This window comes from Bos grunniens, chromosome 14, assembly GCF_055505025.1.
Source record: "Bos grunniens cultivar Pamir isolate PY7600 chromosome 14, Bosgru_T2T1.0, whole genome shotgun sequence".
NCBI classification, from domain to species: Eukaryota; Metazoa; Chordata; class Mammalia; order Artiodactyla; family Bovidae; genus Bos; species Bos grunniens.
The window spans coordinates 61308792-61597149 of NC_141178.1; the positions used below are offsets into that span (position 1 = coordinate 61308792).

The following is a 288358-nucleotide window of genomic DNA, read 5'->3' on the forward strand; positions in this document are numbered from 1 at the left end:
CCAGGCAAGAGTACTGGAGTGGGGTGCCATTACTATATGATCCAGCAATTCCACTTCTGAGAAAATACCCTAAAAGAATTGAAAGCAGGAACTCAGACATTAGTTAGTACACCCAAGTTCACAATAGAATTAATCACAGTGGCCAAGAGATGGAAGGCCACCTAACGATCATCAGTGGATAAATGGGCACACGAAAGGCAGTATGTACTTGCAGTGGAACATCAGCCGTAGAAAGGAAGGGGGTTCTGAGACAGGCAACGACATAGCTGAACCTTGAGAGTATCATGCTGAGTGAAGCGTCTGTCACAAAAAGACAAATACTGTGTCTCACTTGTGTGAGATACAAAAAGTAGTCAAATTCATAGAGACAGAAAGTAAATGGTTGGGACCAGGGACTGGGGAGGTGGAGTTAGCATTTCACGGTTTGGGAAGATGAGAACGTTCTGGAGATGACGGTGGGAATAGTTGACCAACAGTGTAAAATATACTTAGTGCTACTGAACTGGACATTTAAACATGGTAAAATGGTAAATTTTACATTTATGTATTTTACCACAATTAAAAAAAAATCATACAAAGTAAAAAGAAAAAACCTAATACAATTCTCTTTTGAATATTATAATAACAAATAGTGACCAGGAAAGAATGAAAATGAGGTCTTACGAAATATGAAAGGGGCTTCCCAGGTGACTCAGTGGGTAAAGAATCTGCCTGCAATTCAGGAGACACCGTTTGATCCCTGGGTCACCAAGATCCCCTGGAGGAGGGCATGGCTACCCACTCCAGTATTCTTGCCTGGAGTATCCCAAGGACAGAGGAGCCTGGCGGGCTACAGCCCGTGGGGTCACAAAAAGTCCGACACGACTGAAGCGACTGAGCACACACACACACATGCAATATGGAAGATAACAATGAGTTCTAAAAACTTTTGACACTCACAATTATTTGAACAGAAGACTGTCCATTTCCTGGAAAAGAATTTCTTTCTTTAACTTTTAAAATATTTTAGCCATTTCAAAACATGGCTTTCTGCCACATTATTACAGATGCTGTGGGAGAAAGATTTCTTAGGCCCTATTCAGGGACCTGTTTGTTATGTCCAGACACTTCTATTTAAACCAAATGTCTCCCATTGCAATTTAGTCTCATTTCTTCTTTTTTAAATCTCCAGTGGATTTGTTGTATTTAATTTATTAGAAAGGGTTCCATTTCCAGACTTTTAAACAATGTGGCAATTAAGCTGTCTTTCAGAAAGCAACCTGCATCTTAGGTTTTCAAAACCTTTCATTTCCTTCACAGAAACAGTGCCGTGGAGGCCAGAGCTGGATCCCTGAGACTGAAGCCTCCTTTAGGAGCGCCAGTCCATGGCAGCCACAGTGGTTTGGGTCAGTCCCTGCTGCTGCTGCTACTGCTAAGTCGCTTCAGTCATGTCCGACTCTGTGCAACCCCATAGACGGCAGCCCACCAGGCTCCCCTATCCCTGGGGTTCTTCAGGCAAGAACACTGGAGTGGGTTGCCATTTCCTTTTCCAATGCATGAAAGTGAAAAGTGAAAGTGAGGTCATTCAGTCGTGTCTGACTCTTAGGGACCCCATGGACTGCAGCCTACCAGGCTCCTCTGTCCATGGGATTTTCCAGGCAAGAGCACTGGAGTGGGGTGCCATCGCCTTTGCCGGGGTCAGTCCCTATGATGTTACTAAAACAACAAGGACCATCTGCTCCCAGCCAGCACTCCATCCTGGTTAAGGAGCTGTGTTTACTGGTTATATTTAATTAAGGAATAGGTTTAGCTTTCTGTGACCAATCTATTCTGTAATCAGATAACTTGCTTTCTTGATGTACTATTTTTTTTTAAATTTTTTATTTATTTTAATTGGAGGCTAATTACCTTACAATAATATTGTGGTGGTTTTTGCCATACATTCACATGAATCAGCCATGGGTGTATATGTGTTCCCCATCCTGAAACCCTCTCCCTCATCCCTCCCCATCCCATCCCTCAGGGTCATCCCAGTGCACCAGCCCTGAGCACCCTGTCTCATGCATTGAACCTGGACTGGAGATCTATTTCACATATGATAATATACATGTTTCAATGCTATTCTCTCAAATCATCCCACCCTCGCCTTCTCCCACAGAGTCCAATGGTCTGTTCTTTACATCTGTGTCTCTGTCACTGTCTCGCAAATAGGGTGATGTTCTATTTAATTAATGAATAAAAGATTAATAAGAAGAGTAGAGTTTTCAGCCACAAAAAATAAAATAAGGCCATTTTTAGCAACATGATGCATCTAGAAACTATCATGCTAAATGAAGTCAGACAGGGAAACACAAATATCATGATGGTGTCACTTATATGTGGAACCTAAAATATGACACAAATGAACCTACCTATGAAACAGAAACGGATTCATAGACACAGAGAAAGGACTTGTGGTTGCCAAGGGGGAGGGGGTGTGGGGCAGGGACGCACCGGGCATTCATGATGAGCAGACAGAAACTTTTATATACAGAATGGATAAACAACAAGGCCCTACTCTATAGCACTGCTGCTGCTGCTGCTGCTAAGTCGCTTCAGTTGTGTCCGACTCTGTGCGACCCCATAGACGGCAGCTCACCAGGCTCCCCGGTCCCTGGGATTCTCCAGGCAAGAACACTGGAGTGGGTTGCCATTTCCTTCTCCAATGCGTGAAAGTGGAAAGTGAAAGTGAAGTCGCTCAGTTGTGTCCAACTCCTAGCGACCCCATGGACTGCAGCCCACCAGGCTCCTCCGTCCATGGGATTTTCCAGGAAGAGTACTGGAGTGGGGTGCCATTGCCTTCTCCGACTCTATAGCACAGGGAACTATATTCGATATCTTATGACAAACCATGAGGAAAAAGAGTATGAAAAAAAAATATATATGTATGTGTGTGTAACTGACTCACTTGGCTATATAGAAGAAATTAACAGCATTGTAAGTCAACTATACTTGAATAAAATAAATTAAAAAATAAAGAATGTTAGATAATGGGAAAAAAATGGATTTCATGGTTCCTTCACCTAACTCCTTCTACCACATCTCACACACATACACACACACACACACGATAGAGGTTTGAAATTTAAAAATATATATTTTTATAAGTTTTCCTTTTGGAATTCTTGGAGGATATACTTCGGAATCACAAAGTATATCCAATAGAAGCTATTAATCTCATTGCAAGTAAAATAAACTACACCAATAAATCTGTATTTCTAGGATAGTTTCTACCTGGTTAAATATTTGCATAATCCAGGAACTGGAATAAATATTCAGAACTGGAGGTCAAGCTTTTTCTGTTCTTATCTATTTCCTCATTCCCCCAAGTAATGACATGCTGCTAAAATTTACAGAAAGAAAAAGCAGAAGGCAATCAGTACATTTTAAAGGTAACTTCATATTTTGATCCATGAATGTAAAATGTTTCACAAATATATTCTTAGCAAGGAGGCTGTTCTAATTCGTGGGTTATCAGCATTCATTTCTCTTAGTGTAAATCATTCTTTTTCCCGTCTTTTTAAAACTTAATAAAAAGCGACTTAAGAAGGCAGAACTAATTAGGCAACACGTGTGACCACTGAACTTAGTGGCCAGAACTCCTGAGTAAAATCACCCACAGCCTGCAGGCGCTCACAGCGTCTGGGCCCTCCTGCTGTTTCATTTAACAGCCCCTCTGTCACCCCCACTTGCTACCGCCTCTGCGCATCTTCTCTCTCTCCTCAGATTATTTTATTTTTTATCTAATTCATATATATTTTAATATGAATGATCTACGATGACCTTTCTTTCTTTTTTTCTTTATTGCCATTCCACAAGTGGGATCTTAGTTTGCTGACCAGGGATCGAACCAGCTCGCCTCACATTGGAAGCTTAGAGTCTTAATCACTCAGCTGCCAGGGAAGTCTCTCAGACTGTGTTAAAGCAGGGAGGGGTCACAACTTCTCTCTCCCACACAGTGGGATGCTGCGGTTGCTGTGAGCCCCTGCCTTTCACACACACTTCTTACCATCTGTTATTTTCCTGAATTAATCCTTCTAACAAGGGAAGGATGGTCTCACCTTACTAGAACAAAAGAAACTGTAAAGACTCTGTTATGATATAGTGGAAGACAGAAAGATGATTTTTTCTTTTTCACTAAAAGGCATTTCTTTACTTTAGGAAAAAAATATTTCAAGGAAAGAAATATTGACTTTTTCATTAGTACATTCCTTCTTGTTTTCAAAGAGGGTGCTGGGCTATGACACATGGTGACTTTGAGCATTTTGAAAAGGCCAGAGCTTTCACAATCCATCAACAGAACCCAACGTCCTTGTGTGTAACCACCTACTGGCCCATGGGCTTATCTGAAAAGGCACGACTTGGAAGGAATGTTGAAATTTAAAAGGCCATTGTCCTTGGTATAGACAACGACTTCCTAGAATTCAACAGTCCTATTTCCTGTCATTTTCATCTTTGGGAAAGTCATGATTTCTGTGAGATGTGACATTTATTTATGGTACTTTTAAAAAGTGTTTGATATGAGCTATTTTCTAATAATTACATAAGGACAAAGTTAGAGGTTGAACCTCAGGTAAATTTACCCACAAACACACCCACATTTATCGATTCAAAAAAAGCGCAAAACACTTTTTCATGTACTATTATATAACTTATGGCTAAAAACATTTATCTTCAAAGCATGATCCATCATGAATTTTTTTTCTTATTTTTGATACAACAAGTTAAAACACTGTTGGACTGTCTTTCATGCTGATTGCAAAGCAATGAACAAAATCCCAATGTACAAAATTGTACTCACTGCATAGATCCAAATGACTGATGATTGGAATGCATGCACCTCAGTTGTTTGAAGCTTCTCAGTCAATTACAAAACAGATGAAGAATTCAGGACTCTAACATGAAATTAAGGAGTAGGTGAGAAATGCTAAATAAAGGAATCTGCTCCTATTCAAAGAACATTTTGCACATTTTGTAAAAATGTGCTGCGTTTTATAAAAATCTAGCATCACTGTTCCTAAGTCCTTTTTTCTCATCTCATCTAAAATGGCAAAGAATGAAAAACTTCAGGTACTTTATTCAATTAAACTGTGATATATTTTAAAAGTTCTGAGTTTGAAATTTAATAAGGGACTAGACCCTATTTCTCAAAACTCTGATCCTCAAACCACCTGCATCAGAGTTATCTGAGTTGTATTTTTCTCTTAAGGCCTTCAGCTCATTGGATAATGCCAACCTACCTTGTGGAGGGTACTCTGCTTTCCTCAAAGCCTACTGACTTAAATGTTCATCCCATCTTAAAAATACCTTCACAGCAGCATCTAGACTGCTGGCCAAATATGTAGAAACAATGATCCAGGCACTTGACATTTACAATTAACCACCACACAATGGGAAAATAACACTGAATTGATACATGCTTTGTCAATGTAGTAATATTTCCCTTTTCAATAGAATGTTAGAGTTGGAAATATGTTTAAAAATGAAGCGTCTTGACATCAGAGATGCTCAGATCACAGTTGACAACAATCAGAATCACAGAGAGCTGTGTCCTTCAGTTATCTGCTGCTTCCCCAATGACAGACACAATCCTGGCACTCAAGGATGAATTAGTGAATTGCTAACACATACAGCACCACCACGTGTCAGGCGCTGTTTCTTCACAAGCATCATTAAATCCTCATGACTGTTTTGGGACATGGGTCCTCTGTGACCCCAGTCTACAGATGAGGAAGCAAAGGCGTGGAGACACTGAGGACCACACCCAAGCTCAAGTTGCTGCAGGAAGCAGAGCCAACACTCACATCAGCCACTGTGACGCCTGCGTACATTTGCTGAACTGACTAATCTAGCAGTCCTGTGAGCCCTCAGAGTCCCAGAGGAGCACAGCTCCCTGTGTTGTTCAGAGCCCCTCCTTTGGCCTTCTGCAAGGGAGGGAAGTAGTCCCAGCAAATACCAGCTCTTCCCCCAAATTCTCCCTCTTGCCTCTTCAATCCCACCCAGAATTCCACCCCAGGCATCCTTCACGCTGCCTGGGGTGGGTGACTTGTTAGTGTTGGGAGAACTCACTTCATAGCATCTGGTCAGTCCTTGGGGAAATGTTCTAGCACTGCTTTTAGGATCTGACAGTCCTTGACGTGTGTTTTATAGTTTACTATTTTGAGTTCTCTGCAAAGCCCAGAGAATAGTGAAAGTTGTATGGATTTAATATCATGGTGTCTTAGCAAGGCTTACAAGACCCGTGGTTCAGTGTTAAATTGAAAGTTCTGTGAAAAAGACATTATTTCATCTTATTTATTTAATTCTGTCTGCAAAATGTGAAATACTTCTTCTCTACTTATTTATTCCCAACTTAATTAGGGTCCCAGAGTCAACTCCTATTTATAGAGGTGTTTTCTCGAACCAGAGTAGACACCTAGGGATCCCTACAGAATGAGATCCTAAAGGGCTTTTGATGAACCTTGATAGCAGAATTAACTCACATGCATCAACTGGGAGAAAAACGCTAAGCATAAGAGCTGTGAGATGTTTTATTCAAGGTCTTATTGAGAACTATGGGCTTCCTTGGTGGTTTAGATTGTAAAGAATCTGCCTGCAGTGCAGGAGACCTGGGTCTGACCCCTGGGTTGGGAAGATCCCCTGGAGAAGGGAATGACAACCCATTCCAGTGTTCTTGCCTGGAGAATCCCATGGACAGAGGAGCCTGGTGGCCTACAGTTGATGAGGTCACAAAGAGTCAGACACAATCGAGCAACTAACACACACACACACACACACACACACGCACATTGAGAAATGTAGCCTGGGAGGCAACCTCTCAGGAGCTCTGAGAAGTTGTTCCAAAGAGTGGGAGTGGGAGTGGGAGGTGAGTTTATTCATCCTTTCGGCTGGGGATTATATGCAGGCAAGTCTACATCGCAGTAAAAGGTTACTGGCAGTCACAAAGGTATCTTAAGTTAATGATTTTAGTTCTTTTCTCTGATGGGAAGATGCAAAACTCTGGGTTCATCACCATTCTTCCTGAGACACACACTTTACTTTCTAGTGGCCTGTTTTTCTCATGCCATCGCCTTAAGCCCCTCTGGCTGAAGCAGAGGGCACAGGCCTGCAGTGCGTCAGTCCCGGCACAGGCTGGGTGCTAAGCCAGGTCTCCAAGCTCCATTTAAACCAGGCTTGCTTAGAACTTGGATTAAGACCCCAAGACAGTACAAATGCCGTCTCAAGAAGACAGGCAAAGGCCCTCTCAATTAGCTTGCCATGGGCCCCAGGTGGGCAAGTCCTCGTTCTCAGACAGGAGGAAGGTGAAGTGCAGGGGCTCCATTCTGGGATAAAGGGGAAGGCGGATTTGAGATGCTCGAGGTGAACTGATTGCTCAAACAGCCTCTGACCAAGTCCTGGTACACTTGTTTCCTGTGTTTCGGGAGAAGAGATGCTGTGGGCTACATTCCTTTGGAGGAAATTACAGAAAAGTGTTAAGTAGTTAAACAATAAAACAAAACAACAGAATCTCTCAGTTCTTGCAGCCACAGATGTACTGGCACAAAGAAGGGCATGTGGTCGGCCGTGGAACACTGTTTCCACTGAATGATGCTGTGAGCTTGTTAGAAATGCAAACCCACGAGGCCCATTGAGAGCGTCTAAATCAGAATCCCCAGGGATGGAGCCTGCCAAGCTTCAGCTTGTGCTGCTGGAAAACATAACTTGTTTTGCACCAGGAGGCAGGAGAGTGGATAGTGGTGAACACCAGCCACCCTCACTGAGCCAGCCTGCTGCAGGCACTGCCCGGCTTCCAGACACAGAAAGATAAAAGGCCAAACAAGTGCCTGTGTGCACAGAGCTCACCTTCCATAGCCATTTCCCAGAGGTGCTAGTGGTAAAGAACCCCCCTGCCAAGACCCCCTGGCAAGACATCCCTATCCCAGTATTAAGGCCTGGAAAATCCCACTGACAGAGGAGCCCAGTGGACTGTGGTCAATAGGGTTGAAAAGAGTCGGCCATGACTAAGTGACTTAGCACGCATGCACGCACCTTCTAGAAGGGTGAGTTTCATAAATGCATAAACGGCTCAGTTTCCCATGAGGATGAGAGCTACAGTGAGAATAAATCAGGGTCATAGGGTAGAGAGTGACGAGCACAGCCTTGAGGGAACCCAGCCCTGAGAAGTGGACATTTGGATGAGAAATGAGATGGCAAATGAGACAGTAAACTGTAAGCTGCACAGAATGTGCTATGCTCTGTGTGTCCACAATAATTATGATTATTAAGATTCGGGGGAGCAGATACACATAATTAATAAAAGAAGACTTTCTGAATTATGTAAAACCTGAATCAGGCATTTTGCCCGCCCTGCAAGACATTCTTAGAGGTTAAAGGAATTTATTCATAGAAATTGAAACCTGGAGTGACTGGAGGTGCAAACGCCTGAGAACAGCTTAAGTCACCCCTGGAGGGTCAGCAAGTGTGGAATAAAACCAGGAAGCAGGTCCACTGGACCCACAGAACAGGAGCAGGAAATCCTGCAACAGACTGACCCAGCTGGCTAAAGCTCTCCACAATTCTAAATAAAGAGATATTCAAAGTTCATTTAGAAGAGCCAATTCAAGCCCATTAAACTATGGTATGCAAAATTTGTGGCAAGAAATTATGCATGCTTGAACTGTAAACTACACAATCCTCATTCTCTAGTCATTCTTCTCATTAAGTCCTTTTTTGAGTCTATGTTTATAAAGTCCTGCTTCCCTGGTGGCTCAGAGGATAAAGCATCTGCCTGCAATGCAGGAGACCCGGGTTTGATCCCTGGGTTGGGAAGATCCCCTGGAGAAGGAAATGGCAACCCACTCCAGTATTCTTGCCTGGAGAATCCCATGGACAGAGGAGCCTGACAGGCTACAGTCCCCGGGGTTGCAAAGAGTCGGATAGGACTGAGCGACTTCACTTTCACTTATAAAGTCCCAGGTGGAAGAACGCTTCTAATTTCACTATCATTACAATTGTATTACAAATATTAAAAAACGATAACAACCTTGAGAGGTCGCAGAGGTTGTAAAGTGGGAAGGGAAGAGGTAAAGGGTCAGTGGAAGGGAGTACGAGGCTGCAACAGGAGACGAGGGCTGACACAGATGGTCCTAAAGACGGAAATGGTAGTAGGAGACATAAATGCAAAAGGGTAAACGCAGGGGAGCAGGAGCAGTGAGGTAAGTGAACCATCTCCACATCTGCTGTCGGAAGAGAAGAGTGTCTGCATGTGACACAGCAGTTAACCTGTGACTTTAGAAAAAGAAATGAGTGTCCTAAGCATTTTTAAAGGAGTAGTGAGGAGAGTGGGTCAGGGATAAGGAAGGATGGGTGAAGGAACTGTTGATGGTTTCAGTTCTATAGCAAGATTTGGCTTTTATTCATCATGACACGTGACTTTGATACAATTGAAAAATGCAAATTATAAAAGCCTTTCCAGGGACCATTATAGATGAATCCCTGGGTGAGTAGGATCTGATGATGAACTTCAGGGCGGCTGCCACGCTCGGATGCTCACAGCAAATGAGGTGCAGTTCTGGATTCAGACTGCCATCTTCTTTGTGTCCTCACATGGCAGGCAGGAGGGCTGAGGGAGCTCTGGGCTTCCCTGGTGGCTCAGATGGTGAAGAATCTGCCTGCAATGTGGGAGACCAGGGTTCAATCCCTGGGTCGGGAAGATCCCTTGGAGAAGGAAAATTCTTGCCTGGGAAATTCCATGGATAGAGGAGCCCGGCAAGCTACAGTCCATGGGGTCACAAAGAGTTGAACATGACTGTCTAACACTTCACTTCTTCATTAGCTAAGTTTGGGGCAATACATATACATTTATGCTGAGTGCATTTCTGTTTCATGACTTTTATTATTCTGTTCTCAGACTGAAAGCATCTTGAGTCATATTTTCGATTTTTTTTTTCTTGTCTGCTGCTGGTTATTTTACCTTTTCAGTGGCAAACAAAACTTTAAACTCTCTTGCCTCTGAGAACTGGGCCTAGGGTCCTCAGAAGAGTAGCTGTTACTAGAATTGTTGTTTAGTGTGAAGGAAGTGGCTTCCTATTTGAGAGCACATTTCTCAGCTTCATAACACAGCAGTAAACAGGATTCCTGGGCTTCTGGCTTGAATATCTAGCAGGGAGACTTTTCACACTCATATTCTGCTCTTTTTTTCTTGGAAAATTACTGTCCCCCGCCCACAACCTTTGCCAGTAGCTTGAGCCGTGCGAGTAATTCTGGCCAGCAAGTTGGATTATTCATCTGCTGGCGTTAGTGAGCTGAAGAGCTCTCTTTCCCCATGGTAAGGGCTGTGCAGAGCACATGTTGATTTGGTGGGGTCTGGAGTGCTGAGCCAGCCCACTGAGGACAGCGACCTAGAGTTCACCTGCTGGACCTGTGTCCTGGGAGCCAGTGCAGTGTTGTGTTGTAAGAGCGGCCCAGTCTCCCCAGTGCAGCTTGAGAGTAGTACAGGGTTTTGTCAGGGAGCCACACAGTGTCTCCTCCAAATATGCACACTTGACCCTGAGAGGGTTCTCTACTAATAACCATAATGGGAGGACAGTTGTCACCTGGGATGGCCACAAGCAGACCAGGATGTATGGTCATCTTCAGTCTGTGGCCTGAGAATGTCTGACCACCAGACAGCTGCCCAGTAACATTCTCCAGTGGTATACTGGAATGCAGTTCAAACTGCAGCAGATGGTGCAATTTTAGAGCCTAAGTTAAAACAAATATTCTTTCCTAGTCAAGTGAATTTTGGGTGTGAGCTCATAATCTCTGGAACTACTGAGAAATTTCAATTTGAACTACACTTTCAGATCTCCTGTGTCTATAAAGGGGCTTCCTTGGTGGCTCATTGGTAAAGAATCTGCCTGCAATGCAGAAGCCACAGGAAATGAGGGTTTGATCTCTGGTTAGGGAAGATCCCCTGGAGGAGGGCATGGCAATCCACTCCAGTATTCTTCCCTGGAGAATCCCATGGACAGAGGACCTAGCAGGCTACAGTCCATGGGGTCGCAAAGAGTCGGACACAACTGAAGAACTTAGCATGTGTGCATATGTCCATGAAGATGAAACATTCTGCGTTCTTGGTGAGGTCAAATCCTTGAGGTGGCTCTCCTGGTTGGGGGCCGTCATCTCACAGTGCTTACTGCTAAGATGCCCATTGTCCCCACTCGTGTGGACCCTTCACTCCTGGAGGTTCTACTGAGTCTATTCTACCCTACAGACATGAGAAAACTTAGTGAAGCTGGAAACGTCAAGAGTAAAAGACCAGCCTCTCTAGCTATACTGTGCATCCATTTCCTCCGAGGTCTTGTCCCCTGCTTGGTAAAAAAGCTTTTGTTTTGTTTTGCTGCTCACTGGACCCAGGTCATCTGTTTCATTCCCATCTGGGGAATGAATGAAAGTTAGCTTGGGGCCTAACTGTTATGCACACAAAGTCATCCTTCTGTCCTGCCAACAACTTCATCTCTTCAACAAAGTGAGGAGCCATGTGACTTGGCTACCTGCTTAAACAGATCAAGGGAAAAGGAAAAGGTGCAGAATAAAAATATAAACCAGAATCAGAGATGTATTTCATCTTTCAGCCATTTAAGCAGAAATTGAAGGAAGCTCAGAAAACAGAAAGCCCTCCTCCTGTAACCTTCTGTTGGGGCTTACTACTGAGGTTGAAGTCCTCTGTGATTAGAACTCTGTTAGTTAATTCCTTTGTAAGGATTCTAGCTTTTTTCAACAGTTGTCTTGGTAAATATACTCCTGGAAGGAAACCAAGTTGATTTTTGTATGTGAAGCATCTTGATGTGAATCCCTTTATAGTAAGTTTTTTCGAACACAGTGCTAGTTCTGGGACCAACAGGACATATCATGGAGAAGCAGAGGGAATATCAGGTTAAAAGATCACACAGTGGGGGAAGGTGTGGACAAGACCAGGGAGGCGTCCACTCTGGGTCCTCCCAGTCTCAGGCAGTGTGAAGGACCAGGTAGAGGAGAAGAGCTGAGGTGCTGCTTGTGTTATGTGCTGGTTTGTGTCACATCCTGGCAGGGGGCAGTGGGAGCCATGTGATCCAAGCACCTGTGCTTTTGGACTGCCTCCGTCACCTAACCGTGACCTTCAGATTGGGCTACACTGAATACTTGTCCAGAGTGTTTGAGGTGGACCAGACTCTGTAAATACCTCCTAGAAAAAGCATAGAATTTAAATCACGTTCTGATTTATCTAGCATTTTTGCTAAATGGAATGGTGCTGATAATTATTTAGGCCCAGGCTTTGCTTTAGGATTTTTCACTTAAATTCTCTGTTCTGCCCTAATAATGGATTTGTTGACACAACCCATATTTTCAGTATTATTTTTAGCAAACTATTCCAGTTAATGAGATTTTTAAAAACACTCTGTTCGAAGGCCAGTTGGTTCTAGTCAATTCCTCCTAATTACTGTGTTCAAGATTACCAACCTATTTAGAGCAGGAAGAATCTATAAATACTAGTTACCACTTCACTGCCTAGACTACTCATTGCTATGGTTCAGTTTTGGTCAATAAAGACAGGCTTATTGACCAGGGAATTTATCCTTTTCTTTTCAGAATTCAGATGCCAAGGCTTACACACACACACACACACACACACACACACACACACACAGTCTGTTTACACTGTGACTCACTGAGGCAAACTCTCAGAAGGATGATAACAAACTCTCACAGCAACAGTGACACACGGTAGACCTCTTAGCTCTGATGGAAGGCTCTGGGGTCACGGGCACATGAAGAAAATGAACTTGGCTCTTTGTTGCTGCGAGAGTCTAATGACACCAAATCCAGCTGCAGTTTACCTGCCAGACTTAGTCCCCTTACCCCTTTGTGCCCTACGTTCAGATAAGATAGTCTCTACTCTTCAGAAGCACACCGTGAACAACCTGTTAATATTTCAGGGTTACTCTGTGTTACCCTTTGTTCTAAAATAACCATTCTCATTACCTTTGCAATGCAAAATTCTCTTAATTTTGGACCTTTTTTTTTTTTAATGCTAGTATGGGACTCCTGGCTGATACTGTTTTTTTTTAACTTTTCTTGGCTGTACAGCTTCTGGGATCTTAGTTTCCTGACCAGGGATTGAACCAGTGCCCCCTGCACTGGAAGCATGAAGTCTTAGCCAGGGAGATTACTTTCTGAGCCATCAGGGAAGCCCTAATTGGCTATACTTCAGTGCAAAATAAAAAGTTTAACGAAAAAAGGATGAGGGTTAGATTTCTCTTCTCTTAATGTCTAGTGAGCTCTAAAAATGGAACAACTTCCTGTTTCTATTTATTAGTGCCTGACTGCCCACAGTAGAAAAGATGGTGAAAACTTGTCTCCTTGCAGAAAGGACAGGAAAGAGCTGTAAGTTTTCATGGAAATAGAGTATCTAAAATGCTATTTTTGTCAACAAAAATATCTTCACTATATTATGTTAGTAACTTAAAATATATAAACCTACGATATAAAGTTAGATTATGGCAATTTCTTCCCTAAACTTCTTAACCACATAATGATACTTGAGTTCCAGAAAGCAGCCTGTTTTGCTAATTTTGAAACTAAAATTAAATGTAAGTATTTGTCATAAGGAAATGATTCTAACTTCTGTACTTTAAACTATTAGAGAGGGGGCAAAATCTGATATGTGGAGCGAAGACAGGTTCCAAGGAAAGTGAAAAAGGCTAAGATAACTATACAGTCATTAAATAATTATCAATTGTTTAAGATAAAGCAATTTATGTCATCACTTCAAAATAGTTATTTCATCTATTTAAGTGTATATGGTAATAAACTATTTTATTCATCAACATCTTAGATCCATGACATAAAAACATATGAGCATAAATACAGCAATCTCTCAAATGATTTTAGAAATAAAATTTGCTCCTTAACTTGGCTGACACTTGCCCTTTTTATCTTATTCTTATTTTCACTGAATCTATTGATTTACTTATTAATAAATGGATACTACACATCACTTTAAAAACCATCTGGCCAACTTAATATTACATAGTATACAACTGGAGTGGTAGGCATATGCAACAAGATAAGTAATCCTGCTGCTGCTGCTGCTGCTAAGTCGCTTCAGTCGTGTTCGACTCTGTGCGACCCCATAGATGGCAGCCCACCAGGCTCCCCCATCCCTGGGATTCTCCAGGCAAGAACACTGGAGTGGGTTGCCATTTCCTTCTCAATGCATAAAAGTGAAAAGTGAAAGTGAAGTTGCTCAGTCGTGTCTGACTCTTAGGGACCCCATGGACTGCAGCCTACCAGGCTCCTCCATCCACAGGATTTTCTAGGCAAGAGTACTGGAGTGGGGTGCCATCGCCTTCTCCTAAGACTTCTCAATTTAGGTGGTCAAGGGGCTAGCTGCATAGCTTTCTTTGAGTTTAAAGACTTCCAAACCAATGGAAAAGAGAAAAAGTGTTGATGTAGGAATCAATAGTCCATTATCAGATAAGTTATTTTCAAGTAAATTCCTGAAAATGTGAGCAAGGAGGCCTAAAACAATCATTTAAATGTCCTTGGCATTTTTATGTATTGTCAGATAGAATGAAAGGCATCTACATATAAAAGCAATGTAACACAGACACATGTTATGGCTTAATATAAGAGATTAAATTTCTAATTAAAATTCATTTCTATTTGGATAGTCTGCACCAACAGGTTTCCTTCTCAATATTAAATACAGCAGAAATTTTGGAAGTGACTTTGGGAGAGTATTTTCTTTTTAATTGCACATACAATTCCTTTATTACTTTGATTTCAATAGTTACTGAATTTGAGAAGCTAAAACCAACTTTTCTGCTTTTTAAGTATTTTGCTATAAATACTTCCGGTGGAGGCAGGTGGGTGGACAGAGCAAGGTATATGTTTTTACATTTGTTGTTTGGTCTCAAAAGAATTAAATTCCTTACTGTTCCAGGTTGTTTTTTTAAAACACTCTCATCATAAAATAACTTTACATAAACTTTGTCTTTTTTTTTTTAAACACAGTAAGAAGTTTCAGAAAACACAGACTAGCTTTGAAATGCTGGGAAACTAATGGAGTCTGAAGATCAGCTTGGCATTATGGGTGGATAGTTCGGAGGGAAAAATAAAAAATAAAGAACAGTCACTAAAGGTTGAGGCCCCCAGAAGCAGCAGTGGTGCATGATTCTGGGTGACTTTCCCATTTGGAAAGGATTGTGGGAGAAGTCTTTCCCTTCACACCCTCAGTCACGAATAGTATCTTTGAATGTTAACAAGGTCAACAAAACATCAGATCATAGCTCAAAGGACTGAGAAAGCCTCATGAAGAAACCCTTGGGAAGGTCCATGAACAGTAGGTACAATTTCCTTAGCCATGTGATTTACAAACATTGGGAATACCAGGAATGGAACGTTTTCACCAAAGCAAGTTTTTCCACCCAGTTTCATATGTACGAATTGTATGTAACTTAGGGAGAAAAAAGTACTGAAAAAGTGTATTTTTAAGCTTTCAGCATTGACCAGAATCGCCCAGAGGACTAGTTAGCTTGGGGTGGGGCCCCTTGAATTTGCACTTCTGGGAAGTGCCCTTAAGATTTGATGTCTCTGGGCCCAGACCACATTTTGAGAACCACTAATTTACACAAAGTCTATTTCACTTTTCTACTAGAGGACAGCCACCTAGATAGATTGTCATAGAGAAATCCTTAATTTTGACTATGATGTTTCTTAGAATGTGGAGTTAAGTAGTCTTTAGTGACTATGGTGGGACACAATACCAAGGAGATGCCTTGTAGTAAGTGTTGATGGTTGTAAAGATTGTCACCAAGTTGCCCTTTTACCTCTGTCAGCTCTGAGGCTGTGTTATAGTTCCTCAATTTGTAAACTATATAGATATCATTTCTCAGGAATGTAGGGTTAGATGCTTTCTCCACATTTAAATTTAGTTCTACTCTAGAAAATATTGCCATCTTCCCAACAAACTAAATTCCTGTTTCTTAAAATCAGTATGGAAATGCCACTGTGTTGCCCTTGTTTTTCAGAGAAAAATAAGTACAGTGAGACTAATTCTCTTTTATTAGAGAGGAAGTATTTATTTTTATTGTTTTTTGGGGGGGGGCGGGGAGAAGGCGATAGACTTGTAACTGTACTGAAAATAGTACAAGGAAATAAAATTGCAGAACAAAACAGTTCCATATTTAGTAGGATTCAGTTCTGGATTTTCCCCAGATATTGCAGGTCAAATGAAAGATAGAAGGAAATTCTTCCAGGCCTCAGACCAGACTTGGCACTCATTATAAATCATAACCAAGGCCCGTTATGCAACAGAAGTGTTTGCAAATGACTAGGTGATTTAAGGTTAATCTGGGCAACCCACAAAGACCTCTAACCCCCAGGTTGAAGAAAACAGGCAACAACTCTTGTCATGACTTTGGGAAATGTGAACTTCTAGGATGGTTACAGTAGTTTGTATTTGGAATTTGATTTTGTTTAATAAGCATTTGTTGAATGCTTTGCCAAGTACAAATTGGCACTTGCCATCTATCTACCTCTACAATGATTAAATCATGAGCCCTTGCAGCTGCTGACCTTCAACATCCCCTGAAAGGAGTTCAGGGTGGAGATTAGGAATGAGGAAACCTGTGCTCTGGGAAGAACGCGTAGAACTGGTCTTCAGATATTTTCAGATTTTATGAGCCTAATTCCTATATCTCCCCATAGCTAGAAAAGTACTAAAAGCATCATTGATGACATCTGCTCCTTGTGATTAGCAGCAAGGCTGCCCAAATGCATATGTACCCCACCTTCACAAAAATTATATGCAATACAAACCTTCACCCCTACCACTTTGGAGTAGTTCTTCAGAGCTACCTCAATTGCTGTCTGTCTCCTGGGCTATAGCTCTCATTTCCCCGAATAAAACTTAACTCACAGTGCTCATGTGGTGCTTTTTCCCCCCTCCAGTCAATGGCCTCATGTGTGCAAATTAGAGGTTTTTTGATATCACAAGGCTCCTGGCTACCCAGGGTTCTGTATTCGCAGTGTATTCACTCTGGTTATTTTATGCTTAAAGTTAAAACTGAAGCAACCTGGTGTGAAGAATTAATTTATGAAGGCAAGGGAGCAAGGGTTACTTTCCTGTTTCCAGGGCCAGACCTGCTGCAACTACAAGCCAACAACTCTAGGAATAAACTGTCTTGTGGGAATCTAGATTAGTAAAGTCCAAATAAATTTCTAAATAATTCCAGATGATGGGATAGTTTAAAATCCTACTAGCCATTCAACAATCGTAGAGTATCAGTCTTGCAGGAGACCCTGCACTGGGCGCTGGAGAGCAGCAGAGAACGAAGCGGGCCTGGGTGCAGACTTTGGGGATCACACACCAGTAGGAACGCACACTTACCAGAAGCAAATCATTCACGAAAAGTGCTAACTGGAAGGCATACTCAGACATGGTTTGAAGGTGGAGAACCCTGGGAAGACCCTGAGCTGTCCCCTGATCTGCTGTCTGCTGTCGAACACCTCACCCACAAGAACAGCACTGGGTCCTGTTTGATAATTCGTACTTACTAGCAGTCTTGTTACAAATGACCTGTGGTTAGCTTTCAAGCAATTGCGGAAGAAGAGAAAAAAAGAGGTCAATTACTCTGAGAAATTCCTATAGTAGACTGCAGAAAGTAAACATAGAAAGAAATGGAAAAATCTGAGAAAATGCTGTGGCAGGTGTTTCAGCAGTTTTCCTAACTTGACCATTTTTAGTTACCTAGCCCATGTAGGAGATTTTCGGGTGCTGAAATTCCTGCTTGGTACGGCAGAAAGCGAACCTTGCGAGACTGCCACGTGGGCCCGTCACAGCTGGGACCTGGGGCCGGGCGCCGCAGATGGAGCGATCCTGCAGGAGACCCGGGAGGGCGGCCGCCGGGCCTGCATTCATGCTCCGTCCGCTGCAAATATAGCAAACGGGACAGCAACTGCTCTGCTCGCCTGCGCTCTCGCAAGTTCTCCGCCAACAGCATCTGACTTAAACGGTTCCGTACACGGTCAGCGCGACATCCCGAGCGCCCCAAATAGCTGCTCACCGGGAGGCCCACAACGGAGGCGGCCCGCACGTTCGTAAGGCCCGCAGCCGCGGACAGAGCCCTTCCGCCGGGCAGCCCTCGGTCCGCTCCCGGCGCCGCCTGCCCTGACTGACGTACAGGCGCCCACCCAGCAGCGGGCACCGCAGAGCAGCTGCACCTAGCGCCCAGGTCTCGGTTCTGGGACCGGCCAGGGAGCGCTGGATAGCAGCTGCAACGCGGAAACCGGTTTCCCGGGCTTCCTCTTTCTGAAGCCGCGTCCCGGGACCCTCGAGACCTCGCGTGGTTTGGGTCTGGGGGCGGGGCGACCCGAGGGGCGGCGCCGGATGGAGCGTCCCCGGGCCTTGTTGACATCGGCGTCCTCCCGCCCGCCGCCGTCCGCGCATGCCCGGTAGCCGCCGGCTCCGAGGCCGCGGCGCTCGGGCTTCCCCCACCTGCGTCCCGGCCCCGCCCCTCCCCCCGGCGGCGGCGGCGGCGGCTGCTGCGGCGGACGTGTTGTTTTGGCGGCGGCGCTGGCTGCTGAGGAGCCAACCGAGACCCAGCGCCTCACCAGCACCGGCTGCGGCGGGCCCACCGACCGCGTCGCCACAGGTAAGGCCTCCGTCGAGGGCTGAGGGCGGGGGCGGGGCCCAAGGGTAGGGTCCGAGGGGCCGGAAGGGGAGATGGAGGCTGCAGGGGTGAGTCCCGGAGGGTGGTCGCTGGCCCGGAGGCTGAGGGGCGTGAGGGAGGTTGGGGGTCGGGTGGGTCAGGGCCCGGGAGTCGAGAAGGGGGCTCGGGGGTCTGTGTCGGGATTCTGGGCCAGGCGGCTGAGGTCGAGGGGGGCCGGAGGCCGGGAGTCGGGTCCGAGCCGCTGAGGTGGTCGAGGGAGCCTGCGGGTGGAGAGAGACGGGTCCGGGGGTCTAAGGAGTCGGAAGGGTCGCGGGGGCTGGGGCTCGGGGCCGGGCTGCCGAGGGGTGTCGAGGGGGCCGGGGGTCTAAGTAATCGGAAGGGTCGCGGGGGCCGGGGTTGGGGGCCGGGGGTCGGGGCCTGGCGGCTGAAGAGGTCGAGGGGACCGGGGCGGGGAGTGGGGGTGGAGGGAGACTGGGGCCCCGGGTTCTAAGGAGTCGGAAGGATCGCGGAGGCCGGGGGTCGGGGCCGGGCTGCTGAGGGGCGTCGAGGGGGCCCGGGGTCTAAGGAGTGGGGAGGCTCGCGGGGCCCGGGGTCGCGCCCGCCGCTGGGCAGTTCCCCGCCCCCGTGACTTTGTTGTTGTCTTGGAGGAGGCGGACCTGCCCGCTGGGGCCAGAGCGGAGGGGAGGGGGTGTTGGGGCTGGAGCGGCGCAGCCTGTTCCCACTTTCGGTTTTGGGGTTGGGCGGTTACTCATGTGAAGTGCGGGCTGGTCCCTAGGGGGTTTCCAGCGCCGGCGTGGAGGGGACCCAGGAACGGGGCAGCAAGGAGGGGAGGATTGTACGAGTCCGCGGCCATCCCCCACCCCAATACTGTGCTTTCATCTGTCTTCTTTAACATTTAGAGAACCTAACTATGTTTTTTAATGTTACTTACTAGAATCATTTGGGTATGGAGGAGGTACAGTTTGTGCCAATAATTTTTTCTCCTAGTTTTTAATTTACCTTTATTACTGAAGTATTACATTCTCTTTGAAGAAAGAAATTTAGCAGCCTAACCATACAGAAAGTCTCCTCCTTCCCCTCACCCACCTCACTCTCACCCATTTCCCCTCCCTCCCTTAATACCCAGAGTGTAACCAGTCTTAAAGTGTGGTGTTCAGCCATTAAGGATTTTTCATTGCATATTAAACTTATTGTAAATCGACTATACTTCAAGCAGACAAAAACGAAAAACAAAATGGGATCATACGTAGCACATAGTTTTTATTGGTCAACAATATCACAATTATTTCTCTTTTTTTTTTTACATACCTTATTCTTTCAATAAACTACAGAGCTATATATGTAAATTTAATAGCTGACCATTGTTATTATTTCTATAATCTTAGCTTTTATTTAGCTTTTAATAAAGTCTACAAAGTGATATTTTGAAACATAATAAAACTAAGAATGTCTGAGGCCAGTTGAGGATACTTACATATTAGAAAATTGAGTAATATGTTTACATAGAACTTAATGGCAGCTTGCAGGAGGCTTGGATGACTTCACAAAGCAGGTTACCGAAATAGTTTCTTTTTTGTTTTTTTTAAGAGTACTTTTCAGAGTAAACTTAAATTCCATAGGGCCAGTTGAAAGCAAATTCTGTCACTCAAAGGAAAACTGGACTGTGTATGAGGAGGAGGTAGGATAGAAGGCCAGCGGCCCACAGGTTCGTGTTTCAGGCCGGTAGGAGGTAAACTCTTAAGTGGAAGGGTGACCCTAGCTGCTTACCATTCAGCAAGATAGAAAGCTAGGAAGTTAAGTTTTATAGTTCTGTGTGCAGACGCTGGAGGCTTTGGTGATTTAATCACTGCCCTGTGCTTATTGAAAATGTACAGCATGTTCATCTTGCCCTCCAGGGAGGACAACTTAGTAAGGGAATCATATGGAACCACTTGATTCTCAGCATATGTAGCCCGAGATCATAGGCCCAGCTGTGTAGCGTTTTATTATTTGGGAAGCTGTGTTCAGAAGGAATCAGAAACATCCATGGCATTTTTAGTTATCGTGGCTGGTAATAGAAGCACTCTTTCATGTATTTCTCACAACCTAGGTGGCATGCTGTCCATTCTATGGATTTTTAAACAGAGGCTCTCAAAGTCAACTGCTCAAAACCCTGTTACCTTTTTACTGGTAGTGGCTAAATTAGACTTGGGCATGCTTCATGCTCCACACATGCTGCCAAGATCATGTGGTTTGCTCTGCCGTGCTACCCCCCATTAGTGAAAATTACCTTACAAAATCACTGATCTCAGAGTTTCCTTCTCCTTTTTGGCTTGTAAATGTTCCTTAAGAGTAGAGACATGAATATAATTGTGTGCATTGAAAAATAATCTAAAGGATAGTTAGTGTGAATCTATAGTGATATCTTTTTAGATGAGGTTTCTGATGGAGTGTTATTAAAATATTGACTACCTTGGAGTGATGCTGTTAACCGGGAAGATGGGGATTGTGTTACTTTAGTCTTTGGTTACTCTACTAGATGCCGTGCTCATTTGGGCATCATAGTAAATTGTAGCTCTTACAGATACTTCTATTCTGTTCCTTAAAGACTAGTCTCATTTCGTTTAGAATTATGAACCCAGTTACACTCTTTGTAAACTAATATGATGAAAAGAATACAAAGAGGGCCCTAAAAAGATTGATTTCCATATTTATTTTGGTCTTGTAAAACTACATCGTGACTGGCAATTTAATAGCATCTATGTCTTAATGTTATGGTTATTAATCTGTTTTGGTTTTCCGGCATGTGTGAAAACTGGATTAAAGAAATATGGCAAATACTGAGGTTAAAGTGTGATAGTTGTAATATATATGTATTTGAGAAGAAACCCACGTATAGGAAAATATTTGAGCTTTTATTCTTGGCAGTTGTTAAAGGATGTAATTAGATGCACATTTAAGTGGCTAATCTGCCATCGCTTGTCTCTTGGACGACTCATGCTGGATGTAAGTGGGTTTATAGCTGTGGGATGTAAACAACAGTGCAGCACCAGCAAGATGTCTTTAGGATACACTGGTACTCCCAGCCCTAGGAGAATGGAGAGTCCAATACTGTGTGTGCATATTCTCAGAAATTAGTAAGAGAGGTCTTATGACTGGTGGGTAGTAATAAAAAGTTTTCCAGTTTAGCCTAAAAAATCCTTTCCGTGGGGGGAATGCATTCATGAGTAGCCAGAAATCAATAAACTTTTACATCCTATGAATGGTAACGGTAGCATCAGCATCACCTAGAGTTTAAAATCTAGATGGGATTTAAAAGCTAAGTATAAAACAACTCTGGAATTGCCGAAAGGACCTGTTGCCTGACAACTTTGTTTCTAAGGAGAAGCTAGTTCAGATGCAAGATCTTGAAGCCAGAATTAGAGGGGAGAAAATCTGAGAGTTGGCCCTCAGTGTAGTTGGAGGGGAGTCAGCTATGTGGATGGAGGTCAAGGGAAATAAGAATGTGAAAGTTACAGTTCTGAGCTTAGAGATACTGAAAAAAAGTATGTCTGGGGGTTGAGTTGCAATAATTAACACTATGTGGTAACCTGCAGGCTCTTGTAAACCCATAATGACCACATTATCATGAGTCAGTTGAGTCTGTAATCTGAAGTGCAGTGAGCATCTGAGAACTGTGGGCTGTGAAGTACCCTGAGGCCCTTGTCTTCCCTGTTCTCCTGGCCAGCATCTCAGACTCCTGGGCCCCGTGGCCTTTGTTTTCTCACCTCACTGAGGTGCAGGCCACCTGAGAGGGCCTCCTCATCTCCCTTTGGGAGCTTTGTTTTCTCCCTTTTGGCCACCACAGGCCTCTTGTTCCCACTGTTCTTTCCCTCTTTGCGAGGCCCGAGTTCTGCATAGCTTCATTTTCTTTCCAAAGCTTCAGATTTGCCTTTAACTTGGTTTCCTTGAAAAACTCTTTTAAGTGGCTGTCATTTTGTTATCTTGAATCAAATACATTCAGAGCTGAAGTGTTTTGTTTTCAGATTTAATTTTTTTTCTCCATTTACTTGTTTATATTAATCATCACGTTTTCTTAGTCATCTGGACTCAAAGGACATCTTTGATTCCTCACTTTACTTTTTTTAGAAATGATTTGTCATTTTATTGCACATTGTTCCTGATTCTCCTGTCTTGCATTTTCATGGCGGTGAAACAGTTTTAATCCCTTTGCTTCAGCTGTCGTTAACAGGAGACAACCATAATCTCCAAGTTTGTGCCATCCATCATGCATACTGCTATCAAGTTAACTGTCCTAAATGCAACCCTGATCATTTTTTTCCCTGCATGGGAACAAAGCAGAGCTCCAAATTTACTGTTTCTTCTGACAAAAGTCACTGTGCTGGCATGCTTTGTCTCATTTGGTCCTCATGATAGTTTATGTCTTTATGTCTTAGGTACTATTGTGTCTTAAGTACTTTATGTCTTAGGTACTATTGTGCCACTTTACAGGGAAAGAATTTGAGACTTCGTGAACCTGAAGGAGTTTCTAATAGGTAGAAGACCTGGAGTTTGAATTCCCAGCCTGTCTTCCAGTTCTGTGTTCTTGAAGAGTTCTGTACCTCCACCCAGTGGCTTTTGATCAACTCTGGGATACAGTCCCTGTTCTTCACCTTTGCCTTTCAAAAGTGCCTTACCTGGACCCAGCACTCCTTCTCACATTTGTTTCTTGTTTTATTCAAGCTTTTGGTTTCTTATACATTTTCATTCAGGATTTACGCCCTTTCCCATGTCTGCTTTTCAAGGAGGTCCCTGTGCAGAAAGGCTAGCTGATGGGCTGTATTTCCTTAGGGCTCCTGTTCCCTGTCTGCTAGCGAGGTCTTTTTTCATTCATATAGTTGTTAACCTCGTGATGAGAACCTTATACTCTGAATTTTGAGTACTCTAACAGTTGTAATTGGATTATAAAATGTTAGAAAGCAGAAAATGTATTGTAGACGCTTAGGAGATGTGTGTGAATGAAAATGATCTCTGGTCACCTGCCCCATTAATGGTAATTTAAGTAGTTTTTTATTTTAATTGGTAGATGACACAGTAGTTTAATGGAGTTTTTAATTTTGTGTATGTAACAAAACCGGATTTCCTTATTGTAGGCTATCAAATGAGTTAAAATTTCAGACTCATTTCTAGGTAATTGTGATAAGTAATTTGTAAAACTACTTATAAGTGTTTTTTTACATGCACATGTCTAACCTTGAATTTATCATGGTTAATGATTACCATGCAGAGGTTAAAATTTTATATTTCTCTATATTGCCTTTCGGAGAAGGAAATGGCAACCCACTCTGGTATTCTTGCCTGGAGAAATCCATGGACAGAGGAGCCTGGCGGGCTACAGTCCATGGAGTCACAAACAGTCTTACATGACTGAGCAACTAAACAACAACAACATATTGCCTTTGCATCTTGTATTACAATTTAAGTATTACATTACTGTAAGTACTATATTAATGTAAGTATTTTATTAAGTAATTTGTTTTTGCTTTGCTATATAAAAATATAATCCTTTCTGGTAGAAGTTGAGAATGTAGGCTATCTCAGTGATGGCATTGGAGTTTAATAAAAGTGTTTATAGAAGTTTATTAGAAAAGTGTTTAAATAATAAAAGTGTTATTCTCAGACTAATCAGTTTGTCAGTCTTCCAGCTCTCAACTTTATAAAGGATAAAAATAATCATAAATACTTCTCTGAAAATAAAAGTTTTAATCAAGTTTATAGTAATTGATTTTAAAAACATATAGTCACATGGGTCAAGGTATAAGTGTTATAAAAAGTTTATAGACTGAAAGTGACTCCTCTTCCACCTCACATTTTCCCTACTGAGAGGTAGTCACTTATCTTTGGAATGATATAGAAGAAGCAGTTTGTTTGTTTATAAGTATATTTGAATAAATATTTTTCTTTCAAGTTATGATAAAGTATAATGTATTGCAAATAGTTTCACTTGCATTTTTCACTCAGTGTATCTCTGATATTCCATAACAGTAGATAAAGAATGTCTTCATTCTTTAAAATTTTTTTGCAGCCTCAAAGGATCAGCTGTATATCACTACATACATAGACTATATATATATATATATAATCATTTATTTAACCATATTCCCTACTGATGGACATTTAGATTGTTTCACATTCTTTACTGTTACACACATCCATTGAAGCAACTGTTTGAAGGAAGAGAAATAAAAACTGGAAGATCTTTCTAGAGAAAAATAAAATTTGAAAGCTAAAATGGCTGTTTCTTGGTGGAGAATCAGATGGATGCCTTTTGAGGCTGCTGATGAAGGGTGAGTGAATGGAGAGAAGAAGGGGACCATGTGAGGATTCTGGGAGCTGTTGACAACCTAATGGGAAGAGGGGGGACGGCAGTGGTGAATGGCAGCAGCTTCCGGGACCAATTGTCTGCTCTGGACGAGGCCTGCTATGCCTGTATTTACAAGTTCTGTGCTCAGAAATGATTCTTGATATCTGGAAAATCATCTCTGGGACTGTGGCCTATAGTAGTATATCTAACATAGGCAACCTTTTCAGGGAATGGAATAAGGTATCTGGGTGTTTTCTGGAAGGAAATGTCACGGCCAACAACACAATATATTTTATGAGGTCATTAACTTTTTTACTGTAATATTGTGTGTTCAGAGATAAGATTTAAAGTACTGAAATAAATGAAGTTAAACAAATTCCTCCTTCAGCAAACCTCTGCCATCCACAGCCTGTTCCTCATGGGTTGTTTGGGTAATAATGATGGCTTTTTAACAGTGTGGTGTGAGTCTTTTCAGAGTTTATGTATAAACAAAAATAACATTCATGCATCTTAGACATGTCAGTCAGAATCCTACTGAATAGCAAGTAATGATAAGACTAATGAAGGTCAGAATTGTATGGTTTAACAAGTAAGTGACGGTGTGTACCAGGTAAACAGTGAGTGCTCCTCGATTCCTTCAGACCAAGGGCGCTCTGAGTGCAGAGTGGCGGTGTACAGCGTGTCTCAGCTGCTGAAGTGGTGCAGCTGTTCTGCCAGCTCACTCCTAACTGGTCCAGGAAGGTTTCCCAGGCTGTGCTTCATCCGTGGTGGTGTAGTGGTGGTGTATTTAGTAAGCATGGCTTACTAAATAGGGTTACTGAACAGGATAATAAAAGGTCATTTGTTTTTGTTCATCCATGGACCCCCGCCACATATAATAGCTATACCAATTCACTGTAGAAAGACTAGAAGATATGGATAAAAAAGAAATAGATCATTGGGAATGCAATCATTGGGATGGTGTCTCCTTTAGTTAATTCTCAGAGATTTCTGTATTAATGAGAACACCAGCTAGAAGAGCCCAGCTTTATAAACCCTGCTGTCAAATAAGATAGATATATTTACTTGGTGATAGAAGCATGGAAATTGTGATCACTTGAATTTTCTCTGACCTGCACGCTCTGCCAGGTAACCAGGACTGTGGCAAGGCCTCGGCTCAGCCATCAGGTTGTTTGTGCACATGGTTGAGTGCTGAGTGGTGTAGCTGTTGTGAGGGAGCCCAATGTGTCAGTGGGTGTCGGTACCCTCCTCTATTGCTGCTCCTGTGTTAATAGTTCAGAGCTCTTACTCTGATAACAAATCATTGTATTTTTGTAATCCATCTTTAAAATACTGGATCTTTAAGTGCCTTAGAGATATTTACAAATGCCATAGCTCAAAAACAAAACAAAAAAAAAACCACAAAAAAACACCCACACAAGTGAACCTTTCTTTGTCAGACAGTTTTGAGAAGGAGGGTGTATTTTATCACCCTCCTTAGTCTCCTGTTTGCATTGTAGTCTCTTGATGACTAGAATAGATTTTTAAATTCATGGTCAGTCATCTCGATACTCAAATATAAGAGCAAGTTTTGGAATACATGAAGGTAGTTACTACAGTTTTACTTTTAAGAAAAAGCCTGGCAGTGCTCTGTAGTGATTTAACATATATTGTAAAAGAATACATTGTGAAAGAATTACTTTAAATACTTCTGAACCATTTTAATGGTTTAATGGACTTGACTTTTTTCCTGCAAATAGAGTGATTTTGAACCTTTATTCTTTTTTGAACCGCAGAAATTAGAAATGGAAAAAGAAAGATTTAGGCTTTTCTACAGTAATTTATATAAATATCTATATTGTAACTGTTCCTGAAATTGGTTTGGTTCTGAAGGAAAGGGAGGGAAGTCACCATGGTCCTAAACTAGCTGAGTTACCTCACTGTTGGTGGCAAAAAAGCTTTCTGCAGGCTTTCTTCTTATTAAGGAATTGTTCAGTTGTCACTTTATTTTAATAACCCCTGGTTTTATTGTGCCTGCATGGTACATTTTATATGTATGTGGTCCACACCTGCACACAGACGTGTGCCTGAATGCCCTGTTTTCACAGATACCATTCCCTGTGCTGCCTCAGGAAGTCTCACAGCTATGTGGCTGATGCTCCTGCAAGCTGTGCAGTGCGTGCGTGCTCACTCAGTCGTGTCTGACTCTTTGCAACCCCTTGGACTGTAGCCCATTAGGCTCCTCTGCCCATGGGATTCGCCAGGCGAAAATACTGGAGAGGGTTGCCATTTCCTTCTTCAAGGGATATTCCTGACCCAGGGGTTGAACCTGGGTCTCCTGCATCGCAGGCAGTTTCTTTACCACTGAGCCACCTGGAAACCATATCTGGGAGCTGTGCAATATGAGATGCTAATATTTTGGTGCTTTAACATTTTCACACTTTCATGTAAGTATTTAATCTTTCCAACAGCCTTGTCAAAGAGGATCTTGTCTGGCGAGTATCACTAGTCTCATTTTTATAGATGCAGGAATTGAGACTCAGAGTTACTTCCTTGTCCTGAGTCTTGTTTTCTTTCCTGTGAAATGATCTGCAGTCTTCAAGAACAAAGGGCTTGATGTAAGAATAGATCTTGAACTCCAAGCCTTTTCTCTCTCCTAAGCAAGTTGGGTAACCCCTTTCCTTGGAAGTAATGCTGTTACATAGAGTTTTGAGTTAACGTACATAAAAATGCTAAAGCTTAATACACAGTAAGTGCTCAGCTAATGACAGTTGCGCTAATGATAAAGATAATAATGTTTTAGGAGTCATATACTACTTTTCAAAGATTATGGAACCTCACGCGGTGGCTCAGTGGTAAAGAACCACCTGCCAATGCAGGAGACATGGGTTCAATCCCTGGGTTGGGAAGATCCCCTGGAGTAGGAATTTCCAGTATTCTTGCCTGGGAAATTCCATGGACAGAGGAGCCTGGTGGGCTACAGTTCATGGGGTCCCAAAGAGTTGGACATGACTTAGAAGCTAAACAGTAACAGGAGTCACATGCTATTCAGAGATTATGAGACCTTACATAGCAGTAGTGTCCATTTAAATGAGAGGCTAGGCCTGGGAGCAGTCTCACATCATCAGTATTGTGTGGGTGGAGTCAGAAGTGAAAGGAGAGAGAGCCTTGGAGGAGCCAGGAGAGCGGTGGTTCTGGAGCCACATCAGGTCTACATGGTCATGTGTAAAATAGCAAATTTGAGTCATCTGGTCAACAAGAAACGAGAAATTCCTACAGCGAAAGGGAAAGACAGAATTCTACACTGTGGAGCATGTGTCCTGCATGCGTTAGTCCCTGAGGTGTTCCTAACATACTGTTGTCACTGATGTTTTTGGTAATGATCTGGGACCATCAAGAAATGTTGACTTATATTGGATATTTTCAAAGATTGTGGAACTGTCACACCGTAGGAAGACTTTGATCAATTTATTTTACTCTTTGAAGCTTAAAGAACTATCTTTCAGTTATCTGTAGCATTAGTTCTTTTGGCTGTCTGTGGTGTTAGAGAAAATGAATTTTACTAAATTTGAATATGTACATTTTATTTGATTCTTAATAAAATAAAGAGTATAGTTGATAGTAAGGTTCATGGTCAGTGTTAAAGGTAAACGCCAGGAGTTTAGACCTTCATAAATATGTTTGATTCTGGGCCTTTTTCTCACTTAGTTCAAAGCTTATTTATAAAGTTCGGTGTCTGCTTGCTTCTTTTTATATACATTAATCGCTCTGTTGTGCAGAGTGTTATTAAAATCAAGTCCTGCTCCTAATTGTCTTAATATCCTTTTTGCTTACGCATCTTTCCATTCATTTTTAGTGGTAACACACAAAGCACCACCTGCAGGGCAGTGTGTTCTTAAAAGCGTGCTCCCTCTTGCGGCCAACCTGGGTCATACTGCATTCAAGTTGGACAGTTTTGAATCTGCTGCAAATATCCTGAAAGGTACCAGCAACTGAGAAAAGGTGCCAACTCTCACATATGGGGTCTTACTCATGCTGCCCTTACTTTCTGTCAGCACTCAGAATCTGTGTAGTGGCTTCCCACTGTCCTAAAAGCAAGGTCAGGAATGAAGCAGATTGGTGCCCTAAGTGGTTTTAAGCTTGAGCACAGTTTTTCCCAATGGTATAATATATTAGGAATGCTAAAGTTTTTTTTGTGATAATGCTCAAGGCTTAGGGCTGGGCATACATTGTCTTTTATAAGAAAAAAATGATACATGGGTTAAGAATAACCAAAGCAAAACATTGATGGTTTTATTTGTTGTAGTATTTACAGTTAGTACATCAAGTGGAATTTCAGGGTCACCTTTAAAGTCCTCGTGCAGTTATTGTGTGGTATAGTTGTTATTGTTGCAGAGGGCTTTAGATTGTCTTCACATGATCATGCCTTATACTTAAGTGAATTCCAAGTTCTGTAAAGGAACATGAGCAAATCTCTTGCCACTGATTATACTGTGATCTCTTGTTTCTTTTCCTGTGTCTTGGGTGAGTAATAGGTGGGAATGGATTCAGTCCCCAAGTGTACAGATTTAATTCCCCATGGATCAGCATTCTACTATAGAGTTTGGGTGGTATGGCAGACAGGTAATGCCTCCTTCCCCAAGATGTTCTTATGTTAATTCCTGAGCCCTGTCACAATGTATTGGTCATCCTGTATGGCCAAGGGGAATTAAGGTTGCTGATTAGCTGACTTTAAGATGGGGAGAGTATCCTATATTACTCTGATGGGTCCAGTGTAATCACAGGGTTCCTTAAAAGTGGAAGGAGGAGGCACAGTGAGCACTCAGCCTGATGGGGCTGCTTGGAAGACAGTGGAAAGGGCCATAAGCCAAAGAAAGCAGGCAGACAGCAGAGAAGTTGTTGTGGTGCCTCCTTGATCAAGTCACCAGCAATCTGCTCTCTGGGGTACCAGGCAGAGATGTTCACTGAGAGCTGTTTCACCAGAGGCCGCTTTCCACCAGATGCCCATGGGGGCTGCTGAGGGAACTGGGTGCAGGGACCCCCGCTGAGCTGGGGAGCCTGCCAAGAGATGACCAGACTGTCCAAGGTCAGGAGTCCGCAAGAGGAGTGAGGCAGAAAGTTAGGGTGAGGAGCGGAGAGGAACAGGAGAGCGTGAGAAGGAAGCATTATTTGTGGGGCCTGTTTGGTTTGGGAAGAGAGTGGTCCTGACAGGTGTCAGCAAACTGACCCATGGGTTAAACTGGGCCAGCAGTTACGTGTAGCCTGCAAACTAAGAATCATGTTTACATTTTTAAATGGTTGGGAAAAAAAAACAGAAAAAGAGTAATATTTTATGATGTGAAAATTGTATGTAATCAGGTTTCAAGTGTCCATAAATCAACCTTCTGGAACACAGCCACCCTGTTTAACTTACAAGCTGGTTGTGGCTGCTTTGCTCTGGAAGCACAGTTCAGAAGCTGTGATGGAAACTGTGGCCTGCAAATCCTAAAATATGTGCAGACTGACCTTTTATAGGAGTTCAAGGCCTGAAGGTTAAGTACAGTGGTGGAAGGGTCAGTGATTCGATACAAAACATGCTTGGAGAATGAGATGAGGACCTGGAGGGGCAGTGGGAGCAGCTCCTCAGAGATTCCGACAGTGCAGTTGTTGGGGCTTTGGAGTTTGAACAGTTGTGAGGGTGCCCAGGATGATGGTTAGGTCTGGCAACAGAGGACCTGCAGCTCAGATGCCAGAGTCCTTGCTGATGACGGGGCCTGGACCCTGAGGGCCCTCAGTGTGGATGGGGAGGTCGACAGAGTGAAAAGCAGTCATTGCCAATCTTCTAGGCCTTCATAAACAAGGTGTGTGTGTGTGTGTGTGTACACATAAATACTGTAAACTCATATCATGTGTTCACATTGATTCCTCCAGTTCCATCCAGCTCACCAGATATACCCTCATGGTGTGTATGTTGAGAACTTTATATGTAGCTCATTGTTTACTCTTCACAACTTGATGATGTGGTTATTTTTCCCATTTTATAGACAGGGAAACTGAAGACCACAGGTTAAACAATTGGCCTGAGACGCATGGTCAGTAAATGACATCAGATGCTTTGTTTCCCTCTGATGTGATCTTTCTTTGGAACCAAAAGTCCAAAAGGCAGGAAGAGGAGGAAATGAGAGGTTGAGGAGAGGGAAGGAGAGCTGAATTGAACATCTTTTCAGCTAAGAGAATGGGAAGTTCTTCTGAGTGAGGGGTCAAGAACCTGTGGGCCGGCTGTTGTGTTTCAGAAAGGTTCATGGCTTGATAGACTGGATTTGAGTTGTGGCTCAGCCCCTGCCATCTGTGAGCTTGTCTCGTGGTCTCTGAGCTCTGTCCTCCTCAGTAAAATAAAATTGGTGCCTCTTCATAGGTATGCTGAAGATATAAACTCCAGTGCTTAGTAGGTAGTAGGTGCATAGGAAATTGCCCATGTGTATGTTACCACTGCTAAAACAAGGGTAGGGTTTGTATTACCATTGATGTAAAGTTAAGTGAATGTTCTCAGCAGTGTTTGGCATGGAGTAGTGAAGCCTAGCTTATCCTCTTCTTTTTCTATATTCCCTGAAACCTATTTGTCATGATTGAAAAAGGATTTCCCCTGTGCGGTTGCCTCCGTACTCGAAGCAACCTTGGTCCATAGCTCCCATGACAAGATCCTTGAGGGCCCAAAAAAGAAAGGTCCTTTGTTCATGCCCTCAGATAGTGTGTTCTGCTTTGTGTGGGTCACTCATCTTCTTCCCCCAAAGCTGGGAGCTCTCTGTCCCCACCTCTGCAGAGAGAGGAGCACACAGGAGCTGCCATTGGCTGCTTGCCACTGAGCCAGGAGGAGAGGGAGGAGTCATTGTTCAGTCTGTTCTCTTCCCCTTTCACGGCATCTGTCTGCCATCTGCTTGCTTCCCACCTCCTTTGACTTGTCTTTAACCTTCTGTAAAACATCCCTGAGCTGCCTGAAAGACATCATAATATTAAACTGCGTCACCAGTAGTTCTTCCCCTCAACCCAAATACATTCCAGTCGCAGATCTGATTTTGAAAGAATAGCAAGCAACCTTTGGAGCACTTACAAATCATGTCAGGTGAGCTTCTGTGAATGTGCCCTCTGTTCTTCCATGCCAGACACATCCTAGAGAGAAAAGGCTGTGGGGTGAGATGTGTTCTAGGAGTATAGGCGACTGCTTCCTTAAACTATTCAGTCCTTTATTCTACATTTTGTCCCTTTCTGCCTTCATCCTTTCTTCTTGTTCTCAGAGTCCTTATTTTGCTTTTATGTTTAATGTAGGACTTGAACACCCCTAAAACTTTTTTTCTGTGTTACAGAAAATGGCAGAAGGGAAGCAGAAAAAATTGTGATTGAAGTAACAGAAACGCTGAGACAAGAATACTCATTCCTAGATAACTAAAACTCAGTTGTGTTCAAATGCAGGTTTAACCGATGCCCAACTAGCAGAGAAGTCAGAGCCCTGGGGAACCTTAGGAATCAGAGAATTTAGCCTCTTCATTTCACAGGTGAGGAAATGATGTCCTGGAGGGATACCTAGAGCCATACAGCAAAGTTGTCACTGGGGTCAAGGCTGGACCTTGGTCTCTTAACTTGTGTTTGGTACTTTGCATGATTGAGATGGAATTACCTCAGAATTAAATGGCAAACACATCCCATGATGTACTGCTGTAATGGGTTTTTAAACTACTGTTTTCTTTACTCATAAATGAACTGTATTTCAAGTTAGGGGATTATGGTTGAATTATCAAAATATTCACTACAGATTTAACTTGCAGACTCTTCATATGTACATTGATTCTGATCAATTTACAATCTCTTGCTCCATAGTCAGGGGATTGGCTACTTGGATGCATCTATCTGGTGGCATATCATGGCCTTGGATTTTGCAAGTATTTTTGATGGCATGAGTAAATAATTAAGACGTATCAAGTGAAAGTCTGAAATATATATATATATACAGTATAATATTAACATTGTGTTAAAAAAAAACAAGAATATTCATGCCTAGAGAGTAAATAATAGTGGCTCTTTGAAGGTTAGGATTATCAGTAATCTTTATTTTACTTGGTTTTCAAGTTTTCTGTGAATTTGTATACTACTATTATAATCAAATCAGTGAATATTATAAAATGGAATTTATAATAATTATGCATATAATTTATATGTAATATAGGATTCATTTTTCACTTTTTTCAGAAAAATGTATATGATAAATGACATCTTTGAAGCTCTGTGATGTAAATTATTTATATTATGACCTTTTTCTGTTCCTTGATTTTTCTGCTGTATACTTTTATTTAGTGTATTTTTATTCCTTAGGAAATTATTGTCCGTGTGTCTCTATTGTACTTCATCTGGTCTAAATAAATCAATACTGCTCTCTTTATTTTTACCTTGTCAGTTTTGTTCACATAACGCATGCACACAGTTGAGAAGGTTAAGTGATACTACAGGCCTTGACGACAGCACAGCAGCTCCCGGCTCCACCTGTCCCTACTCAGGAGACTGACACCAGAGGGGATGGGACGGCATGGAGCCGCCACAGAGCACGGGAATGCTGCCTCCACGGTGCACACTGAGATACTTGTGCAGCGTAGACAGCTCTTACTCTCCATTGCAGATAAAGGGTTAGCTCCCATTCCCCTTGATATCTCTACTCTCATTCGCCCCGGGTGGTTAAACGACTATTCAGATTAAATAAGGAATTATGTTTGCACTGGTGCTACTATGTAAATACTAAATATTGTCTTCCACAGACCAAATAACGAGTTCCCATTCTAAAGGTCCTTTTGTTTTCTGGTGGGTATTGGTTTTCCCTTAACATCCTGTTTTAGTCCCTCAGTGTGCCCTGTCTGTCTCTGAGCCTTCCCTGGCAGTCTGAGGCCCAGGCTCTGTGTCCTGGGGCCTGCCAGCTTGCCTAGATCCCGGGTTCTTCTGGCCTCAGCAGCACTGCTGTCTTCCCCAGGCTCAGCTCTGCGGTGCTGTGTATAGTGCCTTGAGTGGGCATGTGGCCCCCATCTCTTCTACATCCCGACACCTTTCCTTCCTTCTGCTGTCTGTGCTTCTCCAGGCAACTCTTCTGATTCTTCATTCCACCTGTATCTGGGCTGGGTGCCCTGTAACATCCTTGTGTAACTTCTGTGCTCATCTCATTTTGGAATTGTTTATGCCAGTTGTTTTCCACATGTGGTCTGGAGTCCTTGAGGTCTTCTGAGAGCTTTTTAAGGGCCTGAGAAGTCTGTCCTGGGTTTTCTACTGTAACCTCTGAAAACACCTACTGTTCTGCAAAGCAACTGGGCTTGTGGGAAGCACAGCTTTGGGTGTAACATTCAAAGCCTGTGCAGCCAGCTGTACCAGCAGAAACAACAATCTCAATAAAATTTCTAGTGCAGCTAAGTCTCTGCTGGGGTCTGTACCTGGCTTTAGTCAATCAGTCCTCCACAGTCGTAACCCCAGTGATCATGGTCCTGCTTTAACCGTGCTTTGACATTTTGACATTTGACCTGCTTTGACATTCAGGCCCTGAATATCATTTTACGTGGAGACAGATGTCATTTTTATTTATTAAAATTAAAAAATCTGAACCTGGTTATAGCCTTCATTAGTCTGTTTTACAGAGAAGGCAATGGCACCCCACTCCAATACTCTTGCCTGGAAAATCCCATGGACAGAGGAGCCTGTTGGGCTGCAGTCCATGGGGTCGCTAAGAGTCAGACATGACTGAGCGACTTCACTTTCACTTTTCACTTGCATGCACTGGAGAAGGAAATGGCAACCCACTCCAGTGTTCTTGCCTGGAGAATCCCAGGGACGGGGGAGCCTGGTGGGCTGCCGTCTATGGGGTCGCACAGAGTCGGACACGACTGAAGTGACTTAGCAGCAGCAGCAGTCTGTTTTAATTCATGGAAAATGTCTTAGTGTTTTTTCATCTGTATGCACAGTCCCCCGGATCACTTGAAGACACTGTCTCATTGTCTTACAGGAAGGTACTCTATTCTCAGCTTTTTGTTGCAAGTTTTCATAAGCTGCCGAGGTGTGGCTCTAAAGTGTGGAAGCTTGTCCCTTCCTGTCACTTCAGAACATGCACATATATTGTGACCACCACACCTTCATCTTTATCTCCATGTCATTACTCTGTTGACTGTGAGCTCATTTGTGTGTTGGGATTCTCTGGTGGCTCAAACAGTAAAGAATCTGCCTGCAATGCAGGAGACCTAGGTTCAATCCCTGGGTTGGGAAGATCCCCGGGAAAAGGAAATGGCAACCTACTTCAGTATTCTTGCCCGAAGAATTCCATGAACAGAAGAGCCTGGCGGGCTACAGTCCACAGAGACAGTCCACAGGCAAAGAGTTGGACATGACTGAGCAACTAAGTAACTTTCATTTGTGTTAAAGAAACATGCATCCTAGCAGGTTGTACCTTATATTCCGGGAAGCCTTTCCTGACTTCCTCCTGCATTACCCTTTGAGCTTTCTGTTCAGATCTGTTTGTCTTTCCTACCAGACTAGAGGGAAAGGAGTCAGGGAAGTCTGCTTCCACAGGGTGTGGTGCACCTGGGTGACGAGGTCGTGTTCTCTAGCCTTCTGAGTGCCTGTGTCTAAGGCCTGTAGCGGTAGATCTGAAACACAGATGCCCTGCACTTTCTAAATGGAGATGTAATTTCCCGTGTTAATACTTGACTTACTGTCACCTGAAAGGGCTTCCCTAGTGGCTCAGACAGTAAAGTGTCTGCCTGCAGTGCTGGAGACCCGGGTTTGATCCCTGGCTCGGGAAGATGCCCTGCAGAAGGAAGTGGCACGCCACTCCAGTACTTGTGCCTGGAAAATCCCATGGACAGAGGACCTGGTAGGCTACCTTCCATGGAGTCGCGACGAGTCGGACATGACTGAGCGACTTAAGTTACTTACTGTCACCTGTAGTAGATGTTCCTAAGCTGCAGTAGACTCAGGGGCCTCTGGGAATTCAGGAGCCTTCTGAAATTGTATGCAAAACTTCCAGTTTGTTCATTTTTTAGTAGAGAGAGGGGAGTTTATGGTCAGACTCTCAGAGGGGGGAAGTAGGAGAAGACGAGGGGCTCAGGCAGTGGGGCAGCCTGCTGGTGCGGGACCCTGCTCCTCTCACTGCTTCTCTCTTCTCCAGTTCCTGGCCAGAGTGTGCGTCAGAACGCTTGTTTTTGGCCATGGCTATTTCATTTCTCACTTTCCCCCTTACCTGATTTATTAATTCAGAATTTAATTGATATATGAGTTTGCTTATTAACTTGTTGAATAAAGCTTAAATTGTGTATTCAGTATTGAAATTCTTATTTTAACAAGTTGTACTTATGTTTCCATTCAACTATGCTGAGTTTGTTAAAGAAGTTGTTGTACGCATGTGTGTATAACTTACGTTCTAGTGCTTAAACTATTAAAAGTTGTTACCAAAGTTTGTGGTCTCATCGTGACAGAATTTACCAAAGAAAATCTTAAGAGTTGTATATGTATATATATATGTATGTATATATATATATATATAGATTTAAATACACATTTTAAATATGTGAGTCTCTTTTTAAGTTCCATTTTGTATTCAGTGATTAGGTAATATGTTCTTCTGTTAACATTTTGAATTTATGTGGTGTGTTTAGGAATTGTCAATGGATTGTTTAGGAATTTTAAATGAAGTAACACGTGCATATTTATCTAGGCTTTCCACACACTGTAGAAGTCCATGTGACTCAGTGATGACGAGCATGGTCTCTGAAGTCTAGACCAGCAGGGACCTCATCCCAGCAGCATCACCTTCCAGAGCAGCATTGTCCTCTATGGCAGCCACTGGTCACGTGGGGCTGTTCAGCACTTGGAGTGTGGCTGGTGTGACTGGCTGGATTTTTAGGTGTATTTAATTTTAATCAGCCTATGTCTAGGCAGCCCTGTGTGAACTGTGGCTGCTATACTGGGCCTCACAAGATGAGGTGACTTGACTCTTCTGTGTCCCAGGTTTCCTCTCTGGAGAGATGAGATCACACTTAAGCTACCCTTTGTGGTGGTTTTAAGAATAAATACTATATTTAAGGAGCTTAACTCTGCCTGGAAGAGACTATGTCCTTGAGAAGTGGTCGTTAGTTATAATGACTATTATATATTTAATAAACTAGAATTACTTTTCTTTTGAGCATTCATTTAAACCTGTTTATTTTTATTCTTCCCTTTCAGGATTAATTTATTTTTGGAAATCAAGTGCAATATTAAAAGGAAAACAAAACCACACTACATTATTGGAAGCCATTTCTGCTAATTTTATTACAGTTTAAAATTTATGGTTTGATTTGAATACTATCATGGGAGGAGCTGTGAGTGCTGGGGAAGATAATGATGACTTAATTGATAACTTAAAAGAAGCCCAGTATATCCGCACTGAAAGAGTGGAGCAAGCCTTCAGAGCGATTGATCGCGGAGATTACTATTTGGAAGGCTACCGAGACAATGCGTACAAAGACTTAGCCTGGAAGCATGGCAACATACACTTGTCAGCACCTTGCATTTATTCTGAAGTTATGGAAGCATTGAAACTTCAACCAGGATTGTCTTTTCTTAACCTGGGAAGTGGAACCGGATATTTAAGTACAATGGTGGGCTTAATTTTAGGTAATTTTATTTTTGTAAAATTCTTTTTTAAAAAGTAAGCTGAGTTTGTACTGCTGTTTCTGATTTACAGGGTTTATAACTTTGTATACAGCATATGTTTGAATGCTCAAAGTAGTTCCTTCCTTCCTTAAGGTCAGAGTAGTCATCTTTTCTTATTTTCAGCCCTGACCCCCATAGTTAACTTTGCTTTCAGTGCTAGACGTGAAAAGTTCTTGGAACTGTTTTTGATCCTCCAACCACTGTCTGTACTGTAACAACTGAGCAGTTGGCAGGTGAGAGGCTCCAGAGCATCTTGTAGCCTACTTGAGGTCAAGCATCCTGACAGCGGCTGGGAGAGTTTGGTGGGCCCTGGTGTCCTGTGCTGAAAGGGGTGGTGCTGTACTTGTTAGGGATCTAGAACCCTGTGGGGGGCAGAAGATGTGGCACTGCTGGGGCAAAGCACAGGACGCAGGGCGGAGAAGAGGGGGAAGAGTGTGGGTTGTTAATGTGTCCGCCAAGCGTTATTTCTGAAGCAAGGGAACAGCAGTAATCAGAAGGGACAGATAGCACTGCCTTCACAAAGCTTCCTGGTACTCACGATGAAGGCTTGGCATTGCTGAAAGCACTTGACACGGTCTAGTAACTTGTTAAGTGTTCCCAGTAACCATGTGAAGTGTGTATTGTCATGGTTCCTGTGTGTTTAAACTGAGTCACTGAAGTTCAGTGACTTGCCTGTGGTCCCATAGCTAGGAGATGAGAGCTGTGAAGTTGAGCCTGTGTGTGGACAAAGCATGCCAGGGGAGACACTGCTGAAAGGCATGGTGACCTCGGGCGGAGGATGGACAACCACAGCTCACAGCTCCCTTTGGTGTTTGCTGGGCACCACCACGTGACAGGCATCAAGGTGCAACACCAAGGCCCATGTGACACAGACTTGCCCTGGGGTTTGCAGACTAGACTGGCGGGGGTGGAGAGACAGGAAGTGAGCGGTTCTTATCCCATGTGATGTTTCCTGTGGCTGAGGTGTCGTCCCAGGTTACAGGGTCGAGGCTGTGGCTTACAGTTCACTCTGGAGTGCGGGGGAATCATTGGAGGACTTTAGAGAAATGACTGTGATCCCCCTGTGACTAAGCAGTCCTGATTTTTTTTGATTATCCTAGTGTCAATATTAGTAATGTCCTTTTTGTTGCCAAAGTGTCCCAGTTTGGACAGTAAATTATGTGCTCACATCGTATAGCTTCAGGCGTTTTCAAGCCTGAAATCCCATTGCTCCGTGCTGGCTGTCTCTACACTTTTTCTCCCAGTCATGGAGCCTGCAGTTGTTTCACTTAAAAGAAGCCTGTTTATCTCACTACAGAGTCAGTTCCTGATACGTAGTAACTGGTCAGAAAGGTGACATTATTCATTTTTGCCCAGAGAGAAGTTAAGCAGTTTGCATTTACATTTGGTGATCTCTGTGATTCTGAGATAGCATTTTCATCAGGTTGGGATTCCAAGAAATCCAACTCTTGTATCATGAGAGCCTCTAGAAAAGGGATCCAGGATTTGAGAGGATCTCCAAATCCAAGGAGCAGAGTGGAGTGGTAGAGAGAGCTTCTTCCCAAAGTGGGCTTGCTGTCCTTGAGTCAGTGTGCTTCTTTACCAGCTCTGGCCACTAGGGCTCGAGTCCAGCCTCAGATAAGTGTTCTGCTCCTCCAGCTGGTTAGCTGGCTCCTGATGCAGGCGGGAGTTTAGCCAAAGGCCTGGCGGAGAGAAAAGGAATCACAGTTAGCAGCCTTGCTGACTCAATCCATTCCCTAGTCCTGGTCCCTAAGAAATGGGCTTCCTGGGGCTAGCTGCTTTTGTGGGCCATCCGCCAACTTTATTGACTTTTTTTTTTAATTGGAGGGAAATTGCTTTACAACGTTTTTTTGGTCTTTGCAGTACAACAGCATGAATCAGCCATAATTGTACACATATCCCCTCCCTCTTGAGCTTTCCACACCTCATCTCAGCCCTCTAGGTCATCACAGAGCGCCAGGCTGGGCTCACTGTGTTATTCAGCAGCTTCCCGCTAGCTGTCTGTTTTACATATGGTAGTGTGTGTATGTCAGTGCCTCTTTTCTTAATTTGTCCCACCCTCTCCTTCCCCTGCTATGTCCACAAGTCCATTCTCTGTGTTTGCATCTCCATTCCTGTCCTGCAAATAGGTTCATCAGTACTGTTTTTCTTTCTTTTTTTTTTTTTTTTTGCCAATAAGTCCCTTTTACTGTTTAAGCTATTTGAGTTGGGTTTCTTATATATTTCCGCAAAAGTAACCTAACAGTTGTAATTTCCTTTCTTAGTTCTTATCTTTACTTCTCACTCATTTATGTAGTATCAGAGAAATAATAGCTAACGATAGTTCATTTATAGAAGACTTATTATGTGTCTGGCACTATTCTAAGTGCTTTCTAGACAGATTCTGATTCCATTTCAAAATAGAGAATATATGTGTGAGCTCCTTGAGAACTCTTTTCTTATTTATATCTATTTCTTTTTTTTTTTTTCTTTTTTTTTAAATTTTTTTTAATTTTTTACGATAGAAAAATTAAGCGCCACCTGGGAAGCCCGTGGGGCGGTAGAGAAGGTCATTCATCCTGTGGCTAACATTGTACTAGAGTGGGATGTGCCTTAGGTTTAAGGTCAGAAGAGCTGGGTTCAAGTTCGAACTTTGCTTGTGACTGTGGGCACTGATCTTCCTGTTTGCTCTTGAATCCCTGTAGTAAAATTTTCAAGTTAGTTATTGTACTCTTCAGCTTCCTAGTTTCTGTTTGGTATTTTCTTATATTTCTATTTCTTTGTTGAAAGTCTCACTTTGCTCTTGCTCTTGTATTGTTTCCAGGGAGCATCTTTATGATGTTTTGTTTTTTTTTTTTAATTTTTATTTTTTTATTTGATAAATTTAACGCCTTTTATTGCCATACCTCATTTTACTGTACTTTGCTTTAGTGAACTTTATAGATACATGTTTTTTTTTTTTCCTTGTTAATTTTCTGTTTAGTTGATCTATCCATAACTGTGAGTGGGGTATTAAAGTCTCCCACTATTATTGTGTTATTGTTAATTTCTCCTTTCATACTTGTTAGGATTTGTCTTACATACTGCGGTGCTCCCATGTTGGGTGGATATATATTTATAATTGTTATATCTTCTTCTTGGATTGATCCTTTGATCATTATGTAGTGACCTTCTTTGTCTCTTTTCACAGCCTTTGTTTTAAAGTCTAATTTATCTGATACGAGTATTGTGACTCCTGCTATCTTTTGGTCCCACTTTGCATGGAAAATCTTTTTCCAGCCCTTCATCAGTACTGTTTTTCTAGATTTCATGTATATGCGTTAATTTATTGTGTCTGGAATGTTTCCTCCTCCAACCTGAAGGCAGTGTGGAAACACAGACCCTTGTGTGGCAGTCCATAGGGAGGACATCTCCTCCTGCTCCCAGGCTCCAGGGAGTCACAAGTGTTCAGTCACAGGCATGACCACCCTTACTGGATATTGTTCGGGGATTCGTCTGTGTGTGTTCCTGCAGTCAGGATCAAGGTATAATTTCTCTCCTTTTGATGAGGAAAGTATTTGATGAGAAAGATAAAAACTTTTTAAAAGGAAAGAAAGAACAGAGCCTGTAAAACTGTGATTACAGTTAATCTTGCATCTCTCCAGCTTCTGAGAAGCTAATCATTTTTCTGCTGCTCCCCTTGTTTGGTTTGTGTTTCTTGAGCATTTAATTAAATCGAGGGGACACATCCACAGAAATCACTTAGCACTCACTCCAGAGGAGGGTGCTTACATGCTCCCTGTAATTATTTGAGTGTGGTGCCTCAGGCTGGGTCCTGGTGCTTCCCATGACCTTGTCTTATTAAGTTCTGATAGCACCCTGGCACTCAGCACTGCCCTTCAGTCACAAGACGAGGGTGACAGGTGCTCCCTGGTAACAGCAGCTCTCATCCAGGGACGTGGTGGTGTAATCTGGGGGTCTAGGCTAAGGCGGGGAGAGTGGGGGTCTGTGGAGGAGGCCTCTTGGGGAATCTCTACCTTGCAGTCTTGAGAGCTCTTGTTCAGTGAGAGGAGTTAGGTTTATCCTCACTTCAGGAGATTTCTCATGATTAAAGTATACTTGAAGCAGTTATTCATAAATGGAATTTATTTTTGCCCCACACAGAGAAGGTGGATGATTCCAAGTTCTAAATTGTACCTCATTTCAGATAACTTGTTTAGTTTCCAGTTGAAGATACATTCATATTCTAAGAGTCTTCCTATGAAGAACTGTCACAGAGAATCTAGTCCTTCATTGATGAAGGTAATCCATTTTGAGAGCCCTTCCATCACCCCGTGAAGATTCCCTCCCCCAGCCCCTGGCAGCCGCTTGCCTCTTTGCTGTCTCTAGGTTTTCCTTTTCTGTGCAGTTCATGTCAGTGGGATCGTGTAGCATATGATCTTTCTGTATGCTTGCTTTCCCTGAGTGTTAGATTTTCAGGGTTCACCCGTGCTGTGACATGTATCATTGCTCCATTCCTCTTGGTGGCTGAGCAACACTGTGTTGTGTGGGTAGACCGCATTTTGTTTGTTCTTTCACCACTTGATGCCTGTTTTGAATGATGCTGATGTGAACATTCATGTGTAAGACTTGGTGGAGACATCCATTTTCATTTCTCTCAGGTGGATTCCTAGGAGTGAGATTGCTGGACTGTATGGTAAGTTTGTGTTTAACTTTTTAAGAACTTGCCAAACTTTTCTGGAGTGGCTGCACCATTTTCTATTCCCACCAACAATGTATGAGGTTCCAGTTTCTCCATATCTTCACTGGTAGTGTTTTGTTTTATTTTAAATAGCATCTTCGTGGGCATAACATGGTATCTTGTGGTTTAAACTTGTACCTCCCTGATGACTAATGATGTGGAGCGTTATGTTCCTATGATTTTTGGTCATTCCTCTATCTTCTTTGGTGAAATGTCTATTCAGCTGTTTGCTCCATTTTTAAATTACATTGTTGGCATCCTTATTATTAATGAGTTGTAAGTGTTCTTTTAAGTACAAGCCCTTTTTCAGAAGTATGATTTTCAAATCTCTCTTCATTTCCTTTTAAGCACCCCTTTAGAAAACTCTCATGCCTCCCTTGAGGCCTGAGAGTGAGGGAGATCCAGAGCCTCCTTTCCCCTATCCCTTTTTTTCTGGACAGAACACAGTTCTGCAGGTTTCCATGGTTCTCTCTAAGGCAGATTTTCTTCTCTGCATTAAGCCAAACTTCAGTTTTCCCTCTATCTTTTTACCCTACTTTTTTTTTTTTTAAGGAATTACAGACTATTCTTGGTATGTGCTTTATTTTGGGCTGTGAGTAAATCTATTTTGAAAAGAACCCTTTCCTTTAGGCTACTAAGATTTTCTGAAATCAGTAAAGCTCCTTACCATTTAAACTGTTTGTTCTTAGTCCTAGTTGGGCTTCTGTGTATTTTTTTTCTGTCCATATACCCTGAAGGAAAAGGCAACCCACTCCAGTATTCTTGCCTGGAGAATCCGATGGACAGAGGAACCTGGCGGGCTACAGTCCATGGGGTCGCAAGAGTCGGACACGACTGAGTGACTTTGACTTGACTGACCCTGTATCAGGGACTTCCCAGGTGGCTCAGTGATGAAGAATCCGCCTGCCAGTGCAGCAGCTGCAGGAGACTCAGGTTTGGTCCCTGGTTTGGGCAGATACCCTGGAGGAGGAAATAGCAACCCATTCTTGTATTCTGCCTGTGGGAAATCCCATGGATGTAGGAGCCTGGTGTGCTGTATAGTCCATAGGATTGCAGAGAGATGGGCATGACTGAGCATACACACACATGTACAAGTTTTAGAAATTTTGCAAATTTTACAGTAATTTGAGTATATTTCCCTATTAGAGGTTGAAAGGCAGTTCCTTCAGTGCTGTGAAGGGTGTCAGGTGGATCTCTTGGCATTGTGAGGCATCTTGAGTTTTTACTTTCAGGCTTAACTCCCCAATCTGCATTATCTGTCAGCTGAGCACAGTTGAGCTGTATTTGTGAATTTGCTTCCTTTCTGAAGTGTGTCTGTAACCCTCACATCAGTATTCGTCACTGGTGCATGTGTTCTGGGAGAGGGGACGGAGTGAGTTGCTCTCTGGACATGGTGCCCCTGGGCCAGGTCAGGGGTGCAGTCCTGCTCATGTCTCAGGGCAGTGGCCAGAGGATGCACTCACAGCATGGTGCAAACAACTCTGGTGCTGGGCCAGTTTCTTTTGGAGCTCATTTCTTTCATAAAAGAAAACACTCTTCTAGGGTGAGTTCTTAGGACTGAACATTGTTGTCTGTTTGAGGTAGGTATATATGTGTAGTATATGCACACTCTTCCCTTGAAGCTATTTGCATATTGTTTTTCTGGACTTTATAGAACATAAACTACCACAAATAATGAGTACTGACTGGATGCTTCAGAAAATGACTAAACCTTTCTCAGTTTGTGTATCTATATGAAATAATTTGTGAATCTACAGTTTCCAGTGAGGCACTACTCTGGAGCGGGCTCCGTGGCCTCAGCTCTCTCCTCAGTCTTTCCTGGGCTGAGATGTGCTGGACTAGCGCCCATGTGAGCGGCTTACCTGTGTCGCAGGGCTGCGCCTGCACTGGCCTTCACACCCTGTGTGGGCGGCTCCTGCAGCATCAGTCTGGCCACCATCCCATGCCTTCTGCCTGCAAAGATTCTTTTGATGGATTTCACTCCTCTTTGCGTTTCCTTTATAGACACTTACTTTAGCCTGTTGTGGAAGCTTCTTTGCCTTCAGCCTGTGGTGAAGGGCGGCTCCTCTTCTGTCTTCAGGTTACCTCCACGTGCAGAGGATTCACAGGTTTCCAGCACCAGGTCTCTCTGCGGAGCTGTGGACACTGCATCTTCCAAGCTGACCAACAAACTGGATACTTGATTTTCCTGTGCTTACTGCATATCTCTTCTTCAGTGTGCACGAGATTCTGAAAGTTCAACCTGTCTCCACCTCGAGTGACCCTTCCTCACCCTAGCCACACACCAGAGCAGTTGAGGTTGGCTTCTGCCACCTGTGTATCTATTGGTGACTCAAGGCAGAAACCTGAACACCACTCTCTCTTCTCTCTAATTATATTTGGTGGAATAGGCAATACGTTCACTGAGTTAAATAATCCAAAAGAATCAAAAGGCATACTTTTAAAGATTTTCCTTACCTGCCTCTCCTCCACTTTGTCTGGTTGCCCTCCCCACTTGAAGAACAGCGTATGGAGCCCTGGGAACACCTCCGCTTCTGCACAGACTCAATTTAATGTTTATGGGGATGATGGTTGACTTGAAATCAGAAGAATATTCTTAGGTACATGAAGGAAAATATGAATTGCATTTTAGAAGATTTCTAGCAAGCCGCTAAAATTAATAAATTTATTTTGAATGGAATATACTTTTCTGTGTAAGATGTACTTCTGTACAATGCCTCATTCTGTGATGAAATAGATGTGACACTTGGTTTTTTGCCAGTATACTTATAAAGACATGAAAAATACACATTTTTATGCTTTGTATAGATGATTGGCCTCAGTCTTACTTGTAAACCTTTTTAAATTTGGGACCATAGCTCCCTTTATGTACATTTATCTTTCTTCAAAGAGTATTTGTTATGTGTGCCTTTGTGCGAGCTGCTGAGCATACAGCTGTGCAGAAGACATCCCACATATCGTGCGTGTTATTTCTGAACCAGCAGCAGGAGCATTGAGTCAGTTTTGTTGGCTGTTCTTCATTTAGGTCAGGAAATAGTTGTTGAGTATCGATGTGTCTTGGTTACTTGTGACTTGATCACATGCATTGGCCCTGGAGTGTCTTTTGCAGGTGAATACACAGTGCAGCGAAAGAGCTGATGAAATGGCTTCCAGGGGAAGAGGACTGATACCGAACGCTGTTTACATTGCCTTTTAAACCATGTTCTGTTATGTTATAGTTGAGCACACCTTCTCAGTTTACTGACTTTGCTTTGGTGTAATGTTCCAGTGTAGACATGTGAGTTGCAGTTGTAAATTACTCAGCCACGTTAGACTTGGTGGGTATTATCAGCCCACTGGGTGGAGGTATCTAAAGCAGCTGGTTCTGACATCTGTTCTTGATAGTTTGACATTTTAGGAATGCATTTTACTTTGGGCCTTGAGCCTTTGGTCCATAATTGTTTAAACCAACCTTTTCAGATTTTGTTAAACATATTTTTCAGATTTGGGTGGTGTTTAGTCACTAAGTCACGTCCAACTCTTTTGTGATCCCACGGACTGTAGCCCGCCAGGCTCCTCTGTCCATGGAAAGAATATTGGAGCGGGTTGCCATTTTCTCCTCCACGGGATCTTCCTGACCCAGGGATTGACCCAGGATCCCGACCCTGCAGTGGCAGGTGGATTCTTTACTGCTGAGCCACCTGGGGAACCAGCGCTTCATTCCATAAGCTGAGGGAAGCCCACAGGACTGGAACTTCCTCTTTAATTGCAAAACTTGCCTCACAAGGCCAATGACAAACCTAGAGAGCAGGTTTCTAGTCTTAGGTGTGCCCTGCTAGCCAAAGAATTTGAAGCTTTAACGTGGTAAGATTGAGTAAACGTTCGACAGTGCTTTTTTAACGTCATATAATCAAATGGAGAAACCATAGGAAAATAGGTGTATCTTAGTAAGTTTCTCTTAATTTGGTTGTGATTCCTTAATCTTTGGCTGATTCATTTTCTTCCCCATTCCTTTGTCTCCCTTTGTACTGCTTTGTCTTTTTGCAGTACACTGGCAGGGTGTTCTCAGAAAGAGACCTGCTCATGTCTGCTCTCCACCTGTTATTACTGTCTCTGAATCCTTATAAAGTTACTCCTGAATCTTCCCAAAGATGCCCGGAATTAGTAACGAAGTATCATTGCAGTTTATTTAAGGGTGTTTTTCCATATATAGTTGACCTTCCATATCCAGGGTTTGAGGATTCATCTGCCAAGCAAAACTTGAATTTATCGCATGCTGGCAACTGTATACATAGCATTTACATTGTATTTACAACTGTATGCATAACATTCACATTTACATTGTATTGGGTATTGAGTAGTTGAGACAGGGGAGGATGTACAGATGTGCAGGTCATATATGCAAATACTCCTCCCATTTATACAAGGGACCTGTGTGTCCACAGTCCGTAGATTTTGGTATTTTCAGGGTCTGGTCCTAGAGTCAGGCCCCCACCATTCTCCCCCAATCCCCATATACCGAAGGATGACTGTATGTTTTAATTCTTGCTGAGAAACTTTTCACTAGTTTCCTAAAAACCAAATAACTGGTTCACTTACTCCCTCTTGTGGTAAATACTTAGTTTTATCCTGATGCTTTTATTTGTGGTTGTTAATGTCTCTCTTTTTTTGTGTGTGTGGTGGTTATCTCTCTATGTCATTTTACCCAAGAGAGCACAGATCTGATAGTCCAAAGAGATTTAAACACACATTTAGGTTGGGCACTGCAGTAATGAGGGGAGTGTTGATAGTGTGATCACAAAGATGCCCGTTAGGGTCACCTGCAGTGCCTGGGCCTCTCCCTGAGGGACTCCCTGCCTCTGTTCACAGTTTAAATCAGAATAAATTTAATCTACTTTTACATTTAATTTAAAAATTCTCAGGTTATTCTAATGTGCAGTCAGGGTAGACAACCACTTATATAAACAGGCTGCGGTTTTGGTGCTGTGATTAACATAGTATTCGCAAAGAGAGCATGCTTGAATTTTTGGTGATTTGTAGCTGTCTTGTATTTTATGGTATGAAAGACTCTGACATCATTTAGTGATTTCCCACAGACCCATTTCACACAGTAGAAAGGACCTCACGGGGAACGTGACTGGTCTGACTGCAGCTGTAGGAGCCAGAGTTGGAAACTGAGGCACTGGCCTTGAATCCGCTGTGTCTCCCCCTGCACCCCCCGGCCCCCTCCACCTGCCCCAGTGACTGAGTAAGTGCATCTTTAGGGCTCCTCTAGTCACGTACCGTGTGCTGTGAAGTGGTCTTGCTAAGGCTGTTCCACAGATTAGCTCTCCACAAAGAACGGAGGGCACAGCGTCCTCAGCTCATGCTGCTGTCAGGTTCCCACGCCTGCCAGGGCAGCCTTCCACCTGCACACCACACTCTGTCACCTTTCTGGTACTTCAGAGAGGAGAGGAGTAAGGGGTATATAGATGAGAAATGGAGGTGTTGATAGACTCCTGATAGCTAGACATAATAATCGGTGACCTTTATGTATAAGTTCTGATTATTGACTAACTGGAAAGTGATAAATAAGCTAATTCAAGTACCACAAAAGAAAAACATTCTCTAGAGCTTATTATTATATTGACATTGTATTGTATTTGTTACTGCTCTTAGTAAATGAACTTTTGCCAGCCTTAAAAATAATTTCTAATATAGGGTATCTAGGTTTTTCTAATAATTGTATTTGTCTTAATAAATGTTGACTTCTGTGTAAGTTTCTCTTTCAATACTTAGCTATTAAAGATAGTGGTCAACTGTTAGTACTTTGATTTTTTTTTAAATAATTGTATGACAGGGTTTTTAAAGTTAAAAAAAATTGTATGACAGAAATTAAACATTTATTATTTCTAGAAAGATCTCTTCCCATTGGCACATACAGAGTAACGTTGGAATCTGCTCAGTGCAGTCAGATTCATGCTAACATCATGTTAGGTGATGTTAGGAAATCTTAGGCTTTGCTTTTGTGTGCCTTTTTCATTTTCTCCAGTGACAGCTTATATCTTTCTGTTAGAATTATTTTGTATTATTTATCCATTTCTTTGAAAATAGTGTACTTAAAAAAAAAATCTCTGAGTAGCACATCACTTTTTGGTTGAAAAAGTTGTGCATGCCTGTGTTGACACACTTTAGACAACAGGGTGTAATGGTGGAAATGCCTCTTCCCACCCAGACCTCTTCGTCCCCTTCCTTGGAAGCAGCTGCATATTTTTCAGTTTTCTATGTCCTATTTTTCTGTTCTGTTTAATACAGGTGTCAAATGAACTGTAATAAAAAGCATCACATACACTTCTATCATATCCTCGATGTGTTCTACTTGTATATCACATTCTAAATAAATGAGATGTTGGTGACATTGCCATATAAGTTCTGCCTTCTATTAGTGCATTCTTTTCAGTATATTAATTACTGTTTAATTTATTAGTGATAATAAAGATATACCTCCATGTTGTTTTAAAATTAAACAAGTCCATCCATTAAATCATCAGTGGTGTTTGTATCAGAATTAATAATAGTATGTACATTTATCTGTCAAATCCATTGTATGTTAATGAAATTGTCTTTATTTTGTGTCAAGGTGATGTGAAAAAGTCTTAAATTTTCTTAGCAAACTTTAAGCCTTATTTCTAAAAGTTGCCACTTTGTTCTTAGATATTATATGAGCAGAAAGCAAGAAAAGGAAAATGAGACCAGAGCTGTCTTAAGTGACAGAGTATGTAGTCCCTTTTGGTCCAGAGCACTCAAGTTGACTCCCTCTGCTAGTAAAGCAGTTTGAAATACTGAATAGCAGCCTAGACTTCTACATTCTTTACTTGACACCTTTCTTAGAGTGCTTATTCATTCAGTTCTATTGGAAACTTCAACCCTAGAAATATTGGCCTTTTAGTGATCTCTCATCCATACAACTAGATTCTTAATAGTTAATGAAAATATAAAAGTCTCTTAATGTTTTACATTCAATGGATTGCTATAAAAGGGTAAGAGAAAAATTAGATTTCCTAGAGCAATATTTTCCTTACTATGTTTATAATGTTAAGTAATTGTAGTGTAATTTGAGGTTTTTAAATGAGGAAAACTTTGTTCATCATCATTATTCATCGACTCAATGGACATGAATTTGAGCAAACTCTGGGAGGTGGTGAAGGACATGGAAGCCTGGTGTGCTATAGTCCATGGGTCGCAAAGAGTCGGACACGACTGAGTGAGCGAACAACAACAAGACAAAACTTTATTCAGGGTTTCTTAGCCTTTTTTGTTTCCTTAAGGAAGTCCAAGTTTTCACACTACTCAAGACTGAATACTAAATTAAAAAGTGACATCACTGTATGTACTTCTCTGTTTAATTTTTTTTTGCCATTTTCATTTATTTTTTGAAAAAAAGAAAATTCTAAGTTTTGTCTATTTGTCTTTGTTAATAATAAGGAATTATAAGAGATCTTAAATAATATTGAATGGATGCTCTAATTTGCAGATAAAGGCTAATGGTTTGATGAAACAAAAACCGAGAAGTGAAAAGATTACATTGATCAGAATAACTTAAAAAAAAGTATAAAAGCAGCAAAGGAATTTAATGCTGTTATGTGGTATGATGGATCAAGTACCTTTTTACTTAATCTTTTCATCTAAATACATTTTTCAAGTAGCATCAGTTTTTTTTTTTTTTTCAAAGCAAATCAGTAGAAATATAGTAGGTTTATCTGCTTTCGACTTGAAGATGGTTTCCGAACATTTGGTTTAATTTTTGTCGTTTGGTAATTCCTAGATTACAAGCTGGTATTTTCATACCCTTCCTGTACATTCAAAAATGTTCATTTGAATGTAAATGTGATTTTTTGGTTATTTTAAAGTTCTTCGAGGTCCGTAGCACTCCCATATATGTTGTGTTTTTAATGGCATTCAGTAGGGGCACATTCAGGTAGTTCCAAAGATATGTACCAGATAACCAAAAAATAACACCCATGCACCAACCACCGCCCCCACACACTTTTTTCTGGGAGACCAGTTGCAAAGTAAGATAAAAATATAACTAAAATTTGGAAAAAGAAATGTAGAGTGAAAAACCCGATTGGCTCAGTGTCAGAAGTCTGGGAGGAGCGAGGTGACTAGGTGAGATAGTGTGTCACTGTCAGGGGGTCACAGGGCAGGCAGGAAACACAGTCGCCTTAGGAAATAGGAATCCAGGTGGTCATGTTCTCAGCCAGGACCAGGGTTGGGGAAGGAGCCATCCCAGGACTGTGCCCCCTGCTCCTCATTCCTGGATGGTCACCCATCCTTGGCTGTGTACAGGAAGAAATACCAAGTAAGAAGTCAGAAGTGCACTGGAACAGGAGCGTCTACCAGGTTTGCCCAGTGGCCACACTCCCCTGGACCCTGGGAGCTCCAGGGACAGAGGGTGTGGTCTCAGCCCTGGAAGAATTTACTGGGCAATGGGTGCACACCTGTGTCAGCCCATGGATTCAGACATTTGAGAGTTAACAAAGCTTTTTAACAGGTGATAAATGGTAAATTATGATGGCGAAATGGAAAACAATGGCAAATGACTTAAACTTCATATAGAAATGTGATTATTTCTTTGGTGATATTGTCCTGACAGATAAACTATACTCCTGAGAGAACTCTTTATGACTGACTTTTTTAAAGCAATGTAAATATATTTCCATATAGCTTTATAAATCTGTGGCCAGCAGATACATTTTGAGTTCTCTTTAAATGCTCCTATGATAGATAAATGAACAAATTAAAAGAGCTCTGTAAAGGCATTCTTAATGTTTATAAATGCTGCTGCTACAATTGCAGGTCCTTTTGGAATAAATCATGGGATTGAACTTCATTCAGATGTGGTGGAATATGCCAAGGAAAAACTGGAGAGCTTCATCAAAAATAGTGATAGCTTTGATAAGTAAGTATTCATATCTATGGTTTTGCTTTGAAAGCACTTGATAAGTAGATAGAGTGACATGTGTGTTCCTCACTACTGTTAGTTCATTGATCCTGGCTTGATTGAGTGCAGCAAAAATCAGCACGCTATAAAATGCAAGAGGAAAGTAAGTTAGAAAACTATGTTCTAATTCTTACTCTGTGTAAACATACAGTAGATTACAAGTAAATAACTTTTAGGTTTTAATTATATGCTGTTGTCAATTTATTAGTAGGGTGTTGTTCCATTCATTAATGTCACACAGGTACCTTTTCTGAAGATAGAAGTTAAAGATGTTCCTGGCCATAGAATCTTTGGCAACTGTGTTTATACCTTTGGGGATAGTAATTTAATATGAGCGATACCTCTTAGCATATGGAGGACTTTTTCTTAAAAACATAAAGTTACTTAATAATATAGCTAAATGAAATTATCATAGAAATATATCACTATGTCCTTTGAGAAATCTGTTTCTAAAACCATTGTTCTGAACTACTTTCCCTTGGGAAAAATACTGCACAGGCGTTGGTCCTTGCAGGAAAGTCTGTTTGGTGTGTCATGTCCCTAAATTCAGCAAGCAGTGATGGTAATGTGGATAGTACTGTGAAGCTGAAAAATGTAGATGGCATTTTTCTCTCAGCTAGTCATATTTTCAGAGAAGGGCTAACAAAGGATGAGAATTGAGCTTAAAACTTAGTCCCTTTACATGACAGAGCTTTGGTCCAGAGTTCTGGTCCAGAGTTCCAACCCAGCTTGTTGGGTGTGAGCCTCCCTCACTCGGCTCTGATCTGGCCATGGCCGTGGCCATAGAGGTGAGAGATCTACAAGTGGGCAGGGGTCTGAGCTGAAGGTTGTCTTCTGAGTTCAGGCATCTCCTGGCATGTCTCCCCCATTTGCCTTCCTCCTCTGCCTCCCACACCCTGGCAGTGGCACTTGGTGGGCTGAGGAACTTAAGCCTGTGCTGCAGCTTCAGTCCTCAGTACAGAGGGAGGGCTGGGGTGTGTGGGAGGGGTGTCCAGACCTGAGACCAGCGAGCCGGGAGAGTGCACATGCTGGGGTTTGGGTTTGTTCTGTAATCAGTCCGTTGAGTTTGAGCAGGTCACTGGAATCTTCTGTACCAGTTTGCTGAACACTGTCCTTTTATCTTATTCTGTCTTAATAAATAGTTAACCTTTAATTCACATTTTTGAATCATTTTTCAAGCGCTTACCATGTTGGTTCATATTCTGTTTCCATTTCCAAGAAAAACATACTGTTTGGCAGAAATAAAATGGATTTTAGTCCAAGTTACTTTGTAAGAAATTGAGATTCAATTGTAGTACGCTTTGTGTCTTCATCATTTCTGTTTGTCTTATAATTAGTGGTATGGTAAGTGCTAAAAATGTGGGCATGGGTATTTTCATATTGTTTATTAGAACTGTGGAATTTTGTGGAATTTATTGAATTTCTATTGTAAGTATTTGTTTTGGTGTTGAAACTTAATTATACATATAAGACCATTTGAATACAATTAAACTTAGCAAATATGAAAGTAATATTAGTAAAAGCATATATTTAAGGTTTATCTTAATATATTAGATAATAATACATTTCAGGTATTAACACATAAAGGCACAGATAATTCACTTTTGGGTCATTAATCAGGCAGAACAAGCTCAAGGAAGAACTTTGAATCATGGAAGCACCTCTACAGTATCTATGGAGACAAGTCTTGCTGACAAGGGCATGGTCCTGGCAAACAGTAAAACATGTCATTCTTTAAAGTCTTTATTTTGCTTTAAATTAATTTATTTCAATTGGAGAGTAATTACTTTATAATATCCTGATGGTTTTTGCCATACATCATCATGAATTGGCCACAGGTATACATATGTCCCCCCAATCCTGAATCCCCCTCTCTCTTTCCTCCCCACCTATCCCTCCGGGTTGTCCCAGAGCGCTGGCTTTCTGTGTCGATGTAATTTAAATATTGAATAATCTAGAACACAGTTAAGTTTGAAGGCTACATGTGTTTAAGTGTCTCAAGTTTAAAAAAATTGTCTAAAATTGTTTTCATGTAATCATGAGATACCAAATGTCCTTCACTTGTATTTCTTGAGTGTTGTTGTTAGACTGTGTTGTACAGGTTTGTTATTCTTAAAATGGTGAATCATCTCAAATACGGTGATATGACTGACCTAAATGTTTCTTCATAATTTTTAATGGTCTTATTATTTTAGTTAAAATAATCAGGCTTTATAATATGGTTGTTTCTGAAATGTTACTTTTAAAACAGATTCTTCTGTTAACAGACTATTCTTAAAAAAACAGTCCTGGAAATGTTACCTATTTTGGTTTTCAGGTAGCTTCTGAAATAGTAGTTGTGTACTTCAGATTATAAAGGTATCTTGCTTACCAAGGTAGCAGGTACTGGCAAATGCTTCGTTTTGCATAAAGTCATGACTTGGTTGGAAGTTAAGTAGTCAAAGCTGATGGGTCATTTAATGGACTCCTTTTGGGGTCATTTATCATTTGATTTTGGTTATAGAAATGATAAAGATGTAGCAATTTTCTTCCTGTCTTTATGTTTTGATGATTTCTTTGCGATTTTTCTTGGTGTTTGTGGAGAATATTTCTATTTACTTTCAGTTTTTAAATTTGAAAAACTTGCCATGCAAAGTGACTTTAAAAATTATATTCCTAAGCAGTTTTACTATATTTAGTTGTTTACAGATCATCAAAATACTTGTTTTAATTAATAAAATATAAAGTAACTCAGGAAACAAAATTGCTATTTATGTATCCCTTAGGACTTAGGACCAGGCCACCTTGATTGTGTGTAACAGGAAGACAATAGAAAGCTAAAACCTAATATTTATCCAGTATTATTTATCCTCTTGGTTTGGATCTTACCAGTTCCTTTTTCAAAAGTATTATATCACTTATGATTTAAACTGTATCTTTGAAGTTCTCTTATATGTATCAGAGATCATAATAAACTCCCAAATATAGTAGGTAAGAATAGAGTCAATAAACTACTCAACATAAGAATGTATAATGTAAGATAATAAATTTAAAAAAAAGTGCAGGTGTGTGTTTTTGTGTATGCTTTATAAAGGAGCCTTGGTTCCTGAGTCTTGAAGGTACTATTTCTTCTTTCAGAAAAAAATATCCTTAATACAGTGTTAATACTCGTAAACTTTGTTTCTGTGTCTTAGTTCTGTATCAGCAAACGCGAAGATTTGGTGAGGCTACTGTGAGTTTACTGTGCTCCGAGGCGAGAGAGAAGGCAGGTTCTCCAGTGTGGTTTCTGCCTATGCTCTGCCTCCAATGTTCCCAGACTCACTGACCTGCCCTTAGGAACTGACGCTTGATTTCACAGGTTCTCTAAAACACTGGCAAGCGTCTGAAGGAGCAGATAGTAAATATTTCTGGTGTCTTGGGCTAGGTGGTCTTTGTGGCAGTACACAGCCTTCCTCAGGTGCTCTGAGCAGGTGTGGGTGAGGGGTTCCGTCCACTTCATTGGAGCAAGTGCAGGTCGCGTGCAACCTGTTGTCCGCAGCGTGCTGACCTGGTCTGCTCTTCACACGCGTTCTCCAGGACGTCCTTACTTTAGCCCATTTCTGTTATAAAGTCTTCCAGCCCCAGGTTTATAGTCCCTTGGGTATCTGGCTTTCATGGGGGAAGGCCAGATCATCTGAATCAGTTTTGTGCATGTACCATAAGCGAAACAGTCTCTCCAGCTGTGTTTACTTGGAAGAGGAGGTCAGATAAAAGGAGCCTGGATTATACCCTGTAAGTGCTTTGTGAGTTGATAATTGGCATAGCATTTATTCACAACTACATGTATGTGTTTGTGTAGTATGTGTAAATGTGCATGCAGCTGACCTGACTCCTTGGAGGGCGTGCTTTGGGGTGAGCTGTTTTCCTGTGAGACAATAGGTCCTGTCTCCTCCCCCCTCCAAGGACACTGTACCTTGTTTTGGAAATGCTGTCCTGCCAGAAGCCACATGAGTGCAGCTTTGTCTGCTTTATTGAAGATTTTCATTCTGTTTGCATGGAGGACCATTGTTTCCTGTAGTTTGTTGTATAAATGAGTCACAATGTGAGTACTGAAGACAGTAATGAAATTATGAAAATGACAGCAGCTAATGTGTGTCGTCTGCACCATTCTCAGCTGTACCCACAGTCCTGGAGGCAGTGTTGGTGTCCATGTTTCCCAGATGGGAGGACAGGACCAGACAGGCCGTAACTTCAGCCAGGCCTGTCTTGTTGTTTAGTTCTGATTTAGCTATAATGATATAAAAACGGATATATTCTAATGTTCTTCCCAACAGTAAGATTGCCAATGAATTACAGTCTAGCAGCTTAGCTCCAGATAACAGAGGTTGAAGCGGCACCTTTATTTTCGTCATTTGTTTTTCTCTAGGTTAGAATTTAGGGAGTGCTCTTAGCCTGGTTAAATGCATGATAACCTTTTTATCACAGAGGACACGTGCCCTGTTCATTAATGAGACTTGCCTCTGGGGTGGATGTCTGGGGGTCAGAGATGAGCTGGAGAGGCTGTGCCTTCTTCAGGTGTAGTCAAGGTATAAATTCTAAATTAAATTCAGGGTTAGCGTAGTCATTTACATTTTAGAAGATTTAATGGATGTATGGCTGGGTGTAGTATCCTAATTTTATTTTTGATTATAGGCTCCTTTTTCACGTAATTGATATTGGATTGGAGAAAATGAAATGATACTGTGTTCTGTCACCTTTATCACTGGAGCAGTCGCACTTCATCTTGAAGAGAATTGTGGCATACTTGAAGAAGTTTTGCTATCTGTAGATACATAGTCAACATTATTTTGAACTCCTTCTACGATAGTTGAACATTTGGGTATATTGGTCATGTTCAGATGGTAGTTTTATGAGAAATACAGGTTTTAAACACAGTTTTTAAACATGACAGACATTCAAATGGTGGGACAGAGAAATGCTTAAAAATAGTCCTCTAAGCTATCAGTTATGTATTTTAACATCAGTTAGAAACGGTATGAGGGGAGGTTTGATAGCTTCTGACACATTATTGGGAAAAGAAGAAATTATTCCAAGAATAAAACACTGACAGAAATAAAAGTTTGTAGCCCAAGTTATTTTATAAGAAATTATTGTTGAAATATGAAGGCTCACTCTCATATCATGTACCGTTCACGCTTCCTTTAAAATGTTTAGAGATTGGTTTTGGTCCTATGGCGTTTCCTAAAGCTCTGTTCAGTGAAAAATCTGTGTATTTACTCTTAACACTTTGCTTTAAATAATGTTTAAATTATTCTGAGGTGAGTTTGGTGCAGTTGGAAGGGAAACCTCTTATAAAGGTAAAGTCTTTGTTTTTAAAATTTTGTAAAATTCAATAGCTTAATTCTTGGTTATAAGAGTTTTTAATGGTATAACTGTATTTGGAAAAGAAGAGATGATTATTTTCCTGGGTTTTCTTCCCAGTGGAAGGTTGTGAAGTTTGTCTTGTTTTAATGAAGTTGTCATAGCTGTCACAGTTCAAAACGCACATTTTGACAAAGTGTTTTAAGAAAAAGAAGTATCTGTGATTCATTTGGCAGGTTGTTTTGGGTGAGGTATGAGAACACTATAGGAGTCTTTCCTGTGTCCCTGAAATCCTTTATTGCGCTGGAACGATAGTCTAAAATGTTGATGACAGCATCCTGTGGCACGTGATAATCTAGGTGTGCAAATTTTCAGCCCCGATTTCAACAGTGTATTGAAGGGGAATGTTGTTTTTTCTACTCTCAGTCAGCTCCTAGACCTAGAATACCCGTCTAAGAGGGAAGCTGCAGGGCAAGGCTAGGTCACCCTGATCTCCTAGCAGCTTATCAGAGAATTATGTGGGCACGTTGGCAAGGTCCCTGCTGTGAATGGAACGTCTGTGCATCTGGAGATGAAGATAACCCAGCGTGCACCTGTAAAGGAGCCCCCAGCCGAGGTAAGTGATGGAGTCGGTGCCCTTTTGGCCAAGCGCTCATGTCATAAACCAAGATACCTGTGCTCTCGGTTTTCCCACAAATATTGTTTGTATGTTTTGTTTTAGTAAGGGTATGTCAGATACTCTCCCCTTTCTACGTAAGTCTAAAAAGCCATTAGGTTTTCAGGTTTAAATCAATAAATGATTATAAGTCTAAAGTGATTGAATTTGTAGTTATTACAGTTCAGAACTACTTCTTTTTTTGTATACAGATAATTTACATGGTTAGGAAGTATAACTTGGTGGAATTCAGGAGTGTAAGACATCTGTACCTGGGAAATTTTGTTTTGGAAAATGTCTTCAAAGAATAAAAATGATTGCTACTTTTCATGTTACTAACAGACAAAAAATTTTAATGAGCTGCCCTAAAGTATGAAAACTAGGAGAGAACACAAGATCGATACTTTCAGGATTAAAATTAGAACCATGGAAAATATCCTTTTGGTAGGCCTCTTGCCATTTTTTAAAAAATTTTTGTTGTTTTATTTTCCTTTCTTGGGTTCCCTTTATTTGTAGTTGATGTGAAAAGTGGAATTTAGATTTTCTCTTTTACTGTTTTCAAACCTAGATTTTATGTGCAAATCTACAAATAGTGAAAACCTCTGGTTGGTTCATTAATGCAGACTTCTGGATTATACAGACTTGTGTTTATGGTATAAAATATGTCCTTTGCCTACAGAGGTTTGTGGAGACTTAGAGAAGGTGCAGCTTTCAGAATCTAGTTAAAGCTAAAAGGAAGAAACTTTTATTTTCCTCTTTACTCTGGAAACATTAATAGCAGTTGTAATTTACTCTTACCACCTGGTAGCTGTCATTCTTGCCTCACATCAGTCAGTTGTTCTTTATACATATATGAGCATATCCGTAAACATTTGCCTGAAGAATTTTAATTATAGATTTTTGGAAAAATATTGTTAGTAGTAGAATTTGTATGAATTTATTTACATGAAATGCTGTTATAAAAACAAGCCGTAATTTCAATGTCAGAATATAAACTAAGTAAGATCCTCATCTCTACCTAGTCAGAAATGCTAACACTTCTCCAAGTCCTTTTAGGAAGGATCATCTTTAACCCATGTATGTATTAAAAAATAATGTTGTAAGTATAGGCAGTTTGAGAGTTGTTTTGTTTCCTTTACTATCATGAAGGACTTGCCTATTACTGGAGAAGGTGAAGCCACAGCTGTGGATGTAATAAACAGTCCCCAGATGAAACACTGTCTCTGCTAGGCTGTTTCTTGTAACTATTAAGTCATCGTGTTTTAGTGTTTATATTTAAAATATCACACCTTTCTCCCTGATTATGTCCTTGAAACTTTACTATTTTGTATCTAGAAATAATCTAGTCCTACTACTCCTTTTGGAATGTTGCCTCAGTTCAGTTAAACTTTCAAATTTGAGTGTGCTGGTAAAGGAAATGAATTTGGTATACTAAATGAAAAGGTCTTCACACTTTCGAAGACCCCCTATACATGTTAGAAGTGTATGTTCCATTTGCATTAGTAGAAGTCATTTGTAAATGTAAAGGTCTAACTTTTCTCTGTAATGATTCTTTGTAACACTTCCTAAATGGAATAAGATAGTATACTTGGCTCAGATCTGCCTTGTTAGGGGAAAAGCCTTTGTTTCCTAGAATAAAGAAGGGTGGCTTATTTAAGATCTTCAGAGAGGCCACTAAAAAGCACTTTTAAGTTAGGTGACAGTTGGTTTATTAAAGGCACGGTGGTTTTGTTTTGGCTTTTTTACTGTTTAAGTTTTGCTTTTTTTGGTACATTGTGGGAAAAATGATGTGTTTTGTAACATGAAACTACAGCTATTTATAGTTTCCAATTTAGTAAAGCAAGAACCATCATGTTGATTTAGAGGGTGCCACAGGCACACATTTTTTTCTGTAACTGTTTCTCTAGTCCTGAGATTCTTGTGATTAGCGTATTTGTCAAGTTTGAGTTCATGTTCAAAGTTGGTAGGTGGAAAAGATGACAAATCAATTACATTTCTTAGGTTTCTCACTTAATAGGTATTTCTTGAGGACTGTAAAAGGTGATGAAGATATAATTAAAGTTCAGAAGACGTGTTCAAAGGGATAATCAGGGAAAGCAGGAGAGTGTCCCAGAGGAAAGACTGTGCTCAGGAAAGTATTTGAAGCTCCTGTTCACAGTTGATAAAGTAGAAGGGTGGTTGCTTAGTGCTTTCAGTTTACGTGGCTGTTGAAATACACACACATACACACGTATTTAAACGAGATCCTGAGATGTTTTACATGCTAAATATTTGAGATATTGAGATCTCATATGATTTTTATCCTTTCCGTGCATCTCATTTTCCACCAGCCACATCTCATTTTCCAGCAGCCACAGGGCTCCTGTCTGCACAAGGCTGGTGGCTAGTGGGGTTGATTGCCCTGTCTCACCTTTCAGATCCCAACTCACCATTTCTTGGGGAGCCTTACTCTGGCTCCCCAGGCCTGTCAGTTCCCTTGCATCCTCAGCCATACTTACGGAGTGGTGTTCCTTTAGAGCATTTTTCACCCTCATTCAGTTCAGTTCAGTTTAGTCGCTCAGTCGTGTCCGACTCTTTGCGACCCCATGAATTGCAGCACGCCAGGCCTCTCTGTCCATCACCAACTCCTGGAGTTCACTCAAACTCACGTCCATCGAGTCAGTGATGCCATCCAGCCATCTCATCCTCTGTCGTCCCCTTCTCCTCCTGCCTCCATAAGTTCATCTTTAATTGGTGAGATTGTTGTCTCTCTCACTGCATTAGGCATGAGTGCCTCCCACTTCATATCCAGTCTTTACACACAACAGGGGCTTCACAAATAATGTTTGGAGTGAATTGTGCTAATTGCTAGTGTCAAGCCACTTGACCAGAGTCACATTTGATTTTAGAATCAGGCACTCAGTCCTTTATAGTTCATTTTGCTGGGATGAGAGTGTATAAAAATAACACAAATTATTTACTTGTAATGGTGTTTTTGTAGATAATAGTTCTGTAAGCTGTAGGAAGCTTTTAAACTATAAGCATATTTTTAAGTTGATTTAACAGACTGATAAAAGAGGTTTAATAATACAAAATAATTTTACTTAAATTCCTTGCTCACGTTCATCTAGAAAATTTTAAGAGTGGCTTAAATTATTGTAAAATTAAGTTATTTAAAATGAATTTTTATAATAATGAGGGTTTTTAGATTGAAAATACTAGTCTTTTTTCTTTTCAAAGAATGCTTACTGTAACTTTGAGATGATTAAACCATGTGATCCACAATATCTAGTTATTTAAAGGCCAAGAGATTGTTTTGGCTGTATTTTAGACAATCTTAGGTTGTCCAATAGTCTTGAGTATAATAGAGAAATTAAATGCTGTCTATTACATATGTAAGTTTATACTTTCGTGAGCGTTATGCAAGTAGCAAGACTGAGATCTTCCCGAAGAGCTGGGTAAGAGTGCTTGTGTAGTGTAGCTCGTATTTGAACTGTGTCTTGAAGGGATGCTGGGCATTTAAGCAGCAGAGAGGGAGGGGCCATGCAGGCACAGGAACAGCACAGACCTTGTAGTATTTCCTCTAAATGACGGGAGGCCTGTAATTCCACCCATGGCTACAGCAGTGTCTCTGGGATGGGGGCAGAGCCAGGAAGGGCCCCATGTGGCCTCTGAGAGGTGGGAACCTGTCCTGAGCAGCTGGGCACAGGGTGGTGCTGGGGGTGGCGGACACCCAGAAAGTGTGGGCACTGTCATAGTAGAAGTAGTCATAGTAGAAGTCATAGTAGAAGCTGGGGTTAGGATCACCCGCCCCTGTGGGTGTCAAGAAGAGAGGGCAGGGTCTGCATTGTTTCCCACCCTACTCCCCACCCTGGAACAGGAAGCTAAGGACTGGGCATCATTCTGAGAAACTCTTCTTTAAATATCAGTGACCATGGGGTATCTGTATATTTAGTGAATTTAATGGAAACATATTGTGTAAAAAGTCTGTGCTGTGCTTGGTTGCTCAGTCATGTCCGACTCTTTGCGACCCCATGGACTGCAGCCCGCCAGGCTCCTCTGTCCATGGGATTCTCCAGGCAGGAATATTGGAGTGGGTTGCCATGCCCTCCTCCAGGGGATCGTCCCAACCCAGGGATGGAAGCCAGGTCTCCTGCATTGCAGGCAGATTGTTTACCATCTGAGCCACCAGAGAATCCCTGGTAATAAGTCTGTTAATTACCAAAGGGCAGGATGCATTTTACAAAATAAAAATGATTTCAGAGACATTTTTCACTGCATACTGAGCCTTTTAATGCAAATTATTTTGTCCTCAGATGATAACTTTGCTGTGTGGTCATATTAATTTCAATCGACTTAAAATTGAGAGGGTATTTTCATGAATTAATTTCCTAAAATTACTGTACATGTTTTATTAGTGTATTGGGGTTTTAACTATGTATGTTAGAGACTGTTTCAGTTAGTCACAAGAGTGTTATTGTGATAGCTTTTCACTATACTCACCTTCTGAGCCTTAAGTAAGGTTTCAGTGTGGGAGAAAAAAGAGGTTGATGTTTTGGAAAAATGTACACTGTGTCATTGATAATAAAACAATATATTTGATCACTGTTAGATTTCATAAATATACATAATTCAAATTCAAATTTTATGATATTTTATTCTTATAATTTTAGTAAAACTTCACTTTCAAAGAGTTGGATTATGTTAAGTTTTTAGGTCTCATCTTTTGTTTAAATGAATTAAAATACTTTTTATTTCTCCATACAGGTTTGAGTTCTGTGAGCCTGCATTTGTGGTTGGTAATTGCCTGCAGATAGCATCGGACAGTCACCAGTATGATCGAATCTACTGTGGAGCTGGGGTCCAGAAGGACCATGAAAACTACATGAAGATTCTGCTGAAAGTCGGGGGCATTCTGGTCATGCCCATAGAGGACCAGGTAGCGACCACCGTCCTGCTCCATGGCGCGGGAGACACGCTCAGTGTAGGATGGGGGCTGATGCGCCAGTGAAAGGCGCACTGGGATTGTTGAGGAAGAAGTGCTCGCCGCACAGGTGCCTGTATAGGAAAGCACTGAAATGGACTCAAAGCTCTTAACCAGAGCAGGTGTGGAAAAGGCCCCTTAACTAGGGAAAGAAGAGCCAAGCTGAGCTCTGCCCGTGCGTGGTGTTGGCCATGCTGCCCCTCTACACACACCCCCCGACCCACCAGTGTTCTTGCTGTTGAATGTGGTGGCCTCTTCTAGCTGAAGGAGTGGTTGGAACTACTTAACTCCATTTCAGAAACCAGTAAATTTTTAGATCTTCTTTTTTGGGAGAAGGCATTTGGGAGAAGGCAATGGCAACCCACTCCAGTACTCTTGCCTGGAAAATCCCATGGATGGAGGAGCCTGGTGGGCTGCAGTCCATGGGGTCGCTAGGAGTCGGACGCGACTGAGGGACTTCACTTTCACTTTTCACTTTCATGCATTGGAGAAGGAAATGACAGCCCACTCTAGTGTTCTTCCTGGAGAATCCCAGGGACTGGGGAGCCTGGTGGGCTGCCGTCTGTGGGGTCGCACAGAGTCAGACATGACTGAAGTGACTTAGCAGCAGCAGCAGCAGCAGCAGCAGACTCATTTGAAACTATTTTTCACCTACTTGCCTGCCTTTGATTTGGAATTATTAGGTATAATAAACGTGTGAAATAATTATTCAGAAAATGGGTGGATCTTTTACTTTAAAATTTATAAATATACATTTCAAAAAATATCTTTTATGTTCATACTAACCTAAGTCTGCAGAGAAGGCAATGGCACCCCACTCCAGTACTCTTGCCTGGAAAATCCCATGGATGGAGGAGCCTGGTGGGCTGCAGTCCATGGGGTCGCTAAGTGTTGGACACGACTGAGCGACTTCACTTTCACTTTTATGCATTGGAGAAGGAAATGGCAACCCACTCCAGTGTTCTTGCCTGGAGAATCCCAGGAACAGAGGAGCCTGGTGGGCTGCCGTCTTTGGGGTTGCACAGAGTCGGACATGACTGAAGTGACTTAGCAGCAGCAGCAACCTAAGTCTGAGATGTGTACAACAGCCTGTGGTTTGTAAGTGGGAGCTGGACTGTCCCAGATGACTGGGACCTAGTGTGGTCATCTTGGCGTCTCTGAGAGTTCTCTACTTTCACAGCATGTGAATTGCAGGTCAGAGGACTTCATCACACTGTGTTTATCAATTATTAAAAAGAGACTATAAAGCATTCATTAACATACGTTCTTGGAAAAACATTAACTTGAATGCTTCCAGAGTTGAGACTCCCAGATCAATCATCTTTTTCCTGTTTTCCTTTAAAGATATATTTTTAAAGATCTAAAATATGGTTTCCCATTGGTATTTTATTGAATATTTCTTATATACATTATGCTAATATAAAATATAATAATGGGTTGACTTTTTTAATTGACAATACTGATTTGTCCTGATCAAGCCATGTACTGCTGATGGGTGTTTGCTGAGTGGGAAAGCTCTAATGCCTTTGTGACTAATTACATTTATTCATGAAATATGAAGTTGGGATTAGAATCTATTTTATTACCACCCTGGAAGATTGTGAAGTTGACTCATTGGTTCAGTAATCAAAATGCGTTTTTACTGATATAACACTTTAACTACACAACTGTGTGAGACGTGTGTTTTGGGAGCCAGTGGCAGGTGTGTGTTAGAATAACACCCCTTGATGACATCAGACCCCCATGTTAATATAACCTGCAGAGCCATTTGTGTGCATGGAATATGTTGTGAAACCAGTACTTGTGATTCCTCCTGTACTAATATTTAAATGAAGGTAATTGGGTGCATTCAAATACAAGTGATTATAGAGCAATCTCTGCTATTTTTCTGTTAAACTTGTGAGGGTAAGGTGGTCCACTTCCCTGATGGAGCCATTCTGTTTTTTTTTTTCGCCCTCTAAATAGTTAACACAAATTATGCGAACTGGACAGAACACTTGGGAAAGTAAAAACATCCTTGCTGTGTCATTTGCTCCACTTGTGCAGCCAAGTAAGAATGACAACGGCAAGCCAGACTCTGTGGGCCTCCGTAAGTACCCTTGTGGGAGATAAACAGAGCTGACTGTGTGTGTTAGAGAGAACCTTCCCTGTAGTTGTGGCCTGAGAGCTTCAGTTCACACTACAGTTCAATAGCAGTCAGGACTAGTATTGTCTGGTCCACTGGATCTTCTCATGACTAGGAACCAGGAGGATAAAAGTACAGAAAACACTATTTTTGAATAATTAGGGCTGAGAATTGTCTGAAAGTTTCTGTATTATCAGAAGAACGTTTAAATGAAGCTCGTGTGGAAGCTATTTTAGGACTTGGGAGTGTTAGAAGTGGCTGAAGCAGGTCTGAGTCCTTTTCCACTCTGGGACCCTTGGGTTCTTCTGAACTTGGGCTGCTGTGACAGGGCATCAGTGTGGTGGGTCCCTGGAACAGCAGGCAGTGTTGGCAGGAGAGGCAGACAGTGCAGGTGTCGAAAGAGCACCCGGTGTGCGGGGGAGTCGGGAGCAGAGCCACCGAGAAGATGGAGATGTTTCTTAGCATCTTTTTAATTTCTGAAGCTCTTTCCTGGGTGATTCTCCACCCCACCTCCTGCGGCAACCCCTCCATGTTTGCCTCCCCTATCTGCCCCCCTGGTCTTAGCAGGTCATGGGGCTGACAGCAGGTTATGGTGGGCTGACACCCCCATTTCTGTCGCCAGCCCTGCCCCTGCCCCTCAGTCCCCTGACTACTCAGTTCTCTGTGCTCCACTTGCTGTGAGTTACCTGTCCTTCCCAAGAGAGTTTATGCATGTGCCTGGGTTGTCTGCCCACAACACCTTTGCCACCCCATCCGCTGGCCTTGGTGCTGGAGTGATCTGCACATAGTCAGTGCTCTTCCCTGAGTCTTTGTTTGATGAAAGTCAAAGTTTTTACAAGTCTCTGTCTTCTGATGTTCACTCAGAAGTGAACAGTATGTAATGTTTCACTTTTTATGTTTTCCGTGTGTTTTTAGCCCCTTGTGCTGTCAGGAACCTGCAGGACTTGGCTCGCATTTACATCCGACGCACACTTAGGAATTTCATAAACGATGAGATGCAGGCCAAGGGGATTCCTCAGAGGGCTCCGCCCAAAAGGAAGAGGAAGCGGGTCAAGCAGAGGATTAACACTTACGTCTTTGTGGGCAACCAACTCATCCCCCAGCCTCTCGACAGTGAGGAGGACGAGAAGATGGAGGAAGACAAAGAGGAGGAGGAGAAGGAGCCGGGTGAAGCCTTGAAGCCGGAGGAGCCACCCCAAAACCTGCTGCGGGAGAAGATCATGAAGCTGCCCCTGCCAGAGTCTCTAAAAGCCTACTTGACATACTTCAGGGAGAAGTAGCTTAGAGCAAAAAGAAAGGATGCCTACTGATAATTCCTTGCGTCTTGAAAATGTAGCATTTGTTAGGAGTTAAAAGAGAATTCTTTCTTTCATCAGAGTGAATTTATAGTGGAAAAAGGTATAACTTGTTTCTGTCTTAGTAATAAAAATGATGTATTCAGTGATTAAAAAGAATCCCTTTTATAAAATATATTTTTCTTTAAAATTGGAAAAATTGCTGTTTTAACTCAGAGCAGCTTCAGGAGTGGAACTCAGCTGTAGTCAGGACTGGGTCTGCAGATCCCCGTTTGGTTCCTAACGGATCTAGTTAGTGGTGAGGGCTTGACTTAACTTCCCTCAGGGAGACACAATCGTGAAGCGCATGTGATCGGATTTGAACTGCAGTCATGTACAGTTCTGCCTGGGAACTCTGTCTAGCAAGGAAGGCAGACGCTTTGCAGACCCCCTACTTGCGTTGCAGTCCCCACTGCCAAGTTGCTGTAGACCTACTCCGGGCAATGTATGAGTGCAATAACAATGCAGATACTGAATAATTTAGCTTTAAAAACCCACGTTTCATGGAATTCAACAGCACCGCTACTCTCGCTTTTGAATCTGTTGCCAAAAGACATGGGGAAAATGTCTGCTTCTCTCATCAAGATTTTAAGAGCACATCAAGTGAATATCAGAGCAAAACGTACATGCTTAATACAGCTCTTAGTTTGTATGGACCTTTTGACATTTTCAGTATTTAAACATGATGAGGCTGTGTTACTTTGAAGTTTTAGAAGGTAGTGGTGTATTTAGGACTGTTTTCCTTGTCGTCCACTGTATAGAGTATTTGGTTCAGGAGAGGCATAGTTCTGTGTGACTGTCGATGGCTCGTGGGTGAGTCAGGCCCGAGCAGGCTGGCCACAGGTGCACTTTAGCAGAGGGAACTTCTGGTTGATTGCAGGTTTGCGCTGGACAGGTAGGGCAGGACAGCCTGCCCTGGTCTGAAACTCACCTCTGTGGTGTCGGGAGTGTTCACAGAAATGACGTGGAGATGCCTTTTGCTTTGAAAATCTGGAATCATAGTTTAATCTTGGGACCTGCATTGGGCTCATCTAACTTCTTCCCATGTTTTTATTTTGTGGTTGTTTCTTGTGGTGAAATAACAGTGGTTTTCATTTTTCGCTTAGTATCACATACTTTATTATTTGAATGTCAGTGGTAAAACAGGTAGTAAAGGCCATTCTTAGCTTACTAGGGCCTGAAGAGTCATTCCTTGCTTAGGAAAGTAAACAGTGTAGTCTATTTACTATTTAGTGTTCTGATGGATTATATACATTTTTAGAAGGAAGAATTTGAGAGTGTCACTTACTGCCACCAGCATCACTGTTATAACTGTTGATCAGACATGCTTGAGGAAATGCAGTCACAGTGCAGTTGAAGGACTATGATGTTCTGCAGAGGTTCACACATGGACGGTTCCAAAAACACCTCAATTCTGAAAACTCTACATGTAAAAACAAGTGTTCGAAGTATTCTGAGCATGAATTATCCCAGGATCCCTTTAGTAACGTCAAAGATGATTTCACGGAAGCTGCTGGTTTTTATACCAGTGACTGAGCTGGGGGCTAGGAGGTTGGGGGTATAGTGTCTCCACAGGGTTTCTTAGAGGACTACTAAGCTGTAGTTACTGGTGCGTGCCCATCTTATTTCTGTCAAGGAAAAACAGTTGTTTCATACAGTTATATTAGAAATGGTCATTTTTTTTTTAAACAAACGTGTTTTAGGAGATGAATCTTGAGTTCCTGGTGCCCACATATTTTTATCTTGTACCCCCACCCCAGCTTTGTTGTTTTTGAAGCAAGTGTCCACGTATGTAAAGATAACCTTTTCTTAAATGATTTTACTATTCATGAGGGAAGTTTTTGTTAAGGATCTATTTGAAGATTGACTTTTTCATATCAGCTTTCATTCTGTTGGCCTTGGTAAAATGTATAATAGATTTTCATAATCATTGCCAATTTTTGGTCACTGAAATGTATCTTTTGTGTTTTTAAATGCATTTGTTTTACAGTTGTGACTTTACTATTGAAGAAGTAGAAATAAAAAATTAAATTTTACATGAAAGCCCTTTATCTATTAATGGGAATATATTAGAATGATTGAGGATATTTTGGGTGTTTATTTTTTAATGAATCATGTTATATTTGAGTGTGAATAATTATGCTTTATAAGTGGAGAGGTTGCAAATAAAGATGAAGTAATTGAAGGTGATGAGCAGTGCATTCATGGGGTTTTACAGCAGGATAAGCTTTATTTATTTTGCAGAGAGGAAGTAGGCCTGAAGGGGGGAGCAACCCTTCCCCAAGACCACTGGTGGGAGATGGCGTGAATAGTGTCCAGCATCTGATAAAGTCCAAAAACTGCCAGCCACACTGTAACTACCAGGAAGGTCATTTAAATCTGTGCTGCTTGTTGGTTGATATATCTTGGTTCTAGTATTAATAAAGATGTTATTAAAATAGCATTCGTAGATAAAATACAGAAAATGTAAGCATTGGTTTCTAGTTGTTTAAGAGGATAAAAGTGAAGCAAAAGCTGTTAAATTACAGGAAAACTTGGAAAATTATTTTAAATAAACACTTGCATATAATTAAGCATTGCTGTCAGTGGCCTGCGTTTTTTTTCCCTTTTCGGGTTTAGAGACGCTCAGTACCTGAGGATCTATGCTGAATTACAGCATGGAGGTGTCTGTGTCTGGACATCTCGTGGCCTTTTGACTGCTGCCACGTCTGAAGGCTGTGGGGTTCTTAGAAGTTAATTTTTATAAACTATTTGAGTAGAGATGAGGGATATTTATAAGGTGCATGCAAAGTCTAAGGACTGATTGAATGTACATGTAAGGGCAGGCATCTGGCTTTCTGCCGTGGTTTTACACACACTTGTATCTCTAAGCGATGTGGAGTGCACCCTGTGCATTCCTGTGCACTCACTTTTCACGGCACATTGTCTCTCTGAGCCTGGTCCCTGTTGTCTGTAGCGATGCTAGGTTACAGCTCAGTTACCTGTTCATCCTACTGCTGACGGACAGGTGGTCCCCCAGACCACTCAGCATACCTGTGGCTTTGTGCGCCAGAGTCCTCAAGCACCCAGCCAAGAGCAGAAACCACTGCCCAGAGGCCGTGACGATGTCCACCTTTCCCAGATGGTGCAGAATCGTGCAGACTTGTGTCCCTTCCAGCAGTGTTTAAATGTTCTAGGTATTCTGTATCCTCACCTACATCTGATACTGAAGTGCTGTTGGGCTTTGCCACTCATTAGGTTTGCATCTTTTCAAGTGCTTCTTGGGTTCAGGTTTCCTTTTGGTAAAATTCCCATTAAAATTTGGTAAAATCTAAATTCACCAAAATCCTTTTGGTAAAATTCCCATAAAAAAATAAAAGATGCTTGCTCCTTGGAAGAAAAGCCATGACAAAGCTTATGACAAAAGCTAGATGGTGTATTTTAAAAGGAGACATTGCCAACAAAGGTTCATCTAGTCAAAGCTATGGTTTTTCCAGTAGTCATGTATAGATGTGAGAGTTGGACCATAAAGAAAGCTGAGCACCAAAGAATTGATGCTTTTGAACTGTGGTGTTGGAGAAGACTCTTGAGAGTCCCTTGGACTGCAAGGAGATCCAACCAGTCCATCCTAAAGGAAATCAGTCCTGAATATTCATTGGAAGGACTGATTCTGAAGCTGAAGTTCCAATACTTGGGCCACCTGATGTGAAGAACTGACTAGTTAGAAAAGATTGAAGGCAGGAGGAAAAGGGGATGACAGAGGGTGAGATGGTTGGATGGTATCACCGACTCAATGGACATGAGTTTGAGTAAACTCCGGGAGTTGGTGATAGACAGGGAAGCCTGGTGTGCTGCAGTCCATGGGGTCATAAAGAGTTGGACATGACTGAGTGACAGAACTGAACTGAAAATCCCTATTCAGGTCTTTGGTAAATTTTTGTACTGATTGTTTCTTTTTAAAGATGTTTTTATTTTCAACCTTCGTGGTATCCTTGTGTCTTTACATGTGTTTCTCACTAACTTCACAGGCTCTGCCCTCAGTCTTTCCCAGGATTAGAATATTTTCCAATGAGTCAGCTCTTCACATCAGATGGCCAAAGTATTGGAGCTTCAGCATCAGTTCTTCCAGTAAATATTCAGGGTTGATGCCATGTCTAATTCCAGTATCTGAACTCTACGGTGGGCTTTATCTCATGAAAGCTAACCTGTCAGCTAGCTTTCATAAGCCCTGTTTCTCTTGTACTTTGTGAGCACTGCTGGTTCACTGACCTCTTTAAGTCCTGGACTTAAGGTTTTCACACCACTCAGGAAGAGTGGCATGAACATCCATGGCAAAGCGAATCTGGGCATGTTACATCTTCAGGGAGACTTAACTCCCTTCCTCCTTTGAATAGCAAATTTTGAAATAGGCAGTTTTCTTTGCCTTCTCTGGGAGCTGGGGGTGGGTAGATGGATTATTTTTAGTTCACCATTACTGAACTTGATAGGGATGGAGATTCTAGCTAAGACTCCCCATTTAATTTAGGAAAGGGCTTTTCTCTTCTTCCTGTGGCCCTGCTGTCCCAAATCTGTAGTTAATGCGACTTGCTTAGTTGCTCAGTTGTGTCCGACTCTTGTGACCCTATGGACTGTAGCCCACCAGGCTCCTCTGTCCATGGGATTCTCCAGGCAAGAATACCAGAGTGGGTTGCCATTTTCTCCTCCAGAGGATCTTCCTGACCCAGGGATCAAACCTGAATTTCTGGCATCACTTAGTTAAGTAAATTCTCCAACTAAACAAGAGTCTACCTTGCTGACTTTGCATTTTCACGACACAGCTGTCATTCGTAAGCTCCCTGGGTCCTGTAGTTCTTAGCCTTATATTCACGGAATGCAACAGTAGGTTTTTTTTTTTTTTCTTCTCATTAAACATCAGCTTAGGTTTTTAAACTAGAAAGTTTTTAGTCTTTCCTTCCAGAAAAAAATGCCCTACTAATACAATGTAATATTTATGATACTTTGAGCTGAAAATGGTAATAAACTTGCTCCTCTCGGCCAAGTTCTCCAAATTGCAAACATCAGCAAGAGCGGTGGAATGATAGCAATCGGCCTGAAAGGAAGAAGCCGGCTTTGTGGTTTATTGATAACAGACAATAAAAGACACATGAACGATGTCAAGCATAGTTCAAAGTTATTTTAAGACAAATCATTCTTGTTCATGGAGAAGAGTTTTTTCTTCTTTTTTTATATTAAAAAAAAAACACCCACGTATTTAAAAAGTTCGAACATTCTGCCAAAAGAGGGCAGTATTCACTTACAGTAGAATAGAAAGTGACTAAACAATTACTGAGAGAAGGCGAATGAATGTTTTCCCTCATACTCAGAAGGTGGATAAAATTTGACAAAACGTTCTCCACTCACCATCTTTGTCTCCCCCGCTGGTCATCTGGAATTGTTGCTTAAATTGACCCAAGTTTTACGTTGTTTTTCTGTTTTATATATATTTTAAGTTCTACTTTATGGATGAGAGTTGTTTGAAGATTTCAGTCTCTAAAGATAGAACCAAGAACTTCTCATACGTACCTGCTTACCGAGCGACCGGAAAGTGCACGCTGAACGGAGAGACGCATTCACTGTATAAGCTGCTCCTTCCACCGGTACTGGTGGTGCACGAAGCGGGCAAGCCCCCGGTCTGGAGGCGCGGGGCCCCCGGGGGCTGTCCGCGCACAGGCGCGTCCGCGGGCAAGTCTGCTCCAGGGGCGAGGGCGGGGGCTCAGGGCCACACCGGTCCTGTTACATATTCAGTAGTCAGGGAGAAATCAGAAATCACTGGCCCAGTGTCTGAGGAGCGAATATACAGAAAGAAAGGAAACCATCTTTTGAGAGCAGACAGGAGTAGGGGGTATGTGCACCTAGATAAGCCAGTTATCACCACACCTGCCCGTTAGGGTGTGAAATGTTATCGGATAAAAAGAAGAAAAGCTGTCCTGCGTGGACGAAATAACTAGTCACCGTGAGCTCCGAAGCCCTCCCGGCAGCTGAGACGCTGGGCTCCGGAAACGGTGCCGCGACCGCGGGGGAAGGACGCGCGCATGCCCGTTGGCTTTGGCGTGGATGGGTCCTCGATCCGCGACCCCCGCACGCCCCAGACGAGCCCGCCGGGCCCTCCCCCTCCACCGCCAGGTCCCCAGATGGTGGTCAGAGCCGGCTTCTACCTTTCCTGCGACCCCAGGCCTCCGCGCTTAGACTGGAAGGAAAGCGCGAGCAAGTGAAGCGCTGAAATGAACTGGTGTGCTCCTGGGTCCGTCTCCTTTCCAACTTCTTCCAGAAATTTCCACAGAGAATTTTCATCTTCATTCCTTTAGTAACTTTCCTGCACAGATTCCCAATTTAGTCCCTTTATCATCCTCACACCCACCCCACCCAATTCCCATCTTTCCTACTCTGAATTGAACGAACAGGATCTGTTGCATTTGGAAATAACTCACGTAATCTCGCGCGGGGCTCGCGTCCACGCGCCCCGCAGTCTCTGGTGGGTGATGCTCCCGGTTCCCCCAAACCGCTCTCCCCCCGACACCACCCCCCCCCCCCCGCCCCCAGCCACCAGGCCAGCATCTCAGGGGTGGGGCCTGTGGACACCCAGTTCAGCACCCAGGAGCCCCCGTGGGCTGGGAGAGCACACCACATCCTACTTCCGCGTGGGATGTGGGGAATCATGAAATGAGGGTTTTTAGCTCGGTAATGAAAGTTGACACTGGTGGTTGGCTGTTGCACATGAAACATATCTATTCGGCCCGTATGTCTTCATCGTAATTTTTGTTAAGTATTTTGTTAATTTTGTATGATCCTGAATATGGAATTGTCTTACTAGAAAAACTCACAAGACAGATTCTTAAGCCTAGGGCCACTTGCGCAAAGTGGATGCTCTTCCTGGCTTGTCAAGTCTCAGGACTGTAAATAGCAAATCTCTGCGTGTTTTTTAGAAAGTAAAAGAGCATACTTTTGGAAAAGAATACTTGCAGAAACTGAATCATAAATAAAATATAGCTTCTGGCAGGAATTGGGATGCCAGGAAGAAGACGTAAGGGCTATTTTAAGAACACTCCTGGTCTGCCCTTTGCAAGTGAAGGCGTGAGGGCTGCACACAGGAGGAGCTGAATTCAGCGACCTGGGTGTGAAGCTGGCTCTGCCTGGTCCTCCCTGGGATTCAGGGCGAGATGCTCAGTCCCACAGAGCCTGTTCCTTCCTCCACAGCAACAACAATATCTGACTTGGAGAGTTGTGGGTCTGGAACAAATAAGGAGCAAGAAGTGCCTCGAGAGTGCCTGGTCCATGGGAACCATGCAGTGGGTAAATTCTGTGCTTCTTACAGATGTGTGTAGAGGAGGACGTGGAGGAGGAAGACGATGAGGACACGAGGGTGACGTGTCTGAGCCTCTCAGGGAGCAGAGGGTCAGGGCAAGGAGCAGGTGGACACCCGCCCACCTCCCACCCCAGCCTGAGGTGGTCACCTGAGTGAAGTCATCCTGGGGCCTCGCCTCCGATGGTGTGGCTCATGGCTACTGTGGAGAAGCGATTCAGGTCTAGGTCTATGAGTGTTGCTCAGATCTGGGCTCTGTTTCCACCCGCATCTCTGTGCCTGCTTGCTTCCTGTCATACCCCAGAGGACACTCTCACTACCCCCCACCCCCGACTCCAGCTCACTTTATGCAGTGTGTGTGCTTTGCACTGACTAAATTGTGGGTAAAAGGGCACTTATTAGAAATCTGAGAACTGAAGGTGAGGCTGGGAGGTACCTTGACCTCCTGTTCTGCTGAGGGTGGGTGAGCTCTCACCTGGCACCAAGTGCTGTGGGAGCCCTGTGACTCTGGCTGCCAAGCTTACTGGGGATCATTGCTTCTGGAGCCCTTCCGGGGTGTCAGTGTCCTGGTGCTCACACCATCCTCTGTGCTTGATGACGATGAGGTTCCTACCACAGCGATGTGGAGGGGGTGCTTGGAGGGGTACTCTGTCCCCCTCATGGGTAAAAGGGGGGAATCGAGTCTTCCTGCCACGGGAGGGAGCAGTGATGACAGAGGTTCTAGGCTGTTGTGTCGTGTGTACATGTGGGCAGGTGGCTGCGAGACTGCACGTAGGAAAAGGGAAGTTCGTGCATCTTATTTACCTCGCTTTGCCTTGAACGTGAAAATGTTGAAGGTTTGAGTCACAACTCGTGAGCCTGCTGTGAAGAATGTAGCCACTGACAGAGGTGAGGACAGCCTGGTGCGGTGGGCTGACTGTGCCTGCCTGTGTGTGAAAGTGTCTGTGATAGGGGATGCACACAGGGGTCTACTCTGAACACAAGGGGGCTTACAGCCCAGGAGGGGATTTGGGGTGGTAGGTGCGAGATGACTAAGAGGAGACGTGGTCGTGGTGGGGGGGGTCTCTTGCTGGAGGTGGAATGGGAGGGTCACACCTTGGGGTGGGGGGGTCACTCTACACCCACCTGGCAGATAGAAGAGGAGCTGTCCCCCCCATACTTTTGAACGACAGTGAGTGGAACAATGTGTTAAGTTGCTGTTGGTATTTTTCTTTATGGATTAATTTCATGATAAAGGTAATAAATATTAGAACCACTGATTTTCTACCTTTTGTCCATGTAGCTTTTTCTCTATTGAGGATACAAAGTCTCTCTCCCTTTGTTCTGCTGAGGTTTGAAATCATCAGTCAGTCAGTTCAGTCTCTCAGTCGTGTCCAACTCTTTGCGACCCCATGAATCACAGCATCAGCCTGTAAATTTGCACCAATGCACTTTGTGAATGCTGCTGCTGCTGCTAAGTCACTTCAGTCGTGTCCGACTCTGTGCGACCCCATAGATGGCAGCCCACCAGGCCCCGCCGTCCCTGGGATTCTCCAATGGAGAGTACTAATTAGTAAGCCAGCTACCTGTGTAAATAACTACTATATAAATACATGTCCAACATAGTTTATGGGAGAACAAGCCCTATAAAAGCTATATTATTCTTATGTACTTATTTAATTTTGGAACAAAATGAATTACTGTGAAACCTTAAATTTCAGAAGCCCTTCCTTGGGTAAACTGTATGCAGAATACAATTTCACAATGACTGAAAATAGCTTGTGTGTCTACTCTAAAGTGTGAAAATGTGTTATGATAATAGGCACATTTTTTGATCTTTTATATGAATTTCATAAAATAATATGGAGGAATTAGGTATATACATTTTCAAATTATAGTTTTTTTTTTTTAAGAAATAACCAGTGTCTGTTCTTTTGTGTCTACTCTATTGATATACTTTTAACTCATTCTTTTAAATCTCTTTTGTGAACTTACATATTCAGAAGACATATGATTCTTTTAATCATTTAAATATCAACAGCAATCTAAAGTTATTAATACTTTCATCTTCCCACCATAGATAATTCAGAAACAGTAACATTGATGACATTTCTCTGGAAAGCATTAAGGAATAGCCTTTAAAAATGACGGTTAATAAAGCATTTCTATTAACTAGCTAGTTACTGCCATTGGAAGTTACATTGATTTTAATCTTTTGAGGTTCGACACTATTATTGTTGAGTGGGGGGGAAAATTCTGATATTCTTCCAAAACAAATTGTTGTTCAGCTTCTCCCATCCTTTGTGAACCCATGGACTGCAGCATGTTAGGCTTCCCGGGCCTTCACTATCTCCCGGAGTTTGTCCACTGAGTCAGTGATGCTAACTAACCATCTCATCTTCTGCTGCCCTCTTCTCCTACCTTCAATCTTTCCCAACATCAGGATCTTTGCCAATGAGTTATCAGGTGGCCAAAGTGTTGGAGCTTCAGCTTTAGCATCAGTCCTTCCAGTGAATATTCAGGGTTGATTTCCTTTAGGATTGACTGCTTTGATCTCCTTGTTGTTCATGGGACTCTCAAAAATCTTCTTCAGCACCATAATTCAAGACCATCAGTTCTTTGGCACTCAGCATTCTTTATTGTCCAACTCTCACATCCGTGTATGACTACTGGATAAACCATAGCTTTGACTATGCAGACCTTTGTTGGCAAAGTGACATCTCTGCTTTTTAATATGCTGTCTAGGTTGGTCATAGGGCTTCCCTGATAGCTCAGTTGGTAAAGAATATGCCTGCAATGTAGGAGACCCTGGTTTGATTCCTGGGTCAGGAAGATCCACTGGAGAAGGGATAGGCTATCCACTTCAGTATTCTTGGGCTTCCCTTGTGGCTCAGCTGGTAAAGAATCTGCCTGCAGTGTGGGAGACCTGGGGCGATCCCTGGGTTGGGAAGATCCCCTGGAGAAGGAAAAGGCTACCCACTCCAGTATTCTGGCCTGGAGAATTCCATGGAGTGCAGTCCATGTGGCCGCAAAGAGTTGGACATGACTGAGCAACTTTTACTTTCACTAGGTTGGTCATAGCATTCCTTCTAAGAGGCAAGTATCTTAAATTTCATGGCTGCAGTCATCATCTGCAGTGATTTTTGGAGCCCAAGAAAATAAAATCTGTCACTACTTCTATTTTTTCCCCATCTATTTGCCATGAATTGATGGGACCAAATGTAAAACATAGACTTCACTTTGAAAATTCGCTTAAAGTTCTGAATATTATGAAGTGAAAGAATCCTGTTGTTTCAGTCACCATTAAACCATTAAAATTGCAGAGATATTAAACAGCTTTCCTATGGATTATACGTCAGTGGATTAAATAGGACATTCATATCAAGGCTGCTGCAGCTGCTAAGTCACTTCAGTCGTGTCTGACTCTGCGCAACCCCATAGACGGCAGCCCACTAGGCTCCTCTGTCCCTGGGATTCTCCAGGCAAGAACACTGGAGTGGGTTGCCATTTCTTTCTCCAATGCATGAAAGTGAAAAGTGAAAGTGAAGTCGCTCGGTCGTGCCCAACTCTTAGCGACTCCATGGACTGCAGCCTACCAGGCTCCACCATCCATGGGATTTTCCAGGCAAGAGTGGGCTGCCATTGCCTTCTCCACACTGCATTTAAATTACACTGCAATCAGTATTTGATGCTCTTTTAAAATCATATTCTACATAGTAGCCATCTCTTCTTATATCAATTTACATGTTTCCTAAGATTTTCTTAAACATGACTCCCGGGAGCAGGATTCTTTTGGGGAGAGTGTTTCCTAGAAAAGGCAAGGGCTGCTGTAGAGGACTGCAAGCCACTTTTCATGTTGCACATAAAGATTCAGTTCAGTAGAGCAGCCTTGAATAATGGTAATAAAAAATGGACTGCTGCTGGAAATGGTGTAAATTGTATACACTTAGTGAAAGGACTTTTCAATGTGAAAGACTCAAGATGCCCTGTTTCTTAGCAGAATGTTGAATTTGATAACATGGTAAATAAAGGCATGGGCTTCCCTGTTGGCTCAGTGGTAAAGAACCTACCTGCAATGCAGGAGATGAGGGTTTGATCCCTGGATTGGAAAGATCCCCTGGAGAAGGAAATGACAATCCATTCCAATATTCTTGCCTGGGGAATCCCATGGACACAGAAACGTGGTGGGCATCCACGGGGTCACAAGAGTCAGACAGACTTAGAGACTAAACAACAAATAACAAACAAAGGTAACCAATCTGGTCAAACTATAGCAAGTGAAAGTGGCTCAGTCATGTCCGACTCTTTGTGACCCCATGGACTCTACTCCCCATAGTCCACAGAATTCTCCAGGCCAGACCCTAACATGTAAAGAATCTCAGGCAGATTCTTTACCAACTGAGCTATCAGGGAAGCTTCCCTGGTAATTCAGATGGTAAAATGTCTGCTTGCAATGCAGAAGACCTGGGTTTGATCCCTGGGTTGGGAGGATCCCCTGGAGAAAGGAATGGCAACCCACTCCAGTATTATTACCTGGAGAATTCCATGGACAGAGGAACCCGGTGGACTGCAGTCCATGGGGTGACAAAGAGTTGGACCAACCAAATTATAGCAAAGTGATCTGCTATATGGAACCTCCAAGAGGAACTCCAATGCAGAACGCAGGCTGGAAAGTGGGGCTGGCTGGATCTGCCCCAGGGGAGTCTGGTCTACCCTGAGGGTCCTATCCTCCACCACATCCCTTCTCAGTCTTGGGTTCAGCAATAGATTCCTGGATACAATACCAAAAGCACAGTGACAAAAGAAAAAGTAGATAAATAGTTCTTTACCAAAATTAGCAACTAGAGCACCATTAAAAAATAAGACAAAGAATGGGAGAAAATTTTCAGATCATATATCTGACAAGAGTCTTTTGTAAATAGAACAAAGAGCCCTTCCCTCTCGACATCAGCAACAACAAAACGGGTAACACAGTCAAAATTGAGGAAAGTATTTGAAGAGCTGTTTGTTGAAAGAAAATACACAAATGACCAAGAAAGCCCATCAGAAGATGCTCAATGTCATTAGTCACTAAGGAGATGCAAATCAAAGCTAAAATGAGCTACAACTTTAACCCTTCAGATTAGATCAGTCGCTCAGTCGTGTCTGACTCTTTGCGACCCCATGAATCGCAGCATGCCAGGCTTTCCTGTCCATCACCAACTCCCGGAGTTCACTGACACTCACATCCATCGAGTCAGTGATGCCATCCAGCCATCTCATCCTCTGTCGTCCCCTTCTCCTCCTGCCCCCAGTCCCTCCCAGCATCAGAGTCTTTTCCAATGAGTCAACTCTTCGCATGAGGTGGCCAAAGGACTGGAGTTTCAGCTTTAGCATCATTCCTTCCAAAGAAATCCCAGGGCTGATCTCCTTCAGAATGGACTGGTTGGATCTCCTTGCAGTCCAAGGGACTCTCAAGAGACTTCTCCAACACCACAGTTCAAAAGCATCAATTCTTCCACACTCAGCTTTCTTCACAGTCCAACTCTCACATCCATACATGATCACTGGAAAAACCATAGCCTTGACTAGACGGACCTTTGTTGGCAAAGTAATGTCTCTGCTTTTGAATATGCTATCTAGGTTGGTCATAACTTTCCTTCCAAGGAGTAAGCGTCTTTTAATTTCATGGCTGCAGTCATCATCTGTAGTGATTTTGGAGCCCAGAAAAATAAAGTCTGACACTGTTTCCACTGTTTCCCCATCTATTTCCCATGAAGTGGTGGGACCGGATGACATGATCTTCGTTTTCTGAATGTTGAGCTTTAAGCCAACTTTTTCACTCTCCTCTTTCACTTTCATCAAGAAGCTTTTGAGTTCCTCTTCACTTTCTGCCATAAGGGTGGTGTCATCTGCATATCTGAGGTTATTGATATTTCTCCTGGCAATCTTGATTCCAGCTTGTGTTTCTTCCAGTCCAGCGTTTCTCATGATGTACTCTGCATATAAGTTAAATAAACAGGGTGACAATATACAGCCTTGACGAACTCCTTTTCCTATTTGGAACCAGTCTGTTGTTCCATGTCCAGTTCTAACTGTTGCTTCCTGACCTGCATACAAATTTCTCAAGAGGCAGATCAGGTGGTCTGGTATTCCCATCTCTTTCAGAATGTTCCACAGTTTATTGTGATCCACACAGTCTAAGGCTTTGGCATAGTCAATAAAGCAGAAATAGATGTTTTTCTGGAACTCTCTTGCTTTTTCCATGATCCAGCGAATGTTGGCAATTTGATCTCTGGTTCCTCTGCCTTTTCTAAAACCAGCTTGAACATCAGGAAGTTCACGGTTCACATATTGCTGAAGCCTGGCTTGGAGAATTTTGAGCATTACTTTACTAGTGTGTGAGATGAGTGCAATTGTGCGGTAGTTTGAGCATTCTTTGGCATTGCCTTTCTTTGGGATTGGAATGAAAACTGACCTTTTCCAGTCCTGTGGCCACTGCTGAGTTTTCCAAATTTGCTGGCATATTGAGTGCAGCACTTTCACAGCATCATCTTTCAGGATTTGGAATAGCTCAACTAGAATTCCATCACCTTCACTAGCTTTGTTCATAGTGATGCTTTCTAAGGCCCACTTGACTTCACATTCCAGGATGTCTGGCTCTAGGTCAGTGATCACACCATCGTGATTATCTGGGTTGTGAAGATCTTTTTTGTACAGTTCTTCTGTGTATTCTTGTCATCTCTCCTTAATATCTTCTGATTCTGTTAGGTCCATACCATTTCTGTCCTTTTTCGAGCCCATCTTCGCATGAAATGTTCCTTTGGTATCTCTGATTTTCTTGAAGAGATCCCTAGTCTTTCCCATTCTGTAGTTTTCCTCTATTTCTTTGCATTGATCACTGAAGAAGGCTTTCTTATCTCTTCTTGCTATTCTTTGGAACTCTGCATTCAGATGTTTATATCTTTCCTTTTCTCCTTTGCTTTTTGCTTCTCTTCTTTTCACAGCTATTTGTAAGGCCTCCCCAGACAGCCATTTTGCTTTTTTGCATTTCTTTTCTATGGGAATGGTCTTGATGCCTGTCTCCTGTACAATGTCATGAACCTCATTCCATAGTGCATCAGACACTCTATCTATCAGATCTAGGCCCTTAAATCTATTTCTCACTTGCACTGTATAATCATAAGGGATTTGATTTAGGTCATACCTGAATGGTCTAGTGGTTTTCCCTACTTTCTTCAATATAAGTCTGAATTTGGCAATAAGGAGTTCATGGTCTGAGCCACAGTCAGCTCCTGGTCTTGTTTGTGCTGACTGTATAGAGCTTCTCCATCTTTGGCTGCAAAGAATACAATCAATCTGATTTCAGTGTTGACCATCTGGTAATGTCCATGTATAGAGTCTTCTCTTGTGTTGTTGGAAGAGGGTGTTTGTTATGACCAGTGCATTTTCTTGGCAAAACGCTATTAGTCTTTGCCCTGCTTCATTCCGTATTCCAAGGCCAAATTTGCCTGTTACTCCAGGTGTTTCTTGACTTCCTACTTTTGCATTCCAGTCCCCTATGATGAAAAGGACATCTCTTTTGGGTGTTAGTTCTAAAAGGTCTTGTAGGTCTTCATAGAACTGTTCAACTTCAGCTTCTTCAGCGTTACTGGTTGGGGCATAGACTTGGATTACTGTGATATTGAATGGTTTGCCTTGGAAACGAACAGAGATCATTCTGTCATTTTTGAGATTGCATCCAAGTACTGTATTTTGGACTCATTTGTTGACCATGATGGCCACTCCATTTCTTCTGAGGGATTCCTGCCCACAGTAGTAGATATAATGGTCATCTGAGTTAAATTCACCCATTCCAGTCCATTTGAGTTCGCTGATTCCTAGAATGTCGACATTCACTCTCGCCATTTCTTGTTTGACCACTTCCAATTTGCCTTGATTCAATGGACCTGACATTCCAGGTTCCTATGCAATATTGCTCTTTACAGCATCGGACCTTGCTTCTATCACCAGTCACATCCACAGCTGGGTATTCTTTTTGCTTTGGCTCCATCCCTTCATTGTTTCTGGAGTTATTTCTCCACTGATCCAGTAGCATATTGGGCACCTACTGACCTGGGGAGTTTCTCTTTCAGTATCCTGTCATTTTGCCTTGAGAATGGTGAAAATAAAAAGATAAAAACAAGTGTCAGCAAGGATGTGGAGAAACCCTGCTGATGGAATTGTGAAATGAACCACTTTGGCAAACTTCTTGGCAATTCCTCAAAGCCTTAAATGTAGAATTACCATATGACCCAGTAACCCTAGTCCTAGGTAGATAACCAAGATAGACAAAGACATGTTTCCACACAAAAGGCTGTACAGGGGTGTTTCTAGTAGTGTTTCATTGTTCAGTTGCTAAGTCATCTCTGAATCTGCAACCCCATGGACTGCAGCATGCCAGGCTCCTTTGTCCTCCACTAACTCCTAGAGTTTGCTCAGATTCATGTCCATTGAGTTGATGATGCTATGTAACCATCTCATCCTCTGCCACCCCCTTTTTCTCCTGCCCTCAGTATTTCCAGCATCAGATTTTTTCCCAATGAATCAGCTCCTAGTAGTAGGGTTCATCAGGACGTGATTCAAATGCCCATCAACAGATAAGTGGATAGAGACAATGTGGTCTGTCCATTCCTTGGCATATCCTTCAGCAGTAAAAGGGCAGTACTGATTCATGCTACAGTGTTGAAAACGCTTTGCTTAGTGAAAGGAGCCAGACACAAACCAACATATATTGTATGGTTTCATTTGTATAAGCATCTAGATATACACATCATGAGGGCGATCTGGTTTCGACGTCTGTCACCTCATTGATCACCAGGGTTGATTTGGCTGATCTGGCTGGCTAGGGGGGTGTCCCCTTTCCTTTCTCACCTCTCCCTGTGCATCCCTCCCAAAGCTGCACGCTCGGTTGAAGAGGACAACCATCCCCAAGAGAGGAGGACCGGTCCTCGGTCAAGGGCATGCAAGCAGTGGTGCTTCCCTGCTAGAACCTCCAACAAGCTCTCAGAATAGATACCTTGTAGAGACAGTGATGTAGGGGCCATGGAGTGGGTGAGTCCATGGGAGGATTTCTGCTCGTGAGGATGTGTTATGAGATAGATGAACGTGGGGCGTGATGATGTGTTTTGGGTTTTTCTGGGGTGGTGCAAATATTCTAAAAGTAGATACTGGTGATTGCTGCACAGCTCTGTCAAGATGCTAGAAACACTGAATTGTGCACTTTAAGTGGGTGAGTTTTTTGGCATGCAAATTCTATTTCAGTATGGCTGTTATACAGTTTTCCCCTTGGCTTTCATTTTCTCATTTGAGAAATGAGAAAGTTGGGGTTGATTTTAGCTTCTTCTAGGGCTTCCCTGGTGGCTCAGATGGTGGGAAGATCCTCTGGAGAAGGGAATGGAAACTTACTCCAGTATTCTTGCCTAGAGAATCCCGTGGACAGAGGAGCCTAGCAGGTTAGAGTCATGAGGTCACAAAGAGTTGGACACAGCTAAGCACACACACACATCCTGTAAGGTGAATCTCATTTGAGTCTCAGTTCAGTTCAGTCATTCAGTTCGTGTCCGACTATTTGCAACCCCATGGACTGCAGCACGCCAGGCCTCCCTGTCCATCACCAACTCCCAGAGCTTACTCAAACTCCATCGAGTTGGTGATACCATCCAGCCATCTCATCCTCTGTCATCCCCTTCTCCTTCCACCTTCAATCTTTCCCAGCATCAGGGTCTTTTCAAATGAGTTAGTTCCTTGCATCAGGTGGCCAAAGTATTGAAGTTTCAGCTTCAGCATCAGTCATTCCAATGAATATTCAGGACTGATTTCCTTTAGGATGGACTGGTTGGATCTCCTTGCAATAGACATTTGAGTCTATGTCAGTGTATATGTTTGTCTCACATCCTGTGACAGATTTTTAAATGAGGATTCATGTTATTTCTATACTCTGAAGTGCCTGTTAAACAACATGTATATTTAGTACAAAATGCTGTTTACTGCACTTCCACAATAGTGTTTTCTTTTTTAGCAGCTCAGTAAGCCATCCTAACTTTATGAGCTATAGTAACTTCATTAACTGTCTTGTTCCCTCCCACAGGTCCATAATCTTGTTAAACTAAACCAGCAGCTGGAATGTGGAGTTAATTTAAAAATTAACTTCCCTTATACTTGTTAAGGATGAGAGATTTCCTAATTAGTCCTGACAAAGAGTCAGTTTTGATGGACTTTTTAATTTTAATAACGTATTAGCTTACATATTTGTTTGTCAGATATGTAGAGCAGCAGGGGTATCTTTTATCTAATCTTACAATTAGAATTCCAAACTAATTGTAAAGAAATTTGAGCTTTTTCCTTTTTCTTCAGGGAATTAGTCCAGATCTAAGAGAGAAGTTGGAGCTCTGGACTAAAAGAATCCCCAGGGGCAGCACCCAGTGGGTATTGGGAGGGGCTGGATTCAGCAAGGTTTGCTCAGGGTTTGTGTTTCTTGTAGCCTCGCTCTGATGTCTGTGTACGTGGGGGAGCAGTCCCCTCTCATTCTGGACAGACTGATGTTGGTGTAGGAGGACCGTGACCGTGCGTGGTGAGAGGCCCTGGCTGGGTGGGGATGGTGGTTCTGACTGGGGACTGCTCTGTGTGGAGGCTGTCTGCAGTGCCATCGGGTGGGGGCGGTGCTGATGAAGACTGCAGGGCTCCTAGAGGGCCAGTGCTGCCTCTGCACAGATGCAGAGTCTACTTCGGAAGAAAGTGAAAGTGTTAGTCACTCAGTCCTGTCCGACTCTTTGTGACCCCATGGACTGTAGCTCGCCAGGCTCCTCTGTCCATGGAACTCTCCAGGCAAGAGTACTGGAGTGGGTTGCCATTTCCTTTTCCAGGGGATTTTCCTGACCCAAGGATTACACCCTGGTCTCCTGCATTGCAGGCAGATTCTTTACTGCCTGAGCCACCAAGGCAGAGTCTGCTGGGACCACCTAATATTTTTCCTTCCATGGGTGATGCCTGTGGGGTTTTTTTGGCAACTGGCCCAGCTTGTGGTTGTCTTCATGGTGGTGATGTCACAGGTGTGGGTGTGTGGGTGCCTGTGCAGTGGCCGTAGGCCTGGGGTCTGGAGAGCTGGCCCTTGTGAGTCAGCCTCAGCTTCTGCTGGCCGGCCTGCAGCAGTGCTGGGTAGGGAGCCTGAGATGAGGGAGCAGAGCTGTTGTCTGCTGGGGAGCACAGAGCAAGCCAAGCAGGCTCTGGGGCTGGGTATACCCTGGGGTAGAGTGCTGGCAGCTGTGGTTGTGGGCAGTTCGACAGAGGCACTGTTGGGATCCCCAGTGGCAAAGTCAGCCTGGGCCCCATAAACCGGGCCACGGGACCACAGTGGTGCCTGCTGTGTGGCTGGTGTTGCTGGACCACCTTCTTCTTTGATCCTCGCTGCCTCCAGTGTATTTGCTGAGCTGCTCTCCCCATCAGTCCTTTCTGTGCAGTTTTTCTCCTTTTTTGCTCCACCGTGTTGCTGTAGGTTCTCAATTGGACTCTTCAGCCCTAAAGCTATTTTCATTTGTGAATAGCTGTCTAATTGTTTTTTTGTTGTTGCAGGGAATGAAGGCTGGTATCTCCTACTATGTCATCTTGCTCAGTTTAGATTTTTTTTCAATTATTATCAAAATATGTATGAAAAATAATGTGTTCGGTTTTGTATATTTAACTTGGATTTTTATGAGTATATATTCAAATAGTCTTTGGATACAATCATGTTTAAAGAATTCTTTAGACTATTGAGAAACAGTACATGACAAGATAGGGTTGGAAAAGAAGACATAAAAATAGAGTTCAGAAAAAGGTAAAATAGCAGCAGAAAGGTAGTGTTTTAGAAGCAGTCTGCTTAAATTTTTAAAAGCTGGTAATAATGAAAGAGCAGGCTTCTGCCATTCGTGACCCATATAAAATCTGCAGAGTTCATTACACATTCTTCAGGTTTAATTACTGATCTAAGCAATAAAAACAAGCCAACTGGACATTGCAAATTGTTTAGATTTTTTTTACTACTGATCAAAATAATGAAAATGAGCAAGGAAATTATTCTCATCAAATCCACAATTTTATCAGGTTTGATCAAACTGATAAAACTACAGTCTTTACCAAATGAAGCTTGAATTACTGATCAAAATAATGAGAACAAATGCCAAAAGCATTTACATCAAATTCCTAACCCAGAAGCACAGATGCAATTCTTGTCCGGCATAAGATGATGAAGAAAGTGGCTTCCCAGAATGAGCAGGTCGGAGGGGGGAGTCGGGACCGGGAGCCCCACTGTCTTCTGAGAGCCCGTCCTGGAGGGTGGCCCTGCTTCCAGGAAACAAAGCAATTTGGGTTCATGACGAAGAACCTTTTCATCGGGTGAAGAAGAAATAGAAACGAGCCTTTACATTCACAGATCGTGCATATCTTGTAACTGTTTTTCTGTGTTTTCTAGTCTTCTGTCAGTTATTCATGATGGAAGAATTTGAGTTCTTTATGAGGAGACTATTTAAAAATTGCTATTACAGAGAAAAGCACACATAATACAAAGGCTAGAATTGAAAAATTCTGAAGAAATAGCAAAAAATTGATATTTAACAAAGAGAGTGAAGTCAAAGTCACTCAGTTGTGTCTGACTATTGCAACCCCATGGACTGTAGCCTGCCAGGCTCCTCTGTCCATGGAATTTTCCAGGCAAGAATTTTGGATTGGGTTGCCATTTCCCTACTCCACTAAGAAAGAGAAGTAATAGTAAAAAAAAAAAAAAAAATTGGTATAATGTTCTAGAAATACTTAGTCAAACATAGCGATGCTTTATTTATTTATAGGGCTTCCCTGGTAAAGAATTCAGTGTATTTTCCTTGACCATGAATATAATTGGTGATGGAGATAACCAGAGATTTTTTAAAATTATCACTAAATTGGATGATCATGTACAAATAATTAGGAACAGCTGGTTTCTTATTAAAACTCATCTATTAATTTTTTCAAATATCATAATTTCATTTTTGGAAGCTCTGTTCAGAAATGTATCCATTTAACTTGTTATCCAGTTGGTTACCTGCTAATATTTAAATTTATCCAGAATCTTTATAAGCAAATTCATGAAGAAATTTAGAATGTAAAAATCCCTGTAACTGTAATCCCTGTACAGTTAGCTTACAATTATAGATATGATTCATGGTTACTTTTTTTTAATGAAAATATACTGGTTATGATTGTTAAATCAAATATATCTATTTAAATAAATACATATTCTTGAATAGGGAAGACTTAACATCATAAAGACAAAATCAGGCATGTTCAGGGTAATGTGGCTGTAGACTGGATTCCACATCATAAAGGTCTTTTTTAAAAGTTAACTTATGTATTTATTATAGTACAGTAAAAGTACCATTAGATTTTTTTTTTCCTGGAATGAGATAAGTTGATTATAAAGTCCACTCAGAGGAAAATATAGGTAAGAATTGCTAGAAAAACTCTAAGGGCAACCGGGCCAGTTAGAAGCTCTAGATATAGCGGATAATAAAGCTCATGACAAAGCTTCTCAGAAAAATAATAAACTGGGAAATTCTAGTAAGGTTAGCAGATGAGGTTAAGGATGCCCTTGGGCTTAATTATTACAAATTTATGAAGAATCTACTCTTCAGGGTCAGAGGTTTTCCCCAGCAAAGGACTGCAGCATGAGCTGACAATTAGCCTGTGAATAGTTGGCCTCAGAAAGCAAAGAGGAACTGAAGAGTCTTTTGATGAAAGTTAAAGAGAAGAGTGAACAAATTGGCATAAAACTCAACATTCAAAAAACTAAAATCCTGACATCCAGTCCCATCACTTCATGGCAAATAGAGAGGAAATGATGGAAACAGTGACAGACTTTATTTTCTTGGGCTCTGCAGATGGTGACTGCAGCCATGAAATTAAAAGACGCTTGCTCCTTGGAAGAAAAACTATGACCATCCTAGATAGCATATTAAAAAGCAGAGCCATTACTTTGCCAACAAAGGTCTGTCTAGTCAAAGCTATGGTTTTCCAGCAGTCATGTATGGATGTGAGAGTTGGACTATAAAGAAAGCTGAGGGCCAAAGGATTGATGCTTTTGAATTGTGGTGTTGGAGAAGACTCTTGAGAGTCCCTTGGACTGCAAGGAGATCCAACCAGTCCATCCTGAAGGAAATCAGTCCTGAATATTCATTGGAAATACTGATGCTGAAGCTGCAATACTTTGGCCACCTGATGAGAAGAACTAACTCATTTGAAAAGACCCTGATGCTGGCAAAGATTGAAGGCAGGAGGAGAAGGGGACGACAGAGGATGAGATGGTTGAATGGCATCACTGACTTGAGGGACATGAGTTTGAGCAAGCTCTGGGAGTTTGTGATGGACAGGGAAGCTTGGCGTGCTGCAGTTCATGGGGTTGCAAAGAGTTGGACACGAACTGAGAGACTGAACTGAACAGATAGGTTTATTATAGTCATAAAAATACTGCACACATTTATACATAACACTGAGTGACTGAACTGAACTGAATTGGCCTTAAACATAGTTTGGCTCATTCCAGGTATAGACCAGTTACAGAGGAGAAACAAGAGAGCTGAATGAATATATAGAGAAAAATTACAAATCTGGTTCATCTCATTTAAACTGTGCTGCATAGATAGGATATGGATGACACACACAGGCAGGGGTGGTTTAGGTGTTGATAAGATTAACAGGTGATAAGTTTTGATGGAATTGAGGAATTTATGAAGTTGAGGAAGTACAGAGAATAATCCTTTTCTGTCCTCAAGGAGTTCAAAAGTTAGTGGGCAGTTAAACAACATGCACACAAACACACATGCAAAGACACACAAAATCTAAGTATAAACAATTCAGATGGCATTATGAGATCCTTTATGTAATTGGAAATTGTATATATATATATATATATATGTTTTCTTGATGTTGATGATATAATTAAATGTGCTCTTGTAAACCTGTTAATCTCTATTGTAGGAATATACATGTTCAGTATAAGTGTGGCAGAACAACTTCATGGTGGCAGAACAGTGTGAACAGAAAGTGTAAGACTGTCCGTGTGGACATAGCCTAGATGATGACAGCTTGAATTCTTTCCAGGGTTGTTCACCCTTTAAAACTTTGATAACAAAAGTAGTCTTTTTGGTTCATGATGGCAGATTGATTGCCTTGTATATTTACATTTTACTAGGTTCACTGATATGACTGTTAAAATTGACTATTTGTTAAAACACAAATTGACTGTTTGTTTCACAATGACAACTTGATGGGCTTTTGAAAGCAGTTATATTTACGTTTTACAGGATCTGCTCTTCTGAACATTTGTCAGTATAACAGGATCCACCTTTGACACTTGCTTTTAAGCAAAAGCCAAGAAGAGCAAGTTTGAAAGTGTGTTTGGAGGTTCTGAACAGAGCATGTGTCTACCCAAGAAAGTTCTCCTCCTCCACGAAGCAGGATGTGTATGGAGGATGCACGCGAACAAATGAAGGAAGGACTGCAGGTCTGCCAGCCTGAGCATCTCAGCTGCCGCATTCGAGCACCCTTGTTACTGCGTGAGGTTTCAGAAAAATGGATGGGGTGGGGAATGGTTTGTTTATTACAGCAGAAATGTGGCTTTATATCTAAATATCAGAGAGGATAAGAAGTTGGTGTGCTGGTTCAGAAAGACTGGTAGATGATAGATACAGGTGGGTAGGTAGATAGGTAGATAGGTGGCTAAGTGAACAGTGGCTGGTGCTCAGTATGTAATGTGTACATTAGTTTTGGTTATTATCTTTGACAAAATCCATCTTCTTATTGTCTCATTAATTCAGGTCATTTGATGGTGGCAAGTACCCCATTTTTTTTTAACATGAATCAGCCATAGGTATACATATATCCCCTCCCTTTTGAACCTCCCTCCCATCTCCCTCCCCATCCCACCCCTCTAGGTGAATACAGAGTCCCTGTTTGAGTTTCCTGAGTCATACAGCAAATTCCCGTTGGCTAAAAATACGGAACACTTCACGAATTTGTGTATCATCCTTGTATAGGGGCCACGCTAATCTTCTCTGTACGATTCCAATTTTAGTATATGTGCCGCTGAAGTGAGCACAAATACCCCATTTTTAACATAAAAGATAAAATCTGAGTTTTCATAATGCACATTTTGTTGGGTCTCCAGGGGTGTTGCTTTATGACAGACATTTGGCTGTAGAAGACCTGAACTGGGGCATGAAACAGTGAAATCCTAGTTTTCTCGTTACTTGGGGAAGGCTCAAAGATTGGTGCATTTAAAAAAAAACTTTAAATCTTGGATAGTCTCTTTGGTATGCCTAGTTTTATAAGAAGAGAGTGATAGAATTCCAAACCATAGTGCTTCCCCGAGTGTACAAAAAATCAATCTAAATAAATATTCTAAAGACAGCCAATTATTGGACTTGAGCCATAAAACCATTTCAATGATGGGTTTTCTTTTTTTCTTCTCTTTTACCATCGTGACTGTAACTTGGTATTTTCTTCTCTCTGACTTCTCAATTTGGTTTTACCTCTAAGTAACCCTGATCATGTGTTGCTATAGTCTTGTCAAAAATTTTCCCTCATCTTCCTGCTCTCCCTCCAGGCCATAACCTGGGCCCTAATGTTTTGGAAGAAAAATTGATTTTTCTCTGTCAGAAAGAAATCATTATATATTTAATATTTTATACTTGTTTTCAGTTGAGATGAATCTTCAGGAGTCTACATAGTTGGTTGTGGAATGACAGATGAGTCAGCATGATTTGACCTACTTTGATTAGCATGAAGATTCATCTGTTTACTAATATTTGTCTTTGTAAATATTTGATGGTGATGGTGTTTAGAAGTCACAATGGTGTTTCATAATTTATAGGAGTAATATTTTAAAATCCGACATCACTTTTCTCCCCATGTAGATGAGTCTTCTCTTGTTCTAGTCTTTAGTATCTTAAGTAATTATAGTATTAGTCGCTCAGTTGTGTCTGACTCTTTGCAACCCCATGAATGGTAGCCCACCAGGCTCCTCTGTCCATGGATTTCTCCAGGCAAGAATACTGGAGTGGATAGCCATTCCCTTCTTCAGGGGATCTTCCCAACCCAGGGATTGAACTGGATCTCCTGCGCTACAGGCAGATTCTTTGCTATCTGAGCCACCAGGGAAGACCTTAGTATCTTAAGGATTCTAACAAAGTTTCCTGATGAAGCAGGTGGCCTCACTGGAAACAAAAATACTGAATGACTTAGTGAGGGTGAGGGTTATATGCAGGACCTTGTCACTCTGATTCCAAACTAAATATCCTTTCTACTGTGTCACACCTTCTTGGGTATCTTCAGTTATTTTTCAGATTTCTCTATTATCTTTGTATCATCTAGGACTTCAGAATATATCTTGAACGTAGTGAATAACTTTTGTAAGAATTACTTTTAGGTTTTAAATTAATTGGAGCTCATGGTAATTATTTACTACTTAACATTTAAAATTTTGGTTATTTTAAAAGATATATTAGAGAATTCCTGGTGGTCTAGTGGTTAGGACTATGTGCTATCACTGCTGAAGGCCTGGTTCCATCCCAGGTTGGGAAACTTAAGATCCCATGACGTGGCTGAGAAAAAAAAGTTGTGTTAATGAAACAGACACACAGTAATGGTGGGCACTGGTCATCTTACAGGATAAATAATTGTTTTATCTTGACTCATTCAGATTCATGTTCAAAAGGACTTTTAGGCTGGGGACCCTCTTGGCTATGTCACATTCCTGGGTTGGATTTATTTTAACAATACTGGATCTGCTTTGAGAAAAGGGCATAGTGTATTAGAATGACATGGTGACATAAAATAGGCTTCTAATCACCCTCTTCTCTCTCTTTTTTTTATTTTCAATGCCGGCAATCATCTTTTTGTTTTTCAATGCCTAATGGTTTTAAAAAATATTATTTCTATTCAGTAGACTGAAAACAATATTGTTAGTAGTAGTAATGTGAAAATGCAGAATTCAAAGCCAGTATTACCAAAATAAATTTGGTAATAAATACACCTGTTGTGGCCAAGTTGGGGGAAGACACCTGACCACACTAGGCCTTTTCTCCTCCTCTGAGACAGATGTGTGCCTGCTTCTGGGCTGGGCACCCAGCACTCACTTGCAGTAGTCAGCCCCCAACACAGTAACAGGGACTGGAGGCCCTGAGCTGTCCTGAGGGGCCTGCAGGTGTCCAGGTCATGTGTCTTCAGAGTCACTTCTGGCTCAGCTGATGCTCCTGGGCTGGTAGGAATCAGGCTCTACAGGCAATATGAAGATATAGAGGGCTTCCCTGATGGCTCCTCAGATAAAGAATCTGCCTATAATGCAGGAGACACAGGAAATGTGGGTTTGATCCCTGGGTTGGGAAGATCCCCTGGTGGAGGAAATGACAACCCACTTCAGTATTCTTCCTTGAAGGACAGAGGAGCCAGGCGGGCTACAGTCCATGGGGTCAAAAAGAGTTGGACACAACTAGAGTATAAAAGACAAATGCACATCTCAAGTTTGAGCTGATGTCTGGTGAAAGGGTGTTAGGTATTGTTTCGTGTCCTGAATTTCAGTAGAATCTCTCAGAAATTTTGAATACGTATCCTTGATGAAAAATAAAGCAAAAATAATATAAATGACAGTATCTGTAATCACCAGAACACTGCTCAGAAAGCATTCCATTCATTAAAATTGTAACAAAGGTATTTTGATGGAAAGCATAATGTTTGAATAAACCTTGACAAGAGATATGTACTTGTGATTGGAAAACACATTCAACTGTGAATCATTTTAATGGATTTGTTTCTTGTTGGCAATAAAAGTGTTTCCAGGAAAACTTGTGAATTAAATGTTTAATGTCCTACTTTATTATTATGATGGCTTTTAATTGAAGAATAATTGACTTGCAATGTTGTGTTGATCGCTGTATAGCAAAGTGATCCAGTCCTACATGTATGTATACTCTCTTTCATGTTATTTTCCATTATGGTTTATCCCAGGATATTGAATAGAATTGCCTGTGCTACACAGTAGGACCTTTTATCTGTTTATCTGTTCTGTATATAATATTTTGCTTCTGCTAATCCCAAGCTCCCACTCCATCCCCCTCCACCCCACCCCTTGGCAACCGCAAGTCTGTTTTCTATGTCTGAATCTGTTTCTGTTTCGTGATAGTTTATCTCTTACTTCAGAGTATTCACATTCATATTGAATTACAATGTTAAAGAAATAAAAACTTCAGTGCAATTTTTAGAAATTTCACATTTTATTTTTACCAAAATCCAGATAACTATATAAGAATATCCAGAAATAGATGTCAAACAAATTTATATACTGAAGAATTATGGATGATATGTAGCATCTTTTCCTTCCTCAGCTGCAGTATGGAAGGAGAATTAGGAGTAAGACTGAAAGGCATTCTTTGTGTGGAAGGAGCCAGGTTCTCTCCTAGGCCCCATCCTGGGGAGAATTATGAAAATAGTCAAACTGTTTCCTGCATGATGCGTTTCAGATGAGACTGAGAATACAATGTGTACAAGATCCCACATGTATACACACATCACATGTGCAGGCCACAACTTACATTATGTGCATGAGCAACATGCACATAAGTGTACAATATGCATGCACACACATGTCTGCAAACGTGTATATAGACATATACATGTGCATACATACATATCCTTCTGCATGCACTGGTACGTGTGTTTAATAAAATATGGGAACAGAATTGTCATTCTTTAATTAGAAATGTTGGTATGGTGGTGAATTTGGGAACTCAAGGAAGAATAGTAATGATTTTTGAACATTAAAGAGATTATTCAGAAAAAGAAACGTGACAAATTCTCTCAGGACAAAGTTAGTGTCCCGGGTTAACTCAATGTGGACTGGCCACGTGGCTTTCAGGCAGCATAGGAGTTCCTGGAACACACGGAGGACTGTGCGGTTTACTGGGTCATGGACTGGAGCTGGGAACAGTGCATACAGAGGGCCATTGTCTCTGTATGGCATCAGCTCCATTGCAGACCATAGGTATTGCAGACCGTAGGTTGGCTGTCCCGCCTGCCAGCCCCAACGGCCAGAGCACTGGGCAGTCGTAAATAATGAGAAGTGGCCTTGGTGCCACAGGTGAGGTGTCTGTGGCTCTAGGTTCTGTTTGGAGAATTGTGGCTGGACCTTTAGGGGTGAGAGGTCAGGAGCTATTGAGTTTTAGACCCTGGCTGTCTGGGTAATTGTGTATAATGGCTGAAATAATCACCTGCTCCATTAACCAGCACACTTCTGTCATATTAATCCATCATCAAAAAAGCACAGAACAAAGATGTTAAAATACACTATAAATGAAGCCTCAGCATTGACGCTGGCAGGAGATTTGAGAAGTTTTACCTTTTGTAGCTGTGACAGGATATTCAGAAACATGTGTGCCAATCCAATTAGCTGACTTGCCCTATACATTTAGACGTGGCACAATCATTTAACTTTGAAATTTTAAGTGTTTTTATCCAAAACAATCTGTACTTCTCATTTGTCAGAGTGCATTTCCCGAAGCTTTCCAAGTTGCTGAAAGGTGACTTTTTGGTAACTTGTTTGACTGTTCGAACACAATTTATTTCTGCCACCTGTTATTTTTCTCCCTGGATTTTTGAGAAGTTGTTTCTGGACCATTTGATCACCCTATAAAAGCCTCCCCTTCTGTGTGTAGTTGACTCTGGGTTTGACAGTTCAGCAAATGCACAATGAGGGTTCACTCAGTGCCAAGTTCTGTGCAATTTATTTTTTCAAGGAAAATGCTTAAGCTGAATGTGTGTAACTCTCCATCTGTTTATTGAAGAATATGCTCTTTTGTTAGCACGACCATGGTGATAATTTTCATTTTAAAGGATAGACTTCAGGAAAACAAGAATGTTTATAGTACTCTTTTTGGGGTATTTTAGAGTGACTTAATTACATAAAAATTATTTTTGAAATGTCTTTTGTGACAAGCTGAAAAAAAAACAACTGAAGTTATTCTTTTAAAGAGAAGATGTTATCCTACGCTTTTGCTCATGTTTAAATTGTACAAAGATCATAGTATCTTCCTGAGTCACTAGAATTCACATCACACCCCAGCTCAAGAGCTTTGCAGCCTGTTGTGTTCATCTGGGATATCCCAGGCCTCCTATATCTCTCAGTCCTAAAACCTTGGTTCTAGAGGTTTCTTGTTTAGAATTCTTGTTTAGAATCAGCCCCTTCTGTTGGTTCTCCTAATCGTCATGACCAGTCTCCAGGTGTTAAAGGTTGTTAAAGGATCCCTCGAGCTTCTAGGCTGGTGCTGTGGGCAGTCTGCTCCTGATCTCCCTGTGTCTCATCCTAGTCCTGGGGGTCCCGGAGTGTAAGAAGTTTCTCCCCAACAGTAAAGCAAACAAATTAACAAAGAGTATGAGACAAAATACTTTATAACTTGTAAATAATGGTTAATAAAGAAGTCTTGTTACTAGTGAGATACTCAGTGAGAAACCTAGCACAGTGACAGCTATTATCGAGAAGCTAATTTTGAGCAAACTCTGGGAGACAGTGGAGGACAGAGGAGCCTGGCAGCCTGCAGTCCTGGGGTTGTGAAGAGTTGGACATGACTGAGCAACTGAACGACAACCACAGTTTTGGATCAGATGTGTGATCAGCATTGCTTGGGGCTGGCTCAGTTACATGTGCAAGTGCTTCGTACTTTCTGGGCAAGAACAGGAAAAAGCTTTTCACGAGACTTGGAAACAGTGCTCTTCTAATTACACCTGGAATCCACAAAGTGATCATGATCTCATCACTTATGAGCATTGAACAATTAAAAAAATATCTACTGGGCAGAAACGGTTAAATAGGTTTGCAGGTAGGAGATACACTGAGCCTCATCAATGGTGTTTAAAGAGGAGATTTCTTTCACACTCAGATTCATGAGTCTGTTCCTGGTGTAGCTCTGTTTCCTGGGCTCAGCTTCTTCTCTGAATTACAGCTTCTTCCTCCTTCTGGCTCAGCTTTTGCATCATTGTCTCAGGAACTCCTGCTGCTGAGCATGTCTCCATCTGCAAATTCACCTTCTTAGGTCGTTGACTCTGTCCTTGTTAACTGAGCATTAACTGGCCTTTGCCATCTTTCTTCAGTCTCTGGACTTACTTGGAGTCAGTCCCGTTCTGCTTGCAATGTCTTGATAAAAAGATATTCACTTTCACAACATTCACAAAAACCATAGAGATTTAGAGAGGAGATAACATTGCCATCCTCTAGTTGAAGAAAAAAAGGCAGAGAAAGTGCTCACAGGTGATATGATTTGTCTCCGTCCACTTTTGGGTTCAGATGAGTTACATTGTTGTCTGTAAATCTATAACAGTTTCCTTTCCTACAGATTTTCAGCAGCAGCCATGGGAGAACTGAAATATAAAATCCATCTTGTGGTTCTGTGAATATGTTTTCTTCCCTGTCTGCTTGAGTCCTATGGTATTATTTGCCAGATTTGCAATATAACTCACAGTTCAATATATTCAGTGTGATAAAAAGGATTTTAAAAAATAATTATCATCAAACTTTCATTTTCTTAGAAAAGTTGCTACCTTCTATGAGGTCAGCGCACGTGACTTCATTAGTCAGAATTTCTCCATGACCATTCGAAGTTTTAGAGGCTAAGGTAGTGATTCTTAATTTTTGGTCCAGGATCCCTTTGGGGATCTGATGAGAGCCTTGGAGCTCTCCTACACAGACGATTAAATATATTGATATGAAATCAAAGTTTCCCTCTATTTTTAGGGAATCTGTTAACACCTCAAACCTCCTTAGGCCCACCCTGCAGTTTAAAACGTCCTGACTGGGGACTTCCCTGGTGGTCCAGGGGTTAGGAATTCATCTTCCAGTGAGGGGGACATGGGTTAGATCCCTGGTTGGGGAACTAGATCCCACATGCCATGAGGCAGCTAAGCCTGCATGCAATGACAAAGCTCTCGCATGCTGCAACTGAGACCTGACGCAGCCCAAAATAAATAATTAAAAAGTACCGATCTAGACATGTGGTATCTATGCTAATTTATAGTTTAATAACATTTTATGTGTTTTCCAGGTGCCTCTACAAGGATGAAATTTGTACACGAGAAAAGCAAACATTTAAAGGACTGATGTTCTTGAAACAGTTGTAAGTAATAAAAACTTCCCTATTGTATCACTGATATTATAATTCAAATAGAAGCTTTGAAATGCCACTTTTGGTAAGAGTCGAACCATTATTTTAAGCTTTGTCCTGCGGCTTGAATGACTGAATATTCTGTTATCTGTTGGATAAAACCAGAGCTTGCGGTTAGGTCAGCATGAGGGCAGGAAGATAGATGACTCAGCTGGAGCCCCAGCCCCATGATGATTGATCGTGCATGAATCACAGATCTCTGAAATGAAGACAATTTTCCTGGGGACTGAGATGTTGCCTGGAGGAATGAATTTATTGCTTGACCCCAAATTGGCATTTTACTGATGCTAACTGGTGATTGTGATTATTATTAATTTATGAAACAAGCTTATAGACTTTTAGCTGATATGGGAACTTCCAGAACGCAAGATCTAAGCTCTCATTTTACAGTTAAAAATAGAACTTCCCTATGATCCAGCAATCTTACTTTTGGGTGTTTATCCAAAGGAATTGAAATCAAAATCTTGAAGAGGATCTACACACTCAGGTCCATTGCAGCTTTATTCACTAGAGCCAAGACACGGAAGCAGTCTGTCCACTGACAGACATATGGATGAAGAAAATGTGGTATGTATGTACAGTGAAGTATTATTCAAGCTTAAAAAGAAGGAAACACTGCCAGTTTTGGCAACATGGATGGATTTGGAGGATATTATACTAAATGAAATAAGCCAGATACAGAAGGACAAATACCTTGTGTTATCACTTATATGAGGACCTAGAAACACAAAATAGAGCAGTGATTGTCAGGAGCTGGGGGAGAAGAAATGTGAAGGTATTACTGATCAAAAGGTGCAACATTTCAGTTATTTGAAATGAATAAAACCAAGATATCTACTACACAAAATAGTGTCAAATCACAGTCTGCTTCAAGAATACAGGATTTTTTGTTATATCATTTTCTACATGTTGGTTATGTAAAGAGAAATTGTGTAATTAAGCACAACAAAGGCTTGGGCTAAAACACGAATGTTATTTTCAGCATTGATAAAGCGTAGTCAGCATAATTTGCTCTTGGAGTGATTGTGTCAGGGCCGTAAGCAGTGTGTTGTTGTTATTGTTTAGTTGCTGCCTTGCGTTTAGTCGTTAGTTGGACCCCTGGACTGTAGCCTTCCAGGCTCCTCTCTCCATGGGATTTCCCAGGCAAGAATCCTGGAGCGGGTCACCATTTCCTTCTCCAGGGGTAGATGTTGAAGGGAGGAGTAATTATCTTTTATAAGAGCTATAACCATTGAATTTTTATGGAGGAAAGCAGAGTGATCACATATTAGAAGAGTGTATATTAAAATGAAGAAACTTGTGAGAATGTGATACATTTTTTCCAAATGTAAAGACCGTCATCTTTGATATAGTTTTCTGTTTTATATATGGCTGAACACCCTGATAAGGTGGATAGCACCTCTGAAGCACATCTTTTGCTCCACAAATGACATAGAGAGCCCCATCTTTCAGAACAAGAATAGCTGGTGTGTTCTTTGAAAGCATAGTTTAACATTTTTTGTTTTATCAGTCTATCAACCTGCTTTCCATTCTTTTTCAGCTAAAATTTCTGACACATTTTCACTGATCATATTTTCCTTTGCCAATGAATTTTCCTTTGTCTTTGTTTCCTTCCTAGGCCCCGCTGTCTCTTTTGTGGGAACAATACCTTCAAGCCGTGGTCCTCATGTGATGATTGAACTAGAAGGGATATTATTCATTTTAATCTGTCATTATTTTTCAACCTGCATTTCCTTGTCAACGCACAACTTTATATTTCTTACCGTTCCTGTTGTTTTGATGTGTACTTATTTCTAAATGGGATATTTCCCTCTGGAGCATCTTTATTAGGTCATAGCAGGCTTTCATACTTGCATTAAACTGTTATGAGTAGCTCTGTGTCTTAAACATGAATGTCTTATCCATCATTGAGTGCAATTGTGGAAAGAGTTGGTGCAGGGTTGCTGAGAAGCTCTGGTGGAAGAAATCAGACTGAACTCCCTTTGCTCTGGCTGAAAGTGGGTGGTACTTCTTAGCTATTTAATCTTGAGCTTCTCATTTAAGAACTATAAGCCTTCGTTTCCTTTTATTGTTTTAAGCGAGGATCATCATGGTGATTCATCCAACTGACCCTGTGATCTGGGGATGGTACACATGGGGCACTTGGCAAGAGTAAATCCTGAAATAATAATACTTAAATATTTATCATATTTGTTGCCATTCTTATCATTATTTTGTAATAATTATTTCCCTGATTACTTTCTGCACAACTTCTTTAAAGAAACAGCTAATTTAAAATGGTGTGTTTTTAAATACAAAATTAAATTTAGCCAGTGATACAAAGTATCATTAACTTTATTTCTTTGACCTTTCTTGATCTGTCTGGTTTATCTTAAAGGATTTTCTAATTTTATTTCTTAAGCCATAACTGGCTGTAAATGCTAAAAATTTAAACTTGTAAATATTCTTTAATTACAAAGCTAACATTTCAAGGATTTTATTTAAGCATCTTGTTTTCTTCTTCAGAAACCCAATTAAAATTCTTTAAGAATTTAAAGTTAAAGGGGATGGCATAACTAGCATTTTACTTTTGAATTTATAGATACTTTGAAAATCTAAAAATTTTGACTGGAACAAAAGAACACATGAGTGGCTGTAGTTATGGGAAGCAGATCAGTGGTTTCCTGGGGCCAGGCATGGGCAGGGGAGGTCTGGATGCAGACGATTTGAAGGTATTATCTGGGGTCATGGAACTATTCCATGCTATAGTTGTGATGTTGGTTAAAAGGCATATATGTTTGTTAGAACCAATTTATTTGTATACTTAAACCTGGTAAATAGTTATTGTACCTAAATCATACCTCAGTAAGGCTGACCAAAAAGGACAAATGCAAATATCTCATTATTATTTATCAGGTATTTCTCTGAATTTACTCTCATTCCTGTTTTCATTTGCCATATCTGTCTTCTTATAGAGTGGCTGATAGTAAGCCTTGAAGTTAGACGGAAAATGCCTCTGAGTTCTTCTTTTAAGAAATTGTTTGCATTTTCATATATATTTTAGAATTAGCTTGTTCCTTTCAAGCCCCCGTCTCCTCCCCTTTGAAGCCCTCTGAGATTCTGATTTGAATTACGTTGAATCTGTGGGTCAATTTGTTGGGACATGTGTCACCAAATACACTATCCATGTGTTTAAACCAGGCAGAATGAAATGGGTTACTTGCTTTTTTGAGGTAGTGCCTTTAGCTTTCTATTTTGTATTGGAGTACAATTGATTAGCAATGTTGTGGGAGTTTCAGGTGTATGGTAAAGTGATTCAGATATACTTAGACACATGTATTCTTTTTCAAACTCTTTTCAGAAATGGGTTATTTTTGGTAGGATGTTTTTGTTGCATTAACAGTTTGGGTGAAATCATATACCATCTTCCACAGACAGCAGCACTGCCTGTACCTCGGGTGCCACAGCTGGGTGACCTTCCTGGACCTGAGGCTCTTGGGGGCTGGTGTGCCGCTCCGGGGACAGCACTTTGATCCTATTCCTAGCATCATTAAAATTCAGTTTCTAAGCCCCTCTCCAGGAATAGTTTTGCTCTCGTATTATTTAATTGTGTCTTTCCAACTGGCTCTGTAAGCAGGTCTGAGATACACATTTGATGGAAAACAGCAACACTATATTCCCCGTGGTTCATACCAGAGCATCTCCTGGGAGGCAGGACAGGTTGCCCACTGGGGCAACGTGGCAGGGTTTTTCTGATTAGTCTCACAGCCTCATCCTTTTTCCTCGCTGACACGCCCCAGCAGGAGCCTTACTCTGGGAGGCATTTATGGGCACTGCATGAAAGGAGGCTTTGAGGACCTTCCATTTCTGCACCATCCCAGACAAAATCTGTATGAGATAAAGAATAACATGACTGTGAAAATGTCCAAGTTTGTTCTTCAATAGGAAGTGGATGTCAGGAACAGAGTCGTTCTCTGATACCCTTGGGCTCTCCAAGGCCTCCTGGGGGAGGCCAGACTCTCACACTGAGAGCTGGTCAGTGCCGGAGATGGAGCGTCTCCTGACTGTGGTCACTGGGCCCGCACACGAGTGTTGCTGCCCAGGGGATCAGAGGGGAGGAAGGGCTCTCTGGGGCTTCAAGCAGATGTCTGAAGAGGAAGAGTCATGGGTCTGAGTAGGTTTTGAAGTCATTCTGTAAACAACGGTTGCTGCCACTTCACCTACATTTGAGTTTCTTATCTTACTTTTAAAATTTTATTTATTTATATATTTTTTGGCTGTGCCAAGTCTTTGTTGCTGGGCAAGCTTTCTGTAGCTGTGACAAGCAGGGGCCACTCTCTAATTGTGGTGCGTGGGCTTCTCATTGCAGTGGCTTCTCTTGTTATGGAGCATGGGCTCTAGGTGCATGGGCTCAGTAGTTGCGGTGGATGGGCTCAGTTGCTCCACGGCATGTGGGATCCTCCTGGATCAGGGATTGAACCTAAGTCTCCTGCATTGATAGACTGATTCTTTACCTCTGAACCACCTGGGAAGCCCTGCATTTGAGATTTTAATGGGATTTCTTTTTCTGACTTCCGTTTTAAGAGGGCAGTCTGTGGATTAGTGTTCTTAAGTTAAAACCCTCATTTGCTCTGCAGTGAGCCTGGTTGTGGTCCCAAAGCAGAACTCATCCAGCCTGAATGAGGTGAGTCACCCAGCAGGACTCACCCAGCGTGTTGGGACCATCTGGCAAGCTTGTGAAAACAGCACATCTTGTACCAGTCCCCCAGGACATCAGGGTTGCAGGTGGAGGGTGCAGGTGGGGACATCCTTTCTCCCTTCATTTTTTGTTACATCCTTAAGTGCACCCATTGACATCTTTCTGACACTAGCTGGCTGAGCTTATTTCATCCTCATTTCTGCCTCCTCAAGTCCTGTCCTTGGTGTCTGTCACTTTCAGCCTTAGGGCAATGATCTTAATAACTTAAAGATGAGTTCAGCGACCTTTTTTTTTTAAATTAATATTTTAATACTCTCATGGCCGTGGTATTGCAATGGCTCTGGTGTTTCCCTTTCTCAAACCACCTGGCACACAACCACCGATCAGATGCAGGAGCTGGACACTCGTGTGTCAGCTCCTTGGCCAGGATCTGACGGCCAGTGAGTGGGAGTCCAGGTTCAGGTCCGTGTTTCCAGACTCTCCGCAGGCTGCCTTCTCTGCATTCCCACCTCTCTTCAAAGCCAAGGCCAAGCTGCCTCTGTCTCTCCCCCTGGGCTCCCTCTGTGTCACTCTCTCGGGGAGGCCTCTACTACCACTTCCAGGTTGTAAGGGTCATGGGGACTAGCGACCATGGTTACCACGTTAGGTATTTACGTGCAGACCTCTTGGCCCCTTAGACAGCTGTCCTGAGCCCTGGACCAGAGCATCTACAGGTGATAAGGATGGTATTTCCCCACAGAGCTGCTGTAAGGAGTAAGCAGGGCGATGTTTTGAAGCAGCCAGGCTGTGCCTGGCAGACAGTACATGCTGCAGAGGAGTTTGTTCTTACTGCTGTTCCGGGGACACTCTTGAAGGAGGGAGTGTGCCCCAGGTACAGGCTGGAATCCGAGGGTGGACAGTGGGTCAGGGGAGCGCAGCAAGATGGGAGCATGAGGGCACCTGTGAGGCCAGGTGTGGAGGCTAGAGGGTGGTGGGTTGGGGGCCTTCAGAACTGCCTCATGGCAGGCTGGATGGGGCATGAAGTTCTAGATCCAGGTGGGCCTAGGTGGCATGCTAAGGTGTTTTGTTGATAAGGAGGTGCTGAGAAGTGATTTTATGCTTCAGGAAGACTTTCTGGTAGCTATTTAATAAATGTCTGCACGTGTCCAAAGTGAGAGGCAGGTAAAGGAACTAGTTTTAAAAAAGAGTCAGAATGAAGACAAGTGCATTGTGGATGGAGTGGGGGGCAGGGGGCTGGAGGCCACAGGGGCCCTGCGTGGGCAGATGTGGACGAGGGCAGTCAGCTGAGTGAACAACGATGCTGAGCCCTGGGTGAGGCCCCAGCAGGGCCATGGAGGGACCATGCCAGGCTGGGCTGGAGGGGCCTACAGGACCCCTGGGCGGGGGCGGTGCTGGCAGGCAGTTGGAAGCTCAGGTGTGACCCGGGAGGACACGGTGGGACGTCGTCAGCATAGGTGGACATGGGTCATGTGGTCACGATGGTCACCAGGAGCCCCGTCTTTACACAGCTCCTTCCTGGCCAGTGCGGTGTCCACTCAGTCTTGTGTTGGGGGAGACTGATTAGCAGGGCATGTGCTGTGCTTGGAAATGCAGACACAAGTGACAGGAGGAGTGGCTGGTCAGCAGCAGAAATAGATGAGAAGGAGGGGGAGGAAGGGAAGGGAGAGGGAAGAGGGGAGGGCGGGGAGGAAGAGGAGGGCAGGCTTGAAAACAGATACTCTTGGTGTCTGTCCCAGAGACAGACACCTCCTTGACCACAGGACAGCTTTCCTCACATCTGTTCTAGATGCATCTGTAACCGCAGCTGCTGTCAGGTAACGGCTTACACAGTGTTGGCTCTCCGGGCTGAGTGGGAACAAGGGCACTGCCCCCGCGACGGTCTCCCACCGTGAAATGATAGAACCTCCAGATTCTTTATCAGGCTTACTGGCAGGGCGGCCCCTCTGAGGCGTGGTTATGCCCCATCCCTCCTGCAGGTGGCGCTGTATCCTCACAGTCCACACCTGCCCGCCTGCCCAGCGCCTGCACCTTAGCAAGATCCCGAGGACACGTTTTAGTGAAATGAGGGTGGCATTTATAAATTTTTGGTGACATTCTTAGTTTCATGAGGAGGATAAACTATATATGAAGTAAAACTTCAGATGGAGAGATGTCTGAATATTTGGTAACTCCCCCCCAACCCCTGCAGGTCTGTAACCCCTAGTGGCTTACTTGAAGCAGTGTGCCTGGGTTGGCTATTCTATCTTTTATTTGCACAACTAACTCTTTTCCTGGTAAGAAAAATTTGAAAAGACCGCGATGCTGGGGAAGATTGAAGGCGGGAGGAATAGGGGACGACAGAGGATGAAATGGTTGGGTGGCATCACGGACTCAATGGACATGAGTTTGAGTAAACTCCGGGAGTTGGTGATGGACAGGGAATCCGGGAGTGCTGCAGTCCATGGGGTCGCAAAGAGCCAGACATAACTGAGCGACTAAACTGAACTGAACTTCCCTGGTAGCTCAGCTGGCAAAGAATCTACCTGTAATACAAAAGACCTTGATTGGATTCCTAGGTCGGGAAGTTGCCCTGGAGAAGGGGTAGGCTACCCACTCCGGTATTCTTGGGCTTCCCTGGTGGCTCAGACGGTAAAGAATCTGCTCTCAATGAGGGAGACCTGGGTTTGATCCCTGGGTTGGGAAGATCCCCTGGAGGAGGGCATGGTAACCCACTCCAGTATTTTTGCCTGGAGAATCCCATGGACAGAGGAGCCTGGAGGGCTATAGTCCATGGGGTTTCAAAGAGAGGGCTGTGGTGAGTGCCTAAGCACAGCATTAGGCTGGATATATATTTCTGAGTATGTGTAATTATAGAGAAAAGCAGAAGGAGGCAACCCCCAAAATGATACAGTTGGTAATTACCGGGTGGTGAAATTTTTAAGAGTTTTTTTTTTTAATGCACTTTTCTGTATTGTTTGAATTTTTCTCAAGCTATATGCCATTTTTTAACAGCTTTGTTGAAGTATAATTTACATACTGTAAAATCCACCCATTTAAAGCAGTATGTAATTTTTACAAAAGCCATGATACCATTAAAAATCATGGGCAGGTCAGACCAAAAAAACATAGGCTTCACAGAGCATGCCTTCCTGTACTTCTCCTCTGGTGGAAAAGTGGTGCATGTGGAGGATCTTTAGAAGATTTTTTTTTGGATGAAGGTGACACATAAACTCAACCAACGATTTTTAAAAAACAAAAGCAGCATTTGCTTTCAAATTGTTCTTCTTTTTCAACCTTCTGGGATTGCACTGTATCAAGAATAGTTCAAGCTGCCTTCATTTCAATAAAGCAGGGTGTGCAATTTAACAATTTCAGTGTTTTCTGGAATGGTTTGGAGCTTTTGCATTTCTAACCTTAAACTTTTTCAAAGATTCCAAAAGTTTCAAGATTGCAGCCCTGGGTTGGAAAACTCTCCAGAGCAATTTCCTATGAAATCGTGCTGTTTCTATTTCAGGAGAGAAACAGTGACCACATGATAGAATGTGATGCTTTCCTATTCAGTAGCTAGGCGCAAACTGAAAGTAAGAGCAGCATTGCAAGGACGCATGCCACCATTCAAACGGTTCCTTTGGAAAGACAGGTAGTGAATTAACTGGGGAAAGCATTTTAGATTAACAGCTATATTTTTTACTTCTTGGTTGCATCAGGAGAAGAATTTCACATCCACAACGAAAGTGCAATGTCAAATGCTTATACGACGTCCTTGACTCCACTCCAAGTGGGAAGTTTTGCCTAAAAGCTGACAATTGTGCTGCCGCTGTTTAGTTGGTAAATTGTGTCTGACTCTGTGGTGACCCTCTGGACTGTAGCCCGCCAGGCTCTTCTGTCTGTGGGATTCTCCAGGTAAGAATACTGGAGTGAGTGGCCGTTCCCTTCTCCAGGGAATTTTCCCGATCCAGGGATCAAACCTACATCTCCTGCTTGACAGGTGGATTCTTCATCACTGAGCCACTTGGAAAGCTCAGTGGTGAGAGTCAACACGATCTTTGAAAAGCCTAGAGAAAGAGATTTGAGGAGGGTTTTTGTTTTTAATTGAAATATAATTTACTTACGATATTATGTTAGTTTCTGGTGTACAACGTATTGATTCAATATTCTTACACATTACAAGTGATCACCATGATATTCAGTTACCATCTGTTACCATACAGAGACATTAAAATATAATTGACTGTATTTCCCACACTATGCATTTCATCCCCATGACTCATGTATTTTATACCTGGAGACTTGTGTTTTTCTCCATCTTCCTCAACTATTTCATTCACCACCTCCCTCACACTTCCCACTGTGAATCAGTGGGAAGTTTGTTTCTTTGTATCTTCCTATTTTTGTTCTTTGTATCTATGAGACTGTTTCTGTTTTATATTTGTTCCTTTGTTTTGTTTTTTAGATTCTGTATGTTGGTGAAATTATACAGTATTTGTCTTTCTTTGTCTGACTTATTTCACTTAGCATAGTATTTTCTAGGACCATCCATGTTGTTACAAATAACATCCATATCAAGATGTTATTATTTTGTATGGCTAATATTCCAGTGTATACATGTACCACATCATCTTTACCCATTCCTCTCTTGATGGGCACTTAGCTTGCTTCCATATCTTGGCTATGGCAAATAATGCTGCAATGAACATAGAGGTACAAGCATCTTTTCTAATTAATGATAATATGTTTTTTATTCTTTATTTATATAGTGCTTCATATTAAGTGACATGAAGATGTTGAACCATCTAAAGCAGGTTTTTAAAAAGTTCATATCGTAACAGTTTAGATACATTGCCCTTTTAGAGAAAAGCAACCTACCAGTCCAATTGTCCATGACCTGCCAGGCATTAATAAAAATGGTTTCTAAGTTCTATGACATGTTTCTCAGGGAGAATAACTTTGATTGAATAATAGCTAGTATTCCCTAGTGGCTCAGCGGTAAAGAATCCATCTGCCAATGCAAGAGATGTGAATTTGATCCCTGGATCAAGATCCCCTGGAGAAGGAAACGGCAACCCACACCAGTATTATTGCCTGGGAAATCCCGTGGACAGAGGAGCCTGACTGGCTACAGTCCATGGGGTTGCAAAGAGTCAGGCATGACTGAGTGACTTTTGCTGAGCTCAGCAACATTTCTAACACAAATGTATAATTTTGGAGATTTTCCTGTTCCAACCTTAATTTTCATCTATGGAACATCAAAGAGTCTTCTGATTTTCTAGGATTAAAAAAAAAAACACAAATCAATCTAGCCTGGTCTTTTTCAGTCTTGCGTTGATTTTAAATTCACCACCTTTCCTTGCTCAGGCTCCCTCTTGGCACGAGGGACCTGCTGTACAAAGAGCGCAAGCTCACATGCACTCACCTTAAACTGTGACTTATTTGTACTTAGAAAAGATGAGCATGTTAAGGAAACCTGTGACAAAACCCAGACAAGGCACACTGCCTGCAACCTCCAAGAAGAGCTCTGCTAAGGGACAAGTCTGTGGCCTTGGAGACGTTTGCTGGGGACACAGCCCTGCCGTGACTGGAAGATAAGCGGAGGAACTCACTACACTGAGCAGAAGCAATCTGCTCACAGTAACCCAAACCCACGGGATGTTTTCTTTCATTTACTCTATAGGAGTAGCATGGAGAACAAAAACAGCTCTTTGCCTTTAGCTATTCATTTCCAATGACTCAAAGCATACAGTCATTAATATATTATTGATTAGATGCTGATTCTGGCATGGTGGAAGCAACAGTTACAATTTTCCAGAGGGCAGTTAATCTCTGTTCTTCCTCTGAGGCTGGTTGAAAGCTTGTCACCAGGTAGGAGAGAGAACAAATTTGTGTTCCTGGTGAAACATAGAAAGAGCAATTACACATATAATTATATTATCACTCATCTTTGATGTGCCACACAGAGCTAGTATGATGAATTTTTTCTGCACTCACATTTTAGAAAGAGCAAATCTACTGTTCTGTCAAAGAAGCTAGATCAAGTCTTAGGAACCACAATGGAGATAAAGTCAGGTCCATCAGAAACTAATAGGGAAGGGTTTTATTAACTCACACTGTAGTTTTCTGAGCCATATTATATATATATATATATATATTATATGCATTGTTAATTTTAAACTAGTCTGGGTACAATAAAAGCACTTTGTATTACGTGATATAATTCACACTTCCAATTTGAAAAAGAATAGAAGTGAAAGTGAAAGTGAAGTTGCTCAGTTGTGTCAGACTCTTATCGACCCCATGGACTACAGCCCACCAGGCTCTCCGTCCATGGGATTTTCCGGGCAAGAGTACTGGAGTGAAAAAGAATAGATACATGTGTATATATTACTGAATCACTTTGCTGTGAACCTGAGCTAACACAACAGGGTTAATCACCTATGCTGCTGCTGCTGCTAAGTCGCTTCAGCCGTGTCCGACTCTGTGAGACCCCATAGACAGCAGCCCACCAGGCCCCAGCGTCCCTGGGATTCTCCAGGCAAGAATACTGGAGTGGGTTGCCATTTCCTCCTCCAATGCATGAAAGTGAAAAGTGAAAGTGAAGTCACCCAGTCGTGTCTGACTCCCAGCGACCCCATGGACTTCAGCCTACCAGGCTCCTCCATCCATGGGATTTTCCAGGCAAGAGTACTGGAGTGAAAAAGAATAGATACATGTGTATATATAACTGAATCACTTTGCTGTGAACCTGAGCTAACACAACAGGGTTAATCACCTATCAGATCAGATCAGTCGCTCAGTCGTGTCCGACTCTTTGCGACCCCATGAATCGCAGCACGCCAGGCCTCTCTGTCCATCACCAACCCCCGGAGTTCACTGAGACTCACGTCCATCAAGTCAGTGATGCCATCCAGCCATCTCATCCTCTGTCGTCCCCTTCTCCTCCTGCCCCCAATCCCTCCCAGCATCAGAGTCTTTTCCAATGAGTCAACTCTTTGCATGAGGTGGCCAAAGTACTGGAGTTTCAGCTTTAGCATCATTCCTTCCAAAGAAATCCCAGGGCTGATCTCCTTCAGAATGGACTGGTTGGATCTCTTTGTAGTCCAAGGGACTCTCAAGAGTCTTCTCCAACACCACAGTTCAAAAGCATCAATTCTTCGGCGCTCAGCCTTCTTCACAGTCCAATTCTCACATCCATACATGACCACAGGAAAAACCATAGCCTTGACTAGATGAACCTTTGTTGGCAAAGTAATGTCTCTGCTTTTGAACATGCTATCTAGGTTGGTCATCACTTTCCATCCAAGGAGTAAGTGTCTTTTAATTTCATGGCTGCAGTCACCATCTTCAGCGATTTTGGAGCTCAGAAAAATAAAGTCTGACACTGCTTCCACTGTTTCCACTGTTTCCCCATCTATTTCCCATGAAGTGGTGGGACTGGATGCCATGATCTTCGTTTTCTGAATGTTGAGCTTTAAGCCAACTTTTTCAGTCTCCACTTTGACTTTCATCAAGAGGCTTTTGAGTTCCTCTTCACTTTCTGCCATAAGGGTGGTGTTATCTGCATATCTGAGGTTATTGATCACCTATACCCCAATATAAAATAAAAAGACAATTCACATTTGTTTCAGAAAGTATTTAAATATATTTAAGCAAATTGTAGTCCTAGTATGGATTATATTTTGTTGGTTGTGCTGTGGTGGAGGCTTTCCTGTTGGCTCAGATGGTAAAGAATCCGCCTGTAATGCGGGAGACCTGGGTTCGATCCCTGGGTGGGGAAGATACCCTGGAGAAGGAAATGGCAACCCACTCCAGTATTCTTGCCTGGAGAATCCCATGGACGGAAGAGCCTGGAGGGCTACAGTCCATGGGGTTGCAAAGAGTTGGACATGACTGAGCGGCTAAACAGCACAGCTCGTTGTGGTAGAACAGTGGTTCGTCACTGGAGCTTTTATAAGAATCACCTGGAGAATTCGTGGGGCAAGGGGGAAGCAATAACCATGTCCCACCAGCCCCAGTTAACTTAGGATCTCTCAGAGTGGGAGCCTCACATCCACATTAAAAAAAAGTTCTCCAAACAATTATGATGTTCAACCAGGTTTGAGACTTAGTGATGAAAGGTTACGTGAAGGTGAAGTGACTTTCTAATATTGTTCTAATTACTTTTGTAGGTTTTTTCTCTGAAGAAAGAAAAGGATGGAAAATACTAAAACAAAAACTGGAAAATTAGAGCTTTCTGATAATTGGAATAAATAATAGGAGTTCGAAGCCTCATGCTCTATGCCTTTGATAGCTTCTGATTCTTTTCTTTGTCAAGCTTTGATTTTTAAACTAAGGCCTTAGCAGTACTTTCACTCCTTAAAGGCACTGGACGTCCTTTTAATACATAATTTGTACAGGTTAATTGATCCCCAGTGTCGTGAAACAGTTAAAGCCCTTCTGACCACATTTACTACCAAGCAGTGACTTACAATTCAGCCAGTGGCATGAACAGGGATAGATGTGTGACTTGAGGCAAATTCTATCATTTCTTTATATTTCTCACCTCATTTTGGCAAATGAGAGTAATACCGTAATCGCTCAGGAATGCTTATGTGTTAAAACTAATTTTATCTAGAAATATACTGGAATGGAATGTCAATTGAAAGTAAAATGAAGAGCCATGAAAAAATTCCTGCTATTTATCACAGTGGATTTTCTGACGATCAATCCTTTTACTTTGAAGGAGAAATATAAATGAAAGTATATTCTTGGAAGGACTGTAATTTGTGTCTGTCAAAGCCAAGATTCTCAGGGACTCAGGCTTAAATGCCAGTTTATCTGCTCTATGGGCCAAGTGAAAATCAACTTCCTTCTAGAGTTGACTTGAACTTACATTTCTAATCAGAAGTGGCTCTGCAGAATTTTCACCCTCAGAGCTCCATTGTGCACCATGCTATTCCACATAAATTGAATGGAAGAAATAAGACCGGATTCTTTGAATTGTGTCATTCCTGCCATTCATCTCAGAAGGATTTTTATAAATATAAAATTTACTTTTTAAAATCGCGTAATTTTGTTTCAGAGAAAGCTTTAATAATATCCTTTCTGAGTCAGAAATAGAGAAAGAAAATCTACCTAAAGCTGACTCTATAGCCCTTCAATTGTTTTATTATTGAAAAGAATAGGACTTATTATACATCAGTTATGATTCTAAATTGAAGTTTCACATCCAGGTGGCTTAAAAAGTTACTGGGTTTCAAAAACTATTGTATATCTTTATTAATATAAAAACTAAAATATAAAGTGAGGGAAAAGGGAGGAAGTAATAGAAATATGATGTCAAGATGGTCACAGATTTTAAGTATCAGTCTGTATTGTGTGTCTGTAACTCTACAAATTATATATATTCACCCTCATCGAATCTCCAAAATATTATTTCCACTTGTCACAAGCAAGGGCACTAGATCTCACAGAGTTTTGGTTTTGCACCAGAGTGACACAGATTACGCTGGGATCATAGTCTTTCTCTGTGGGGACTGTTCTCCTGCAGCCCTGCATTAAATTCTCCAGGGAGGGAGGGAAGAGACGAGCAGAAAGAGAAGGAGAAGATGATGTTTTCTCACTACTCCCAAGGATGTCAGCTTTGGAGCAGGGAGATGGACATCCCCCAAAACCTCTGTGCTGGGACTGGATAAATATTGGATGGGTGTGTGCATAAAGTGCCGTGAAAACATCTATGCTGGGCACCTCAGGGTGTCACCTTCCTGTTGGCTGTGCTCCTTGCCTTTGACCCTCCTTATGACTGAGCGACTTCACTTTCACTTTTCACTTTCATGCATTGGAGAAGGAAATGGCAACCCACTCCAGTGTTCTTGCCTGGAGAATCCCAGGGATGGGGGACCCTGGTGGGCTGTCGTCTATGGGGTCTCATGGAGTCGGACATGACTGAAACGACTTAGCAGCAGCAGCAGCAGGGGAAGGCAATGGGACCCCACTCCAGTACTCTTGCCTGGCAAATCCCATAGATGGAGGAGCTTGGTAGGCAACAGTCCATGGGGTCGCTAGGAGTCGGACACAACTGAGCGACTTCACATTCACTTTTCACTTTCATGAATTGGAGAAGGAAATGGCAACCCACTCCAGTATTCTTGCCTGGAGAATCCCAGGGACAGGGGAGCCTGGTGGGCTGCCGTCTATGGGGTCGCACAGAGTCGGACATGACTGAAGCGACTTAGCAGCAGCAGCAGCAGCAGCAGGGGATGTCCACCTCCTTGCCCATCTTCCCTTTTTATCCCCTATCTGCACTCCCCTCCACTGCACCCTGGAGCACTGTGTGGCTTGGAGACCTACTGCTTCCATAGCTCCAAGCTTTTCCATGAAGGAACGCACTCCACTTTGAAGAGACAAGCCACTGGAATTGGGCTCTGCTTCTGCAAGCCTGGCATTCTCCACCCCTGCCTGGTGGAGCTTGGCTCATGTGAGGATGCAGCCTACTGCCAGCTCCACGTTGCTCTTTCAGTTGATTGCATGTATTTCAGGTCTGACAGTTCTCTTATTTTTTACTGTGCGCTTCTCTGTCTGAGATAATATCACAGTGAAAGTGAAAGTGAAACTCCCTCAGTCGTGTCTGACTCTTTGAGACCCCATGGACTATAGAGTCCACGGAATTCTCCAGGTCAAAATACTGTAGTGGATAGCTTTCCTTTCATCGAACCCAGGTTTCCCGCATTGCAGGCTGATTCTTTACCAGCTGAGCCACAAGGGAAGCCCAATATCACGGTGCTTCCGACCAATGTTTCTCAAAGGATGTTTCTCCAAAGTGCATGCTAGCAAACAAGAATTTTGCACATAGCAGCAGTGATTTAGAGCAGAAAAGGAACACTGACTTTTCACAAATGCGTCTCTTCTTCACTACTGTTGGCTTTTAGAGATCAGTGTGGGGGTGTAATTTCCCCCCATCTTCTAGGACTGTGTTTCCTGGGACTGCGGGTCCTTCATGGAGACCTGGAGCTTCTTACACACCTGTGTTCTACTTGGGGTGACACCCTGTATTTGGGCCGTGAACACCCCTAGGTGGAGGCCATTTGTTTGAAGTGTTAGGTCTTAGAGGCTCAGCAACCCCAGTTGGTTTATTTTACCTTCCTTTATCATGCCTCTGTATGGGAAGGGATTTAGATGGTTCTATTGGAAAGGGTAACCTGGAAGGCCAGTGTGTTACAGATTATTATATCATAAATCTCTCAATGACCAAATCATATGAATTTTCAAAACATAATATTGAATATACCTAAGAGGGTCTTAAATTTTGCATTTGGAAAGCTCCTTCCAATGACATTCCACATTTAGACATCTGACACTTTCTTCTACATTTGGAATGAATCATTTGACAGTAACAAAGATTATAATTTAGAGATAAGTCACATTGCTGATTGAACAATTGAACCTTTTTTGCAGTTTTATTCATTAACTATTTCCTACAACTACTGTATGATTTTGGCCTTCATATCTTTTCCTATCCTCTTATCTTCTACATGTTAAAAGCTTATCCACTATTAATTTATTTCTTAGGCTTCCATCCAAGACAGAAGCAATTGATTCTTAAAGAAGGGCTAATATTCCCAGGATTTTAAACAGCGGCAAAACTCATTGGTGAAGGATACAGCTCTGGGTTCTTTTCCAGTTGCGGTAAGCGGCTCTATTCTTGGTTGACAGGCCTTTTGTAATCTGTATGTGACTTAAATCCAGAAATGAAATATAAAATGAAGCCCTTGTTATGGGCACAGAGGAAACAGTATCTATTTATGGGAAGCTTTGGTCAAAGGCATTTTTAGCTCCCTCTGAGGTGTAAATCCCCACGTGGCAATCAACCGTGGTTGGAAATTGGATTTAACGGTTCAGTTGAGAGTGTCTTCCAGCCCAGAATGTTGCAAGAATTGTGGAGTTTTAGAGTTGGTAAGAGTCTCATGGAACAGATTGAAGTCTATTGCTGTGGATGCATTTGGAGAGTGAATTTGGGTTTCTGCAGCCAATTTAAAACCAGAGGAGGCTGGCATACACGCGGACCATCACCCACAGTGCGCTATTCTCTCATTGTTGGCACAGAGTCATTTACAGCAAATTTATATATCTTGTGCATCCAGTGACCCATGTTGGTTTTTGAGGATCTTTTTACTATAGCCTCATCCTGTTTTCTTCTGAAGAGTTTTGCTGTGGGTGTAGTGGTCACATGTCACACTTGGATCTAGTGGTGAAAACCAGGAGGGTTCTCTGTCAACACCCCCCCACCATCCCCAGCCTGACTCAGCACCCCCAATCCCTCAGCCGAGCCCCCAACCTCACCTCAGGTTATTTCAGCTGCTTCTGAAGTGAGAGTCAGGGAAGAGAAGGGACAGGGCCCTGGAGCTAGGGGAGGCTCAGGTGTGAGGCTGGGGCCGTTGCATGCTGGCCTCCTGTGCCTGCTCTTTGCTCCCATCCTCAGAGCTTCTCCCCTCTAATCTGAGCCGTTAGGCGGAGGACAAGGCAGGAGGCCCAGGGCCTGGAGTGGCCGGGAGCCCTCAGGCATCTGCCGTGCCAGCACCCTTTCATCTCACCTGTCACCTGTGACTCTCCCAGTTGGCCAGAGTCCATTCTGTTTAGACAAATCTCAACTTCCTGGTGCTCCTATAAGACTGATTTTATCTGCATGGAAACTAGAGGCTCAGGAAAAGGAGCTCCTCCCACGACAAGTAGGCATGACCCCTCCCAAGATGCTATCATCGCCTTAGGTCCCGAACCCCACATCTTCCTCATCTACACTGTCCTCACTCTGGCATGATTTCATTTTTTTTTATGGCTGAGTAGCATTCTCCTTTGGCCACCTGATGTAAACATCTGACTCATTAGAAAAGACCCTGATGCTGGGAAAGATTGAAGGCAGGAGGAGAAGGGGACGACAGAGGATGAGATGGTTGGATGGTATCACCGACTCAATGGACATGAGTTTGAGCAAGTTCCAGGAGATGGTGAAGGACAGGGAAGCCTGGCGTGCTGCAGTCCATGGGGTCACAAAGAGTCAGATACAACTGAGTGACTGAACAACAAGTATTCCACTGTGTGTATGTACCACATCAGCTTCTCTGGCACCCTTTTAATTGTTTCCTGTTGTGTTGTTTTTTTCCGGCCTCAGAAGCAGCCATCTGATCTGTGGTCCACACAGTGTCACCAGAAGTCACCACCACCCTTTCCTGTTTAAAGATCAAGCCAGGGTCCAGCTCAGCACTTTGCTCCCTGGGTATATGGACAGATGAGCCATCCTGCAAGTGTGGGACTTTGAGTCACTTCCTGGCCTCTTCCCATAAGATGCCCATAGTGCCATCAGCTCTGGGTGTAACCAACAGCCATAGCTGCCCATGTTGTGAAACATCCCTTGTTCCTGAATTGAAACCACTTGTCTAGCTTGTGTGTGTATGTCTCTTTCTTAAGCTAATTTCCAATTTATTCACAGTGCTACCAGAATAATGTTTTTATAATGAAAATTTCATTAAGGAATTCCCTTTCTTTAGGGCTTCCCTGGTGGCTCAGTGGTAAGAATTTGCCTGCCAATGCAGGAGGAATGAATTCGATCCCTGGTCTAGGAGGATCCCACAGCAGTGGAGCAGCTGAGCCCATGTGCCACAACGACTGAGCCTGTGCTCTAGAGTCCAGGATCTTCAGGTAATGGGGCCCACACACGCTAGAGCCCATGCTCTGCAACAAGAGAAGCCACTGCAGTGAGAACCCCTCACCCCACAACTAAAGAGTAGCCCCCTCTCACCACAAGCAGAGAGAAGCGCATGCAGCAGCCAGGAACCAGTGCAGCCAAATAAATACATTTTAAAAAGAAGTTCCTTTTCTTTGAACCTTTCAGTGTGCCCTGATGACTTTCAGGGTTAGATTCAAGCTTCCTTGTTGAGCACGAAAGAGATGAGTGGTCTCCCCGCCCAGCTCATCATCCTGAAGCTCCAAAGCTCTTAGGCCTCTGACCCACTCCTTCTGTTCTGTAGGAGTCATCACCTTCCTGCCTCAGTGCCCACAGAGACTTGTCTTCTCACTTCTTAAACTGTCTTTCCTCTTTCACATCCAGTAAGCACAGCCTGTCCATAAAAACTACCTGAAGAATCCTATTCTCTACACACCTTTATCTTTAAATCAGATTCAAGTCATCTGTCCTCTTGTGGTCTTCTTTGCATCCCATTATCAGAACACATATCTGTTAGGTGTGATCATTGATTTCTTGTCTTTTTCCTCTTGCCAGACTCTAATCTCTGAGAAGGTCAAGATCTTGTCTCACACTTCACAGACACTCAGTATAGCTCACTAGTATGCTAGGGGATTGAGGCAAAGTGAAGTTACCTTTGGCATGAGCAATCATGTAGCTCTCAGTGGAGAGAGTACCATTTGAATTGAGCCTAAATGCATGAGAAAATATTTTAAGCATTAGACATTGTAGAAAGAAAAGAGTCAGGTAGATTCAGAGATAGGCACGTATAAATTTTGTCAGAGCAGTTATTAGACCATGAGGGTTGAGAGGAGTCACATGGTGGCACTAGATCTTGGGGACCCTTCACTCCAGTGAAAGATGTAGGGGAGACATTTGTAATCCTAACAAGACCATGGTATCATGAGCATGTGTTCGTTCTGCCAGAGTTACCAGATAATCCAATATGGCAGACGGGGAAGAAGAGATGGTTCAGATGGACCATTTATAGCTATTCAGTCAGTCAATTCAGTCACTCAGTTGTGTCCGACTCTTTGTGACCCCATGGACTGCAGCTTTCCAGGCTTCCCTGTCCATCACCAACTCCTGGAGCTTGCTCAAACTCATGTCCATCAAGTCAGTTATAGCTATTAGTTCAGGCAAAAAGAAATACAGACTTGAAATAAGAGGGTGAAGCACTTTTTACAACTCTCAGTTGGACTATAGCTAAAGTGTGTTAGAATCATGACGTTTTTGATAACTATTCTGATTTCGGATTGAAGTGAGTTCTTGAGGAGTTCTACTTGTGTGATTTTTAACTGATGTTAACTCTTTAAGCATAAACACAGTCCTTGTAGGATACATCTTGATAGTGTCCACTGCCATCGACTCTGGCACAGCATGCAAAGAAGATACTAGAAAGCTTTTCTCTTGAACCTAATGGATAATGATAATTCAGTCTATTTTTCCTTTAAAATCACTTAGAATAATTTACTGTGCTCTGAAATAAGAATCTCCATTCAGAAGCCTAATTAACTTCTAAACTGTATGAATAATTTATTGCTCTAACACATCGTTCTTGCTTGCTGTTGTCCAGTGAAGCTTGAAAATGCATATTTTAATGTTACCTGATTTGCATGGAGACTTGGAGTCACAGGGCACATCCAGCATGTGGATGTGGGAACGGAACACAGTGGATCCCCCAGTCAGCTGCCTCCTCGGTGCCCCTTTTCAGACACTTTGTTGTTCAGTCTCTCAATCAGTGTCTGCCTCTTTGCGACCCCATGGACTGTAGCCTGCCAGGCTCCTCTGTCCATGGGATTCTCCAGGCAAGAATACTGGAATCGGTTGCCATTTCCTTCTCCAAGGGATCTTCCTGACCTAGGGATTGAACCCATATCTCTTGGGTCTCCTGCTTTGGCAAGTGGATTCTTTACCACTGAACCCTGGGAAATAGGATGCTGCGCCTATAGTAATTTTTTATTAAGGTTCATAAACCCATCTTCTGTTTTATTCCATAGGATGTGGCTAAGAGTTCATGTTTGTGAAGGTGAAGCTTATATAAAAACACTGGCTGGTTTATTCATTCTCTATAAGTTGAGAGCTGTCTACGAAGCCTGTGCTAAGACCCTGGGGATGTGGAAATGAGCTTACCCCTGGCGTGGCCTGTCTTCATGGAGCTCGGAATCTAGTTAGGGGAGAGAGATGGGGGTCAGAGACTCGCTCGGGTATAATAAAACCACAACCGTATGTTGCTATGAGAGCCGGGAGTAGGGGACTTGACAAGCGCTCGGGGAGGGCTTACTGGAGAAGACGACACAGCTGAGATCCACAGCCTGGGTAGGAATTCACCAGGCAAACAAGGAGGGACAGGTAACCAGGCTGAGAAGACAGCTGTGCAGAGTATGGCAAATATGAGATTGAGAGACCAGGGTGGAGTGGGACGAGGCAAGAGACGACGGAGAGAAGGCTGGAGAAGCATGTTTGGGCAGGATTATGAAGGGGCTTGGGCTCCGTCAAGGAATTAATTGTACCTTTGTTATAAAGTGAAAGCACTAAGAGCTTCAGGGTGTGTTTGCACAGGAGAGGGGCACAAGGATATGGGACCAATAGGGTGGTTCTTATGTCACAGCTCCAGAGGGGAGGCTTGGTCTAGACTGGGAGCAGTGGGTGGGAGGAGACTGGGATGCATTCAAGAGATGTGTGGAGGCAAAATCAAAATTATATGGAGCCGAATAGAAAAATGGAGTGAGGGAAGAGGTGGTGACGCTACTTTTTCACTTGCACACGTGGCTACATGGCGGTTCCATTGACTAGACAGTAACAGCTGAGCAAAGCGGGTGCTGTGAAGAAGGATGATGAGCTGGTTTTGGACACACTGGATCTGAGGCACCATGGTAGGTATCCAGGGGATATGGAAGAAGCTGTTGGGTGTGTGAATCTAGATCTTAGGGGTTAATCTGGAGATGTAGTTTGTGTGCCTGCTGCATAGAGATATTAACTGAAGCCATGGGTATAAATGAAATTATCTGAGGAGAATGTATTTGGAAAAATATAAAATGACACTAGTGATAATTTTCTGCCTTCCCAGGTGGCTCAGATGGTAAAGAGTCTGCCCGCAATGTGGGAGACATGGGTTCGATCCCTGGGTCAGGAAAATTCTATGGAGAAGGGAATGGCTACCCATAGTGGTATTCTTGGCTGGAGAATTCCATGGACAGAGGAGCCTGGTGGGCTACAGTCCAGGTGATGACAAAGAGTTGGACATGACTTAGAGACTCACACTTTCACTTTCAAAATGATGGCTTTCTGCTTTCAACATATGAAGAAATAGCTACTAATTCATTAATGTCTAAATTCTTTGAAATGATTTAAACAGATTTCAGATTCTTTCAAGTCACCATTTACATTTATCTATTTGTAATGTATGCCTAGAAATGTTAGGATTTTCAATAGCGTAGTAAAAATAAGGTTGCAGGAGAGGGTAGGCTGGCAATGTTATCAAGTTGAGAAGAGAGTGAAAACTGAAGTTAAATTTCTCCTTACCTGACAAGGCTAAAGCCATAACATACGTCAAACAAACCAAACTGGAAATATCATATACAACCCACTCCAGTATTTTTGCCTGGAGAATTCCATGGACAGAAGAGCCTGATGGGCTACAGTCCTTGGGGTCACAAAGAGTAGGACACAACTGAGTGACTAACACTTTAGAATTAGTATAAAGTAATAAAAATATTTTTTGAAAAAATTTTGTTAGGAAATTTGTCAAATTATATGGACAAACAGTTTAAAGACATCTGGTTTATAATCAGATAGAACTCTCTGGGTTGTCTTATTTCCCTGCTGGGAACAACATCTGCTTTGGTGCATTTTCCACATTCATTAGTGGTGAATTCAAACACTAGGCATATCCTACCGTGTATGAGATTGAAGTCCATCAGAGAGCATCCAACCTACCAGCCATCCCGGTAGGTGAGTCTGGAAGTAGGGAGATTTATTCCAGGGGCACATTGGAGGAAGCAAATAGGCTGTGATTAGCAGGTTCTTAGTAGGTCTGTGCTGGAAGAAGTTATGCGTTCCTTACGAAGGACCTAGTATAAATTGCTCATATAAAATATTCAACTTGAAAATTAATATTTGTCGATTCTTTTCATTACTGTGGAATACAGTTCTACTGATGAGAAGTGTAACTGTATGACGTGTTCCTGATATCACGGTATGATATCGAATAAAACACTGTGTTCTCTTTTAACCCTTCCATTGTCTCTGGCCCTGCTTGTAGTAGGCTCAGTGTGTGAGTTACCCTCCCAGCAGAGAGCTCTGTTGATTTTGTGACCTTCAGTCTGGGGACCATGTGCCCGTGCAGGCCACACAGTGTGCACGCCTGATGGTGGTGGAGGGAATAGTGTTAATGAAAAGTACCTCTGCTGAACTTCAGTTTATTTGTGGTGACAATTCTAACAAAGAAGTTGTTCAAAAGAAGCTTAAAAAGTAGGAAAGAGGAAAAGCAGGCCTAGGTTGTTCATAAACCAGCATATTCACTTTTACAATCTGGACGAGGCATTAAGTGGTGACTCGGCTTGCATCCTGAAAATATAGTGTGTTTTCCAAAAAGAAAGCAAATGAAGAATTACACAGCTCAACTTAATTGGGAATCTATCTAAATTAAAATAGATCTGAAAAACAGTCTGAATTAGTAGTTTGAAGGTTTCTACAAGGATGTCCTTTAATGTTAATATACAAAATATTTAAATTAAAAGCTAGTTAGCCATTTCCTCGAGTCTTTGTTCCAGTCATGCATGTTTGCATAAAGAAGCAGAGGAATCATAACGCATATAATCACATCCTTTAGTTAAAAATTTTTTTTAATTTTTTAATTAATTTATTTTAATACATGCTTTCGTTTTGTTTGTCTTGCTGGAGTCCTGTGATGAAGAGTATGGTCAGCTGTGTAGAAAGGAGTTTCCACATAGGGATGGAAAGCAGTGAGACAAGTAGAGTTTTATTGGGAGGAAAAGGGTACAGTGTGTTTGGATAGACACCTGAGTGAACTCAGAGAGTCATTCCTAGTTTTTCTTCTCTCTGCCTTGGCCTGTCTTTGTCCTGGTCCTGACCAGCCTGCTCTTTCCTGCTCTCCTCGCTTGTCTGTTCATACTTGAAGATACTGGGCAGGTGGTCTCAATGTCTCCTGCCCTCTGTTAGGCAGGTCTGTTTTCTTACAAAATTTCCCCTTGGTGGGAGTTTTAGTTTGGGTAATTGGGTGGGAAAATGGCAGATTTCTCCTCCCAATATATTAAGAGGGGATTTCTCTCAAGTCCAGCTTCACCCAAAACCCATTACTTTTCTTCTGTCAGTTTGTTCAGCTTCTTTAGAGAGGCATTTATACTAACAATAAGGATTATATATGTATATTTTCCTATTGGGCTTCTCTGGTGACTCAGTGGTAAAGAATCTGCCTACCATGCAGGAGACTTGTGTTTGATCCCTTGGGTTGGAAAGATGCCCTGGTGAAGGAAATGGCAATCTGCTTTAGTACTCTGGCCTGGAGAATCCCCATGAACAGAGGAGCCTTGCGGGCTGTACTCCATAGGGTTGCAAAGCGTCAGACACGACTGATGCGATTGGGCAACGTATATTTTCCTCTTAGCAGTTGGTGTCCTTATAGGTGTGCCGGGTACAGTCAGCTGTATTTCTCCACCAAGGGCTTTGTGAGCCCCTCTGCTTGCAGCCCCTCCTCCATGCCTGCCCCCACCCTCAAGGACGGGGTCTCTGCCCAGACAGTCAGGTGCTTCCTGCCTCAGGGCTCTCTCTAAGCAGGGGCATCTCATTCATTTCATCTGTCATCCTTCTCCCATGAATTTTATGTGTTTCCAGAGTTTGCTGAAATCTTCTGCCTGTTGGTGACCTCCCCCATTCTGGCCTTTTGATTGTTATGTGTTTATTTATTTGCATTCACCATCTGGGCTGTTATTTCTGTGGAATCTCGAAAGAGAATGAGGCGAATTGGTGTACACAGCTCAGTTTCAAATCAGAATTTTTTTTTCCCTGTAACTTTGAAATTGTTTGTTGAAATAAGACCTTAAATGTTAAAGTAAAATTATTCTATTAAGGTATTTCTCAGTTCAGTTTCCAACGCTGTGGACTGTAGCACTCCAGGCTTCCCTGTCCATCACCAGCTCCCAGAGCTTGCTCAAACTCATGTCCATCGAGTTGGTGATGCCATCCAATCATCTCATCCTCTGTCGTTCCTTTCTCCTCCTGCCTTCAATCTTTCCCAGATCCAGGTCTTTTCTAATGAGTCAGTTCTCATCAGGTGGCCAGAGTATTGGAGCTTCAGCTTCAGCATTAGTCCTTCCAAGGAATATTCAGGACTGATTTCCTTTAGGATTGACTGGTTGGATCTCCTTGCAGTCCAAGGGACTCTCAAGAGTCTTCTCTAACACCACAATTCAAAAGCATCAGTTCTTTGGTCCTCAGCTTTCTTTATGGTCCAACTCTCAAATCCATACATGACTACTGGAAAAACCGTAGCTTGGACTAGATGGACCTTTGTCAGCAAAGTAACGTCTCTGCTTTTTAATATGCTGTCTAGGTTTGTCATAGCTTTTCTTCTCAGTCTGAAGAAATTCAGGATGACTCTGCCTGTCACCCCACATCCTCACGTAACTAGTTTAGCAGCAGCAGGTTACAAAGACTAGGTCCTTGTTGGTGGGACTTGATGGAAGCCCCTGTGGGACAATCCTGTGACAGGTCCCCCACCTCCCCCAACTTGCATGGGAACAACCTTCTAAGGGAGGCAGCAGGCCCACACAGGCAGCACAAAACCCATGTCTTCATCTTCCCTGCGAACAGAAGGAATGAGTGGAAAATCCTGGAACTTTACCAAAGTTAGGCTTTTCTCTGGTAGATAAGCCATATCTTTAAGCGTCATAAACTATTTTTTTTTAAATCACATTGCCAAGGAAAGGAATCTCTGCACATTTGGTGGAGCCACATGACTTGAAATGCTCAAGCAGGTTTAGAGCTTGATGCACAGGCAGGAAATTGCAGGAAGGCCTCTGCCAAACCGCTCAGGATTCTGATATTTGGTCGAATAACTCCCGATTGGTGCTGGGGACCCTGGCAGCTGGGCTGTTCTTCTCTGGGGCACCTGCGGTTTGCAGATTGCTGAGATCTGGGCTTCCTTGGTTCATAGGCTCCTTGTGTTTATCTTGAACGTGCACACTGACCTCCTCAAGCCATAGTTTGTGTTTTGCATGCTTCTTTTTTTCCTTGGTGTATGTACTTTTATTCTGTTTTTTTTTTTAATACATATTTACATACCCGTTTGTTTTTATACAATTGAAACAATATTGCTTTAGTGCCCTATTTTTTCTTTTTTTTCCTCTCTTTATTGGAGTATGGTTGCTTTAGAATGTTGTGTTAGTTCTTGCTATACAGCAGTGTGAATCAGCCATATGTATACTTATATTCCCGCCCTCTTGAGCCTCCCTGCCACCGTCCCCCCTCAATCCCACCACTCCAGGTCATCACAGAGCACCGAGATGAGCTCCCTGTGCTATGCAGCAGCTTCCCACTAGCTGTCTTTTTTATGCATGGAAATGTATTTATGTCAATGCCACTCTCCCAATTCATCCCACCCTCCCCTTCCCACCCCCCTGCATGTCCACACATCCATTCTCTACACCTGCATCTCTATTGCTGTATGCTTCTTTTGGAATCTTTAGTGATTCTGTCTGTAAAAAAGTTTAAAAAGTAAAACATCAAGAAGAAGACGACCTTGGTATTCTGTGTCCAGAAGGAACACTGGTCGTGCCTGCAAACACATTGATTTTGTTGGTTTGGAGAGAACAGCCTCCTAACTACGTCCTGCTAGGGGTTTATGGAGTGGCGTGGATGGACCCAGAGCCGGCCAGCCCGGGAGACAACTTCATTACCAGGCATTCACCTTACCAAGGCCGAGGCATCTTTGAGAGACTTTCTCGGGGAGTCTTAGCTGAGTATGAAGTTTTCTCTCCTTCTCAGAAGTCTCTTTAATTTCCAATGGGTGCTTTCTGGAACATTCACCTAAAATTCGGGCCGAAGATTCATTTTTCTCTCCTTCTCAGAACTTCTTCCTAAGAAAACTCATTCACAGTTTTCCTTTCTTAACAACATGTATGTTTCTGTCCCACGAGAGATGTCGGTCCTTCTATTAATTTCCAGGCAGAGAATGTTGCCAAAATATTATTTTTTTGACCAAGTATCTTTGACAGACGACATCAGCAGCAAATAATTATACAACCCTCCCAATACAGAAAGAAGTGCTCTTTAGGTCTGTGTTGGGAGTAAAGCAATCAAAGGAAAACTTCTGCAAGCAGAAATCACCAGAAACACTGCAGAAATGTTCTGAAGAGTAACTTCAGGAAGTTGGACAAAAGAAAGAAAAAACAGAACACAGATATACGTTTTTGCATCCCTGCTCAACAGACTCCCAAAACAATATTACTGTTTTAGTGCTATCACTGAGATAGTAGTACAGGGGATAAATAATAATTATTACTATCATATCATGTCCCAATTTTATAGAAAAAGATACTGAGACTTAAAGAGTGATTGTTAATCTGTTGGAGACAAGAAGTTACAGAATTAACAAGTAGAAGTAATCTCTGATTTGGGGAACATAATAACGTGTATGACAGAAACTAATGCTGAAATAACATGAATTTGGAACATTTTGTCACCATTTACATAAAATTAAGAAAAATCTTTGACAATGATTTTTCAATATTTATATACCTTGATTCAAAATCAGTAACAATGGAAATGCTAGTTTTTTTTTTTTTTTTCCTTGATTTGTTTTGCTGGATAAACAGTTATTTCTGGTCTACCGTCAGGAGACCTGGGTTTGATTCCTGGATCAGGAAGATCCACTGGAGAAGGAAATGACAACCCACTCCAGTATTCTTGCCTGGAGAATCCTGTGGACAGAGAATCCTGGCAGGCTATGGTCCATTGGATTGCAAGAGTCAGACACCACTTAGCAACTAAACCACCACCACCCACTGTCTCAGAAATAGATACCATCTTCCATTCTCTGATTATTGATGCAATTTCCAGCCTTTTAAAGATGGTGAGAGAATGAACAACAGTTATTGTTCTGTTGTTATCACATTGAACTATACTAGTTGTAAAATAATGAAGTGAGCTTGTAGCCTGGCAAAAATGAAACATGCATAAATTGTCCAAATGATGTGGCTTTCCCCAAGGTTGAGCCACAATGTGCTATGAGCTATTTCTCCATCCACCATTGATATTCTGTTCCAGTATTCCCTGAGATAGGGTTAGGGTTTGTGGTGGGGAAGGAATTTCATGCACACCTTCCCTAACCTAACTGCCCACGAGTTCTTCTCCAGTCATTGCTTATGAGTTTGGTGAATGGGACTTCCCTGGTGGCTCAGACGGTAAAGAGTCTGCCTACAATGTGGGAGACCCGGGTTCGATCCCTGGGTCGGGAAGATCCCCTGGAGAAGGAAATGGCAACCCACTCCAGTACTCTTGTCTGGAAAACCCCATGGATGGAGGATCCTGGTAGGCTACAGTTCATGGGCTCGCAAAGAGTCGGACACGACTGAGCGACTTCACTTTCACTTGGTGAATGGGGTAGGGTGGGGGAAGATGAGTATAAGGAATCAAAATAGAAAGAGTCAGGGGAAAATGTTTATCTACTCAGTTGTGCATCGTGTCTCTAAACCCATAAAAAGAATGGCTCTGGTGGCTGCCCTTCATCTTCACCTTCACCTCTAACAGGTAAAACAGTCAGAGTGAAGCTACAGGCAGAACACTGATGAGAGAGCGTGGTCAGATGACCTCACTTCATTTTGAGGTGGGAACACTTGTTGTTAAGGAGGACTCAGTGAGAGGCTGGTGTGGCTGACTTGGCATCTCCTAGACATGTCTGAGGGTCTCTGCTCCCATCCTCCAGGCTCTAGATGTGAGTGGCATGGGGCTGTCTTTCCTCTGTGCTGTGGAGACTGCTGTCTTGTCCTCCTTTATCCCCGTGTTTTCTGTGGAAGATGCGTTCACTGGTGCTGTAGACCCGACAGTCCCTAGCTGATCCCAGTGGAGCCATAGTTTCTCTGGTCACAGCACGGGAAGTGGGATGGCCAGACGGTGCAGGGATGTCCGGGGATCAGAGAGGAGGAAAGCCTGTGTTCTGGGTCTGCACTGCCTTAGACTTCTTCCATCACCTCCTGGTGGAAGCTGACCAGGGAGAGGAAGCCTGGAGGCACCCTGGATAGCAAAACCAGGCCTGGGGAGGGGACTGGCCTGGAGGACCAGCGGCCGCAGCAGCACCAGCTGGGACTCTAGTTTAGTAAAACCTCAGCTGGCTGAAAGCTGAAGTGCAGAGGGCTGCCATCCACCACATCCCCGTAACCAGGACTCCTCTGCAGGCTGCTGCATCATGAATGTTTTATTGTGCTGTTCTTTTTGATGAATACACCATCCATCTTGATTTCCTATCTGTTTAAAACCTTATTTCTGTGAATTTTTCTTCAGCATTTGTGATCTCTAACCAAACAAAACAAAAAACTCAAAGGAGCAAGGAGAAAATATCAAATAGTGAGAGATGAGTACATGTAACTCTTTAAAACAAATCCTTGCATAGTTGGCATTTGCTTTGTTATCACCCTTTCTCCCCAAAATCCTTTTGTTGTTGTTGTTGTTATTGAATTTTTTTAATTATCAAAGATGATAAATGTACAATATTGAGAAGTATAGGACAATACTTTTAAATGTATTTACGTTCATAATTAGGCGAAAAAAAAATTACCCCTTAAACTCATCATTATTCAGTGGTAGCTAAAAGTTATTTTTCATTTTTCAGATTTTTGCATAATAACAAGTTGTCTAACATCCTGCTGGGAGCTCTTTTCACGTGGACTCATTAAAGAGATTGTAAGTGAAAGCAAATGCATAAGTACAAAAACCTATGATTTTCTCCAAAATAAATAAATCCCGGTCTATGGTGTGCCTTCGTCTGCTTTCGCCAAGAGAGGTTACTGCGAGTCCAGCGTGTTAGGGAGAAAGCTTTTGTTGTGAGCTCTAGACTCATGCAGGACCCAGATCGTCCACTGCACTTTTATGTGTCTCTTAGAAGTGACTTTCAAAGGGAATGGTGAAGACAGACATTTTCCTCGGTTCTCAGCAATTTCCTTGCTGATAAATCTAAAGATTCCCAAGACTTCCTTTTTCTTTAACTTTTTATTAAAGAAGAGATGAGAGAGGTTCCAAAGACAGCCCGACCCTCTGGCCAAGCCTCGAAGCTTTCCTTGTCTCTCATGCGGATGTCAGTTCAGTTCCTTTCTTCCTTCGTTAAACAGACTGAATGAAAGCCCCATTCGGGCCCCTCGTCTCACAGCTCTGCCAGGTGACTCTCACTCCTCTGCTCTGATGTGTCCTTCACCCCATCTGAGTGTACGTTTAGCATTGTTGGCATCTTCTTGTTTGTGATTTTTCCCGGCACACCAAAAACCCCCACAAATTATCAGGTAACGGTCAGCGTCCTGCTCCCGATGCTAGCTGCTGGGCACCATGTGGAATAAGTGAGCATAGGGGGTGTCTCCCACCCAAGGCCACTCTGCCGCCCTTGCCCTTAAGATGTCGTATGCCCAGATCCAGGACCATTAGCACACGGATGTGAAGGTAGTTGTTGTTCAGCTGCTAAGTTGTGTCCGACTTTCTGAAACCCCGTGGACTGCAGCATTTTTGAAATTGCCCACTGGGCAGTACAGAGGCCCAGTGAGTTAGTCTTTCCATGCAGTGACTGTTGATTGGACACTGTCAGAAGGCAGGTGCCTTCTGTTCAGCACAGCTGGTGTGATAAGGATACAGGAGCACCTTCAAAAAGCAAATGTGTGTTCGTTTCATCTTAGTTATTTATCTATAATCAATGAATATAGTGCTTTACAAAATCACATTAATACAGAAACGTAGGACTTCTCTGATGGCTCAGTGGCAAAAAATCTGCCTGCCAATGCAGGAGACACAGGTTCTATCCCTGGTCTGGGAAGATCCCATATGTCTTGGAGCAGCTAAGCCCGGAACCACTGAGCTTGTACTCTGGAGCCCGAGGGCAGCAACTACTGGAGCCTGCACACCCTAGAACTCACACCCTGCAACAAGAGAAGCCAGCATAAAGAGAAGCCCGAGCACTGCAACTAGAGCGGCCCCACTCACTGCCACTAGAGAAAAAGCCCTTGAAAGAATGAAGAGCCAGCACAGCCAGAAATATATAAATAAATTAAAAATTATAGAAAAGAACTTAAAAATATAGAAATGTATCTACTCTGTTGAGAATATGTCACCGAGTGAGCCTCTGTTTTATCTGTTGATTGGTAACTAAAACTGGAGTCAAAATGGACAGAGAAGGTAAACTAGAAGAACTCAAATACTTTTAACTCAGGAGATTTAAAATAAACATCGATAGTCACTTTTAACAGTTGAAAGCCTTGCGTGCCAGCCCAAGCATCTGGGTTCAGGGCTGTAGTGTGACCATGACTTCCTGTGGCCAGGGGAGCTCACTGAGACTGTGCTCGAAGTGGCCACGTGTGAACACCCCAGAGGACTTCACTGACGGCCGCGCCTGTTCCTTACAGTGGAGGAATTCAACGGCAGTGTGTAATTTTCTTTGTGTCTGTAAAATGCCTTTCTTTGTCCTCATTCTATGAAGTGTATTATATAAAGTTGCATTTGGAAGAGCATCATGTCAGAAATGATTTTTTAGTGGTTTAGTGAAAAATATGGTCAATTTCCTTTTCATCATCTGCATTTTTTTTAATTTAAGGATTTTTTTCTTTTTATCATGATAAACTGTTAAAACTGAGAGAATGTTTGAGGATCATTTAATCCAACTCCCAAGTTTCAAAGGTAAAAATTCTTGAGGAAAATTATGTTTCAACAAGATCACAGGACATTGTGACCAATATTAAAGGCTCCATTTATAACTTAGTATCACTTAGTGCTAATAATTATATTTCCCAACTTTAGGTCAAATATCATAAATATTCATTGCTAGGAGAAACATCCAAGAAATCCACGTTTTCTTTCATGTAAGATAGGACCACAGATATCATTAAAGTATGAAAATTTGTTTTAATCTCACTTTGTATATTTTAGATAACGCAAATTTTGGGTTAAGCAAGCATGTGTTTTCAACAGCTTTATTTAAGCTATCAGATGTTTCTTAAAGAGCTGAATATTACTTCTTAGGATATTATTTGATTCTCATTTAAAGCTTTTAATATAAATTAGAAATTATCTATCTACCTTTTTATATATTCTTATATGTAATATTCTTGCCTGGAGAATTCCATAGACAGAGGAGGTTAGCAGGCTACAGTCCATGGGATCGCAAAGAGTTGGACACGACTGAGTGGCTAACACATCACTTCATATGTAGTTTAAAATATGAATCAACGAATATAAATGCATACATATGTACTTGTGTGTGTGTGTGTGTATGTGCCCATGTGTAGGTATGAGTGTGACATTTGGGATCTTTGGAAGCTTACTTGTCTGGTAGCTTTTGATGGAAATTTGTTTTCTAATGCTCCATTTACTGACAAGTCAGCATATAATCAACTATGAATTTTTATGCTTTTCTTCATGTAATATTCTAAGATATAAATAGTTTGTATTTTTTTGTATATAATTTTAATTTATAATTGTAGTCAGAAACTCAGACTTGTTTGTAGAATGTGTTTTTAATTCTTACAAAAAACAAATGTAGGTTAAAAACAATTTGGCAAGAAGGTGATTATGAATACTATTAAATCTGGCATCTAGCCCAGGAAAAAGACGTCAATTGATAGAAGACTCCAATTTATTTCCATCTGGAGACTGTTCAGGAGTGCTTGGAAAACAAAAACTGCTGCTATAACGTCCTAAAACTGCTTGCTCTGGCTTCTTATAGTTTAAATTCAGTCGTTATGTGCTCAAGGTTACAAGGGCACTGACTAGTCTTCAGAAAGGGACAAGTCAAGAATCATGTTGTCTGATGGAGAGTAGGATGTAAAGGTTTTAAACACAATGAGTAAAGAAACTAAAATCATTAAAAAGGAAACTAAGACATTTAAGGACTTCCCTGGTGGCTCAGACGGTAAAGCGTCTGTCTACAATGCGGGAGACCCAGGTTCGATCCCTGGGTTGGGAAGATCCCCTGGAGAAGCAAATGGCAATCCACTCCAGGACTATTGCCTGGAAAATCCCATGGACAGAGGAGCCTGGTAGGCTACAGTCCATGGGGTCACAAAGAGTTGGACACAACTTAGCAACTTCACTACTTCACTATAAGACATTTAAAAGGAAGAAATAAAATGAGGGAAAAGTGAAGTAGAAGTGGAAATATGTGTTAAAATACTAACCATGTCATATAGAAAAATTACAGGTGGAAGGGAAGGATTTATATCAAGAAATGTCTAATATCCAGATATCAACTTACTGTTATTATTGAGCATTTTTTTCATAGAAAGATAAAATATATACTGAAAGTTCATGAAAGGTCAAATATAATGTAAAAAATTGTTATTGTTTAGTCACTAAGTCATGTCCAACTCTTCTGCGACCTCACAGGCTGTATAGAACCCACCAGGCTTCTCCGTCCATGGAATTTCCCAGGCAAGAATACTGGGGTGGGTTGCCATTTCCTTCTCCAGGGGATGTTCCTGACTTAGGGATCAAACACAAGTCTTCTGCATTGGTAGACAGATTCTTTACCACCGAGCCACCAGGGAAGCCATAGCAATTACTTTGAGTAAATATCTGTTTAACATAAGCAAGTGGAAAAAAAAAAAAAACCTGTCAATTCATTAGAAGCTACCTAATTCATTCATAAGCTACACTGTCAGTTCATTAGAAGCTTAGGGGTATGTGCTACAAGTACTAGAAATAGTGTCTCAGAAAGTAGGAAACTGAGTCCAGAAGAAGATATGATATGCAGGAAGCAAAGGTGGAAGTGGAAGCAGAGCATTTTTAAACACGTTGATAAATATGAATGAACAAGCACTGATCAAGTTTAAGCCAGCGAGACGTGAACAGTCAGACCACCAAAGGAAACACTGTCAGGACAGAGTTCAGTTCAGTTCAGTTCAGTCGCTCAGTCGTGTCCAACGCTTTGCGACCCCATTAATTGCAGCACGCCAGGCCTCCTTGTCCATCACCAACCCCCGGAGTTCACTCAGATTCACATCCATCAAGTCGGTGATGCCATCCAGGACATCACTAAATCATCGCCATGCCTCTTTTCTGTGGTGGAGAGTGATACTAACTCTGGATTTTGGTAACTCAGGATGGCTTCCTAAAAATTATGGTAAGATACTAAAAAATAAAAAGAGAATAACACTTCCGTGCTAGGAGGGGAGAAAGAGTACATGAAGAAAACTGTGTCAACCTAAGCAAAGGAAAGTGTTGGTCGTTCAGCTGTGTCTGACTCTTTGCAACCCCATGGACGGTAGCCCGCCAGGCTCCTCTGTCCATGGAATTCTCCAGGCAAGAATACTAGAGTGGGTTGCCATTCCTTTCTCCAGGGGAATCTTCCCAACCCAGGGATCAAACCTGGGTCTCCTGCCTTCCAGGCAGATTCTTTACTGTCTGAGCCACCAGGGAAGGAGAGATAATTTTAAGCTGATTAAGAACAGATATTGCATTTGATCTTGGCCAAAAGGCTAAGAAGCAATGAGGGGGAGAGATAATTTTAAAGATAAAGTGTCTGATGTAAAAACACTCAGGTTTGTGTAAGTAGAATTTACTTAGTGGCTTTTTATTTTTTCCTTGAAAATATGCCAGAAAGCATATTTGGTTTAATGAAGAAGGATCAATAACTTTTTTAAAGGCAATCATCCTCTCAGCTACCTTTTCTTCATCAAGTCCTTAGAAGTTTAATTCTGACACATATCAGATCGTCTTCCTTTCTGCCTCTGGTGTCAGGCACTCACGTCCAAGCCTTTCTACCTGGGTTATTAGTAGCTTTCTCTGTGCTCTCCCTTCCCTTCTGCTGGCCCTTTATTTCTCTGCAGCAGCTTACACTGAAGCCTAACGTACTGATGGCCAAGCAGTACTGTAGTCTTACAGGCTCCGAGTCCTGTCCTGTGTCCCTGTGGCTGCAGCGGGAGCATGTGAGGGAAGGTCTTTGTGATCTTCATCTCTGTCCAGTATCCATCAGTTTACTAACATGCATAAGGCATTAATATTGTCAAAATCCATTAAGTTTTTATTGCCGAAATAGGTTAAGTCAATATATCTCTACTCTTCGGTGTATTCGTCTCAGGAATTAAGGGTTCCCCAAAATTTAGACCCCCAAATTAGGCATTTTAATACTCTGTCTGCTAGTGTGCATGCTGTGTTCAATTGTGTCCAACTTTTTGCAATTCCATGGACTATAGCCTACTAGGCTCCTCTGTCTGTGGGATTCTCCAGGCAAGAATACTGGAGTGGGTTTTCATGCCCTCCTCCAGGAACTGTTTCCCGATCCAGGGCTTGAACCCACATCTCTTATGTCCCTTATGTTGGCAGGTGGGTCCTGTACAACTAGTGCCACCTGGAAAGCCCTTTAACACCATAATAAGTCTTTAATTTCTGCTTGAAATTCCCAGAAAAGGTGAAACTCCATTCATGAATCAATCTACACCTTATATGGAAATTGAAACTTACGTGTTTTTGAGAATACTTGGTGAATCAGTTTGCAATATGTTTGGCTGAGAGTAACTGAGAACTTGCTTAGATAGCTTAATGCATGGTGTGTGTGCATGTGTATGGTTTATTCATATGCCCCTCATAGTGCTGGGTAAGTCTGCTTAGAGTTGCTGCATTACTCAAGGTGCAGTGATATCTTTTCCTTATTCAGTCCCTTTCATGTTGGCCTCTTTTTCCTCCTCATAGTAGTTGCTTCTTGGCCACAAAGTAGCTCCTGTAACCCAGCTTCATGCCCACACCCCAGGTGCAGTACTACAGCCAGCCTGAGTCAACTCACCAGTCAGTGTTTTCTGCACTGAACTGTTTCTCAAAGCACCAGTTGTCTGGTGGCTCAGCGGTAAAGAATCTGCCTGCAGTGCGGGAGACCTGGGTTCAATCCCTGGGTCAGGAAGATTCTTTGGAGAACGGAATGGCTACCCACTCTGGTATTCTTGCCTGGAGATTTCCGTGGACAGGAGCCTGGCGGACTACAGTCCATGGGGTCGCAAAGAGCTAGACATGACTGAGTGATTAATTCACACCGTAAGTAGCAATAGATCAATAATTTCTTGTTTCCATTGACATATTTGAGTAAAGAATTGTTTTTCTCCTAGAAATGTTAATGTCATGAAAACCTTTTCTGTGCTCTGAAAAGAAGGTACAGAAATGAATTTTTTTCCTGATAACTCCTGGGGGAAATTACTTTCAAAAGACCCAGACATTATTTTCAGACTTCCAATGTGTCGAGACTGAAAAATCCTTTTGGAGGAATGGTGCCGGCTTTTGTTTCACTTGCATTATTTTGTATTTAATGGGTGCTTTTGGGAAGCAAGGTGCCCGTTTAGATATCTGTCCTGTGACTGGTTCCTTCGTTTCATACCCAGCTAGTCCTTTCCCTTCTTACTTTCTTGCATTAGTTTCTGTGTTTTTTTTTTTTTTTTTCTGTTTGCTCATCTGCATCAGCTGATGTCTAACTGAACTCTGATCACCTTTCTGGTCCTGTTCATTTTTCAAGCTACAATATGCTAATGGTTTCTTTCTGCCAGTCAGTTGGCACTGAAATTGCCATCTGCTTATCTTTTGTCTCTTGCAGCCGTGCACTTGTATTGCTTGTAGATCTGTGTATCGAGATTTTTAATTGGCCTTGAAATGGCCCATTAATCATTCACTACATTTATAAAAGAGGATTCTTTTATTTGGCTGGTGCATAGACTAAATATTTTAAGATGTACCCTTTTTGTGTCATCCTAACAGATGTTCTATCTACTTTCTTTAGTTCTTTTAATGTCCTTTTAAGCCAAGATCACAATTACCCAAAGATGAATTTCATTCCCTAGACTGGCTGAGCACAAGATAAAATCAAAATTAAAAGAGCTTCAAAGAGAGGTGTGAATCCTAGTGTGGGCACTTTTGTGAACAAGCCTATAGTCATCAACAGTGTGAATAATAAAAATACTCTTCTGGGAGAGGCATCATGGTATTTTGTAAAATCCACCAAATGAGTGAGTTTTAATAAAATAGCACTGAGGGCCACCATCATGAGGGGAAAAGACCCAGAATTGTCAGCACACCATTCCAGTTGAATTCCTCCAGCCCATACTTCCTGCTTTCCATGTTTAGATCTTTTGGATTTTCTCACCATTATATCAAAATTTCTTCAATGACGTAGCAAGTTGGTCATTTTAGTGTTTTTTTTTTTTTTTTGGTAGGATGTAGAGTCCAGGAAATTAAAAAAAAATTTTGTGTATGAGACCACATTGACTAATGAGAATTTCATCCTGACTTGGCTTATTGCGAGTTTTAGTTACCATTAAAAAGTTGAAATTGCATTTCCCAATTGCCTTGACTAGATGACTACTTACCACCTACTTTCATTGTGTCATTAATCCACTTTTTACTGTATAAATATTTTTGTTCATTGGAAGTGATTCCTGGTAATTCTAAGAGCGAGTGTAATGTTCCGGAAAGAGCAGCAGGCCGGGAGTTGAGTGACCTAGATTCTCACACTGTCTCTGCTGTGGATTAGTTGTGAGGGTTGTTCCCCAGCCTCCCCAGGCCTGAATTCCTTCATCTGTGGAGCAGGGACCATGTCGGCTCTTCTGGGACCTGATTCCTAATATCTTGCAGGCATTCCCAGGGGCTTTCATGGAGTTGGGACCTGAGACTCTGTCTGCCATCAGAATTGGAGATTTTTAAAAAGTTTATTACCTGCACACAAGGTGAAACCTGAAACAAGTACACTTTGCTAAATATTATTTATCTTGTCATTTTCTTGTGTTTCCAGAGGGTGTGCAAGAGCAAGGAGTGGCAGGGATTGTGGGGTGATGGAGCAATAAAGACAAGGGATCTCTCAGGTCATCTCAGAAAGTTCTTTGGGAAAGTCATCACTTAGATATTATTATTGATCATAGAGTCCTTGTTAAATGGCCCCTGTGGGTTTATTTTCTATATTAATTCAGGAGTCATGAACAAATGTTAAAACTGTTTATGTAGCTATTGGCTATTCACAAAAAAATTCAAGTGTAAAAGATCTAAATATTTGGAAATCCTTAGAATTTGACTTGAATGTGATTTATTCAAAAGGATCCTATCATTTGTTGGATGGATGGACATTCATTCATCTTAAGGAGCATGTTTGTTCTTTCTGAAATAAATAGGGCAAATTATTTTAAATTTTACTGTGTGAGAGTCTGTAGAAAATTTTGTCAATGATTCAATTATGATTTGTGTTTAAAGGTCTATCATTTAAGTAGACATTTAAATAAATAACAACTGTGAGTATTCAATCATATGAGCAGCTCCCATAAGATTTAGGAATAATTCCTTCTTATCGATGACTGCTTTTCTGCTTGCAAACCAGATATGTATTTTTTCTGGTTTCCCTAGTGACTGGGTGGAATGTTGAGCATTTTTTGTGCCTATTTGTCATCTGAATAGTCTGTTCATTGCAAGGTCGTACCTTTTGTCCATTTTCTATGTAAACTGTTTGGTCTTTTACTGTTGAATTTTAAGGTTTCTTTGTATATTCTAGATACTAACTTTTTGTTGTGCACGTGGTTGGCAGACATTTTCTCTTAGTTGGTAACTTGTCTTTTCATCCTCTTAACAAGGTCTGTCAATCACAACACAAAAGGTATTTTTAAATTAAACATTTTTTCTTTAATTGAAGGATAATTGTTTTACAGAATTTTGTGGTTTGCTGTCATACATCAACAAGGAGCAGTTATAGGTACACCCATGTCCACTCCCTTCCGAACCTCCCTCCCATCTTCCTCCCCATCCCACCCTTCTAGATTGTCACAGAGCCCCTGTTTGAGTTCCCTGAGTCATATAGAAAATTCCCATTAGCTATCTGTTTTACATATAGTAATGTAAACTTGTGTAGTACTCTCTCCATACATCTTGCCCTCTTTCTCCTCCCCTCTCCCCATGTCCATAAGTCTGTTTGCTATGTCTATTTCTCCATTGCTGCCTTGAAAATTAATCCATGAGTATCATAGTTTTAGATTCCATATATATGTGTCTGTATATGATATTTATATTTGTCTTTCTGACTTATTTCACTCTGCATAATAGGCTCTAGGTTCGTCCTCCTCATTAGAACTGACTCAAGTGTGTTCCTTTTTATGGCTGAGTAGTATTCCATTGTGTACACACACCACAGCTTCTTTATCCATTCATTTGTTGATGGACATCTAGGCTGCTTCCATGTTCTAGTTACTGTAAATAATGCTGCAACAAACACCGGGGTACATGTGTCTTTTTCAATTTTGGTTTCCTCAGGATATATGGCAATGGCACCCCACTCTAGTACTTTTGCCTAGAAAATCCCATGGACAGAGGAGCCTGGTGGGCTGCAGTCCATGGGGTCGTGAAGAGTCGGACATGACTGAGTGACTTCACTTTGACTTTTCACTTTCACGCATTGGAGCAGGAAATGGCAACCCACTCCAGTGTTCTTGCCTGGAGAATCCCAGGGACGGTGGAGCCTGGTGGGCTGACGTCTATGGTGTTGCACAGAGTTGGACACAACTGAAGCGACTTAGCAGCAGCAGCAGCAGGATATATGCCTATGAGTGGGATTGCTGGGGGTGGTTTTATTCCTAGCTTTTTAAGGAATTTCCCTACCGTTTTCCATAGTGGCTGTATCAATTTACATTCCCACCAGCAAGCAAGAAGCCTCCTTTCTTCCATACCCTCTCCAACATTTATTATTTGTAGACTTTTTGATGATGGCCATTCTCACTGGTGTGAGGTGATATCTCATTGTAGTTTTGATTTTCTTTTCTCTAATAATAAGTGATTTTGAGTATTTTTTTCATGTGTTTGTTAGCCATCTGTATGTCTTTTTTAGAGAAATGTCTGTTTAGGACTTTTCCCTGCTTTTTAATTGGGTTTTTTGTTTTTCTGGTATTGAGTTGTATGAGCTGCTTGTATATTTTGGATATTAATTATTTTTCAGTTGTTTCATTTGCTCTTATTTTCTCCCATTCTGAGGGTTGTCTTTTCATCTTATTTGTAGTTTCCTTTGCTGTGCAAAAGTTTTTGGTTTAATTAGTTCCCACTTGTTTACTCTTATTTTTATTTCCATTACTCTGCAAGATGGGTCATAGAAGATCTTGTTTTGATTTATGTCCCTGAGTGTTCTGCCTATGTTTTCCTCTAAGAGTTTTAAAATTTCTGGTCTTACATTTAGATCTTTAATCCATTCTGAGTTTATCTTTGTGTATGGCATTAGGAAGTGTTCTAATTTCATTCTTTTGGATGTAGCTGTCCAGTTTTACCAGCACCAATTATTGAAGAGGCTGTCTTTGCCCCATTGTATATTCTTGCCTCCTTTGTCAAAACTAAGGTACCCATAGTTGCATGGGTTTATCTCTGGGCTCTCTATCTCATTCCATTGGTCTATATTTCTGTTTTTCTGCCAGTATCATACTGACTTGATGGCTGTAGCTTTGTAGTATAGTCTGAAGTCAGGATGGTTGAATCCTCGAGCTCCATTCTTCTTTCTCAAGACTGATTTGGCTATTTGGGGTCTTTTGTATCTCCATATGAGTTGTGAAATTTTTTTGTTCTAGTTCTGTGAAAAATGCCATTGGTAATTTGAAAGGGATCACATCGAATCTGTAGATTGCATTTGGTAGTATAGCCATTTTCACAATATTGATTCTTCCTACCCAGGAACATGGAATAGCTCTCCATCTGTTTATATCATCTTTGATTTCTTTCATCAACGTCTTATAATTTTCCATATACAGGTCTTATGTCTCCTTAAGTAGGTTTATTCCTAGATATTTTATTCTTTTTGTTGCAGTGGTGAATGGGATTGATTCCTTAATTTCACTTTCTGATTTTTCATTGTTTGTGTATAGGAATGCAAGAGATTTCCATGTATTGATTTTGTATCCTGTGACTTTGCTGAATTCACTGATTAGCTCTAGTAATTTTCTGAAAGTTTATTTTTTTTTTTATGTATAGTATCATGTCATCTGCAAACAGTGAGAGTTTTATTTCTTCTTTTTTGAACTGGATTCCTTTTATTTCTTCTTCTTCTCTAATTGCTATAGCTAGGACTATGTTGAATAATAGTGGTGAGAGTGGGCACCCTTGTCTTGTTCCTGATGTTAGAAGGAATGCTTTTAGTTTTCACCATTGAGAATAATGTTTGCTATGGGCTTATCATATCGTATATGGTCTTTACTGTGTTGAAATAAGTTCCTTCTATGCCCATTTTTTGAAGATTTGTAATCATAAATGGGTGCTGAATTTTGTCAAAGGCTTTTTTTCTGCATCTATTGAGATTATCATATGGTTTTTATCTTTCAATTTGTTAATATGGTGTATCACATTGATTGATTTGCATATATTGAAGAATCCTTGCACCCTTGGAATAAATCTGACTTGATAATGATGTATGAGCCTTTTAATGTGTTGTTAAATTCTGTTTGTTAGACTTTTGTTGAAGATTTTTGTATCTATGTTCCTCAGTGATATTGGTCTGTAATTTTCTTTTTTCGTGTTGTCTTTGCCTGGTTTTGGTATCAGGGTGATTGTGGCCTTGTAGAATGAGTTTTCAAGTGTTCCTTCCTTTGCAATTTTTTGGAAGAGTTTCAGAAAAACAAGACTTAGTTCTTCTCTAAATGTTTGATAGAATTCCTCTGTGAAGCCATCTGGCCCTGGGCTATTGTTTTTTGGGAGGTTTTTTATCACAGTTTTGATTTCAATGTTTGTAATTGGCCTGTTCATTACTTCTATTTCTTCCTGATTCAGACTTGGGAGGTTGGACTTTTCTAAGAATCTGTCCATTTCCTCTAGGTTGTCCATTTTATTAGCATATAGTTGCTCATAATATTCTCTTATGATCCTTTGTCTTTCCATGTTGTCTATTGTAACCTCTGTTTTTTCATTTTTAATTTTGTTGATTTGATTTTCTCCCTTTTTTTCTTGATGAGTCTGGCTAGTGGTTTTTCAACTTTATCTTCCAAAGAACCAACTTTTAGTTTTATTAATCTTTGCTATTGTTTCCTTCATTTCTTTTTCATTTATTTCTGCTCTTATCTTTTTGATTTCTTTCCTTCTGTTGACTTTAGGTTTTTTTTTTTTTTTGGTTCTTCTCTTTCCAGTTGCTTTAGATGTAGAGTTAGGTTGTCTATTCAATGCTTTTCTTGTTTCTTGAGGTAGGATTGTATCATTATAAACTTCCCTCTTAGAACTGCTTTTGCTGAATCCCATAGGTTTTGGGTCGTTGTGTTTTTATTGACATTTGTTTCTAGGAATCTTTTGATTTCTTTTATTTCTTTAGTAACCTCTTTGTTATTTAGTAATGTATTGTTTAATCTACATGAATTTGTGTTTTTTTGCAGTTTTTTCCCTGGAGTTGATATCTAGTCTTATAGTGTCATCATCAGAGAAGATGCTTGATAAGATTTTCTGAAATTTATTGAGGCTTGATTTGTGGCCCAAGATGTGGTCTATCCTGGAGAATGTTCCGTGTGCACTTGAGAAGAAAGTATATTCTTCTGCATTTGGATGGAAAGTCCTGAAGATATAAATTAGATCCATTTGGCCTAATGTTTCATTTAAGGTTTGTGTTTCCTTATTGATTCTCTGTTTTAATGATTTTTCCGTTGGTGTAAGTGGGGTGTTAAAGTCCCCTTCCATGACTATTTTACTTTCGATTTCCCCTCTTATGCCTGTTAATGTTTGCCTTATGTATTGAGGTGCTCCTATGTTGGGTGCATATTTACAATTGTTATATCTTCTTGGATTGATCCCTTGATCATTATGTAGTGTCCTTCTTTGTCTCTTATAATATTCTTTATTTTAAAGTTTATTTATTCTGAAATAAGGATTGCCACTCTGACTTTTTCACATGGAATATCCTTTCCCATCCTCTTACTTTCAGTCTGTATGTGTCTCTAGGTCTGAAGTGGGTCTCTTGTAGACAATATATATATGGGTCTTGCTTTTTTTTATCCATTCAGTCAGTCTATATCTTTTGGTTGGTGCATTCTATCCATTTACATTTAAGGTAATTATTGATACATATGTTCCTATTGGCATTTTCTTGATTGTTTTGGCTTTGTTTTTGTAGGTCTTTCCTTTCTCTTGTGTTTACTGGCTATATATGTCCCTTTAGTATTTATTGTAAGCCTGGTTTGGTGGTGCTAAATTCTCTTAACTTCTGCTTGTCTGTAAAACTTTTGATTTCTCCATCAATTTTGAATGAGATCTTTGCTGGGTATAGTAATCTTTGTTGCAGATTTTTCTGTTTCAGTACTTTAAATATATCCTGCCATTCCCTCCTGGTCTTCAGAGTTTCTGCTGAAAGATCTGTTTATTAATTGTATGGGTTTTCCCTTGTATGCTACTTGTTCTTTTTTCCTTCTGTTAGCTTGATTAATATGTGTCTTGATGTGTTTCTCCTTGGGTTTATCCTGTAAGGGACTGTCTGCACTTCTTGGACTTGATTGACTATTTCCTTTCACATGTTGCAGAACTTTTCAACTATAATTTCTTCAAATTTTTTCTCAGTGCCTTTGTTTTTTTCTTCTTCCTCTGGGACCCCCATAACTCGAATGTTGGTGCATTTAATATTGTCCTAAAGGTCTCTGAGGCTATCCTCAATTCTTTTCCCTTTATTCTGCTCTTCAGCAGTTATTTCCACCACTCTCTCTTCCTGCTCACTCCTCATTCAGAGGAATAACCTCAGTTATTCTGCTATTGGTTCCTTCTGCTGCTGCTGCTGCTAAGTCGCTTCAGCCGTGTCCGACTCTGTGCGACCCCATAGACAGCAGCCCACCAGGCTCCCCCGTCCCTGGGATTCTCCAGGCAAGAACCCTGGAGTGGGTTGCCATTTTCTTCTCCTGCATTCTCCAATGCAGGAAAGTGAAAAGTGAAAGTGAAGTTGCTCAGTTGTGTCTGACTCTTAGCGACCCCATGGACTGCAGCCTACCAGGCTTCTCTGCCCATGGGATTTTCCAGGCAAGAGTACTGGAGTGGGGTGCCATTGCCTTCTAGAGTATTTTAAATTTCAGTAATTGTGTTATTCATCTCTGTTTGCTTATTGTTTATTTCTTCTATGTTCTTTGTGATTATATTAACTGTGTTAAATAGTTCTTACATTTTCTCCATTCTATTTTCAAGTCTTTGGAGCATCTTTACTCCAAATTATTCTGAATTCTTTTCCAGATAAGTTACTTATTTCCTCTTTATTTGGTCTTGTGAGTTTCTATCTTGTTCTTTCATTTGTGCTGTATTTCTCTGTCTTTTCATATTTTTTTTTCCTTAACTTCCTCCTCTTGAGGTCTCATTTTTCCAGGCTTTAGTGTTGTATTCCTTCTTCCTTTTGGTTTTTGCCCTTGGAGGGAAAGGTTGATTGAGTGGTTTGTGTTGATTTCTTGTTAGGGGTGACTTGTGTCTGTGTTCTAATGGGAGGAAATCAAGCAGATCAAGCAGGTAATTATAGACATAATGGGACACATACACATACTTACACACATACAGTTATAACCAAAGTGTTCTAAAGAAAGGAGTACAGGACACTGACATGGTGAACTGCTGCTGCTGCTGAGTCGCTTCAGCCATGTCCGACTCTGTGCGACCTCATAGACGGCAGCCCACCAGGCTCCTCTGTCCATGGGATTCTCCAGGCAAGAACACTGGAGTGGGTGGCCATTTCCTTCTCCAATGCATGAAAGTGAAAAGTGAAAGTGAAGTCGCTCAGTCGTGTCCGACTCTTATTGACCCCATGGACTGTGGGCCCACCAGCCTCCTCCATCCGTGGGATTTTCCAGGCGAAGGTACTGGAGTAGGGTGCCATTGCCTTCTCCTGACTTGGTGAGCAAGGGAAACCAAAAATGATATTGGCCAATTAACAGCAGAGCTAGCTAATGCCTAATCTGGAAATCTGAGAATGAGCAGAGTGCCAACTGGGGAATACAGCAAAGAGAGCTCAACAATTTAACTTAAATGGTGAAAAAAGAAACAGTGAAGGGAACAAGGGAGAAGACAAAAAGAGGGAAAAAAAAGAGGAGAAGGGAGGGAACAGAGAAAATGAGGGTTGAAAAAGTGGGTAAAAAATAGAGAAAAGAAAAAATAAAAAAGCAAAGATAAATAGACGTATGTGAAAAAGATTTATATATATTCATGAATAGCTACAGCCAGTAAAGAACTATAGGAAAAACAGCTGAATATATAAAAAAACAAAATCAAAGAACTCATCAAAAAAAAAAGGTGAAAAAAAGAAAAAAAAATCTTAAAATGATTTTTTTTTAAACAAGAAAAATAAAAAGGAAAACCCCACAGCACCGCAAAAGGCTAATATGAAGGTAGAAATATTCGGGGGGAATAAACAGTGTGATTTATTAAAAAAATAAAAATGAAAAGTTCTCAAAGTCGTAGTTCTTGGTTGTGGAGTCTGCCCGTGTTGATGGGGTTGGGTTGCTGTCCCGTGTTGTTTTCCTGGTTGGGGGAGCTTGTGCCTGTGTTCTGGTTAATGGAGCTGGATCTCATCTCTCTGAAGAGCAGCTCAGTGTCCAATAGTAGGTTTTCTGGTGTCTATGGGTTCAGTATGTCTTTGGGTAGTCCTTCTGGTTTTGGCAGTGTTAGACACGTCAATCTCTGTGGCCACTTCAAAGTGGCCCTCTCAGCATATCTTCACAGCTGCCAGCCCCCCACTTGTCTCTGGGATCATTACCGGTGCTTCTGTTCTGCCCTGCACTGCTGGCTGAAGCCTGCTAGGTAGGGTCTTGGGTGGATCTTTTCTCAGCCCCCCAACTGTGCCCTCTGCGTCGGGGAGGCTTGTGTGCATTTGTTTCGTCTCACTGGCCTGCCCTTTTTGTCGTGGGGCTAGTGTGTTCCCCTCTCGACACCCCTGGTTGGCCCTTTGCACCGCAAGGGTTGTGTGTGCTGGCGAGGTTTATATGCCTCCCCACTCTCGGTTTCCCGAGCCTGCCGTCTGGTTGGGGCCAGTCTGTGAGCTATTAACGGGCTGAGAAGTGCAGCTTTCTCTGTTTTCCGCCCTTTAAGCCCCTGCTTTGTTTGGTTTTCCAAGATTCCACAGCTCCCCCTTGGGTCTGCCTGCAAGGGAGCTTCCCTGTTCATGCGAACTGGTGTTTCAGGACTCCCTCCTTCCCTCAGGGCACAAGCTGCTTTCCAGAAATTCTCCATGTTTTCCCTTTTTCTATCTCCATTCTGTCTCCCACCTCATTTCAGGGAGCTTAGCCTGTCACCCTGGAGGCCTGGGGTCTTCTGCTGTTGCCTAGAGGTTGCTTTGTAGTTGTTCCATATCTTGATGAGTTTTTGATGTATTTGTGGGGAGGCTGGCAATCTCACCATCCTCCTCCTCCATCATCTTCTTCTGCCCTGCACAAAAGGTTTTAATTTTGGTGAAGTCCACTTTTATCGTTTTTCTCTTTGGTGAATTGTGATCTTAATGCAAAGTGTTTGCCTGGCCCTAGATTCCAATGATTTCTCCTATTTTTTTTTCTAAAAGTTTTCTGTTTTATATTTAAGTTTTTTTTGTCCTTTTTGAGTTAATTTTTGTGTAAGGGGTGAGACTTACTTTGCTGTTCATTATTTTGCTTATGGATACCCAGTCACTCCAGCATCATTGTTGAAAAGGCGTCCATGGAGTTGTTTTAGTACCTTTGTCAAAACCAGTTGGGCATATTTGTGTGCTTCTTTACTCTGTTCCATTGACATACATGTCTGTGTCTACCATTCACCAATACCATGCAGTGTTGATTACTGCAGCTATAGAATCGGTCTTAAAATCTCGTGGGCTGGTTCCTCTCACTCTATTCTTCTTGGTCAAAATTGTTTACCTCTTCCAGTTCCTTTGCATTTCCATATACATTTTAGAATAATCTTGTCTATTCTTCAAATAATGTCTTGCTAAAATTTTGATAGGAATTGTGTTAAACCTAGTATCAACTTATGGAGAAATGACTTCTTTATTATCTTGAGACTTCCAAGCCTTGAAAATATGTCTCTTTATTTGTTTAGCCTTTGATTTCTTACATTAGCATTTTTCAGTTTTCAGCAAATAATTTCTATATATGTTTTGTTAGATTTATATATTGCCTAAATATTTTAATGTTTTAAACACTTGTAAATGGTATTATTTTAAAATGTCTGTGTCCATATCACATTGCTTGAATATACACATGCAGTTGATTTTTCCTTTACATTTATCGTCTATCCTGCAATCTTGCTGAGCTCACTTTGAAGTATTTTTATAGGTTTCTTAGGATTTTCTACACAGACAATAATATCACTTGCAAATAAATAGAATCTCTTGGTCATAGTGTATAAATCTTTTTCAATTAATGGATTTTATATTTGTATACCTATTTCTTAGCTGAGTAGTGGATACAAGGATTTTCATGATTCTTTCTTATGAAAGAATAATGCACTATGCTAATAAATTTTGTGTCTGCACTCATGAGAAGTACTGGTTCTGTATCTTCTTTTTCTGCTTATTTTTCTTCCTGTCTTCATGTCCTCAAAAAAGTCGGAAGATGCCTTTCTCTTTTATTTTCTAGATGAGATTGTATAGAATCAATGTTCATTCTTTTTGTTTATTTATTTTTAAACTTTTTAGTTTGTATTGGAGTATAGGCAATTAACAATATTGTGATAGCTTCAGGTGGACATAAAATGTACTCAACCATATATATCATTCATTTTAAATTGTTGGGTAAAATTCTCCAGTAAAAAGATTTTCCTGGAGATTTATTTTTTGGGTGTTTGAAAAATTACAAATTTGATTTCCTAAGTAGCAACTGGACTATTTCAGCTATCTATTTCATTATTAAGTGAGTCATGGTAATTTGTATTTTTTATGGAAATGAAGTAAGATTAAATCTTTTTATCCTAGCCAGCGATAAATTTTTGATGTTACCATATACCCTTATTTCAAAGATAAAAAAGATGCTGAGAAAGAATAATGAAAATCCTTGTATCCACTTCTCAGCTAAGAAATAAATATACAAACATGATTAAAGGCTGTGCATTCTACTTGCTTTTTCTTTGCTCTCACTTCTAGCATTATTACCACTACCCTGGGTTTGATGTTTATTATTCTCTTAGATGTCAAAGTCATTGATTAAAAAAAAAAAAAAACTTTCGTGATTGACCAATACAGTCCCCAGATTTATGCTGCTTGAACTTCTCGACTTGACTGGCACGTATTGACAAATATGATATCACATGACATTATTTGGGGTTGTTTCTGAAGCTCTCCTAGTGTTTACTCAATTATTAACGGACACATGTGTAAAGTTGGAAAGAATGTGGACATGTCAAGTCAGGCTCAGGGAGAACCACAGCCGACAGTTACATGGGATAAGGTAAGATCTCAACTAAAAGTACCACAGTGTTAGAACACTGGCAGATGGATTGCCTGGCTGAAATGAAGTAATGATTCTTAGATTGATTTATTGCCGTTGTGATTTTTTCTAGCAAGTAATACTTTTTAAACTGAATAGATCTGCTGCCTTCTGCTTTCTCTCTCTCTCCTTTTTTTTTTTTTTTTAAAGTGACTGTATCTGATTTTGCCTCAGGGCTTTTGATAAAGTTTATACTTTCTCATTTGCTTGATGATGAAAGCTTCATAAGCGAAACTAAATTCCTCTAAGGAAAAATTCCTTTTGTCTTGCATAAATTAAGAGTTTTAGTGACTGGCAAGAGACCATTTTGAATTAATAACTCAGAAGTGGTTTGAAAGTGGGTCATGAGCTGAAACAAGAGAGGATAAAAATCTCGGTACTAAAACAAATTGACTTGAAAAACAGGACTTTGTGTGTTCAAAACTTAAGTGACTTTAAAGAAATAATAGCTCCTTACTATATGTCTTACTTCCTTTGGGTCATGTAGTTTCAACATAATTGCTTCTTCCGTTTTAAGTTTTTCATCAAAATGAGGTGATTGGCCTCAGATTCTAGTGTTCCTAAAATAGACACAAACCTGTATACATTTGAATGGCAGTTTTTATGAAAATTTTGACAAAATAAAAATGTGTGAAGTGTTACAAAGCTGTTTTCTGAAACAACTTGGCTAATTGTTATAGTTACCATACAGCTGTACAAAACTTGTGAGTACATAGAAAGAACGAATAGAAGCAAATCAGGAATGTGAAAATATTTTTGATGTATTTTAGTTGGTAGATTTGTGAGCAGTTTTCTCCTTTTCAGGTTTTACCTTTATTGATTTCAGAAATTCTTTTTTAGAAGTAAGTAGGGCATGAACAAATATTTATAGTCATTGAAATGTAATTTAAAAATAATCATCATCCTGAACAATCACACGAGTGAACTTTTGCGTGTCATATTTATTTTGATTAGAGACACCACATTTCCTGGAAACTGCCCCCCTTTTCTCTCTCCCTCCCTCCATCCCCTTTTCTCCACTGGAAGTATACAGCTCCTCATCCACTGCCTGACGCACAGCACACGCTCAGGGGATATTTGTTGAACAAATGACACTGTATCAATCAGTTGTTATCTTGAAAGAAGTCATCTTTCCTCCAGGGACCATTCTGTTTCACCCCAGGCAGGGTTCCATCCCGTGGGGCAGTGAGGGCAGTGAGTTCCAGGTCCTCAGTGGACCAAGGGTCAGTGAGGACGCCCTCACTGACCGAGGGCAATGTGAGCATGTGACTTGACTCCCTCTGGTCTAGCTGTGGCCAGTGATTCTTGGAATTACTGGAAAGTGTTTAAGCTTCTCATGCACAAGAGGTAGTGTTCTTGGACAGTTTCTGCTCCTAGTCCTAACCATTCACCTCACTGCCCTCCTTCCCTTATAACATTAATAGTGGATCGAAACTATATTAATGTTTTAAAGTAAGCTCTTCAGTGTAAATTATGTTCAATGGGTATCAAACAGCAAAAATAATAATGCCATAGGATACAAGAAAAGCAGGAATTTGCAAATGTGTATCGTATTTTCTTAGGGATTGAAAAATGGTAGAACATAAGATGTATTTATAGCCAAACAAATGTGGAACCAGAGATTTAAGGATGAATGGAATTCAGCACACATGACTCTGGCCTGGTATATTTCATCCCACATTAAAATTAGTAATTAATTAATCAAGCTTCAAGGTAAGATTTGCCACTGTAAGCACAGCTATCTCAATATTTGGAAACATTTATACTTGGCCAATGTTATTGGCATTGCTTTATATCTTATCATCACTCTGGTTATAGTGTTGTAGACCTCTGCGAGTTGATTATTAGTGGTGACTGTTTAAAAAGATAGATTGTCATAGATTTATACAAAATGAAATCCTTTTTCTCAGTCAGTCAGCTCAACCTTACAGGCAGACTCCTGGAGACTGAACCCAGCCTCGGCCACGTCCTAGGAATGCAGATGCCTGAGTGCCATGTCCCCGCGTGGAGGCTGTCTGCACGTGTGAACTGACACCAGAATTACTTTTTTGCAGATAAGTTTAGGAGTACTTGCCTTGCTGACAATCAGCAGTTGAAATAAATGAGTTCAGCTACAAGCATATGGAGTGCTGTTATGGGCCTTGTCTGTTTTGTGGTTTTCTTAGAAATAGGCAGATTTCCTAAACAGGGTTTTGCATATTTTTTCCTTTTAGTTTTCCCAGATCTTATGGGTCTATAAAAGATACTGAGTAACTTTTCTCATTATAAATACAGGCCTGGTTATAAAATAGGTTTCTTTACTCAAATTGCACCCTTTGAAGATGTCACTGTTTTGCAGTCATATAGGAAGTCATATATCAATAGGTTCTTGTCTTTCCACTGGAAAATTCTTCTGAGACTTCAAACTTGTGCATATTCCATTTCTTTGGGTCTTTTATATAAAGAATATATTTTTATTAGTGAAATATCAATCTTCACATATTTATAATACTGTATGATAAAAATGAATTATCTATAGAACATTATTATTTGAATTATGACAGTGTAGCTAGTAACCAGCAATTATTTATTCTAGTAGGATCAGAAATTCTTTATCAAATAGTAATTCTTCATGTTATAAAATCCTGGTCTTATTCTGTTATTCTCTATGAATTCATGTGTTGTCTGATTTAAAATCTATGGGTTCTGTTCTGAGATAGCCATGTGTTTTCAAAACTTTAAATATTAAGATCAGTAACTAGCATTTCCAGATTTTGGATAGTTTAAAAATTATAAAGAAAAAATCATCAAACATCTCTCAAACATCAAAATCTGAAAGCAAATAGTTGCTGTCTGTCCTTTCCCAGTCTCTGAAGAAACAGTGGAGCCTGCAAGGCGATGACTACCTGTGTTTTTAACGATGCAAGATGGCGAGAGAGGTAGCCTTGCTCTGTTCAAAGGCAGTCACATCACAGAGGCAGTCGCTAGTATCTGTGTGCTTGGAGGCATTCATACCTGGTTCCCTAGGATAACCCTCAATTGTCAGGGGTTGTCTTTGTTGGGGAGATTTAATGTGAAAAGACCTGTTTAGTTGTGAGCATTACATTTTCTGGCTGCTTTTCTGTAAGGCAGGGAGAGGGGTGAAGAATACTCAGTCCCTTCTGCAGCTGTGGCAGGAACTGCTGTCACTGAGCTTTCTGTACTCTGTGGTGAGCCTGGCCGCAGGGGCACAGGTCCCGTCTTTCCACCCAGGTCTGTCCCCTGTCCCTAGAGCCAGGCCTTCAACGCGGTGGGCACAGAGCAGTCGGCTGTCCCCACACCCAGCTCCCTTTTCCTGCAAAGAGTCACATTCAGTCTTGACTTTGTCCTCCATGGAAGTGATGGGGGGTGGTCACAGACACGCAGGCGGTGTTGAAAATTGATGTCCATTGGACTTATTTTTTTATACGTATGATTACAATGTTGTGTTAGTTTCTGCTGTACAACAAAGTGAATCAGTTATACGTATACATATATCCACTCTTTTTTAGATTCTTTTCCCATATAGGCCATTACAGAGCGTTGAGTAGAGTTCCCTGTGCTATACATTGACATTCTGGTGGGTTTTTTCCTTTGTTATTGGAGCATGATTGCTTTACAATGCTGTGTTAGTTTCTGCTGTACAAAGTGAATCAACTCTAAGTACACGTATATCCCCTCCCTCTTAAGTCTCCCTCCCATCCCCCATCCCACCCTTCTGTGTTGTCACAGAGCGCCGAGCTGAGCTCCCTGTGTTGCACAGCAGCTCCCACTAGCTGTCCGTTTTGCGCGGGGCAGTGTGTATATGTCAGCGCCACGCTCTCAGTTCGTCCCATGCCCCTCGTCCCGCCCTGTGCTCACCTGTCCATTCTCTACATCTGCATCTCTCTTCCTGCCCTACAGATATGGCCATCTGTACTTTTTTTTTTTTGAGAGTTTATTCTGTAACCTGGCTGAGATCTTTTCCCCTTTTCTGTTAATGCCAAGACTTAACAAAGGAAAATGATCTCCTTCTTCCTCCACCTCTGCAAAATTGTATGTGAAAAGATGGAAAATATGCTCAGAATTCCTGATTATTCTCTTCCGTATGTCATTAATTGAGAAGATTTCTGAGACAAATAAGATATTAATAGTATTGTTTTGTTTTAATGTGCCTCAATAAACTGAACTTGTTTTGCATAATACGGTGCTGTTCTGAAGAAATCTCTTTGCAATTTGTACAAAAACAAAACAATACTGAAACCAAATGAATAATAAAAAGGTTACTTTATTTCACCCTAAAACTAGGAAACCTAAAAATTGATAGTTAAAATGACATAAAAGTGAGAGTTAATGTTAAGAATATTTGTTATATTTTTAATATTCTCAAAAAATGAACTAAAAATATGGGTATGCTTAATTGTTTTTCATATATGAATTTAAAATATTTATTCATGATCATTTTTATTTCATATGTTTCTTAAAATTTAAACTTCTTGAACCATCATCATGAGAAAATTTACTATGTCAAAGATTATCAACTCTAAGTGAAAAGCATCCTTTGTCTCTAATATTGAAGTTGACAGAATTCTCACACTTTCAAGAGCTATAGAAACAGCACGAATTATTTTTCAGTGAAATGTTACTGAGAGTTCAATTCTTGCTTTAAGACATATCCATAGGGTTGTAATAATATTTACTCTGTTTTAATGTTTAACATTAAAGCAAGGTGGCTGAAGAGATAGGCTTTTCATATATTGCCCAAGATGACAAATTGCTAATGTGCTTGAATCCTATTTGAATCAGGGTTGTAAAAGAGGAAATATTTCACATAGCTTTACCAGATTCTGGAACGCTTTAATTCCCTAAATAACGCTTGGTGGGAGCTTTAAGTTAGGATAATTGCCCACTTGTCTGCAGTGGACAGTATCGTGTTGACTGTATAACGTTGTTATTGTCTTAGAAGTTTTTACAACACCATTTATAGCACACCGTGCTTAACTTCAAGGTCAGTTTGATATTTTCCATCATGGAATAGACTTTCAAAGCCATACAGGGTGGCCAAGCTGGGGCTGGTTTTGCTGACTCATCCACTCTTGATGCTGGGCAGAAGCTTGAGAGTAAAATTAACAACACACAAAGGCATGAATTTTCACAGTAAGATATTATTTTGATTACAAAATTGTTTTCCCTTCAGTTCTCCTTCCTTTTTAACGATCTCTGTAAATCAGAACAGGGATGGTGAAGACTGTGGCGTGTTTTCAGTCTGTGTGCAGGTACCACCTTGGACTGGTGGCCATAGAAGTTGGGTTGGCCTCGAAGAGAAGGAAACTTGTTCCTGTGGAATCTGAGTGGCATTAATTTATACCACAGGTCTGATGCTCCCACCCCAGGGAGCAGGTTTTGAGGTGCCAGCCTCTGCCAGACAGCCTCTGTCAAACAGGCCTCCACCCAGTGGTCCTGCCAGGCCTTGTCAGGTCTAACACGCCTGGTTGTATGCCATTGCCCACAGGTGAGCATCAGGCTTCAGGAGGCACTGTTTTTTTATTATAGTTGGCATACGAGCATCTCGAGATCAGTGAAGCTGTTTGATTCCACAAATGCCTCTAGTGTCCTGATGGAGGCACCTGGTCCAATCAACTGTGGTTGTTGTTGTTCAGTCGCCCAGTCATGTCCACCTCTTTGTGACCCTATGGGCTGCAGTACGCCAGGCCTCCCTGTCCCTCACCATCTCCTGAAGTTTGCCCAAGTCCATGTCTATTGCATCGGTGTTGCCATCCAGCCATCTCATCCTCTGATGCCCTTTTCTTCTGCCCTCAATCTTTCCCAGCATCAGGGACTCTTCCAATGAATCTGCTGTTAGTGTCAATCAATAGTTGATAGATGTTCACACCAATCAACTATGATGTCTTCATTTTATATGAAAGGGAATGAAAAATGATGACAGAGAAAACCACGTTCGTGTTTGATTCTTGCATTATCTTAACCCTGGTTTCTGAAATTAAAACTCATTCCGTCAGCTCTGTAGCCCTGCAGGAAGGGAGACACATGGTTGAGCAAATAAAAAGTGACAAGAGACCAATTAGAATCCGGATGTCAGTCAGTTATCCCCAAGGTCCAGGCTCAGAGGGCATTGGTGCTGTTCATTCTGCAGAAGCAGAATGCAAAATAATGAGCTCAACACTTGAAAGCATGACATTGAATTTAGCATCAGTCTCATGGATTTTATAGTTGTGAGTCTTAGTAGCTGTCTTTTAGGAATGAAAGATAAATACCTGACTTCCTTGCTGGCTCAGACAGTAAAGAATCTGCCTGCAATGCAGGAGACCCGGGTTCAATCCCTGGGTCAGAAAGACCCCCTGAATATAGGAATGGTAACCCATTCCAGTATTCTTGCCTGGAGAATTCCATGGACAGTGGAGCCTGGCTAGCTATCGTCTGTGCAATTGCAGAGTCGGACATGACTGAGTGACTAACACTTTCACTTTCACTATAGTATATATGTGTGCTGCTGTTAAGTTGCTTCAGTCGTGTCCAACTCTGTGCGACCCCATAGACGGGGCAGCCCACCAGGCTCCTCTGTCCCTGGGATTCTCCAGGCAAGAATACTGGAGTGGGTTGCCATTTCCTTCTCCAATGCATGCATGCATGCTAAGTCGCTTCAGTCGTGTCCGACTCTGTGCGACCCTATGGACAGCAGCCCTCCAGGCTCCTCTGTCCACCGGATTCTCTAGGCAAGAATACTGGAGTGGGTTGCCATTCCCTTCTCCAGGGGGTCTTCCTCACCTAGGGATCTGACCTGGGTCTCCTGCATTGCAGGCAGACTCCTTACCCTCTGAGCCACCAGGAAGCCCATTATATATATATATATAAAATACAGGAGCAAGAGCCATTTGTCGCCTGTTTTCCAGTGTACCTTGGCTTACTGCCCTGGCTTCTACCACTCACATCTCTTCAGTTACTCCATGTCAGTGTTCTCTCCCCTGAAAACCAAAGTTTATCCTGTCTTTCAATCCTTCACTATTTTCGTTTCCATAATTTCACCTTTTACTTTTTAATTTCCCTTTTCAGTTGTTTTCCTATCTTTCTGGTTATGAAAAGAGGAAAAATCTGTCTTGGGCTTACCTGTCTTTAACCCCAATACTTACTTGTTAATGAGCCTTTTGAGCAAAAAGAAAACGTTTCTCAGGACCAGAGATTTCAAAGAGTTATTGTATGTTGGTAAAATCTAATAAAATTGTTTATTTTTTCAGTGTTCGTATTTTATCCTGACTGTGAAACATACATCAAAAGCAAACTTCTCATCCAAATACCACTGGGGTGAAAAGGGGGAGGGGATTTTCTTGTTAATAGTTGTCATGTGGTAAAGGTCCAAATCTTATGTCCATGAAAGATTTTCTCTGGATGGCTTTTCAAATACGCCAGTGTTCCTTGCACATGAATTACTGGCGGACGCGAACCTGTGCCTTTTGCTGTGTGAAGTCTGTCCTTATCTGTTACCTCCTGGATGTACTTGTGTCATATTCTTCATTCTCTGTTATCATTTATATTTTTATATTTCTGTTTCTTCTTGTTCTCTTTAAATTTATTTTTAGTCCCATCTCTTTCCCCCTTTCTCTAACTGATCACAAAGTAGAGCTTGAATGACTATTGTTGTGCCTAGAGTTCTGTATTCTATACTCTGCTTTTGAAAATTGGATGACTATTACATTTTTAGTTCTCTATAAACTATAGAGTGAAGTAGCTTAGATTATTTTCTTCCTGTAATGTGGATGTAGAAAGAAATGTTCTTCCTCCTATAAAAGCAAAAAGTGGATAAGGCTGTAAGAAAAAAAAGGAGACGATTTATTCTCCCCACTTGCTTAATTTTCTGTGCCATTTCAGTTACAGAGATAATGTATCTTAAAGATAGAGCGTTATAGCTGTCCAAAATGCGTGATATTTTAATTGCAGAAGAATTTTAAAAGAAAAAGTTATGAGTCATTAAAATCTTTCAGGAAGCATTTAGAGTCCTGAGGTAAGTGTTTAGTGAAAAGTATTTTGAGGCAAATTTCCTTCAGATGAAGAGACTAACTTTTCTTTCTGGTGTTTTACTGACTATCAGTTAACCATAGGGCTTCCCAAGCGGCTCTGTGGTAAAGAACATGCCTGCCAATGCAGGAGATGCAGGTTCGATGCAGCCCACTCCAGTATTCTTGCCTGGGAAATCCCATGGACAGAGGAGCCTGGCAGGCTGCAGTCCATGGGGTTGCAAAAGAGTTTGACATAACTTAGCAACTAAACAACAAAAATTAACCGTAATGTTGTACCATACGTGTTTCTGATCTGACAGTCATGCTGGACGTGCCGCTGCTCGGATGGTAGGCGATAATGTATCGTTGGCTTCTCTGAAGCTGAAGCAGCTGTTGGGGAGGGGACATCTCCAGCCTTCCCCCTTGAGTCCTGTGGCTGAACTAGTGATCCAGTTGACACCAGAAAGGTTAACAGACAAAAAAAGAAACAAATTTTGATTCAGGAAGCTTTTATACATTTTAGACAAAGACACAGTAAATTGGTGAGGAATCGACAGGATAAGAAACTTAGGTTTTGGTATCCAATTATGGAAGAATCTAAACAGAGTCTGGGCTTGGGGGAGTCAATTAAAAAAGTCACAAGTCTTGTTTCTGGAGGCTTCTTCCCCCCAATTCTCCATCTCTGGTGATAAAAGCGACCTTCTCTCTGGCTGCAGAGAAAGAAACTCTCAAATGAAAGATTGATTTCCTGCTTCAGAGAGACAGAAATGATTCTTCTTGTGCTGACCACTTGTAGCTAACTTTAATTCAGAATAATCAATATTGCACCCCTGTACATGGGGAGTGACCTCCCCTGGGCCCTGATGAATTCCTCTTGAGGCAGAAAAAGTGTGATTTTGTGTCACATTCACAAGGGCATTGTGCTTTTTTGAATGATTCATATTTTCTCTCTAAAAGTTACTAAATGATCATATTTGTACTAAAAATTCAGAAGAGTCTCAGAAAGCTTTTCCATAAGGATATTTTATCACAAAATGGCATTCCTCAACATTTCCTCAATGTTTGTGGTACAGGCTTTTGTTTCTTTTAAATCATAACTGCTACATTTTCTGTCCTTCATCCTGAATCAGATGGGCAGGTACAGCCCTGGGGAGAGGGGAAACATTCAGAAGCTTCTGCCCTCTCTGAATGGTCCAGCTGAATGAAAATTCTTATTATTATCCATCCTTTCCAAGCAGACATTAAGGCAAACAGCCCTTATGAAATTAGATATGGATCGACATTGTTGTCTTTGGGGCATGAAATAGCTCATTTCAAGGTCTGTGAATCTTTTCTCTCGATTCTTTGTACATCAAAACAGCAACAAAAGTACCACTTTGAAGCATGGCTAGACATTGTTTCCTCTTATTATTCCACGAGTGTTTCTGTTTGGCAGTAATAGAAGGGTTAGAAGTTAAACGTAAACAGTTAAACTTTACAGTCATCAAAGTCAGGAGACCCAGTGAAGACAGTTTCTACTCTTGCCCTGGGCAGGGCTCTCTAAGTCAGTACTTATTTTGGGCAGTGCTGTGGTCAAGCGCATCTGCAAGCTTCAAGTTTGTGCCTATGCTCAGCAGAAAGGAGGTCGGTCGGCCTTGTCGCCGTCACCCTCAGGAGCAGTGCCCATCGCATGCCATCTCAGGGTGTACGAATCTTGACAGTCATAACCATGCTGCCTTTACACCAGTTTAATATTTTGAAGGATTTCCCAGGTGCCACTAGTAGTAAAGAACCTGACTACCAATGCAAGAGATATAAGAGATGTGGATTTGACCCCTGTGTATGTCGCTGAGTGTTAGGTTTGGGGAGGAAATTCGTCAAGTGAAGTGATATACCAAAGATACTAATAGAGAATTTGCTTTATGTTGTTGCTCGGGGCTAATGAGGGCTTCTCTGGTGGCTCGGCAGTAAAGAACCTGCCTGCCCATGCAAGAGATGCAGGTTCAATCCCTGGGTTGGGAAGATCCCCTGGAGAAGGAAATGGCAACCCACTCCAGTTTTCTTCCTTGGGAAATCCCGTGGACAGAGGAGCCTGGCCAGCTACAGTCTGTGGGGTCATAAAAGAGTCATACACAACTGAGCTTACACACACAGGGGCTAGTTACAACTAAGAAAGAGGAGTGACAGTCAACAATTTAAAAAGTTAAAAAAATAGAGCTAGCATCCTCTTGAGTCATGCGGGTGAATCAATAAGTTTCTGAGAATGTATTGATCTCAGACTTCCCTCTGATGAGGTTGGAGCTCATGACTGGTACTGTTTCAAACATCAGCTCTGTGGCATTAATAAATTACTCAATACGGTACCTGTGCTATGCGCAGTTGAAAGACTCAGTATTTCTCAGAGCTCTGGGGCGAGCCACAGTACAAGCAGCAAGTGACAACAGGGACGGGCATGTTTAATGTTTAGCTAAATTGGTTATGACCTGAGAAACAGATCAATACCAAAGGACTGAAATGAACAAAACCAAGATTACACTATCAGGGAAAGCTCGGTGTTCTACTTTTTAAAATCTCAAACTACCATATATTTTCTGAACTCTCACAACTCATGGCCATTAATTTCACCTTTTTAACTTTCTGATTTCCATTAACCATTATTGCTCGTGCTGTATAATTTAAGCTTAACCATTCAGAATACAACATGACTTTATAACTTATTCTAAGACATTTAATTTAACAATACCTTCAAAGATAAAAATCAAAATTACCTTACATTAAAAATGAGCAGAAAAACTGTTTTAGAAATTAGGGATGAATTTAGCATGAAATTATGGGAGCTAATAATCACGTTAGCTTCCTAGGGCTCCCCTGACAAGAACCACAACTGGAGGGCTGAAGACAGTAGAAATGTCCCGACCTCTGTTTGGAGGGTAGAAAAGCCTGATTCAAGGAGTCAATGGAACCCTGCTCCCTCTGAAACTTGTAAGGGCGGATCCTTCACCTAGTTTCTGGCTGTTTGCTAGCAGCCCTTGGTCTTCCTTGGCTTGTGGCTGCCACGTACCGTTGGCCTCCGTCACCCTGAGGTGTATTCTCTGTGTGTCTGTGTCTGCATTTTCCTCTGCTTACAAGGACACCAGTCATAGTGGATTAGAGCCCAGCTTATGGACTCAACTTGATTTCATCTGAAAGGATCCTGCTTACACATTATGAGACCCCATGGACGGGTGCTGGAGATGAGGGCTTCCACAAACATTTCTTGAGGACACAGTTCGGCAAAAACAATAATCAAACTTTATTTATTAATGTAGCACATTATCCACTTATCTTGTTGGAAATGCAGAACAGGGCACAAAGCAATAAAGAGAAACAAAACACTTTGGCAGAATAGTCTAGACGTTGTGACCTCAAATGGGAAGGAAGCTTTTCAGAATAAATTTCTGACACGTGTTCTTCAAACCAAGCCTAGTATTTCATTTATAAATAAATCTAGACAGTTCCAAATCCCATGGAGTCACTCAGAGAGTATAAAAGGCGGGAATGCAGAACTCTTATTGTCTGAGGACAGCAACATTTCAAAATTAGAAAAAAAGCAGTATGAAAAAAGCAACTTTTATAAGATAATATCTCACAGAAATTTAGATAAAAATTCTAAACAAGGTACTGAAAATCCAAGTTGAGCAATATATATATAAAACATGACCAAAATAAGTTCACTCTGTGAATATAATTGGTACCAAAATTTTTAAATATTCATATAATTATGTCATGAACAGATGAAAAAGGAAAAAAAAAGATCATTTCAGTATTTGTAGGAAAAATATTCCATGAAAAGTGTAACATCTCTCTTGAATTTAAGAAAAGTTCTTAACGTTCTAGGAAAAACAGAGCATCCTAACTTAATAGAGAAAAATCTACTACAAACAATTAATTAAATGTTAAAAACACTTCATTTAAAAGCATAAATAAGACAAAGATGGCAGCTATCATGAGTCATAGTCAAGATTGTACAGTTAATGCCCACATCCTCAGTTCTACATCCATGGATTCAATCAACCACAGCTCATAAAAGAAAAAAAAAAATTCCAGCAAATTTCAAATAGGAAGGACATCAAACACTGCCTAGAATTAAGTTTTTAATTAGCATTATACTAAAAATTACTCTTTCCTTAAAAGTGTTCTTCCAGCTAGCTTCCATTTGTGATTTATATTAAAGAAAGTAGTTAAAAGTTTAACTGTTTTTATTGCACCTTGGCAGATGTAACTCACATACTATTTCATTTAATTAATTCTTATAAATCATTTTTAGCACTCTGGCCTTATTGCAACACATCATTGGGCTAATATGTTTAAGGGCAATAATTTAAGAATATATGTAGTCAAAGACTAAACAAGTTGGGAAAGCTTTGGTTCCTTGAGAAAGCTGTCTTCCCTATGTGATTAGTTTGCTAGGGTTGCCATGACAACATACCAAGACTGGGTGGCTTAAGTAGCATAAATTTACTCTCTCACAGTTCTGGAGTCTGAAGTCTGAGACCAAAGTGCTGGGAGAGTTTGTTCCTGCCAAGGGATCCCACCTCGCCTTGTGGACGGCTGTCTGTTCCCTGTGTCTCCACGTGATCTTCCCTCTAGCCCGTGTCCACATTTCCTTTCCTTACAGGGACACTAGTCATATTGGATTAGGGTCCATCCTAATGGCCTTATTTTTACTAAACTACTCTTTAAAGTCTGTATCTCCAAATGCAGTCTGTTCTGAAGAGCTGGGGGTTAGCACTTCCACACATGAATCTGCGGAGAGGTAGGGGGACGGGACGCCACGGCAGCTCTCAAGACCACGTTGGTGGCTCCGGTTCTTCTGCGTCGCATTTTAGTCTGCTCTGGTGGACCCAGCAGGAGAAAGCGCTTGGTGTGTGGCGCTCAATTATTTCTTGAAGGAATGAACAACAAGGGCCACTTTAATAGTGTTCTTAAACTGTATCCTTTCATTTAAAAATGCATGCGTTTGTTTCAATGAGTCAAGAGATATAATCAACTCGTATATGTCAATTAAGAGCAATATGTCCTTTATAGGTTAACATGTCAATATTAAATCACTCAGGCAATTTCTAAGGCCAGTTCATGTAGTTTTAGATGAAAAGATGGGTGTGGTTTTTTTTTTAATCTTGACAGGACTTTGAATCATTTTGTAAAACTTAAATAGAAAGCAATTGTTCAGAAGTCTGGGATTTAAGAACTTGGTAACTGTTGCTGACTGTTCAGAGCTTCCCAGCTGGAGAGTGAGCATCCGTCTTCCCACCACGTCCCTTTGGTTGACCTGGCTTCACTGTTGAGGGCACGTCACTGTCACTCAGCTCAGGCCCTACTGTCACACTCATCTTTCTTTTTTCACCAGCAGGTTTTGGTATCAAAGCCCTGGAGTGTTCAGCCCTGCACGGGTCCCCCAGCCGTGACTGGTCATGGAAGTCAGCAGGCCCAGGCTGCTGTGTGCGTGAAGGCAGTGCGCCTGTGGGATGATGTGAGCTACCCTGAGGTTCTCAAGGCCCATGTGCGAGTGTGGCGGACAGCTGTGGAGGTCAGTGCCCACGTCATTGCTTGGTGTGGATTTAGGTACATGCATTTCTTTATTGCCAGGGTCAAAGATCATGCTCTTTGCACAAAAGTACACAAAGAAACACAAGCACTTTCTTCTCCCTTGAGAAGGCAGGATGCTGATGGAGGGGACCCTTGGGAGGCCAGAACAGCTCTCTGCCAGCCGCCTCCACTCACACCAGCCTTGTAGGGGGAGAGGGATCCGATGGTGGATCTGGTCTCCTATACTCACTGCATCTCCCATGCCTACACCAAGGACCAAACACCATTTATTGGTACTGAATAAATCTCCTTTCTGGGGGTCAGCGAGAGAGAAAACATCCCAGGAATTCAACTGAGTTAGACTATCCATGCTATGTAGGCTGTCTAGCCATATTCACTGGAAATTTGGGGAAGGTGAATCCTGTTAGCATCAGTCAAAGAGCTTGTCTAGTGATACAATGTGGTCTGTGATACCTATCGTATCACCTTTTGCAAGCCTCCCAAGTTGCTTCATGCACATCCATTTTGTCCTTACAGTATCTTTTGAGATGTGGATTCTATTATCCTTCAATAAATGGGGAAAGTATAATTCCAAAGAAGGAGAGAGTGGGACAAATAGATAGAGTAGCACTGAAACATATACACTAACCTATGTAAAATAGGTAGTTGGAGGGAATTTGCCGTATGATGCAGGGAGCACAAACCCTGTGCTCTGTGACAACCTAGAGGGGTGGAATGGGGTGGGAGGGGGTTCTGGAGGGAGGGGACATATGTATACCTATGGCTGCTTCATGCTGATGTATGGCAGAAACCAACACAATATTGTAAAGCAATTATCCTCCAATTAAAAATAAATAAATTTTAAAAAATCAAGTAGCGTGGAGTGAGTGATGACCTGGGACCAGGAAGAGATGGATCATCAGTTGATGCCTGGAAATGAACTAAGGGCTGGATGGTAGTTAGTGGAAAGTGCTGGGGCTTTCCCACGTGGGCACCTACCTATGCTTGTGGCCCCACCATGGCCACGTGCCTGCCACCCATGGAGGCTGTGGACTCTGGCAGCTCCCATGTTCTTGGGCAGCTCCCATATTTTCAGGCAGCTCCCATGTTCTCTGAGAATGAAATCATAAGCCCCTCACGGAAGTAGTGTTGGGCATTCTCAGGGAAGGGGAGGAGACTGTCAGCTGCCACATGCAGAGCGGGGATGCAAGCACTGGAAATAAAAGAGATTGTCTCCCAGAGCCACAGTGATCCCTGGGTGCTGGCCCTTCCTTTCCTTTGTGGCGGTGTTCTATAGACAGTGATTCAGTCCCATGGGAGGACGTTGTACCTGTTCTCACCTCAGTGATGATGGCCAGGGATACTGAAAAACCTCCAAGTCTCCAAAACATGAAAGCAGTGAGGCAAACCACAGAGCAAGGCTTCCCCATCCCTCCTCAGACCAGTCGTGTGCCCACTGGATGGAGGGAAGTCAGGTGCACAGCAAAGTGGGGGCCACGCGAGGACCGCAGTGTCCTGGGTGGGAGCAAGGGTTCAAGTCCAGGACTTGGAGCCTAGGGTCCTACTGCGTCCACCCCACCTGGACCATTTCTAAACATCAGTGCCTCCAGCCCTGATGGGGGATTCATACATAACACCAGCCTTACAGGACCTTTATGAGTCTTTCAAGGTGGGCATTATTATCCTTGTTTTAATATAAGGAAAGTGAGGTCCCTGGATGCTAAATGGACATGCTGAGGATGTGCATCTGGGATAGAAACCTGTGTACCCTGAAGTCCTCTCCTCTGTACTTCATGGGAGTTGCCCCTGGTGGCTCCTGTGGGCAGGTGCAGGGCACAGAGGCAGAGCGGTGCACAAGGGCACCTCCCTGTCGGCCGGTCCCAAGGCTCCGCTGTGCTGTCACACCCTGACATCTCAGGACCAAGAGGAGAGGGCTCTCGTTAATGACACTGTGGTGTGCTTGTTATGAGCAAGGTGAGCAATATTTGTTACGGAAAATCCAATGTGAAGGTTTACAGATAAGGGGAGGAGAGAATCTTGAATATGGGAAACAGTCTTATTATTAAGATCTGAATTTGTTGTCCTGAGCAACAGCAAGAATGCTCTTCTCTGACAGTGGATCCAAAGATACCTGGGAATTCATCAGCCAGTGGTAAACATCTAGTGAGCTGAATGGAAAAGGCGGTGTGTTCTTCCATGGCACCATCATCCTCAAAACTGCTTGGTCACAGGGCATCATTTCTTCCTTACACAATGAGCTCAGAAGTCTTTTTAGCTGCAAAATCCTCTAAGGATGTAAATATGCCACATGCAGTTCCAATCATAACATAAGGAATCTGAAAATGTTCATGATGAGAACCTTCTAAATGGATGCGAGTTTGCTTCTTCTTGTGCTTGTTGAATAACAAGCATGAATTTTTCAGAAAAACAAATTATAAGACATTCTTTAAAATGAGGAACTTTAAATGAAGGTGTTTAGTGACAGCTCAAAAGTGGACCAGTTTCTTATGGCATGGGCTTGTTACATCTCTCAGTGAACAGTGATGTGTTATTCACAGCTACATGTAAGCCAGGGGCTGATGAGTCATTTGGATGCTGAGAAATTATAATAATTTGTAGATTGTTGCTCTGTAGTTTCCTTAGGTGTTGCATTCTAATGGTTTGAATTAACGGGTCCAGAGGTTCTTCTGTGAGTCCCGCTTTGTCCACCTCCAGACCTGAAGTGGTGACTTTCTTCCTACAAAGGACTGTAGAAAGGACCGAAAATTGCTACCTTCATGAATCAGATTGCTGGGTTCAGTCCGGTTCGCATTCTTGCTAAAGGATTCTTCATTTTCCTCTGATCATATGATTCTCAGATGAAAACCAGTGCAGGAATGGTGTTTCAAGTGACTTAGCTATTTTAACTGACTTTACTCTAGATGAAAATGTGGACTCTGTTTGGGATCTGAATGCCTCTCCAGGCAGCCTTAATGATTTACCCTTATTAAAAGGAAAGGTATTATTAAACTGGTTCTCAATTGTGTATGCTACTTTTAAAGAAGCATTTTTTCAAGACTGTTTCTTCAGTTCTGTTTCCATGAATAACAGCCTACTGGTTAATACTGATTATTACATGCATGTTACGTTGCTTCAGTCATGTCCAACTCTTTTGCAACCCTATGGACTGTAGCCTGCCAGGCTCCTCTGTCCATAGGATTCTTCAGGCAAGAATGCTGGAGTGTTTCTTCCTCCAGAGGATCTTCCTGACCCGGGGGATCTTCCTGAACCTGCATCTCTTAGGTCTCCTGCATTGGCAGGTGTGTTCTTTACCACTAGTGCCACCTGAGAGACCCAATACTAATTATTGGCGACTTGCAAATTTGAATTTAATTACAAGTATAACAACAACAAGTCCTGGGGAAAATGTTCCTATTCTAAATGCATAAATACATTGCAATTAAGACCTAATGTATCCAAGCAGTAGAAAATATAAATGCAGTAGGGTTTGGGTAACTAGACTTTATTATTCTTTAGGTAAAAAAGCATAAGACAAAGGATGAACATGGAATCATAAATATGTCACTCAGAGAGCTACAAGGGGGGTTTGTGTGGGTGGCGGGGCTGGAGGACTCTAGGGTGTTAAGGAATTGGACTTTGTTTAATTTATTACATGCCAGGAAGACTTCTTTCTACCTTTTTAAATCTGTAAATCTGAAATTTCTTTTCACTGACACTGCAGACAATTCTAAAAGAGCAAGCTGATTTTTCTTCTTTTGCTATTTTATGCCATTCATTTGCCTCTTGTCTGGTATATATTTCTCCAAGTCATCCCATTTATATATTTATATATATTTAAATTATATATAATAAATTTATATATATATATATATATGTAGTTTAGTGTTTAATGGGTATATTGAATATAACAAAATTTATGTGACCATACTTTGTATATCAATGCTTATTTTTCCATCGGCTGTATTATTCTAAAATTCTAAAAGTAAAGTGGATTCAAGAACATAAGTTTATACTTTTTCTTTTTTTTTTTTTAATTTTAACCCCCTCCCACCTCCCTCCTCATCCCATCCCTCAAGGTCATCCCAGCGCATCAGCCCTGAGCACCCTGTCTCATGTATAAAACCTGGACTGGTGATCTATTTCACATATGATAATATACATGTTTCAATGCTATTCTCTCAAATCATCCCACCTTCGCCTTCTCCCACAGAGTCCAAAAGACTGTTATTTACATCTGTGTCTCTTTTGCTGTCTCGCATGTAGGGTCATCATTACCATCTTTCTAAATTCCATATATATGCATTAATATAATATTTTATACATATATAATATATAATATACTTTAAAAAATTATCTGATTTATTTGTAAAATAGTAAACATTATAGTTCCAGGAATAACTACAAGAGTACCCATTTCTCCGCTGACGATGGATGATACAGCTGTTTGGTTTTTCCAACAATGCCATGAACACACATTTGATGATTTCCTGTTTGTCTTTAGTTTGCAACAATTTGCCTGGCTGCTTGCTTTAGGGATGCCCCTCTGGGACTGGGCACTTGTGTTCAGTCTGTATGAGCCAGGCCAGGTCTGCGTTCCGACAGAGCGTGGAGTGATTTGCCCGGGCTTGTTACTGGATGGAAATGATTTTATCATTTTACCTCATAGTTACATGCTTGCCCTTTTTGTACCTATATTTGTTTATATTTATGTAGGTTTCTCCTGTTGCTCTACTTCTCTTTCACAGGTACAGCTGCTGCATTTTGACCATGAGATCCTTTCTCCTTTTACATTGCCGGGTTCTCAGGTCCTAAGGTGAGAGAGGATTTAATTAGTATGAGAATGTCTTCCCTTACTTTCTTCATTTACTGTTATTTAGCGCTTTCCTCAGAGGTTGACCTTATTTCTTTATCTAATTATATGCACATATGTTATGTACCTTGACACAATAATGATAAATGTATACATCTATACTGTGGCAGGTGGAAGATACATATGGTTTCTTCTTTCTTTTTTAGGTTACGCCACGTGGCATGTGGGTTTTTATCTCCCTGGCCAGGGATGGGACCCTCGCCCACCCTATTGGATGTGCAGTCTTAACCACTGTACCACCAAGCCTTAACATTTACTTCTCAGTTTTATTTTTCTTCGGCCTTTTCTTGAAGTGGTCTTTTCTATTTTATTATTTAGTGCTTTTTAAAAAAATCAAGTAATGCTCTTTTTTACTTCGGATACTTGTGTAAAATGTTTTGAGTTTTGTTTTATCCTAAAATATATTTTTCTCTCTGAAAAGTGAAGGCTGTCTTACTTTGTATAGGATTCCTGATTGTGGTCTTTCTTTTTTCATTGATTTTTACCTTCTTACAGTTCAGTTGAAAGTTTAGATACCGTTTTTTCCTGCTTATATAGGTTTTTCAAATTCTTTATGGCAAGTATTCTCCCAGGCTCGGGGAGGAAGGCAGCTCATCTACCTAGGTTCTTTACCTTCTGAGAAGCAGACATCTGACCTTGGATCCTGGAAGAGCTGAGCTGCCCGGAGCCCTTGGCCAGGCTGGGAGGGTGCTCTGAGGTTCTGTCCCCAGGGTCCAGCACAGCCCATTCCTTATACACGGGCACATCTGGCCTCCAGGTCCTTTGGGGCTGGGAGCTGAGGCAGGACCCTCCTCCAGATACTGGAACCTTGAGGTCATGTGCACTCCTGCAGTTCCCAGGGTCCTGTGATGAGCCATCCGTTTGTCAGCCAAGGACCTTCCTTCTTGCTTTTGGATGAACTCTGTTCTGAAGAAGGTCCTTGGGGAAAACATGAGGACTGCATCTTTCCTTCGTGACAGCCTGAAGCAGCGGGTTGGCTGTTGAAGGTCACAGAGGTTCTTGTTTAATCATTTCCTGCACACTGGGGTCTTGGCTAAAAATATGCCAAAGCAAGTGATGAGAAAGCCAGTTTTGCTCTGCAGAGAAGGTAGGACCTAGAATTGAGTTGCAAAACACATTATTTTTTAAGTTTTAAGATTAAAGTTGCTCTTATACAGAACCTCAGGAATTACCTCCGGGGCAAAAGCAAGCACCCTGACCGTGGGCTGACCCGTCCTCCCTTCTGTCCGGTATCTGTGAAGATGCTAATCCATGGGCTCAGAGCCTGTTTTTCCTCAGAGTCTATTTCCTTTAAAAACAGGTAATTTGGATTTATTTTTAATATTGCCTCGAGGCCACAGTTATCACAATGGGCTTCTATTTGATCCTGTTTCTTCCTTGTGGAGAAACACGGCACGTGACCCCGTTCTCTGCAGACGGCTGTCTTCTCCCCAGTAAGTCTCCATTCTCACTAAGTAGACATTCATTTTTTGTGTTCACAGTTTGGACTTGCTTCACAGTTCTGATTCTGTGCATTGGTTAGTCTCTCAACACGTTGTAATTTATCCAAATCTTTATTGAAGTGTGCCATCCAGAAGTGAGCTCAGTTAGCAAGGCATGTTGTAGACAGTGGGCTGATTGTCCGACCGGCTGGATTCCCTTCCTAACCAACGGTAGGTCCCCAGGCCCTCAGTTTTAAAAGCAAAAGTCACCCTGTCAACTTCCCCAGATTCAGGGAACCCATCTTTCTTAGGCATCCTGTATGTTCTATTCTGGCATTGGCACCTTTTTGCTTTTGCCTTGTGGGTTTACCTTTGTGCTGTATTTGGACACATCACTTTAAAGCTGTTCACTGTCCCCTCTCTGCACAAGCTGCAGCCAGATGGGTGTCCATGCCTGTGTGCTCAGTTGTGTCTGATTATTTTGTAATCCCATGGACTGTAGCCCGCCAGGCTCCTCTGTCCTTGGGATTTCCCAGACAAGAATACTGGAGTGGATTGCCATTTCCTCCTTCAGGGGATCTTCCTGACCCAGGGATTGAACCTGCGTCTCCTGAATTGGCAGGTGGAATCTTTACCACGGAGCCACCTGGGAAGCCCCCAGGTGTGTGTGACCTAATGTAATTATATGTATCTACAGATAAGCTGGGTGCATCGACTAGGATGGCTCCTTCAAGGACCAGTTCTAGAAGTTTCCTGTTGAGTTTCTTTGTTGTGCACCCAGCTGTTCAATCAACACGAGTCTATATTACATCAAAACAACCAACCAAGTGACTCAAGCCTATTTAAACATTAAACTAGCTTGCAGGGATAATTATAGATGAGTTGATTGCTTGACTTTGGAGTTAATCTTATTTTGGCCAGCAGAAAAGTAGTAATTCTAGTAGTAATAATGCCATAGTAAATTGTACATCGTTCATGTGGTAGTAATGCCATACATATGTTCTGGGAATCAGCAGGTTCTCACTGAAAATATGGAGCAAAGCATGAGGAAGAAAGAGATGTCCAGGGCAGAGCCTGGACTGTTGAAGGTATAAGTTACAAGCATTCAAAATAATGACTGATTCGATTGACTTTTAAAGTAAAGGAAACATGAGATCCTCACAAGGAATATGTAAACCTAATTATCAAAAGGTTATAGCAATCAAGATTAGCAAATGACAGAATCAAAGAAAATAATAAGAAAGCTACAAATCTTATTTTACTGGCATAAAAGATAATACCAAATCTCTCAAATGTTCATTGTAATTTAATATCTTGCATCACTTCATTTATAAACTGTAAAGCACTTCACATTATGTTTCTAGGTTCTTTTCCTCCGTTAGTTCTCTTGCTTACAGGTTTTCAGAGCTAGAGATGACCTGAGAGATCATTTGACTAAAAAATGAAACAAAACACTCATTTTAAGAGGAAGAAGCCGAAGTTGGAAAGATCTCGGTGACTTGCCCTCAGCTGACTCAGGAGAACCAGGGAAGGAACTCAGACCTCCCAAGTCCAAGTCCAGTTTTTGGTTTTGTTTCTGCTTATCGTGCTCTGAATCTCAGAGCTTAACTTCACTCCGCTTTCTGCGTTTTATTGCGTATCTCTCTTACTTGTGGTAACTATGGGAACTCTTCTTCAGCTGCCTGACCTTCCTACTTGGAGTCCTGTGCTAGCAGACTGTAAATGCAACACTTGACATTTTATCATCAATTTAAAGTAATTTTCAGTATCATCTAATCAACAGAGAAGGGTCTTTACATAATATTGTAAGATTACAGATGCAATTAAATAGTATTCGAAAGTCCTTACCTGCCTGTTAATTTCAGCAAACTCTATAATTGGCATATTTGTTTGTGCCATACATCAAATAAATCAAATTCTACTGATAAAATTGATTTTAGATAGAACATAAAACAATTCCTTGAGTGTCAAACAGAGCATAATTTTCTCTCCACTCATTCTAGAAACAAACAATAGCACCTAATACAAGTGGTGCATTTCTAAGAGAAGACCAGCGATGTACTGAAACAGTATGCTATTTGATGAAATAAAACCTCCTTCAGACGAAACAGATTCACAAAGACCCAGCAGATGTATATTTTCTGCTGGGATTTATAGAACCATCTGGTCTTGGAATTTTGAGCCCTGTACTTTGCATTCAGTTCTGTCTTTAAAACATCCAGCAATTTTAAATACAGTCTATTTAATGCACAAATGTAAATATATTTTTGTTTACTCATGACTTTGGTTCAAATAAATTGTGCTTATGTTTGGAAACTACTGAAAGTTTAATTTTTTCTATAAGAGGCTAATCTTATTAGCATAATATTTCATGATGTTATGGCTATTTCATGTTTAACTTATAAAAAGCCTTCAAAGTTAAGAAGTAAGATTTCAGCAATTCTTGTAAAGCTGTTAATGAACCAGTTTAATTACAAGAGTGTTCCCAGGTTTGTCTTTGAAAGCTGTTGCTATTTTTAACAGAACACTGTAAGGACATCTCCTCCTCTCCTTGGATCTGCCGGTACAAATATCTTCCATGAACAAGTCGTTGAAATCAAAGTGAGAACAGACGTCACAGCAGGACAGAGGGCATGAGACAGCCCTGAAAGATGCAAAACATGATGTGTTCAAAAGGTGATACAGTTAATGAATCAGCCTCTGCTGATAACATCCACTTTTCAAATAGCATAAAAGATTCTCTTGAAAATAGCCTCTCCTAAGTTCTGAGGATATTAAGTTCCCTTTGAAATATAGAGTTTATTATAATCCATGACATATCAGGGGAAAAATCCTATATCAAACCTAGGTTATTAATAAGCACTGTTTCATTAAATTGTTTAAATTAGGAATTGTCTCTTCAGTTCAGTTCAGTTTAGTCGATCAGTCGTGTCCGACTCTTCATGAATCGCAGCACGCCAGGCCTCCCTATCCATCACAAATTCCTGGAGTTCACTCAAATTCACGTCCATCAAGTGGGTGATGCCATCCAGCCATCTCATCCTCTGTCGTCCCCTTCTCCTCCTGCCCCAATCCCTCCTAGCATCAGAGTCTTTTCCAATGAGTCAACTCTTTGCATGAGGTGGCCAAATATTGGAGCTTCAGCTTTAGCATCATTCCCTCCAAAGAACACCCAGGGCTGATCTCCTTCAGAATGGACTGGTTGGATCTCCTTGCAGTCCAAGGGACTCTCAGGAGTCTTCTCCAACACCACAGTTCAAAAGCATCAATTCTTCGGCACTCAGCTTTCTTCACGGTCCAACTCTCACATCCATACATGACCAGTGGAAAAACCATAGCCTTGACTAGACGGACCTTTGTTGGCAAAGTAATGTCTCTGCTTTTCAATATGCTATCTAGGTTGGTCATAACTTTCCTTCCAAGGAGTAAGTGTCTTTTAATTTCATGGCTGCAGTCACCATCTGCAGTGATTTTGGAGCCCAAAAATGTGAAGTCTGACACCGTTTCCACTGTTTCCCCATCTATTTCCCATGAAGTGAACCCTGGTATTTGTTTTGTTCCTGTAAGTATTATTTGGAATAAGTATTGATGTTGAAAGTTAGTGAGATTTTGCTTTGAATATTCTCCCATTAAATATAAAAGTACTTACCTGTAAAACCAGGATGTGTGGTGTGCATATCCCAAGGAGAATGACTGATACAAAAGAAACTAAAGATTTTTGGTTCATCAATGAACCAAAAATTAAGTTAAAGAAAGCTAATAAGACCCAGGTAGAGCTGAAGTTTCAATGTGTTAAGGGGATTGTTAAAAACAGAAAACTCCTAGTGTTGTCTATGAGCAAATTTCAGCTCTACACCATTGCAGGAGATGTACATAAGCAAAATACTGAGAATGTTTAAATATAAACATGTAAGCAAAAGTAAGGCCGATTTCCAAAGAGATAGAAACATGAACGGCTGTAACAACATTAAAGAAAGCCAAATGTAAGGAAGAAAATCATTAACTGAGACGAGAGAGCCTAGTTTCATTTAATAATCTACGTGTGATATGATTAGAAACTCTGACCTTTGAAATAGCTTAACATCCACTCAGCTCACTTTAACGGAAGTGCATTTGAGCATTATTAATGAGATCAATTTATAAGAGGTGTATCAAATTGTGCACCTTATAAACTAAAATTCACTTCACCTACAAATATTTATGGAGGATTTTCAAAAGTTGATTATATGCTACATTACAAGAAACATTAAAATTATTTAGGACAAACTTCACATGGCTAATACTCTTCAATTCAACTAATCTAAAATTAAATGATCACATTTAAACTAAAATTGTTATTAGAAATTATAAAATCATTTGAGCAAATATTTTGTCAAGCAGATAATGAAAGTTAAGTGGAATACAGTGTTTAAGAAATATTAATGACAACATTATGTATCAAAGTGTGTATATCAGAATTTAAAATTTATGAATTGAAGACATTAATAGCAATTCTCTTCCTTGGGGCTATGAGGATTATGAACACTTTTTAATGTTTTCTTCTTGGTACCTTATTTTCTAGTTTTAATACAAAGAGCTTTTATTAAACTTCCTCCAAAATTAGTAGTGATTATTTTACTTTGTAATTTTGGATAGAATTTGTGGATAGAATTTGTGATGTGTTATATGTTGACAATTCCATCCACGAGAATGCATTTGTGTTCTTTTAAGCTATGTTGTTTGCAGTAACTTATTGCACTGCAGTAGATAACTAGTACAATTATAAAGAAAAGAAAATGAAATGTCATTAACAATATGAAGAAATATCAGTGGTTTCCTGCTGTGAACCCTTCACTTTAAAATAATTTGGGGGAAGCTCAGTATTTCTCACTAATTCAAATGAAACATCATCTAAAGATATGAAATGCTTATATACTTAATTATCTCATAAGACCTTCATATGTTTTGCTCTTATGTCATATATAAACAATATAAATCCACAGCATTAGATAAACTTGTTATCTGCTGCTGCTACTGCTAAGTCACTTCAGTCTTGTCCGACTCTGTGCGACCCCATAGATGGCAGCCCACCAGACTCCCCTGTCCCTGGGATTCTCCAAGCAAGAACACTGGAGTGGGTTGCCATTTCCTTCTCCAGTGCATGAAAGTGAAAAGTGAAAGTGAAGTCGCTCAGTCGTGTCAGACTCTTAGCGACCTCATGGACTGCAGCCCACCAGGCTCATCTGTCCATGGGATTTTCCAGGAAGAGTACTGGAGTGGGGTGCCATTGCCTTCTGTGAAACTTGTTATCAATTCCCCCCAAATTGTCATTTTTATTTTTTCTTTAAAATTATTATTTGTACTTTTCCCCATATAAGCAAAAAATGTAAGAAACAAGTGTGAAAAATAAAAGTAGACAGTGTTATATGTTTTTGTCAATTTTTAAAGCCTGTCATTATTGGTTTATTTTTAATACATGGAATGCAGCAATGTATTTTCGAAACATTGGGACACTGATGGTCCACAGTTGCAGAGTTTTGATCAATTCATGGAAAAATGCATGAGGTACAGTAGCCAGCCTCCCCACCAGGAACTTGTGTTCCACCAAGGAAAGTTAATTCTCTCCAACAACTGAAGCATCCAGGGATATTCCTAAAGCAGTCTGCTGTCTTCAGAATCTCCTGGTTTTGTTAAATGAATCATTAATGTCCATAACCTGTGTCCTGAGGTATTTACTTACTTACACATGTCTGTCTCTGGGCCAGACTGGATGTGCTCTGAGTTTGGGGGTGACTCTTTCAGACAGTTGAAACCTACACACTCATTAAACTAGTTGCCTTTTTTCAACTCTCACCACCAAGACTGATTTAATTTAGTTTCTACTGGTTTAATTTTAAGCAGCAAATTGCTGCACTTTAAAAAGCTCTGCAAAGATTTCTGTGCTATTTTTCACTATAAAGAATTGTGAGTTAAAAAAAGATGCATACATCCAATTTTGGAGAAAAATGTTTTTAAACTGATTTGGAATTACCTTGCAAAACAGTCTGCAAGCACATTCTCTTAAGTTCTAATTCATTCAACAACCTTGTTTGAATGGCAGTTGTGGTTTATGAACAAGAACATATTTATAACTGTGGCATTATGCAAAAGTTATCTACAAACTGAAGAAGTCAGTTATCTTGTTCTCTAAAGTTTATTCCCAAAATAAGAGCTGCATTTGAGTTTATTCTGTGTAAGGTATTCTTGCTAAGTGCTTAACTTGCATTAACTCCTTTGATGTGCTCAACAATTTCATGAAATAGATTATAATATGCTCCTCACTTACAGAAGAGAGTGAAGTCCCAAAAGTTTAAATAGCTTCTTCAGTGTAATATGTTTTTAATGTGAAAGACACAATACAAACCCAGATAGGCTGATTCCTGAAATCATACTCTCAAACTCAGAAAAAAAAACAACTGATCATTAAAAAATAATGAGTTGGCTTTTTTTATTTCATTTCATTTAAATATTTGTTTAGTGTATAGGAGCCACTAATCAAGAAGACAGAGTAGAAAGACATGTGCTCATCTTCTCCTGAGAGGACTCCAAAATTGCAACTCACTTCTGAACAAACATCAGTAGGAGAATGTTGGATCCCACCAAAAAAAAAGATAGCCCACATTCAAGGGCAAAGGAGAAGCCCCAGCAAGATGGTAGGAGTGCTGAAATCTCCTTTAGAATCAAACCCCATACCCACCAGAGATATTCATAGGGCTCAAACAAAACCTTGTGCATACCAGGAGACCCCACAGAGACTAGGCCAGACCTGCCTTTGAGTGTTTGAATGTCTCCTGCAGAGGTGCCAGTCAGCAGTGGCCTGCTGGAGGGGCAGCGGCTCTGGGTGCAGCAGACCTGGGTGTGGCATAACCCCTTTTGGAGACGGTCGCCATTAACCCCACCAGAGAGCTGCCTGAACTCACACAGGACTGGGGAAACAGACTTATGGAGGGCACAAACAAAGCCTTATGTGCACCAGGACCCAGGAGAAAGGAACAGTGACCCCATAAAAGACTGACTCATACTTGCCTATGAGTGTCCAGGAGTCTCCAGCAGAGGCATGGGTCAGTGGTGGCCTGCTGCAGGGTCGGGGGCAGAGAGTGAGTCAGTGAGTGCCTGGGACCTTTTGAAGAAGGTTGCCATTATCTTCATTACCTCCACCATAGTTTGCTCTCAAGGAGATCAAACCAGTCAATCCTAAAAAAAATCAGTTCTGAATATTCATTGGAAGGACCCATGCTGAAGCTGAAACTCCAATAATTTGGAAACTTGATGGGAAGAACTGACTCGTTAGAAAAGACCCTGATGCTGGGAAAGGCTGAAGGCAGGAGAAGAAGGGGATGACAGAGGATGAGATGGTTGGATGGGATCACCGACTTGATAGACATGAGTTTGAGCAAGTTCAGAGAGTTGGTGATGGATAGGGAAGTTTTGCGTGCTGCAGTCCATGGGGTCATAAAGCGTCGGGCACAACTGAGCAACTGACTTGAACTGATACTTTTGTATCAGGTTAAACAACAGGGAGGGAACACAGCCTGACCCATTAACAGAAAGTTGAATTAAAGATTTACTGAGCATGGCACCGCCCACCAGAATAAGACCCAGTTTCCCCCACAGTTAGCATCCTTTCTCCCACCAGGAAGCTTCCATAAGCCTCTTATCCTTATCCTGCAAAGGGAGAGAGAATGAAAACCACAATCATAGAAAACTTATCAAACTGATCACATGGACCTTGTCTAACTCAATGAAACTATGAGCCATGCCATGTAGGGCCACCCAAGACAGACTGGTCATGGTGGGGAGTTCTGACAAAATGTGGTCCACCGGAGAAGGGAATGGAAACCACTTCAGCATTCTTGTCTTGAGAACCCCATGAACAGCATGAAAAGTCAAAAAGACAGGACACTGAAAGATGAACTCCCCATGTCGGTAGGTGCCCAGTATGCTACTGGAGATGAGTAGAGGATTAACTCCAGAAAGCATGAAGAGATGCAGCCAAAGTAAAAGCAACACCCAGTTGTTGATGTGACTGGTGTTGAAAGTAAAGTCTGATGCTGTAAAGAACAATATTGCATAGAAACCTGGATATTAGGTCCATGAATCAAGGTAAACTGGAAGTGGCCAAACAGGAGATGGCAAGAGTGAACATCAACATTTTAGGAATCAGTGAATGTAAATGGACTGGAATGGGTGAATTTAACTCAGATGACCGTTATATCTACTACTGGGCAAGAATCCCTTAGAAGAAATGGAGTAGCCATCATAGTCAACAAAAGAGTCTGAAATGCAGTACTTAGGTGCAATCTCAAAAATGACAGAATGATCTCTGTTCATTTCCAAGGCAAACAATTCAGTATCACAGTGATCCAAGTCTATGCCCCAAGTCTATGCCCCAACCAGTAATGCTGAAGAAGCTGAAGTTGAACAGTTCTATGAAGACCTACAAGACCTTCTAGAACTAATACCCAAAAAAGATGTCCTTTTTATTAGAGAGGACTGGGATGAAAAAGTAAAAAGTAAAACCTGGAATAATAGGCAAATTTGGCCTTGAAGTACAAAATGAATTGGGGCAAAGGCTAACAGAGTTTTGCTGAGAGAATGCACTGGTCATAGCAAACACCCTCTTCCAATAACTCAAGAGAAGATTCTACACATGGACATCACCAGATGGTCAATACCAAAATCAGATTGATTGTATTCTTTGCAGCCAAAGATGGAGAAGCTCTATACAGTCACCAAAAACAAGACCAGGAGCTGACTGTGACTCAGATCATGAACTCCTTATTGCCAAATTCAGACTTAAATTGAAGAACATACGGAAAACCACTAGATCATTCAGGTATGACCTGAATCAAATCCTTTATGATAGTACAGTGAAAGTGACAAATAGATTCAAGAGATTAGATCTGATAGAGTGCCTGAAGAGCTATGGTCAGAAGTTCATGACATTGTACAGGAGACAGTGATCAAGACTGTCCCAAGAAAAAGAAATGCAAAAAGGCAAAATGGTTGTCTGAAGAGGCCTTACAAATATCTGAGAAAAGAAGAGGAGCAAAAGGCAAAGGAGAAAAGGAAAGATATATTCATCTGAATGCAGAGTTCCAAAGAATAGTAAGGACAGATAAGAAAGCCTTCCTCAGAGATCAATGCAAAGAAACAGAAGAAAACAAAACAGTGGGAAAGACTAGAGATCTCTTCAAGAAAATTAGAGATACCAAGGGAACATTTTATGCAAAGATGGGCACAATAAAGGACAGAAATGGTATGGACCTAACAGAAGCAGAAGATATTAGGAAAAGGTGGCAAGAATACACAGAAAACTACACAACAAAGATCTTCATGACCCAAATAACCTAGAGCCAGACATCCTGGAATGAGAAATCAAGTGGGCTTTAGGAAGCATCACTATGAACAAAGCTAGTGGAGGTGGTGGAATTCCAGGTGAGCTATTTCAAATTCTAAAAGATGATGCTGTGAAAGTGCTGCACTCAATATGCCAGCAAATTTGGAAAACTGAGCACTGGCCACAGGACTGGAAAAGGTCAGTTTTCATTCCAATCCCAAAGAAAGGCAAAGCCAAAGAATGCTCAATCTATCTCACAATTGCACTCATCTTGCACACTAGCAAAGTAATGCTCAAAATTCTCCAAGCCAGGCTTCAACAGTACCTGCCATGAACTTCTGGATGTTCAAGCTGGATTTAGAAAAGGCAGAGGAACCAGAGATCAAATTGCCAACATCTGCTGGATCATGGAAAAAGCAAGAGAGTTCCAGAAAAACATCTATTTCTGCTTTATTGACTATGCCAAAGCCTTTGACTATGTGGATCACAACAGACTGTGGAAAATTCTGAAAGAGATGGAAATACCAGACCACATTACCTACCTCCTGAGAAATCTGTATGCAGGTCAAGAAGCAACAGTTAGAACTGGACATAAAACAACAGACTGGTTCCAAATTGGGAAAGGAGTATGTCAAGGTTGTATATTGTCAGTCTGCTTATTTGACTTATATGCAGAGCATATCATGCAAAGTGCCAGGCTGGATGTAGCACAAGCTGGAATCAAGATTGCTGGGAGAAATATCAATAACCTCAGATACGCAGATGACACCACCCTTATGGCAGAAAGTGAAGAGGAACTCAAAAGCCTCTTGATGAAAGTGAAAGAGGAGAGTGAAAAAGTTGGCTGAAAGCTCAACATTTGGAAAACGAAGATCATGGCATCAGGTCCCATTGCTTCATGGAAAATAGATGGGGAAACAATGGAAACAGTGAGAGACCATTTTTTTGCACTCCAAAATCACTGCAGATGGTGACTGCAGCCATGGAAGTAAAAGATGCTTGCTCCTTGGAAGGAAAGTTATGACCAACTGAGATAGCATATTAAGAAGCAGAGACATTACTTTGTCAACAAAGGTCCATCTAGTCAAGGCTAGGGAGGAGTCAGGCTTTTCTAGGAGTCATGTATGGTCATAAGAGTTGGACCATACAGAAGCCTGAGCACCAAAGAACTGATGCTTTCAAATCGTGGGGCTGGAAAAGACTCTTGAGAGTACTAGATAGCAAGGAGATCAAACCAGTCACTCCTAAAAGAAATCAACCCTGAATATTCTTTGGAAGGACTGATGCTGAAGCTGAAGCTACAATACCAGGCCACCTGATGTGAACAGCTGACTCACTGGAAAAGACCTTGATGCTGGGAAAGATTGAGGACAGGAGGATAAGGGGGAGACAGAGGCTGAGATGGTTGGATGGCATCACTGACCCAGTGGACATGAGTTTGAGCAACTCCAGGAGGTAGTGAAGGACAGGGGAGCCTGGCATGCTGCAGTCCATGGGGTCACAAAGATTCGGACATGACTTAGCGACTGAACAGCAACAAAGATGCCAAGGGGCATATCTGAGGGTGGCCTGCCCTGAACCCCATCAAGTGTGTGTTGTGCAGACCCTGTGCTGTGTGGCAAGGATGTGCTGGCAATTAGATCAGAGCCCTCTCCCTCTGTCCATGGTGGGTGATGGGACAGGTGTGAGCAGAGGGTGCTGAGGAGGTATGATGAATTCCCACCCGGCCTGGCCTCAGCAGTTCAGGAGAGGCACTCTCGAGAAGGTGACCTTACATGTATGGCATATCCTCAGATGAGATCAAATGAAGCTGGAGCTGGATCATAGTCATAAATGGTGCATTCAAGAGAAGTGAGGTGGGAGAGGTAAATAGGTGTGACCCAAGGAAGATCTAGGGATCCATCTGAGAGGTGAAGGCTGGAGTCAGCGAGGCTGCACTGAGGGGGAATGTACCCAGCGTCATGCACAGCACCCCACTTCCAGAAGACAAGCCCGACTGTGGTGTCTCCATTCACACCTGTCAGTGTCTGGAAACAACCTGTCTGCTGTGTCCCATGTCCCCACATCATACTTAGACCTGAAATCTGACAATTGTTTTGAGTCAAACTGAGTTCAAGTCATCTCTTTTATCTTCCACTCTCGACCCACTCATTCATTTATTTAGTTAACAGATAAGGTGCCTTTATTCCCAAGTTGCACAAATCAGAGATCCAGGTGTTAATCTTGTTATTTCTATGATCCTCATTCATCCTGTGGTGAAGCAGTTGAGAGGTTGGACTTTTGAGTCAGTCATTCTGGATTCAAATCCTGGGTCTTCCACCAGAAGGCTGAAGCACCTTGGAGAAGGTAATGTAACCCCTCTGGGCTTTAGTTTTCTCGAGTTAACAATAGTGATAATAATATGTAACATGATGTATTGTAACATTTCAAATTATTTCAAATTAAAGTTTTATATTAAGCCCAAGAGCATGTGTGTATGTGCATGTATGTGTGCACAGATGTATACATATGTCTACATATTTATATAAAATATGTATGCATAAATATAAAACCAAAGCATTTACCAAATTATCATACTGTTTAAATTCAGATGCTGTTTGCCTAAGAGTCAAGCATGCAGCTATCAAGGACGCTCTGCCTCTTCAGTAATAACTAGGTGTAAATTCCAAGGTGAATTAAAACAAATAGATGCCAGGAATAAAAGATTTCTGCTGTCACGTTAAGCAAACTGGTCCTAGGGGGTTGTTCACCAAGTCCCCCCGCAGAAGGACACTCAGCGCTGGGTGGCATGCGGGGGTCTGTCCCTGTGTGCCTGTCACATGAAGAAGCCACTCTTGGCTGGGGCTTTTATGTAGATGACTCTATACTATTGGTCCTTTGAAATAAATTCTCGAGTTCTGTCTTTCTAAAAAGTACATGAGAGACAATAGAGAAGGAGTGTTGACCTACAGCACCATTTCTCTATTTATTTCCCCTTTTTATATGATGATTGCAAGGAGAGTCATTTACCTTTACTGGAAATGCTGTGTTTATCCACTGGCCAATTTCTTCAAAGAACCACGCCTTATTCATTTTTATTTTCCCTACGGTGTTTAGTCTAATACCTCAATGTAGAAAGTTCTACATAAATATTTATTGACAAAATTATACAGTATTCAAAAATAGAAAAACTGAATTTCATTACATGATTAAAACATATTTTAGCTGTATTTTTTTTGTTTTCATTTCTATTTCTTATTTTCTTCACCCAAATCTGCAAATGTTTATGAATTATTTATTGTAGATAAGACACTAGGTTGAAGTAACAGTGTAAAAGTAGGCACCTGTAGGTTCATTAGTATATAGACATAAATATATAAGTTGCTATTTTTCAAATTCTTTTTAAAAATGTGAAACTCAGCCTATTGTTTGGAAGAAAGATAATCATGTTTATCAAATTATTTTAATTCATGCATAAGGTATTTGAAGGAAGGGTTATTTGCAACCAACATGGATTTCTTTTATTTTTATTTTTTTTGTCCAAGCCACATGGTGTGTGGGATCTTAGTTCTCTGACTAGAGGTCTAACCCACACCGCCAGCATTGGAATTGCAGAGTCCCGACCACTGGACCACCAGGGAAGTCACAAGATGGAATATTTTTGAAGTTTTAAACAATTGAGAAATGTCCATTTGATCCCTTTGAAATCTCTCAGGACCGCTCTTGTGATAACTGGATGCTTCTTTCTACTTTAAAAGTGAAAGTGAAGTAGCTCAGTCGTGTCCGACTCTTTGCAACCCCGTGGACTATAACCTACCAGGCTCCTCCCTCCATGGGATTCTCCAGGCAAGAATACTGGGGTGGATTGCCATTTCCTCTCCAGGGGATCTTCCTGACCCAGGGATTGAACCCATGTCTCTTGCATGGCAGGTGGATTCTTCACCTGCTGGGCCAACAGGTAAACCTTTCCATATGCTATTCATGAGTTAAAATCAGTTTAACTTGATCCACATCATTATCTTTTCTTTCAAATTCTATGCTGAGTTTCATGCTGCAGTATTTCATCTGAAAAATGGACGCATGAAGCGTCTCAGTGCTGGTGGGTGGATCTAGTGACACAGTGGGTCCCCAGCACTTAGTCCAGGGCCTGGGGTGCAGCAGATGCAATAAGGTGGTCCCCGAAATGGATGGAGAGCGTCAGTTGCCTTCAGGTAACTTCCTGGACCCCCGTCCCCGTCGCAGGCACAGGTCATTGCTGCCTTACTTGTCTTCCTGGCACAAATGCTCCATCCCCTGCTTGCTTGTCAACCACGTTTTCTGGGGGACTGTGAGCTGCCTGCTGGACGCACCCTCATATCTGTCCCAGCAGAGACACGGCACGTGAGTGCACCCAGAGCATCGTTGTTGGGTGGTGAGCCCCATCTCAAAATTCGGTTGTGCCCTACATTAGCGAGTGCCTGAGTTCCCACACTCAGTGCTTTTAATCTTGGTTCTATTTTTATACAATTATCCAGACTCCTTTGTGCTTAAACCCTCTTTGATTAGACACCGTGGATTTATAGGACAGAGTGCTATGAAGACAAAGGTGGCACATAATTTTACTTAACATTGCCTATTTTTATGGATATTACCCATATCAATACTTGTAAATTGGAATTGATTTTAACCCAGCACCACAGTAAAAGCTGTGATTCATGAGGTCTCTAGTCCCCAGTGTCTTAAGGGACTGAGTTTATCTAGTGGCTAAGAAACTGGCATTCGTACCTTCTGTTCTCTTCCAGCGCTTCCCTTTTCTGAGTTCGCTCTCTGATGTCAGCTCTACAACATGTCCCCGATTCACAAACTGTTTCACAAGCTCACTGGACGTGCTGTTTCTTGAAGCCATTCTCTTACTGAACTACAGACGACGTACAAACAGAACCATTTTGAAAGTTCACAACGGCTTCTTCATAAGGAACACATTTTAACAAAATTTGGAAAAAAATTAAAAACTTGAACCACAGATAGCATGTCAACTAAATCAAATCTCCATACATTTTTGAAAATAATACATCATAATCATAGATGGATGGAAGTTTCGTTTCAATTTCCCAAACTCATTTTATCCCTCTGTCTCTCGAGAATGTTTAAGCTCTAAGAAACACACCTTAAACTCAACTAAAGACTTGTATTTCCTTTTATTAACAACACTGAGCTAATTTGCATTGGGTACAAAATTAGATTTTTGTCAGACAGAGTGTCCTTAATTTAGTTCTTGCTCTGAATTTATAATAGAGTGAGTGACTTTCCCACATGGGTACTACATAATGTGTAATATTTAATCTGTCATCGCTCTTTCACTGTGTGAAATGAAATGAACAACTCACTGAGATCTAAATAATACACCAAATATGTATGTACTACTACATGACATTCCTTTTATTCCACAAGAAATGCTTCGTTATCATTTTCAATAAACTATGTGAAGCAAGATGTGACTCTGGCTTATCTTCTCTCATGCCACTTAATTTTAATTTCTAACTCCAGTCACATATTTTTATTTTTACAATCACTCAGTGCAGAAATCCCTATGCCTTGTATGTCCCAAATGCCTGAGAAATATTTGCCGATTTTATTTTTATCCTCACGTAGCTTCCATTTTCCAGCACTTCGTCTGCTTCTTGTGTAAACATGCAACAGGATAACTCAAACGTGGATGAAGATGGTTGGAATGTGGTGCTTCTGGAAAAAGCAAAATTCGCTCAGGATTTCAGCAACTTTGCAGCAGAAATTCAAAAAACTGTTAAAGCTGTCAGTGAGCAGGTTTGTTTTTTCCCCAAGTACCTTGCCTTATTGTGTAGGTTGGAATACCTAAACTTTAAAGAAACATGTATCTTATCATATGTGAAATGAATCGCCATTCCAAGTTCGATGCATGAGACAGGGTGCTCGGGGCTGGTGCACTGGGATGACCCAGAGGGATGGGATGGGGAGGGAGGTGGGAGGGTGGTTCAGGATGGGGAACACATGTACACCTGTGGTGGATTCATGTCAGTTCAGTTCAGTTCAGTTCAGTTGCTCAGTCATGTCTGACTCTTTGCGACCCCATGAATCGCAGCACGCCAGGCCTCCCTGTCCATCACCAACTCCCAGAGTTCACCCAGACTCATGTCCGTAGAGTCAGTGATGCCATCCAGCCATCTCATCCTCTGTCGTCCCCTTCTCCTCCTGCCCGCAATCCCTCCCAGCATCAGAGTCTTTTCCAGTGAGTCAACTCTTCGCATGAGGTGGCCAAAGTACTGGAGTTTCAGCTTTAGCATCATTCCTTCCAAAGAAATCCCAGGGCTGATCTCCTTCAGAATGGACTGGTTGGATCTCCTTGCAGTCCAAGGGACTCTTAAGAGTCTTCTCCAACACCACAGTTCAAAAGCATCAATTCTTCAGCGCTCAGCTTTCTTCACACTCCAACTCTCACATCCATAATTGACCACTGGAAAAACCACAGCCTTGACTAGACAGACCTTTGTTGGCAAAGTAATGTCTCTGCTTTTCAACATGCTATCTAGGTTGGTCATCACTTTTCTTCCAAGGAATAAGCGTCTTTTAATTTCATGGCTGCAGTCACCATCTGCAGTGATTTTGGAGCCCAGAAAAATAAAGTCTGACACTGTTTCCACTGTTTCCCCATCTATTTCCCATGAATTGATGGGACCGGATGCCATGATCTTCGTTTTCTGAATGTTGAGTTTTAAGCCAACTTTTTCACTCTCCTCTTTCACTTTCATCAAGAGGCTTTTGAGTTCCTCTTCACTTTCTGCCATAAGGGTGGTGTCATCTGCATATCTGAGGTTATTGATATTTCTCCCAGCAATCTTGATTCCAGCTTGTGCTTCCTCCAGCCCAGCATTTCTCAACATGTACTCTGCATAGAAGTTAAATAAGCAGGGTGACAATATACAGCCTTGACGAACTCCTTTTCCTATTTGGAACCAGTCTGTTGTTTCATGTCCAGTTCTAACTATTGCTTCCTGACCTGCATACAAATTTCTCAAGAGGCAGATCAGGTGGTCTGGTATTCCCATCTCTTTCAGAATTTTCCACAGTTGATTGTGATCCACACAGTCAAAGGCTTTGGCATAATAAAGCAGAAATAGATGTTTTTCTGGAACTCTCTTGCTTTTTCAATGATCTAGCAGATGTTGGCAATTTGATCTCTGGTTCCTCTGCCTTTTCTAAAACCAGCTTGAACATCTGGAAGTTCACAGTTCACAGATTGCTGAAGCCTGGCTTGGAGAATTTTGAGCATTACTTTACTAGGGTGTGAGATGAGTGCAATCGTGGGGTAGTTTGAGCATTCTTTGGCATTGCCTTTCCTTGGGATTGGAATGAAAACTGACCTTTTCCAGTCCTGTGGCCACTGCTGAGTTTTCCAAATTTGCTGGCATATTGAGTGTAGCACTTTCACAGCATCATCTTTCAGGATTTGAAATAGCTCAATTGGAATTCCATCACCTCCACTAGCTTTGTTCGTAGTGATGCTTTCTAAGGCCCACTTGACTTCACATTCCAGGATATCTGGCTCTAGGTGAGTGATCACACCATCGTGATTATCTGGGTCCTGAAGATCTTTTTTGTACAGTTCTTCTGTGTATTCTTGCCACCTCTTCTTAATATCTTCTGCTTCTGTTAGGTCCATACCATTTCTGTCCTTTATCGAGCCCATCTTTGCATGAAATGTTCCTTTGGTATCTCTGATTTTCTTGAAGAGATCTCTAGTCTTTCCCATTCTGTTGTTTTCCTCTATTTCTTTGCACTGATCGCTGAAGAAGGCTTTCTTATCTCTTCTTGCTATTCTTTGGAACTCTGCATTCAGATTCTTATCTTTCCTTTTCTCCTTTGCTTTTCACTTCTCTTCTTTTCACAGCTATTTGTAAGCCCTCCCCAGATAGCCATTTTGCTTTTTTGTATTTCTTTTCCATGGGGATGGTCTTGATCCCTGTCTCCTGTACAATGTCACGAACCTCAGTCCATAGTTCATCAGGCATTCTATCTATCAGATCTAGGCCCTTAAATCTATTTCTCACTTCCACTGTATAATCATAAGGGATTTGATTTAGGTCATACCTGAATGGTCTAGTGGTTTTCCCCACTTTCTTCAATTTAAGTCTGAATTTGGCAATAAGGAGTTCATAATCTGAGCCACAGTCAGCTCCTGGTCTTGTTTTTGTTGACTGTATAGAGCTTCTCCATCTTTGGCTGCAAAGAATATAATCAATCTGATTTTGGTGTTGACTATTTGGTGATGTCCGTGTCTTCTCTTGTGTTTTTGGAAGAGGATGTTTTCTATGACCAGTGCATTTTCTTGGCAAAACTCTATTAGTCTTTGCCCTGCTTCATTCCGTATTCCAAGGCCAAATTTGCCTGTTACTCCAGGTGTTTCTTGACTTCCTACTTTTGCATTCCAGTCCCCTATAATGAAAAGGACATCTTTTTTGGGTGTTAGTTCTAAAAGGTCTTGTAGGTCTTCATAGAACCGTTCAACTTCAGCTTCTTCAGTGTTCCTGGTTGGGGCATAGACTTGGATTACTGTGATATTGAATGGTTTGCCTTGGAAACGAACAGAGATCATTCTGTCGTTTTTGAGATTGCATCCAAGTACTGCATTTCGAACTCTTTTGTTGACCATGATGGCTACTCCATTTCTTCTGAGGGATTCCTGCCCACAGTAGTAGATATAATGGTCATCTGAGTTAAATTCACCCATTCCAGTCCATTTCAGTTCGCTGATTCCTAGAATGTCAACGTTCACTCTTGCCATCTCCTGTTTGACCATTTCCAATTTGCCTTGATTCATGGATCTGACATTCCAGGTTCCTATGCAATATTGCTCTTTACAGCATCGGACCTTGCTTCTATCACCAGTCACATCCACAACTGAGTATTGTTTTTGCTTTGGCTCCATCCCTTCATTGTTTCTGGAGTTATTTCTCCACTGATCTCCAGTAGCATATTGGGCACCTACTGACCTGGGGAGTTCCTCTTTCAGTATCCTATCATTTTGTCTTTTCATACTGTTCATGGGGTTCTCAAGGCAAGAATACTGAAGTGGTTTGCCATTCCCTTCTCCAGTGGACCACATTCTGTCAGACCTCTCCACCATGACCCACCCGTCTTGGGTATCCCCACTGGCATGGCTTAGTTTCATTGAGTTAGACAAAGCTGTGGTCCTAGTGTGATTAGATTGACTAGTTTTCTGTGAGTATGGTTTCAGAGTGTCTGCCCCCTGATACCCTCTTGCAACACCTACCATCTTACTCTGGTTTCTCTTATCTTGGACGTGGGGTATCTCTTCACAGCTCCTCCAGCAAAGCGCAGCCATATTGCTCCTTACCTTGGACGAGGGGTATCTCCTCACCGCTGCCCCTTCTGACCTTGAACGTGGAATAGCTCCTCCAGGCCCTCCTGCGCCCGCGCAGCCACCGCTCCTTGGAGGTGGGGTTGCTCCTCACGGCCGCCGCCCCTGCCCTCGGACGTAGGGTAGCTCCTCTCGGCCGTTCCTGTGCTGTCACAGCCTGGCACTCTCGGCTGCTGACCCTGACCTCGGATGTGGGGTAACTCCTCTTGGCCGCCTCCCCTCAGGCGTGGGGTCCTCCCGGCTTCTGCCCCTGACCTTGGACATGGGCTAGCTCCTCTCAGCTGCACTAAGTGCTGGATTCACGTCAATGTATGGCCAAACCACTACAATATTGTGAAGTAATCAGCCTCCAATTAAAATGAACACATTAAATCTCAGTAGCTTTAGAGTTATACTTATTTTGGGCAGAATGTTAGGAGGCCATAAAAATTACAGAAATCATCCCTGGTTTCTCGGCCTCTGATCTCAATCCTTTGTAATAATTTCTATTTCTTGCTAATAGGCTATTCTTTCTAAAACACTACTTTCAACATTTTTCCTTCTCCAGAACCAAAGTGTTACCTAATAAATATTATGAAAGTTAAAAAAAATAAATAAATAAAATGAACACATTTATTGAAAAAAATTAAGAAACCTGTCCAATAACTCTCCAAAGATATAGCACAATACCAGAATACTAAGCATGTATAGGGGATGTTTCCTTGTAATAAGGGCTTCCCTGGTGGCTCGATGGTAAAGAATCTGCCTGCAGTGCAGGAGACCCGGGTTCAATACCTGGATCAGAAAGATCCCCTGGAGGAGGAAATAGCAACCCACTCCAGTGTTCTTGCCTGGAGAGTCCCATGGACAGAGGAGCCTGACGGGCTACAGGGGGTCGCAAAAGTCGGACACAACTGAGCGCCTGCCACTTTCACTTTCACTAGACCATGTGGACTAGTAGGAGGTACTCAACAACTATTTAAAAATAAATCATGACTTGGATGATCCTCAAGGCATCTAGTCTGATCAATGGTTTGTCTCAGACATTTTCTTGGGCACAATAATTTCTTTCACATATAAACAATCTTGGTCAAGTTTTAGAAATTGTTTTGTAATTTCCACTCACCTAACAGCATTCAAAACAATCTGAAGGGAACATGCACAGGATGGGAACACAGTGAAGCATAGGTGGAGTGTGAGACACTTGAAAGGCCATTTGAGAGGCCGGGCTCTAGTCCTAGAGACCCACGTTCTTGATTGCTCAGGTTTCCATGACCCACACTGCAGTCTGGGTGGCATTAGACAACAGAAGTGTATTTTCTCACAGTTATGGAGGCTGGAAGCTCAAGGTCAAGGTGTTGACAGGGTCGATTTTTTTCTGAGGCGTGTCCTTGGCTTGCAGATAACTGTCTGCCCTCTGCATCCTCATGTGGTTGTCCTGCTGTGGGTATCTGTCTCCTCACCCCCACTTCTAACAAGGACACAGTCCTACTGGATTAAGCAACATCTCACGTGTTTAGTAGTATCTGACCCTTCATGACCCCATGCCTATAGCCCGCCAGGCTCCTCTGTCCATGGGATTCTCCAGGCAGGAGTACTGGAGTGGGTTGCCATTTCCTTCTCCAGGGGATCTTCCTGACCCAGGGATTGAACCTGTGTCTCCTGCAACTCCTACAATGGCAGGCAGGTTCTCTACCACTACACCACCGGGGAAGCCTGCACAGTAGCTTATGTTCTTGAAATATTCACCTGCTCTCAGTCCCCATGGTTTGGCCAAAACTTGTTTCCATTTGTCTGAAATACCTTCCCCCGACCCCAACTCCCCACTTGTTCTCCTGAAAGCCATAGTCAGAGTTCCGCTTATGACTCAAATGATCCCCCTCCCCGCCTCACTCCCCCTACTTCCCTGAAGCTCCCCAGTGGGTGAGCCACTCTATTGTCCCAAGGAAGCACTTGGAGTGGCCAGTCTCCTGCCCCTCTCAGGCATCCACAGACCCTCACCATCCAGCTGCCTTATGGTGGTGGTTTGTCTCCCACCAGATTTCAGTTCCTTTGAAACTTAACAAATATTTGTTAAATGAATGCTGTCTGTGGTAACCCTGGAACAAAAAATAAACTATTGATTAGCTGAATTTGTATTCATGCTCTCTGAGAAGATTTTCCAAAGAGGTCATTTTATTCCTTTGATTTTTTAAAAATTTATTTATTTTTAATTGAAGGATAATTGCTTTACAATATTGGCTTGATTTCAATCATACATCAACATTAATTGGCCATAGGTGGTCATATGTCCCCTCGCCCTTGAACCTCCTTCCCACCCTTTCCCACCCCTCTAGGCTGTTATGGAGCCCAGGTTGAGTTCCCCGAGTCATATAGCAAATTCCCACTGGCTATCTATTTTACATATGGTAGTGTATATTCTTCCATGCTAGTCATTTGATTTTAATTTTTTTTCCTTTATGAATTCACTGCTTCAGATACTAGATCTGTATTTGCTACATTGCCACATACAAGCAGCTGGTTCTTAGCTTAGACACTGAATGATTCAGATTCATTACTTTTTGGGTAAAAATGAAGAAACAACCTTGTGTTTGCTTTGAAGTTTCTTTTGCCTTCTGGTATGTGCCTACAAATCAGACCATTTCATCAAGTCGTGTTATTTATCGACTTTGTTGCTGCAGTTTGAATTTCTGGTTTCCTTTCCTTCTCTTCTTTAGATGAACAAACTAGGGCTAGGATGCACAGATGATGGTGGTGGTGGTGGGGTGGCTGGAGGGAGGGCAGTGCCCTGGAGGAAGGAGACTGCACTCCTTGGTCTGCCAGGGTTTCCTTTGATTGAGTCAGCCATGTTTCAGGCTGGCAGTATGACTGTGTGACAAGGGAGTGGTCGTTTCTGTGCTGATCCCCTGTGCACAGTGCCCACGGGCACAAGGAGCCACACGCTTGGGGTTGGAGGGTGTGGACACTGTGGTTTGGGACTGAAAACAGCATTTATCCAGCAGTCAGTCAATTATGCTCATAACAGGTGTCTGAAAAGATGCATCTCTGTGTGACTTGTTTATCTTCTAGACTGAATATTATGGTCTTCAACCCATATATCTAAGGGCGGAGTGAGGGATAGTTGTTTGGGGCTCTGGTAAGGATTTTTATTTTTAGTTTGTGAGATGATGTTAACACAGACTTACTGGTTTGTAATGACTACAGTTGCCCCTTGAACAGTGTCAAGTGTAAGGCCTTTTTATTTTCAAATAAAATGTAATCCTCCAGTAAGCTCAGTTCCAGGAAGTTTCAGCTCACATAGAAATCCCACATTCCACCTTAAGAGATCTCCCTGGTGGCTCAGACAATAAAGAATTTGCCTGCAATGCAGGAGACCCGAGTTCAGTCCCTGGGTCAGCAAGATCCCCTGGGGAAGGAAGTGGCAATCCACTCCAGTATTCTTGCCTGTAGAATTCCGTGGACAGAGGAAGCTGACAGACTACAGATCATGGGGTCACAAAGAGCTGGATGTGACTGAGCAACTAACACTTACTTCAGTTCAGTTCAGTTGCTCAGTCGTGTCTGACTCTGTGACCCTATGAATCGCAGCACGCCAGGCCTCCCTGTCCATCACCAACTCCTGGAGTTCACTGAGACTCACGTCCATCGAGTCAGTGATGCCATCCAGCCATCTCATCCTCTGTCGTCTCCTTCTTCTCCTGCCCCCAATCCCTCCCAGCATCAGAGTCTTTTCCAATGAGTCAACTCTTTGCATGAGGTGGCCAAAGGACTGGAGTTTCAGCTTTAGCATCATTCCTTCCAAAGAAATCCCAGGGCTGATCTCCTTCAGAATGGACTGGTTGGATCTCCTTGCAGTCCAAGGGACTCTCAAGAGTCTTCTCCAACACCACAGCTCAAAAGCATCAATTCTTCGGTGCTCAGCCTTCTTCACAGTCCAACTCTCACAACCATACATGACCACAGGAAAAACCATAGCCTTGACTAGACGGACCTTTGTTGGCAAAGTAATGACTCTGCTTTTGAATATGCTATCTAGGTTGGTCATAACGTTCCTTCCGTGGTTAGCTGACTGTCCCCAGCACTGATTGGCTTGATGGAATTTGTGAAAAACAATGCAAAATCTATTTGTTCTTCATGAATATCCAAAATGAGGGATGATGTACTATGTATAAATAGTGCTAAAATCTGTAGCTTAAATATAACTCCATATGCTGTATTTTTATCCCTCGTGTCAGATAATTTGCTGACTTTTGTTTGAAGCAACAGAAATAAATTGATGTTTAAATTTACATTTCAAACATAAACTAAGAGAGAATATATAATTTCTCCCAAATTTATGAAGCTTGTTTTCTGCTCTATTAATATACTTTGTAAAACAAATGAGAATGTCTTTTAATTAATTATTAATCAAAATGGTTTAACTCTTAAGACTCAGCACATGTATCTATTTAAAATAATACATATATAAATATATATAGGTTTATTACAGTCATAAAAAAACTGTACACACTTATGTATAATACATGTAATATATGTAAACAAAATTTAAAATAGTATCTTTTCTTATAACTTGTACCTAAATATTGTTGTACATTTAGAATCTGTGCATGTGAGAAAGATCCAGTGTAAAAACTTTTAAATAATATTCTTATCTTGGGAAGGAAAATACACTATTGAATTATTTATTCATCATTTATCTAGCCATCTATCATTCATATTTTGGTCAATAAAGTCTTGAGACCACTCTTAATTCCATGCACATAAACATATCTTAAAATATGAGGAATAAAAATGGAAATCATTTAAGAAGGATCTCTGATTCAACATTTAAAATAAATTGTCTTGTATTTTTCCACCCCTGTGTATCACATTATATAATGAAAAGCAGTTGCTAACTACTTAAAATACCCACAGGCATGCCCAGGCTGGGAGGGGCTGGGATGGGAATGTTTGCTCTTTGACTTACTGAGATTTGCTAGAGAAGTTTGAATGGGTGGAGATACCAACTTTTCAGCTTTTAAAGGAAAATATCATGTCAGACACACAGGTGAGTGAAGGTTACATATATTTCCCACCTGAAGTGGTTACATTACTTCGCAAAGGCAGGAACTAAGTTTAGTTAGAAGGAAACTTGGATTTTTGGAGAGTTAGAATTCTCTAACAAGTATGTGCTTGAGAGGAGAAGGTCATCTAGAGCAAAAGAATAGTACCTAAGCTAGGTGTAAGAGTATGATGACAAGAGTTTATTGCTAGAACTGAGAGAACAGGTGGGATGCACACAGAATATTGAGTCTGGGTTGAAGACTCTATGAAGAAGTCGAGTCCAACCTGTGACTGATGGACCATAGACACCCCAGACCAAGAAATGAATGAAAACCCTTGGTTTTTCCAATGAAGACATCATAAACCATGCTATAAACAGCTCATCACAAGCAGGGAACGGTGTCTCAAACATAAGGATTAGCACCCCACAGGATCTGAGATGACAGAACATTCTGGAAGAGAGTGAACAATTACAACTTTAAAGGTTTAAATAAGTAAGAGGAGGAATAGAGCCATAGTCAAATAGGATACAATAAATTTGAGACCGATATTGAAAGAAACAAATATGGTGTCTAAAAATGAAAATATAATGATCAAAATAAATACCACTTGGCTTAACCAGAAGATTTAGACAATGTTTAAGAACATTTTTAACTATAATATAGATGAAATGGAATTGTGCAGAATTCAACAGGGCATGATAGAGTTAGAAAATGTTAAAGAGATTTTACAATATTACAATAATGATGACTAATTTTGGACTACTTTTAAACAGGGTATAACTAAAGAATTAAAGAATATAACATAACCATGTGAGAGGCATTCAGAGAGGAAGAATTCTAAAGTTCTTATTTTTTTTGGTAAAGTATATAGAGGTATTGATTAATGGTATTTTCTAAATTGAGCATGTGTTCAGAAACTTAAGTGTAATGACTGAAATAATAGATATGTATGATTTTCATTCACAAAAGCATGGTCAATTCCAAAGACGGAACAAAATACTGAAGGAGAAATACAGAACTCTATTACAACTGCCCTTGAAAAATAATACAGGGCAAATATGGTCATTCAGTAGGAAAGAAAAAACAATTCATCAGAAATATACAGCAATCCTGTACCTGAATATGCATAAAACATCATAATGGTCACATTAAAAACTGCCAGATTCACAGAATGAAATTTACGAACTGTAATTCCTCCTTCTTCAGATTTTCATTCACTTCTCTCAGAAACTCACATACATCAAGCAGACAAAAGTTGGGCAAGATCTGAGCAACACAGTGGTGGGGCACACTTAAGTACACTTCTCCAATTGCTAATGGTCTTGGACTAGACCTGTCTATTGAGGTGTTACTGCTGTTGTGAATGACAAGGAACTTGAAATGGTGTCTTTCAAAATCAGAAGAGAGAATGATGGCCGCATCGTGAGTGCCTGTTTTATATTGAATACCTTGTATATACAGTCACGGTCTGATGTTGTGGAGTCATTAGGCAAACATGCTCAGTCACTCACTCATGTCCAACTCTTTGCAGCCTCATGGACTGTAGTCCACTAGGGTCCTCTGTCCATGGGATTCTCCAGGCAAGGATACTGGAGTGGGTTGCCATTCCTTTTCCAGGGGATCTTCCCGACCCAAGGATTGAACCTGCATTTTCTGCATTGCAGGTGCATTCTTTACCACTGAGCCGCCTGGGAAGCCCATAGACTTGATTTAAAAACAAGGACTGTGGATGTGGTGGCTGTTGGCAGTGGTGTAGCGTCAGGGCCTCCCTCTCTGTCCCCTCCTGTCTGTTGTCTCAGGGTCTTGGTAAAACTGTGTTCATACCAGGAGATATCTATGCTCAAAGCTTTTTGTCCTTTTTAATAAAAAATTAGGACTAGCCCAGAGGCCCCTGTCTTCAGCAGATTTCTGACCACGTTGGCTGGCGGCATGTCAGCTGACCACCCACCAGCAGGGGAACCTTGGGAGATGCTGGTCAGCCTTCTTGGTTTCTTGGTGGGGACAGATGCCTGGGAGAAAGGGGTTGGGGGTGAGTGCTGGTCAGAGGACCTTCAGTGTCTGTCACGGCCACATGAGCTTCTTCCATGGATCAGAATTATTATGAAATTGGTGAAGAAATTATTGAAGAGATTGGGTCCTACTGAACATTTCCAGCCAAGAATCGATCAGGTGTACAAGTTAAACCAATTATTCTGGCTTTTGAGTGTCCCTTCGTTATATTGAGAAGATGTATCCTGACAGATATATGTGTATCTCGTCTCTTTATTATAGAAATAACGGTACGGTTTCAGCTGTCTTGGTTGTTTTTTTCCCTCAAGAATGTCAAACGAGCAGATATTGATGAGGCAGTAAACTGGAATTGAATGCCAAAAAAGGAGCAATTGATTTTTATATAAAAGTAGATTAGTGCTATTGAGCCGAACTTTGTTCGATGCATTATTCATGCCGAAGTTATTTATGCTTCTGCATCCTGAAAAAGTGAGTGGGAAAACCACTGAAAATAACTCCTTGACACAAACACATGATGTATGACAGGATTGGATCTACTCTGATAATCCATCACAACACTTACTTAATGGTTGAACAGGATACAATTAAATCTCTGGAAACTTAGATTGAATATTGATCAACCCAAATTAAATGCAAAGGATACTTAGCAAACATTAGGAAGCCAAGTATAGTCTAACTATAGTGATGGTAACTACTCTTTTAGGGCCTGGGAATAAACAAATCAACCTCACCCCCAGGGAGCACTCTGCTGCTTTCCAGGGCTCATATTCATCTTCTGGGCGTCCTGCCCTTAGCCTGCTTCCCAGGTTCTCTGGGCCCCAGGAATTCTGGCTCACACTGGAGATTCAGGTCAGAATTAAGTCAAGGGAAGTGACCCATTAAGGCTGTGCTGTGCTATGCTCAGTCACCCAGTGATGGCTGACTCTTTGCAACCCCGTGGACCACCGATCTCCTCTCTCCATGGGATTCTCCAGGCTCTTACACTGAGTGGGTTTCCATTTCCTACTCCAGGTTATCTTCCTGACCCAGGGATTGAACCCGTCTCTCTTGTGTCTCCGGCACTGGCAGGTGGGTTCTTTACCACTGCGCCATGTGGGAAGTCCCCATAAAGGATAGCCTGATAGTATTCCAGCCAATTTTAGAAATTCAGAAGAATCCTTAAACTAGAGCTCAAGTGTATATGTGTGTGTGTGTTGCTTTTCAGTCTCTGTCATGTCCACCCCTTTGCAACCCCATGGACTGCAGCACACCAGGCTTTCCTGTCCTTCACTCTCTCCTGGAGTTTGCTCAAAACTCATGTCCATTGAATTGGTGATACCATCCAACCATCTCATCCTCTGTCATCCCCTTCTCCTCCTGCCTTCAATCTTTCCCAGCATCAGGGTCTTTTCCAATGATTCGGCTCTTCACATCAGGTGGCCAAAGTATTATATGTGCATATGTGTGTTTGTGTGTGTGTGTGTGTATAGCTCTGAATCATTGGCTTTCCATTTCTCTGTGTTAAAATTGGGTGAAATAGACCTATCCTAGAGGAAATGAGACTACTCAATACTTCTGACTCTCAATACCCACTACAGAGGTGGAAATACCACTAAGAAGTGATTGAGAATAATTTTTTAAAGAATATAGGCCTTTTTAAAGGTAGAATGCAAGTGGCGAAAAGTCTTTGAAAGGTGATTTTGACAGAGTAAGAAAGAACACATTTTCCAAAACTTTTTATTTTATATAGGAGTAAAGTTGATTTGCATTGTTGAGTTAGTTTCAGGTATAGAGATCAGTGATTCAGTTATACATATATATGTATCTATTTTTTTTCAAGTTCTTTTCCCATTAGGTTATTACACAATGTTAAACAGAGTTTATTGTGCTAAATAGTAGGTCCTTGTTATTTTATGTGCAGTTGTGTGTATATGTTAATCCCCAAATCTGTGAGTTGAACAAAGTAAGAGCATAAGAAAGAACATAGTTTAGACATAAAAAATTGAGTCACTGGTGAGGAGCCAGAAGCGATGCGTGTAGACCATTTACTTTATGATTGCAATAGAGAAATGAAAATCCCTTCAAATTTAGGAGGAGAAAACAGGTTAAACAAGCTTTCATCCATTTCTGTTTGTAAGGTTTACAAGGAGACCACTGAATGTTTGCTGAGCCTTGGGAGCATAATGGGGGTTGGGGGGGAGAGCAAAGGCAGGCCTGGAATTGGGAGTGGATGGGCATATTAGGAAGAAAATCACTGAGATGATGGGAACACATCTGGAATGATTAATTTTAATAGTGGGAAATAAAGATATTTCACTGAGATGAAAGTAAGGAATAAGAGGGTGTCAGGAGGAGTAAAGGCTCTTTCAGTTTTACAGCAGTGTTCTTGGTACTTTGACAGATCTCCAAGAGAAGTGGAAACAACCCTTCTCAGGCTCCCCAGCAGAGAGCCGGTCACAGTCTGATCAGGAGAGACTTCCTGGGGGAAACACGTAACCCAGGACTCAGCCTGGATTTGGCAGCTTGGGGTCTCCTGGCCTCCTGGAAACCCTGGCATCTGTCTGGGGTGCTCCGGTGGGTCCCTGCCATGAGGTTTCCATATTTGACCTTTGGGAAGCACACTCTGTGCTCTGCTCTCTCCCAGCCCCGGCTGGAGGAGTTTCCCGTGTCCATCAGTCCCAATGGTGGAGGGGCCTGTCTGAGGTCCCCTCTCTGGGTGCTTATGAGGGAATGTATGAGAAGAGCACACCAACATTCTTTCCTTCCAGCACAGCCCGTTTTCTGTTTTTAAACTTTTACTGAATTCTAGGCTTTCTTGCTCATGAACTGGCCTGGGTGGTGGGCTAATGCCTATGGACCCAGGTTCATGCTGTCTTAGCCGGCCTGGCTCAGAGGACCTGCACCCACTCAGCCTGGACCCTTTTGATCAAGCTACTGACAAAGCCCAGAGATTTCTCTTGTTCTTATTCAGTAAGAATAAGACTTGTAGTCTCTTGGGTTTCAAGAAGGTCAAACCAGTCAATCCTAAAGGAAATCAACTCTGAATGTTCACTGGAGGGACTGATGCTGAAGCTGAAGCTCCAATACTTTGACCACCTGCTGCAAACAGTTGACTCATTGGAAAAGACCCTGATGCTGGAAAAGATGGAGGGCAGGAGGAGAAGGGAGTGACAGAGGATGAGATGGCTGGATGGCATTACTGACTCGGTGGACATGAGTTTGTGCAAACTCTGGGAGATAGCCAAGAGCAGACAAGCCTGTTGTGCTGCATGCAGTCCATGGGGTCGCAAAGAGTCAGGCATGACTGAGCAACAACAACAATAACAAACCTTCTGAAGCATCTGCTTTGGAAACTCACATTCCCAAGAATAACATATCCTGAGGAGCAAATGTCTTGCTTGAAGCTGGCTTGTCCTTGATGCAGGTGCCATAGATGAGCCAGAAGTTCTGTGCCCTTGAGAAGGTCTCTGAACAAGAGTTAATCTGTTCCTGCAACCAGGACATGGAAACATGATACATCAGCCACTTACCTCTTAAGACCTTTTCCAAGTTCAAAAAAAAAAATGTTGTGTTACCACCCAGGACAGCTTTTCTCGTATTTCCAGAGGCAGATATATCAATGAAAGCCAAGTCATATTTGATCATTTCAAATTCTTAATAAGTTTGTTAGCTGCTGAGAATTCTGATAGATTTATAAAAAATATATTGATGTAAAATTGGAAAAACAGGACTTCTAAGAGCTTGATAAAGATAATGGCAGTACATTTAACTACATTACAAAATACACAAATAGATAAACTTCTGATTTTTAGGTCAATTTTAAAAATACTTGTATAGTCTAATGGAGAATCAATAATTTAATTTCAAGAGTGATTTTGGCTAAAGTGTAGGTTACATTTCAAAAATAATTTTTAAAAATACTTTCATAAGGAAGTTTACTTAACATGCTTAGAAAGAAAGAAAGTGTTAGTTGCACAGTCCTGTCTGACTCTTTGTGACCCCATGGACTGTAGTCTACCAGGCTTCTCTGTCCATGGTATTTTCCAGGTAAGAATACTGGAGCGGGTTACCATTTCCTTCTCCAAGGGATCTTTCCAACCCAGGGATTGAACGGGTCTTCCTCATTGCAGGCAGATTCTTTACCATCTGAGCCACCAGGGAAGCCCACTTAAGATGCTTAATTGTTTCCAAATATCTCTGTTCTACTTAGAGATTCAAAACATTCTAAACTTTGGGCATGGGGGTTACATTTGCCTGTGTGTATACATATATATATATACGCACTTGCAAATCACTTGCACCCATTTCACTTTGGAAATATGTGACTCTCCTTTTTTATAGAGAACATCCAGACTCTCTGAAGGACAGTAATAAAAAAAGAAAACTTTCTCAATGAGAGTAATGCTACAGGTTTAGTCTTTGCAAGGACTAAAAGCCTCATTAAAAGCATAGACGCCATATGTATGCTTCATTCTTAATTATTTTGCTCCATTATTCTAATCTTCATTGCATACTCATCAAATAGAAATTTCAGTATTTGGCATCTGAGGCACATACACCATTAAGATTTTTAATAGCACATTCAATTTTGCTTCTTATGCATTTATTTGAGAGGTCAGATATTATTTTTCACTTCCTAAAAGATTTAAGAAATAGCTAATGTTTGTGCCTGGAGCCAATAAGTATTTTTTTTAGCATTTCTGAAATCCAATATGTTCCAACACATCCTTAGAAATTTGCAATTAAATGGAATTGAATTTGGCATATGTTTTTATTGGACACCATAGAAACTGTAACTCACCAAGATGGTGTTTATAGAAGCAAGTTTACTGATATATATGCTCAACACATTATACACATCTGCATGAAAAATACATTTTAAAATAGTTTTTTACTTGTCTGAATGATAATTTATTGAATAACTCAATTTAAAAATCAATATAGAAGTGATTAAACGTACTTACTGATTAATTGTGATTTATCATACATGACTTAAATTCAATCATTTGTCAATACTCTAAAAAGAAACTCCAAATCGTAGGAGGTAAGAAAAGCCATTGTATCTTCATAAGACGTTTTTTTTTTTTAAAGTATATTTTGATGAAAGTTCTTTTACTTTCAAATAAGATTTATTTTTATATAGTTGAAGGAATAACATTAGTTTTTGCTGTTTTGTGAGACACTAAAAATATGTTATCAGAGTACAGAGTGTATTCTTCACGGACTTCAGATGCTAATTATTCAAGAAGGAAGAGTGAATATCTATACAAATAAAGTAATAAATCTGAATAAGTATTTTATCTTAAAATACATATGATCAAGGAATAACAAGTTTCTTTCTATGAGTTCCAAAGTCAATATTTCCAGGACCACCTAGAGTAAAGGCCAGTAAACTGTTTCTGTAGGAAGCCAGGTAGTTGATGGTTTAGGCTGTGTAGGTCGTGTGGTCTTTGTCACAACTTCTCAGCTCTGTCCCCATGAGATAGTCAGGAAGACTCACTCAAAGATGTGTTTCAATAAAACTTTAGTCACAAAGTAGCTCATCTCCAAATTTCCCAGTACTCATATCTATCTTTGCTTTCTCTTTTACCATGAAACATCTCAAGATATATTATTTTTACTGCCTCTATTTTAGTTAGTTTTTTTTTTTTTTTAAGTCCATTATCATCTGGGTTTCACCCTCACAATTTGGAGGATGTATATAAACTTTTCCAGCCCATTCCACACTTTTCCGGGGTTGTTATTGGCACTTCCTTCAGAATCTGGCACGGTTCACAGTTCCTTCCTCCTGGACTTACGTCTTGTCCTTGGTGTTTTCTGATGCGGCGTCCTCTTCCTTCACTTTCCTCCCAGTTGTGGGAGTTGTTTCAGGTTCAGCCTCACATCACTCTCTGCTTACTCGTCAGTTTCTCCTTGGGTAGCTTTGTTCAGTGTTGCATCCTTACCGACCACCGCTCTGGTCCCTCCTCAGTGTTCATCTGGACTGTAGAAGTACATTGATCAGACCACTACTTCTCCTGTCTCTACTGCTCTCTTTATGACTATAGCTGCCATTTTTCTCAGGCTTTACCTGGTGTTCTGTGACAGTCACATATACTCCGATCTTAACTGTCTTTAATGTTCATATCCCAGGGAGGTGAGAACCAACCACACACCTGGTTTACAAATGAGGCCTTTTACTTACGGCTTCCCGGGCGGCACTAGTGGTAAAGAATCTGCCTGCCAATGCAGAAGACGAAAGAGACTGAGATTCGATCCTGGGATCAGGGAGATGCTCTGGAGTAGGAAATGACTCCCCACACCAGTGTTCTTGCCTGGAAAATTTCATGGACAGAGGAGCCTGGCAGACTATGGTCCATGGGATCACAAAGAGTTGGATACAACTATGAGAATTAGCATGCACAAGAGACTTAGGCAAATGTGTAGCTAAAAAGGGAAACAGCCAGTACTTCAAGTCAGCTAATTCTAGTGAAGTCGCTCAGTTGTGTCCGATTCTTTGTGACCCCATGGAGAGTAGCCTGCACCAGGCTCCTCTGTCCATAGGATTTTCTAGGCAAGAGTACTGGAGTGGGTTGCCATTTCCTTCTCCAGGGAATCTTCCCGACCCAGGGATCAAACCCAGGTCTTCTGCATTGTAGACAGATGCTTTACCATCTGAGCCACCAGGGAAGTCCAGCTAATTCTAAGGTTTGTGTTTGTAGGCTCTTAATAAGTGATTCAAATATCTCACTTAACATTAATCTCCATTTGTAAAAATGTTGTAAGACGAAATTCCATCTCAGTTGGTAAAATTCATAACTGAAGTTGGAATAATTTAATATTTTTAATTTAGTTTTCAGTACACAAAGAGTTGGACATGACTGAACGACTAAGCACACACACAGCACAGCACTAGGTGAATTATTGCAATGTCTGGGAGAATTACAAATCATCCTAAATTATGAATTAGCCTAAAATATGTGTGTATGTGTGAAAGGAGTGCAGGAAATGCTGATTATGCTAGAATATTTAATGAAGAATTCTGGGTTATTTGGAAGAAGAACAAAAACTCTTTGGGCCAGTAGAGAAGAGAAAAAAATGCCACATAACATGTTGGAAAACTGTTTTAAAATCGGGTGAAATAAACTTTCAAATCAGCTTCAGTTACCAAATGGATGTGGGGAAGAAATAACGAATCTCCTGAAATAGAGTCTACCAAAATAATGAATCCAGTACATTTACTAAAAACAAGTTTGTTTGTGTTTTAATGGCAGTGGAGCTGTAATTTTACCAATTCATTCTCAACCCCATATTTATCTCCACTTTAGTTCAAACAGGACATTTTTTGAGAGTCAAGGTCAAACTAGCATCTCCATTCATTTTCTGGAAGAATCACACACACTGTCTTAGTCTCATTAACAACATCTTCTCACATCTGGACAACAGGGTCACAGACGTGGGATCAACAGGGCTGTTAATGGAATGGACACGTTGTTGATATAGATGTTATGAGATGGGGGAAGTGACAAATTGTGCATCTCTGCTGACATGTATTTACTGAATATCCTCTTCAAAATAAAGAGCAGAAAACTAACAGATAAGCAAGTTTGATAGCACAGAGGGAGCTAACGACTTAAAAAATCACAGAAGTTTTCAGCTGGAGCTGGTAGTTTCACAGGCAGCACATCTTAGAAGGTGACCTGACTTCTGCCACCCAGACATGCTGCAGACACTGACCCAGGCTGCTGAGCTGCCCGGAGGCTCAGCAGAGGCCCAGCGCTGTGCCTCCCTCACATCTGCAGACCCAAGTCACCTTCACCTCCAGACTAAGGTGCAATGACCCATTTGGCAAACATCATAACCAGTGATTCTGTTGTGAGGTCTCAAAAGGTGTAACCGGTCAAGTGGTTTTCAGTAAGTAAGTAACTAAAGGAAGTATGAAGAGAAAAACTTGATATGTGTAATCAGTAAATTTAATTACCAGTATATATTTTAAGTCTATCACTTGTTCAGTCTCTGTCCAAATAGTCATTTTCTCCCCAATGGATATGAAATAATTGTATGAAGTAAAAATAAGACATTGAAGGAAGAAGTTTAAAAGTCATTGATAAAAATGCTAAAATTTGTAAAGTAAGGGATTTTAGAAGGGAGACCCATTTTGATAAGGAAGTGATAGAAAGACAAGATGCAAAGGAATAAGGAGAATACTATTTATAATTCAGTGAAAGAGACATTTATGTGCCATAAAAACAAAGTGAAGTGAAGTGAAATTTCCTTGGTCCTGTCGGACTCTTTGCAACCCCACGAACTATACAATCCATGGCGTTCTTTCCCTTCTCCAGGGGATATTCCCAACTGAGGGATCGAACCCAGGTCTCCCGCATTGCAGGCTGATTCTTTACCAGCTGAGCCACAAGGGAAACGCAGGAATACTGAGTGGGTAGCCTATCCCTTCTCCAGTATATCTTCCTGACCGAGGAATCGAACTGGGGTCTTTTGCATTGCAGGCAGATTCTTTACCAACAAAGCTCTCAGGGAAATCCCCCAAAATATTAGTCAATTCTTGCAATGGACCTAAAAAAAAAATGTTGGTATGCTTTACTCTGGAAATTTCTGTAGTGACAGCACTGAAATAGTTGAGTGAGTTGATCTTAATTTTGAAGTCTGTATGAATCCCTATTCCAGAAGACCCTTGGCTTATGGCTCCTATGGGTGGATGAATTCTTTCAAGCGTCACAGCTGCCCCTGGCAGGACTGCCACTTCCTCTCTGCCTGGTGGGGATGGTCTTGCTTCTCCTTCAGTCTCCTTACAGAGCTTTCACTCTGGGAGGTTTTGTGCTTATTAGGCAGCAAAGATAAAAAGTGTCATACAATGCCAAAAGTGAAACAGTTTTCTTCAGTTTTCTTTATCTTTAACAGCAAGGATAAAAAGTGTCATAAAATGCCAAAAGTGAAACAGTTTTCTTCTTTAATACATAATAGGAAAAAAAGGAAAAGAGATTTTCAGCATATATCGGCTGAAATTCTCCTTAAGAGAGAAGTTGAATAAACATTAGTTGGCTACGATACCATCTAAAGGCCAATTAAAATCCAGCCTGGATAACCATATGTTTCTCTCACCTCCATTCTGTTCACATACTCAGGTGAGATGCACAGGTGGGCCTGCAGCCGTGTTCCTAACATGGACATCAGCTCTCACAGGTTTGTAATCTTGTAATCATTTCTCCATACCTGTCACCTGCAAGAAACTGTCATCTTTCTGCTAATAAACACTCCCTTTTATCTTTATTTACCTTTGGTCTCACCTACTGCTCATTTCCTTAATAGACATCTCACAATATTTGCTGACTGAGTTACAAACCGACTTAATTAAAAAGTATATAGATTGTAGCATTGAAGTATAAAACATACTCACCTGCAGTTTACTAAACAAGGCTGTTAGGTGAGTTTTTCCTATAAAAGGAACCTCAGTTGCCTAAAATTTTTATACTGTATAAGAATAAGGAACACACATAAGATGTCTTTTCCTTAAATTTTTAAGAGTGTTTTTAAGGGCATAAAAGTTTTTAATTAAAAAAAAATTCACAGCAGAGTTCTAGGACTTAATAATATGGATTTAGCGATTCCAAAATGAACACTTAATTTCATATTATTGCTACACTGCTTATTTATTTCTAAACAGATGCTCATATTTTAGAATTAGATTATTTATTTTCAAATAAGGGTTTCCCTGGTGGCTCAGGCAGCAAAAAAATCTGCCTGCCAATGCAGGAGATCCAGGTTTGATCCCTGGGTAGGCAAGATCCCCTGGCAAAGGAAATGGCAACCCACTTCCATGTTCTTGCCTAGAGAATCCCACGAACAGAGGAGCCTGATGGGCTACAGTCCATAGGATCACAGAGTCTGACACAACTTAGCAACTAACACTTCTTTCACTGTAGACGGGAGAAACACCAAATGTTTCTGGTGTGTTCATTTATTTTTATGAATAGATGGTATGAATTCCCTTTGGTATGCATTGCTATCCGAGTTTGTTTATGTTATTTGGAAATGCAAAACTGTGTGGGTCAGATAACTTGAGATTGTTGCTACAGCTAGACCTGCTGACCTCCTGCACCCATGGGTGCTTGAGTGCCTCCTTACTGCTGGCTCTGTACTCATCCAGCAGAGAAAGACATTCCCCAGAGGGCAGGCCATTGCTTTATTTGTGAGGAAGAGAGATCCATTATGTGTGTCTTACTGGAATTCTGTAAAAAAATGTCTTACACACCTGTGAGTAATAACATTACTCTGGAATAAACTCTGATGCTGAGAAAGATTGAGGGCAGGAGAAGGGGGCAACAGAGGATGAGATGGTCAGAGGGCATCACTGACCCAATGGGCATGAGTTTGAGCAAACCCGGGAGATAGTGAAGGACAGGGAACCTGAGTGTGATGCAGTCCATGGGGTCGCAAAGAGTCGGATATGACTTAGTGACTTAACAACAGTATCTGGAACAAAATAAACTTAATTATTTTTCTAAGTGGAATATTTCAAACCAGTAACTGTTTAGTATCAGATTTAGGTGCTCAGTGATGAGTTCCAGGAGTGATAAATTAGTCGCTGAAAAAAATAGATCACTGAATTTTAGAGATGATGAATATCAACTTTGTAAACCACAGAGAAGAGGACACGTCTGTATGGAAGAGATGTGCAGTGTAGTCCCTTCACTAAGTCGAAACTCATGCTGAAACCAATCCTAACTTAACCTAACCAATCCTAACCTAACCAATCTTAACCTAACCTAACCAATCCAAACCTAACTTATACTAACCAATCCTAACCTAACCTAATTTATCCTAACTTAACCTAGCCTGACCTATCTTAACCTAACCAGTCGTAACCTAACCTAATCTTGCTGAATCTATCCTTACCTGACCCAACCTGACCCAACCAAAGGAAACCACAGAGTGACAGAGGGTGCCAAAGTGAGGCCGCAGTGTAAGCCGCAGGCAGTGAGCTGAAACATCAGGAATGTAGAGTGCCATCCAGAAATGTTTTGAGGACTCCAAGGTTTTTTTAAGGATTTGATGTCAATAAATAAAACTTCTCAATAGACATGAAGAGAAAACATAGAGAAAATGTGTTTCTTGAGAAAGTACAAGTAAGTGTTCAGTTTTGTATTCTGGCTATTAATTATTCTATATGTAGAATAAAGTCAAATAAAATCTTTCCTTAAACTTGTATATTTCATGTTGTGGATTCTGACATATTCCTTCATAAATAAAGTGAATTATTCTGATACACTGGTAGGTAGTACAATGCAAGTGGAGATTATCCTTTTGAAAATGACAAAAGCTGCTTTAAATTGCTATATTGTCATCAGGCCAAGGATGTAAAGGACTCTATCAAAATAACAACTCTCACCTAAAGCAAACATTTCAAAAAGTGCTGTAAAAAACCACAGATGAGCTTGGGATCTTCAAAAGCAATGACATATATAAAAAAGGCAGAGACAAAGAAAGTAGGTGATTGGTTTGTGAAAACCCATGCGTAAAGCACTCCCAGATAAGAAAATTTAGATCTTCAACCTTGAGGAATATGTGCTGCATTTAATAATTCATCACATAATTTTTCACTGGAAATAGTTTTCAAAATAACTGAAATTAATGTGAATAAAAGATGTGTGCATGTATGAATCACTAAGTGGAAGAAGATGGACAGAATAGGTATTCGAAAAAAAGGTACGCATTTTACTTAATGCTAATTTTTACATGACACAGGGAACTTCCTAGAAAAGGTCTGAGAGCTTATATACCCTTTTTAATATGGAGTGATAAATTGTAAAGATGTGACTTGCCAAAGGAAAAGGGTTTTTAGGCTTCTGCACGTGCGTGTGTGCTCAGTCGTGTCTGACTCTTTGTGACCTCGATGGACTGCAGCACTCCAGACTCCTCTGTCCACGGGGATTCTCCAGGCAAGAGTACTGGAGTGGTTTGCCATTTCCTTCTCCAGGGAATCCTCCTGACCCAGGAGCCTAAAAAGGGCTTCCCAGGTAGCGAAGTAGTAAAGATCCCGCCTGCCAATGCAGGAGACTCCAGTTCAGTCGCTGGGTCTGGAAGATCCCCTGAGGAAGGGAATGGCAATCCATTCCAGAATTCTTGCTTGGAAAATCCCATGGACTGAAGAGCATGAGGTCACGAGAGTTGGACACGGCCAAGAGACTAAACCACCACAGAGGCTGTAAACTGGATAAGTAGATATATTAGGGAAAATATATGCAGGATAAAGACTCTCTTCACGAGGTTTGCTTGTGAAGCTTTATCCTGATGCCAGCTTCCTGTCTTTTCATGACCCTAAAACTTCCCCGAGGGAGGGGTTTATGGCAGTTCTCTTTTGTCAGAAGCCTCTGCTTTCAGTCAGATGAGGGAACCTCTGGGGAGGCTTCCTTCCACATCTATTGTTGCATCTCAAAAATACTCAGCTCAAAATAATCCTTCTGCCAAAGTGGCATATTTTGGGGTGGCCTATTCTGACCCCTTTTACAGTTAGCTAGCTGAATAAACCCCAGAAAGGATGAACACAATGAAATCCATGCTGACAGATCATAACTAAACCTTCTGAATGATAAAGGCAAAAAGAAAGCAAAACTTGGCTGCATCTTAGGAGAAATGGCACTTTACCTGCAGGAACAGCACTTGGAACGTTAACAGATGATTCATCTGAACCATGGAGGCATAAGTGTAGCAGCTCACATGTTAACCCCCGAAAGAGGGAGCTGCCAGCTCTGATTTCCATCCAGCAAAGATATCTCTAAACATAAAGGGAAATCAAGACATTCCCAGCAAAGCAAAATCAGATCATTTATTACAAACAAGCCTACCCTTAAAGAATAGCTGAAGAAGTTCTATGAACAGAGGAAGGATTAGAACTTTAGAAACGGAAGGAAACATGGAAATGAGTGAAAATAAGGATAACTGTGATTGACCCTTCTTTTTCTTTTAAGTTCTCAAATGATACTTTATACTTGAAGCAAATATGATAACCACCAGGATGACAGGATGTTGACTGAATGCAAAAGAAATACTTGAGAAAAGTATAATTTAGATATGGGGAGCTTTCAGAAACCTAAGTGAACTAAGATTTCTGCTTGAAATGACAAAACATCGATTTCAATAAAATTGAAACAGGAAAAGTATAGAGAAAATAAAATGAAATAAAGAATTATTTCTTTGAGAAAATCAACAAAATTGGAAAACTCTAGCACGACTGACAAAGATAAAAGGAGATAAGACAAACATCACCAATATCAAGAATGAAGCCAGATCTCTCCAGGTTCTGTAGCCATAACAAAGATAATGAAGAAATTCTGCAGACAGCTTTTCTCTCCATAAATTGCCAACGTAGCTGAAATGGACCAATTCCTCAAAAACCATGAACTACTAATACTCAAGCCAAGGCAAAATAGCTGAATCTTGCTATAACGGTAAAAGAAATTGAATTTGTAATTTAAAAGTTCCTAAGAAAGAAGTCTTCAAGGTCAACATGGTTTTACTGAAGAATTCTGCTAAAACTTTAAAGAATTAAGACCAACTTTACAAACACAAAATAGAGGAAAAAGAAAGATTTATCAACTCATTTTATGAGGTTAATATTACCCTGGTATTCTTGCCTGGAAAATCCCATGGACAGAGGAGGCTGGAGAGTCCCAGTCCACGGGGTTGCAAAGAGTCGGACACGACTGAAGTAACTTAGCAGACATGCATGCAAACTAGACAGAGTACAAAAAATATCCCACCAAAAATGCAGATCAATATCTTATTTTTGAAATCAGATCCAAAAATCCTCAACCAAGTATTAGTAACTAATTGCTCAATCCAGCAATTCATTAATACATTAATTTATTTTGTCCTGTGGGAGGTACTATCACTGTTTATTTCCATTTTTCAGTTCACAGTTATGGCCTAAGTATACACATAACTAGCTCAAGTCTGTAACTTTGAAATCGGCAAAACCTGGGTTCAACCAAATGTGTCTGACTCCAAACAAAAATCTGTCTCCTTAACAATGATAATACCATACATTCCTTATTTTCCTTTTTATGGCTTAAATTGCTAGTTGTCAAAACATTATTTTCTCTCCTCCTTCTTTAGTTGTAAAACCCTAGTGTTAACATATTGCTATTTCATTAAAAGATTTCATCCTTGTTCCTAGATGTGGCCTTGTTAACTAGGTGATGATACTGAAGTGACATTTTCCTCGAGATTTCAACCTGGCTTCCTGAGGTCGTTTTTCCTGCATCTTCTCTCCTCCTTTTCACAGCCTGTTAGGCTCACAGGATGACTGAGTTCCTGGTACCTGTGTTGGAGCTTGAGGTAATTCGAGGGTGCTGTTTGTACTGAGGCTGATAGAATACAGGTTTGGAGATTGCCTCTAGGATGATAGTCAGGAGTTGCCACAGATATGATTGGATGTCCTACTTTCAAATTCTTTAAGAGAGAAAGAAATCACTATCTTGCATAAACCATGGTTATTTTGATTCCCAGATATGTGAAATCTAACTTAGTCTCAATGATGCTTCTCCTGCATTCTTCTAATTAATTCTGTACAGATAATAAAAAGTCACACTAATCTTAATGATATTCAGTTCTTCTGATGGTAGAAATTTAGACATAATCCTTTTGCAATTTATTTATATCCAATTTGGCATCTTTATTTGTCCTGGAAATAATGATGTATTTTTCAGATTGTTTCACAAGCCTATCATCTTTTTACTATTATTTTTAAAGATTGACATGCATAGATGTTTCTAATTAAATTTTGTGAAACTCATACTTGTCGGGCTTTAGACAAAAATATTTCCTTTGGGCTTCTCACAGACGTTGGCATTGCCAAGGAAGTCTTGTGCCTGCTGCCTGCCTCTGCAGACTGATTCCTGAAGACTCATACTTGTTGAGCTTGGAGAGCAAAGACTGAGCCTGTCAGTCGCATCAGCCCATCTTTGACTTGAGAGAGATGTCACATGACATTGGTATTATGCAGGATTCACTTGCCATCTCATTATTTTTCTCTTATTGCACAAGTATTGATGCTTCATTGGTATTTCTTTTTTTTTTTTTTTTACCCAATTTTCATTCTGTTAAAAGGAGCAGTTTCTGTGTTTCCTCATGTTAATTTCCTTGGAATATTTTCATAAGACTCCATATTTAAGAGTGATGTATCAGGATCATTTAATGGGAAACTTTTTTTTTTTAAACTTTACAATATTGTATTAGTTTTGCCAAATATCGAAATGAATCTGCCACAGGTATACCTGTGTTCTCCATCCTGAACCCTCCTCCCTCCTCCCTCCCCATACCCTCCCTCTGGGTCGTCCCAGTGCACCAGCCCCAAGCATCCAGTATTGTGCATCGAACCTGGACTGGCGACTCATTTCATACATGATATTATACATGTTTCAATGCCATTCTCCCAAATCTCCCCACCCTCTCCCTCTCCCACAGAGTCCATAAGACTGATCTATACATCAGTGTCTCTTTTGCTGTCTCGTACACAGGGTTATTGTTACCATCTTTCTAAATTCCATATATATGCGTTAGTATACTGTATTGGTGTTTTTCCTTCTGGCTTACTTCACTCTGTATAATAGGCTCCAGTTTCATCCATCTCATTAGAACTGATTCAAATGTATTCTTTTTAATGGCTGAGTAATACTCCATTGTGTATATGTACCACAGCTTTCTTATCCATTCATCTGCTGATGGGCATCTAGGTTGCTTCCGTGTCCTGGCTATTATAAATAGTGCTGCGATGAACATTGGGGTACACGTGTCTCTTTCCCTTCTGGTTTCCTCAGTGTGTATGCCCAGCAGTGGGATTGCTGGATCATAAGGCAGTTCTATTTCCAGTTTTTTAAGGAATCTCCACACTGTTCTCCATAGTGGCTGTACTAGTTTGCATTCCCACCAACAGTGTAAGAGAGTTCCCTTTTCTCCACACCCTCTCCAGCATTTATTGCTTGTAGACTTTTGGATCGCAGCCATTCTGAGTGGCGTGAAATGGTACCTCATAGTGGTTTTGATTTGCATTTCTCTGATAAAGGGCTAGCTATATAATGTAACCAAAATGCCTTTATCCTTTAAGGGGAAGAAATATTTTGTAAAAACAAAGAAGCAACCAACAACAACAACAACAACAAAACCAAAAAACAGAGAAAGTGGTGTACTTCACAAGTCTCTAGGGCAGAACTTATATCTTAGACTTTTGATATTAAACTAGTAAATGCTTTTCTTTATAGGATGAGAGACTGAATATTTTAACAGTTTTGAAGTTGAAGTGTATTTCTTTCTGCTGGTTAGTGAGGGATTTAAATATTTATAGGAATATTACATTAATCTGTGGCACAGATAGTGAAGGATAGGGGAGGCTGGCATGCTGAAGTTCAATGGGGTTGCAAAGAGTCAGACAGGAGCAGCAACAGCAGAACAAATATCGTGTTAATAACATTAGCATTGTAAGTTTGTCTTCTGGTTACGTCTAGACACCAAGCCTACACTGACAGGAAAATATGGGGTCCCAAGTGTGTAAGCATCTATGACAATTCAACTAGATCATGTAGTTGTCCACCCTCCAATCCCCTACTCAAAAAAAAAAAAAAAAAAAGCCCCGTTACTGGCTCAGGGCATTTTGCAGGGTGAAGGAAGTTGCATAGTTTGTTTCTTAGTTCGTGGGATATGCAGGCTGACGGGCACTTCAGCCACTCACCCTGCGTAGGGAGACCACTCATTTCTTGTATCCGAGGAGCTGAGGTCTGAATGTTTGAGTCCTCCCAAATCCCAACGTTGATGTCCTAGCCCTTGAAGATGCTGGTGTCAGGAGGCGGGGCCCCTGGGAGCACGTGAGGTCCTGAGGTTGGAGCCCACGTGAATGGGACGAGTGTTCTTGCAAAAAGACCCCTTGGTGGTCCCTTGCCTCTTGTGCCCTGTGAGGACCCAGTGGGGAGGCTTGGCTGTGAAGTGGGAAGAGGGTCATCACCACATCTGACCAGGCTGGTGATTGAATTTGAGCTTGGCCTCCATAAGTGTGAGAAAAATTTCTGATATTTGCAAGCCCCCTAGTCTGTGGTGTTATAGACAAATGGACTCAGGCAAGAGGAAACAATTGATGTGATAAGCAATAGCCTCCATCATCAATGTTGTAGATGGAGTCCTCTAGAAAGAGGTGTGAGTGCACTGCCAGCCTTTAAACTGCTTTGTGTGGGGGTGACAAGCGGTGTTGACTGAAATGCACGTTTATTCTGACTTATTCTTTACTCATAACACGAGCCTCCCTGGAGAATGCAGCAAAAGGTTGGGAAAAAGCAAATTCTCCATCTAGTCAATCTGCAGTTGTCTAAGAAAAAAAGAAAAGGCAATAACACCTAATGCCATAAACAGACCACACTCCTTGTCACCTTCAGAGCTGCTGTCACATTGAAAATTGCACCAAGCCACGTGAAGACTTGTTACATAAACAGAGTGGAAACCGGTTCCCAGGGCTGGTGACTCACAGCTGACCGAGCCTTTGTGATGAATGCGAGGGGTGTGAGACATGGACTCCGTGTTCTGGATTGAAACTCGGGAAACGATGCAGTTGTATACATCTTTATTTCCCCTCAAAATATTCCTTTCATTCTGCCTGATTCAGTGGCCCCGGGTTTTGGTTAAATTTTCACGTATGTGTGGAAAGTGCTGGCAGTTGACACATGTGATACTCAACTCTATATTTGATATTAAATGACTTCCTTTGAATTTCCTAAAGCTATATCAGAGTCTTGACTTCACCAATTTACAGGTAATTGTGAAAACGGCTCCAACAGTAAGCAACTTTCTAGGCAGTGCTGTGACAGCACTGTGACTCTGAGGGGCTTTCCAGGTGGCTAGGTGGTATGAATCCACCTAACAGTACAGGAGCTGCAGGAAACTCAGGTTCGATCTCTGGGTTGGGAAGATACCCTGAGGGAGGAAATGGCAACCCACCAGTATTCTTGTCTGGGAAATCCCGTGGACAGAGGAGTCTGGGGGGCTATAGTCCATGGGGTCATGAAGAGTCGGACAGGACTGAGCACACACTGAAACTCTGTAACTGCTGAATCCCAGGATCTCTCCTCAGTGTGGGGTCAAGGCTTCTTATGAGGCCCTGACTGTTGCAGGCCCGCAGGTTAAGCTCTATGTTAGCAGTGGATAAATGACCACTTCTGGCCAAGGATGGGGTGGAGACAGACAATAAAGACACGAGGGAAGACCATGGCAAACAGACAGTGACTCACATACCAGTCATGGTCCCAGGAGTATGTGACCTCAGGTTTCCAGGAGAGTAACTCAGCACCAGGGAGGGACACACTGAGCTCACCTTCTTGGACCTGGTGCAGAATGAAAGCCAGCACAGGGAGAAATCTCTGTTTCATCATGGGAGAGGAATTTTTCTAGCTCTGCCTAAATACTCCACCTGGATAATCTGCTGAAAAGAAGTGATGAGCTGCTCCTGATTCATCTTTTGGGTAACTGACCACATGCTCCTAGTTTCTGGCTTCTAGGGCATGTGTACGATCCTAGCTCTCTCCCAGGAACCTAGAGAAATGCCACCACCATCTCGGGAGAAAAAGCCACACGGCTGAGCTGTCACATTCCACGTGGCCGTGAATCAAGACGTTCTGTTGCCAAGGCATCGTCTATGTATGACAGGAAGCAGAATGTGGCACCCGAGGACCGGATTAGCTCTATTGTACAAAAGACTGTCTGGGGATGAGACGTCTGCAGGGAAATCAGAAATGGAAATTTTCTGACTTGAGGGAAATACTTCCCTTAGCCCAGTTAGTGACCCAGTGTTAGTGATGAGTTCTCTCCCAAAGGACGCAAAGAAGTTTCGAGGTCGTTTCGTGGTGTTCCTCAGTGGAGATGTATTTGAGAGGTGCTAAGTCACTTCAGTCATGTCCGACTCTTTGTGAACCCATGGACTATGCGCCCACCAGCTCCTCTGTCCGTGGGATTATCTAGGCAAGTATACTGGAGTGGATTGCCATTTCCTCCTCCAGGGAATCTTTGCAACCCAGGGATCAAAACTGTATCTCCTGTGGCTTCTGCATTGCAGGCTGATTATTTACTACTGAGCCACTGGGGAAGCCCATTTGAGAGATCAATACACTGAATTGACAGGTTAGTGGAAGACACAACAGTTTGGGCTCAGCTGGTTTCACCAATAGCACCAGGGAAGTGGATGCCCATGTACACAGTGCAAGTGATCACCTAGTCAGTGTGGGCCATGTTCTCGAGGGATTTTAGACACTGGTCTTGATTTCTAAATGAGGTCAAAATAATGTCTTCATCTAGCTCTGCATACTCCCTGACCCTCCCTGGCCAGGCTCTGGCCTCACCTTGTGTCCTCACGAATCCAGTGCTTGCTTCTCTGTTTACAGCTCACCCAGATGCTTTTCAGTATTTGACACATGTCACTGTGTCTTCCATCTTGAACCTATTTTCCCCCTGAGATTCTGTCCAAAGAAAAATCAATTTTTCCTTGTATACAATATTGCCATGAACTTCCTTTCTTTTTTCCCTTGTTTGTCTTTTCTTCTTGTCTTTAAAATTGTTGCTGCCCTGGCTCTCAGGTACGTTTATCTTGGCCATCCACTTGCTCTGTCTGTGATCTCAACTGTTTCATGGCTTAACTAATCCTATAAGTTGTGACTCTCCAATATATCCCCACATCCTGACATGTCTCTGTACATCCCGGACCTGTATATCAGCTTGTGCCCTTGATGTTTGCAGTTGGGTTTTTTTTTTTTTCCCCCCAAACTTTAAACTTTTTATTTTGTATTGAGGTATCTATCAATCAACTCAGTCGCTCAGCCATGTCTGACTCTTTGTGACCCTATGGACTGCAGCACGCCAGGCTTTCCTGTCCATCACCAGCTCCCAAACTTGCTCAAACTCATGTCCATCGAGTCAGTGATATCATCCGTCCATCTCATCCCCTGTTGTCCCCTTCTCCTCCTGCCTTCAATCTTTCCCAGCATCAGGGTCTTTTCCAATGAGTTAGTTCCTTCCTCTGGTGGCCAAAATATTGGAGCTTCAGCTTCAGCATCAGTCCTTCCAATGAATATTCAGGACTGATTTCCTTTAGAATGGACTAGTTTGATCTCCTTGCAGTCCAAGGGACTCTCAAGAGTCTTCTCCAACACCACAGTATTGGGGTATAGCCAGTTAAAAATTCCAGTTAGGTATTGAATAAGCATTTCAAACTCAACACACCTCATGTAGAATTCCCACAATGGTGCTTCTCAAACCTCAAGTTTTGAAGTAATACCCCAGCAGTAATTGATTTCCTCCTGTTGGTCAGTGCCCAGAGTCAGGCCGTCAGCATGTCTTAATTTACTCTGTGCCCGGGAGACAGCCTGAGTCCGCGTGTCTCACCATCCACATTTATTTCACCACCATCCACTGCCCAATTAATTGCATCCTTGTCTCACTACTTTCATTCTAAATCTTTAATACCCGTTTTTCACACAGTCATCAATGGAGAGATTTTTCTAAAATGTGATCACACCACACTTGGTCACAGCTCTGATGGCTTTTGTCCCAAATTTATCTTTGCCTAAAAGTGTCTGTAAGACCTGGCTGTGGTTATCCCTAACCTTTCTGTCTCTAATTTACTGTGTCCCAGCCTGACTGACTGATTTACTTTCAGACACTGAAGTATGGTGTGTTCAACCCCAAATCACTAGCTTCTCTGTCTCTCCAGGTGGCTCTCTGTTCTGATTTTAACAGATCTGGCTTTTTTTTTTTTTTAAGGGCTTACCTGACCAACTAATGAAAGGAGTCACTAGTTACTGTTCCATGATCTCATTGAATTGTCTAACTCCTAGCGGGACACTAACCCACTAGCACAGAAGCCTCGTGGAAGAATGTCCCGCACTTGTTGGTTGTACTCAGTGCTCAGGGCAGTGCCTGGCAGGACTACACGTCAGTGATGTGACTGAGGTGACAGAGTCTCCAGGATTGAAGGGAGCCCAGTGGGGTGTCAGGAACTGGCTAAAGAACCTGTGTTCCTACCAGATGGGAAGAAGAGGAATATTACTTCAGAACACAATTAAGCAGTAAATAGACTTGTTTAATTTAATCAATGGATGGTGCACTTCGGTTGGTAGGTTTTAGATAAAAGTCAGGTTACTCTGTAGACACTGTGGTCCTCGGTAGTTAGGGAGTTTTGTTCTTGTAATCACTGGGCTTCCTGCTCTCAACCAGCGTCTAGAGCAAGAATCAAGCCATCATTCTGGTCAAAATATCTGTGGGTGATATAAAAATACTGAAAAGGAAATTTTGACTTGCTTGGAATGGTAAATAATTGTCAGTGGGTAAGCATATTGAATACGAATTCCAGAATAACTGAAATGAAATATGAAACATGAAGAAAATCAAGCTCATTTTCTGAATATTTTTGTGTTCTGTTTAGAACAACTGAAAACATTTAGTATTGCTTTATTTATTGTCTCCTGGAGTAGTAAATAGCTATTAGCTCCAGTATTCTTGCCTAGAGAGGAGCCTGGTGGGCTACAGTCCATGGGGTCACAAAGAGTTGGACATGACTGAGCATGCACACTGGAATGTTAGAGGCCTAACAGATAAACTTTATTTTTCTATTTGAAATGTGTAACAATATTAATTACCTTACACTTATGATTGAAAACTATAAAGGAATGTTCACAAAGATTTTAAGCAGTTTTGTAGTATTTAGAAGAACTTGTAATATATCGACTTTATGAGCATAACTCATTAGATTTATAAGCCTTATTTAATAATTGGAAGCATTTTGCTTGTTAGATAGACAATTAAGTACTTAGGAAATTGGATATGTTAAATTTATAATGTTTACAATATATAAAGGATTTTAATTATCTGAGATATAAAATCCTGGTAAATGACTTAATAAATTGTACTATATTTATAAATAGAGTGATATTTATAAACTAGATTTAATAACTTAAAATTATGTTGACTTATATTTCTATATATTAAGTAAATTGAATAATAATTTAAAATTAAGTCCTTACTATAAATAGAAACTGCCTTAGTGAAGTTAGAAAGACCCATAAGCTCACGCACACTCATACTTTCATCAGATTTGATCTTTACAAGCAAAACTCCTGAGGGGGATGGATACATAAGTCTTACCTCCTCTGCTTTAAGATGGAGCATGGACATTCCCATGAGCTTAATCAATAAACTCTAGTCCTTCTCGTCAGTGGACTTGCCCAGTTTATTCCTCCTGAGACACTTTGCTTGTCCTTTACCTTCCTCTTCTCAAAGAAGCCTACAAAATAAAATAGATGTGCTTCCCATGTGTTTCCTTTGCTTTCTGCACAAACCTCAAGCCCGTCCTTAATGTCATTGTTGTAATGGTTTATTTAGCTGTGGAGAAGGCAATGGCACCCCACTCCAGTACTCTTGCCTGGAGAATCCCAGGGCTGGGGGAGCCTGGTGGGCTGCTGTCTGAGGGGTTGCACAGAGTCGGATGAGACTGAAGTGACTTAGCAACAGCAGACCCTTAGTGTACTAACAAGGGTGCTGTATTTTGCACAATTATAACATCTATGTTTTGCACATTGTTTTCAATTTTGTTAAATAATTTTTCTTTACTTTCCCCAGCCTGATTGGAGTATGATTGATGTGTAAAAATTGTACGTATTTAAGGTGTCCAGAAAGAAGAGAATGTAGGGTAACTGCTCATTGACACTGATCTTGGCCCTGAGTTTTTGTATTTGACACCAAAAGCACAGGCAAATAAAGCAAAAATAAACAAATGGGACTAAATCAAGCTAAAATATTTTCCCATAGCAATGGAAACAATCAACATTTATAGAATGTGAGAGAATATTTATAAGAATATTAATATTTAACTTACAAAATATTTAATAATTAAATTTAATTAATGTAGTATTTACAAGAATAATCCAATAAGAGGTTAATATCCAAAATATACAAAGAAATCCTATGACTTAATAGCAAAAGAATCAAATAACCCAACTGAAAAAGTGGGCAGAATACCTGATTAGACATTGTATCCAAAAAAGATATATAAAGGATCAAAACCACGATGAGATACAAACTTGAACACAGTATGCACTAAGCAAACATTGTTAACTGAAGATATTTTGTGGGTAAAGCCATGTAGCTAGAGCATAAATGCAATAATTTTTCACTCTAGAGACTCTAGTCCTTCTAAATTAATCTTCCTCCCTTAATCAATATCTTAAAAGTCTCTGATGTAAATATATTATGGAAAATTTCTCTCATGATTGGAATTGGAAAGTGGATTTTGAAATATTTCCCTATTTGTTAATATATCAGGATATTCTGGAATAGGTTCAAATTGCCTATTCCAAAGTGGTGGGGCTTCCCAGCAGTACCTGCAGTGCAGGATCCTCAGGAGACGGGGGTTCGATCTCTGGGTTGGGAAGATCCCCTGGAGACAGAAAAGGCAACCCACTCCAGTATTCTTGCCTGGAGAATCCAATGGACAGAGGAGTCTGGCAGGCTATAGTCCATGGTGTCACAAGAGTCTGGGAACGGCTGAAGCAACAGTATGCATGCAACAAGCCAGTCAGCCCAAGTAAGGCATCGGGAAATAGATCAGGGAGACACTGCATGCCAGTTGGAAGCTGAAGAACATACACGTGGGTAACACATTTTCAATTTCTAGGCTGACAGCATTTCCAGCATCTTCACAGATGCTGATCAGTGCTGTATTCAGTGGTCACCAACCTTTTTGGCCCTAGGGACCAGTTTCTTGGAAGACACGTTTTCCAAGAGTTGGGGTTGGTTTGGGGATGATTCAAGCACATTACATGTATCGTACATTTCTTTTTGGGTTTCCCAGATGGCACTGATGGTAAAAAACCCGTCTGCCCTTGCAGGAGGAAAAAGAGACTCGGGTTCAATCCTTCAGTCGGGAAGATCCCCTGAAGGAGGGCATGGCAACCTACTCCAGTATTCTTGCCTGGAGAATCCCATGGACAGTCCATAGGGTTGCAAAGAGCCGGACATGACTGAAGCAACTTAACACACACATTGATTCTGTTATTATTATATCAGCTCCACCTCAGATCATCAGGCATTCGATCCCAGAGTTTGGGAACCGTGCTGTATACAGAATAAGACCACCACCCTCCAGGGGCTGACAGTCCAGGTAGAGGAGGTGGACTCCACATGAAATATACAATGTGGGTCAGTGCAGGCTAAGTGACCAGCAGGAAGCATACATTGTGAGGACTGCAGGAAAACCAAGATGCCCCATGGCGCTGAGCAGAGGAAGATGCACTCCTGGAGAATGTACCACAACAGTTACTGTAGTAGGGTCGACGTGGAATTAAGCTGGGTCTTAAATAAATGATTAGTCAAACACATTTGGCCAAACTTTATGAATAAAATTTTTTCATAAACCCTACGATCCTTTGAATGAGTCTTGGGCTTGATGAATTAGTCTAGTCTTCCCTCCTAGTTTCCTCTTGGGCATCTGTATTTTAACAGACACATTTGAAAGGTTTTGCCTAAAAAGTGATTATTGTGAAATATTAGAGATGGGTGTTGGATGAGTTTCTGTGAAGAAAAGGTTTCAGAGCTATTCACAGCTCTGCTTAGGAACTACCTGCTATAATCTGAATAAAATATTTAAAAAGCGGTATTAGAGAGGTTGTCTTGACAAAACTCTGTTAGCCTTTGACCTGCTTCGTTTTGTACTCCAAGGCCAAATTTGCTTGTTACTTTAGGTCAAAGCAGGTCAAAAGCTAACAGAGTTTTGCCAAGAGAATGCACTGGTCATAGCAAACACCGTCTTCTAACAAGACAAGAGAAGACTCTACATACAGACATCACCAGATGGTCAACACTGAAATCAGATTGATTATATTCTTTGCAGCCAAATATGGAAAAGCTCTATACAGTCAGAAAAAACAAGATGGGGAGCTGACTGTGGCTCAGATCACTAACCTCTTATTGCCAAATTCAGACTGAAATTGAAGAAAGTACAGAAACCACTCAGCCATTCAGGTATGACCTGAATCAAATCCCTTAAGATTATCCAGTGGAAGTGACAAATAGTTTCAGGGGATTAGATCTGATAGACAGAGTGTCTGAAGAACTATGAATGGAGATTTGTGACATTGTACAAGAGGCAGTGATCAAGACCATCCACAAGAAAAAAAAATGCAAAAAGGCAAAATGGTTGTCTGAGGAGGCCTTACAAACAACTGTGGAAAGAAGAGAAGCAAAAGACAAAGGAGAAAAGGAAAGATACACCCATTTGAATACAGAGTTCCAAAGAATATCAAGGAGAGATAGGAAGGTCGTCCTTAGTGAGCAATGCAAAGAAACAGAGGAAAACAATAGAAAGGGAAAGAATAGAGATCTCTTCAAGAAAATTAGAGATACCAAGGGAACATTTCATGCAAAGATGGGCTCAATAAAGGACAGAAATGGTATGGACCTAACAGAAGCAGAAGATATTAAGAAGAGGCAGCAAGAATACACAACAGAACTATACAAAAAAGATTCTTAATGACCCAGATAATAATGATTACTCACCTAGAGCCAGACATCCTGGAATGAGAAGTCAAGTGGGCCATAGGAAGCATCACTACAAAAAAAGCTAGTGGGGGTGATGGAATTCCAGTTGAGCTATTTCAAATCCTGGGAGATGATGCTGTGAAAGTGCTGCACTCAATATGCCAGCAAATTTGGAAAACTCAGCATTGGCCACAGAGCTAGAAAAGGTCAATTTTCTTTCCAATCCCAAAGTAAGGCAACGCCAAAGATTGCTCAAACTACCACACAACTGCACTCATCTCACACACTAGCAAAGTAATGTTCAAAATTCTCCAAGACAAGCTTCAGCAGTATCTGAACCATGAAATTCCAGATGTTCAAGCTGGATTTAGAAAAGGCAGAGGAACCAGAGATCAAATTGCCAACATCTGTTGGATCATCGAAAAAGCAAGAGAGTTGCAGAAAACATCTACTTCTGCTTTATTGACTATGCCAAAGTCTTTGACTGTGTGGATCACAACAAACTGTGGAAAATTCTGAAAGAGATGGGAATACCAGACCACCTGACCTGCCTCTTGAGAAATCCATATGCAGGTCAAGAAGCAACAGTTAGAACTGGACATGGAACAACAGACTGGTTCCAAATCAGGAAAGGAGTATGTCTAGGCTATATATTGTCACCCTGCTTATTTAACTTAAATGCAGAGTACATCATGTGAAATGCCAGGCTGAATGAAGCACAAGCTGAAATCAAAATTACCAGGAGAAATATTAATAACCTCAGATATGCAGATGACACCAACTTTATGGCAGAAAACAAAGAACTAAAGAGTCTCTTGATGAAAGTGAAAGAGGAGAGTGAAAAACTTAGCTTAAAGCTCAACATTCAGAAAACTAAGATCATGGCATCTTGTACCATCACTTCATGGAAAATAGATAGGGAAACAATGGAAACATTTGAGAGCCTTTACTTTTTTGGGCTCCAAAATCACTGCAGATGGTGACTGCAGCCATGAAATTAAAAGACACTTGCTCCTTGAAAAAAAAGCTATGACCAACCTAGACAGCATATTAAAAAGCAGAGACATTACTTTGTCCACACAGGCCCATCTAGTCAAAACTGGTTTTTCCAGTAGTCATGTATGGATGTGAGAGCTGGAGTATAAAGAAAACTGAGTACTGAAGAATTAATGCCTTTGAACTGTGGTGTTGGAGTCCCTTGGACTGCAAGGAGATCAACCCAGTCAATCCTAAAGGAAATCAGTCCTGAATATTCATTGGAAGGACTGATGTTGAAGCTGAAACTCCAATACTTTGGCCACCTGATGCAAAGAAGTGACTCATTTGAAAAGATCCTGGTGCTGAGAAAGATTGAAGGTGGGAGGAGAAGGTAACGACAGAGGATGAGATGGTTGGATGGCATCACTGACTCGATGGACATGAGTTTGAGTAATCTCTGGGAGATAATGATGGACAGGGAAGCTTGGCGTGCTGCAGTCCATGGGGCTGCAAAGAGTCAGACTTGACAGAGCAACTGAACTGAACAGATTAGAGAGGTTAAATATTTTATTCAGACTACTGCAGGTAGTTCCAGTAGTCATGTAAGGATGTGAGAATTGGACCATTCAGAAGGCTGAGCACCAAAGAATTGATGATTTTAAATTGTAGTGCTGGAGAAGACTCTTGAGAGTCCCTTGTACAGCAAAGAGATCAAATTAGTCAATCCTAAAGCAGAAAGTGAAGAGGAACTAAAAAGCCTCTTGATGAAAGTGAAAGTGGAGAGTGAAAAAGTTGGCTTAAAGCTCAACATTCAGAAAACAAAGATCATGGCATCCGGTCCCATCACTTCATGGGAAATAGATGGGGAAACAGTGGAAGCAGTGTCAGACTATTTTTGGGGATCCAAAATCACTGCAGATGGTGACTGCAGCCATGAAATTAAAAGACGCTTACTCCTTGGAAGGAAAGTTATGACCAACCTAGATAGCATATTGAAAAGCAGAGACATTACTTTGCCAACAATGGTCCATCTAGTCAAGGCTATGGTTTTTCCTGTCGTCATGTATGCATGTGAGAGTTGGACTGTGAAGAAGGCTGAGCGCCGGAGAATCGATGCTTTCGAACTGTGGTGTTGGAGAAGACTCTTGAGAGTCCCTTGGACTGTAAGGTGATCCAACCAGTCCATTCTGAAGGAGATCAGCCCTGGGATTTCTTTGGAGGGAATGATGCTAAAGCTGAAACTCCAGTCCTTTGGCCACCTCATGCGAAGTGTTGACTCATTGGAAAAGACTCTGATGCTGGGAGGGATTGGGGGCAGGAGGAGAAGGGGATGACAGAGGATGAGATGGCTGGATGGCATCACTGACTCGATGGGCGTGAGTTTGAGTGAACTCTGAGAGTTTGTGATGGACAGGGAGGCCTGGCGTGCTACGACTCATGGGGTCGCAAAGAGTTGGACATGACTGAGCGACTGAACTGAACTGAACTGAAAGGAAATCAGTCCTGAATATTCATTGGAAGGACTGATGCTGAAGCTGAAGCTCCAATACTTGGCCACCTGATGCAAAGAAATGACTCATTGGAAAAAACCGTGATGTTGGGAAAGATTGAAGGCAGAAGGAGAAGGGTGACACAGGATGACATGGTTAGATAGCATCATTGACTTGATGGACATGAGTTTGAGCAAACTGCAGCAGACAATGGAGGACTGAGGAGCCTGGTGTGCTGCAGTCCATGGGGTCACAACAGTTGGTCAAGACTTAGAGACTGAACAACAGCAAAATTAAAGAGGTTTATTGGCAGGAGGCTTTGTTTTCACATTAGCATTGCTGTATGTAAAAGATGCCAGGGTGATAAGAAAATAAGATGAAGGGATTTGGCAAACACATTCTTGAGTTTGTTTTCTGTCTTTTTATTTTTGGCTATTGTATTTTTGCTACTTTTAATATATTTGCAGTATCTTAGACTATGTATTTGCAAATGACAGCTTGAGGAAATCTTTCCATATAATAACACATCCCAAGCAAAATTATCAAAAGTTTAAATCAGCTCTTGAAGTCTTCAAGTTATTAAAATGGATGCAAAATCAAGATGAACTTTATCCTGTAAAAAAAACTAGTGGATTAATTAGAGTCCTCAAATATACAGTGGTTTGAAGGAAAATTATAATTTTCATCCTGTGTCTTCAGGGATTATTTCATTTGTGGAGGTCAAAAGATTTAATCATTTGAATTCATAAACGCTTTTAATAACATTTTGTAGCAATAATGGAAAACAGGATTTAACAGCAATGCTCACATTATGCTTGACGCAGCATCAGGAAGCAAGTCATCCTCTGTTTAATCTGCAGATATCCTGGTTTTCATTAACTTTACAAGTGTTGCTTGATTGAGTCAAATCAATACATCCCCAACAAATAATGTTAATTTATATAAGAGGAAAAAGGTTTAAAAGATAATTTACTTTTCAGATTAATTCAGGTTAATATATTGTTTACAAAAATTCCAACTAGTCTTTGACAATAATTACAAGAATTTTGTAATGAATAACACTCTGTCAACCCCTTTCCTTGTCTTAAGCCATGATATGGTGAAAATGGTGTCATTTACATATGTGGAGAATGTATTAATATATTTCAAAACAGTTGGAACATATAGTGAAAGTTTTAAAATAATTGAAATTCACCTCTATTCAAGAGCATCAGGTTCAATATTAACTATGTTAGCTATGAAAATAATGATAAAGGACAAAAAAAAAAAAAAAAAAAAACACCTTCAAACTTGTGGTTCTTTGGTGCCCAAGACTGTTGTGTGTTTTATATTTCCTGTTTTCCTGAATCACATATTTTCTCAGTTCTATTTCATAATTTGAATTTTCAGTTTTCCTTCATCATGGCCAGCCTGCTCCCTCTTTTTAGTGTGAAATGCCTGCTTAACCCCAGCACTTACCTGTTTCGGTGTTCACCTAATATTAGTCTGATGGAGCCACCATATTGGCTCCCCATGCCTTTCATCATATCACTCATTGCTGGTGGTGGTGTTATTGTTGTCTTAAAAATTATTTGGATAATTCAATGTGATTATGGGGCTTCTCAAGTGGCAGATCCCATCTGCCAATGCAGGAGACTCAGGTTCAGTCCCTGGGTCAGGAAGATCCCCTGAAGGAGGAAATGGCAACCCACTCCAGTATTCTTGCCTGGGAAATCCCATGGACCTAGGAGCCTGGTGGGTTACAGTCCACGGGGTTGCAAAAAGTCAGACACGACTGAGTAACCCCACATATATACATGCAATTATACAAAATGTGGATTTTATTCAGTTATTACCACACCTTCCAGTGTTATATAAAATGTTAATATAATAAAAAATAAATGTGCCAGACTGTTGTTCAGTCACTAAATTGTGTCCAACTCTTTGAGACCCCATGGGCTTTTAGTCGATAACAGCTGTATCTTTATAATAATCACTTTCTGCTTGTCCCTACAGCATATTGCAAATTTAGATTACCATCTTCTTTACTACACTTAATTCTGTTAATTTTTTTACATTTTTCAAAAGTCATACTTACTCTCATAGAAAAAGCATATATACTATTTGTCATATTGTTGTTATTGTTCAGTGACTAAGTCATGTCCAGCTCTTTGAGACCCCGTGGACTGCAGCACACCAGGCTCCCCTGTCCTTCATTATCTCCCGGAATTTTCTCAGATTCATGTCTACTGAGTCAGTGAAGCCATCCAACCATCTCATCTTCTGCTGCGCCATTTTCTTTTGCCCTCAATCTTTCGCAGCATCAGGGTCTTTTCCAACAAGTTGGCTTTTTGCATCAGGTGGCCAAAGTATTGGAGCTTCAGCATCAGTCCTTCTAATGAATATTCAGGGTTGACTTCCTTTAGGATTGACTGGTTTGGTCTCCCTGCTGTCCAAGGGACTCTCAAGAGTCTTCTCCAGCACCACAACTTAAAAGCATCAATTCTATGGTGCTGTCTTCTTTATGGTCCAACTCTCGCATCCATAACTGACTATCGGAAAAACTATAGTTTTGACTATATGGACCTTCGTCAGCAAAGTGATGTTTCTGCATCTTCATATGCTGTCTAGGTTTGTCATAGCTTTTTTCCCCCTGAAGTGCCAGACTAATCCTGCTTTTTAATCATCCACTTTAGCATTGCACTTAAGCATCCATTTTAGATTTCTTGTGCTCTGGACATCTCTCCTCCTCCTGGTCAGTCCTGGGCTGTGTGCTGGGCCCCCTGTTCTGAGAGAGTCCATGGTTGCTCCCCCTCTTCCTGTCAGACTCTCTCTTTAAGTCTCTAGACTTGAAGGGAGGCTGCCTCCTCTCAGGGGTCTGGCAGCCTTTCTTGCCCCCAGGCTAGTGCATTAAAACAATTGATTTGTTTTGTGATGAAGAGAAAGATACTTAGAATGGAAAAAAAGTAAACTCGCCAAACACCTTAAAAATTGGAAAGTGGAAGTAAAAAGAAACTTGGAAAAGTTATAAATCAGGTTAATGATTCTTGAACTGGGGCAGGGAGAGAAGACAAGCTCAGACCAAAATGTATGTTTCTGATTCTGTGCGATGCAGCAGCCAGCCATGCAAGCTGTGTTCGGAAGAAACCTTACAAATGAGGTCAGATGGTGTAAAGATAAGGGACGGACATTAATAATATCTTCCTGCAAAGACCTTTATGGATAAAAAATACAGAATGAGTTCTCTGACAAAGAGAGAAATGCATTCAGTGGACTTCAGAATCACTGTGTACTCACATAATTTTTATAATAAGGGAAATAAAGAGATTCTTTTCAGGAACCTGTGATTTGGAAGCATCTTTAGGAATAATGGTCAAAAGGAAACAACTACATAATCCACTTATTTGATTATTTCAAGCACACCTATTTTAAAAATAATTATTTATGAACAAGATTCAAGCACAAATATAAAATAAACCAAGCATCTACAATTTAGATCAAATTTAAAAGATATGTTATTCATTGAGAACAGGTTAAAATTGGTAATCATTAATCTATATCTATCTATCCATCCATCCATCCACCCAGTTTTTACATAGTCAAATTACAGAAAGCATTAACTACTGTAAAGCTACTACAGTGGAAAAAATATGTGACTGAAATTGGGTCTATAAGAAGCAACTTACTATGATTTGGCTCATTTACTCATTTGTCAGGAAACATTTACTAAGTGGCTTACATATGACCTTGGCAAGGCAGTGAGAACTGATTAGTAAAAGGACACAGTTTTGTTTTGCCTTATGCTTTTTTATTTTGTACTGGGGGGGGGGGGAACTGGAAGAAACACAAGCTGGAATCAAGATTGCCAGGAGAAATATCAATAACCTCAGATATGCAGATGACACCACCCTTATGGCAGAAAGTGAAGAGGAACTCAAAAGCCTCTTGATGAAAGTGAAAGTGGAGAGTGAAAAAGTTGGCTTAAAACTCAACATTCAGAAAACGAAGATCATGGCATCTGGTCCCATCACTTCATGGGAAATAGATGGGGAAACAGTGGAAACAGTGTCAGACTTTATTTTTCTGGGCTCCAAAATCACTGCAGATGGTGACTACAGCCATGAAATTAAAAGACGCTTACTCCTTGGAAGGAAAGTTATGACCAACCTAGATAGCATATTGAAAAGCAGAGACATTACTTTGCCAACAAAGGTTCATCTAGTCAAGGCTATGATTTTTCCAGTGGTCATGTATGGATGTGAGAGTTGGACTGTGAAGAAGGCTGAATGCCGAAGAATTGATGCTTTTGAACTGTGATGTTGGAGAAGACTCTTGAGAGTCCCTTGGACTGCAAGGAGATCCAACCAGTCCATTCTGAAGGAGATCAGCCCTGGGGTTTCTTTGGAAGGAATGATGCTAAAGCTGAAACTCCAGTCCTTTGGCCACCTCATGCGAAGAGTTGACTCACTGGAAAAGACTCTGATGCTGGGAGGGATTGGGGGCAAGAGGAGAAGGGGACGACAGAGGATGAGATGGCTGGATGGCATCACTGACTCGATGGATGTGAGTCCGAGTGAACTCTGGGAGTTGGTGATGGACAGGGAGGCCTGGCGTGCTGTGATTCATGGGGTTGCAAAGAGTCGGACACGACTGAGTGACTGATCTCATCTGATCTGATAGCCGATTAACAATGTTGTGATGGTTCAGGTGAACAGCGAAGGGACTCAGCTGTATGTATACATGCACCCATTCTCCCTCAAACCTCCCTCCCATCCAGGCTGCCACATAACCTGGAGCAGAGTTTCCTGTGCTACACAGTAGGTCCTTGTTGGTTATCCATTTCAAATGTAGCAGTGTGTGTACATGCCCATCCCAAGCACTCTGACTATCCCTTCCCCTCATCCTTCCCCTCTGGTTACCATAATTTCATTCTCTAAGTCTGTGAGTCTCTTTCTGTTTTGTAAGTAAGTTCACTTGTATAATTTCTTTTTAGATCTCACATATAAGGGATGTTATGCAATATTTTTCTTTCTCTGAAAAGGCAGAACTTTGTGGTTGTAGGTCATACTCTGGATAGAAACAGAGGCAAAAACCTAATAAACAATCATGAACAGATTCACAATGCGGTTAGGTTATAAATGAAGCAAACCTGGGGCTGAGATAGAACATATCTGGGGTGTCAGGACGTGACCAGCACCTAGTCAGGGAACCAGAAACCATGCCAAGGACATTTATATTCAGAATTAATAAGGAAGTTTATTAAAAAAATAATTCAATGATCACTGGACTCAGAGTAATGGGTGAACAAATAATGCTAGTAAAAAGTGAGTGTTATCAATGCAGAACATTCTTCATGTCATTTCAGATTATTGAAACCAAATGCCTCATCTCTTGCACGCTGGCATGGTAAAAAGAAAAATGCAGCTTCATTCGAGAAACATGTTTCCTTCTTGGCATTTATATTCTGGCCAAGATGGAGGCTATGCTACTACTAAGAATACTGGATGGCTGGGAAGCCTAATTATAGCATTGGAAAAGAAAGTTTGGATTAGCAGCTTCCACTCACATACACTACACTTAAAAATTTTCACAACCATATGACGAGGTCTCCACTGGTAAAGTCCAGGATTTCAAGAAAGCCAACCACATTAGCAAACTGAAGCTTAGATTAAATGTTGGAATATTGGCCTGAGAATTTTAGATTTGATATGAAAACTCAGCAGTGGCCACAGGACTGGAAAAGGTCAGTTTTCATTCCAATCCCAAAGAAAGGCAATGCCAAAGAATGCTCAAACTACCGCACAATTGCACTCATCTCACATGCTAGTAAAGTAATGCTCAAAATTCTCCAAGCCAGGCTTCAGCAATAAGTGAACCGTGAACTTCCAGATGTTCAAGCTGGTTTTAGAAAAGGCAGAGGAACCAGAGATCAAATTGCCAACATCCGCTGGATCATAGAAAAAGCAAGAGAGTTCCAGAAAAACATCTATTTCTGCTTTATTGACTATGCCAAAGCCTTTGACTGTGTGGATCACAATAAACTGTGGAACATTCTTAAAGAGATGGGAATACCAGACCACCTGACCTGCCTCTTGAGAAATTTGTATGTAGGTCAGGAAGCAACAATTAGAACTGGACATGGAACAACAGACTGGTTCCAAATAAGAAAAGGAGTACGTCAAGGCTGTATATTGTCATCCTGTTTATTTAACTTATATGCAGTGTACATCATGAGAAACACTGGACTGGAAGAAACACAAGCTGGAATCAAGATTGCCAGGAGAAATATCAATAACCTCAAATATGCAGATGACATCACCCTTATGGCAGAAAGTGAAGAGGAACTCAAAAGCCTCTTGATGAAAGTGAAAGTGGAGAGTGAAAAAGTTGGCTTAAAGCTCAACATTCAGAAAACGAAGATCATGGCATCTGGGCCCATCACTTCATGGGAAATAGATGCGGAAACAGTGGAAACAGAGTCAGACTTTATTTTTCTGGGCTCCAAAATCACTGCAGATGGTGACTGCAGCCATGAAATTAAAGGACGCTTACTCCTTGGAAGGAAAGTTATGACCAACCTAGATAGCATATTGAAAAGCAGAGACATTACTTTGCCAACAAAGGTCCGTCTAGTCAAGGCTATGGTTTTTCCTGTGGTCATGTATGGATGTGAGAGTTGGACTGTGAAGATGGCTGAGCGCCAAAGAATTGATGCTTTTGAACTGTGGTGTTGGAGAAGACTCTTGAGAGTCCCTTGGACTGCAAGGAGATCCAACCGGTCCATTCTGAAGGAGATCAGCCCTGGGATTTCTTTGGAAGGAATGATGCTAAAGCTGAAACTCCAGTCCTTTGGCCACCTCATGCAAAGAGTTGACTCATTGGAAAAGACTCTGATGCTGGGAGGGATTGGGGGCAAGAGGAGAAGGGGACGACAGAGGATGAGATGGCTGGATGGCATCACTGACTCGATGGATGTGAGTCTGAGTGAACTCCGGGAGTTGGTGATGGACAGGGAGGCCTGGCGTGCTGTGATTCATGGGGTCACAAAGAGTCGAACACGACTGAGTGACTGATCTGATCTGATCTGATCTGATGCTAAGTCACTTTAGTTGTGTCCGACTGTTGGCAACCCCATGGACTGTAGCCTGCCAGGCTCCTCTGTCCATGGAATATTCCAGGCAAGAATACTAGAGTGGGTTGCCATTTCCTACTTCAGGGGATCTTCCCAACCTAGTGATCGAACCTGCATCTCCTACATTGACAGGCAGGTTCTTTACCACTCTGTCACCTGGGAAACCCTTAGATTTGATAGCTCTTTAAGCAACCTTTGGCTTCTTTATGTAGACGTTCCAGTTCATTTTAATTGGATCATATTAACAATTTTGTGACAAAGTTATCCAGGCTCTGGAGCTTATATTGCAGTGGTCCCCCTCTAATCCTGCTGCAGAGGAGAATGTGGGTCCCCCTTGTTACACAGGTGGAGGTATAGGCTCAAGGTCCCTGCTTGGTCTAGTTGACACACGAGTGGGAAGCACCGTTGCTATTGCAGGGTGTGGCCAAGGTGCATAAACTGGCTCATGTTAACTGAGTTTCCTCCACTTTCAAGACTTTGGCAATCATCTTTGCTTGGATTAGTATACAAACAGGCAAAAAATCAGAAGAAGCAAAATATGTCGTGATATCTGAGAAGAAACTTGCTTGTCTATCATCTGTGATGTTGAAGTGAGGTGAGTTGGAGAAATGGACACTGAAAAACAGCTGTTGAATGGAATTAAGAATGTCTTTCCATGGAAAGTGAAGTGAAAGCTGATCAGTCATGTCCGATTCTTTGTGACGCCATGGATTATTCAGTCAATGGAATTCTCCAATCAGAATCCTGGAGTGGGTAACAGTTCCCTTCTCTAAAGGATCTTCCCAACCCAGGGATTGAACCCAGGTCTCCAACACTGCAGGTGGGTTCTTTACCAGCTGAGCCACAAGGGAAGCCCAAATTCCATGGAAAAGGAATTTAATTAAATTCAATGAACCTTGATTGTGCATGTTCTATGTTAGACTGTAGGTGAGGAAAAATCCAAATATAGGAAGAATAAGACATAGCACTTGCCTAATTCAACTTAAATTGAGTAAGTGTAATAAAACATGACATTATACATAGGCTTGAAAAATTGTGTAGAGGCTCCTAGAGGATTTTCATTCAAATCATTGTATCTAATGCTTTGGGAAGATTTTATTTATCCTGTCAGCAGAGGTTACAGAGTAAAGAATGTGTAAAATACAATCAAATACAGTGACTAACTGTCACAAAATCATGGTGAAAGTTAGGCACTGAAAGAATATACAAGAAGACGGGCACAGTTAAAAAACTGCCACCAGGATGAGGTAGAGGGCAAAGGACAGGGACTACATCATAGCAGGTGAAGATACACAGTGCGGGCATCTCACACAGCTCAGTTTTCTAGAGCATCCTTTCTTCATTTCAATAAGGTATTTTTTATTTTGCAGAGGAAAGTGATACATGGACACACCGTTGTAGGGATCAGGAGTGGGTCTAATTTCCATCGGTATTATACTGATATCAGTTGTCACCTTTTCCTGGACCTTTCCAGCAAGATACAGCTGTGTAATGTTTCAGAGTCAAAATGTCTCCAATGTCACAGAAAATTCGAAAGATCAAAGTTTAAATCAATTGTCTAGCTCCACCAACACAAATTGTCAACCTTCATTCAACTGATGCTGTTTTATCTTGAGATAAAACTGTGTGTTTTTCAAAAGAGGGGAAATTTGTTTCCAAGTGTGAATTTGATTAAAATACCATAACCTTCTAAACCCTTGACAAGTATCATTAATCAATAATGTTTTCTAATCTGGAGATATGAATGGTCCTTCTTGACACCCTAACCTATGGGGAAAATTTTTATCAAATATCTTAGATATTAAACATCTTTTTGTAAAATATAGTTCCAGGTTTAAATGTGTCTGGCTATGTACTGGATCTAGAATTGAGTAGTTTTCATCTGCTGGGCCTGCGGCAGAGAGGGCTGTCACTGGAACTTAATACTCTCAGGAAACCACAGCTACTTACCTTCCCTCAGCAAGGCAGTTACCCTCCAGCTTCAAAAATGGCCTAGCCTCAGCAAGAGAAAGATATTAACATGTTTTTACTCAAGAGGACAATCTTGTAATCTCAGTATTTTAGTAGAGAAAAGGACTAAAAACCCAACTCATTCAGCTCAGAAAACCATACAGGCTCGTTATAGACCGCAACCTGCATGGCAAACATCACACATTGCAGATCTGACTGAACATTGGATATGATTAGTGTTGCTCATCTTTTAAAAAGCAATACTTTAATAAATCAGTTGGAGCTGTCTATTCAAATATAATGTTGCTCCTGTCACACTGTTTGGAAAATCCATGACTTGACTCTGAACAAAGATACATATTTAAAACTCTTAATGAAGGTATGTACTCAAAACTACAGAACATTTGACTGAGAAAAGAACTGAATATTAAAACTGGAGGAACAAAACTGCCAAAGGGTGTACTGACAGTGAAATGTTTGATTTAGTGAATTGTGTATCAAACTGCGTGCGTGCATGCTAAATTGCTTCAGTGTGTCCAACTCTTTGCGACTGCATGGACTGTAGCCCGCCAGGCTCCTCTGTCCATGGGGTTCTCCAGGCAAGAATACTGGAGCGGGCTGCCATGCCCTCCTCCAGGGGATCTTCCCAACACAGGGATTGAACCCATGTCTCTTTTGTCTCCTGCACTGGCAGGCAGGTTTTTTTTTTTTTTTTAAACCAGCTGAACCACTAGGGAAGCCCCTAGGATAGACTATCATTTCTCACTTCACAGAACCTACTGTGTAATTCTAATTCCCAATGAGATTAAGATTTCCTACAAAAAGCTAGATGGAAGCTGCAGTGGGAAATGATTAAAATTTGTGAAATTTCTAGCTTAAAGCCTGGCATACAGCAAGCATGCCCTACATGTTATTTCTCTTCCTCTTGACCATGCTAAACTGTGTTCTATTTTAAATAAATTAGAAGCAGAAGAGGGCAATTTGGGGGTCAGTGACTTAATTCTAAAGGTAAAGAGGAATTATATGTGCAAATGCAAAATACACAACTCAGTAATTTTATAATCAAGTTATCAGTAGAAAATATACAGGCTTAGGAAACATCCAGGCTTGGCTGACCTAGATTTGAACATCTGTCACATATTTACAAATTTTGTTGATCAGGGTAGATTAATTTACCCAAGGTTTTTGTTTGGGTAGATTTTTGCTTAGTTGCAGTTTATATCTATATCTATATCTATATAGACATCTTGATGATGCTGTCAATATCATGGAGGAGTCGTTGGACAAATGCTCCCCAAGGGGTCCAGTCTGACTCCATTCTGTTCGTTGATGCTACTGAGGTGTACCAGAATTCTGGTATAACTGTAGAAATGCAAGATGAGATGGACAGACTGCAAACAAGTATACAGAACACAAAACAGGTGCACCAAAGTGAAGGTCAGGTTAGAAAGCTTAGCTCCAAACCACGGAGACCGACTTGAAACACAACTATTCCACTTTTGTAAACAAGTGTTGTGTCTCAGGTTCTCTATTAGAATTTCCCGACTTGGTGATATATTTTGGTCAACCAGAAGAGTAGTACACCCCTCACTAGTCATGTGAGTGATTTGGCAAACATTTCCCGAGGTTGCTGTCACTGAAAGTGGTGTCACCCTCAATGTGAAAAGAGAGATCAGTTTTCAGAATTACAGTGCCTTAAATGAAGTTATAAAAGGAGTGGTCTGTGTAGCAGGGAAAGCAGTATTCCATCCAAATGGTAAGGTTGTCAACAGTCACATTTCATGAAAGAAGAATGAAATATGCATTGTATTTTCACATCTAGAGAAATTGTGCATCAAGAAGACTCACGACTGGGTGGATGTTTATGGCGGCAAAGGTCCAGGCTGCATGGTGGGAGGTGGATGGGCGAGGGGCACCGGAGGAGCAGTAGCTTTGCCTAAGCGTGATCTCGAAGATAGGAGGCGCCTTCAGTACTGGTGAAGATAACAATGAGCTGATAGACAATTTGAAGGAGGCTCAAAGCTGGTGGTGCAGGCTTTCCGAGCTATTGACCATGCAGACTATTACCTCAAAGAATTTAGAGAACGCACATGGCGTGGAAGCACAGCAACATCTACCTCTCTGCTCCATGCATCTCTTTGGAGCTGATGGAGGCCCTCGACCTGCAGCCTGGCCTCTCCTTTTTTAATCTGGGCAGCGGCACTGGGTACCTCAGCTCCATGGTGGGGCTCATCGTCAGCCTCTTGGGTGTGAACCACGTGGTGGAACTCCATTCAGATGTGACAGAGTACGCAAAGCAGAAGCTGGACTTCTTTATCAGGACAAGTGACAGCTTCGACAAGTTTGACTTCTCTGAACCCTCCTTCGTTACTGGCAATGGCCTGGAGATTTCTCCGGATTGTTGTCAGTATGACTAGGTGGACTGCAGGCCAGGCGTGCAGAGGGAGCAGGAGCAGTACACGAAGAGTCTCCTCAAGGTTGGGGGCATCCTGGTCCTGCTGCTGCAAGAGAAACGACGGAGATTAACGCGCACTGGCCCTTCCACTTGGGAAACCAAGAAGCAGGTTTCTTGGCTGTCTCCTCTGCTCTGCTGCTCTAGCCCTGCCAGTCAGTCAGGGAAGCCGAGGCTCGTCCAGTTACGTGACACCCCTGGCAGTTCACAGTCTCCAGGACCTGGCCCATATCGCCATCCGGGGCACCATTAAGAAGATCGTTCACCAGGAAGAAGGGAACAGAAACGGGAAACAGACTGAAGAACACTCCCAGGTTTAAACGAAGGCGAGTTTGCCGCTGCCAAGTGGAAACGCTTGTCTTTTTGCACAAAGAGGTCTTTGCCAGTCGGATCTCCAACCCCACTGATGACAATGGCTCTGGAGACCTGGAGGAGGAGTGGTGGGAAAGAAGAGGTGACCACCCCGCCAGAGGCCAAGCCTGGGACCCCGGTGAACTTCCTGAACTTCTCTGAGGAAGTTCAGAGGAACTTCCTCAGAGAAGGTCCTGAGCCTCCCTCTGCCAGATCCCCTGATGTACTACCTGCTTTATTACAGAGTAAAGTAGGTCTGTGGTCCAGGGAGGAGGCCCAGCCTGCCTGGAGCACCACCCGTGCAGGTGCACTGGGGAAGCAGGGGCTCGGCTCTGCATCCCCTGTCCTTGACTGTCCTCTAGGACACTCCTGCCTCTGTCTGATTTCTGTGAACATAGTCTACTAGGTAAGATGCAAGGGAGAATGTTTTCTCAAATGGGCGCGGCCCCTGGAGGAGGCGCTGACTTCCGGCTCTCAGGAAACACTGAGGTCTGTGTGTGAAGGTGGCTGGGAGATTGTTCCTTACGCCAGGTACGCGTGTCTGCATCAGAAAGGAAAACTGAAATTGAAATTAACCTGTCTTGCTTATAAAATGTGAGACAGAAAGCACAGGTTTCTACGTGTATAAAATCTTTTCTGAGTGGGACACGCTGATGTCCAGGTTTGAATTTTACATTATCTGCCTTCTAATTACTGGCACAGAGTTTCACTGAATCTTCACTATCTGGAGCGGGGAGACACAGAAAAGCTCCCTTATTTTAAGTAAAATAACTAAATCTTACATGAGTTGTCAATTGTAATTTAGAAAAAGAAAAAACTGATGGGGGGAGGAATGAAAGTATGAAGTGACCAGATGTCTTTGTGGAATTGCAGAAGAATTCCACGGAACTTTTTGTGCCACCTTCATTACCTTTAGAAGAATCGGTGTTGAGTAATACCCTCAAAGAAAATCCTGAAGAAGCATATCAGTGTTGTGTGTAAGAAAGAAGCTACATTGCTTGTGCCGCAGTGACAGAGATGATCATCGGTTCAGCTTTGAGTTGATGGTATCTGAGGCTCCATCCTCAGAGCAGGTGGAAGGAGCTGGCCATAGGAAGTGGACTGGGATGCTGGGGTTGGCCCGTGGAGTTTTCTTTTCAGTTGTCTATTTTTCTGTAATCACATTACAGTACTGACTCATAGATTTTATCTTTTGTAATTCTGGAGAAAAAGATTTGTTAGTTTTGGAATTTTTCTTAAGAGCAAACATAAATGATCCGTAGCTCTATTGCACCAGAGTGGTTTTACTCACAGTGGTATATGCAGTCCGTCTTCTCCAGGCCTGGGTGTTGAAAGTTTCCTGTCTTGTCACATCCCGGTCTCCATGCGAGGCCATTTTGTTAGGTGGCAGGATGTTTACAGGTGACACTGCTTCTTCTGAAACATTGGTTCTTGTCAAACTTTTCAATTTTATCCAAAGGCTAGTATGAAATGTTAATAGTAAATCCAAAATCAGAGTGCTGATGGAAGATTAATCATTCAGATTTTACGATTAATTTTATCCCTTAGTTTCCCAAGCGTTGCTGAGTTCAGTGCCTTTGTGGTTTCACTAACTTCATTGAGTTCTATTATTTTTTCCATTTATGCTTTTTTTAAAATTAACAGAATCGTTTTATCACAGAATACTGTGTGCATGAGCAGCTGGGGAAATGTGGGCAGTGCCCTGAATTGGTCCAGTTAAGCTATTGTAAAGAAGGTTTCTTCATGGCTTTGCTTACCTGCCTTTCACTGGAAGTCAAGCCTCATTCTCTCTCTCAGAGACAGAATCATGAGGTGAACTTACTTGCTAAGGCTTCTATTTGCAGATCTAATTGACCCTATTCTAATTGACTTGTAGAGACTTCTGCAGCACATGGACATTTTTGGACGTAATGTTAAGTAAGTGATATCTGAAATCTGTTATTATTATTAGGTGGCGTGACTACATTTTTTTTTCTATCATTGTATATGTGTTTCCCTATTTTTCAACCATGTTTGCCTTTATGCTGGATTGCAAAAACTCTTCACAATGCATAAGACATTATTTTCCCCTATATATATTAACCTTTTTCTAACATTCCTAACATTTCAACAGTATATGAACTGAGAACTTCAAGATGTTCAAGCTGGATTTAGAAAAGACCGAGGAACCAGAGATCAAATCGCCAACATCTGTTGGATCATCAAAAAAGCAAGAGTTCCAAAAAGACTGCTGCTGCTAAGTCGCTTCAGTCGTGTCCGACTTTGTGCGACCCCACAGACGGCAGCCCACCAGCTGTCCCTGGGATTCTCCAGGCAAGAACACTGGAGTGGGTTGCCATTTCCTTCTCCAATGCATGAAAGTGAAAAGTGAAAGTGAAGTCGCACAGTCGTGTCCGACCCTCAGCGACCCCATGTACTGCAGCCCCCCAGGCTCCTCCGTCCATGGGATTTTCCAGGCAAGAGTACTGGAGTGGGGTGCCATCACCTTCTCCAAAAAAGACGTCTACTTCTGCAGTCTTGATGTACTCCTTTCCCAATTTGAAACCAGTCCATTGTTCCATGTCTGGTTCTAACTGTTGCTTCTTGACCTGCATATAGATTTCTCAGGAGGCAGGTAAGGTGGTCTGGTATTCCCAACTCTTTAAGAATTTTCCACAGTTTGTTGTGATCCATACAGTCAAAGGCTTTGGCATAATTAATAAAGCAGAAAAAGACGTCTACTTCTGCTTTATTAATTATGTCAAAGCCTTTGACATAATTAATACTCCAATACTTTGGCAACCTGATGTGAACAACTGACTGATTGGAAAATACCCTGATGCTGGGAAAGATCAAAGGCAGGAGGATACGGGGATGACAGAAGATGAGATGGTTGGATGGCATCACCAACTCTATGGACATGAGTTTGAGTAAGTTCTGAGAGTTGGTGATGGACAGGGAAGCATGGCGTGCTGCAGTCCGTGGGGCTGCAGAGTCGAAAAAGACTGAGTGACTGAACTGAACTGAACATTTTGTATTTGCATGTTGGTTTGTGACTTTTACACCAGAATCTGGTTAAATATTTATATATATATATATATGAGAGAGTATATGATATGTGAAATAATTTGGTGTAGATCTATATTATAAACATAAAGGGGAATCATCAGTGAACTTCCCCGTGTATGAGCACATTTTTCTAGAGTTCAGTATGAGGCACTGCTTTCTTTTTTAAAAAACAGATGAATTATATAGTCTGTGTTGTCTGCAAGCTCTACATTGTAAACCATAGACATTGGCTGACTTTTATGTTTTGATTAGTCTGTAATTTTATATGTGATTTTTGTTTTGAAAGTAGTTAAGCCATAGACATGTGCAAAACAAATAACAAATTTATAAATATTAAGTATGTCATATAGATATCTTCTGTGTACTTAATATTTTTGCCAGTCTGGAGCTTTCAGGAGACTAATGCAAGAAATAGGAAACAAAGACTTTAATGAGCTGATATACAAAAGATATCAATAAAGATATTTAAGACACACACACACACACAAGAAGACTCATAACTTCAGCATACAAAGGTTCACTTTTCTCCAAAATAAGGAGTCCAGAGAAAGATATGAAAACTTGGTGTGATGGCTATATAGACATGAGGCACCAGGCTTGTAACATCATTTTTACATAGCATCATTCTTGCATCCTTCTCAGCATCATTCTCTATACAGCATCATTCTTAGCACCAGTCTTAGTGTGATTCTTTGCATCATTCTTAGTGTTATTATTTATACATCAGCCAGAGTGATCTTTGTTTTCTTTTTAAACTAAAATACACTTTACTGAGATGCATATGTTTTTCTCTAATATCCTTTTTCTGCATCAAAATCCCTTCCATAATGTTATATTTTATTTAATCATTGTGTCTTCTTAGGCTACTCGGGCCTTTGCCAATTTCTCAGGTATTTGGTAAAAGGTCCCTCAGTTCGTGTTTGTCTGGTGTCTTCTCAAGGTTAGCCTGGGGTTTTGTGTTTGGGAGAGGAAGCTGACAGAGGGAAGTGCAATTCTCAATGCATTATGTGTAACTTATGTTCCAGCAACGGGATTTATCGTAAACGATGTTGACCTTGATCTCCTAGCTAGGGGGTGTTTACTGGTTTCTCCACTGAAATGTTAACTCCCTCCCTTCTCCTTCACACTGTATTTTGGGAGGCAGATTACCACAGATGCAGACCACAGTTCAAGGTATCCCACCTCCTTGTGGGAGGGCATATCTATATAAATATTTAGGTATTCTCTATGGGCTGCTTTTGCTTCTAGATCATTTCAGTGGGCAGGGCTAGGATATAAGCCTGTGTATTAATTGTGTGTGTGTGTACATATTCCATTAGTACCTACATCAAGCTGATGGTTCAACTATGTCCTGACTTCAAGCCAGGCATCCATGGTTCATTCTATCCAGCCCCCTTGTTTATCTCTCCATAGCCATCTTCTAAATACAAAACTCAGAAAATTCCTCTTCTCTGTTTGAAATCTATGGGCCTTCTCACCTTAGGATAAAAATTCAAACTCATACCTCTGGTCGACAAGGTCTTGTGCTACACAAATGTGCTGAATTCATCATTTATTTTCTTAACGATTAAAAACCATCTTTACTATCTGTGGGAGAGTAAAAAACTTCCCCATAGTCATTTCTTATATAATATAATCATATAATAAGCACTATGTTCATTTGTTTGAACTGAAAATTTAAAGCCAAATATATTTTGTTAATATTTAATCAATTAACACTGGTGTTAATTGATTAAATATTTATTTAATTATTATCAATTACACTGGTCAATTTAGTCAATTATTATCAATCACACTGGTGTTGTATTAGTGTAAAAATAAAATAATATTAAATTTGAAGTAAAGTTTCTCAAACATTTGGAATCAGTTAGTCATGTTTTTTCAACACAAGAGACAACAAATTTAAGAAAAAAGCTGTTTTGTTGTTGTTGTTCAGTTGCTAAGTCTTGTCCAACTCTTTGCAACCCCATGGACTGCAGCATACCGGAGTTTCCTGTCCTTCACTATCTCCCAGAGTTTGCTCAAGTTCATGTCCACTGAGTTGGTGATGCCATCCAACCATCTCATCCTCTGTTTCCCCCTTCTCTTTCTACCCTCAATCTTTTCCAGCATCAGAGTCTTTTCTAATGAGTCAGCTCTGCACATCAAGTGGCCAAAGGCTTGGAGCTTCAGCTTCAGCATCAGTCCTTCCAACGAATATTCAGGACTGATTTCCTTTAGGATTGACTGGTTGGATCTCCTTGCAGTCCAAGGGACTGTCAAGCATCTTCTCCAACACCGCAGTTCAAAAGCATCAATTTCGTGTGTGTATGTGTATGTGCCCCCACACACAGTCATATCAGGAAGCTATACAATGGCAGTTCTTGACACTCATATCTACATCAAACTCAAGAGAGGGCTTGAACAATAAATAAGGTTTAATGTGTCATTAGTTTCTCTAACAAATCTTTATGAGGATGGACCTTTCTAATTCAGAGTTACATTTTTAGGAAGAGAATGCTGGGACCTTTGTTAAACAGGGAACAGGAAAGTGGAATCTCAGAATTGCCTTTGAAAACTTTGAAGACATTTTTCAGGTTAGATAAATAAATAAAACCTAAAAGTTGGAAGTTTAAAATTTAAGCTTGGAAAAGGCAAATAAAGGATTTCCTATCTTTTCTTTGGTTTTGTTCACCCCTGGAATACATTTCTGATTCTCTATTGTTGAATTTAGATGTGGTTTTTAAAAGACATAATAAGTGGGTAGATGGACATGAGTTTGAGCAAGCTTTGGGAGTTGGTGATGGACAGGAAATCCTGGTATGCTGCAGTCCTTGGGGTTACAAAGAGTCGGACATGACGGAACGACTGAACTGAACTGAACTAATAAGTTGGTAAAACTCAGTTATTCAACTGGCAAGATTTTCTACTGTTTATTTTTTAAGAAATGACGATAGCACTCAATATTGGAAAAAAAAAACATCATCTCAGGACTAAGTGAGAGAGTCAGGCTTTTCAATGTAATACAGTCTGCTAAACTATGCCTTCCTGAAGAATTTAAGAAATCATGTCACTCATTTGGATAATGTAAGTGTGCGTTTATTCCCTGGGCAGAGAACATACCTAACTGTTGACGCTATGGCCATTCCTGGATGCGACTGATGAACAGCTGATGGTTGTGTCCGTGACTCACCAACTTCATATGCGTCACTGCCTCTTTCAACCATAAAGTGTGTTGTGACCAGTTGTCTATGAATAAACAGTCTGAAGACTGGCACTAAGGCATTTTCTTGCTGTATTTATGCTGATTCCAAACCACAGTTTCAGCCTCCTCCATGACACATGAAACAGTCGCTCAATAAGTAAAACACCTTTCTCACGCAACAAAAAGCAGAGTCAGTGCCCTTCCTGAAATTGTTCTGTTCTCGTGTGTATGCTGAGAGCTGGTCCAGCTTCACCTGGCTTCTTCCAGAGGCCTGAGTACAATCACTCTTCTACTAATTGCAATTTCCACAGTGTCATACAATACACGGTCTGGTCAACATTCGCATGGTTTCTGCCTCAGTCATAGGCCCTTTTCACTAACGTTGGTGCTAGTTTTTAAACTTCTCTGTAATAGACTTACTTGGATACTTTGAGCCATGACTAGTATTCCTTTAAATGACATTTCTCTAGTTTGGGTCTCTTCTGTGTCTTCTGGGTAGAAAAAATCCATTTCTTATTATAAAACATGCTTTTGATCGTGTTATAGAAAGCCAAAATTTTTGGAAAAACAAAATGATACACATTTTTCTGGCTTTATGCTATTTTCTGACAAAATTTATGAAAAGTAATATACAAGGAACTAAGGATTTTTGATATCATATAATTTAACTTATATGCAGAGTACATCATGAGAAACGCTGGGCTGGAAGAAGCACAAGCTGGAATCAAGATTACCGGGAGAAATATCAATAACCTCAGATATGCAGATGACACCACCCTTATGGCAGAAAGTGAAGAGGAATTAAAAAGCCTCTTGATGAAAGTGAAAGAGGAGAGTGAAAAACTTGGCTTAAAGCTCAACATTCAGAAAACTAAGATCATGGAATCTGGTCCCATCACTTCATGGGAAATAGATGGGGAAACAGTGTCAGACTTTACTTTTTGGGGCTCCAAAATCACTGCAGATGGTGATTGCAGCCATGAAATTAAAAGACACTTATTCCTTGGAAGGAAAGTTATGACCAACCTAGATAGTATATTCAAAAGCGAGACATTACTTTGCCAACAAAGGTCCATCTAGTCAAGGTTATGGTTTTTCCAGTGGTCATGTATGGATGTGAGAGTTGGACTGTGAAGAAAGCTGAGTGCCGAAGAATTGATGCTTTTGAACTGTGGTGTTGGAGAAGACTCTTGAGAGACCCTTGGACTGCAAGGAGATCCAACCAGTCCATCCTAAAGGAGATCAGCCCTGGGTGTTCTTTGGAAGGAATGATGCTAAAGCTGAAACTCCAGTACTTTGACCACCTTATGCGAAGAGTTGACTCATTGGAAAAGAGTCTGATGCTGGGAGGGATTGGGAGCAGGAGGAAAAGGGGACGACAGAGGATGAGATGGCTGGATGGCATCACTGACTTGATGGATGTGAGTCTGAGTGAACTCCGGGAGTTGGTGATGGACAGGGAAGTCTGGTGTGCTGCGATTCATGGGGTCGCAGAGTCAGACACGACTGAGTGACTGAACTGACTAACTAAAAACACTTTTTAGATAATTATAATTGTGTTTTCTATTCAGAGTTTACTTCTTAAGAGTCTGGGTGCGACCAAAACATTTAAATATTTACTTCTCACTTGAATTTGAAATCACAGTCCATGACTCATATTCTCCATTTATATTGTTATTTTCAGTTTTTGTTTTTATACTTTATGTGTTAGTATTTTCTTCACATTATTTTTTGTGAAATAATTATTACTTTTTGCTATAATTAATCCTTTTGAGTCACTGATCCATAAGCAGTGTTTTAATAACAATGTGTTAATGTTAGAAAATAAAGGAATGGTGTGTGACTCTTATGAAAACAAGTTGCCCAGGAGCAATGGTGCCCCTGATTCAAGGTTGACTTCCTGCTCATGCTCATGTCTACCATCAGGTGCAAAATGTAAGAGTATGTCAAAAAACAGGATACAGATAAACCATGCTTTATGCAGTAAAAAAATTAATGAAGTAAATGAACCCAGAGCCTGTTATACAGAATGAAGTAAGTCAGAAAGTGAAAAATATAGTATATTGTGTTTATATGGAATCTAGAAAGACGGTACTAATGAACGTTTTTGCAGGGCTGCATTGGAGACGCAGACAGATTTATGGACGGGGCAGGGGGCGGGGGAGAGGATGAGATGAATGGAGAGAGTACAGTGGAAACATATACACTACCACATGTAAAATAGATAGCCAATGGAAATTTCCCAATGACTCAGGGAACTCAAACTGGGACTCTGTAGAAACCTAGAGGGCTGGGAAGTGGGATACAGGACGGAGGTTCAGGAGGGAGGGGACATATGTATACCTATGGCTGATTCATGTGATGTATGGCAGAAATCAAACCAATGTTGTAAAGCAATTATACTTCAGTTACAAATAAATAAATTTTAAAAATATAAAAAAGCTTTGTTGTTTGGGAAAAAAATCAAAAATAATGCAGAAATGCTTGATAAAATAAAATATCAACATCTTAAATTAGGATCAGTATTACTGATGTTTATTTTTTTGCTCAGATACCTATATAGCAAATACAGGTAAACTATCTGCAAAATACAGACAAAATCTCTAGGTAAAACAATTAATAAGATATTTATTGACTATGCCGAAGCCCTTGACTGTGTGGATCACAATAAACTGTGGAACATTCTTAAAGAGATGGGAATACCAGACCACCTGACCTGCCTCTTGAGAAATCTGTATGCCGGTCAGGAAGCAACAGTTAGAACTGGACATGGAACAACAGACTGGTTCCAAATAGGAAAACGAGTTCGTCAAGGCTGTATATTGTTACCCTGCTTATTTAACTTATATGCAGAGTACATCATGAGAAACGCTGGACTGGAAGAAACACAAGCTGGAATCAAGATTGCCGGGAGAAATATCAATAACCTCAGATATGCAGATGACACCACCCTTATGGCAGAAAGTGAAGAGGAACTCAAAAGCCTCTTGATGAAAGTGAAAGAGGAGAGTGAAAAAGTTGGCTTAAAGTTCAACATTCAGAAAATGAAGATCATGGCATCCGGTCCCATCACTTCATGGGAAATAGATGGGGAAACAGTGGAAACAGTGTCAGACTTTATTTTTCTGGGCTCCAAAATCACTGCAGATGGTGATTGCAGCCATGAAATTAAAGGACGCTTACTCCTTGGAAGGCAAGTTATGTCCAACCTAGATAGCATATTGAAAACCAGAGACATTACTTCACCAATAAGGTCCGTCTAGTCAAGGCTATGGTTTTTCCAGTGGTCATGTATGGATGTGAGAGTTGGACTGTGAAGAAAGCTGAGCACCGAAGAATTGATGCTTTTGAACTGAGGTGTTGGAGAAGACTCTTGAGGGTCCCTTGGACTGCAAGGAGATCCAACCAGTCCATTCTGAAGGAGATCAGCCCTGGGATTTCTTTGGAAGGAATGATGCTAAAGCTGAAACTCCAGTCCTTTGGCCACCTCCTGCGAAGAGCTGACTCATTGGAAAAGACTCTGATGCTGGGAGGGATTGGGGGCAGGAGGAGAAGGGGACGACAGAGGATGAGATGGCTGAATGGCAGCACTGACTCGATGGATGTGAGTCTGAGTGAACTCCGGGTGTTGGTGATGGACAGGGAGGTCTGGTGTGCTGCGATTCATGGGGTCGCAAAGAGTCAGATACGACTGAGCGAATGAACTGAACTGAACTGAACTGAATCAAAGTTGAGGAATTTTTATAAATCAAATTGTTTCTGCATTCTCTTCTGAAACAACCAGAGTAGTTGTGAACCAATTGATCAACAACTGGAGATTAAAAGCAAATTAAATTCTAAGAAAATTCATTGTGAAAAATGCATCCATTCAGTGTTTTCTGATGGGAAGGACTTGTATTTTGTGTCTATGACCTTCTGTTTGATTATAGTCACCCCTCATTATGGGCTTCCCTGATAGCTCACCTGGTAAAGAATCCACCTGCATTGCAGAAGACCCCAAATCAATTCCTGAGATGGGAAGATTCCCTGGAGAAGAGACAGGCTACCTACTCCAGTATTCTTGGGCTTCCCTGGTGGCTGAGATAGTAAAGACTCCACTCCAATACAGGAGACCTGGGATCAATCCCTGGGTAGGGACAATCCCCGGGAGAAGGGCATAGCAATGCCCTCCACTATTCTTTCCTGGAGAATCCCCACGGACAGAGGAGCCTGGCAGGTTATAGTCCATAGGGTTACAAGGAATCGAACTCGACTGAGTGACTAAGCACAGCATATTCTTCATTACCTGTAAACTGTACTCACATGTCAGTTGCTGCCATTATATGTAGTGAAGGATATTCTGTTCTCTATTTTTCTTTCATTCATAAAAATAATAACTTCTAAAATTACATTTTTCGAAACTCTGTCATGACATAAGTGGATCTTTCTATTTGTTTGATCATACATAAGCATTTGAAATAGAGAATAAAACATTCCTGTTTTGTTTAACTTCTCTTTTACTTGGACTTGTTGGTACATGAATCAGTGATGCCATCCAACCATCTCATCCTCTGTTGCCCTCTTCTCCTATATGAAGTCATTCATATCCAGGTGAAAATATATTTAATGTTTTATATTTTGGTTTGGGATTTTGTTTGAAACATGTGTGAGCATATTCAAAACCGTGCAGTAATGAATCATACATTTGGAATTTAAGCCCTAGGCTTCCTACATCAAAGGCAAATTTCGTTCAATAGCATATAAAATGTTTATGATTCCTGAGCAAATGAAATCAGTTAAGAGATTATGCGTGCAACATAGTTAATGTGCCAGAAAAAGATTAAAGACAAATACAACATGGCATGAAATCCCACATCATGGAAAGCATGAGGCCGTGTTCAATCACTCTTTCCATTAATAGCAAGAGCTAGGGGGCTTGCCTCCTGCGACAGGAACGCTTGGGCAACTGTCACAGTGATTAAACCACCATCTCCCCACCTCCAGCTCCACTCCCTAGGAGTCCTGGGAACACCTTAAACACGAGCTGTCAGTTGGCAGCTCAGATTTGAAGTGTGAGAAGTCTGTCCAAGAATATGATGTCAAAGCAGTCTGGTCACTAGCAGGTGGGAAATTCATTTTTTTTTTTAACTAAAGAATGTAATCAGATTAAATTCAAACGGTTGGCAAAGTGAGAGTACTAAGGACAGCTTCTATGTGAAATATTTCACCTGCTCTTTTCCCTTTCCATTAGTTTGATGTCTTGAAGACATCTCAAGTCAAAGTAACTCAAAAAAGCAATTAACATTACCTATCATATTAAAGAAGAAACTCAAGGCAAGACAGACATAGTGATATCAGTTGAAAAAAAATGTACATTAAGACATGGACATATTTTGAACACATATCATACTTAAATATTTCAAAAGAAAAGTGATTTCAAATTTGTGTTTTTAGCAAGCAATCTTTATGATAAGTTGGGCTAATTCAGAAGAAATACTTGCACTGCCGAGAGAGAGAGAGAGAGAAAGTATTGATTTGATTTCTTTAAAAGAAACATAGCTTCTGTAGCTGTTTAAATGTTTCCAGGAAGTCAGTGAGGAAGGCTGAGTTGGGGGACTGTCTGGCTTTTATTTTGCTGATTTAATTTCAAAGCCCTTCTCTCCCCGTAGATGATGAATGGGAAGCATCTATCAGGTAGACGGAAAGTAATAGAGCTAGAAATGTGGTTTTCAGCTTTGTTCAGAAAGATACTGGTGACTTGAGAGAGTCATTACACATGAATATGAGTCCTGAAGGAATCTGTTTTGTCACCACATTCGGGAGATGGGGACGAGATGGTGAAGAAATATGTCCCTATTACTGAAGCAATGTTACTGCAGGAGTGAATCACTTTAAGTGGATGGAATATAAATTAGTAATATGTCTCATGGGGAAGATACAGTCCTCAGTGCCTCGTAAGTAAGTGGGCTTCTGGTTAAACAGCTACAAGGCTGCTACTCAATGAAACAAAACTAGATAAAAGGGGGAAGTAGTTGATAATCAGTTCAGGATAATTTTTAAGAAGATGCATGAGCCTGCTGGAAGGAAAGGAAACTTGATCCATTATTTGCTGCAACTTGACAATGAGAGGAAGATGACAACCTTGGATTTCAAAATACAAAGGATCAGTAATAATAATGATAAAAGTTTTTATTTCTTTAAGTCAACTTGATATATACAGCAGCTTCAGGTTCACTGCAAAACTGAGTGGAAAGTGCAGAGTTCCCATATACAATCCGCCCCCATGGACTTAGCCTTCCCACCATCAACACACAGCACAGAATGGAATATTTGTCACAATTTGTGGATCTGTGTTGACACGTCTCTACTACTTCATTTTGACTTTTTGTTCATACTAAAATATATACTCTGTTTACATGATTTATTTATATTTTTACACAATTGTAGGTTCACATGCAGTTGTCGGAAATATTACAGAGAGAATCCACATATCTTTTACCCCATATTACCCAGTGGGGTCACCATGCTTGACTAGAGTGCAGTCATACAGTAGGAAACTGGGGTTGATACAACACACTGGCTGTATGTGAAGGTCATCATTCTATATGCAGTCCAGTGTGTGTGTGTGTGTGTGTATGTGTGTGTGTATATTTCATTCTTTGCAATTTATCACATGTGCAGATTCATAGAAAACCACTGCAGTTGAGGTGGAGGACACTTCATCACAGAATCCTTTGTGCTGCCTTTTATAAGCCATTTCCACCTACCCCCAGAGCCTGCTGCTAAGTCACTTCAGTCGTGTCTGACTCTGTGCGACCCCATAGATGTCAGCCCACCAGGCTCTCCCGCCCCTGGGATTCTCCAGGCAAGAACACCGGAGTGGGTTGCCATTTCCTTCTCCAATGCATGAAAGTGAAAAGTGAAAGTGAAGTCGCCCAGTCAGATCCGACTCTTAGCGACCCCATGGACTGCAGCCTACCAGGCTCCTCCGTCCATGGGATTTTCCAGGCAAGAGTACCGGAGTGGGGTGCCATTGCCTTCTCTGACCCCCAGAGCCTAGAAACCACTAAAGCCTTGTTCATGTTTGTGAGTCATGTCATTTCAGTACTTTTATTTAAGTGAAATCATAAAGTGTGTAATCCTTTTGGATTACTTTTTTCACTCCATGAAATCCCCTTGAGATCCATCCCAGTCTGTGTGTATTAACAGTTTCTTCCCGTTATTGCTACACTGCCTTCCGTGGTTAGTGGCACCCACTGTGTTTAACCATCCAACTGCTGAAGGACATGCGTGTTGTTTCCAGACCTTGCCTGTTAACATAAAGTTCTTAGAAGCATTCATATCCAGGGTGTTACATGTGAAGATATGTTTCTATTTCTCTGGGATAAATGCCCAGTAGCACAATTGCTGGGTCATGTGGTAAGGACAGATTTAGTTTGTCAGGAATTGCGAAACCGTTTTCAGAGTAGTTACACAGTCTTACGTTCCCAGCAACAATGTGAGTGACAGAGTTCTTCCACACATGATGTTAGCCTTTGATGCTGTCACTTAAAAAAAATTGGCCATTCTGATAGGCATGTAGTGATCATTTGTTGTGGTTTATCTTGCATTTACTTAATAGCGAATGATGTTCACCAAATTTTCATGTGCTTAGGTACCATCTGTAAATCCTCTTCAGGGAGATGTTTTTTCATACCTTTGATTTTATTTGAGAATCTTTTCTGTTTTATCCTTTACATTTAGATTTACAACCTACCCATGATTGATTGCTTGTCTGATGTAGAATAACAATTTTCAGAAGGTTAGTAGATAATTTTGTGCAAGTTTACACAAGTTAAAATCACATACATTCTTATAGACACAGAAAATTTCTAGAAGGATACAAGGAGCTATTAAAAGTGAATATTCCTGTAAAACTGATATCATCAGGTATGGGATCACTCTTTTTTACACAAATTGAGCAGAATACACAATGGTAGAAAACTTAACATCTGTCTCTTGCCAAATAGACTTCTAAAATCATTATTTTGTAGGGTTAAGAAAAGATAGTGATGAAAATGCAACAGGAAGAGTCTCTTAGGGACCAATGCTATCTTTTTTCTTTACCATTGTTGTGCCAAAGACAAAAATTAAAAAACATGCTGAGAATCAGTACCTTGCCCTTAAAATGCCACATGGACCATCCAGAGAAACAGTGTGATTCTTCTCAGCTACATTGGGCTTTTTAATAAATTGATATGAAAACAAACAAACAAACATGCCGAGAATATGCCATGTAATAAAGCCTGGAGGAATTGGGGAGCTCCTTCAAAATCCTGACTGTGATTTTCAGCTGATAAAACTAATTAATCAAGTCTGGCTCAAGTTCAATTTGATTTTTTTATGGTTTGACTTGGTGTTGAAGGTATCTTTGGAACAAACCTGTAAACATTTCTATGCCTGATGACTTTCAAAGCCAGTACTTTAATAACTCAAAGCACACAGAATATTTTTACAATACAATCTGAGAATATTATGGCACTTTAGTGCAATTCAAGTTAGGACTTTCTTTCCTTATTCTGTTATGTAGGAAAAGAACAGTGAGTCAAGACTAGTCAAAGTTTTCCTGAAGAAAGCTTTACAGCCAACAGTAGAATGAAGAAAAACATTAAAAAGACGTGATTTTTCCCTAGCTAATATCTAAATGTCCTGCTCCACTGTTGAAATGAGGTACTTGGCTGAGTATTGACCTAAAGATGAATTGTATCAAGAAGCAAATTAAAGCATTGATAAGATGTTGATGTATACTTACTGCCCTAGCATTCAGATAAAATTTCAGGTTTACTGTATATGGAATTGAGGTTTATTATCTCATGTTTTGAGGTCCAATTTTAAGGTCTTATTTTTGCATGAATGATGGCAATGACAAGACTTTCAGCAAGTTGAACTTGCTGCCTCCAAGTGAGGTCAGCCTACCGAGTGTGGGGGTGGCATCCATGCTCACTGGAAAAGGTAGGTTGTGATCCTTGGTGAGGGTGGGGTTAGCGTTAGGGTTCAGTCAGTCAGTTCAGTCATGTCTGACTCTTTGCAACCCCATGGACTGCAGCATGCCAGGCCTCCCTGTCCATCACCATCTCCCGGAGTTTACTCAAACTCATGTCCATCGAGTTGGTGATGCCATCCAAGCATCTCATCCTCTGTCGTCCCCTTCTCCTCCTGCCCCCAATCCCTCCCAGCATCAGAGTCTTTTCCAACGAGTCAACTCTTCGCATGAAGTGGCCAAAGGACTGGAGTTTCAGCTTTAGCATCATTCCTTCCAAAGAACACCCAGGGCTGATCTCCTTTAGGATGGACTGGTTGGATCTCCTTGCAGTCCAAGGGACTCTCAAGAGTCTTCTCCAACACCACAGCTCAAAAGCATCAATTCTTCAGTGCTCAGCTTTCTTCACAGTCCAACTCTCACATCCATACATGACCACTGGAAAAACCATAGCCTTGACTAGACGGACCTTTGTTGGCAAAGTAATGTCTCTGCTTGGGACCTGTCTTGGTGATTGATTTTCTTCTCCCTTTGCCCTCACCCACATGGCACCAGAGATGAGAAATCATTTTGAGGCAGATATAAAGACCTGCTCATCTTATGACCATAATTCAAGCCCCCAAAATAAAATTTGACTTTGTAATATTTTACTACCAAGTTCTACAATGCAAAGAAAGATGACCATCCCACCCTACATTCCTGGCAACTTATGTGACCATCCTAAGGCCATGGGGCAACAGTTTCATAGACTAAACACAGTCTTGACTGACCCTTCACTCTTGGTATCTATTTTCTTGCTGGTATTCAGAACTGCCAGATATCCTATAATTTAATACTTATTCTCACTAGCCTTCAGTCAATTAGAGCAGATATTAACTCCTTGTTTCTGATACCAGTTACTGTAATGGTCAGGTTATTCATTGCAGACCACCGCATTCTTTTGTTTTAGCTTAAGAAAGGAGAGATTTAAGTGATGTGACCTATCAAACTTAAATGGAATGATTAATAATTTATAGAAGTTGGAGAGAGAGTGCATGTAGGTGTAAGAATTACATGTAAGCAAAAGGATAGTATTCCAATGACTCTGCCTCTGTAAAGGGAATGAATCTTTGACATAAATAAGCAGAAACCTGGAGAAGATCTATTTTATCATTGCATTTATGTTCTGAACGTTTTTGCTAGGAGTTTTTATCGTTCAGTTATCTATAGGATTCTTCTGACTGGTAGCATGGTTGAATGGCTAAGCATTTTGGAAATGGTACAAAGGATCTTTTTGATAACCTGTCTACTGCACTGAAGTCTCTTAAGGACTTCAGGGCAGCCAGAACATTGCATTTCTTAGGCTTGCTATTTATTCCAAAGGCATTTCTTCTTGGGAGAAATCACTGAAATGGATGACCTTGGATATTATCAATCAAGACTGCCAATATCAACCTTAGTAAGTTTCATTTTGTTCTTTTACTACTAACTCAGTGGGTTATGACTTAGAATCAAATATCTTATCCTACCCTTTTCTCATCATAGATATGGATCAAATAATTGTACATACACCTGAGTGCTGCAGAGAGCATGGGCAATGTTTCGTTGCTGGTAGCGGTAGGGTCTCTTAACTCTTCATCTATAAGAATTCAAAATGCCTTGATCATTAAAGTCTGACACTGCCCCCAGGATTGGAAAAGGATTAGCTCAAAACGCTATTTCTGTTTTCACGGATCGGCTATTGTGAAGAGCAATACTTACATTTTTAAAGAATTTGAAAGTGAAATGTAAAAGGGGCTAGCACTTACATGACAAATGTCATCACTGAAGAGCAGAGAAAGGTGTAAAAATTTGATTTGTGAAACATACGGTCTTGTCAAAGCAGAACTGATAGCCATCGGATTGTTTCCAACTGAATAATTCACAAAAATTTGATAAGCAGACGAGTTCAAAAAAATACTGAACATCTGTAAAGGCTCCATATAGGCTGTGGGCTGTCACCTGAAAGTTCACGTGTGAGTGTTGGTGTGTACAGTGTTGCTGGGTGTGGGTAGAAGGTTTTCATGTCTTTGAGATGTGAAGAAACCTCCCCACACACCATGCAAGTGGAAAAGGAGATCACTACATTTGGCAGAAGGCTGGTGAGGACCCTGACTGCTGACGGCCAAGCCCAAGATGAACCTGCCACTTGACCAGAATCGGCTTTATGGAGTTTTGATCAAATGTTGGCTCCCCGCCTTCCCCGCTCCCCATGTATCAGAATTAATCTTGCCTAGGAGAGTTCTGAGAAGCTTCCCTGGTGGCTCAGATGGTAAAGAATCTGCCTGCAATGTGAGAGACCCAGGTTCAATCCCTGGGTCAGGAAGAGCCCGTGGAGGAGGAAATGTCTACCTTCAGTATTCTTGCCTGGGAAATCCCATGGACAGAGGAGCCTGGCAGGCTACAGTCTTTGGGGTCACAAAGTTGGACAAGGCTGAGCAACTAGCACAATAAGGAAAGATGGAAAAATATATTGATGACATTTTTAGTCAAATTTGTTTTGATTCTATTTAGACTAGTTGCTTCACTTTGTATGTTATTCACCTTGGACTGTATAATGCTGCTTTGCAAAGAAAACCAGACTAAGAGTAAAAAGGTTGCTTCTCCTCAGTAGGACATGACTCAGTGTGTTAGACACAGGTTTATTTTTCAGCAGTTCATTTGCATTCTTCTGTGATAAATACAGTGTGGTTTCTTTGTTTAATATGATTTTAGGCAGCTGTAGAATCGTATGCTGCTGGCTTTAGAACACAAAACCATACTCATGAGGCTTCACAGTGTATTTCACCTTGGATCTTTGGTCTATTTCTCCTTGAATCTCTGTTGCCATGTAATTTGGTATGTGTTCTGCTCGTTCACATGTTAATAGATATTGTTATGCAGTCAAGAACTGAATGTACAGCCAGTTCCGTCTCAGTGGCTGTTGATTTATATTTGGAAGGAAGGAAAAGTAATAACCTTGCTTTCCAACATCTCCAGGTGAGCCTAAGCTGAGCACTGATGTGAAACCATTTAAGAGGGATCTATTCTAATACCAGATTTTTTAAAAATGTCATTTTCATGACATTTTGACGGTATTTACTCATTATGCTTTAAAATATTCTGTGATAACCGATATGGGAAAAGCATCTGAGAAAGAATGAATATATGTATATGTAGAACTGAATCTCTGTTCTGTACACCTGAAAGTAACACAGCACTGTAAATCCCCTATTCACCTATGTAAAATTGAAAATTAAATTAAAAAACTAAAAGTAAAGGAAGAGGTCTGAGATCACAGTGGGAACTGTCATTGTTTCTATAATCTTGGGGTGAAATCAGTGAGTGAGTGGGGAACCATGGTGAGCTTACATTCCTCCCCACCATGGAGGCTCCTCGGGGTTTGGTTTGTGCAGAGGGACCTTCGGAAGAGGCAGCAGTCAAAGCCTTGCGACCCCTCAGGCAACACAAATTAACTGAATCAGAAGCCTGATGACAAGGATGACTGTATATTGGTTCATCAGCTACACAGCAATGAGCCCGGACTGGCAGTTAACTCCAGTAACTAAGCCTAAGTAGATGCTATAAGGAGCGTTAACCTGGGGCTCTTCATTCTGATGTCACACATGGTACTGCGGAGAGATGGACAGAAAATTGCCATGTTGTCCAACAGTCGCTTCATACCATTTCTATCTGGAATATAACAAGTCTGGTAACGCCTGTGTTACAGATGTGACACATCTGTATGAGGGAGCATCAGAGAAAAAGATGGAAAGATCTACAAAGTACAAGGCAGGTCTACAGACCTTCCGGTGCAGAATTTCTCAGTGATATACTCTGACTTTTGAGGCGACGAAACTCAAAAGCAGTGCTTCCTCTTCCTCTGAAATGCTGTGATTAGAACAACGCAAAACTAGGGACCCATGTAATGTAAGTAATGACTTGGGATAATTTTTAAAATAATTGATACCACTTTCTACATTTTGAAAATTGTCTAATAACAACAATAGACATAGAACAAAGAACATTGTATTTTATCTAAGTATAATAGGATAGAAAATAGCTTATAGGTAACTGTTATTATTTAGCAGCCAATTAGTAGAAACAGATAGTAGAGAATTATAGCATCTTAAAATGTTTTAAATTCTTTTCAGTATAAATATAGGTCTTTCATGAAATTATTTGAAAAGAAGTGGTAGAAGGAAAGCATTTTTCCTCTCTGTGAGTTCTTTTCCAGCATAAGTCTATGCCTTTAAAATTATTTTTCAATACTAACATGTAGTAGTTGTTGTTCTTTAATTTCCCAAGGAAAATAAAGCTGTTTCTCCAAGGACTCTTAGAGTCACGTGCACACGGCATGAATGAAATCACCATGAACTTGCATGGCATCTATAGAAGGTCACTGAGAAATGGGACCAATCAATGCTGAAATAAGGAACTGAAGCAAAATTGAAAGGGACAATCTGATCCTAAGGAAAATATTTCCTTAATGAGTGTCAGACTATACTCCAAAACAAAATAAAGATTAAATTAGAAAATCTTAACTCATTTGTGACGCTAAATCATTTAATACCATCACCTTTTCTGCTTATCTGTTGATCATCTCAGGAATTTTCTTAGTTAGTGAAAAGAAAAAAGAAACCAAGTCATTTCTTGTACATTAGAGAATTCCATTTGTATTGATGTTTCCTTTGAATTATAAATTATGCATGGTACATGTCAGCTATGCTCTGTAATTTCCACTTAAAACTCAATAATCTTGTATAAGGAGATATTCTCAGGCTCATTTACTTTGATGGAATATGTAATCCATAAGGAAACAGACTTTCTTGTCTAAGCTATCTTTATGATGTAAAAGTTATATGATAATAACATAATCAGACAATATAAAATACTTCTGATTGTTTCTCATTTAAGTGCATAAATATTAGAGAGGTGGGAGGAAAAAATAGAAGTAAAAACTAACATTCATTGAAAGCAAGGTACATGTAGATCTTTATTAGCTGTTATCTCACTAAATTCTAGTAATAAAGCAAGAAGTGGTATTTTTAGTCAATTTTCAGATTATGTGGGGCTTCCCTGGTGGCTCAGATAGTAAAGAATCTGCCTGAGAGTTCAGGAGACACAAGAGACATGGGTTTGATCCCTAGGTCAGGAAGATTCCCTGGAGAAGGAAATGGCAGTTCACTCCAGTATTCTTGCCTGGAGAATCCTGTGGACAGAGGAGCCTGGTGGGCTACAGTCCATGGGGTGGCAGAGTTAGACACAACCAAGAGACTGACACACAGGCTCCCCTGTCCACGGGATTCTCCAGGCAAGAATACTGGAGTGGACTGCCACTTCCTCCAGGGATCTTCCCAACCCAGGGATAGAACCTGCATCTCTTGTGTCTTCTTGCTGCGTCCTCACATGGCCTTTTCTTTATAAGCACCTCAAAGGAATGATCTCTGTTGTTTGTTCTCGTGAGGGAGTGGGTCCTGTATGATTTGGAACCTTATTTAACCCCAATTATCTCCCAAAGTCCCAGCGCTTAAGTGATCGCACTGGAGGTTAGAGGGTATTCCATACACTGGATCACTGCCATCCTACAGGGAACAGCAATCTTCTCATGAAAAGATACGGGGTTCCCAGATGTGTTTTCCCTTTCTTTGTCTCTAATGCGTCTGCCAGCACTGCCTTCTGTGCACATTCAGAATGCTTTATCTGCCAAGACGATGCTCCAGGAAACACTGCTCTGACCGGGAAACTTCCTTCACAGGGTAAGAATGTGCAAAGGCCCATGCTGTTGAGTTTACTTGTCTTATTTCAAAACCCCATCGCTCACAAGCTATGGCCCGATGAATCTGGGAAGGGACCCTGGAAGACTCCGCTATGACCCCACCTGAGAGGTGGCATGTGGCAATTTGGATCCTCCAGGGAATGACTCTGAGAGAGAGTTTTGTGTCTGACATGGATCAGAAACTTGCTCTTTTTAGGTATTTCAGCATCTGTTGTTTTCTTTAATTTTGCTGTTACCTGGAGACCCTCACGGAGAAGGCAATGGCACCCCACTCCAGTACTCTTGCCTGGAAAATCCCACGGACGGAGGAGCCTGGTAGGCTGCAGTCCATGGGGTCGTGAAGAGTCGGACACGACTGAGCGACTTCACTTTCACTTTTCACTTTCATGCATTGGAGAAGGAAATGTCAACCCACTCCAGTGTTCTTGCCTGGAGAATCCCAGGGATGGGGCAGCCTGGTGGGCTGCTGTCTCTGGGGTTGCACAGAGTCGGACATGACTGAAGCGACTTAGCAGCAGCAGCAGGAGACCCTCAAGCCCCATTCCTGCAGTTTTGATTCTATATTATGGTTTAGGGCTTTTTTGCCTCCTCTATGTTCTAATGCATAATTCAAAAGGTATAATAGGAACCTGGGTGGTCTTTCATTGATTAAATTGACTCCTTGCTTACCATTGGGGGCTTCCCCAACAGCTCAGAGGGTAAAGAATCTGCCTGCAATGCAGGAGGAAGAAGACACGGGTTCAATCCCAGGGTCAGGAAGATCTCCTGGAGAATAAAATGGCAACCCACTCCAGTATTCTTGTCTGGAAAATTCCATGGACAGAGGAGCCTGGTGGGCTACAGTCCATGGGGTCCCAAAGAGTCGGACATGACTGAGCAACTGAGCATACACACTTCATTGACTTCAGCTCTGTTCACAGGTTTTGGAATCATATGTATTTAGAATTATTATTTTAACTGCCTTAGCAGTCAGGCACATATATCCTCAATAAGAATTCTTCCTGGAAAATAAAATGTGCATTAGACAGATAACAGAGATATGGGGGCAAACAAAAAATAACACTGTTGTTGTAACCAAGCTAAGTGAGTATGTAAGATTCATCATCTTTCGTGCCATTGTTCACTTTTATTAAATGCATTGGGTACCTCCCCAGGCATTCAACTTCTTCTGAAGAAGTTATTATTTCTTTACTCTAGTTGACAGGAAATTGATCAAATCTGCTTGTAGAAATCTAAATGATATCTGTAATATCAGTGAGTTGATCATGTTATTTTGAACTGTCTAAAGCATTTTTCCAGAACTAAAGTCTTATAAATGAAATTTTAAGAAGTAAGCTTCATGATATTTTCAACCAGTAAATATATCATGTTATCTTAAAAGAATGGAGTACAAACAATTAAGTTTGTACTTATGTATATATATAAGTACTTGTGTATATATATACTTGTGTATATATTTGTACTTGTGTGTATATATATGCACAAACTTCCAAGGTGGCTATATAATATTTTATATATATATATGAAATGTAGCAAAATATATTCTATAGTATATCATACAAAAAAGTATTTGGGACTTTTTATTTGGTTCCATTGAGATACATGCTTTTGAACTGTGATGCTGGAGAAGACTCTTGAGAATCTATTGGATAGGAAGGAGATCAAACCAAGCAATCCTAAAGGAAATCAACCCTGAATATTCACTGGAAAGACTGATGCTGCAGCTGACCAATGCTTTGACCACCTGTCACAAAGAGCCGACTCATTGGAAAAGACCCTGATGCTGGGAAAGATTGAGTTCAGGAGAAGCGGATGACAGAGGATGAGATGGTTGGATGGGATCATTGACTCAAGACATGAATTTGAGTAAGCTCTGGGAGATAGTGGAGGACAGAGGAGCCTGACATGCTGCAGTCCATGGGGTTGCAAAGAGACGGACATGACTTAGCAACTAACCAACAATATCAACAACAACATTGATTAACCTTAATTTTTATTAGCAAAAGAAACTATACAGAAGGCTAGAAATTTAAGTTTAGGAATGTTGATCCCCTTCATTAGTATGAATTCACAACACAACACAAATCACTAAAGAGTACACAATTATTTGGTAATGAATTGTAATCATAAGTGACTTCCCAAAGAGTAAATTAAGTATTCATTAGAAAAAGTAATCACTATTAATTGCATTAATCATCTTAATTAAAAGGCAGAAAATGCATTTTTATATAAATTTGGGATTCCTTTAGTTTCAATCTTTGCAAAGTCTCAATTCTCTGGATTTTTTAAAAATAAAAATAAAAAGTAAAATGAGCATATGAATGTTTATTTACCTCTCGTTGCTGCAGTGTTTGAAGACAGTGAAGTGATTCTTCTCTCTGAGGTCTGTACTCATGTGAAGTTGTAGAGCCTAGAAAATAAACTCACTATTTCCAGAAAATAATGTAAAATCTTTTTCTGCCTCACATAATAGTTTATAAGATACATCTTTCATATTTTAACATTTAAATCTGTCCAGTGGGTGACATTCTAATTTCCTCAGTACAAGGTCATGACATGGACCATGATGGCTTCTGGGCTGCTGGACACCACATACATGATAAGACGTTGTTTCTGGATGTGTCTAGGAGGCTGTCTCAATGAGGGCTGACACCTGCACTGATGGATGAGTGAAGCAGATTGTCCTGCCCAGTAAGGGCCTAAATAGAAGGAAAAGGTGCAGGCAGGGAGGCTGGGCTCTACTGACTGTGAACCGGGTATGGCTGTCCCCACTCTCCTGGCCCCAGGCCTTCAGATCCAGACTGGTGTCTACACCCTGGGCTCTCTCACTCCCAGGGCTCAGAACCACACCACCAACTGTCCTGGTCTCAGCTCGTGGACAGCAGCTCTTGGGCCTTCTCAGCCTCCAGAGTCCTGTCTGCTGGCACATTATTGGCTCGGGATTAGCTCTCCAATGTGGTTAGATTTAGAGACTGATGCTCCTTCCATTAGTCAAGGGAGCTCTCAGATCTGAGCCAGTTTACAGATCCAGGGCCTGTGGAATGCAAGGGTGGAGCTGGGCTCCCTTGAGAAAACTTACATGGTCCCTCTTTCTCCATCCTTCCCCAAAGGGACCTGTGACTTTTCACCAGGGAAACTGTCCTTGAAAGGAAATGATCAGGGACTACTGGACACTGGATATTCTTCTTTCCTTTTTTTCCTTCATGAATTCATCTAATTTACTGAGTTCATTTGCCTTACATTTTAAAATCAAGATGACATTCATATAAGATTATACTGGCCATTTTAAGGGAACAATTCAGGGACGTTTAATACACTCACAGTGTTGCACAACCACCGCTTACATCTAGTTCCAAAACGCTTGTATCACCATTTGCCCCGAACCTCCCTAGGCTCACAAACCCCCATCGGCAATCTGCATGGATTTCGTACAAATGGAATCATGTGATGTTCTGTGTCTGCCTTGTTTCAGTTCTCAGTGTGATAATTTTGAGGTTTATCACATTGTAGCATGTTTAAATACCTCATTTTTATGGCTGATTAATATTCCATTGTATTCATACACTACAGTGTGTGATCCGCTCATCCACTGATGGATGAGTCCTGTCCATTGGGTCATCTCCACCTTTTGGCTACTGTGAATAGAAGTGCTATGAATGTGCCTACACAGGTGTTTGCTTGGGTACCAGTTTCATTTCTTTTGGATCTGTACCTAGGGCTGGATGGTGGGTTCATAGGGCAATTCTACATTAATTTAATAGCAGCACCACCATCTGTTTCCACACGGGCTTCACTATCTTACATTCCCACTTGGAACACCTTGAGCTTCAGTTTCTCCACATCCTCCCCAGCACTGCTTATTCTCATTGTTCTGAGCTGGAGTAATCTTTCCATACTAGGCCAACTGCTTGCAGCTCTCTATTTTGCCATCTCCTCCAGTTTCCAGGCACCCAGCGGGATCCTCTCCTGCCTTTTCTGAGCATGTATGCAGGCCTGGGCATGCAGTCTGCACTCCTGCTTTCTCTGGTGTATGTGATGGTTGTTCTGAGTCCTCATTCCTGTAGAAGTCTTTCGCTGATCCTCCTCCTCACATCTGAGTCTGTCTGACCGCCATATCTGCTGTCCCCACACCAGACAGGCATAGGTGGTGGGCATCTCAAGATGTTCTGATGACACCAGTGCCACTCTCAGGAAAACAGCTCCAGCCCCAGGCAGCAGGGAGGAAAAATAAGGTCAACGTTTGTGCTTGTCCCTCAGGGAACTTCCGAAAGGTCAGAACACAAAATTTTAAGAATACATACTTCCACAGTATTTTTAAAACCAAGTCCACAGTAGCCTCTGAACCATGGAGCCACACTAAGAATGTGGGCCTCCATACCCATTGCTGAAGTCTCTCCTTTCCCACAGGCAGGAGTGGTGGGCAGATGAATAGAAATATCACACTTTCTTACCAAAAATTACCTGTTCTTTTCATTATTAAACAGTCCTGTGGTTACTGGAAGTTTTAGATTAGTTTCTAGGATTCCAGGAAATTGATTCTCCGATTCTCTTTTAATATGAAATTCTCTTTATTACCTTTAAACATTTATTCTTTGCTTTCAAGTTTTAAGCTTAATCCTGGCTAAACCGAACTCTTGTCATCCTGTGCCTCAAATCAGGCTTTTCATGGTCTTGCCCATTGCTAGAAATGATATTTCTATCTTTTCTGTTTTATTTTTAGCTTGCCTTATTCTACTGGAATTGAGGCTTTACGTGATCAAGCCATCTGTTTTGTTCATTTCTATGTGCCTTATATCTAGAAACTATGATAGGCACTCGATGAATGTGTGGTGAATAGATGTCTAATGATCTTTCCACATATTTCTACCTGAATTTGTCAGTGTGAAAAAAGCTCTCCTATTTACACCGTAGCTTGTCTCACTGCAATCCTTATTACAGTCAGCCTCATTCCACTATTGTTTATGTTTTTAGGAAATTGCAGTTCTGGTCTGTAAATGCCTGGGGAATGAAGTTTTCTTTACCTACCAGTTTCTTGCCAGGAATAGAATCTCAACTATTGTTCATCGTTTTTCAACCTCCAGCTGAATTCTAGAGGAGCAAAGAGCAGTATTATCCGTGAAGAAGCCGCTGGCTCGCATCACATAGACAGCCCGGCTTGTCCTCTGAACGGTGGGCGTCTGCAGGTGGTCACCCCAGTGAGCACCTAGTGTTCACTCAGCACTAGGACCATTAGTGGCCATTAGTGGTCACTCCACCTCCTTTCCTCCCTTCACACTTCAAAGGTCTGACAGAGCACTGTTACCTTTATGAATTCCTGTCTAAGACTCCAACTACACTGCTTAGTTCCAACAATTACTGAAAACAGTCAGAGAGCTCAGTGAAACTGACCAAAGGTTAATTTCAGGGAGCTCAAATACCATGATCCTTTCCTTTTTTTTCTTTTTGTAGAGTTCTGCTCTTTAGAAACACCATAAAGTCCTTTTTATGGGCTTAAAATAAAACTTTTATATTGATCTTTAATCCTTTTTAGTTCTTTTTTATTTTTTGGTAGTATTTTAGTGGTAGACTGGTAATAAAAGGAAAACAACAGCAACTAGGACAAAACCATAGTTAGGAGATGACTGGAAACACACATTTAGAAACACATTTTCATCTATCATATTAGTACTAATGGGACAAAAATGTGAACAATCATTTATAGTAAGGAAACCATCAACAGAGTTTGGTGTGCTAATACCCAGAATGAGATATTATAAGCCTTAAAATGATGTCTAAAAGTATTGAGCTGCTCATCACATCGTGTTAATTGCAAAGGGATCAAAATAATACATTCTGTCATACTTATTTTGTTTGAAGAGTTTTCAACATAATAAAATTCAAAGAAAATACATCAACAATTTTAATGTACTTCAACGCCTGAGAATACAGATGGCACTTATTTTATCAGTTTACCTCATTAAATCTTCCCAATCAACCATAATGTACATTTTTTGTTGCTTTCATTCTTAAAGAAGAAATATCCAATAGAGAAAATATGTGTATGTACATGCATGCATTATCAATCTAATTTAGGTAATTCTGCATTAAAACTTTAAAGATTTCTAGGAACCGTGTTATACCCACAATTTATCTATGCATTCATTGTTCTAGGGAGTCTTTTCTGAGTGTGTAGAGGGCATCGGTTCCCATGCTGGGTACTCACAGACCTGCAGGTTCTTCTCCCCACGTCGGACCGGGCACAGTCTCTGGTCTTCTCCCTCCAGGCTGTCAGACTCTGAGTTCAGGGGTGCGCCAGTAACACCTGTACTCCCAGCCCAGCATTATGATGGTACAGACAGCAGTTCCTTACATGCTTTCTGAATGAACATATGAAGTGGTGCTTTTAGAGCTCAAAAGTCCATGAAGTTCAGCTTATTAACTGTTATACTTTAGCTGTTCATGGAGTAGGAGAGGTTTTGGTCTTTAATGATTGTCAGATAGTGCTGGTTGCGGAAAAATTTCTCTGGCTTTTATCTGACCAATGAGCCATTCTACTTACCCTGCTGTAACTCAGACTTTTCACATATTGCTGGACTTGTGACTTGGTGTCCTTGGGAAGGCATTTTGTTATCCTCCTGCTCAGTGCATACTTATCCAAATACATGTTCATGTATTTCAGCATATATCAAATCTACCTCAGAGCAGGTAAATGAACGGATAAAGTACCATTAATTAAAAAGTCATTACTTACTCATGGATCTAAAGAGAAGAGCAGTCTCCTAAGAGAGTTTGTCAGTAGACAGTTTAAATAAATGAGATCTCATCAAATTTTTGTCCATGAGTTGGTGACCTTACCTGCGTGAATCATTCAGGCAATCTGTAAAAATGGTTTTTTTTTCTCTCTTAGAAATAGCATTACTATCAGTCAGTCATCAATAGCTTAGCTTAGAGAATTCTAGGTAACCAATTTTAATCGCCTAAAGTTTTAAGACAGACAATATGTACTTCCACAGTCACCATGAGAAAGTTATTGTTGCATGTCATTGTTGTTGTCTTCTAGTTCTAATATAAAGTGATATCCCCAGGTAGAACATTGGTAAATATTTCATACCAGAATACGAAAATAAGATGAGACGTTTCAAGGGCAAAACTTAATTCATTAACTGTCAAGAATAAATTTAAACAACTTGAAAAATGTTCATGACATTTCCTGACTACTATCTGAATATTCATGTATTTGTGAATTATTGAACTCACATTTTAAAACACTATTCCCAAAACTAGAACAAAAGATATCTGCCCTAATAAAACCTCAAACTTTATAAATGACAATTTGATACAGTGCAAAGAAAGACATTTTAATGACATGAATATGAGTCACTGACTTGAGAAAATGAATAAATTCTCCTAAAATATTACTTTTATTCAATTGACAATATAAAGCCAAATGATGAACTTGATACATAGAACGTGAATACTCCTGTATGAAATTACATTGTCTTAGTAAGCAGTATCAAGACTTTACAATTACGCAAATTTAATAAACACCCAAAGTGCCAACATCATAAACAAGTGCTGATGGGAGCTATGTTTCAGACAGAGTACTCCTAGAAAAATCTTCTAAAAGACTAATATTATCTCCTGATTCATTGTTCAAAATGGTTTAATGATGAGATGGGTAAAAAAAAATCTCTTTCCTATATCCACGTGTTTGTGGTTGGAAGTAAGTAGTTATTTAGTGACCTCATTGTAAGAAATGGAGGCTGTGGGCATCCGCTAATTTGATGGAAGAGAAAGAAAGGGCAAAAAGAAACAAAACATGTCTGAGTCCTATCTTTTGGGGGAGATGAACGAGCCAGGAAGAGGACTAAGAAACTTAACGGATGTGTTCTGTGGGAAAAGAGGTGATCGGGGATCTTTAAGTCCATGGAATTCAGCTTAGTACTTAAGTAACATACTTTAGCTGCTCCTAGAGAAGGGGAGGGTTTGGTCTAATGATTGTCAGATAGCTCTGGGCAGGGGGAAAACATCCTCTGGCTGCTTGAAAAGGCTGAAAACACGTAAAGAGACGGCTGCTCAATTTTCTGATTAAAATCATCCTCAATCCCTGAGCTCAAGAACAGACCATGAAGGGATAATGATCTCCCAGCTTGCTTTGAGAGAACAAGTAAAAGCTGACTGCCAGCTCCATTTTATTTGCTGCTTCCACTGACCTTTAAAGAGTAAAAACGTCATCTGAATTTTTGAGGACAAAGTGAATGCGTATTCTGATTTTCACTGTTTACAGGGATTGGAAGGTGGACTGCCAAACAGTTATCTTTCAGGATAGAAGCCTCAGATTTTAAGCTCTTTCTATTACACTCTAGGCAAACAGAGATGAGCTGGAGTTCAGAAACCTGAACCCCGGATCCTGTAAGTAAAGGACAGCAGAACTGCGGAGAAGGCTGCGTGCAGCACTGAATGCCCAGGGAGGGTGTCCTTGTGCTTTAGCGCCATCGTTGGGGCATGGGATCCAGGGTGAGTGATGGGGAAGCACCCCTCAGCACAGAACAGCACAGCTGCGCCAGTCCTCGAAGCCAGGAGCCAGCACCGGAGTTACGGCGGGACTGAAGAGAACCAGAATGAAAACAGAAGGTGGACCCGAGGAAGCTCTTCTGGTAAATAAAGTGAAAGCAATAACACAGCATATTACAAAGGAAAGCAGTCCTGCCTTGGCAATATTCTGAACAAAAGAGCTCACTAATGTGAAATCAGACTGAAAGGACTAAATCTAAGCAGATCATAATGGCTTCAGAGAGTGCTGAGTGAGAAGAGATTTTAATTGGAGACATTCGGTTTTAGAAATTTGGATTTCATGACCGAAGTCAGCAGAAAAATATTCTTGGATTTGGAAAGACTCTGAATACGCATGTCCTATTTTAAAAGAGTTTTTGGAAAACATACTCCTGATGGTCTTAAGATGAAGCTCAAGGGACAATTCAGGAGTTTTCAGTGACATGAAAAAACGGGCAGTGATGACAGTGAAATGGGACGTGGGTGCCCCAGCTGGTTTTAGGGGTGATGCCCCTGCCCCCTGCTGGGCAGATTGTCCCCATGCTGGCCCCCCTGTCACTTGCTGGTCCCCACTTGTCCAGGAAACACTGGCCGTCTACACAGAGGCTCCTCTCATCTGAGGTTCTCCGTCCTCACGTCTGGGTGAGCCTCAGATTTCTAGCGCCTGTATTTCTGAGAGGAGGGATCCCTCAGGGTCAGAAGAGGGCAGCTGAGGGGAATGGTCCCCAGGGAACTAGGGTAGCACTTACCTTTGTTCTGTCCACGTTTCACCGGGAGTGAGTGTGTGTGTCTGTGGGGGCTCTTCACACTCATGGAGTGGGAAATCCATGGAGGGAAAAGGAGAGAAGAAGGATCTCTTCCTAGAAATCCAGAGGGGAATTCTCACCCACTTTGGTGCTCTTTTCACCTTATTATCCTCTCCTTCCACCTCACAGGTGGGAGGAGGGTTAGAACCCAAGACCCAACCTTACCTTGACGGTCCCTCCCCTAACTACCTTTCCCTTCACGTGCTCCCAGATAGAAGCTTTGACATCCCTCGTCTTCATGTCTACTGGGGGCCTCCCTCCCTGTTTTCTCCCCTCATCCCAGTCGGCTCCTCTCTGGGAGATGCAGAGACACACTGGCTCCTCCTTGAGAGGATTTCAAGACTGATCTGCAGGAGCACTTGTGCAGCATCACTGTAGTCCCCAGGTGGCTGTAGCTGATTCTTTTTTTATATATAAATTTATTTATTTTAGTTGGAGGCTAATTACTTTACAATATTGTATTGGTTTTGTCGAGGTAGCCTTCATGTTCTATCAGAAGATGATGCCTGTGATGACCTCCTGATGAGGCACGGTGTTGATGACTGAATAAGAAATGTTAACATTTTTCTCTTTTTTGGTTCACTATGAGATTTTATTAGGAAAAAATGTTGCTTTATTTCACATGGGATTTCAGGTGGTGCTGCGCTATGCTCAGTTGCTCAGTCATGTCCAACTCTTGGCGATCCCATGGACTGTAGCCTGCTAGACTCCTCTGTCTGTGGGATTCTCCAGGCAAAATACTGGAGTGGGTTACCATTTTCTCCTCCAGGGAACCAGGGATCAAATTTGCAACTCCTGGAGGTTTCAAGCACAATCAAGTAAATAATGTGTTTTCTCCTTGGACATTTTTGAATGTATTACATTAATGAATCTTGTCTGTGTAACTGATCTTTGTTTTCTGAGAACAAATCCACTCTGTAAGGTATATTTTATCTTCATGAAATGTCATTCTACTTGTTTATATTTTATTTACCATTGTTGTCTGTATATAAATGTGTAATAGTTTGCAGTTTATTTTTGTTTTGTCAACATAACATTAAACTTGGCGGCTATTGATCATGACATGATAAAAGGCATGTTTTCTTCAGGGTACAAGAGAGTTATATAGGTTGATTGAGTGTGCGTGCATGCTAAGTTGCTTCAGTCATGTCCAACTCTTTGTGACCCTATGGGCTAGAGCCTGCTAGGCTCCTCTGTCCATGAGATTCTCCAGGCAAGAACACTGGAGTGGGTTACCATGCCCTCCTCGAGGGGATCTTCCCGACCCAGGGATTGAACCTGTGTCTCCTATGACTCCTGCATTGCAGATAGATTCTTTACTGCTAAGCCTGATAGGATGTAGAGTAGTTCAAATTTCAAATAAATAACACATGTGAAATTTCAAAACCAATTAAGGATTTATTTACAACTGCAAAATAGTGAAAGTGGAATATTTTTTAGTTCAGTTTTTAGAGAGCCTCAAATCATGAGGAGACAGTTTATGGCTGCCTTGTTCTGTAAGAGATGGAACTTGGAATAGATATAAAAAGTGGCATCATTGGGTTTATTAAGTCCAAATATTTGCATGACTTCCAGCCATCAGAATTAGAAAGCATCTAGTTGTTTCTTTCTACTCATGTGTTCATTCATTTTGTTTTTATTAAAATTCAAATAGTATCATTGCAATTTTATTCTAATCTTGAAAGTATAAGAGGGTAGGGAAAACACAACTAGAAAGCCAAAGGCTTAAGATTAGAAAAAATATAAATAATCATTAAAACTGGAGAATATGCATGTGTATCTATGTCTATCCATCTATTTCTATCATTTATCTTGACATTCATTTTGTCTCCCTTCAAGTTTTATTAGTCTGTTCCCATATGTCTCACCACCATTACAGGCACTAACTGTATAATTTAAACAGCACATTATAATGCATACATGCTCAATCATGTCCAGCTCTTTGTGATCCCATGGACTGTAGCCCGCCAGGCTCCTCAGGCTCCAACTGGAGTGCGCTGCCATTCCCTTCTCCAGGGGATCTTCCCACCCCAGGGAACGAACCCAGGTCTCTGGTGTCCCCTGCATTAGCAGGTGGATTCTTTACCACTGGGCCACCATGTGTAATTTCACCAGTGAATCGTTCCCTGCCTTCTTGGAATTAAATTATATTGGAGGAAATGAAAAAAAATACAGATTATATGTTTTAAAATAATGCCAACTTCACAGAAAGAAAGAAAAAAAATTGCAGGTTGAGGGGGAATAAATCAGATGAAAGAAGGTTGCCCTGGAGATGCAGACGTCTGCAGGTGTATTGATGGTGTGACACGTGAGAAGGTGTTGAGGGACTGGACCCAGTCAGCATGTGCATGTCTTGAGATGGTGCTCCATCATGTTCAAGGGCCTATTTTTGCCCCCATGTTCTTCCTCAGGGCCTCCCACTTCCACCTGAGGTGTTGATGCTCAGGCCCCATGAGTTGATGGACTAACTCCCTGTCTTCTATCTGAAGACCTTCCTCTGCAGTCAGAGCTGGGGATGAGTATCAGATTCTTCACGTGCACACCATGGCTAGGTCCCAGCTCCCAGGCTTGCTGCCAGTCCCTTTCTTGCTCCCAGGATAGGGGTGCAGTCACTCACCTTCAGGCTGGGCTTCTGCGAAGACCTGGCCATTCGGCTAAAGCTGCTGAAAGAGCAGATGTGGGTGCCAGGCCCTGAGGGGAGTCTGCACCCTCCCTCTTACCTGCTCTGTGGACAAAACTGACCAAGCAGTGCAGGTGACACACTTGGGCCCCCATCACAACAGAACGAGGTGCTGGCACGCTTGCAGCCCCATCCCCCCAGCCTGTGTGTCACTGGGGACAGATCCCAGGTTCTCACATGAGTTTCAGAGCAGCCCTGAAATTCCCTCACCCAGGGAAGAAATAAACCCTTACTGTGTTGGACTCTTTATCCAGGTGTTCGGCCAAAAGCCATCTCACACACAGAGCTGCAGAGACATGCTCACATTTTACTGGTGTGATTGACTGGTCACCTGCTCCTGTGCATTTTCAGCATCCAATGAGGAGCTGATGGGTGTTTATCTTTGTGCACCCATAACTATGTGCACTGAGTGGATGAAGCCAATGTTTCCCTTTGGTGCATTTTCTTATTCTAACTCTTCCTGTCAAATCAAGTTGCTCTCTTTCAGCAAAACTTATCTCAAGACTTCCATCCTGCCTGGAGCTCTGCCTGTCTAGCCTGCCCAGCATAATCACAGTGTGTATTCGTGTATCCCAATAATGCCTCATTTGTAGCACTTACAGATGGCTTTTAAATACCTGTATCTTTTGTAGGAAGCTTGGAGTTGCCGAGGTGTCGTGTTGTGTTCCCAGCCTAGCTCCCCAGATGGGGGAAGCAGACCAAGAGCATGGAGGAAGCAGCAGGGGCCATTTGGAGAGGATGTAAGCTTTGTATTCATTCAACAACATTAAACAAGACAAATACTGAACAAAACAAGCATTTTCTGCTCTCAAAGGACATGCATATATCAAGTATCTGGTCATAATTACAATGAGTTCTACAAACAGGAAAGTTTCTGTTTCCAGAGGTCTGAGGGGATTCCCACAGTTACTGTGCAGAGATGTTCCTGCACAAGAAAGGAGACAGAATCAAAGGATGTAAATACAGGCAGAAGCTTCCCTGGTGGCTCTGTGATAATCTGTCTGCAATGCAGGAGACACAGGTTCAATTCCTGGATCAGGAAGATCCCCTGGAGGAGGGCACAGCAACCCACTCCAATATTCTTGCCTGGAGAATCCCATAGACAGAGGAGCCTGGAGGGCTACGGCCCATGGGGTTGCAAAGATTTGAACATGACTGAGTGATTAACACACACAAACACAGGCAGAGGACACCTGTGTTCACCTGTATACAGAGCTATTTTACCCTCCATGCCTCTATGCTGGAGCCCATGTTTGCAATTTACCCCTCACACCCATGGAAGCCAACACTTTAAATTTTATATATATTTACATATACATGTCTAACTTTCTAAGAATCTACCAAACCATTCTGCCAGAGCTGCACAAGTTCCCATTTGCTCCCTAATCTTGCTAATATTTACTATCACCCTCTTAATCTTAGCCATTCCAAGGTATTGCATTGTGGTTTCTATTTGCATTTTCCCCACACTGAACATGTGCTCTCTGGACAGCCTATATCTGTGTTTGTAAAGTGTCTATTCTGGTTATTTGCTTTATCATTGTGCTTATTTTGTATTTTGTGACCATTTCTTAAGATTTTATTTTACATTCCAAATGCAAGCTTTTGTCATTTATATGCATTGTAAATATTTTCTTCCTAGACTGGTGCTTACATTTTTATTTTTTTAACAGTGTCTTTTGATGCTCAGAAGATTCTAATTTGAGTGACATCTGATTTATTACTTCTTTGATTTTGTAAAGTTTTTTTCTGCATGTTTGTGCTCTTTATGAAGCATTCACCTGTGTTAAGTTCACAAAGTTTTTCTCATATGTTCTGTTGTAGGGACTTTGCCATTTTAACTTGCATGTCTGAAAGAAGCCCTTTTAATTCAGTAATCTGGGCGGCAGATTTATTGCCTCCCAAATTTTGGAAGGAAAATCTGTGTATCGAAGGTGCGATGGTCACTGGACTTTGTGTTTGGGGGAAAAAATTGGTAAATCATCCAATAAACTCAATCACAAAAGAATTTTAATATTTTTCACCTTCTTTTGAAATGATAATTGCAGACTTCAGGCTGGGTCATTTTAGCAAAGGAGATCTTTTAAGCCTTTGGATTTCTAAGGGCTATTCATGATACCAATAGAGGGATAATCTTCAGAAAAACTAAATCAGTTCTCTTCAGTATCCCCTTCTCCAAAGCAAGGATCTGTTTTACACTATTTGCAAGTCCTTGGGGTACTACGGGTTGGCTGTGACGTGAAAGCCAGATTGGGGGCTAGACAGTAACCCCAGCTGGTAAACTCAGGGGTCTAGCATTGCTATTATTTGATTTGGGATCATAAAACCATATGGGTGTCCCAGGTGGCTCAGTGGGAAAGAATCTGCCTGCAATGCAGGAAAACACAGGTTTGACTGCTACATTGAGAAGATCCCATGGAGAAGGGCAGGGCAACCCACTCCAGTATTCTTGCCTGGAGAATCCCATGGACAGAGGAGCCTGGCAGGCTCAGTCTGTGAGGTCACAAAGAGTCAGACACGACTGAGCACACAGCACACACACATGCCACACAAAATCATATCCTCTTTTTTTCAGGTTTAAGCACCAAATTTGAGAAGATTTTTTAATCTTCTGTCTCTCTAGTTCTGCTCTGACGTCAAGAGTGCTGGACAGGCTCTACTATACCTGTCCAGGAACATGGCTGCTTTTCCATCAGTGCCACCTGCTGTTGCCACTCCATCCTACCATACTGCTTCGGCTCCTACATCAAACCACACAGTAAAAAAAGCTTCCTTATTTCACCCACTTGTTCATTTTTTCTCATTTTGCTCCTCAAGTGACATATTATAAATACAGCTTCAAGACTAATATTTAAGGAGGATGTTTAAATCAAAACCCAAGTTATAATCAAAGCTCATTACTTCCCGCAGAAGGGAGCAGTTGGCCATCAACGCAAGGTTTCCTTTAAAATTATGAGCAATTTTTCATGCATTCACCTTCAGCTCTAATATGTACAGGCACTTGTATTTTTAAAATATTCACCTTAAAGTATGTCTTAAAGTACATCTTCTGAGGGGCATTTTTGCACAGAAGAAAACCACGAAGTACAGAGTTCTCCTGCTGATTGAAATACACTTAGTGTGATCTCCTGCTGAATTTCTGCAAATCCCACACATCTCTCAAACGGGCCTGAGGACAATTATATTTTCAGTCACAAGCACTGCTTAGGGAGGGGAGTTGGGGAAAAGTCAGGCCATCATTATAACTTTGTTCTGTGAATTTAGAAAAAGGTTATTCTGTGTTTGGTCCGCTATTGACACAGGTAGGGTCTCATTGCCTGATAGATTGAAGGCTGTACACCCTGACTACCACAGATTACACAGTTTCGTTCCAAGTAATTTTATGAATAGAAAGTCCTTTAATGTATATTTTCCACCTCTCTAAGCTTCTGTGTTCATTGTGTGCAAACCGAGTGTCCGTGGACTGCAGAGAGCAGAGTGTGCTAAGGGGAACAAGATGCAGTGTATTAGATAGTAGCTTTTTACGACAACAGTTAGAGAGACATTAAACACCAGTGCTGCACCGTGCACTCGCCATCTGGAAGGCTGGAGTTTACAGAAACACCCAGAACTAGGTTTTGGTAGAGGTGAGAGGGTATCCTTTCCAATGCTGTTGCTTATCAGCCCGCTATTATCATTTGCCTGGAAAGGAGAATGTTTTGTTTTAGCAATGGATAATTGAACAATAAAGTCGTCACCTATTTGAAGGTAAAACATGATGTTTATTAATCAGCACTGTGTTCACAGCCCCTGGGTTCTCCCCAGGGAAGCTCCAGTCCTGGAACATCACATCCAAGGATTAAGATGTAGGGCTTCTGGAGGTTGGCTCCTCAATGCCCTCAAATTGATCCTCAAGTTGAACCCTTCCTCATAATCTCTTTCCCCTCCAGAGTGACTGGTTAATTAGGAATGAACAGCCGATTCAGCACTATGAAGCGGATTCTTGGTGTAAGATGTTGGGAAATGATTACCTCCTAACTGCCTTGTTTCCTGCATTTCCAATGGATGCGATGATTGGAGACGGAGGATGAGGCTAGCACATCGGGAGGACAAAGTCAAAAGTGTGCAGAGGAGTGGGTTTGAGCATCATTGGAGTGGTCATATTTCTAGACTTTCTGTTTGGGAAGTAATTAATGACCTTATGTTTTAAGCCAAAATGAAATGGAGGTTTATTTTACTTATAGTCAAGGACATCCCACCTGAGAGATTACATGTTTTATAGCCACTAACTATTGTGAAATTTTTAATTGTTTGAAAAAGTACTAAGTGTTTTTTGTTAAGGGTTAGGGTTAGGGTCCAGAGATAGGACTTGTTTCTCAATATATAAAATACGAGATGTACAAAAAATTGAAGTATATAACCTATGCGGGCTTCCTTCATAGCTCAGTTGGTAAAGAATCTGCTTGCAATGCAGGAGACCCCAGTTCAATTCCTGGGTCAGGAAGATACCCTGGAGAAGGGATAGGCTACCCACTCCAATATTCTTGGGCTTCCCTTATGGCTCAGCTGGTAAAGAAACCGCCTGCAATGTGGGAGACCTGGGTTCAGTCCCTGGGTTGGGAAGATCCCCTGGAGAAGGGAAAGGCTACCCACTCCACTATTTTGGCCTAGAGAATTCCATGGACTACAGTCCACGGGCTCGCAAAGAGTCAGACACGACTGAGCGACTTTCGCTTTCACTTTCAACCTACAGGTGACGTCTTTATGTGTACCTCTAATATATACATGGCACTTGTGACTTTTTTTTAAAATTCATGTGACTTAAATATATCTTCTGAAGAGTATTTTTGCATAACAGAAAGCCATAAAATATAGACACTGTTGCTAACACACAGTTAGTACAGTCCCCTGCTGGATTTATGTAAATTCTGCAAATCTTTCAGAAGGATTCAAAAGGGATTGTGTTTTCAGCTGTGTTCACTTCCCTGACTAGAGGAGGGTTTGGGGAAATTTCAGATCATCATTATTCTTTCTGAGAGTTAAAAAAAATAGGTTATTCTGTGTTTGCCCGCCTGTTGACACAAGTGGAATCTCACCAGCTGGTTATATAACTTTTATGACATTTTCCCCAACAATTCAGAGTTTGAATGCATACATTATAAAATGTCTACATCAATGGATAAAAACAAGCACACTTTTAAACATATAAGTCTATAATGTAGTACAAATGACTTATTTATTCTGACTTTGTAGTGATGATTTTCGGGGCATTCCTGATGGCTCAGAGGTATAAAGAACTCGCCTGCGGTGTAGCAGACGCAGGTTCGATCCCTGGGTCAGGAATATCTCTGGAGAAGGGTATGTCTACTCCGATGGCACCCCACTCCAATACTCTTGCCTGGAAAATCCCATGGAAGGAGGAGCCTGGTAGGCTGCAGTCCATGGGGTTGCGAAGAGTCAGACATGACTGAGCGACTTCACTTTCACTTTTCACTTTCATGCATTGGAGAAGGAAATGGCAACCCACTCCAGTGTTCTTGCCTGGAGAATCCCAGGGACGGGGGAGCCTGGTGGGCTGCCGTCTATGGGGTCACACAGAGTTGGACATGACTGAAGTGACTTAGCAGCAGCAGCAGCACTCACTCTAGTATTCTTGCCTGGAGAATCCCATGGACAGAGGAGCCTGGCAGTCTACAGTCCATGGAGTTGCAAAATGTTGAACTTGCCTGAGAGTACATGCACACACACTCACACACATGAGTGGCTTACTCTGTCTCCGTAGAGATGCTTTTTGTCTGCTCTGGTAAAGGCCATCTCCATGTGTGTCATCTCTTAAGTGTCCTCACTGCCACATTGGTAGCTGGATAGGAGAGAGTGGGTGATGGTGTGTCCAGATTTGAGTTACAGACATCATCTGAGGATTACAATTACATTTTATGGCTGCTGTCAGGGTACCTTAGGAATTATTTTCTGAACAAAAAAATGACATCCTTTTCTTTTCTGTAAGCATTTAAGCTTTTTTATCATTTGAATTTACTGATTATTAGAATATCATTTTCCTATTAATTTCTGTAATGTGAATATTAGTATTTATTCTCCTGGTATTGAATTCAACTTTCGAATTATGAACAATTTTAATGATAACATTGACAAATGTTAGGGCAAAAAACACGCTCATACAAATTTTGTCATCTCCTTGAAAAGAAGAAAAGAAAGCAAGAATTGGTAAGTGTCAAAAATCCTTGGTACTTTTCATTCACTGTGGATTCACTGACCTTCAAATTATAATTAGATTATTCAACTTTAATTATAGACTTTCTTTTTCAAGGATTGTACCTTGATTTTTAAAGGTTTGCAAATCTACTTTGTATTTCCTCTAAATATTTTATTTCATATAAGGCTCATATGAATATATACTCAATATATGCGTAAAAAGTTGCTCAGTCATGTCCGACTCTTGTGATCTCTTTGTGACTGTAGCCCACAAGCGCTCCTTGATTCATGGGATTTTCCAGGCAAGAATACTGAAGTGGGTTGCCATTTTCCTTTTGCAGGGGATCTTCCTGACCCAGGGATTGAACCACGTCTCCTGTGTCTCCTGCATTGCAGGCAGATTCTTTACCCACTGAGCCATCAGGGAAGCCCCAAGCCAATATAGTCAGTGTGCTTATTACTCACGCTCTGACTCCCCAGTTATCCCTCCACTGACAATGCCAAAGCCCCCAGCTTGTACCAACTGTGCTGAGAGGAAGAGCAAAGTCAGGATGTTGCCTCAAGTCACACATAAAAATGCCACCCTGCAAAATCAACACTCTGTACTCCACTTTCAAAACAACACAAATGTATATGTTCAAACACTCCATCATTTTCATCTCTTAAAAGCTGAATTGTTGGAAAGAATAGTATTGTATAAGTTATATAAAGTATATTAAAATCCCTCTCTTAAAACAAGTTTAGATGTACAACAGCTGTTTTATTTTAAATGCGAATATACAAAAAGCGAGCTGTGCATTTCTGTTTATGATATGCTGATACAAAATATCTAACATGTTGGCTGTTGTTTTCTTATAGAACCAGATTGCCCAGTTAAAATCCCTTCCATAGGAAAAAGTCTGACATACGGATTTTCCCCCATAAAATGAAGAAAACTGAAAATCATCTTGTGCTTCAGCACATAGAGGATGAGTTTAGCGTCAGGGTGACCTGGTCACAGGTGTGTGCCTGTGGTGCCCACTGCCCTATGCTGGACCTCGCTAAGCCTAGGTGAGCACCCTACCTGAACTCTAACGACAGGAGCTGGTTAGATGGTCAATATCAATTACACAGTGTGTGTGTGAGTCACATCTATTGCCTCTCTGTTCTAATAGGTCTTTTCTTCCAGTATGTTCACAATTAATCCCGGTTTTGGAAATCTCATGCTTCCTCTCTTCAATTTTGTTTTTAGTAGACTTAAGGATTCCCTTGCAGCTCAGTTGGTAAAGAATCTGCCTGCAATGCAGTAGACTTAAACTCATAAAGTGTTGTAAATATATGCAAACAATAAAACCTTAAAAGAAAAAAATAAATTATCAAAGAATGTGTGGGACTTCCCTGGCAGGTTAAGACTTCATTTTCCAATGGAGGGGTTCAGATTTGATGCCTGGTTGGGGAGTTAAGATCCAACATTGCCTCGTGGCCAAAAAACCAAAACATAAAACAGAAGCAATGTTGTGACAGATTCCATAAGGGTTTAGCTTTTTACGTGGTGCATCTCATCCATCTATTGCATACTGATCAAAAATTCCCAGTGCATTTTAGGAGATTTGTGTGCTAGGTGTGTGAATGTCTTCATGTGAAAATCCAGTACCCGTGAGGCAAGAACTTAATAAGACGTTCTGTGTCATTGTCATCATCATCTGATATTCATTGTGTTAGAACACTGTGTGCAAGACTGGCACTGAAGTGAATAGCTCAGGCTTATGCAGGCATAAGGGGAGTGATGTTTAATACAAAATAATTGACAATGTGTTAACTGATAATTAACAGTGTCATTAACAGTGATAATTAACAGTGTGATGGATAATCTGTTAGCTTTCTTATTGTTTTGTAACTTTGCTTTTAAAGAATTACCTTACCGGACAGTATGCCTCTCTCTCTCCTAACTGGAGAAACTGCATAACAGTCTATTAGCATAGGAGGTTTATTAAAATGTAATAATGTTTCCAATACTGTATTCTGAATATGGCTGGGGTACTGCATGCAAAAAATGGTTATAACTGTTTATTCATTAGTGTATCAGTTGGGCTCTGAGCCATCATATTGGTGACTCTAGTCTATCGTGCAGAGAAGGCGATGGCACCCCACTCCAGTACTCTTGCCTGGAAAATCCCGTGGATGGAGGAGTCTGGTGGGCTGCCATCTATAGGGTCGCACAGAGTTGGACACGACTGAGTGACTTCACTTTCACTTTTCACTTTGATGCATTGGAGAAGGAAATGGCAACCCACTCCAGTGTTCTTGCCTGGAGAATCCCAGGGACGGGGGAGCCTAGTGGGCTGCTGTCTATGGGGTCGCACAGAGTCGGACACAACTGAAGCGACTTAGCAGCAGCAGCAGTCTATCATGAAGTAATCATAGTGTTACCTCTTCATTATCAACACACAAATCATTATGTCCATAAATAAACATGGATTTCTTTTTCACATTGTCTTGTATTTTTTGATATCAAGTGTTAGTAATACATAAATCATCTACATTCTTTTGCATTATATAAACATATGATATAGGTACTGACAATTCATCTTGCAAACTTCTGGTACTGATAAATATAGAGCAGTATCTTAAGTGTGTTTTCTCTTCCTTATGATTTTCTTTTCTCTAGCTGGCTTTACTGTAAGAATACAGTGCATGATACATGTAACATGCAAAATACCTCTTAATCAACCTCTTGTGTTGTCAGTAAAGCTTATGGTCAACAGGAGGCTATTTAGTAGTTAAGTTTTGGGGGGAGTCAAAAGTTACCTGTGGATTTTTGACTGAGCAGGGGGTTGGTGCCCTTAACCCTCAGGTTGTTCAAGAGTCAACTGTATTGCTAATGTTTATATTGTGTGTGTCTTAGTTGCTCAGTTGTGTTCGAGCCGGCCAGGCTCCTCTGTCCATGGGATTTTCCAGGTAAAAATACTGGAGTGGATTGCCATTTCCTTCTCCAGGGGATCTTCCTGACCCAGGGATTGAACCCAGGTCTCCTGCATTGCAGGCAGACTCTACCATCTGAGCCACCAGGGAACAAGTCATAATTCCCTTGGGCATAGCAACCTGTGCTTCTTTTATCTTTGTGTCTGGTACCTGGGAGTGTACTTAATATGTTGTAGGCTTTTTGTAAATGTTGAGCAAATGAGAAATGATTTCCCAGAAGGTGAAAAATTTGTTTTTCATTAGGAAACTGAGTTCTAGTTAACAGTAGCACTGTAGAACACAGCATTTTTAGGGAAGGTACTGAGTTTTATTCACATTTTAATTTATCTTGTTTGGTAAAATGACATCTTGGTAGTGGAAATACTTGCCTTGTGTTCTGGCACACAATAGTGATAAGTAATAAAAGAAGAATTAATTAAAGAGAGCAGTATTTTATTTTACCTGAAAGCTTTGTGGAAGCATGTATATTATAGTAAAATATAATGTTATATTATTATATTATATCATAGTTCTGTTTTTATACTCTTCTTATTGGGTGCTGCTGGTCAATTATACTCAAGAGGCACACTAAATGGTACATGGAGCCACCTCCTCAATCAGAATCATTTTTTTCTTAATTATTTGGTTTTTAAAAATCCCTTAAGACGAAGGGATTTAAGAGGAAAAGTTAAAGTTTTACATAACTTCCTGCTCGTTCTGCCTCTGTAACTCAGCTTGCTCCTTGCAAAGTCTGGGTCACATAGTCTTAGAAAGTGGGGACTTATAATACTAGAAACTGGAGCTTATCTCACTCATCCTTGTCCTTCTCTTTGCAATTGCCCGGTTCCTGCAAACTGCTTAATCATGCCTGTCAATGTAAAGGTCAGGCATCCCCTTCCCTGTCTTGACTGCTGTTCCCGTGCATGTGAAACCCCTAGTTTAAACCAGCCTATTAGCCGCTAGTGTTGCCCACTATAGTCTGTAGCTTTTATAGAGCTCTGTAACCCCTTTGTTTGGGGCTCAGAGCTTGGAGTGTTAACTCCTCTGGGCCCACCAGCGTAATAAACCTGAATTCTCCAACTCTGCAAGTGTGGTGCTTTGTTTCTAGATTACTGGTTTCTGCAACATTTCTGGAGGTCCCAGTGAGACTCCAGCCACGCCAGCTCCTTCAGTCGCTGGACTGGTGGCTTGGCCCGGCTGGAGCAAAGGAGCCCCAAAATGAACGAGGAGGCGCGCCACATGACAGTATTCTGGGTTCTCTTTCCGACCAGTGTTCCGACTCTCCAGATGGCCGAGCCCTGACTGGACTCATTGGAGGGATGGATCAACTCACCAGGAACAGCCACAGGATAAGTTAAGGCCCCAGGTCTTGTCCCCAATCTGGTCCTACTCCAACGGGTAGAAGAGGAGACTGATCACCTCCTTGGATCTCCCAGGAAAGGAGCAATAGTTAAGGAAACCTGGGGACTCAGGAGAAGGGAGGCATGGTGATAGCCTCTAAATGTGAGTGCATGATAACTGATTGAATGGAGTAAAAGAAATTTTTTTTTCTTTTTGAAAACTGGGAAACCAATTCTTTTTGTATATGCAATTAGAAACAACTAGCTTGTTAAAAGGCCTGCCCAGGGAAAAGCTTGAAGTTAACCCTTTCCATGTCCTTGAAATACAGAGCCAACTTTGTCTGAGACCTCAGCCTTGGGAAAATTAGAACTTCAAGCAAAGAAGGAAAATGGGGTCAAAGAGATATTTTAAATCTCAAACAGAAAACTATAAGATCTCTGTCTGTCTGTCTGGATTTACATATGTCTCAGTGTATATCTTTTTTTTTTTTTCTGATAATATTGTTAAAGTTGTAAATGAGTTCTAATTTAATTGGCCTAAAGAAAACTGCTGCTGATGCTGCTAAGTCGCTTCAGTCGTGTCCGACTCTGTGCGACCCCACAGACGGCAGCCCACCAGGCTCCCCCATCCCTGGGATTCTCCAGGCAACAACACTGGAGTGGGTTGCCATTTCCTTCTCCTAAAGAAAACTAAGCACTTACAAATCAAACAATTCTAAATACAAGAAAAATTAACCTAAATAAATTCCAGATTCACATGAACTGGGAAATATTCAATATTAAATATCTAGTATTAATGTTTGTTTGCTAATCTAATAAGAAAGTAGGATATATGTTTTTAATATAAAAAGTACAAAAAAATAAAATTCCATTTTATGAAGGGAAAAGAAAGTAGGTCTGACTTATAGGTGGCTGTTATAGAAAGTGATTAGAAGGTTTGTGGAAAGTGGACCCTGAAAAACATTTTCATGCATGGTTAGGACTAAGTTTAAAATAAATTTAATTACGTTTACCTAAATGAGTTGAAAGTAAGCTGGTTCAAAACTTGAATTTGGCTTTTCTCTCTGTTAAGAGGACGTAGTTTTTCAGATGCTGAACTGCTTTTAATAATAGATTTAAGTTTTTATACCTCTTAATTGATCTGTTCTATATTTACCTTTGAAATCTGTTGTTAACTTTGGCTAAGTAAATAACTATTATTTCACAGTAACATATAATTCTACCTGACTGAGTGTTATAAACTCTTTTGATATTGATCAATAAAACTTCCTAAATAACTTGACTTCTAGCTAACTTTGGGATGCTTCAGAGGGCTCCTAGGATGTCCCAAAGAGGTATTAATCTACCTAGGTTCATTGGACATGTTAAGTTACATGGGAAGTACTGTTGAAGGGCTGATAAATCTTTTCAGGTTATACTGTATGGTTGCTGTGACTAATATAGATGGCCTAAAATTGTGTGAAATTCATATAGACCTGATATGCCCTGATGATATATGGTCAACTATAATTCTAGTTATCATATTATAGTATTACATACCACAATAATAACCAGGTTTACTTGTCAATTGCAATAGAATCAGATTTTAAACTTGCCTTCTATGGTTTTACTCTCATACCTTTAGAAGAATACTGCTAGTTCTTCAATATTTATGGGAAAGATTTTCTAAGATTAAGCAGATAAACAGATGTTGTTATTAACAGTAAGCTGGTACCAGACTGGAATTTGGTCTTCTCTATGTTGAGAGAACAAAGTTCTCTTAGAATGGAGCTTTGATAACAGAGTATGAATTTCTTTACCTTTAAGTGATATATATTTGTTTTTAAAATCTTTTTGTTACTTTGGTAAAGTCAGTTCAGTTCAGTCCCTCAGTCGTGTCTGACTCTTTGCAACCCCATGGACTGCAGCATGCCAGGCCTACCTGACCATCACCAACTCCCAGGGTTTACTCAGACTCATGTCCACTGACTCAGTGCTGCCATCCAACCATCTCCTCCTCTGTCGTCCTCTTCTCTTCCTGCCTTCAATCTTTCCCAGCATCAGGGTCTTTTCCAATGAGTCAGCTCTTCACATCAGGTGGCCAAAGTATTGGAGATTCAGCTTCAACATCAGTCATTCTGATGAGTATTCAGAACTGATTTCCTTTAGGATGGACTGGTTGGATCTCCTTGCAATCCAAGGGACTCTCAAGAGTCTTCTCCAACATCACAGTGCAAAAGCATCAATTCTTTGGCGCTCAGCTTTCTTTATAGTCCAACTCTCACATCCACATATAACTAATGGAAAAACCATAGCCTTGACTAGATGGACCTTTGTTGTCAAAGTAATATCTCTGCTTTTTAATATACTATCTAGGTTGGTCATAACTTTCCTTCCAAGGAGTAAGCTTTTTTTAATTTCATGGCTGCAGTCCCCACCTGCAGTGATTTTGGAGCCCAAAAAAATGAAGTCTGTCACTGTTTCATCTGTTTCCCTATCTATTTGCATGAAGTGATGGGACCAGATGTCATGACCTTAGTTTTCTGAAAGTTGAGCTTTAAGCCAATTTTTTCACTCTCTTCTTTCACTTTCTCAAGAGGCTCTTTAGTTCTTCACTTTCTGCCATAAGGGTGGTGTCATCTACATATCTGAGGTTATTGATATTTCTCCCCGCAATCTTGATTCCAGCTTGTGCTTCATCCAGCCCAGAGTTTCTCATGATGTACTCTGCATATCAGTTTAAAACAGGGTGACAATATACAGCCTTCATGTACTCCTTTTCCTATTTGAAACCAGTCTGTTTTTCGATGTCTAATTCTAGCTGTTGCTTCCTGACTTGCATACAGATTTCTCAAGAGGCAGGTCAGGTGGTCTGGTATTCCCATCTCTTTCAGAATTTTCCACAGTGTATTGTGATCCACACAGTCAAAGGCTTTGGCATAGTCAATAAAGCAGAAATAGATGTTTTTCTGGAACTCTCTTGCTTTTTCGATGATCCAGCAGATGTTGGAAATTTGATCTCTGGTTCCTCTGCTTTTTCTAAAACTGGCTTGAACATCTGGAATTTCACGGGTCAAGTATTGTTGAAGCTTGGCTTGGAGAATTTGAGCATTAATTTACTAGTGTGTGAGATGAGTGCAATTTTGTGGTAGTTTGAACATTCTTTGTGTTGCCTTTCTTTGGGATTGAATGAAAACTGACTTTTTACAGTCCTGTGGTCACTGCTGAGTTTTCCAAATTTATTGGCATACTGAGTGCAGCGCTTTCACAGCATCATCTTTCAGGATTTGAAACAGCTCAATTGGAATTTCATCACCTGCACTAGCTTTGTTCATAGTGATGCTTCCTAAGGCCCACTTGACTTCACATTCCAGGATGTCTGGCTCTAGGTGAGTGATCATATCATCGTGATCATATACATCATGAAGATGTTTTTTGTACAGTTCTTCTCTGTATTCTTGCTGCCTCTTTTTAGTATCTTCTGCTTCTGTTAGGTCCATACCATTTCTGTCCTTTATTGAGCCCATCTTTGCATAAATGTTCCCCTGGTTTAGTGATCTCTAGTCTTTCCCATTCTATTGCTTTCCTCTATTTCTTTGCACTGATCATTGAGGTAGCCTTTCTTATCTCTCCTCGCTATTCTTTGGAACTCTGCGTTCCGATGCTTATATCCTTTCACAGATATTTGTAAGGCCTTCTTGGAGAGTCATTTTGCTTTTCTGCATTTCTTTTTCTTGGGAATGGTCTTGATCCCTGTCTCCTGTACAATGTCATGAACTTCCATCCATAGTTCATCAGGCACTCTGTCTATCAGATCTAGTCCCTTAAATCTATTTGTCATTTCCACTGTATAATCATAAGGGGTTTGATCAAGGTCATACCTGAATAGTGTAGTGGTTTTCCCTACTTTCTTCAATTTAAGTCTGAATTTGGCAATAATGAGTTCATGATCTGTGCCACAGTCAGCTCCCAGTCTTGTTTTTGCTGACTGTATATAGCATTTCCATATTTGGCTGCAAAGAATATAGTCAATGTAATCTGATTTTGGTGTTGACCATTTGGTGATGTCCATGTGCATAGTGTTCTCTTGTGTTGCTGGAAGAAGGTGTTTGCTATGACCAGTGCATTCTCTTGTCAAAACTCTATTGGCCTATGTCCTGCTTCATTCTGTACGCCAAGGCCAAATTTGCCTGTTACTCCAGGTGTTTCTTGACTTCCTACTTTTGCATTCCAGTCTCCTATAATGAAAAGGACATATTTTTTGGGTGTTAGTTCTAGAAGGTCTTGTATGTCTTCATAGAACCGTTCAACTTCAGCTTCTTCAGCATTACTGAAGTCAGGACATAGATTTGGATTACTATGATATTGAATGGTTTGCCTTGGAAGCGAACAGAGATCATTCTGTCATTTTTGAGGTTGCATCCAAGAACTGCCAGGAAATTAAAAATGGCTAAACAACAGCTGAAAATCAAAGAGACAGGGCTATGGGAAATCCAAGACAACCACTTGGCTTTTCCCAGCTCCCTGACAGACCTCATTTTCATTGATGGGTTAAAGCCTTCCCTGGCTACAATGTTAATGCCCTCACAATGAGTTCTCCAAAAAGAAAAAAAAATTTTACTGAATGTTAAGTTCTAGTTTTGTTAATTAAGGTCTGTGCTTACTAAGTCTCACTTCTGAAATAGTTCCTTGTTATATTATATTGCTAAAAGATTTAATTAAGTTATTAAAAAGGACACGCTAAGGTTGTTTCGAAAGCTTATCTCAGTAACCAATCTTTGGATAAAGGTCAGATGCTTCATGATGTACAACCAGGAGATGAACACTTGGCTATAACCATTTAACTGAGTCAGATGACCTGGGGTATACCAGGCTATACCCAGTGAAAGTTCTTGACTTAAATTCTTGCTTGTGACCTTACTAATAACTGCTAGCTACATTATTTTCTATGTAGCTTGTTTCAGAAGATTATTTCTTATGTTACCAAATGTGTGACTGAGCCTGTGATAAAATACTGATATGCAGTTCCATATGAGATCAATAATTGTAATAATGTAACTCTAGATATGGGAAGAAGCAGCAAGAAGAAATATTTTCCTGGACCAAGAGTCTAGTGAGACAGGTATGGTCCAGAGACTTTTGCTACTTACCAGGCCTGGTCTAGTGACAACACGGTGAGTGGCCCGTCAGTGGAATCTGTGTTAGACCTGGGAGTGAGCCTCCCCAGCACCACAGGACACAGTGACCATGAAAGGCCCCCAAAATACGGTCACGGCCCCTTCATTGCTATGAAGGGGCCCTGCAGACTGGAAGTTGGCCCTTGCCAGTTGCCTCTACAAAGATTAAATCATGACCACTACAAGATGCTGAACTTCAACACCCCTTGAAAGGAGTTCAGGGACAAAAAATAAGGCACTCTGTGCTCTGGGAAAAACCCAGGAAAACAGGCCTTCAGAGAGTGAGAAGTTTTCAGGTAAAGATTTTTATGAGTCCAAATTCTTACATCTTCTCATACCTCCAATTCATTTCAGTTCAGTTCAGCCGCTCAGTCATGTCCAATTCTTTGCGACCCCATGGACTGCAGCAGGCCAGGTTTCCCTGTCCATCACCAACTCTTGGAGCTTACTCTAACTCACGTCCATTAAGCTGGTGATACCATCCAACCGTCTCATCCTCTGTTGTCCCCTCCTCCTCCTGCCTTCAATCTTTCCCAGCATCAGGGCCTTTTCAAATGAGTCAGTTCTTCGCATCAGATGGCCAAAGTATTGGTGTTTCAGCTTCAGCATCAGTCCTTCCAATGAATTTTCAGGACTGATTTCCTTTAGGATGGACTGGTTGGACCTCCCTACTGTCCAAGGGACTCTCAAGAATCTTCTCCAACACCACACTTCAAAAGCATCAATTCTTCAGTGTTTAGTTTTCTTTATAGTCCAACTCTCACATCCATACATGACTACGGGAAAAACCATAGCTTTCACTAGATGGACCTTTAGAGAAACACTAAAGTCATGAACAAATGTCTGGGCTTGGTTCTCCTGGCTAGCCCCACAGCAGCTTTCCTACTTCTATTAATCTTTGGGCCATGTATCTTTCTTGTTAAGTTTGTTTCTCCAAGTAGTAGTACGACAAGAATATACCCCGGCCAACACCCAGTGCTGGGACAAGCTGCCTTATCATTCTGTGGACTCTTACCTCCCTCCGTAAATGCACCCTGAGATCCTCAGGCTATTCTCCCTTTGAGATCTTATATGGGAGACCACCCACAGTGATAGAAAAGCTCAAGGGAGACCACCAACAACTAGCTGACCTGGAGCTGTCCCAACACCTCCAGACCCTGGGAACAGTCTTCTGCCATATTGCCCGAGAAACCTTAGGAAGGACACCCATTCCTCTGGGCAATTGGGTTCATCCCTATCAGCCAGGAGATGAGATATGGGTTAAAGACTGAAAAAAGGAACCATTTCTTCCAGTTTGGATAGGCCCTCACATGGTCATCCTGGCAACCCCTACTGCTATTAAAGTTATAGGTGTCATCCCTTGTATCCATCACACCAGAGTCAAGAAGGCAGCAGCTCCCTGTGATGAGGACACCTGGAAAGCCATTCAGGACCCTGAAAACCTCAAGGTCCAGTTCCAAAGACAACAGCCCTCACCCATGAAGGATGCTGAGCCCTGCTGTAGTCACTCCGGAAGCTGACCTAGTCAACGCATGGCAGAAGCTTGAGGATTCTTCAGCCTTGCTCCGGCCACACTCCAGCAGCTGGCTGGTCAACACACGGAGGAAGCTTGAGGATCTGGATATTGAAATAACGATGGATTTTCATTGTCAGCCCTGGCCTCTATCCCTAATCGGCATCATTGCTGTGCTCTTCATTACAGAACCAACTAGACACCCTGGCTGAGGTGGTTTTACAGAATAGGAGAGGGCTAGACCTACTGACAGCTGAAAAGAGGGGACTCTGCCTCTTCTTGAATGAAGAATGCTGCTTTTATATAAACCAATCAGAAATAGTCAGGGACATGGCCCAACAGCTAAGGGAACAAATCATAAAAAGGAGAGAGAAACTAGCTAATCCCTGGGGTAATTGGAACGATATCTGGAGCTGGGCGTTGTGGCTTCTCCCTTTAACAGGTCCTCTCTTCGTGGTCTTTGCAGTGCTCTTGTTTGGCCCTTGTGTTCTTAATGTAATTACCCAGTTCATAACCTCTCGGATTGAATCCATACAGTTACAAATGGTATTAGCTCAGTTCAGTTCAGTTTAGTTCAGTTGCTCAGTCGTGTCCGACTCTTTGCGACCCCATGAATCACAGCACGCCAGGCCTCCCTGTCCAGCTCAATATAGCCCCCTAAACGGTGGGGCGCTCTGAATGTCCTACCAGAACATGAGATGATGATTTCTACAATGAGTGATAAAAGTATCAAGAGGCGAGAATGAAGATGAAAAGTTAAAATTTTACATAACCTCCTGCTTGTTCGTTCTGCCTCTGTAACTCAGCTTGCTCCTTGCAAAGTCTGGATCACGTAGGTCACGTAGTCTCAGAAAGTGGGGACTTACAATACTAGGAACTGGAGCTTATCTCACTCACCCTCATCCTGCTCTTTGCAATTGCCCAGCCCCTGCCAACCTGCTTAATCATGCCTATCCCTCCCCATCTTGACTGCTGTTCCCGTGCATGCAAAACCCCTAGTTTAAACCAGCTTATTAGCAGTTAGTGCTGCCCACTATAGTCTGTCTATAAAAACTCTGTAACCACTTTGGGGCTCAGAGCTTTGAGTGTTAACTCTTCTGGGCCCATCAGCATAATAAACCTGAGTTCTCCAACTCTTTGAATGTGGTGTTTGGTTTCTCGATTACTGGTTTCTGCAACAGGATGAAAATATTACCACAATGCTATTTAATATAAGGTGCCATTGAAGGAGGAAACAGACAGAACAGGCTCCGTCTTGAAAGCAGGACTTCATCTTGGGCTGGACTGTGGACTTTGAGCTATATGCCTAGTATCTATGGAAATGACATACCAACCGGAAAACCAGACCCCTGGATGGAAGAACCCCAGGGCTCATACCTAGACTCTCTGTTGCATAAAAGAATACCCTAATTATTTGTGTAACCAAATAGAATCATAAATTCTATTATGCTTATTGTGGTATGACCACAGGCCTATTGATAATTGTCCACTGTTAACTACCTAGGCTTAAGGCATATGAATCATAGGTTAACTTTGATTGTATCTTTCTTTTCCTTTGTTCAGACTAGTTTCAGAGAATTTGAGGAGGTGGGTTTGAGCATGTACACTTAGGGTATATAAGGTTTTATATATATATATATAAGGTATGTATATAGAGAGAAGGCAATGGCACCCCACTCCAGTACTCTTGCCTGGAAAATCCCATGGATGGAGGAGCCTGGTGGGCTGCAGTCCATGGGGTCGCTAAGAGTTGGGCACGACTGAGCGACTTCACTTTCACTTTTCACTTTGATGCACTGGAGAAGGAAATGGCAACCCACTCCAGTATTCTTGCCTGGAGAATCCCAGGGACAGAGGAGTCTGGTGGGCTGCGGTCTATGGGGTCGCACAGAGTCGGACACGACTGAAGCGACTTAGCAGCAGCAGCAGCAGCAAGGTATATAAATAAGGACCATACAAAAACTGCTCAGGGTCCTTGGCTAAGAGGAGACTCTGCCTTGGGCTTTCTGGTGTAATAAACTGCACTCCACTATCTGCATTGTCCCTCTGAGTGAGTTTGTTTCCCGGAACGCGTGGCTACAACATCATAGATCATAAGATCTGTCACTATCTAAGAGACTACTAAGGAAAAAACATGGTAAAATAAATTACATCGTAATGTTTTGTCATTTGTATTTTTTATCTTTTACTTAAGATTTTTAAAAATCTCTTTATTTATTTAAGGGCTTCTCTGGTGGCCCCGGGTAAAGAACCTTCCTGCCAATGCAGAAGACTTGGCTTCGATCCCTGGGTTGAAGATCTCCTGGAGTAGGAAATGGCAACCCACTCCAGTATTCTTGCCTGGGAAATTTCGGGGACAGAGGAGCTACAGTCCATGGGATTGCAAAGGGTCAGACACAGCTGAAGCAACCTAGCACATAACAGTGAACGGTTTAATGTTTTCTTCCTAAATTTAGAGAATGAGCAGAGATGTTCTCTGATCATTTCTGTCCAGTGATTCTGGAGATCCAAATCAGTGTAAAGCAAAAAGGAGAACTGAGGATTACAGATTAGAAAGAAAGATTTAAAAATGTCATTAGTTGCAGATGAAATAATCAATGTAGAAAATACTAAGAAAACGGCAAAATAGCTATTAAAAGTAACAGCGAAATTTAGTGAGAACACAGGGTACAAAGTCGATACAAAAATCAATTCATTCTCAGGTGTCAGCGAAAATGCACGCCGTAGGAACAACTTCGAAAATCTCCTCCATAAAAGCAACAAGAACAAAAAAACTGGCCCAAATTGGCAGAATCAACATTTTCTGGCTCTGGAAATTAACCCTAGATAAAGAAAGAGGCTGAATCTTAGTGAGATCAGCAATTTGTGTGGCTTTTGGTCCTGGTCAATTTCCATCCCTGGCCCAGGCTTTGAAAATCAACAGCCCATCATTGAAGGATGGCAGACTTGGACAGCCCAGGAAATGTCTTCTTGTCACAGGATTATTCTGAATTAATTACTTTGGGTAACTGCAAAGGAGTAGCAGTTTTCCCTTTGTAAGGGAAATCTGCATTTATAAGAGAAATTTCCATTAGAAAGGGGGCCTGTGCTGGAGGTGACATTTCCCCAGAGAGATTTGTCCCCTGGGGCAACCTTTGTCCCTCAACATTTTCTTCTGTACACCCCTCTCCCTAAGCCCTCAAGCCCTGTGCTTTCCTCAGCTCAGGATGCTGTAAAAGCCTTCATCGCTGGCCACATTTTGAACCTCACCTCTTTTGAGAACTGGAGTATTTCCTGCCATATCAGTAAACAAGGATGGTAGGGTCCACCTGGGGTCTTACTGATAAGATGGCTTGTTATATTGACCTTGAAAACAAAGACTAAATCACAGTGATCCTTGAGACTGACCAAATTGCCCAAATGGCATTCTGTTATCTCACTGGCACTTATCTTCTCAAAGCTGTGAGCCCACCAGATTCCAGACCTCCAGCTACGTGACCATCCCTTCGGAGAGTTTTTCTTTGGTGGGGTATAAGACAGACTCTGTCAGAAAGGGAGAATGCTAGTTCTCTTTAGGAGCCAGTCACCCTCTCTTTCCCTTCTAATTTCCCTTTCCTTGCCTGACTGCCCAGCTTGCTCTCTTTTTCTCTGCACTCTCCATTACAAAGGGTGTTATAGTCATCACTGATTCCAGCCATCCCTGTGAGCTGATAAGCCCTAACGGCACTCAGGAAGGAGAAGAGTACCTTTGCCTCAACAGCCATCAGACTGTAAAAACAAACAAACAAACAAAAACAGGAGAGCTGACCCAGGAGAGCTGAGATACATACAAAAGGAATGATATCAGTGAACCCAAACTCTTGCATCCTCCCATACATAGAAAAGCACTAAATTCTTTAACTTGGGATATCTAGTTTCCTTTCAGTTCAGTTCAGTCACTCAGTCGTGTCCTACTCTTTGTGACCCCATGGACTGCAGCATGCCAGGCCACCCTGTCTATCATCAACTCCCGGAGCCTACTCAAACTCATGTCCACTGAGCTGGTGATGCCATCCAACCATCTCATCCTCTGTCGTCCCCTTCTCCTCCCCTCTTCAATCTTTCCCAGCATCAGGGTCTCTTCAAATGAGTCAGTTCTTCGCATCAGGTGGCCAAAGTATTGGTATTTCAGCTTCAGCATCAGTCCTTCCAGTGAATATATTCAAAATTGATTTCCTTTAGAATGGACTGGTTGGATCTCCTTGTTGTCCAAGGGACTCTCAAGAGTCTTCTCCAACACTGCAGTTCAAAAGCATCAGTTCTTCAGCGTTCAGTTTTCTTTATAGTCGAACTCTCACATCCTTACATGACTACTGGAAAAACCATAGCTTTCACCAGATGGACCTTTGTTGGCAAATGTCTCTGCTTTTGAATATGCTGTCTACGTTGGTCATAGATTTTCTTCCAAGGAGCAAGTGTCTTTTAATTTCATGGCTGCAGTTACCATCTGCAGTGATTTTGGAGCCCCCAAAAATAAAGTCTGTCACTGTTTCCATTGTTTCCCCATCTATTTCCCATGAAGTGATGGGACCAGATGCCATGATCTTAGTTTTCTGAATGTTGAGCTTTAAGCCAACTTTTTCACTCTCTTCTTTCACTTTCATCAAGAGGCTCTTTAGTTCTTCTTCACTCTCTGCCATAAGGGTGGCATCATCTGCATATCTGAGGTTATGATATTTCTCCCAGCAATCTTGATTCCAGCTTGTGCTTAGCTCGGCATTTGGCATGAGGTACTCTACATGTAAGTCAAATAAGTAGGGTGACAAAATACAGCCTTGACGTACTCCTATCCCAATTTGGAACTAGTTTGTTGTTCCATGTACAGTTCTAACTATTGCTTCTTGACCTGCATACAGATTTCTCAGGAGGCAGATAAGGTGGTCTGGGATTCCTATCTCTTTCAGAATTTTCCACAGTTTGTTGTGATTTACACAGTCAAAACGGAGAAGGCAATGGCACCCCACTCCAGTGCTCTTGTCTGGAAAATCTCATGGATGGAGGAGCCTGGTAGGCTGCAATCCATGGGGTCGCTAAGAGTCAGACATGACTGAGTGACTTCACTTTCACTTTTCACTTTCACGCATTGGAGAAGGAAATGGCAACCCACTCCAGTGTTCTTGCTTGGAGAATCCGAGGGATGGTGGAGCCTGGTGGGCTGCTGTCTATGGGGTCGCAGAGTCGGACAAGACTGAAGCGACTTAGCAGCTGCAGCAGCACACAGTCAAAGGCTTTGGTGTAGTCAATAAAGCAGAAGTAGATGTTTTTCTGGAACTCTCTTGCTTTTTTGATGGTCCATCAGATGTTGGCAATTTGATCCCTGGTTCCTCTGTCTTTTCTAAATCTAGCTTGAACATCAGGAAGTTTGCTGTTCACATACTGTTGAAGCCTGGCTTGGAGAATTTTGAGCATTACTTTGGTTTCCTTTAATTCACAATAATGTCTTGATGTTCAGATTACCTGCTCTTTGTTGCAGAAGTTCCGTATAACCTGGCTCCTCTCCTTGCCTCTTTGGAGCAGTTCCCTCAGGGTTACTTGAGATGCTGCCTCCTGGGTTTGAAGTCCTAACGTCCACCAAATAAAACATAACTCTCAAATTTTAGGCTGTGACTATTTTTCAAGTTGATACTCTTCTTAATCTATCTCATGTCAATTTAATTCTTAGGCCAGCCACATGACCTAGAACTGTAGAAGGGAATATTTCTGTTTCCCAACAGCTCCACAGTAAAAGCCATAGCCTGACAGCCACCTGAGGGGACAAGATGTGGCGGGAGCTCCTTAAAACCCTCCTCAGGTGACTCCAGTCCTCTGACCTGCAAGGTGTCTCCTTGAAAGACCTCAGCTGCAAGGCTCTCTTTGTCTTAACTGACTGGAAACACACTCAAGTCTAGTAAAAACTGTTTTCCCTGATCTTTTTCCTGAAAACAATTACACGTGTTGTATTAAAAAAGCATAACTCCAAGGGCATTTTTCATAATATTGTCTGTAATAGGAAAACACTAGAACCAATACGGTGGTGCTAGTGGTGCCACCACAAGAAACTTCCTGTCTACGCAGGAGACTGAAGAGGCACAGGTTACACGGATCTGACCCCTGGGTTGGGAAGATCCCCTGGAGGTGGGCATGGCAACCATTCCAGTATTCTTGCATGGAGAAACCCAGGAACAAAGGAGCCTGGAGGGCTACAGTCCATAGGTTTGCAGTCACACAGGACTGAAGTGACTTAGCAGGAATAGAACCAACACCAACATTATCAGTAGAGAACTACTGTGTGTGATTAGTCTACAAGGGGGCCTTTAGCATGATATTGAGTAAAATGTCACAATTAATTTAAAAAATATATTTAGGTTACAAAAGTCCAGAGGACGATTTACAGTATTGCTGTTTAAAATAAGATATATATATATATATATATAAGTGTTGGTCACTCAGTTTGTGTCCCCATGAACTGTAGCCTGCCAGGCTCCTCTGTCCATGACATTTCCCAGGCAAGAATACTGGAGTGGGTTGCCACGCTCATCTCCACGTGATCTTCCCTGACCCAGGGATCGATCAAACCTGGGTTCCTGCATTGCAGGCAGATTCTTTACCATCTGAGCCCAATATATATAATATAATATAAAACAGTGAATTAAAGTTTGGCAAAATCTTCTTGGGTTCTAAAATGCTTATAGTGGGAAATTTACAAGCGAGTCGGCAGGAAGAAAGCAGTTTAGTGTGAGATGGAAGCCATCAGCTTGTGTAGAGGGTTCTGATGTCTAGATTTATCAGAAGTGAGCATAAATTTTAAAAGGAGAAGAAAATTCTTAAAGAATGACTAGATACTTTTTCTAAAGATTAGAGTAAAAATCTGTGTGTAATAAGATTTCTGAGCCCTGACATTTATTGAGGCCATCTAGTTGTATTCAATACAACACCATTTTAATTGAATGGAAAAAAAATCGTGAGCATCTATTAAAGTTTACTGTAACTATACTTAAATAAACATTTGGAAGAAGGGCTTATTTAAGAGTCTACATTACACTGGATAAAGCATGTTATTGCAAGGGGATTTAGGGATTATAAAGATAAACTGCAAACCCAGTTTTGAACTTTTATTATTGCAGAAGAAAATACAGAGGAGGGGAAAATGAGAACATGGAGAAATAGAACCTCACCTTTTGCACAGTCATGATTGTAAAATAGAAAATTTGACAAGTTTTAATTAATTGACAAAATAAACCCTAGATCTCAGGCCTAGGCAACCAGCAACCTACCTTGTGTCTCTAAAGATTTGCTTATCTGGACATTTTCATAAATAAAATCATATATGATGCGTCCCTCTGTGACCAGTTTCTTTCACTTGGCATGCTCTCAGAGTTCATCCACCTAGAGGCACCCATCAGTACATCATTATTTTTATTGCCAAATAATGTTCTCTGGTGTAGATATGCCATATTTTGTTTATCATTTCATCATTCAATAGACATTTTGGTTATTTGCAATAATGTTGCTATAAATATTTCCCACAGAGTTTTTCAAGGACTTATGCTTTCATGTCTTTTATTGGTACATTGTTGCTGTTGTTGTCTAGTTGCTAAGTCCTGTCCAATGCTTTACGACCCCATGGACTGTAGCCTGCCAAGCTCCTCTGTCCATGGGATTCTCCAGGCAAGAATACTGGAGTGGGTTGCCATTCCATCTTCCAGGGGATATTCCCAACCCAGGAATTGAACCTGCCTCTCCTGCATTACAGGTGGATTCTTAACTGTCTGAACCACCATGGAAGCCCTTTGGTACTACCTAGCTGCTAAATTGCTGAAGTTGCTAATCCTGGAGCTGGTGTTGGTCAGAAGTTGTGCCTCAGTCCCTCCAGTCGGATGAGCTGGGGTGGGGACAGGGAGGACCCTGGGCTGAGCTGACTCCCGGGGGAGAACTCCCCTCCTACAAGCAGGACCTCAGTGCTTCTGGCTGCACAAAGCAGAAGGGAGCTTCTGAAACCCTGGGCTGAGAGGATGGGAAAAGCCAGAGGCCACCCTCCTGGGGTCTCAGGTTCTAGGGCAGTTTCCGGACCAGAGCTCAGGTGGGTGGGGGTTAGGGCGGTGGGTGTGGTTCAAACACCAGAGACTGCCTTCCTCCTTACACTGAATGGTTTTAACTGGATGATTACATACTCATGTGCTGTATGCACTCAGGATAACTTCCTGAGACTGTAGTTATTTTTATAATTTTCCCTAGTTAAATGGTTGATTTGCTGAGAGTCCTCCAGGCTCCTCACTCCACTGTTTAGGAAATCTCAACCCTCTGGGGCATGCTATTATATTAAACTGCACGCCCTACACTCCGCGCCCTTTGGACTTACTATCTGTATCATGTTCTTCTGGTTTAATGGGAAGAGGATGCTCGTAATTCTGGCAACTGTCTGTCTTCCTCTGCTTGGGGTCACCTCAGTCCTGTTTTGAGGCTGAGCCCTGTACATCACTGGGCTCCACGCCCGTTGCAGTCCACTCACCCTGCTCTGA

The 288358-nt window shown here is 41.4% G+C and overlaps 2 protein-coding genes, 2 long non-coding RNA genes, 1 other non-coding gene and 2 pseudogenes across 18 annotated transcripts; 3 read left to right on the plus strand and 4 right to left on the minus strand.

The window, feature by feature from the left end:
• Nucleotides 1-9382: 9382 nt before the first annotated feature.
• LOC147359519 (uncharacterized) lies at nucleotides 9383-20887 on the minus strand. Its single transcript, XM_086335652.1, has 4 exons — nucleotides 20852-20887; nucleotides 18662-18952; nucleotides 17771-18599; nucleotides 9383-9668 (listed from the first exon to the last, which is right to left on the minus strand). Exons 1-4 carry the CDS (start codon nucleotides 20885-20887, stop codon nucleotides 9649-9651), a joined length of 1176 nt encoding a protein of 391 aa, XP_086191778.1. The 3' UTR covers nucleotides 9383-9648.
• Nucleotides 18545-68313, plus strand: PCMTD1 (protein-L-isoaspartate (D-aspartate) O-methyltransferase domain containing 1). 13 transcript variants are annotated; one of them, XM_086336991.1, is made up of 9 exons: nucleotides 18545-18674; nucleotides 28850-28975; nucleotides 32440-32522; nucleotides 37213-37644; nucleotides 51200-51302; nucleotides 57090-57279; nucleotides 62065-62236; nucleotides 64247-64370; nucleotides 65322-68313. In XM_086336991.1, exons 7-9 carry the CDS (start codon nucleotides 62183-62185, stop codon nucleotides 65684-65686), a joined length of 543 nt encoding a protein of 180 aa, XP_086193117.1. In that variant the 5' UTR covers nucleotides 18545-18674; nucleotides 28850-28975; nucleotides 32440-32522; nucleotides 37213-37644; nucleotides 51200-51302; nucleotides 57090-57279; nucleotides 62065-62182; the 3' UTR covers nucleotides 65687-68313. The 13 variants fall into 13 exon arrangements, with proteins under 13 accessions (XP_086193117.1, XP_086193109.1, XP_086193108.1 ...); XM_086336983.1 differs by lacking the exon at nucleotides 57090-57279 and having other exon boundaries at nucleotides 28850-28995; XM_086336982.1 differs by lacking the exon at nucleotides 57090-57279.
• LOC147359521 (uncharacterized) lies at nucleotides 41813-45189 on the plus strand. 2 transcript variants are annotated; one of them, XR_015140862.1, is made up of 3 exons: nucleotides 41813-41943; nucleotides 42303-42337; nucleotides 44463-45189. It is a non-coding gene; the product is annotated as an uncharacterized LOC147359521 (long non-coding RNA). The 2 variants fall into 2 exon arrangements; XR_015140863.1 differs by lacking the exons at nucleotides 41813-41943; nucleotides 42303-42337 and adding an exon at nucleotides 43120-43315 and having other exon boundaries at nucleotides 44463-45066.
• Nucleotides 68314-69668: 1355 nt separating the features above from the next.
• Nucleotides 69669-71986, minus strand: LOC147359522 (uncharacterized). Its single transcript, XR_015140864.1, has 2 exons — nucleotides 71282-71986; nucleotides 69669-70808 (listed from the first exon to the last, which is right to left on the minus strand). It is a non-coding gene; the product is annotated as an uncharacterized LOC147359522 (long non-coding RNA).
• Nucleotides 71987-89053: 17067 nt separating this feature from the next.
• Nucleotides 89054-89160, minus strand: LOC147359523 (U6 spliceosomal RNA). Its single transcript, XR_015141388.1, has one exon. It is a non-coding gene; the product is annotated as a U6 spliceosomal RNA (small nuclear RNA).
• Nucleotides 89161-130193: 41033 nt separating this feature from the next.
• On the minus strand, nucleotides 130194-130331 carry LOC147359524 (U2 spliceosomal RNA; annotated as a pseudogene).
• Nucleotides 130332-130697: 366 nt separating this feature from the next.
• LOC147359525 (protein-L-isoaspartate O-methyltransferase domain-containing protein 2-like) lies at nucleotides 130698-231397 on the plus strand (annotated as a pseudogene).
• The last annotated feature ends 56961 nt before the right edge of the window (nucleotides 231398-288358 follow it).

Coding starts and splice junctions, on each gene's coding strand:
- LOC147359519 (XM_086335652.1), bottom strand. CDS start 20,887: ATGCCCAAGTCTAATTTAGCCACTACCAGTAAAAAG. Junction 18,600..18,661: donor GCCTTACCTGTGGCGACGCG/GTCGGTGGGCCC, acceptor GCTCCTCAGCAG/CCAGCGCCGCCGCCAAAACA. Junction 9,669..17,770: donor AAATCTCCTACATGGGCTAG/GTAACTAAAAAT, acceptor CCCACATTGCAG/GCAGATTCTTCACCATCTGA.
- PCMTD1 (XM_086336983.1), top strand. CDS start 37,338: ATGGGAGGAGCTGTGAGTGCTGGGGAAGATAATGATGACTTAATTGAT. Junction 37,645..51,199: donor AATGGTGGGCTTAATTTTAG/GTAATTTTATTT, acceptor CTACAATTGCAG/GTCCTTTTGGAATAAATCAT. Junction 64,371..65,321: donor GCCAGACTCTGTGGGCCTCC/GTAAGTACCCTT, acceptor GTGTGTTTTTAG/CCCCTTGTGCTGTCAGGAAC.